The sequence below is a fragment of the Dasypus novemcinctus genome, chromosome 6 (assembly GCF_030445035.2).
Source record: "Dasypus novemcinctus isolate mDasNov1 chromosome 6, mDasNov1.1.hap2, whole genome shotgun sequence".
NCBI classification, from domain to species: Eukaryota; Metazoa; Chordata; class Mammalia; order Cingulata; family Dasypodidae; genus Dasypus; species Dasypus novemcinctus.
Genome location: NC_080678.1, coordinates 101,249,249 through 101,537,606, shown reverse-complemented (window position 1 = coordinate 101,537,606; position 288,358 = coordinate 101,249,249). Strand labels below are relative to the sequence as shown.

General features: G+C 48.3%; 1 protein-coding gene across 1 annotated transcript; it reads right to left on the bottom strand.

Annotated features, from left to right (window-relative positions):
* Positions 1–66,687: 66,687 nt before the first annotated feature.
* LOC101422177 (disks large homolog 5-like) lies at positions 66,688–238,994 on the bottom strand (the record flags this gene model as incomplete). Its single annotated transcript, XM_058299541.1, is given in 30 exon segments — positions 66,688–68,343; positions 69,825–69,934; positions 70,588–70,697; positions 71,715–71,842; positions 72,134–72,280; positions 79,174–79,370; positions 80,012–80,182; positions 81,000–81,148; positions 81,721–81,904; positions 82,465–82,611; positions 83,293–83,426; positions 83,727–83,889; positions 87,013–87,163; positions 87,438–87,527; positions 88,188–88,300; positions 89,557–89,701; positions 90,099–90,222; positions 90,939–91,952; positions 92,745–92,837; positions 96,448–96,551; positions 96,868–97,043; positions 98,959–99,086; positions 99,389–99,521; positions 102,736–102,861; positions 103,696–103,881; positions 108,425–108,736; positions 110,042–110,301; positions 128,029–128,097; positions 238,596–238,647; positions 238,909–238,994. Coding segments are annotated over 30 exon segments (5,106 nt in total), but the record flags the coding sequence as incomplete, so codon positions are not given.
* Positions 238,995–288,358: the final 49,364 nt, after the last annotated feature.

Below are 288,358 nucleotides of genomic sequence, written 5' to 3'. Positions count from 1 at the left end.
TGTGATTTCCTTTAACAGTGTTGTATAATGTTCTGTGTATAAGTCATTTACATCTTTAGTTAAATTTACTCCTAGGTATTTGATTCTTTTACTTGCTATTGTAATTGGGATTTATTTCTTGACTTCCTCACATTGCTCATTATTGGTGTTCAGAAAAGCTACTGATTTTTTGCATTGATCTTATGATCTGTGAATTTACTGAACTCATTTATGAGCTCCAGAAGCTTTGTCATAGATTTCTCAGGGCTTTCTATGTATATAGGTTCATGTCATCTGCAAAGAGTGAAATTTTGACTTCTTCCTTTCCAATTTGGATGCCTTTTATATCTTTTTCTTGCCTAAGTGCTCAAGCAAGTACTTCTAATGTTAAATAGGAATGGTGAGAGTGGGCATCCTTGTCTTGTTCCTGATCTTAGAGGGAAACATTTTAGGATTTCGCCATTGTAAATGATGTTAGCTGTGGGTTTTTCATATATATACCTTTTATCATGTTCAGAAAGTTTCCTTGTATTCCTGTCTTTTGCATTGTTTTTATCAGGAAAGGGTGCTGTATTTTGTCAAATACTGTTTCTAAATCTATAGATATGATCATGTGATTTTTTTCTTTCAATCTGTTTATGTGGTGTATTACATTGATTGATTTTCTTATGTTGAACCATCGTTGCATACCAGGAATGAATCCCACTTAGTGATAGTGCATAATTTGTTGGATGTATTGTTGAATATGATTAGCAAGTATTTTGTTGAGTATTTTTGCATCTACGCTCATTAGAGCAATTGGCCTATAATTTTCCTTTCTTGTGGTGTCTTTGTTTGGCTTTGGTATTAGGGTAATGTTGGCATTGTAGAATAAGTTAGGCAATGTTTATTCTACTTCTATTTTTTGGAAGATTTTAAGCAGGATTAGTGTCCTTTCCAGAATGTTTGGTAGAATTCACCTGTGAAGTCATCTAGTTTTGGACTCTTCTTAGTTCAATCTTGTTACTTCTTATTGGTCTGTTGAGTTCACCAATTTCTTCCTTTGTTAAGGTAGGCTGCTTTTGTGTTTTTAGGAGTTTGCCCATTACCTCCAAATTATCCTTTTGTTGGCATATAATTTTTCAAAGTAACTTCTTATGATATTCTTTATTTATGTGGGGTTGATGTAATATCTCTTTCCTCTTTCTTATTTTGTGTATTTGCATCTTTTCTCTTTTTTTTTTTCTTTGTTAGTCTAACTAAGGCTTTGTCAATTTCATTGATCTTCTTAAAGAATCAGGTTTTTGGTTTTGTTTGTCTAGTGCTTTATTTTCAACTTCATTTAGTTCTGCTCTAATCTTTGTTATTTCCTCCTTTCTACTTCCTTTAGGTTTACTTTCTTGTTCTTTTTCTGATTCCTCTATGTGTCCAGTTAGGTCTTCGATTTTAGCTCCTTCTTTTGATGTATGCATTTATGGGTATGAATTGCCCTCTCAGTACAGCTTTTGCTGCATCACATAGGTTTTGATATGTTGTGTTGTCATTTTCATTTGTTTCAAGGTAGTTACTGATTTCTTTTGAAATTTCCTCCTTGACCCACTGTCTATTAGTGTGTAGTTTAACTTCCTTATCTTTGTGCCAAATCTGGTTCCTTGCCCTTACTGATTTCCAGCTTCATTCCTTTGTGGTCAGAGAAGTTGCTTTGTATGATTTCAGTCTTTCTGAGTTCATTGAGAATTTTTCTGTGGCCTAGCGTGTGGTATATCTTGGAGAATGATCCATGTGCACTCAAGAAGAATGTATATCCCACTGTATTTGACTGTAGTGTTCTGTATATGTTTATTTGGTCCAGATTCTCTAATGTGTTGTTCAGAGTCTTTGCTTCTTTATTGATTCTGGTAAGAAATTCTGTCTAGTGGTGTTAATGGTGTATTAAAGTCTCTCACTATAATTTTAGAGGTATCTATTTCTCCAGTTAGTTTTTCCAGTGTTTGCCACATGTATTTGGAGTCACCCTGGTTAGGTGCAGAAATGCTTATGATTTTTCTTTCTTCTTGAAAGATTACCCCTTTTACTAATATATAGTGCCTGTCTTTGTCTCTTTCAATAGTTTTGCATTTAAAGTCTACTTTGTCTGATATTAGTATAGCTACTCCTGCCCTTTTTTAATTGTTGTTTGCTTGTAAAATTGTTTTGCAGCCAACCTCTTTCAGACTCCTTGAATTCCTGGGTCTAAGATGGGTTTCTAGTAGACAGCATATAGATGGGTCATATTTCCTTATCCGTTCTGCCATTCTTTGTCACTTGACGGGTGAGTTTAATCCATTAACATTCAGTGTTATTACTTTCAAGGAATTACTTATATGAGCTATATTTTCTTTGGATTTATGTACATCATGTGTTGTTTTTATTTCTCTTTTTTTAAATTTATTTTTTCTTACACTGTCATCAAACTCTCTCTCTCATGTTTTCTCCTTTCAATCTGCAGTACTCCCTTTATTATTTCTTGAAGGACAGGTTTTTTATTGGCATACTTCCTTGCTTTCTGTTTTTCTGTGAATATTTTGAATTCTCCATCATTTTTGAATGCCAGCTTTGTTGGATAAACTTGGCTATAGGTTTTTTCTTTTAGCAGCTTAACTATGGCATACTACTGCCTTCTTGCCTCCATAGTTTCCGATGACAGACCAGCACTTAATTCTATTGAGCTTCCCTTGTATGTGATGGTTCTCTTTTAAACTCTTCCTGCTTTCAGTATTCTCTCTTTGTCTTTTGTCTTGGACAATTTGACAAGTACATGTCTTACAGTAGGCCTGTTGGGAATTATACTGTTTGTGGTACACTCCACTTACTGGACATGTACATCCATCTCTCTCATTAAGGTTGGTAAGTTTTCAGCTCTTATATCATCCTATACTCCTTCTGCTCCCTTTTGCTTCTCTTCTCCCTCTGGGATGCCTATAATGCATATATTTGAGTGTTTTGTGTTGTTCAGATTCTTAAGTCCCCACTAGATTTTTGCTCTCTTTTTATCTATCATTTCTACTCTCTGTTTGATTTCAGCTGTACTGTCTTCCACATCATTAATTCTTTCCTCCGCCTGTCTGTTCAAATCTGCTGGTATATGCTTCCAGTGTATTTTTGATTTCTTGGATTGTGCCTTTCATCACCATCATATCCATTATCTTTTTATATATGTTTACAATTTCTTCAGTATGTTCTCCCAGCATCTTCTTAATATCCTTAATCTCTTCCTTTGCTTAATTAAATTGGTTCAAGATATTTGTTTGGACAGCTCTGATTAGTTGTTCCATGTTCTGTATCTCCTCCTGGTTTTTAGTTTGTTCATTGTACTGGGCCATGCCTTCCTGTTTCTTAGCATGACTTATAATTTTTTGTTGATTTTTAGGCATCTCTTTATCTTGATGGGTTTATTCAGTTGATTAGTTTCTCTCTCTACTTGGGTTTTATTTAATTGCTGTTTTTGTGTGTGTGGTAAGTTTTCTCTTTGACACTTAGTTCTTCCTATTCTGTTTCCTTACTGTTGTCTGTGTTCCCTTGATAGAGAAAAATTAGGGCCAGAGAAAAGGAAAGAGGTAAGAAGAGAAAAAGGATAACAAAAATAATAATAGTAAAAGATAGAAGAGGAACCATATAAGGCCTAGGAAAATGAATAATTAACTCATGTAAGAAGTACAGAGGAATTAGAATAAAGAAGAGGGGTACAATGAAATGAAAAACTGAATAGAGAAAAATATCTAGAATGAATTAAAAGGCCTGAATGGTAAGAAGAGACAGAAAGAGAAAAAATACAATAAGAAAAAAAAGTTAAAAATGAAAGAAAACAGAGAATAGAGGAGATAGAAATAAAAATAAGAAAAATTGAAGACTAAACATAGGCAGAATTTAAGAACCAAAACAGAAAGCAGAATATTGGAACATAAGGAAGGAAGAGAAATAGCATAAATAGACAAAATCTGTATACAAAAAAAGGGGGGGAAACAAAGGATGGGGAAACATAGCAAACAAGAAACAAGACAGCAGTATCTAATTTTTAAAAAATGGTGAGGAAGGGGAGGAAAAGGGGAAAAAAAAGAACAAAAAAATAAGCAATCAAACAAAAATTTAGGAGAAACAGCCTTCTCACTTAAGCCCCTGAAAAGCTTCTCAGGTTACTAGTGTTTGTCAATCAGTTACCCTGCAGCCTGCCCTCTGTAAATTTTGGATCGGGTTTTAGCAAGTAAAATAAGTAAAATTTTAAAAAGGAACCTTTTTTGAAGAAAAATAAGAGACCCAAGAGAAGCTAATACAATACTGTTTATGTGTTTCCTGTTCTAAAGTATCAGCTGTGTGTTTGATCACCTGGTAGATCACTACTCTAAGGAGAGGTGGGAATCAAGCCTGGGCCCTTGTATATTCAAATTGGAGACTCCTCCACTGAGCTAAACTTTCTACTTTGGTCTGTTAGCTAGAGAGCTATCCAGTCACTTTCCCCAGGATAGGCTTGACTCCCTGCAGTTGGGGTATTACTACTTATAAGAGCCTGTCTGTCCCCTGTCCCCCCTTTCTACACTTACTGCTTATTCTCCCAGGGCAGCAGGACATGACAGTCTGTGTGACTGGATCTCCCCTCACCTCTCCTGGTCAGGTTGAGTTCCCTCCTGAAATTCAAATGGGACCCTGTTATGTGAACTCACCATGGAGAAATGACTCTCAACCTTCTTCCAGACCTCCCCCTCCACCCGAGGGACCCTAATAGGCTCTTGGAAGGTTATTAAATGCTTCCTACTGCCTGCCTCCCTTAGGAGAGTTGGAATTTTAATAGTTTTCAGCACCACACCAGTCAGTTGCCTGACTCCACCATCTCTCAGCCCAAGTTCCTCTCTCCCAGGTCAGCTTGGTAAATCAGGCTGCTTGAGCAAATTTGACCTCCTCTCTTCCTGGGGCCACCTAGGTATGCTCCCTAAAGTTCAAAGGGGGACCAGGTAACCAAGCCCACAGAAAGGAAACCCCTCTCCACCCTTTGCCAGAACCCTATTAATCCTGGAGAACGTTCCCTCCTGCTCAGTGACTATTGGGAGTCAGGGAGTTAGCTGTGGTTTTTTGCCTTGAGGGCCTAGCTGCCCACCGTTTCCAGTCACTGGGGTGAGAAACTGATGGTTTTCCTTTGGGTTTTTTATCTCTTTGCCCTGTTCCTTGCAGATCGATGCCCTGATGCCTCCTGCTCTGTGTGTTCCCAAAACAGCTCTCTCGGCCAGGATCTTATTCCTTCCTAGCCTTTTTTGCGAGAGAGGTGGTGAGTGCGCACTTAAACCAACGCCATCTTGCCTCAGTCTCCAGAACACTGTCTTCATTGCAGAAAGAGCTTAACAATGCATGTCCACTTTCATGTTTGACACTGTATCTGATATTTTACTCTTTCTTCAATCAGCATTTGTGGAGTCCTCCAGTCTCTACCATCCTCCACAGTTTTGGAAAATGCATTGAATAACTCAGGCACAATACATAGTTTTAAACTTGTGAGTTAAAGAAGAAATCAAGAGGAATATCAAGTATTTAGAATTGAATACATATAAAAATATTTTACATGAAAACTTGCAGTTTGCTGATTGTACAGTGCTTTGCAAATCTAATTTAGAAGTCTTATATTTACAATAGTATCAATTATATAGTATTAGAATAAATTAAAAAGATGTGATTTGCCTTTGAGAATGTTAGAAATGTTTTTGATGGATAGCAAGGCATACTATAATGAAGATATCAGATATCCCCAACTTAATATTCATAATGAATTTAATTTCAATGAATATCTGTTTTTGCACGGTAGGTAGATTTGACCAACTGATTCAAAAATTTACTTGGGAAAGCAGAAGGTCAAGAGAGATTTGGAAAAGAAGGAGGGAGCAGGTGTAGCTCAGTTTTGAGTGCCTGCCTTCACATATATTAATACAAGGTCCCGGGTTCAATCCCTAGTACCTCCTGAAAAAAAAAAAAAAAGAAAGGAAAAGAAGCAAAAAGCATGTGTACAGTATATATGATGGAGGGGTGACTTGCACTGCAAATTAGTAAGATCGTAAGATATTATAAGGTTGTACATTAAGAAAATGTGGTAATGGTGTAGAAATTGGCACTTAAGACCAGTGCATAGGTGTGGAGAGTCTTGGCAAAGACCCATGGGCACTTTATATATGAAAAGTGACATTGCAAATCATTGGAGATGGAATGGTCAGCTCAATGAATTGTGCTGGAGCAATTTATCCAAATAGGAAAAATAAAACTTCAATACTACCTGTGAGTAAATGTCAATCAAGCCTGTCCTTCTCAATAAGAAAATGGTCTTTTGTTAGCCTGCTACCACCATGTTTCTCTGGAAACCTGATAAAAGTAGAATCTCCACTGTGTCACCTGGAAGCACCACTGCACAGGGTAAATTCAGTGCTGACTGGTGAACTGCATCTGGACTGGAGGGACTGTGACTTGTTGAAAGTACAGATGGAATCTGCTCTAAATGTGGACGTTTCTCACTGTGATCCCCAGAAGTTAGGTCTGTGGGCTCTATTACACTGGTTCCCGTGGACCTGGGGCTCTTGTGGACCCACCCATGTGCTCTCACTGCCTCACACCTGCCTGACCCTAGACTGCTTTGAGGCCCCCTGCTTAGGCTGTCCTGCAAGCATGCTGAGGTTCCTCTCCATTGTCCTTCCATGAAGCTAATGGAGTGAGTGAGCAGCTCACAGCTCACTTTTGGTGGTTGAGCAGAATGGGCAGGTTCACTGAGGTTCATTCCATGGAGACTAAATCGTCAGAGGGAGAAGCAAAAATGTTTAAAAAGTAGTATATGTAGAATTGATATTTTTCTTATTCATTGTAGGGAATGGCTTTTTAAATCTATGTTTTATATATAATTCAAAATGGCACTGTATTTTAGAAATCCATTAGAAATTAATACATTCCAAAACGATCAAGTTATTGCTAAAACACAAGTTGACTGATATTTATTGTAAGGAGACTCATAGTCATGTTAGCGTAAAAACATGTTTTGGCTCATTCAGCCAAACTAATTGCTTAATAGGAATGCAAGGTAGTTGTTTACATGTGTACATGTACATGCTTATTGGTAAAAATGATTGTGCTCAGGCCCCTATTCTGGAATCACATATCTAATTGTGTCTGTAAGAGTCATTCCAAGGCTAGAGCATCTCATGGAATAGAATTAAGCACCACACCCACACCCACACTAAATAGCACTAAATAGCAAGGAAGGAAAAAATAAATGCATTCAAAATTATAAACAGACACCACCAAGAAGATGAAAAGAAAGGGCATAGTCGTGGAGGGCGGGGGACCGGAGCCCAGCCGAGCCCAGCCGAGCCTGGCAGCAGGGTTTCTGTTCTTTGTTTTTTGGTTTTTGGTTTTTTTTTTTTATTTTTTATTTTATTTTATTTTTGTTGTTTTTGTTGTTGTTTTTAATCCTCTCTTTCCTGTCCCCAATATTCTTCTTATACTATTTTATCTTAACAATACAATAGGTCCTACAGGAAATACCTCACATTTGCTGGGTTTCCTTGCCCTCCACTGCCTCATTTCTCTGTGAATAGATTTAGCCTATCTACACTATCCCCTTTCCCCTACAACTTGATATCCTCCACCATCTCCTATCTCTCCTATATTCCATCTCCCTTTCTTTGATCCACAAAGTGTATAACTCTTAATTTCTAATACCTTTGTTTAGTTTTCCATCTGGTATTCATCCCTGAAACTATTACCTTTCTTTTCTCCTTCCCTCTCTCACAAAAACAATAGCCTCTTAGTACGTACTACATTCCTCCCATATTCAGTCTTCTACCTCATTATAGGTACTTTCCTACTACTATAACTCTACACAATTTACATGATCTAACCTCCATCCTCCCAGAACTCATATTGTTGCTTTGTTAACATATATCACCAATACTACTTCACACTTTTTCCTCCCTTACACAACTGCCTTTCCCCAGCATTAATACTTTCCTTTAAAGTGAGCTTAACTAGCAATAAGAAATTGGAATAAGAAGAACAAAGTGACAAAGAGAAGATATAACACTTACGCAAAAACAACAGCTAATTAATCTCCAAGACTAGACAAAGAAGCTAAGGAACTGATTAAACCCATCAAGAAAAAATGTTGACAAGACAGCAACAAAAATCTACAAACCAAACCAGTAATCAGGAAAACATGGCTGAATCCAATCAGGAAGGGGGGCAGGACTTCGCACAAGCAATGAAAGATCTCAGAACATTTATCACCGACAAATTTGATGAAGTAATGAAAGAGGTTAACAGCATGAAGACAACACTTGGAGGGGAAATTGCAGACATGCGCAAAAAAATAACAGATATGATGGAAATGAACACCACAATTCAAGAAATCAAAAATACATTTGCAGCAAATATCAACAGACTAGAAGAGGCAGAGCAGAGAATTAGTGATGTGGAAGACAGTGCATTGGAAATCAAACAGATAGTAGAAGTGGTCAATAAAAAGGTAGAAAAAATCCAGATAGGACTTAGGGACCTGAATGGTAACGCAAAACGCTCAAACATACGTATTATAGGCATTCCAGAAGGAGAAGAGAAGGGAAAGGGGTCAGAAGGAGTGTTGCAGGAAATAATGACTGAAAACTTCCCAAATCTACTGAAAGAGACAGATGTACATATCCAAGAAGCACAGCGCACTCCAATGGTCATAAACCCCAACAGGCCCACCCCAAGACATATACTTGTCAAATTATCCAATGCTCAAGACAAAGAAAAAATTCTAAAAGCAGCAAGAGAAAAGAAAACCATCACATACAAGGGAAACTCCATAAGATTAAGTGCTGATTTCTCATCTGAAACGATGGAGGCAAGAAGGCAGTGGTATGATATAGTCAAGGTACTAAAGGAAAAAAATTTCCAACCAAGAATACTCTATCCAGCTAAACTAGCATTCAAAAATGATGGAGAGTTCAAAATATTCACAGATAAACAGAAACTGAAAGAGTATATCAACAAGAAACCTCTCCTTCAAGAAATTCTTAAGGGAGTTCTGCAGGAAGAAAGGAAAAAACAGGACAGTCAGAGATGGAGGAGAGTGTAAAAGCAACAAGAAAGACAAAAATAGAAGGGGAAAATAAAACAATACAAACAAAATATAACAAACACAAATCCAACCAAAATATGGCTACCATAAATAACTCTCTAAACGTAATAACACTGAATGTCAACGGATTAAACTCACCTATCAAAAGATTCAGACTGGGACACTGGATAAGGAAATACGACCCATCTATATGCTGCCTACAAGAGACACATCTTAGACCCAGAGACTCATGGAGGTTGAAAGTGAATGGCTGGAAAACAATCATACAAGCAAACAACAACCAAAAAAAGGCAGGAGTAGCTATATTAATATCAGACAAAATAGACTTTAAATGCGAAACAATTGTGAGAGACAAAGAAGGATACTATATTTTAGTGAAAGGGACAATCTGTCAAGAAGATCGAACAATCATAAATATTTATGCTCCTAACAAGGGCGCCTCTAAATATGTGAGGCAAACACTGGAAAAACTAAGTGAAAGAATAGATGCATCTACAATTATAGTGGGGGATTTTAATACACCACTATCAACTCTGGACAGAACATCTCAAAAGAGAATCACTAAAGAAACAAAACATTTGAACAGTATATTAGAAGAGCTGGATCTAATAGACATATATAGATCATTACACCCAAACACAGCAGGATATACATTTTTCTCAAGCGCACATGGAACATTCTCCAAGATTGACCATATGCTAGGCCACAAAGAAAGGCTTAATGAATTCAGAAAGATCAAAATCATACAAAACAATATCTCTGACCACAGTGGAGTGAAGCTGGAAATTTGCAAGGGACAGAGACCCAGACTCCACACGACAATTTGGAAATTAAACAGCACACTCTTAGAAAAACAGTGGGTCAAAGAGGAAATCTCAAAAGAAATCAATGACTACCTTGAAACAAATGATAATGATAACACAACATACCAAAATTTATGGGATGCAGCAAAAGCGGTACTGAGAGGGAAATTTATAGCCATAAATTCATATATCAAAAAAGAAGAAAGAGCAAAAATTGGAGAACTAACTGCACTTTTGATGGAATTAGAAAAACAACAACAAAGTAACCCAACAGGAAGAAGAAGGAAGGAAATAACAAAGATAAGAGCAGAACTAAATGAAATAGAAAATAAGAAAGCACTTGAAAAAATAAACAAGACCAAGAGCTGGTTTTTTGAGAAGATCAACAAAATTGACAAACCTTTAGCGAGACTAACAAAGAAAAAAAGAGAAAAGATGCAAATACACAAAATAAGAAATGAGAAAGGTGATATCACCACTGACCCCACAGAAATAAAGACTATCATAAGAGGATACTTTGAAAAACTATATTCCAACAAAAATGACAATTGAGAGGAAATGGACAAATTCCTAGAAACTCATAAGCAGCCCATACTGATGAAAGAAGAAATTGATGATCTTAACAAACCAATCACAAGCAAAGAGATAGAATCAGTCGTTAAAAATCTCCCAACTAAGAAGAGTCCAGGGCCAGATGGCTTCACAGGTGAATTCTACAAAACATTCTGGAAAGAACTAACACCAATCCTGTTGAAACTATTCCAAAAAAATTGAAACAGAAGGAACACTGCATAATTCCTTCTATGATGCCAACATTACCCTAGTACCAAAGCCAAACAAAGACACCACAAGAAAGGAAAATTACAGACCAATTTCTCTAATGAACCTAGACGCAAAAATACTTAACGAAATACTTGCTAATCGTATTCAACAACACATTAAACAAATTATACACCATGACCAAGTGGGATTTATTCCAGGTATGCAAGGATGGTTCAACATAAGAAAATCAATCAATGTAATACACCATATAAACAGATTGAGAGAAAAAAACCACAATTATATCTATAGATGCAGAAAAGGCATTTGACAAAATACAGCACCCTTCCTGATAAAAACACTCCAAAAGATCGGAATACAAGGAAACTTTTTGAACATGATAAAGAGTATATATGAAAAACCTAAAGCCAACATTGTTTACAATGGCAAAATCCTGAAATCCTTCCCTCTAAACTCAGGAACAAGACAAGGATGCCCATTGTCTCCGCTCCTATTTAACATTGTCTTGGAAGTACTTGCTCGAGCACTGAGACAAGAACCAGATATAAAAGGCATTCAAATTGGAAGGGAAGAAATCAAAATTTCATTATTTGCAGATGACATGATCCTATATATAGAAAACCCTGAGAGATCTACAACAAAGCTCCTAGAACTCATAAATGGGTTTAGCAAAGTCGCAGGTTATAAGATCAATGCGCAAAAATCAGTAGCATTTCTATACACCAATAATGAGCAAGATCAGGAGGAAATCAAGAAACAAATACCATTCACAATAGTAAATAAAAAAATCAAATACTTAGGAATAAATTTAACTAAAGAGGTAAGAAACTTATACATCGAGAACTATACAAGATTGTTCAAGGAAATCAAAGAAGACCTAAATAAATGGAAGAATATTCCCTGTTCATGGATAGGAAGACTGAATATTATTAAGATGTCTATCCTACCAAAACTGATCTACACATTCAATGCAATCCCAATAAAAATCAACACAGCCTTCTTTATGGAACTAGAAAAACTAACTATGAAATTCATTTGGAATAAAAAGAGGCCCCGAATAGCCAAAGACATATTGAAAAAGAAAAACGAAATAGGAGGAATCACATTACCTGACTTCAAAACATACTACAAAGCTACAGTAGTGAAAACAGCATGGTACTGGCATAAGGAGAGACACACAGACCAATGGAATCGAATTGAAAGTTCAGATATAGAACCTCATGTATATAGCCATATAATATTCGATAAAGCCACCAAACCCTCTCAACTGGGAAAGAATGGCCTATTCAACAAATGGTGCCTGGAGAACTGGATATCCATATGTAGAAGAATGAAAGAAGATTACCATCTCACACCTTATACAAAGATCAACTCAAGATGGATCAAAGACCTAAATATAAGAGCCAAGACCATAAAGACCTTAGAAAGCAGTGTAGGGAAACATCTACAGGACCTTGTAATAGGAAATGGCTTCATGAATATCACACCAAAAACACGAGCAGCAAAAGAACAAATAGATAAATGGGACTACCTAAAAATTAAAGCCTTCTGCACCTCAAAGGAGTTTGTCAAGAAAGTAAAAAGGGAACCCACACAATGGGAGAAAATATTTGGCAACCATATATCTGATAAGAGACTTATAACTTGCATATATAAAGAACTCGTATATCTTGAAAACAAAAAGATAAACAACCCAATTAAAAAATGGGAAAAAGACTTAAACAGACACTTTTCCAAAGAAGAAATACAAATGGCTAAAAAGCACATGAAAAAATTCTCCAAATTTCTAGCTATCAGGGAAATGAAAATCAAAACTACAATGAGATACCATCTTACTCCCATAAGATTGGCAGCCATGAAAAAAACAGTAGAATACAAATGCTGGAGAGGATGTGAAGAAAGGGGAACACTCATCCATTGCTGGTGGGAATGCAGAAGGATCCTACCATTCTGGAGGACAGTTTGGCGGTTTCTCAAAAAATTATCCATAGATTTGCCATATGACCCAGCAATACCACTGCTGGGTATATACCCATCAGATCTGAAAACAAGGACACAAACCGATATATGTACACCAATGTTCATAGCAGCATTGTTCACTATCGCCAAAAGTAGGAATCAATCCAAATGTCCATCAACAGATGAGTGGATCAATAAAATGTGGTATATACACACAATGGAATACTACTCAGCTGTAAGAACCAATACACTACATCGCATGTGATAACATGGATGAACCTTGAGAATCTTATGTTGAGTGAAGCAACCCAGGCATTGAAGGACAAATACTATATGACCTCAATGATATGAAATAAGTGAACTGCCTCAGAGAGCTAGAGTCTGGAAAAGTGGCTTACAGGAAATCGGGGGGTGGAGGAAGAATGTGAGTTAATGTCTGTAGGGGTGAAATCTGTGATGAGCTGGGGGTAAGTATGAGCACAAAGAAGGGACAAAATGGGGGCAAGGGGTTACCTTCGGGTGGGGTTTTCTGGATTTGAGGGGGGCTGGGGATGGGAAGAGGGGTAATATTGTCCAAGAAATAGGTGGGAGGGAGGGGCAACATACGAATATGGGAGAGTGTCAGAAGTTCGTTGAGAACTAAATGTTGAGTAAAACGTATCAAAGTAATAGTAGGAGGGTTACCTGGTTAGGACGCTCAGGGGGTATGGTCTGATGTGTGATGGACTCCGGAGGGAATAGCTGAAGGCTCATTTTGCCAAGGTGGGTTCTACCATTGGGTGGGGTGGACCCATATCCTGGGGAAGACTAATGCCGTCGAATAGAGAGAACTGTATCTCTCGTGAGAAAGGACGGCTCCTAGGGTATTAGATTGGCAGGCGTTGTGGGCCCTAAGGGGAGGGGAAAATGGATGTGGAATGGATGGAACAAAGGTAAATAAGGGGGCAAAAGAGGAGTTATGTGAGAGTACACGAGGATGAATATAAAACAGCTAATATTACACCAAAAACATATAGGGGACGACAGACTAATAATGAAAACCATAAGACAAAACATAGGATAACTAAAAATTTAGAAAACTGTACAGCCTAAAATATGGACCACATAGTAAGCACAAATGTCACCTTGTTTGAAAACTATAGTTTTGGAATCTGTACATCAGTTTCAGAAAATATGATATGAATAAGTTAAAAGATTATTGCTGTGGAAGGGAAAAGGTTTTATGGTGGATCTGGGGAAATACTGTATAGTGTATATATGAATTTTGGTGATCTAAGACTCTTCTGAAGCTGACATTATGTTGGGGTTCACTTTACGGGAAGTTTTGGATCACAGAGTGGTTCAACAATGGCAGCGGAGGAATACTGATATGGGATGTTATCGACAGGATATATATGGTTGACAGGGAGTTATACAGGGCATATGCCCAGGGTATATGGTAATGTCTATATATACTCATAGTGGAAACAAAAACAACAGCTGGGGGGGTACTGGGCTCCTGGCCGGGGGGTCACTGTTGTGGGCCCTGGGAGAGCAGCGGCAATCCTCCAGGTGCAACGGCAAGAACCAGGAAGGAAGGAGGGCCCAACAGTGGGCTCTTGATACTAATGGCTACATTTTTGAGCCTATACACCTGCAATAAGAACAAGGCCTAGAGTAGCATTGTGCCTGGGGGTTTCCTCCTGACAGCCTTCATGTTACTCAAATGTGGCCACTCTCACAGCCAAACTCAGCATGTAGATGCGATGCATTTCCCCCAGTGTGGGACACGACACCGGGGGATGAGCCTCCCTGGCACCAAGGGATCACTACCACATACCAGCTGAAGAAGCAACTAGAAAATGACCTTGAATTAAAGATTCAATGCGAAACAGCAGAATATACCTGTCTACATATAATAACATGACTTCGGGAAGCTGTTTGACCTAATGTAAGGGGGAAATGGAAAGGAGAAATGAGATTATAAGGCTGTGAGTCTCTAAAAGAGTCTGGAGGTTGTCAGAAGGAATACCCCTATGTACAACTGAACAGAGTCTAAGAGACAGATAAGGTAGATACAACCCCAGGTATTGGTTCTTTTGAGGGATAAAGAGACCCACGGGTTCTATGGTCATGGCAGAAGGGGTTCACTGCCATGACAGATAGCCCTTCTTTGGAGCTGGTGCTTCTGCGTGATGGAATTGGACTCAGAGGGATCTCTTTTCACAAGACTTGCATGCTACTTTATTGGAATTGTAGTTGGTGCTGGGTTCAAGATATATGTAGGGGATTTGAATCTCTGGACTGATAATATGACACCCAGGCCCAGAGCCTCAACAGACTTCAGCTCCTACACTTTGATTTATTGGACTTACTCCACTCAGCTAACATGAAGTTGAAGAAGGTCAACCACCACAACATGGAGCCTAGAGTGTCTACAACTGGAAGCGGGAGGAGTGCATCCAGTACCCATATGGAATCTAAGCCCTCACTTGACATAGATGTGCAATGGACACAACCAATCCAATGTCCACAGAGAAAATGTGGAATGGGTGTGGGAACGGTAGCCATGGGGGCTGCTGGGTGTGGGGAACGGGAGGAAGAGATGAGATGTGGAGCCGTTTTCGGGACGTGGAGTTGTCCTGGATAGTGCTTCACGGACAATTATGGGACATTATAGATCCCCCCAGGGCCCACTGGATGGAACGTGAGAGAGTCTAGGCTATGATGTGGACCATTGACTATGGGGTGCAGTGATGCTCAGAGATGAACTTACCAGGTGCAATGGATGTGTCATGATGATGGGAGAGAGTGTTGCTGTGGGGGAGTGGGGGGCGGGGGCGGTGGGGTTGAATGGGACCTCATATTTTTCATAATGTAATTTTTAAAAAAAATAATGAATAATTAAAAAAAAAGAAAGGGCATAGATTATGGCTGGAGCAGGAATGGAAGCAATAGAGTGACATGAGCTGAGGATGGAGAAATTAGGCAGGGCCAGCTAATTTAAGGCCATGGGCCTTTGAACCTGTCATTCCTTTTGCTCCTTGCTGAGCTTCTTTTCATATATTAGGCACATGGCAGTTATGTATCAGTAGGCTCTATGTTAATAGTTATCGCCAGTGGCAATGATTTATTTGTTTGCCAGTTTATTATCTGTCTCCTCATGAGAATATATACACTCGTAAGGGCAGAGCACATCTGTCATGTTCATTGGGTATCCCAAACACTTAGAATAATATCTGCACATAGGAGGTCCTTAGAAAATATTTTTTGAATGAATGAGTAGATGATGCAGAATCGAGGGCTAAAATACTGACTACTGAATCTTTATTTTAATGTGATTTTTTCCTGCCATCTAATGTAATTCAGTTTCATTCCCCATTGGACCAAGTACTGTAGAGGATGCTATAAATGCATCGAAGTGGACTAAAAATCTTCCTCAGGCAGAGCAAAATCTCATGGGGGAGAACTACATAATATTATTGGATTAGATGGAATAAATACTAAAATAAAGATAAATATAGTGCTGGAAGCTTTATATTCACAGTAAACTAAAATAATAAGCACTTGTTATAAGAATCTCAACCAGGCTACAGTGGAGCAAAGACAAGGAGTTGTGCAAAGATCTTAGTGGTGAGAAATTTTATGTAATAGGAGTTGTAGGGAATGGGTGAGTTGGAATGCTAGGAAACCTGAAGAGAGGTAGAGCCAAAAATAGAAACTAGGCCAGAGTGGAAATGAATTCTATATGTGATGCCAAGGAGTATGCATTTGATTCAGTCCCATAGAATGAAAATGAAACAGAGATGGAGACTTCCTGTTTTACTTTCTCATCTACCTACCTACATTTATCTATCTATCTATCTATCTATCTATCTATCTATCTATCTATCTATCTATCTATAATCTACCTACCTACCTACCTATCTGTCTACCTACCATCTATGTATCATCTCTTTGTCTAGAAGGTGGATTGCTGATAAGGTGGAAGATAGGTTGGAGTGGCAAGAAGTGAAAAACAATTACTAGACAGATGTTCACAATAAATTAGTAGGTAGATGTTTACAGTAATCTAAAAGAAAAGATGAAAAGGAGAAAAGAGTTAGAAACTTGAATTTACCCATAGAAGCAAAAGAAAAAGCCATGTATTTTGCTATGGGTAAAACATAAAGTACATGTAGGAAATTAGTAGAGGTCACGGTGAGCAGGCAGGCAAAGGCCAAGTAGTCAAATGGTCTACACTTATATGCCTAGCAAGAATCCATGGTTTATCTTGAAGTCAGTGGGCGGCTATAATTAGATTTGCATTGTAGGAAGAATTTTTTCCTAGACAGTGGAGACTAGACCCAAGAAGGCAATGTAGGAGACTTTTGCTAAGTGGAATTGCAAACCAAAGTTCAACCAGTGCCAAGTAGATAGCCTAAGTGAGTAAGTTGAGTAGTGAGACATTGGAAAGGAAACAGAGAAAGTGAGTATAGACTAGTATTTGAAGTATCTGTTAGAGCTAAAGCAGTAGCTAGATGGAGATGGAAAGTTGAAAGGGATTTCTATTTTTAAGGTGAGAGAATTGAGAATTATGATATGTAAAAACTTGTAGATAGGTAGAGATTATATATATGTGTGTGTGTGTATATATATAGATAGATGAAAAATAAATTATGGAAAAAAGTCTCAGAGAAAGCAGAAGGAAATAGGGTTGAGAATGTGGAAGAATTAATTCTGAACGGGGGAAAGTAAGGTGTTATGAAGAATGCTGATGCATCTAAGTATACAAAGAGAATGAGTTACTGACTTGCACTAAGAAGAGGCTACACTTTCACAAGCCAAAGAATTAAGGTAGGGGCTAGAAGAGGGTGGTAGTTGGGAATTAGCTGCAGTGAAGGAAGGGTAGAGGAAACTGGCTAGGGACAGTAGCAAATATCTTCCAAATGGTTCTGCTGGGTTTAGAAACCCCAGTGAGCCCAGGACTTCTCTCCCACAGCTTTGGTAAATTAGGGGAGAAGAAGAATATGTGGATGGACCCAAGGAGGCTTGCGCAAGCCATGTGGAAGTGTAAAATAATGGAGCTTATAATCAGACAGTGGGATTTGGGAATTAGCTCAGAAGTGGTCCATTTCTGCCTGATGGTAAGGAGAGTGGCTGAACTAAAATGGAGGTGAATGTCAACTGAATAATTAGATTATCAGAGATCCTTTTAAAAATTTATGTGTTATTTGACACCATGGATAACTATATAAATTTCTTTTCTAATGAGAATAAGCCTACCATGTGGCAGGCCAGTGGGCGCTTTGCAAGAGCAAGTTGGTGCAGTAAGGATGAAGAGGATGCAGGGTCATCATGGAAAACATCCTTTGGGCTTGCAGGTACGATTTCATCATTTTTAGCAAATTTCTGAGGAGGATGTATTTCACAGTGAGGGCACAAAGACATTTCTAATACAAATGAAGGAAAAAGTGAGAAGAAAGTTTTTAAAATGGGGGAGAACAGTTTTCTAGGATTTTCTTTCTAAATTGAAGAAAATGTCCTCACACCCCCATTTACTAGGGCAAATTTTTACTCCTTCAAGTATTTAATCATATCAAACATGCCAATTTAACACAATGAACTACTGATGTTTTCTTAAACTAGGGATTATAGATTTGCATAAATTTGAGTAATCTGACCTGTTTCCTCATTAACTTAGTTTTGATTTGTTGCATGGTTTTTACTGTTTATCTAAAATAGTAACTTTTTTGGATTACAAATAACCATATGTTAATGTGGAAAAAAAGAAAATTTGAACATGTTTAATAAAATAAATCATAACACTGAAGAATATTTCAAAAAAGTTTATATGTATGTGTGCACATTGGTATATAAGATAAACATAATAACTATAAATAGGAATATATATGTGTGCCTATATATGATATATATATATATGTATCTATAATTTTTGTGTGTGAGGTTGGAGAATCACATATGTACCTCAAAACGTTGGATCCTAGAGGATCTAAAAGATCACTCATGTAACTTCCCATCAAGTGCTGGTGTCATTTACACTAATAAAAACTGTATTATATTATGCAATTATTAAAATACAGGTCTCATACAGAAATAGCCAGAAAATATATTTCAAAAGTCGAGGTATAATTTACATATGGTGAAGTTCACCCTTTTAGCATACAGTTCAATAAGATTTATCAAAGGTATACAGTCTTATATTTGCCACCACAGTCACCATCTAGTACATTTCCATCATCTCCAACACATCTCTTGTGTTCCTTTGTAGTCAGTCCCTAACCCCACCTCCAGCAGCCACTGATCTGCTTTCATTCCCTTTACTTTTGTCTTTCCCAAAGTTACTTCAGTCTTCAACCTGGCTAAACTCATTTACTTCAAGTAACTTTTCTGTAGCTTCTTTGGGATTTTAAATGTAAATGTTCATGCTGTCTATAAATTGAAAGTTTTATTTCTTCCTGTCCAATATGTATGCCTTTTATTCCTTTTTTTCCCTGCCTTATTGCACTGTTTTGGACTCCCATTATGCTAGTGAATAGGAGTGGAGAGAGAGGACATCCACGCCTTATTTTTGTCTTAGGGGAAAGCATTCAGCTTTTCATCACCTAAGTTTTGTGTTTGCTGTAGTTTTCTCAGAGATGTCTTCTATCATGGTGAGGAAGCTCTATTCCTAGCTTGCTGAAAGTTTCATCATGCATTGATAAATGAATTTTGCAAATGTTTCCTCTGTATCTATTGAAATGGTCATATGGTTTTTTTCTTTAGTGTGTTGATATCCTGAGTTATATTGATTTTTGAATGTTTTTTTTTTAAGATTTATTTATTTATTTAATTTCCTCCCCTCCCCTGGTTGTCTGTTCTTGGTGTCTATTTGCTGCGTCTTGTTTCTTTGTCCACTTCTGTTGACGTCAGCAGCACGGGAAGTGTGGGCAGCGCCATTCCTGGGCAGGCTGCACTTTGTTTTCATGATGGGCGGCTTTCCTCACGGGCGCACTCCTTGCGCGTGGGGCTCCCGCACGCGGGGGACACCCTTGCGTGACACGGCACTCCTTGCGCGCATCAGCACTGGGCATGGGCCAGCTCCACACGGGTCAAGGAGGCCCGGGGCTTGAATCGCGGGCCTCCCATATGGTAGACGGACACCCTAACCACTGGGCCAAAGCCCATTTCCCTGATTTTTGAATGTTGAACCGACTTTTCATTCCCTGTTTACATTTCAGGATATGGTTTATTGATACTCTTTTGAGGGTTTCTATATCTCTATTCCTGTTGCTTATTGGTCTTCATTTTTTTTTTAAGGTGATGTCTTTGTGTGGCTTTGGTAAGAGCAATGTTGCCTTCATAAAATGAATTATGATGTGCTTATTTCTCTACTATTTTCAGAAGAATTTGTGGAGAATTGGGTCTTTCTTAAATATTTGGTTGAATTTATTAGGCAGTCTGGGCTCAATGTTCTGTCTGTTGAAAAATTTATAAACTATAATGTTTCATTTAAACATAGGTTTATTCATTCTGTATATATATGTATGCATACATACTTTTAAAAAAGTGAACTCTGGTAGTTAGTGTTTTTCTAGGAATTTGTCCATTTCATCTAAGTTGTAGAATTTTGGGGCATAAGATTGTTCATAATATTCCCCTATTGTCTTTTTTATGTCTGTAGAATGTGTAGTGATCCCTCTTCTTTAATTCTTGATATTAATATTGTCTTCTCTTTTCTTTCTGAATCCATTTTGTTAGAAGTTCATCAAAATATTGATGCTTTTCAAGAATCAGGTTTTATATCCTTGATTTTGTTCCCTTTTTTATTTCAGTAACTTTTGTTACTATCTTTATTATTTCCTTTAATATGCTTTCTTTGTTATTTCCTACTTTTATTACTTTCTGCTTGCTTTTGCTTTTCCTTTTCTAGTTTTTCAAGATGAAATCTTAGATCATTGATTTAAGATCTTCTTTTCTAATTAAATATTTAGTGCTATAATTTTCCTCTAAGCCCTCTAATAGAAGCTATAAATGCCCTCTGAACATTGCTTTAGCTGCATAGAGAAATTTTGATATTTGCATTCAATTTAAAATATTTTCTAAATTTCCTTGTGACTTCCTCTATGATACTTGGGTCATTTAGAAGTTTGTTCCTTAATTTTCAAATATTTGCATATTTTCCTCATATCTTTTCCTTATTCATGTCTAGTTTAATTCTGTTGTGGTTAGAACATACTTCACATGCTTTTAATTCTTCTTACTTTGTTGAAGTTTGTTTTATGGTCTGGAATATGGTCCATCTTAGTGAATGCACCATTGGCACTTGAAACAAATGTGTCTTCTTCTGTAATTGGGTGCTATGTTCTATGTCAGGCCAGGTGAATTCACAGAATTGTTCATGTCTTCTACATCCTTATGAGGTTCTATGTAATTCTTTCAATCAGCAAGAGAAGAGTGTTGAGGTTCCAGCTACAATTTTGGATTGGTCTATTTCTTCTTTGCATTCTGTCACTTTTTGTTTCATATATTTTAAGTTTGTTCATTCCTGGAGGGTCTGGGCCTTTAACAGTCCTCCCTAAATTGGGTTGTTTTTGTTTCCCATCTGTTCTACTTTAATCACCCAAGAAGCACCCTTGAGTGTCACTTGCATTCCAGTCACACTTGTCCTTCATACTCCCCATTGTGCAGCAGCACCCTAATTTCCCCTTGATAATTAGAATCACTTACATCAGGCAGCACAGAAATCCCCTTCATTACCTGTCAGTTTAGTAGCATGAGGAACCCAAAATGGCCTGGTGATATTCTCAACTTCCAGTTCAGTGTTGTCTCCTCTGATGGAAGCATTCTTCATTCTTCTTAGTTCTGCTTTGATTTCTTTCAACAGTGCTTATTTGTTTTGTAGTTTAAAAATGTAGTTCTTCAGAATGAATGATATAAGATATGAATGGATGTGAAAGAAGTAGAAGGTTTGTGAAAGCTTCTTTAAGGTAGTGTCTTTTGTCCTATGATAAGATGGCCGGTGTTCATAAAATCAGGATGGAAAAATGTAGGACAAGAATTAAATGCATATGGAAAGTTGTAGATGGGTTAGCAGAAGGGAATTTTGCTTATTGCTAACTGTAATTCAATAAGCTTATTTAAAGGTGAAATTTGTCTTGAATTAATTAGTCTATGTGGTTATGGATGGTTATGGGAAGTTTGTAAAAGCATTTTCCAAACTAAAAGATTACAATGTAAAGGACTGATTTCAGGAAATCATTATTAAGTAGAAATCTAAGAGTTGATATTGATAGCAAAAATTAACTTTATAGCAAAAAACCTATCCTCAGTCTGTTCTAATATATGCTAAGATTTGTTTCCTAAGTGGTGTACTGATGCAAAACTAAAATTTGACTTTCTCTCTCTGTTAAAGTAACACAGTTTTCTTAAATGTCTGGTCTGTTTTGAGTGGATGGATATAAAACTCCTTTTGAGACTATCAGTGTATATATAACAAAGAATCGGTGCCTTATCAGAATGTCTTCATCGTATCCTTATTGGTTTTAAAATAGAGAGCCACTACTATTTTAGAAGTGGTCTTTTCTTACTATTTGATTAACTTATTTGTTACTGTGATAAGTAGAGGCCTGTTCGAATATAATGTTCTATAACCCTTAAGGACTTCTTTAATTGCAAATTGTTATAGAAGAATTTGTTTTTCGCCTTGTAAAAAGTGAGGTGCTAAAATATAAACACGTAATAATGTGTAAAAACCCATACTACATTTACCACTCTGAAGTTTAGGGAATCACCACATTGTTAAAAGTAATATATATATATATATTTTTAATTTTTATTTTATTGAATTATATCATTCATACATGAACACATGTAAACAATAAGTATATAGTAAAGATTGTGAACTTAAAAATAAACATACATAACATCACACAGGGTTCTCATATATCACCCCTCTACCAACTCCTTGCATTGGTGTGAAATGTTTGTTACAAACTATGCAAGAGCATTGTCAAAATATTACTACCAACTATATTCCTTATCTTACATTTGATGCATTTTCCCCCAACCCATACTATTTTTTAAATGTACTTTTGTTACAGATATTGTGAACTTGCAAAACAATCATACAAATGTATAGATTTCCCATACAACTCCAAAACTTGGTGGAACATTTTTACAGATTATGAGATAATATCAGACTATTACCACCAATCATGGTCCATAGCATACATTTGGCACACTTTTTCCATACACCTCTGTTATCAACACAGTATAGCTTGGCATTAATGCAAGAATATTATAGTATTGCTGTTAACCACAGTCTATAGGTCACACCAATTGTAGTTTTCCCATGTTTCTCCATATTCCCATCACCCTGCAATGGTGATGTACATCTTCTCTTGCTCACAGAAAAAGTAATATATTCTTATGGTGGGGATATTAATGTTCCAAAAAATTGGTAATATATTAAGTTGGTGGTAGCGAGAATATGATCTTGATTCCATAGGGCATCTTAAGTTTTCATAAATTTACAAAAATAAATTTCTTCCAGCACTTCTGAAGTTTCTTTGTGGTAAACAGTATCTTTCTAAAAGAGAAAACATGAAGAAGGAATTAAATGTGTAATTTTCTTGTATATTTGGGGAATATATAAAAAAATTCTTAAAGAATTTCAAAGTTCAAGCTGTCTGTTCTATCCTATTACTGATCTGTATGATATGATTTTTGGTTATAGTTTTAGTTATTCTTAGAAAAATGTGATGCTGTGAGAACAACCAAAATCTCTTATCAGCTACACTCTTTTGCTATGATGCTTCTCGAATAGATCATGCAGTCACCCCGTCATAAACAAAAAGACCTTAATGGAAAAAGCAAGGCAAAAGTTTGTTATGTTTTTCCTATTGATTAACATAATCTTGGTAAAAGAGTAAAAGCAAGGTGAAACAAAACATCTACTATAAGTTGTAGTTTATGAAATCTAGAAATAGCTCAATTTAAGGATATTAAGGCCTAGATTGTAAGCTTTTATAGCAGTCACATTTATTCTTGAGCTCTGGTCTATGATTGGTATTTCTAAATCCTGAGATGTTTTGTTCTTTATGTATAACCTAATAGCTCCCTAAATTTTTTTAGCACCCATATGACATCAGGAACTCAGAGTTAAAGTTTCCAGCTCTAGAAGTGATAAAGAAGTAGCCCCATGGGTACATATACAAAAAGCACAGCATAGAGGAGCTGCCACAGGGTGGGCCTGGCTGAGGTATTAGGCTTCCCTATTAATATCATACAAGTTCATATCGTACAAGATTGTGAGGCCTGTTCAATGTCAGCCACAAACAGTGCCTTACAGCAGGGGACATAGGGACATAGCCAGAAAGCCACACACTAAGAGGATGTTGTTGGGCTCTCTTGTACATTTAAACCAGGTCCCAGTGCCATGTACGGTGTCTCTCCATTTGAATTATTGGCTAGATTGGTCACTAAGACCCCCAAAACAATAAAGGTATCTGCCACATTTGGTCATGCTCTGAAGTAGGTGGAAATATGTTGCTGCCTCAGCCTTCTGTGGCTCTGCCAGCCAGTGATGGCTTGATATCGCTAGACTTACAATGGATACTTGTCTCCAGGTTGGCTCTGTTCATCGTCGTGCCACAGGGTGCTGTGTACCAGGCCAGTGGATCTCCAGACCAACAGTGCTGCACTGTGCTGGCTGTGTAAAGGATACACCTAGTGGAGCAATAATTGCCAGAGTAAATGGGTAGAACCTAAACAAATACAATTGGCATTATGGCCTGCTTCCATGGAGGGACAACATGTATAGTATTGCAAACCTGGAGCTTAGATCTATTAACTGCCACTCAGAGAAAAGCTTGTGCATTGATTAGTATTAAGTGCTGTACCTGGTGAATATGATAATAATAATATCTCCAATACTGGATCATATGCAAAATGATATTGAACATGATAAAAATCTCAGAAAACTTGATTCATTTCCTGAGTGGTTGATGAACTTGCCTATGAGATGGAGAGTGGCTGTTTCAAGAACTGCCTTCGTTCTGCTTGCCGTGTGCTTGTCTTGCTGCTGTCTATGTTGTCTTTGTGGGTTTATGTCAAGTGCATCCTCTAAAATAATATGGATATTTTCTTCACCCATGCTCAGCAGGAAGTAACTACCGAAGATGGACCTTTGCCCATTCCCCTCAAATGGGGAATGCTTACAAATATTTCTTCTTAAGAATAAGAAGAGTATAATCACAAGACGGGACTTGATAGCTGGAACATGTGCTTATTGAAAATTTCTTTTCTTAAGCAGTAATGAAAAATTCTAAGACCCTCTCCAGATCTAGTTGAACTAGTTTTCTATTAACCTAATCTCAGTAGTTTACATTTTGGTCTTAGTTCCTAGAAGGACAATAACCAGAACTTCCCAGTTCTACTTCCAGGAATGTCAGTAGTAAGATAACATCTCCGCAAAACCACAGAATGGTACCAGGAGCAACTTATTGCCCAGAAAATCTGCAACTGATGTGGGCTATGGGTGGGAGGCTCTTTGTCTCTTCTGAGATAACCTTAACCTGAGCTGTCTGTCCTGACTTGTGGGTGCGGGATGGTGAGAGGCTGCAGCCCTGCCCTTGGTAACCATGGCAACGACTCCAGTCCCAGGAAACAGTTTATCAATGCAAACTCTATAAACTTTAAATATTCAGGGAAAATGCAAACCAAATGTGCTAAAAGCTTATCTAGAATGTATGAAGTCCATGCTAAAAGCTTACCTAGGATGTGGAAGATACATATGCTAATTCAAACCTATTGAGCACTGAAACAAAGAATGATTTAGCCCTTCCTCTGTATAAAAGGAACTCAAAATTCTTGTTTGGGGCTTGGGTTTGAAACAGAAAGCTCCTGAATCTGGCTGGCCATCAATAAGTCATTTTTCCTTCTCAAAATCATTCCTGAGTCCTGGCCTTTCTGTACACAAATAATTGAACCTCTCACAACTGCTACAATACAACTTCCCTGGGATAAAAGGCTGCAAACTAGGCATCAAACAGGAGATTTGCATATAGGAGATAACACAGGAGACCCTGCAAGCAAAATTCCAGAATCTTCACCCACATTACATATATCATGTAATCATCGCTTGATCCTCAACCCCTATTCCCTCTATAAAAGCCCTAGACACTTTCTCACTTTGAACTGGTTTTGGGCAGATCCCTTAATAACTTGCTTGTGCATTTGGAATAAATCATCTTCTCAGTGAGAAAAATATATATATATATTGTTCTTATACATATTTTGTTAGATTTATAGCTAAGTATTTCATGATTTTTATGCTGTTGCAAATGGTACTTTAAAAAATTCAACTTTCAATTGTTCATTGCTAGTGTATAGAAATACATGATTGATATTGATGTGGGCTATGGGTGGGAAGCTGTGTCTCTTCGGAGATCAGCTGTCTGCCCTGACTTGTGGGTGTGGGATGTAAGAGGCTGCAATCCTGCCCTTGGTAACCATGGCAATGACTCCAGTCCTGGGAGGCCATTTAGCAATGCAAACTCTATATACATACCAGTCAGTCCAGGGAAACTCTGATGGCAGTGATGCCAAAACTTGAGGGAACTTGGACTTGGCCTCGAATGGGAAATATAATATAGCCTGTGCATAAATTCAGAATCATCTAATTCTGTATCCAAGTGTGCCTAGTCTCTAGAAATCCAGTTAAGTGATATGGGCTTTGAATGTTCAGAAAGGATGTAAGACTGAATGTCTATTCAAGGTTGCATCTACACAGAATGTGGGCAAGATGCTAATTCAAGCTTACCTGAGGTGTGGGTGATATGTTAATTTGCCTGGTACTCAGGCAAAGACTTAACTAACAAAGAAAGTAGTTTTCTTTGATGAAAGCACCATTTGACTCCCCACCCTGTATAAAAGGAACTTGAAAATCTTGTTCAGGGCTCCGGTTTGAAACAGAAATGTCCCGAGTCCTGCTGGCAGTCAATAAATCATTTTTCCTTTTTAAAATCATTCCTGAGTCCTGGCCTTTCTATATGCAAATAATTGAACATCTCTCAATTTCTACAAGAGTATTGCATATTGTTCTTGTAACTTCAACTTTGTAAACTCATTCATTAATCCTAGGAATATTTTTGTATAATTTTTAGGATTTTCTAAGTAGGCACTCATGTTGTCTGTGATTAGAAAAAATTTTATGTTTTTTCCTTTCCAGTATGTATGCCTTTTATTTCTTGTTCTTGACTTAGTATGCTGTTGAATAGGAGTGGTGAGAATAAGTATTCCTTATTCCTGATTTTATAGGGGAAGCATTCCATTTTCATCATTGTCTGTTAGCTGTAGGCATTTTGTGAATGCCTTTTTGCATTGCTGCAAGTTTTATAAAGTGTGGCTGTTGAATTTTGTCAAATGCTTTTTTCTGCATCTATTGACATGATCATATATATTGATATGGTGATTTACTTTGATTTCAAATGTTGATACCCCACTTGGTCTTCAAAGATTACTATCATTTTTACATATTGCATGGCTTGACTTGCTAGTATTTGTTGAGGATTTTTGCATTTTTGATCATAATGGCTGTTGATCTGTAGTCTTCTTGTTTTTGTTAATATCTTTGCATTTGGTGTCAGGGTAATGTTGCCTCATAAAATTATTTGGGAAGTGTTCCTCCTATCTTCTGGAAGAGTTTGTATTATATTGAAATTATTTTTCCCTTAAATGTTTGGTAGAATTCACCAGTGAAGCCTTCTGGGTCTGGAGTTTGCTTGTGAGAAGAATTTAAAATACATATTCAGATGTATGCCTGTGGGTGTATAGATGTACATACTTATATATGTAAAGGCATGTTTATATATACACTTGTATTAATAAAATCTCCTATGGGTTCTGTTTCTCTGGAGAACTGTGACTATACATTATGTGATTACAGTCTTCTTCACAACATGCCAAGGTAATACATGATGTTAGAAGTTAGCACAGAGGTTAACCATGATGTGTGTAGCAACTCAAGGGAATTATGAGGGGAGGGGCTTTTAGGGTACAAGTTATATATTGTTTTTTGATCTGGGTGCAGAATTGGTGAAAATTCATCAATGTATACACTTATGTGTACTTTTCAAGTTTATTTATTTAGACAAATAAAATGTTTTTTTAAAATAAAAATTGCAGATTCAGTGTCTTTAATTCATATAGGACTATTCAAGTTATCTCTTCTTTAATGAGCTTTGCCAGTATGCATCTTTACTTGAATTTTCTTATTAATGAAAGTTTTCAAATTTATGGGCATAGGACTGTTCATAATATTCCCTTGTTAATCTTTTAATTTCTGTAAGATCTGCATTCATGCTCTCTCTTTCATTCCTGACTTGGTAAAATATATCTTCTGTTTCTTGATTAATCTGGCTAGAGATTTATCACTTTTATTGATCTTTTCCAATTTTAGCTTCATTTATTTTTTTCTATTGTTTCAACTTTTTTGATTTCTGCACTTATTTTTATGATTTTCTTCCTTCTTACTTTGGGTTATATTTACTCTTTTCTTAATTTCTTAAGGTGAAAGCTTAGATCATTGATTCGAGTTCTTTCTTCTTTACTAACATAAGCATTTAATACAATGTCTTCCTCTAAGCACTCTTACCTGCAGCATCCTACAGATGTTGATGTTTTATTTTCATTCAATTAAAAATCTTTTCACACTTGCAATGACCAGTCAGAACAGTGTGAGCAACAAATTAAAGTAGTAGTGGATATTTATATAATAAGTATCCATGAATCCATAGTAATTAAGTAAATGACAGAATAAATTGATAAATGAGAAGACATATCTCCCATGCAGAAGAATTCCAAATAAATGATGTAGATACTCCACCATGGGAGGACAGATAGCATAACCCCCTTCCCTTAAGGGTGAGCTGTGCATGAAGACTTCCTCTCAGAGCACGTGTGAATGGGGGAGTGATGGAAACAAGAAAATGGTACTTCAAGCCAGGTGTTCAAGGTCAGCATCGACAGTCATAAATCATGCTGATAGTACATGCCCTGGATGTGATGTCTTGAAAATGGACTTTTTAACTCTGCAGTCTTCCTCCCCACAACCCATAATTCTAGTCTAATCATAAGAAAATCATCAGACAAATTCCATAGAGGGCCATCCTGTGATAAAACTGACCAGGACTCATCAGAACTGTCAAGGTTGTCAAAAACAAGGAAAGTCTGAGAAATTGTCAAAACCGAGAGGAGCCTATGGAGACACCAAAACTAAATGTAATGTTGGATCCTGGGTGGGATTCTGGGACAGATAAAAGGTAGTTGGTATAAAACTTAAGGAAATCTGAATAAAGAATGGACGTTAGTTAATAATAATGTGTCAGTGTTGGTTGACTAATTGTAACAAATATACCATACTAATGTAAGGTGTTCATTATAGTAGAAACCATGTGCATGTATGTGGTGGGACTCTCTGTACTGTGTGCTTAATTTTTCTGTATATGTAAAACTGTTCTAAAAAATAAAGTATGAATTTTAAAAATCTGTGTCTAATTCCTCTTTTGACTTTCTCTTTCATCCATGGGTTACTGAGAAGTATGTTTTTGCTTTCTGAATGCTTGAGGATTTTCTTTCAGTTATTGATTTTTATCTTAATTCCATAATGCCCGGGACCGTACTACGTTGCGACGGTTTGCTCGGTTGGTAGAGGTGGGGTCTGGCTGCGGACGAGGGGTCGGTCCAGCTTGTGACGAGGGGTCGGTCCCGCTTGGGATGAGTGGTCAGTCCCACTTGGGACGAGGGGTCGGCCCTGCATCAGACGAGGGGTCAGTCTCACAGGGGTTGCGTGGTTCGGCTGATGGGGTCACCCGGTGGAGCCGGCGATGAGGGGGTCACCTGGAGAAGCAGGCGATGAACTGGGGACAAGGGAGGCCAGGCCCTTGTCGTGGGCTCTCAGGACTGGAGGGCGCACGGCAGAAGAACTACTGCGGAGACAAGGTAAACACGCAAGTCCACTTTATTGAGGGAGAGGCAACAGTTTTATAGGGGCTGGGGAAGGCTGATTGGTCGAAGCCAAACCCTGTTCTGATTGGTTGCCAGAGAAAGGTCAGTGGGTGGCACTGGATGGGGGAGGGGTGGTGATTAGGGATTGGCTGCTGCTGTTGCTGGGGGAAGTGGCAGGGTTTAGTGATTGGTGGCTGCTGTTGCTGGGGTAGAGGGCAGACTGGAGTTTCCTGCTCACGCCTGGCTGTTGCTGCTGTCGGGGGGAGGGAAAAGGGCAGACTGGATTTTTCCGCCCTGTGCCTGTGCAGGGAGAAAGAAGAAGAAGGGTGCTGCCCCACAAGGCATCATGTGGTGCCATCTGGGAGGACGGGTGGCCGCAGAAGCATGGCTGCTGAGAAGGGGAGACCTGAGGGCACTCTGCGCCCATGCCGAGCTTCCTTCAGGGGTGGCGGTGGGCCCGACCAACCACCCTATTATGGGGGCAGCGGTTTGGAATAGGCCTACCGTGGCCGCCGCCCCTCGCCAGGTCAGCAAACCACACTTCAGCCCGAGGGGTGACCACATTACGTGTTATTCTAGTACTTTCCAGTTTGTTAAGGTTTGATTTTTGGCCAGAATATGGTCTATCTTGGTGATGGTTCTACATACACTTGTAAAAGAAATGTTATTCTACTGTTTTTGGAAGGAGTATTTTATAAAGATCAATTTATTCAAGTTGTTTGATAGTGTTGCTTAGTTGTTCTATATTCTTACTGATTTTCTTTGTACTTCTATTGGTTCCTGAAAGAAGAATATTGAAATCTTTAATTACAATTGTGTATTTTTTTGTTTCCTCTTTCAGATCTGTTTTTTGCTTCTGCATTTTCACACTCTGTTGCATGCTTACTCATTTAGGTTTGCTACATCTTTTTGTGACTTGATCTCTTTATCAGTATATAATGACCCTTTTATCCTCTTAATGTTCTTGTTCTGAAGTCTGCTTTTTCAGATATTAATGTAGCCACTCTGCTTTGGATTAATGTTAGCATGCTATATTGTCCCCGTCTCCTTCCCGCCCAGTATTGGCACCCAGCGCTGCCCCTCCTTCTCCCCTTCTCCGTCTTCCGCCTAGCCGTTATCTAGACAGCCCACACTTTCCCCTTCCCCTCCCTTGCTCCTAACCCCTTAGCCAGCTTACTGTCCAGTAACCGCCTACTGTCCAGTAACCGCCTACTGTCCAGTAACCGTCTATGCAAGCAACAGCACCCGCCGGCACCAATCAAGTCCCTTTACGTATCCCTAGACCCTATAAAACCATGTCCCCTTCTACAATAAAGACAGACTTGTGCCCAGACCTTGTCTCTGTGGTGTTCTTGCTTGCACCGCGCGTCCCCCGTGCCTGAGCGGAGAGAGCGAGGGCCCAACGGCTTCGTGCCGACCCCCCTCCTCTCCTTCAACTGTGAGACAGCCACCGTCCAGAGAGCCCGCCCGGCCATCTGCGTCGACCCTCCCGGAGGCCCGCTGCTGCCCACATTTGGCGCCCAACGTGGGTGGGGCCCACTCTGACGCCTACCCCCCACCCTTCGCTTAAGGTAGGGACTCTTCGGCATCTTCCATTCAAACCAGAATGGGTGCTTCGCTCTCCTCCCGTCAGGGCCCGCAGGTTCGGGCCCTGGCTGCCCTCCTGGAAACTAACCAGGTTAGAGTTTCCGTCTGCCAGCTTCAGCGCTACTGGGACTTACTTCTCCCGTTCAATCCCTGGCTCATCACCTGCCCGCTCTGAAGTCCTCAGACTTATGCCCGGCTAATCGAACGAGTAGCCTCAGCCATGGAACATGAGGGCCGGGTCTTTCCCCCCTGCCTCCTCCCCGCTCTTGTGGCCATTCGCGCTTGTTTGCAAGGCGTGCCCGCTCCCGAGGCCAAGGCCTTCCCGTGCAATACCGTGGATGAGTCAGGGGAAGGGCGCGGCCGCCAAGACGGCGCTCCCGGTAATGACTCCGATGCCGAATCGCTCTCGGCTCAGTTGGAGGCCGTGCTTGAGCTTGACCCCCCTTGCGCCACTGATTCTGACTCCGACCAGGATGGCGCACTTCTGCCTTCTTCCTCACAAAACAAAGAAAAGCCCACCCAAGAGGGCGCGCTCCCTCCTTCTTCCTCCCAAAAGAGGAAGAAGCCGCACTCCCCGCCCCTTCCTGCTTCTTCACGGAAGGACTATCCGCCATTGTACCCTCCCCTTCCTGCCTCGGGGCCATCTTGCCCCTACCCGGAACCGGCATCATCTTGCCCTCACCCGGAACCGGAAGCGTTTCATCGGCCATCTTCTGATGACGACCTAGATGATGCATACGAGCGCCCGCCATCTTATGTGCCGCTGAATAGACACCCCCTCCCGTGCTCTAATAATCTTCTCTTCGAGCCCCCCACTGCTCCAATCGCTGATATGTATCCGCTAAATCCCAATCGTTCTCGAGCGAACCCCCAAATATGGGTTCCCTTCTCCCCGAAAGACGTGCAAACCCTCTGCAGCGCTATCCGAGAGGATGGTCTCACCAGCCCCCATGCTCAAGACCTCCTTGAACGTATGACCTTTGCCCGCTGTCTCCCCTATGACTGGATATCCCTCGCGAGAGGCATACTTCCCTCAGGGCAGTTTATTGACTGGCGCGCACATTTCGCTGCCGAGAATGAAAAACAAATCACCGAGAACGCCCGTGACGGCACCTGATATCCTGCCAACGCATTCCTTGGACTGGGGCACTACGCCATGCCACAGAGCTACGTCGCCCTCCCTCAAGGCTTCTACATCCAGCTAAGGCAGTGTGCCCTCTGTGCCTTCCGCAACTGTGCCGCCTCCACGCCCGAGCCACTCACCAGACTTTTCCAGAAACCAGAGGAACCGTTCTCCAACTTCATGGTGCATGTCCAGGCTGCGGCCGAGCGCAAGTTTGTCGGCACACAGGCCCAGACCTCCTTCATCAAGGACATTATTCAGGAGGGTGCAAACCCAACTTGCAAGGTGATCATCAGGCCGCTGAGAGACAAGTCCCTCCATGACTGGGTCCTCGCCTGCTCCGGAGTCAACGCCCAGGCCTCCACCGTGGCCCAGGCTGTCCTCGCTGCCGTCTCGGCCTCCAACGAATGCTTCCACTGTGGTGAACTCGGCCACTTCACTCGAGACTGCCCCAACAAGCCACGGCCACCGCCGGACGTGCCCAACATAGGCCATCCACCACAGCCTCCTTCCACTCCGTGCCCGCGGTGTGGAAAAGGATACCACTGGGCCCACGACTGCCGTGTCCCTAACACCAGCCGCAAGCCTTTAAATGGCCATGGGGGCAGGCCTCAGCCCCACAACAAAGAGGCCGCAACGACTCAGCGCCCCCGCCCATGAAAGTACTCTGGTCTATTCCCATCGCACCCTCCACCAGGCCTTTTCTCTCTATCCAAGTCTCCGGCCGCTGGCTCACAGGGCTACTCAACACAGGAGCAGAAATTTCCTGCATCCCTCTCAACCAGGCCGGGCACCTCCCTCTGACCAATGACCCCCTAGTGGTGGGAGCCACCGGCCAAGCGCCCTCCCAGCAAGTTGCCCAGGAAGTTGTCTGGAGAGACGCAGAAGGTCGACAGGGAACCTTCCGCCCCCTCGTTCTGAAGGAAATCTCACAAGTTCTTTGGGGCCGTGATATCCTGCATCAGTCGGGAGCCGTTCTCACTGCCACGCCACCACAGCTGCCCCCCCCAATAGTTTTGGCCATTGCTCATGTTCAACCTCCAGCACCCGTTCCTCTGCAATGGGATACAGAGGAGCCCATTTGGGTGGAGCAATGGCCTTTCCCAATCCCTAAACTGGACATTCTTAAGGGGCTTGTCGATGAGCAGCTTCACGCGGGCCACATCGAGCCCTCCACCAGCCCATACAACTCGCCAATTTTCTTCATTCAAAAGAAGAACAGGAAGTCCGGTCTACTTCAAGACATAAGAGAAATCAACAAACACATCAAGCCTATGGGATCGCCGCAGCCCGGCCTCCCCCACCCTACCGCGGTGCCCCGGCATTGGTTTGTTGCAGTGATAGATATTAAAGACTGCTTTTTCTCCATCCCGTTGCACCCGGACGACTGACTGAAATTCGCCTTCACGGTTCCTCAGACCAACCATCGGGAACCGGCACTGCGATACCACTGGCGCGTTCTGCCTCAGGGCATGCGAAACAGCCCTGCCATTTGCCAGATGTATGTACTCGAAGCCATCCAGCCACTCGTGAAGTACGCTAACATCATCCACTATATGGACGACTTGCTCGTGGCCCATCCCTCAGAGTCAGGCCTGCACGCAGTCCTGGAGCAACTGCTGCGCCACCTTCGAGATCTAGATCTCAAAGTCAATACACAGAAGCTAACGGTTCATCCACCCTACCAGTTCCTAGGGTTCTCCATCACCTCCACCGTTGCGCCCCAAACGCCACATCAGAATTCCTGACCTGCTTACACTGCTCGAATTACAACAACTCTGTGGACAGATCAATTGGTTGTGCCCAGCGCTGCCACTTACCACAGAGCAACTCCAGCCCCTGTACCGGCTACTCTGCTCCAACGCTCCGCCATCATCCGCACCCAGAAAGAGGATTCGCCTCACCAACGAGGCCAAAAATGCCCTGGCCCGGGTAAATAGAGCCATCGAACAGTGCCAACTCCAGTGACATGAGCCTGGGAAACCGTTGTTAGGCCTAGTCTTACCCACTCGGGGAACACCTACTGGCCTTCTTTGGCAAGACGGACAGCTCCTCTGGGTCCATATGGCAAAGAGCAAGCTCCGAAAGATTGGACCTCAAACCACCCTACTCGTTCAGCTCACCACCGCCCTAGTCACACAAGCCACCCATCATTATGGGTGCCCACCTGACACCATTGTGTGGCCCTTCACCGCCGGGCAAGTCACCACCCTGCTATGCAGCTCCGTTGATATGCAAACTCTTATGGAGCTTTATCATGGCAACTTCGATAACCACTTTCCACAGCATCGGTTACTGCAGGGCCTTCCCCTGCTAGAAATCGCCGCCCCCGGCCATTTCCCTTTTCCATCCAGCAAGCCTCTTCCAGACACCACCATCATCTTCACAGACGCCTCCAAGACTAAGGTTGCCACTGTTGTCTTCGCACCCGGCGAGCACCAGCCACGTTCACATGTGCGCCTCCATCAATCCTCTGTGCAAGTGGCTGAACTGCGTGCTGTCATCTTAGCACTCCAAACCCATCCCCACTGTCCACTGAACATCTTTACAGACAGCCTCTACTGCCTACAAGTCTGCCAAGTCATCGCCTTTTCTGCGTTTTTTCCGCCCGACAACTCAGCGAGTGAAAGCATCAACGTCGCTCTCCTGGACCTTCAAGAACTCATAGAGAACCGCCGACAGCCTTGGTTCATCGCTCACATCCGCAGCCATTCCGGCCTTCCCGGGCCCCTGGCCCACGGCAACCACCTTGCTGATCAGGCCGTTCACCTGCTTCCAGCCGAGACCACCGTCGCAGTCGGAGACCTCATCAATCAGGCCAAGCTGCTGCACGCCAGATTTCACTTCTCAGCAGCTGGCCTCCACAAACTCTTTCCAGACCTCCCAATCCATACCTGCAAACACCTTGTGCGGTCATGCCGAACGTGCACTCCATTGTTGCCCTTGGGGCCGCTCCAACCACAGGGAGTTAACCCTCGTGGGCTCTGCCCCAATTCCAGATGGCAACTGGACGTCACTCACGTCCCCCAGTTTGGCCGATGGAAATACCTCCACGTGGCCATCGACACCTTCTCCCATCTCTGCTACGCAACCGCGCTCACCAAAGAAACAGCCAAGCACGCCATCCAAGCGCTCAGAGAATCTATTCTTTTCATGGGCGTTCCATGGGACATCAAGACAGACAACAGACCTGCTTACCGGAGCGCCTCCTTTGCCGAATTCCTCAAACTCTACGACATCACCCATCACTTTGGCATTCCCTACAATCTGCAGGGACAAGGCCTAGTAGAGCGTGCTCACCAGTCTCTCAAAACCCTCATTCTCAAGACATCTGCCGACCAGCCGCGTCGCACCCCTCGCGACGTTGTCACAGAGGCCCTGATCCGACACAACCTGATGACCTTCAATGCCCAAGGCTTTTCACTGGTCCACATGCACTGGGGGCCTATCTTCCGGCCCACCCCTGCACCGCTTGTCCTCTGGCGTGACCCACAGGCCACCCAATGGCATGGACCTGCCCCTCTCTTAGCCCAAGGATGGGGATTTGCCTGCGTTTTCCCTGAATCAGAGCCGCAGCCCATCTGGGTCCCAGGACGTCTCATCAAGCCCCACACCGCCAAGGCTTCCACTAACGCTGACACCAATGATCCTCCTAATGAGTTGCCTACCTAACTTGCCTCCTTCCCATTGCTGTTTCCTTTGTAGTTTTCTCTCTCTCTCTTTTGTCTCCACAGATGATTCGCCGCAACGCGGGTAGTTCCATTCTTCCCATTGCTCTCATCGTCATGCTTCCCTTCATCTCCCCGGCCGTTGTCAACTCGGCCCATCAACGCTCCAATTGGACCCTCCAGCGCTGGCAAGAGGAAGCCTTCCTCATCATCAGAAAACTACTGCCCACGCCTGAATCCCCACCCCTCGCCGTTGGCTCCAATAAAGTCCTCAATCCCCCCGCCTCCCCCCCCTTCCAGCGGCACCCCCCCTCATCCATCACTCCCCAGCTATGGCCCCCCCTACCAAGTATTCCAGTCCCCTTCTCATGTTAATCTATGCATCCTACTTATCTCTAAATACTTCTCAATCCAACCTCACCAAGAACTGTTGGCTCTGCCTCTCCCCCTCCCTTCCTATCTATGAGCCTGTCACCGTTAACTTCACGTTCAACGAATCCACTTCAGTAGCCCCAGCCGAGTGCAACTGGAACACTTCCTCTGTCCCCCTAACCCTTCAATCTGTTTCCTCCACAGGACGCTGTGTTCATTCTCGTCAAGGTTCCCACCCCTCCCTTAGTGCTTGCTCTAACTACTCCTCTCCCAGCGCTTCCGCCAAGTTCTTAATCCCCCTTAACACCTCCCAATGGCTTTGCACCTCCATCGGGCTAACCCCCTGCCTCAATGTCGCCACCCTCAACGCTACCCATGAGACTTGCCTGCTCATCCTTCTCGCTCCTCGAGTCGTTTACCATTCTGACCACGAATTTTTCCGCCACGTGCTGAGCAGACAAACCTCCCTCCACTTACAAAGGAGAGAGCCTGTCACCGCAGTCCTGACAGTTGCTACCCTTCTAGGTCTTACAGGGGCAGGCACAGGGATCGCCGCCCTCGCCACACAGTCCTCTGCCCTCTCTTCTCTCAGACAGGCCGTCGACGAAGATATCACCTACCTTCAAAATGCTGTAAACATCTAAAAAAATTCTCTCAATTCTCTCTCTGAGGTAGTCCTCCAGAACCGCCGTGGCCTCGACCTCCTCCTCCTTAGGGAAGGGGGTCTCTGTGCCGCCCTTGGAGAGGAGTGCTGCATATACGCCAACTCCACCGGCTTAGTCGAGGACAACCTGAGAAAGGTCCAGGAGGGATTGAATAAGCGCCGCAAAGAGCGAGAAAATGCGAACTATTTTTCCAGTGTTCTCCATACCCTCCTCCCATACCTCCTTCCATTTTTAGGCCCACTCATCATCATCATCTTAGCCCTCACTGTAGGACCCTGGGCCATCAAAAAAATAGTCCGCCTCACCAAAGACCAAGCCAACGCAGTATTCAGCTCCTTTGTGCAGGTTCATTATCAACGCCTCGCCACTAAAGAGCCACCACCAAGCCACCCGCCGTGCTCCTCCCGCCCCCACCGCAAACACCGAACTGCACGCCTGTAACCTCCTGTCTCCCTTTCCTCACTCATCTCCCTCCTTCTCCCCCAATCGGGCGAGGGGTTCAGGAACATCACAACCCCGTTTTGCTGGCAGAGCTCGGCGCACGCCAGGTGCCAGCGTGTGCCGACCCCAGCAGCAGGCACATGCGTCCTGGCCAGACGCTGTGTCCTCTGCAGCTGAGAGCAGCTGGGAGGGCCCTCTGCTTCTCGCCGCCAGCCGGTCTCCCTCGTGGTCTCCCTCCTCCCCTCGTCTTACCCCAGTACCCCGTCCCATACTGCCCCTGCTGCCACCAGTTCACCTCCCCCGAAGCACATACTTTTAAACAAAAGGGAGCAATTGTCCCCGTCTCCTTCCCACCCAGTATTGGCAGCCAGCGCTGCCCCTCCTTCTCCCCTTCTCCATCTTCTGCCTAGCCATTATCTAGACAGCCCACACTTTCCCCTTCCCCTCCCTTGCTCCTAACCCCTTAGCCAGCTTACTGTCCAGTAACCGCCTACTGTCCAGTAACCGCCTACTGTCCAGTAACCGCCTACTGTCCAGTAACCATCTACGCAAGCAACAGCACCCGCCGGCACCAATCAAGTCCCTTTACATATCCCTAGACCCTATAAAACCATGTCCCCTTCTACAATAAAGCAGACTTGTGCCCAGACCTTGTCTCCGTGGTGTTCTTGCTTGCACCGCGCATCCCCCGTGCCTGAGCGGAGAGAGCAAGGGCCCAACGGCTTCGTGCCAACCCCCCTCCTCTCCTTCGACCGTGAGGCAGCCCCTGTCCGGAGAGCCCGCCCGGCCATCCGCGTCGACCCTCCCGGAGGCCCGCCACTGCCCACAGTTTATTTTCTGATTTTAGTATAGCCACCCTAACTCTCTTGGTTACTATATACATGGATTTTTTTTTCATCCTTTTATGTTCAACTTATTTGTGTCTTTGAAATTTAGGGTGTATTTCTTCTAAACAACATATAGTTCTATCTTGCTCTCATATCCATTCTGCTAATCTCTGTTTGTTGACTGGAGAGTTTAATCCATTTGCATTCAAAGTAATGGCTGATAATGCAGGATGTAGTAAAGCCATTTTGTCATTTTTTTCTTGTACATCTAATACCTTTTTTGTCCCTCATTTCCCTGCTTCCTCTTTTGTGTATAGTTGATCTTTTGTATTGAAACTGCTTTTGTGTTGAAATTCTCTTCACATTACCTTTTTTGTATATTTAAAAAATATTTTCTTAGTGGTTACTATGAGTTTTATATTTACCATCCTAAGAATATAACAATGTAGTTTGAACTGATAAAAACTTCAAAACCATATGCAATCTCTGCTTCTCTACCCCTCTGTTCCCTCTTTTTAGTTCTTTTCACAAATTAGCTCTTTATATTATGTATTTCCAGTAACCTGAAATAGGATTATTTTTATGGCTTTGTAGTTTAGATTATGTGAGAAAAAAAAAAGTAGAGTTACATAGCAAGAGTGTAGTAATCCAGGCATTTATAATTACCCATGTTGTTACCTTTGCTGGAGAACCTTTATTGGAGAACTTCGTTTCTTCCTAAGGCTTCAAGCTACTGCCTACCTTTCCTTTCAACCTGAAGACCTCCTTTTAAGATTTTTGCAGAGCAGATTTAGTAGTTTTTGAACTTCCTCAGCTTTTGTTTATCTGGGAATGTCTTACAGTAAGACTCATTTTTAAAGGTTAGTTTTGCTGGATATACATTTTGGGGCTTTATTTTTTTCTTTCAGCACTTCAAATCCTGCTTGCTCTTTCCCCTCATTTCTGATGGGAATTAGGTGCTAAATCTTATTGAGGATTCCCATGTATGTGATGAGTCACACCTCTCTTGCTACTTTCTGGATTTTCTCTTTCTCTTTGCCCTTGGACAGTTTAATAATAATGGGTCTCTGTGTAGATCTCTTTAAGTTTACCCTATTTGGAATTTATTGGTCTACTTGGATGTGTATATTCATGTCTTTCATCAAATTTGAGAAGCTTTTGGTTATTGTATTAGTCAGACAAAGGGGTGCTGATGCAAAATACCAGAACTATGTTAGCTTTAATAAAGGGTATTTATTTGGGGAAGAAGCTTTAAGTTACCAGGCCCTAAAGTGCCCAATTCAAGGTACCATGAGAAGTACTTTCCACCCAAAGCCACTGGCCACATGCTGAAGCAATATGGCAGGTGATGTCTGTGAGGGTTCAGCCTTCCTTTGTCCTCTTCAGGCTCCATGGTCCCAGCTTCTTCCAATCTCAGCTGTAGGTTGGGATAAATGTCTCTCTCCTCAGGGCTGATTCTTTCTGGGTTCAGCTGCTCAGTTCTTTTCACAAGGTCAGCTATAGAGGCTCATCTCTCTTCCTGGGGCCTCTGTCATGTCTAAAGAGCTGTCTCTCTTCCTCTGCATACTTTTTCTCTGTGCTCTTCTTCTCCATGTATTTACTTACTAGGGCTCCAGCATCAAAACTCAAACTCTCTTCTGTGCCAATCATAGTTTACTCAAGTAAAAGTGAAACCCCTGAATTTAATACAATCTAATACACCTAGAAGAACAGAACAGTTTACAAACACAGTCAAATATCTATTTTGGAATTCATAAACAATACCAAACTGCTACAGTCATTATTTCTTCAAATGTTCCTTCTGCCCCTTTCCTTTTCTCTTCTAATGGAATTCCCATAGCAAATATGTTGGTACAATTCATGATTTCCTTCAGATCTCTTTGGCTCTACTCACTTTTTAAATTCTGTTTTCTTTCTCCTCTTCAGACTGAATAATTTCAACTAGCTTATTTTCAAGATCACCAAATCTTCCTTCTACCTGTTTAAATCTAGTATATTTTATATTTCTGTTTATTGTACTTTTCAACTCTAGACTTTCTGTTCTCTCTTTTTAAAATGTTCTAATTGCTCCTTTTGGTCATGCATCACCTTTGCAATTTCCTTTAGTTCTATGTCCATAATTTCCTTTAGCTCATTGAACTTATTTGTGACAGTTGACTTAATCCCTGATTACTTGTCCAGTATCTGTGCTTCTTCTGTTGTTTTACTTTGTTCCTCTCAATGGACCATCTCTTCTGTTTCTTCGTATGCTTTGTGATCTTTTTTCAAAGTCTGGGCTTTTAATTCCTTTGGCTTCTTGACTCTGGAATTCTACCAGATTTTAGGGTATATTGGCTGTGTGTTGAGATTCTTCTTCAATATCCAGCCCAGTTTATACTGAATCTACAGATCAGCTTATGGTGAAAAGGTAGATTCTTCTCAGGGTTTCTAAGCATGCATCTTGCCCTGGCATGTTTGGGACCTTTCAAGAATTTTTCAGTATGTGGAACTGTTTTCTCTCTACAAAAGGAGTTTCTCTTCTCCAGTTCTCCTCTTTGGGCCTTGGGTTGTGCTGTTTGTATCAATTACAGTCTTTCACCCCAGGCACTGCAGTCATCTCAGCTCTGTTCCCGTGCTCTGCTCCTCCTTTCTGCACTGTTTCTCCATCCTTGGCAAATTCCATGTTAGGCAAAACAAACATGTGCTTTAAGTCAGTCTTCGAAGAAGCAGATTGGAGCTGATGTACAAAGACATATAATGTGTGTGTTTGGGTGAGAGAATCACCAGTCATCAGGGACCAGCACTTCAAGATGTGCAGGCTGCCAAACCATCAAGCCTCAGATGCTGGGCCAAGCCAACAGCTGGGGAGGGGCTCACAAGTGAAGGTGTTCTGTAGCTTTCCAACCAATTTTAGGCTTTCTTTTTCCTGATTCATTGTTTACTGAAAAGTTATCTATTGCCAGTCAATTTCCAGAATTCTGGGAAAGTTGTTTCTGACACAGTCTGCCAGGTTTCCACTATTCTAAGAAGAGCCATTCACCAGGAACATCTTATTCCATTTTGCTGATGTCACCACCTCAAGTTTTGGGTTCTTATAAATAATTACTTTTTTTAAAGTTTATTATTATCTTTAATAATTTGGCATATTTCATGGATCTGACTCTACAGTTGATATTCAAAAGGATTCGGCAGTTGATAAATCATGCAGAAGTGAACAAAAATATGATATTGTAGAGGAGCATCGTAGCGTGTTTAAAAAAAGAATTTTTCACTCTAGCTCAAAGAATGTCAGAAGAAATCATAGTTTTATATGAGGAGCTTTGATTTGGGAGACTTATTTTTTTGGATTTAAGAGTTAAATTGTCTTTTAAATCATTAACCAATTTATCATAATATTGGGGGGTGAAATGCATGCTTTCAAAGGATCTAGAATTGTCATGTCTGCTTTGTTTAACAGAATATTTCCTCAGAAATACCAGAGGTGGCATTAAAAACAGGTAATCAGACCAATTTTAAAATATAAACCTAATTCTTGAGCTGTAATGCTTTTAAACTTCTCTTCCTTCACTGAGTAGGTTATGTCTCTTTTGAGAGCATAGTGTCCTTCTTTCTAGTAGATGGGGCCATTGTTGCCCTGTGGGAGGGTCTGGCTGAGTAGATTGATGTATGAACCCTGGACTTTCCCTTGCCAGCATGCGCAATTAAGGAACCCATGCTCCCATCAGTAAGAGGAGACTGGAGGGACACACTGGGTATGCCTATGACCAAAACCACATGCATGCTGTCCATTCCCTGTCATTTATGGTTCCATAAGCATTTAGACATCACTTTCAGGAGATAAGTTCAATAATATTGCAAAATGCAGATAAAATGAGGATGAGATTAGTTTTTGATTCAGAGAGATATTCAAAACAGGAATTACAAATAGACGCAGGTCTGCTGAGTGTGGGGTCCTACACCTGAGCCATCCAATATGGGAGCCTCGAGCCACGTGTGGCTCCTGAGCACATGGCTGGCCCAAACTGAACTGTGAGTGTGAAGAATACACTGGGTAGGAAGGTTTGGTATGAACAAAACAATATAAACATCCCATTCACTTTTATATTGACTATGTGGTGGTTTGAAGCTTTCCGTACACCAGGAAACACGTTCTTAAATCTGACGCCGTGGGTGTGGACCCAGTGTAAGTAGGACTCTTTGATGAGGCTACTTCAGTTGAGGTGTGGCCCAGCTCTCTCAGGACAGTCCTTAATCCTATTACTAGAGTTCAGAGAGGGGGCAAGAAGCTGAAATCAATGAAACCCAAAAGAGATGGGTGCCACCATGTGCCTTGCCATGTGACAGAGGTGCCAAGGATCACGGGCAGCTGGTCTTGGGGAAGAAAGTTTCACCCTGATGAGCCTTAAGTTGGACATCATCTTGGCTTCAAAACCATGAAGCAAAAATTCCCATTGTTCAAACTACGAGCCACTTCTTGAAATTTGCTTTGAGCAGCGTAGGAAACTAAGACTGCATTTTGAAGGGAACGTATTTTGGACACAGTGGGTTAAATAAAACATTATTAAAAGTAATATCTGTTACTTTTAATAATAGAAAACTTAAATGCTGTGGCGGCTTGCATACGTGGCTCACATTCTATTACTGTTGGGTCATATGCAGTCCTGGAGGGTTGCAGACCCCCAGGGTGTCCCCACCGCCCAGGCTGCCCTCCCCTGGAGTACCCCGCCCTTTTGACATGCTGGATCCAATCACAGCCACCGCCCACACTGTGCTGCATTTGCCATGCTTCTCACCGACCTTCTCCACCTGCCAAACACCCATGTGTTCCCAGGCTCAGAGGCCACGTGCTTGGGGAAGCCCCCAGCTCCATCTGGCCCCTCCCTGAGCCCTTTTTGACCCCCGCTGAATCAGGCCTGACACCTCCTGACCTCTCACCTCCTCCCTGGCCTCTGTCCCCTCCTGACCTCTCAGCTCTTCCCTATCCTCAGGCACCCCATTCCTCTCTCCACATTATCAGCCCCACCTCCTCCCAGTCCTCAGGGGTGGACACTGTCCTGGGCATGTCCCCTTCCATCCCCAACCCCTGCCGGGCACACAGGACAGGGGACGGCTCAGCTCAGACAGCCTGAGGGAAGGCAGGGCCCAGTTCCCAGGAAGGGCGAGGCTGAGGGGGGTTTGCCTGGCCCTCTGGGGGGCTTCAGGGAGTGAGGCTCAGCAGGACTGCAGGAGCCTGAGGCCTCCCTGTCCAGGTGGGCAGGGACAGGGGTCCCGGGAGGCCCGGCTGGGGCGTGGGTGGGAGCATGGAAGACGAAGGGACTGGAAAGGCCCCGAGTGCTCAGGCCTCACCCAGGCAGGGCCTCGGCTGGCTGTCTGGGCAGGGCCCTCGGGGGTCCATCCTGGGACTGCAGGATGGAGGAGGGGTCTGGGGAATGAGGGGCCGTCTCCCCAGAGGTCGTCCCCAGGGAAGGGGAGGAGCAGGGGGGCTGCAGAGAGGACCCAGGGACAGGTGAGACAGAGGAGAGCTGGGCCCTGCACCAGGACACTGCAGGCAGGGGCAGGGTGACCAGACGGCGACGACCACCCGGGACCCGGGTGCGACGGGTCTGGGGCTGGGGCTGGGCGCTGAGCCGCATCCAGGGAGTCTCCGTGGGGAACAGGCCACGTCTCTGCTGGACAGCGCATGGACAGAAGGACAGAGCACCTCACCTTCAGGGCCTGGGGGCTCAGCCAGGCCCCGAGGCAGGGGGCCTGGAGAGCTGGGGAGTGCAGCACCCAGAAAGGCCATGAGGTCCCCGGCACCTGCCCCCACCTCACCCGGGGTGCACTGCGGGAGGAGCCCGCGGGCCCCCAGCCCTGCTCCCCTCCTGTGGGCGCACCCCTGCGGCCGCCTCCCACGGGCCCGGGCCCAGGGCGGCCAGATCAGCTGTGGTGAGGTCCCTGCTGCCCACGTGGCCTCAGGCCCGAGAGGAGTGGCCGAGGGGAGGCGAACGGGCCCTGCACGCTCCTGAGGAAACCTGCCCCGCCTGCGCGACCCCTGCCTGGGCTGCCCTGGTGGGAGCCCCTGGCCACGGCCCTGAAGGCAGCGCCTCCTCCAGGCAGCCGGGGCAGCGGGGCGAGACCCGCGGCGGCCTGCCGGGTGACACGCGGGGAGCGGAAGGCGAGCCTCGCCTCCAGTCCCTGCTCCTCCCACCCGCCCTGCCCCCTGTCGGGCCTTTCCAGTCCTCTCTGCTCAGAGCTGCGCCAGCTCAAAGGATCGGAGAAGGAGGTTTTCAAGGAAAGGGTTCCTCTAGGGATTTCACATCTTGCTGCATGGTCTTTAGGCCCCCAGCCTGCATCCTAAAAACTGAACCAAAATTATGCGAGTCACCCATCACCTCCCCTCCTGGAGAAGCAGCCTGCAGGGGGCCTGCTGCCCCCGGGGGCGCCGCCATTTCCAAGGCCAGGGAGGTCCTGGGCACCCTGGGAAGGGCCTTGCTGATGCCTCACCCCTAAGCCGGGTCTCCTGCGCCCGGGGGAGCAGGGTGCTCTGCGTGAGTTCAGAAGCCCCCGGCGCAGCTGGGCCTGCTGACGGCTAGGGCAGAACAGAGTTGGGGTCCACGCTCCCCCCCAGCAGTCCACAGCTGCCTCCCCCTAAGGGCCTCATTTCCGGCCTCCCCCAGCCTGCCATCTGCCGGTGCTGGGAGCCGCTGCCCCATCTCCCAGGACAGGGCACAGGTGCCAAGGGCCCACCCCCAAGCAGGGGGCTCCTCTCACCTTCACCAACCTGTGGGATAGTCGTCTGGTGGTCAGAACCCCGGCCGGAAGGTTCTGGAATTGGCAAGTAGTCAAAATCTGGAATCCTGGCCTTGTGGTGTTTTATTTCTCTCCCACATAAAGATGGAAAGAAAGCCAGTTCTTGGCTAAAATGGATCACTAAACTTCATCTGAAATCAAAATGTCTTATTCTAGCCTCATTGGCTCATTGTGGCAACTTTCAACATCTTAATTTAGCCGCTCATGCTGGAAGATAACTTATTGAGATGTGATTTCATTTTTCCAGGTATGTGTTTTCCCTCCTCTGTTCTGTGAAGTGAGCCACGCCCTCAGTTCTGTTCAGTACAGGCCTGCAGACAGCTTTGCAGAGACCACCACCTCCAAGGCCTCGACCCTCTGGGAGGTGGAGGGGCAGGACAGAGGGCTCTGGGGACAGGGACAAAGATGAGGAAGCCCAGGAGCTGCCTGCAGGTAGGAGAGTGTATTAGTCAGCCCAAGAGGTGCTGCCGCAAAATACCAGAAATGGGTTGGTTTTTATAAAGGGTATTTATTTGGGGTAGGAGCTTACAGATACCAGGCCATAAAGCCTAAGTTACTTCCCTCACCAAAGGCTATTTCCACGTGTGGGAGCAAGATGGCTGCCGACGTCTGCGAGGGCTCAGGCTTCCTGGGTTCCTCTGGGCTCAGCTCCTGTTTCCTGCACAAGGTCAGCTGTAGACCATGAGGCTCTCTAGACTTTGCCTCTCTCCACAAGGTCAGCTGTAGACTCTCAGGAAAATAGCTCAGTCTCTCTCCCTGGGGCTCCAGCTTCAGCATCAAACTCCAACATCAAAACTCCAATATTAAAAGGCCCCCCAACTCTGTCCTTTGCCACACCTTTTATCTGTGAGTCTCCACCCACCAAGGTTGCGGAGACTCAACACCCTAAAGACATGGCAAAATTAAAGCCCTAATCAAAACCCAATCATGCCCAAGTACAGATCAGACTACAAATGTAATCCAATATCTATTTTCAGAATTCATAACCATATCAAAGTGCTACAGAGAGGATGGGGTGGGGGCTGCCTGAGGGTAGCAGAGGATGGGGAGTCCATCCGAGGCTCAGAGTTAGGTTAAATCCTTGGGGTGGGGCTGCTGGAGAACTTTCCAGGCACCAGAGGGACAGGGAAAAATTCAGTGATGATATGGTCCCACTGGAACCATAGGATTGGGATTCAGAGTGATTCAATTGGATAGAAGGGATTTACGGGATGTGAGCAGTGTATCCCAGAATTGGATTACAATTCACGCCTGCTGACGCGAGGCTTTGTGACAGTCTCACCTGCAGTCCCTTAGCTGGGTGTGAAGGTGGCAAGGGCCCTCTGGTGCCGACCGGAGGGCAGGAGCCCCAGGCCCAGTGCCTGGTCCACAGCCACAGGGTGTGGGCATTGGTCACCCACAGTCTCCACAGCACCACGGGGCTGTCGCTGGCTGAGCAGCGCGGCCTGATTGTCCTCACGTGACGGTCACAGGGAGCAAACCCAGGCTTTGGCCGAGGGACGGGAGGGGGAGCAGGTGCCATGGAAGGTGGAGGGTGTGGGTTCCAGGCGTGAAGCAGGCACTCCGGAGGGTGTTGTGGGGGGACATGGGCTGGGAGGAGAGCATGGGGGAGCTGGTTGGGAAAGGGGGGACTGCGGGGACAGGGGAACAGGAAAGCTGAGAACCCAAGGGCTTGGGCGATGACGGGACCAGCCGGCCTGCGCGGCTTCCAGGACTCAGCTCCGCACGTCGCCTGTGGTCCTGCATGTCCCCGGAACTAGGGTGGCTGCAGGGGGCTTGGGAGCGGGGGCTGGGGCCTGGGGCTGCTTCCCATGGCCTGTGCGGCAAGCTCATGTGTGAGGAGCCTCACGAGGGAGCCTGGGGGTTCAGCAAAGAATGTGGAGTCAGGCCCTGGGTCCCCAGGCAGGCACTGACCCCCTGGCCTGATCTTGGGCATGGGGACCTGCAGAGGGGCTGGGCCCACCTGGGGGCTCAGGGTCGGGCTTGCTGATCCCAGCAGAGGCTGAGCTTTGGCAAAGGGGCGCCATAAGCCTGGCGCCTGCCTGCAGAAAGGGGAAAATCAGCCTAACCATGGAAACGTGGTGAAATGTGTGACACGACGGTCAGGAAACCACCTCCAGGTGAGACAGAAGTCCTAGTCCTGTGTGTCCCCTGACTGCAAACACTGCGGTTTTGAGATCTGCTCTTTAAAAGGGCAAGGGATGACTGCAAGCCATGAGCGCCATCTCCTGGAGTCAAATGCACATCACAGGGGACTCCCCAACCCCCAGGCCCCACCTGGACACCTGGGCATCTGGTGCTGAGGCAGGAAGGCGCTGGGGGGTGACCCTCAGCCCCAGGCCTTCTGGCCCTGCACCCTGGCTCAGGCTTCCCAGCCAATCTCTGAGACAACCCCCACCCCCGGCCTCCTGCCTCTTGTTGGTTTCTGGGTGCCAGGGAACACCTCCCAGGGCCGGTGCTACAGGAGCCAGAATCGGCTTCCTGTGGAGGCCCCACCCAGTGGGGTGGTGAGGTGGGGGGGCCAGTGGGGGGGTCCCAGACACAAGGAATCCTGTCCCTCAGGCTTGAGGGCCCCAGGTCACCTTTGGGCTCAGGAGCTGCCCTGCTGGTCATTCTTCTACAGGACGTCACTGGGGCCCCACCCCATGGGGTCCCACCCACTCTCCTGCTCCCACGTGTCAGAGCCACCTGAGCTGAGCAGCGGGGTCCCTGTCCAGCCCTTCCCCCCGGGCCCTTTGTCTGGGGGTTGCTGGGAGTTGTGCAGAGCCTCGTCCACCTTCAGGACCACTGGGCTCCACTCCACCCTCCTGGTGGTGGCTGCACAACGTGCCTGGGGCCACAGGGTCAAGCCTTACAGTTGCCAAAGCTCGGGGGTCTTTTCAGAGGACACCTTTAACCCCAGTACCTCCCACTCTCTGAGGGGCTCCTGAGGTGTTGGCTGAGTGCTGACCCCCACTTCCTGCATGTGAGGGACAAACCCCACCCTCCCCTCCCAGGCAGCACAGCCCTGTGGAGGCTGGGGCAGCAGGGGGGGACTGCAGGGGTCAGGTGCTGAGCAGGGGGCAGAGAGGAGCTCAGCATGACCCCAGGGCTCAGCTTGCCATGAGGAGGAGCAGCTGTGGGAAGAGGAGCAGGAGGGGGCAGGGTGTCCCGAGAGGACAGAAGCAGAGGCTCCCCAACATGTGGAGAGAACTCCGGGGGCTCCTGACAGTCCCCGGCGCCCCCTCCTAACTGCCCCTCCACCTGTCTGGGCCCTGACAGCAGCTCTGTTGGAGTCACGTGACCAACGGGTCACCAGGAGGGACCCTGATGAGTAGGGGCACCGGGCAGCTGCCTGGGAGCCCCTCAGTCCCCCATGCAGGGGCTGTGGTGGGGGGAAGGGGGTGCGGACAGCACCCAGAGGGCAAGAGCCTGCAGGAGGAAACGCTGCTGGTTCCCAAGGCTTTCCAGCTTCTGGAGCCCTGGGCCTGGCTGCCCACCAAGGCCTGGCCCTCAGGCCCCAGGCCTTCAGCCCCCAGGCCCTGCTGCCGGCCTCCGCCTGGCCCCCCAGGTCCCACCCTTCAGCTCCACCCAGGACCCGCCCCCAGGCCAGAGACCCTGCCCCAGACCCCGCCCCTCGGTTCAGTTCTAGGCCCCGCCTAGGCCCCACCTCCAGTTCACTCCAGGCCACGCCCCTCAGTTCAGCGCCAGGCCCCGCCCCCTCAGCCCTGTCCTCTGTTCTGGGGTGGCTGCCTCTGCGCAGCCTGAGGCAGGTCAGGCCTGTGCTGCTAGGAGCAGCCTTTGGCAGGGCTGCTTTGATGTTTCCATGGAAACGCCCCTTGGACAGAGGCACTGAGGGACACCGCAGGCTGGGGGCATCTGGAAGTGGCCTGTGGAAAGTTGTGCAGGTTTCATGGTTCCCTGGAAGCTTCCATGTTAGGCGATAGAAACCCCCAGATTCAAGATGCAGCCTTCCAAGCTCCTGAAGCCCCCCTCCCATGATGGGGGTTCCCCCTCCCCAGGCTGGTGTCAAAGTCCAGAGGGGCCTGGCCCTGCTCCCGTCCTCAGGGCTGCCCGGCTCACCTGGTTGTGGCCTGCTTGGGCCTCAGGCCCTGGGGCCTCTGGGAGGGCAAGTCCTTGTCACCACACAGCCCTGGGACCAGTGACCTGCTCAGGGTTCAGCCCTGGAGCCTCAGGCTGGTTCCCTCTGACCCCTGACCTTGACCTCTGCCCTCTGTCCCTGTTGACCCTGCCTGTGTTTAGAGACACAGCGTCCCTTGGGATGAGCATCAGCCTTGGTCCATGCTGGGAGGGGATGCTGACCCTAGGCCTCTCATTCCCCTGTCAGCCTGGGCCACCTGCCTGTCCCATGGATCAGAAGACAGAGGACAGCAGAGGCCCAGCTGCCACTGCCTCGCCTGGCCCAGGCTGCCCAGCAGGGCGCAGGCAGAAGCATCTGTGCACATTTGAGAAAAGCAGTTTCCTCTGCGAGCCCTGACCCCCACTCCATCTCCATTCTGGGCTAGGCCTCGATTTGGACATTTTCTAAGCCTCAAGCTGTAAGCTGACAAACTTCCATTGTCTAGGCCACCTGATTTCATGGTATCTGCTTTGAGCAGCCTAGGAAACCAGAACAGATGTGGGTACCAGGAGAGAGGGGTGCTACTATTGCAAATACAAAACAGTGGAAAGGGCTTTGGAATTGGGTTGGGCAGAGGTTGTAAGAATTGTGAGGTGCTTGAAAGATAAGCCTTAAATTTATTTGAAGAGCCTGTTGGTAGGAATATGAATGCAAAAGGTATTTCTGATGAGTCCTTAGATAGAAAGAATGCATGTGTTATTGAAAATTGGAAGAAAGGCAGTTGTAGCAGTTTGATATGTTTATGAATTCCAATAATAGATATTGGATTATGTTTGTAATCTGGTCTGTACCTGGTGTTATTGAGTTATGATAAGGGCTTTGATTGGGCCATGTCATTAGGGTTTTGTGTCCCCACCCATTGGTGGGTGGGGACTCACAGATAAAAGGCATGGCAAAGGACAGAGTTGAAGTTTTGATGTTAGAGTTTGATGCTGAAATCTTAAGCTGGAGTCCCAGGGAAAGAGACAGAACCCTCCACTTGATATTCTGCAGTTGACCTTGTGGAGAAAACAGAGGAGCTGAGCCCAGAGGAACCCAGGAAGCCTGAGCCCTCGCACACGTCAGCAGCCATTTTGCTCCAACACGTGGAAATAGACTTTGGTGAGGGAAATAACTTATGCTTTATGGCCTGGTATCTGTAAGCTCCTACCCCAAATAAATATCCTTTATAAAAACCAACCGATTTCTTTTATTTTGCATCAGTACCCCTTTGGCTGACTAATACAGCAATCTTTGTTTTAAAATGGGAGAGAACTTGGCAATATTGAGTCCTGATGACAGACAGGAGAACTTAAGAGCTATGAACTTGAGGATATTTCCAAGCTAAGTATGGGTGGAAGGTGCAGCCTGCTTCTCCTTGAACCTTATAATAAAACGTGAGAGGAAAGGGATAACTGGAAACTGAACTCTTGGGTACAGGAAAAAAAAAAGAAATTGATGATTGGGAAAATTCTGAGCTTTGAGAAAGCAAGTCCCAGAAAATAGCGCTCCCTGTGAGTGTTTAGCTGAGCATGGAACCGGGCAGTGGTTTCCTTCCAAGTCAGGACTGGAAATGCAGCTCTCCAGGTCGGAGCTGGGAACGCCCTGCTGCCTGATGGCTGGGACCCCTGTGCAGCACGTGAAAACCAACAAGCTTCTGAGAGATCCCTATGAAAGGAACCCCTGCCAGCCTGGACTGGAAGGGACAGAAAAGGACAGATGGAAGGAAATCCCTTCAAGGGCAGAACGTGGGAGGCTGAGGTCTAGACCACAGGCATCCACTGAGGCCCAGAGAAGGGGCCACCTGTGCGTGTGGGAAGGGCGAGTGTGCCCGCAGCTGGAGGCTGCGCCTTCCCCCACATCACTCAACCAGCGCTGCTCCCCCCGGTTGCTCAACCAGCGCTGCTCCTTGCTCCTGAGTGGGCAGAGCCTCCACCCGGGACTGCAGAGGGTCTGGCCCCCAGCCCAGGGGTCAAGGGGTGGACAGTGAACGGGCACTGCAGGAGCCCGGCCAGGCCAGCGCCTGAAGAGGAGAAGGTGGTCGGCGAGCCCGAGGCCCAGGCTCTGGAAGGCGGGGTTTCTCGGGGTGCAGGGGACCCCGGGCTGCGAGGCAGGTGGGGCCCGTGGCTCCAACCCCATCACCGCCCCTCCCTGGGCTGGTCTCGCCCCTGCCTGTGGAGGCCTCAGCAGGGAAGGCCCTGCAGGTAGGGTGGGCATGGGTGGGGGACCCTCAGGACTCACCTTGCCACCAAGCCCTCAGGTTCCAATCCCCTGCTGCCCTCCCCATGGGGGCTGTTGGGCTGACAGGTGCAGTGCAGGGCCCAGGAGAAGCCCCTTCATCCGCGTTTCCACACAGGGCAGCCCCCATCCCCCACCACCCCTTCCCTGGCAGGTGATTTGGGACGACAGCCACGTCACATCCTGCCGCCACCTCTCCGCGGGGTCTGGCTCCAACTGTGCCTCCCCTCAGCGTTGTTCCCAGAGCACGTCCTGACACACTAATCACCCCCTGGCCTGCCTGCATCCCCGGGTCTCCTCTAGCTCAGGTGAGCCACCTGGAAGAGGTCAGCTAGCACAGGTGTGCTGACCTGGTCCACCAGGCCCCGTGGGTGTCACTGCCATAGCCCCTCCGTGTGGATGCCAGGGTGACACCAGGAGGCCGGCTCTGAGGTCCTCCTGCTCATGAGGGGTCTGTGCCAGAGCCTGGGGACTCTCCACATGTCCCTCCTCCCTACCTGGGCTCACAGCTGGACTGAACCCCAGGGCCTGTGGTCAGGTGGGGCCACATCTGAGCTCACGTCAGGGCATGTGGCCAGGCAGGCCCCTGCCAGCCTCTCCAGCTGTTCCCCCTCCTGGGTGACGTTCCAATTGGCAGGGCCGCCACTGTCATTGGCCTCGAGTGATCGTGTGGTGGCTCAGCACCCACCGTGGCCAGGAGCCCCTCTGCCCTGTCGTGGTGAGGGAGTCCTCCCACATGGCATTTCATGAGTGGGGCTATTTGTTCCCGCACCCATTCCAGCTCATTCTGACTCTGCAGGGTCTGCTTCATTTCTGCCTCTCGGGAAATGTGCGTTTATTGCTCTGATTTAAAATAAGGAGGAAGAATTCCCCACGAGAGTCCCCCTTTTACTCCTCTCAGACGTGGGCAGCTCAGAGGGAGGGCTTGGTTTCTCCAGCCCCGAGGACTCAGGCAGGGGGGGTCACAGAGGGCTGCACCCCTCCTCCCCCCACTAGGGTTGAGGGGCCCCCAATCAAGGCCCCAGCCAAGGGTCAGCTGAGGGGAGAGAGGGTGGGAGAGGGCCAGGGAGGGACTGTCCATGAAATCCCATTTTTCTGAAGCCTCGTGTTCAGTTCTCAGCAGAAGCCGAGGTCTGAAGTCCCAGGTGTGGCCGTCAGGGGGCCCAGTGACCTGACAGATGACCTCTGGCCTAAGCCTGATGCTGCCGCTGTGTCCTCGTGTGCAGGGACAGGGAAGACATGAGGGGCCACTCCAAGCTCGTGTTGGTTATACTAAGAGTGCCCTCAGCCTCCACTGTAGGAGGACGTGGTGGCTTCAGCAGGACTGCGTGGAGTCTTTAGGAGGGACAGATCCATTTCTCCAGAGTCCAGAGCCCCAGGCATGGGTAGGGGTCTGCTCGGTTCACACAGGGTCAGGGGAGCACAGCAGCCAGCTGAGGCACACCGAGCCTCGGGGCACAGCCAGCTGAGGCACACCGAGCCTCGGGAACAGCCAGCTGAGGCACACCGAGCCTCGGGGACAGCCAGCTGAGGCACACCGAGCCTTGGGGCACAGCCAGCTGAGGCACACTGAGCCTCAGGGCACCAATTATGGTCGATCCAATGTGTCTGCCAGAGAAGGAAGAGAGGTCTCTACGCTTCCAGGTGATTGCAACCCCCTTGCTATACTTTTCTTTTTTCAGTGCAAGTAGTTAGGGGGCTGATCCCAGGAACCACCTCAGGAAGGGGGGGTGGAGACGGGGATGAGAAGGAGGCAGAGAGCACAAGGCAGTGGGTCTCAGCAGATGACTGCTGTGGGTAGGACTGAGCCCAGGGGCTCTTAGGAGACAGTGTAGACCACTCGACCGAGTTTTCCCTGCAGAAGTGGATAGGACTGGGGCAGTGGCCCACCAGCTCCTGTGTCCCGTGTGCCTCACTGCAAGGGGCACTGACTCCCTGACATTTCCAGCATGCCCAGTGTGTGGACAGGGCAGGCTCAGGTGACTTGAAAAGCCCCCAGGTGAGACCTGCAGGTGCTGGCAGGTGGAAGTCTTGTTTTGGGGTTTGGGTACACAGTGGGGTGCTGAGGGGACATGGGGGGCAAAGCTACAGCATCTGCCACATCTTTACTGAGTGCCTACTGTGCGATGAGGCATCATCACGGTATAGCTCCCAATCCAGAAGACTAGAACCTAGTAAATTAGAGGCAGCGGGACACCCAGTGAAGCAGGAAGGGGACAGTTTAGTTACAGCGGGTTAGAGCAGGCTTCCAGAGGAAATGGCATCTGAATCTGAATGTTGAGAAGATCCAAAATCCAGACAACTTGGGGAGCAGTTAGGTGCAGGATAACCAGCAAGGAAGGCCTGAGAGGACGGAGGCAATTGTAAAGATGAAAGGAGCTGATACCTTAGAGGACTCTCGGCTTTCCATACTTTTGATCCTAGTTCTGCCTCAGTCCCCCAGAGCCATAAATCCAAAGTCAGTCCTTGAGAGGCATCTGGAAGGGTTTGGACTCCCCCATCCAATTACCCCCACTCCTCAGAAGCCCTTTCACCTTAGACAAGGTCTTCAGCTCCGAGCCTTACTTTCCTCCTCTGCAAAAAGGCAGGGACACTGTGTATACCTTGTAGGATTGGGAAGCAGGTTGGGAGGCTCCCTTTCTCCCAGGCAGAGGAGAAGGGTTCCCAGTGCATGTTCATCTTGTACCCAGGTTGTTGAATTTGTTATTGGCTCTATTATTTTTTTTGTGAATTCTTTGGGATTGTCTATATAAAGGATCCTGTCATCTTGAACAGAGTTTTACTTCTTCCTTTTCTATTTGGATGACTTTTATTTCTTATTCTTGTCTAATTGCTCTGGCTAGAACTTCCAGTACAATGTTGAAGAACAGTAATGAATGCAGAAACCATTATCTTAGTCCTGATCTCAGAGGGAAAGCTTTCTGTCTTTCATCATTGAGTAAGATATTAGCTATGGCATTTTCATAAATGCCCTTTAGAATGCCAAGGAAGTTCCCCTCTCATTTTTTTCTGAATGTCTTCATCACAAACAGGTGCTGGATATTTTCAAATGTCTTTACTGTGTCAATTGAGATGACTGTGTATTTTTTTTCTTTCATTCTATTAATGTGGTGAATTTGTTTGATTGTCTTCTGTTGAACTAGCCTTGTATTCCTGGGATAAATCCTACTTGGTCTTGGTGCAAAATAATTTTAATATGCTATTGGATTCATTTACTAATGTTTTGTTGATGGTTTTTGCATCCACATAAGGAAAATTAGCTCAGGGTGCCCCCACCTCCCACCTACTCCCCAGGCACTGAAGCCCCTCCCCGATGCTTCACGCTGCAGGCTGCAGGGACAGAGCACAGGACGCAGGCGCTGTGACCAAGGGCTGGCTCCACTGAAGTTCTCACCAGGTTAACTACTCCCCCCAAAATCTGGGTCCCTCCAAGTTCAGCCCCACAGTCTCAGGGTGGGGGCAGGACCCAGAGCCCTGATGGAAATTCAAGCTCCAGCTCCCACTCGTTAGCCCCCCGGCTCCCAGAGACAAGGCCAGACACCCTCAAATCCACCGTTGCCAGACCTCGAGCCAGACCTGGCAGGGGGTGTTGGGGTCCTGGGTTGAAGGCAAAACCGCTGCTCCCACTCCCGGGCCTGAGCTCCACTGCACCCGTGTGAGCCCCCGCCCTGCTGCCACCGGCCCTGCCACCTGCTGAGCCCCCACGCTGCCCCTTGCAGGTGCCAGCTGTTACGAGGGGAAGCCTGCTGCCCTTTCTCTCCAGCAGCTTCCAGGTGACAGGCCTGGCGACGGGAGGGGCCCCCCACACTCGCAGACCCGCCACCAAAAGTCACTGCCAAGCAGGTCCCCGCTGGCCGCGCTCAGCAGGGGCCCGCGGCCGTGGCCGGGGAGAGGGCTCCTGCCCAGTTTCCGGGTGGGCACGGGGCTCAGGATTCCACCTCGGGGAGGAGGCAGCTGCCGGCCAATGAGCGGACACCCCTGCCAGGCTGGGAGGCCCTTCTCCCCCTGCGCTGAGCTGGGGCATCTGGACATCAGGCTTGACCATGTCTTTCCTCCACGCCTGAGCCACGCGTGTCAGGTTCCCTGTCCTCTGACACTGTGACTTGCAGGTTTCAAATGGCCACTCAGTTTTGCGCGGCAGGGATGATGGCTAATTGCTTCTGTGTGACGTCCGTCTCGTGTGTTCCTGTAGTCCTTCCAGAGGTACCTGGCACAGAGTAAGGGCCATATAACTGTTATTATTCCTGCTGCTTCCTCAGGCCTCAGAGCTCTGCAGCCTCTCTTGCAACTCGAGAATCTCTGATGACGTGCTGTGCTTCAGCACCTGAAGACCAGAGAGACGCCCCTCCCCTCCCTTCATCCTCTTGTTTGCGCTGGGGTGGAAAGGTGGCGAGGGATGGGGGGCTGTGTCCTCTGGCCTCGAGAAGCTCAGGCTGGCCCTACAAACCCCGCAGGCCCCCTGGAAGTCGGGGAGGCGGGGAGACAACTTCTAAACAGATGCAGAAGCCCCTCGAGGGGCTCTGAGTCCTTGGGCCAACTCCCTTGGTCTCTGTAAGTCTCATTTTCTTTATCCCTACCTCGGAAGGCTGGAAGCACATGATCTCCCGTTTTTGTTCCTTTAAGCTCTCACAGTTTAGGATCTGCCTTATGCTGAAAGGTCTCTGAGTAACCTGTGGATTTTAGAATCCACAGAACCTAAATTCAGGGACTGTGGAAGATACCCGATAGATATGGGTTACTGTGGGAAGGCAAAACCTGCACTAATTAAAATCAGCATCATAAAAGGGCTGGTTTTCCAGATAGCTAACCTTCACTTTTCTAAAGCACCAAAACTTGGAACTCATTACAAAGGAAGACAGCTTGAATGTTTTCAGCATCTACTCTCTCCCATCCAACTCCCCCTTAAGGGAAATTTTCAGAAAAACCAAGTTACAAACTGAATTTTAAAAAGCTGTAAGTGGAGAGAGAATACTGAGGTGCGTATGGAAGGGGCTTGTGCGGGGCTGCTTGACACAAACCCTGGGTACCCTCGTATGCTCACTTTATGATTTATTGGTTGTACAGTTGTATTCCCTCCACCCCCATGGTTCCTTCATCTGTCTGCTCGTTGTGCCTGCTTTTGTCTGTTCTTTTTTTTTTTTTGTCCCTGCTCCATGTGCCCACTTATCTTCTTTAGGAGACACTGGGAACTGAACCTGGGACCTCCCATGTGGGAGGCAGGTGCCCAACTGCTTGAGCCACATCCGCTCCCTACAGTTGTATTTCTGTACATTACTATGCATATAATTCTTCCCAGTAGTAAAAGACTCAAAAGAGCAGCAAATAGGTTACTTGGGCAGTTTTGATAGCCATTGTTTGGTATAAAATACTTGGTGTGTGCAAAGTAGCACTGCTTGAAAGCCACTGACCTGGCCCCACCCTTGTTTAGCCAATATGTCATGGTGGACAGGCCTTCTTCAAGAGCACAGATGGACAGCCCCCAGCTCCTGCCCCGGTTGTGTCCAGGCAATGACTGGGCACGCGGAGGTGGCAGCACCGGCCACTTCCTGCTGGATACCACTCTTCTAAAGAGCTATTTGTGCTCAGGGCCTCCCCATTGGCCTGGGTGCCATTTTCTCAGAACTGCGCTGCAATCGAGGCGCTTCCTAGTCCGTCTGTCCTTCCCTCTCTCTCCCTTTGCAGGAGCCTGATATGGCTCCAGTGTCAAGCCTTCCTGGCTGTCTCTACCATTCACAGGCCGTGCTCTCAATAAACCTCTCGTATGTCTAATCCCATCTTGGCATCTGCTTCTCAGAGGACCTGAATGGACTCCTTTGTGAATGTCAAGGTTTTTTCCCTATGCATATTTTTTTAAATTGAGACCATCCTGGTGTGTATTTTCATATAACATTTTGAGCATTTTCCATACTATTAAACATTCTTCAATATAGGCTTATAAAACTGGCTTAATATATGTTATGAATGCACCATTATTTATTCTTCCTATTTGGGACATTTAGATTTGTGGTATACACATGTTGTGCTTGAAGCTGCCCAGCATCCTCTGAACATGTTCCTCCATTTGGGAAGTTTCCCACATTAACAGGCCTTGCCTCCCTACCTAGCAGCCCAAATTTGCTTTCCCAGACTCCCTTGCAGCTAGAATGCAGAAACACGACTCTACCAGACATGCCTGCAGGGACCCTGAGTAAGAAGGAGAGCAGTGAGCTGGGAGTGGGGTGGCTTTTGTTGATGGTGGCAAACAGAGATGCGTGGCTTTCCAGGGCAGCAGTCCCTGTTTGTTCTTCATCCTTCAAAGTCACCATCTTATTGGTTGTCAGAAAGTAGCAGCCCCCTTTATAAAAAAAGAAAGTAAAATTTGAGGAGATAATTAAGGGTTCAAAGTGACCCAACCATTGTGAGCGAATCCAAACCAGTACTGAAGTCCTCTGACTCCTGACCAAGTGTCCTAAAATTATACACAAGGTGACTGATTAGTCTATGGGAGGCTAAAAAGGCCAAAGAGGGGACACTAGAGGAGGCATCGGGTTTATGAGAATGGTTTGGCAACATGGTATTAAAAAAAAAGATCCCAGGGTTCTAGAAGCAACACGGTGCAGGCTTCAGACCTGTCTCTTCTCTTGGCTGTCTTTGGTCGAGGCACCAGCTCAGTTCCCTTTACCACCTCTCCATGGTTTCTTTGAGAATAAAATTAGATTATGCTTCTCATAGCAGAAAAGCTAAAAACCAACCAACCAACAAAAGCTGTCATTAATATAGAACTGACTAAACGACAAATTCATCCAAACAAGAACTGTGCACAGTTGTTTAAAAGAAAGAGGTAGAGCCACATGCTCTGATACAGGAAAACCTCCATGGCTTTGGGTGGGGACGAAATTATCAAGTAGGTTAACTATGATTTTGGTAGGCAAAAATATGGGGGGAGGCATTACACAAGTTTGTTTTTTCCCCTTGCGTAGTCATAAAACTATAACAGTGATTACTTCACAATTGGAGCACAATAGACTCTTCCCTGAGCTTTACTATAAAACAGTCTAGTCTGATATTTTTTTGAAATGGAAACCTAGATCGAAAACTGACATTTTGCCAAGTTATATTTCCATTTTTGGCTGACCCGTTTCAAAGGAAATGGCATTAGCCAGTCCATCTCTGAAGAGTTGAGCACACATCGCCACAATGTATTCCCCTACACAATTCCATAAGCACCCGAGCATAGCAACCCCCTCGTATAACACCTAGTGTAGTACATAGTCAACTTCCCCCTCTTGTGCCCCGAACGTCCTCTGCAACTTTTCTCTTGTATTTGGTTATTAGTCTTTCAGGACTTTTCCAGTCAGGCGCCAGTGGTGAAGAGCTTGCGCCTGCACCCGCGTGCCCTCCAAGGGCCCACTGCATTCTGGGCGGGTCTCGGGAGGCAAGGAGACAGCTGCACTCGTGGCACCCTGCACACGGGGCAACAGCTTCCTTCCGCTCAACGCGCTCCTTTTTTTTTATCCATACCACTGAGGAGACCAGGTCACTGGTTTGTAGAACCTGTATTTTAGATTTGCCTGATTGTTTCTTCATGGCATCTGCAGTATCCTGTTCTTCTATTTCCTTAATTTCCTGTAGACGGGCAGTTGGACTTAAAGGTCTGGTGAGGGCCAGGTGATGGATTTTTTGCGGGAACACACTGCCTCATCTGATGCCACCCCCCCCCCCAGTGATTTCGTTATTACTGATGCGGGATGATCACAGGCAGGTGGAAAGCGCCAGACCGCTCACATTGTCAAAGATTAGGGCCTCCTTTACTTTTCATTTCAAACTCTGCTATACTGTTTGTGTTTTTGCCATGTGCCTATATTAATATTTGCCATAAAAGGATGATTTCCTTTTTAATCAGAAGTTTTTAATCTAGAATTTATTTTAACCTGAAATAAGTGCTCCCAAGGATGTAATTTTAAGTCGCGTTTTGAACACCTGGCTTGATAGATCAAAACAACCTTGTTTTAAAATGACAAGGTTTGGCCTTCTTCTCATTGTTCATTACATTTTGGTTTGAATAAAAGAATAGTATAAATGAATACTGATCATTAAAAAATTTTTTTAACCATGGGGAGATTTCTAGTATATGAAAGTCACCTAGTATGTGGCACACAGTAGGCGTCTTACAAACTAGAGTCCATTCCCTTGGCAGTGCGTACCCCACAAGACGGCCACTCAGGTTACATTTGGTGATGACCAGGTGTCCTAACGCCACCCCCCCCGCACAGCTGTGGCATTGCTGAGCTGCCGTCAACTTGTCCCAGTCCTCGGTGGCATCGGCGCCACCATCGTCCTCCTTTTGCGGCCATCATACAGCCTTTCCCTTTGAGAAGGAACACTTGGCGTCCCTTTCTCCAAGCCTCTTCCTGTCTCGAGGTCTCTCTGGCAGCTCCAGTTGCCAGCACAGCAGTGAACACAATGCTGGGGCAAAAGCCACCCCCAATATTTTGGGATTTTGTGTTATTGTGAAAAAATTAAAACACAGAACACCGAATGCTACCTCCGGGGTGGGAATTCATATTTGACTTGGCTTTGTACACACCAAGCAGCAAGAAGAGTGAAGAAACTGATTTTAAAATGTGTAACTTTCTGGGATGCAGGGTGGAAGAGAATCCTCTTTCACTGCTCATTTTTCCACATCTTTTTTCACTTTTGCCGCAACCCCTGCCCTTCCCCCCACCTACCCCCCCCAAACCCTTCAGGGAGGTCTGACCACGAAATCCTTCCAGAGAGAGGTGTCCTAAGCCAAGGCGCAAGCCCCTCTCAGCTTGCCTGCTGAAATCGTGAGGGCCTCGATTCACCTCGCCACCGCTCCCCCCTGCCCGTGGCCGAGGGTGAAGGGAGACAGGACAGAGGAGGCCGCCTGCATGCCTGGGCCTGGGGAACCAGCGAGGCCTGCCGTGGAGAAGCCATGACAAAGAACTCCAGAAGCCTTTCCTCCCAGCACCTCCCACAGGGGCCACGGGCTCCCCCGTGGCCCCCACAAGGGGACACGCACCTCCCCGCGGTTCCTCCAGCTCTCCCTCATCTCTGCATTTTTAAGGACCAATTACCCGAAGTAAGGAACCTGGCTTCTCATCTTCGAGGGTAGGCGCAAGGACACACACCTTCTAGATTCAACTCTCAGCATTCTGGTTTTAAACAAATGAAGAGCCCCTCAAGCAGCAGCCTGCTGAAGGGTCCTGGGCATGGCCCACACAGTCCAAAGATTTAATACACTCACGGGAAAGTTACAAAAAAATGCAATTTTCAGGGAAAGTTACAAAAAATGCAATTTTCAAAAACGCACTGGTGTTATGAAGAAGGAAATTGTTCAGAAGGCATCAACTATGTTGGTGAAAGTAAATGGTTAATATATACTTCAAACACAAAAATGTAAAACCATGTCACTGAACCTCAAGTTAAATAAATGTAAACTGGGGCAGCGGACTTGGCCCAGCAGTTAGGGCGTCCGTCTACCACATGGGAGGTCCGCGGTCCAAACCCCGGGCCTCCTTGACCCGTGTGGAGCTGGCCCATGTGCAGTGCTGATGTGCAGGGGTGTCCCCCACGTAGGGGAGACCCACATGCAAGGAATGTGCCCCATAAGGAGAGTCGCCAGCACGAAAGAAAGTGCAGCCTGCCCAGGAATGGTGCTGCCAACACGGAGAGCTGACACAACAAGATGATGCAACAAAAAGCAACACAGATTCCTGGTGCCACTGATAAGGATAGAAGTGGTCACAGAGGCACACACGGCAAATGGACAAGGAGAACAGACAACCGGGGTGAGGGGAGGAAGGGGAGAGAAATAAATAAATCTTAAAAAAAAATGTAAACTTGCAAAATGCAAAAGTTAAACAATATTCTCTTTGTTCTAATTATTGAAGATAATTTTCCAAAACATGTCAGTTAAAAAACACACTGTCCCTTCCAGTCAAACATCTGACAATTTTAGTTTTATCATTTTTATATTTCCGTGGAGAACCAATACCAGCACACATTGTTGCTCAACTCAAAGCAGCTCTGGTTCTGTTCTTTAAAGAAAAAAAACTAAAAAGATCATTCCGTGCTCAGAGGGGCAGGGGACGTCAGCCATGACTCGAGATGTGCTGGGGGAAGGAGGGATGCAGGCCCTTCATCCCACTGCTTGACTGCAGTCACAGAGTTCCCAGCATCTCTGTGCACCTTTACTTGTCTTAAATGGTGTGCATAAAAATAGCTAAGGTGGTTTACTTCCTCAGAGCAGCTGATGACTGCTGCTACGATTTTCTTGCAAGGATCAGCATCTGAGAGGGGCCAAAGAGGCCCATTCCAAAGCAAGCACACGTTTTCTCTCCTCCCTAAAGGTGCCAGGACATCACGAAAAGGGCTTAGGCAATCTACCCTGACTGCTCAAAGCCTTGGCGTGCTTGTCTATGAACTCCTCGCAAAGTTTAAATTTAAATAAGTCCATCAACATAAAAACCACTTGATCCCAGTGCCTGTTTGTTGGGAACAGTGAAGTTGTTAAACCCAGGTGACGGCTGCTGGACGTGGGCCTTGCCAGGATCCAGTGCCCAGGTCCTCAGGCGCCAGGCTAGGGGTGGTGGGGAGGCGCTGCGCAGTGTCGCTGGAGCCCCTCACCAGCAGACTCGGGGTAAGCGAGCATCCTGGATAACCTCGGTGAGCCTGATTCAACCAGGCAAAAGGCCTTCCGCGCAGCAGGGGGATCCCCGGGAGGAAGAGTTCCACCCGGGGACAACAGCCTCGGCTGTGCTTGTGGGGCCCCATGTGGCTTGTGATCTGCCTTTTCTGACATCCTGCAGACAACAGCTTTGGCCAGCGCCCAAGAGCGCCACCCTGCCCATCACCCTCCTCGCCTTGCCTGCCAACCCTCGGGGCTTAGGAGCAGCTTAGCCAGCACCCGCACTCACACAGGCCAAGTCCTCCAAGAAATCCACACGCATAGCTTATCTATGCTGTACAGGTTCTTACTGGTTCTCCTTCTCTGGTTGAACCTGACTGACACACCTTCCAACTGCAACAGGATGCTGCTGTTAAAGGAATGAGGCATGCCTTCCAGCTCTGTCCAAGACCCCAGTAAACGATGAGCAAAGTAAATAATAAAGGAATATAAAGAAATACAAAACTTACTTATGGGTTAAGGAAGCAGATTGATACATAAACTTAATTTTGTGCCTCCTAAAACTCTATGAAAACACAGAAATACAGTAAAAGAACTGCTTTTAAAGAGACAAACCTAGAAATATGAAGACGGCTGGGGAGGCAACGACTGCAAAATCATTTCAGAAACTGAAAAGTAGATGGGCCAGTGATGAATTACTCAGCAGATCGGAGAATGCCAAATCCCAAGTCTGCAGAGGGCAAGGAACTGTTGCGTGGTTACTTCTAGAACTTGGGGGAAGAAATGAGGAAGAGCTGGGTGGGAAACAGACCCAGATTCCAAGCTACAGGGCTCCTGGCTCCCCCTCAACTGGGCAGAAGCATGGAGGGTTCTCCTTGGAGTGAGAGAGGCTTTCTGCAGTAGGGCGCCAGGCACAGCTGGCAGCGTGGGTACCACACTGAACAACAGGACTGTGACCGCACGCGCCCCACTGAGCGCTGAATGCAAAGCGCCCACTGGGCTCACAGAACGCTGCCAGCCTGATCCTCCAGTCAGGAGCGGAAAGACTCCTCTGGGGAATCTGACAAACTCCAGAAGAAAAACCTAGAGAGACCTTCACTGAGATTCCCCAACCAACAGTGCAGCCAGGTCCTTAGCGTGAAAGGCAGAGATGACAACCCTACCGTGTGTTCTGGAGCTTCCCTCTCTCCTGCTTATCAACCAAGGCAACCCAGGAGTACCAGATACCTGAGGTTAAAGCTTCTAATAAAGAAACGAGCAATTAAGAAAGAAAACAACCTCGGAGGAATTAGAAATATGGTGGGAAGAGGAAGGAAACTAAACTATGCTCAGATGAGAACACGCCATAATTGAAACAATTACAAGATGCTACAAAAATGGATATTCAGAAAATGAAAGAGTTCTTGGAAAATAAAAATGATAGCAAAACCAAAAAACCAACTGAAGGATTCAAAAGATGAAAAGTTGAGGGAATCTCTCTGAAAGAATACTGTAAAGACAAAACCTAGGGGACGGGAAAATGTGGGGACCAGTCCAGGGTCTCCAACACAAGCAATCAAAGCTCCAGATCCAGGGGCAGCTCCCCAGGGGTCGGTACCGAGGCCCTCGGTAGCCGGGGGGGGGCTGTGCATCCTCTCCAGGGCTTCCCAATGCCCACGTACATACTGTAGGCAATGGCAAACACTCGGCGCTGCTTTCTTCTTGGCCCAGAGCTTTCCCAGAAAACAGTCCTGGGAGTAATCACCATTCCATGGAGAAGGAATTTGGATCTGCGTTAACCTTTTGTCTTCACACATAATGCAGGCAACAGGAGTGTGACAAAGAAGAGCAAGAAGGGAAAATCAGAAACAGATGGTGAAAATTCCCAGTAAATTCTCAGGAAGTGGGGAGAAGTACCAGGCTGACAGCTGGCACCAAACCCGGAAGACAAACTAGTGAGTTTGGGGCAGGGCCTCAAGCCAGGATGTCCCGAGCTGCCTGCACCGTGGCCCCTGCAGCCTGGGCGTCTGCTTAGCGTCAACGGTGAGGCGGCCGCAGCCCAGTTCTGGACTTCTACCATGTTGGCCTTGACAGTGGGCTGATGAACTCCCTGCTCTCTAAATAAATCAGCTGCAGGTCCTCTCCTCCCACAGGAGAAACCTACAGGGCGGTTGTAGCAGGTGTAAAAACAAACAAAAGCAGTCCACTCTCTCTGACCATCTTTCTGCCAGACAACCAGTACCTGGTCTGGGGACTGTGCTGGTACCCGCCCCAACAATGGTGGCCTTTTGTCCCCAGGGCCCACTCAATCCCCCACTCACTGACTTCTCCGTTAGCAGCTCTTGTCAATTACCAGGGAAGCTGAAGACCACTGTGACCCCGAGATCCCCTCGCCTTCTCTGGCAGACTTCATCCAATGGTGCCAACTAGGGCATTGTCCCCACATAGCTGGGTTCGTGCCTGAAGCTCAGTTTTCAAAACTGAGCAATATACTGTTCCAAGATAGCTCCACAGGGGCGTAGATGATACCCCTAAGTCAGGGCGGGGCTTGCTTTGGTGGAGAAGGCGGGAGGGCTCCCGAGGCAGTGACGGTGTTCCACCCCCTCACCTAAGGTGTTGGGTGCCCCGTTCATTTCCTTCTTCGTTCAACTGCCCGTTTGGATTGTAAATGCTCTTCTGCACACATGAGAATATCAGTTGGGGGGGTTCGGATCAAAAGGCATAGACCCGTACTAGTAAGAACTGAAGAGGAAGGTCTGACAGCAAGAGGCCAGAGAGGAAATCCCAGAGGGTGCGAGCAGGTGAGCGAGCACGTGGGCTAAATACGCTGAGGAAACCCGCGGCAGGGGAGCCAGGGCTGGCAAGCAGCGACATGGGTCCACCCTGCTCCCAGGATCCTCTTCGCACGCCCCTGCCCCGAGAGGACCGTCATTCCAGCACCAGGCCCTGCTCCGACTTTGAATCCATGCTTGCTCTGGCCCCACCCTGCCCTGCCTACCTCTCTCCAGCCTTGGCTCCCCTGGCCCAGGTGGCCCCCTGCCCTGTCAACCCCCAAGGAGGTGCAGCTCGGCTTCCCAGTGCCGATCTCTGGGCTGGTCGGCTGCCGTTTGGCCTCAGTCAGGCCTTCGTCTTAACGGCCGCTCCTCAGCGTTAGGTATGTGGGCGTCTCCTCCACCTCACAAGAAAAAGTCAGGTGAGTCAAGGCTGCCGGGGTTTTCCTCAGCCTCTGCAAGTCCATTGCTGCCTCCCCGTACCACAGAGTCATAGGTGTCTGCTCGGATCAGCAGAAGGCAGAGACGCGGAGGCGCCGTTCATCCAAGGCCTCGTGGTTAGAGCCGATCATCAGCTCTGCCTCTCCGACTTCTTGGCTGGGCCCTTCTAGAATGATCTAGAATGACGGTGTTCACCTAAGGCACACACCAACTTGGGGCAGGGCCAATCTGGCTGTGGAACCAGCACCCACCAAGTGCAGTGTCTGGGGGGTTCAGAGACGAGCCTCTCACATGGGTGAGGCGAACCCCTCCTCTCAGCACTGCCCAGCAGGGCCCCCGGCAAGGCCTCAGCGGGCCCAGGTGAATGACCTGTGATCTCAGTGACGTAATGGGCCCTCCATTTTAAAAAGCTGAGCATCTTTCCCCTTGCAATTATAAAATAAAACCAAGTTCACTGCAGAAAATTTGGAAAATACAGAAAAGTCTAAAGAAAATAAAATCTCATCCGCTGCTAAGGTTTTGGCGTTGTAACCGAGCCCTTCCTAAACAAGTAGCCACGCCCCCTCCCCATGCACCACCCCCCCACCCCCTAGCCCCATTTGCTGGGGGGGGGGCTTAAAATCCATGGAGCAGCTGCCCGCTCTGAGGTTGGCCCTGGGTCATGGCAGGGCAGGGCCAGGCCCCACGGCGAGGACACCCGGGCAAATGCAGGGGCTGAGGATTTGCCCCAGCTCCCACCCACTCAAGAGCAGAGCCCAGCTCAGTTCTGTAGCTCCCGTAGCCCCCGGGGGGCCAAGGCTGCAGGTCCACAATGGAGGGAAGGACGAGTGAGGTGCCAAAACCAAATCTGCCCCCATGGGCCCAGCCACCACGCCAGCAGGTGGTTTTTCTAGAACATTCTGCCCTCAAGCCCCTCCAAGCCCAAAGAGCAGGGAAGGCGGCCTCTGCTCTGCCTCAGGCCTCTGTCCATCTGAGGCCAGTGCTGGCCTTCCAGGGGCCTCCCCACCACCCCAGAGCAGGGGCTTTTGGGTCCAGGTGGCTGGAAGCCCTGCTGACCCTGCCTGGCAGGCTGGGTGTGGCCTGGGCCTGGTCCCCTGCAGATGAAGTGCTGACTGGACAGCAGGACCTTGGCATCCTGCAGGGCCCCCGAGCACTCAGCTCACTGCCCCCTTTCCATTTTGCCCACCCCGCCCCCCCAAGCCCACACCTGCAGGCCAGAGGGCAGGCTCTAAGGCCCCAAATGTGCTGCCTGGGGCAACAGTGGCCTCGGCCACCATGCCTATTCAATGCTGGACAGAGGGGAAGGATGACACAGGCTGAGGACGCAGGTCCGAGGGCCTCCTGATCGTCCTGAGCTGGGAAGAATGTCGCCCAGCAGCCACGCTCTGCAGGGGAAGGAAACTCTGGCAAGTTTTAGGAAACCGGCGAAGCTGAGGGCGCAGGAAGGCACGAAACCAAGGGAAACACAGGTGTCTGCACACACAAGTTATAGAAATTGACCTTTATTTGTCGTACTAAAGTCTGTTTAACTTTTGATACAAAGTAACATTTTAGTACAGAAAATCCCAGTCTGCCAGAACAGTACCTGTCTGCTCCCGTGTACCACCCTCACAGCCCGAGGCAGCCCGAGGCTCCGAGAATCCACCCCCGGGGGGCCTGAAGGTAACACGGCGAGACCTAGTCTACAGTTTTTCTTAATTGCGTGAGCTAGAAAACTTGTACCTATAAAACAAAGGACAGCATTGAGGACTGAAACTTCTTTTTGAACAACTGTGCAAGAAAATATATCCCTTTTTAAAAAAAAAAAAGTCAGTAATGGCTAAACTACAATCTAATGTCTAGAATTACAAATAAAATGAAATCGGATTTCTTGCTAGGAAAATGAAATTGTTAGGAACAGGATGAAAAGGCAGGGCACGCTCCCACAGAGCCCCGTACAGTACCTGGGAAAAGGACGCACAGCTTCAGGAGATACCTCAACCCTTCCGCCCAAGACACCCGGCGTGGGCAGCGCAAACCAGGCCCAAATGGAGACACCTCCACGGGGCCCGGTGCAGGCAGGGATGGCTGCCACCTAGACTGGAGAGGCCCCCGCTTCAGTTTTAGTTTCAGCGTAGAACACGCCAATGCACTCGCCACACTCTAGAATGTAATAGCTTACGAGGCACCCCGCAAAATCTCCACTGGTCAAGGCTGTCGCCAACTACAGAACCTAAAAAGGACCCAATGGTACACAGTGGCCCTAGCTGAACAGAACCTGTCACCAGGAGTCTACGAAGCTCCAAGGGACCAAATGCTTAAAGGATAAACCCAGATGGAGGAAAAAACGAGAGGCTGTGGAAGGCAGGAGAGGAGGAGAGAGGCAAGTTTACTAGACTGCTAAAGCAGTCTTCCCTCCCCAGGGGGGGACGCTGCCGCTGGTGAGGCGACTCCACAAAGGCACTGGATCTGCCACCTCAAATGGCCTGAGCACCTGCGGTCACGGGGCCCTCCCTGGACAGGAGGAAGGCTGCCACAGCTCTGGTCCCACCGAGAACCTCCCGGAGCAAAGCAGCCGCTTGTGAGGTTCCAGAGTCGTTTCACGGAAAGCAGGAAAAGAAACAGATGGGGCAGAAAGATGGAGGGGAGGCGGGGCAGGGGCTCGGCACCAACAACGTGAAGCTGTTCAAGTAAACAGAAACCGCCAAATACTTAGAAGAGGCTTGTAAACTTGTGATCTGGAAGGTTCTCTTTGCAGCATCTCTGATTGGCTGGAGAAAGAAAGGTTGGTGTTGAACCCCTCTGTCGAAAGTCTTTTGTGTGTTTTTGTTCCGTCGAGTGTTAAGCACACAGGTGCGAGGAGCGCGGTCCGCTGCCCAGGCCTGGATCCATTTGGCCGCCACCCTCCGTCACCCGGGGGGGAGCTTCCGGAGCCTGTGCTCGTGGGAGCCTCCCCTTCACGCTCCCGCGCAGTTTTCTGGTTTTAGTCACTAAAGAGAGCTGAGCCACGTGTTCACGTGGGCAGAACATGTGCAGTCTCTTCACAGGACGAGGTTTCCCTACAACGGGCAGGCTGGGATCCACAGGACTTTATTTTGTTCTTGATTGACCGTTGCCAGGATTTGCGTGCAGATGCTTGAGAGGGCTCCTCCCTGGACGACCCCTGCAAAAGAGCCCCCCAAACACACATTCAGCTCAGAGGGAGGGCCTGGGGTCTTAAGGCCCCTTTTGCCGCCTGCTCTGAGCTTCTGCGGCACCCCTGCCCCCCGCCCACCCCACTCTCCTCCACCAGGCAAGAAGGTGGGGAGGAGAAAGAATCATAAAAAAATAAATAAAAAGATAGAAGACAAAAAATAGAAGAGTGGAGCGCACATCAGTTCCGCGTGCCCCCTGTCCCTCCAGCAGCATCTGGTCAGCTCTTCAGCAGGTGGCTGGAAACACAGGCTCCAACAAGGCTGGGCTGGGCCCCGGTTTACCCTGCAACCCCGGGCGGCCAGGGCCTGGCCCCGCGCACACACTGCCCACCACCCCAATAACTCCCCGGGCTGGGGGATCCCAGCACATGGAAAGCCGCTTAGGGGAGGAAGGGTGGGTGTTGTGTGGCCCAGTCGGTAGAGGGATTCTAAAGGGAACTAGCATGAGTTTAAGGGGTCAGGCTTCCAGGCCCAGAGAAGATTCCAGCAAAGCCAATGAAATGCATTCCACTCTGGCCCAGCTCTGCCCTGCAGCCTTCAAACACCACAGGTTCGGTGGACGCGAATCGGGCGATGCACCTCCAAGCTCTGCAGAACGGCGCTGGCCACAAGCGGGCCCCGGCTGCCAGAGGTGAGAGTGGAAGCGGACAGCGTGCAGAAGCCGCCAGAGCCTGGCAGGGCAACTTTGTGTCAATCAAATGCAATAAAAAAGAGAGCCCGCATTTTCCAAGTCTGGGGGATTTTTAAGGTTTGTCTGTAGTAACTTGCTTTTAACGTGTTTGACAAAAGGACTGGTCTGTGATGGACTGGAAATTAAAACACATGGATGCACCCCTGACCACGGGGGGGCAAGAGAAGGAAGCCCTATTCTAGATCACAACACACTCCACGATTTAAGTTCACTGCCCCTTTCTTCCCACGACCAAAACGTTAACCCCCTACGAGTGTCTGATTTTATTGAAGAGGCTGAAAACCAGGAAGGAAAAGGGTAGCAGGTAAGTTGGAGCCATGGTTTTTTTTGTTTTGTTTCAGAGCCCAGAGATGGGTTTTCTTCACACAACCCCGTGGCCGAAACTGACCACTGGGGGGACAGACGACCACGGCGCACATGCTGCCTGCTCGCCAGGGAGTGCTTGGATCCGGGGTCGCAGGGACCCAGGAGCTGCGCTACATGGTTCCCAGGCCCCAAGACGGACCCATGGCTGCCCACGTAAGAAGGTGGGTGAGAAAGACCAGCTGGTGATCAGGTGCGCAGCTCAGAGAACTTTATATTTCCATCTTAAAACGCCCGGTGTCGCCCAGCAACGGAAATCCCAACACCTCAGCTGCGGTGAGAGGTGCCTGCAACCAGGACCGGGAGGCGGCCAGTGAGCCCGGACTCCTCCCACTCTCAGGAAAGACGCACTGGCGAAGCCTCCGGCTCCTCCTCACCGCGCCTGGCTGCACCTACCTGTGAAGTACCTGCCGTACTCCTGCTCGATCTTCTGCGCCGTCTCAAACTGCTCTTTGGAATGCCTCTGAGTCACCTTGTCCCTCAGGTAGATGGGGTCCCTCTGCTCCCTGGTGGGACATCCAGCATAGGCTGAGCCTCTCCCCTCCCAGGCCCTCTTTTTCCTCTCCTCGTCCAGGGGAAGGGGCATCCCCCAGGCTGTGGGGTGCCCCAGGAGCGCCTCGCAAAGCAGGGCAACAGCCCGCAGGTCCTGTCGGGGCTCTAGGCAGAGGGAACAGTGGGGGGCCCAGTGTGTGCACAGAGAGCGACAAACCAGCTGGCCCCCAATGCGTGGGAGCCCAGGAAGGTAAAAGGAGAAGCAGCCTTGGCGGGCTGAGGACACCCCGAGGAAACGGCACCTCAGCGAGAGCAGAGCTGGCCTGAGGCCGATCCGGGTCGGCCTGGCTCTGCCCGCCCTTTGTGTCCTCTGAGCCCCAAAGTGAGTAGAAGAGGAAAGGGGGGTGGAGAGGTGGGAAGGGGCTGTGCAGACAAAGCTGGGTGTGCGAAGGAACCGTGTGGCCCCCGAGCAGGGCTGAGGGGCTGCCTGGAGGAGGGGACACAGTTAAAGCGGCCTGGCTGAAATGGAACAGGGCCCACGAGGGGCACGGCCCCTCCCTTCCTCCTCCAAGCACCTCCTGCCTCTCCTTCGCTGCCCCCCCACAACCAGGGCCACCGGCCCCCAGCCGTCACCGTCCAGGCCGAGCCCTGGGGCAGCGGCACCTACTTGATCTGCTTTGCACTCTTGTAGTGGATGAAGATGATGATGGGGTAGATGTGCATGTTGTGCAGCCGCTCGATGGCGTGGGGCGCGACGTCCAGGAGGCAGTGCCAGTTCTGGGGGAGGAGGGAGCATGAGCGCCACAGGCAGGGGCGAGGGGAGGGCGGTGCAGTCCAAATCCAGACTTCCTTCCCTGCCTTCGCCCAGGTGTGGGGAACTTCTGGGATCCCTACCACACCTCCAGCCCAGAGGCCTTATTTCTGCCAGACCGAGCAAATGAAGAGCTGGAGCGTCCTGGAGGCGAGTGTGGCTTTGCGTGGCTGTGACTGACATACGTTCCCCGGGTCCCCTGAGCCTCCAGGCCGAATGGGGGACAATGAAAGGCCACAGGCTTGTGCCTGGGCCGCCCGCCCCAAACACCCCTGAAGCTGCACCGGGGAGTCCCGCAGAGCCCAGGGCACCCCTGGCAGAGGTCTTCCACCCCCACAGGACAGTGTGCACTTAGAGCTGCAAGAGGCCAACTCCTTCAACAGGAGGAACCAACCCAAAGAGGTGGACTGGCCAGCCCCAGTCGCAGAGACTTAGAAGGACAAGTCCTAAGGGGACCCCCAGTCCCCTGCTCTGCTGGGGTCTTTCCAACACGCCTTGCAGAGCCACCAGTCTTTTTCTCGGGCTTCCCGACAAATGGACCTGAGGGCGTTCAAATGCATACAGAGCTAGATAGCAACAGTATGGAGGCAGGGCCCCCCAGGCGGCCCTGCTGGAAGCTGCGCACCAGCCTCCAGACGAGGCACACAAACCTAAGAGTCTGCTCACAGGTTCAGCAGAATCTGTTTCAGAATTCCCTGCAGGAGGCTCTTCCCTGGAGTTCAAAGCTCTTATCCACCCCCTCAGAGGGGGAGCGGCCACAAGCTTGCCCTCACGCCAAGAGCCAACGAGGGCAGGCCGCAGGCAGGTGGATTCTGCCAGAGAGCATGTGGATGAGCTCCGTGAAGGTGTGGGAAGAGCTGGGGGTGGGGGCTCTAGAGACACGCAGGGCAGGGATGCACAGGCAAAGGGCCCTGACGCAGCCAGGGGCGCCCAATCCTGACACACTGTCGGGCCTCTTCCCGGTGGCCTAACACAGGGGATACCTTTTCTGTGATTTCCTTTATTGAAGCCACCGTGGTGACGTCGAAATGCCCGCTTCTCCGCTTGTAGTCAACAAACAGGCAGTCTTTGACGCCCCGCTCGATGGCCTGCTGGGAGGCCTTCATCACCTCTGCAAGGCAGGGACGTGGCATCAGGACTCCGCACCCCGAGGCCCCTTCCAGGTACTGGGCACTGCTGAGCCCTCACAGCCTCCCCCAGCCCCGAAGGGGCAAATGAAGCCCGCTGTGCACCAGTGCTTCAGGGACACCCTACTGCCCTCGCCCCGGGGGAGGCAGGGCCGGGGCCGCACACAGATCTGACCCCGTCTGTGGTCGCCTGTCCTCTAGGGAAGGCTCTGGAACAGCCTGCTCTGGCTGACTCAGGGACAGACGTGCCCGGCAGGCGAGGGGGCACCCCTTACCAAGGGGGCATCTGCAGAACTTGCCGGGTGCCTCGTTCACCAGCATCTCCTTCACCACGTCCAGCAGAGGCCCCAGAACCAGGACGGGCCGCAGGGATGTGCACTCGACCTTCTGCACCCGCTGATAGGCCAGGCTGCTCGCCGGATCTGAAGGAGAGAAGGTGGCGGCGTCATGAGGCTCCGTCACTCCCCGATGGATCTGTGGGGTCCATCACACGGATCCACAGCCCGGCTGGGGACCAACTCGTCCCTGCTGCCCGGGACTCTCCTGCCAGGAGGGGGCAATGGGGCCCCTCTGTTGTTCCTGGAGACCAACACAGTTCTCTCCCCCACATGAACAGCCAAGTGTCCCCCAGTCCTTCAGCTCTCACATGCTTCCTTGTGTGCCCCGTGCCTGCTTTCCTTCCACCCAGTATCCAAGCTCCTCTTGAGATAAAACCTGAGCTTAGCCAGGCCCGGTCAATGGGGTGTAAGCAGCTGCAGCTGCCACTTCCCAGCTCCCTCCCCATCGGCTGGGACGGAGGGAGCTGGAGCCAGCCCCGACCAGAGCCAGCCCTGACCACCGAGGTGAAGACAGGCCTTTGGAAATGGCCGCAAGACAGAAGGGAACTGGGCCCCTGGACGGACCCCACAACACAGCGCCTCCCCCAGGCCACCCGCCAGCTTGGACAGTTAGAGGTGACAGAAACAAGCTTCCCATCAAGTTTAAGACACCGTTGTTCGGTCTCAGTGAAAGCAGTTGAAGCAGCATGCACTGCACCTTGCATCCCACATAATGGACATAAAAGCCCTGGCAGGAGAATACTGTGCCTCAAAACCTGCAAGCACCTTCTTTGCATCCAGCTGGTTCAAGTCACCGTGTTGCACCGTCTCAGAAGTACAAGAGTGCACAATAGAAAGCTCAGACTCTGCCTGGCACCAGGAGGTAACCGATGTGAAGAGACAACACAAGAGCTGCTTAACAGCACTAGGCAGTGGAACAAGGGCCTCCAGATAGCAGCAGGGGGTGGAACAAATGCTAGGGGTTGGAGTAGGGGGTGAAGAGGCCACCAGAAGGCCCGGGAGTGGGAGGGATGACAGCTGGGCCCGAGGCGGAGCATGGAGGGATGTGCAGGGCGCCAGGTGAGGGCGAGGGCCAGCGCCAGGCTGAGCAGCAGGCAGGCCTGAGGGCGAGGCTGAGCAGGTCTCCCCGCTCCCTCAACCCGCCCCAAGCACGGCTTTTTTGACTGCCAGTTGTCCACGCCCATCCACGTGGCTCTCTAACCAACCTAGTGTTCCACAGAAGGCCAGAGTCACAAGACATTCTGTTTTAAAAAAAAGTGAGGGAGGATGTGGTGGTCAAATAAGCTTGGGAAATGCCACACACATCACATTCACCACCTGAGAACCTCCACGCATTTGAGGAAAGTGTCTAAGGAGTCCCCGGAAAAAGATCTTCCTCCAAGAAGAGACGAACATCTTCTTGCGTAAAGAAAAAAGAAGTTACAGATAAAGCTAAAGTCCTTTCTGATGCCCGTTTCCCAATCCTGGTCCCCTACTGGCCTCTTCAGAGGTGACTAATATTATGGGATGGAAGCATATCCTTCCAGTCATTTTGTTATTCTCAAACGTTGATTTTTATATATTCATAAAACTATATAATATATTGCTATTGCATGTGTTTGACAAAAATAGCATGATAATATATTCTGCAACTCTTTGACTTAGTGTTCTGTTTCTGGAATGCACCCAAGCTGATTCAGACATATCTCATTTACTCCTTTTGAGCTTCACGAATATGCATCCATTCCCCCGTTTCTGGACATTAAATCAGTATTTCCCTTAACTTACTTGAACAAGAACCATATTCTCTTAACTACTGTTAACACCCATTTAACAGATGCACGTTCCTCCCTGACTAATCCCCATCAGAAGTCCTAACAATTACAGAATCGTAGGGCTAGAGAGCATCTTTTCTATCACTGAATCTAACCAGGTAAGTTAGAGGCCCAAAGAACTGTGGGCCATCCGAGGTCACAGCTAACCAGGGCAGAGCAGAGGGGTGGTCTCAGGGGCTCCGTCCGTACTGTAATGACCTCTTGAAAAGGAAGCACCAGTGCTCAGTGCATAGCCCTGAGACATGCCTGCACAGGTCCCTAAGGGGTCAGGGACAAGGCCAGCCCATCCTCCGTGGCGGTGGACAGCCCATGATGGTGGGCATGCAATCACCAGGAGGAGGTCTTCTGGGGACACACGCAGCAGCTGGAACCAATGAACTAAAGCAGGAATTCAAATGCCACATAAAAGAAGAAACACCTTTCTGGAGGCATCACAGAGCTGTTGAGGCAACCAGGATTTGAGATGCAAGATCCTGGGGAGAAGGGAACCCCGAAACAGTAAGCCTCCCTCCGACAGAGCATTTGCAGTTTTTGGAGTAAAAGCGAGAGGCAAAGAAGCCAGCAGAGCTGTTGGCAACCACCAAGCAGGTGAGACGAAATATAGTTTAGGACTGCCAAGGCAGCCAGGGCTTGAGGGACCAGGATTCCAAGAGAACGGAGAGGCAAAGAACTAAGCCTGATATTCACCCGTTTTTCCTTAAAGTCATTTGCCAAATTCCTAAGCAGAGAAAAGAAGCTGAGAGTTTAAGAAAGTCACTAAATTGCAGAACTGAGGTCTCTGCAGTCTCATGGTGCTGAGGAGACAGAGTCAGGGAGTCAAGGACAGCTAGCAAGGAGGGGCCTAAATGACACCCCAGGCTCAGATGGGACCACTGAAGGGCCACGCCTAGATTTCAGGATGAACCTCCAACTGCACAAAAGCTGCAGCTCAGCCTCAGGTCCGTTCAGTGCCTGCCTGCAGCAAGGTGACCCGCCACCGCTCTGGAGGACAGGGCCCCAACAATTTCCTAAATGCTGACATTTCAACCAAAGATGACCAGGTATTCCAGGAGAAAAAAGAAAGACAATAGGAGACTCACAGATAACCAGGAAGAATGATGACCCAGTCTTTAAAATTAATGTGATTGATACGTTTAAGAAAACAGATAACAAGAAGGAAAATTTCACCAGGGAATTAAAATCTACTAATGATGAAGCAAATGAAAACTCTAGAATTAAAAGATGCAATTTATGAAATTAAGAACATACTGGACACGACAGAAGAGGAGATTAAGGAACTAGGAAAAAAGGCCAGTAGAAAACATCCATACTGGAGCATAGAGAGAAGAAAAGAGACAGAAAATGGAGAAAAAAACATGTCAAAGATAAACGGGCATGGTCAAAAGCACAAAGGAACAGGAGTAGAGCAGAAAGGTAGGTAGTGGTTGAAGAACCACGATTTTATTTTATTTTTTTTAATGGTGGAAATAATTGAAAAGCCTAAAACCTAGGGCCATTCTAACAAATAACCAACAATTATTTGAGTGACACTCTGCCAGGCACTGTCAGGGAGACCAACCTAGATCCTCATGACGTGAAATTAGGAAGCTCTGATGCTTATGAATGTGGGAAAGCACTGACAAAAACAGTAAATATTAAAAAGGATATTAAATTATACACACATGTATATATGTAGTTATGTATGTATGGACAAGTGTGTTTAATACATTACAATAACTATCCAAAAAAAAACCTATGGAAAGAAGACACTGCAATAAGATATACCAAAATATTACAGATTTAAAAACAAAAAGAAACAATGGCCAGAATTTTCCAAAACTGACCAAAGTGTCAAGCTACGGTATTCAAGAAAGTGTTAAGAACTCCCCAAGCAGGATAATCATAAAGAAAACTGAAGACAAATCTTAAAAGCAATGGGGGTTGGGGAGCAAAATATTACCTTCAACAATAAGGGTATGAAAAATGACTTCTCTCCAGAAACCAGAAACAGCAGGCTCTTCAAAACCATATTCAGGTCCTAATGCCCAGAACTTGTTACTGTTACCTTATATGGCAAAAGAGGTGATGCAGTTAAGGATAGCAAGAGGAGGAGCTTACCTGGGTGAGCCCTAAATGCAATCACGGGTGTCCCTGTAAGTGGCAGATACACATGGCAGAGAAGATGGAGCAGAGGGAGTAAGATGCAGGTGCTGTGGTCACAGGCCAGGGAAGGCCAGCTGCCACCAGACCTGGAAGAGGCAAGGAAGGACCCGCCCCAGAGCCTCAGAGGGAGCCTGACTCTCCTAACACCAGATTTCAGTCCAGAGATGCTGAGTGGGACTTCTGGCCTCCGGGCTCTGAGAAAAGTGTGTATTGTTTTCAGCCACATGGTTTGTGGTAATTTTGTTATGATGGCCCAAGGGAAATGAATGTATCATGAAAGCCAGGAGACAGTCAATAACACCTTTAAACTGATTAAATAAAACACCTGTCCATCTAAAACTCTATACTATCCCCAGTGAAAATCATCTTCAGAAATGATGGCGAAACGGACATTTTCAGACAAACTGAGAGACTTTATCAACAACAAACCTGTTCTACAAGACATACTGAAGGGAGGTGTTCAGCAGAAAGAAAACAAAATCAGAAGTAAACACATAACTGCAAGAAGGAATGAAGGGGGAAACGGACTTGGCCCAGTGGTTAGGGCGTCCGTCTACCACATGGGAGGTCTGCGGTTCAAACCCCAGGCCTCCTTGACCTGTGTGGAGCTGGCCCATGCGCAGCGCTGATGCGCGCAAGGAGTGCCATGCCACGCAGGGGTGTCCCCTGCGTAGGGGAGCCCCACACGCAAGGAGTGCACCCATAAGGAGAGCCACCCAGCATGAAAGAAAGCGCAGCCTGCCCAGGAATGGCGCCGCACACACTTCCCATGCTGCTAAGGACAACAGAAGCAGACAAAGAATCAAGACGCAGCAAAAAGACACAGGGAACAGACAACTGGGGGAGGGGGGGAATTAAATAAATAAATAAATCTTTTTAAAAAAAAGAAGGAATGAAGGGTAATGGAAAGAGTAAGTATAAGTGAACAGTTGGCCGGCAAATCAATAATACTCTCTTGTGTTTAAAGTATACATAGAATTATAATGCGAATACAAAAGGTGGGAAGGAGGTAAATGAAATTACAGTATTCTGATGATCTAGAATCTTTCCTTATAACTTATATCAGTAGTAAGTCAGCGATGCATGTTGTGTAGTCTACTGTAACCCCACAAAGGAATAAAATGAAAATGAATAACTTTAAAAACTAAGAGATGAGGAAAAGGGTGGGATGAAATAGCAAACATACTTGATTAATACAAAAAAAAAAAAACCCAAGAAGGGAAAAGAGGCAAGAAAAATAGAAAACAAATAGACAATAAATGTAAATCCAAATGTATCAGTAATTACATTTCATGTAATGGATGAAATACTCTTATTGAGTGACCAGAACAATTACATGTATGTTCAGGCTGTGAAAACTCTCTATGTTCTTCATGTCTCAGTAAATGTTGTGTCCTTTTCTGTACATATATTTCAGTAGAATTTTTTAAAAAGACATATGGTCACAGTGGATTAAAAAAAAAAATCCATATGCTACTTGTAAGAGATATTTAAATATGAAAAGACAGGAAGAATTCAAAGTAAAAGGATGGGAAAAGATGACCCAGAAGAAAACTCGTAGAACTGAATCAGACAAAATAGATTTCAATGCAAGAAACATGACAGACCTAAAGACATTTCACAATGATAAAAGGGTCAATTTACCAGAAAGATATGTATTAATTTAAAATGTACTTAATGACAATTTCAAAAATTGTCATGCAAAATTGAAGGACTAAAAGGAAGATTTGACAAATGGCTGTTTTTCAAAGATATATACATATCTAGGACATACCCCAAATACACTGGAGATGGTGCCTGCGAGAGGGAAGAAGGGGACAGGGGAGAGCAGGCAGTGAGGAATGAAGGAAAACCCAAACGAGGGAGAAGCGTAGCCCTAGCCCTAACTGAGGCGCTGGCAAACTTTTCCTGTGAAGGGCACGGGAGTATGCATTTCAGACCAACGGCAAAGCTGAGCGAGACTGGGGTAACAGTCCCTTTCACATTTTATATTTAAAAACATAAAAACCACCCTTAGCTTGCAGGCATGGAAAAACAGGCAGGCAGACCTGGCCCCCGGGCTCTAGTCTTAACGGAGAGTAATGGGGAGCCCGGGACCCAGGGTGTGGGTAACTCCACTCTCTGAGCCCCAGGCCTCCATTTTAAACACAGAGGAGAAGGGACAGGAAAGGGAGGGAAGAAGGAAGCCACCCCCCTTCTGTTCCCAGCGGCCCCTGCCTGCCCTTCCCCTGCACGCCATGCCTGCCCTGCACCATGCCCGCCATGCCCCGTGCCCATCCTGCCCCTGCCCACCCTGCACCGTGCCCGCCCTGCCTGGCTGGCACACATCCTAGGGCTACAGGCCAAAATCAGAGCAGCTTTGGGAAGGGCCTGCTTTACAGGACAAATGCACCCTCCCCTCGAGGCCGTCTGCCAGGGTCCACCTGACCTTCTCTGATACTTGACACCAAGGACCTGCGGAGATGGGTGGCCCTGGGTCACCACCAAGCAGCCTGAAACGCAGCCATTCTGGAAGCAACGTCCCTGAGCAGAGACTGCTTTTGGCCTCCCCACTGCCCATCTTTGTCTCTCCCTTACTAACAGGGTTTCCTGTAACGTTGAGGCCACAATGCACCCAGCCAAATCCCTCTTTTCCCATGTCCCTGGCAGATGAGAGTGGTCAGTGAGATACAAGTGGAAGCCACAGCATGGGGCTGTGATTTAAAGAGAGTTGTCAGGCAGAGGTCCAGCCTCCTTCCTGCCACCTGAAACAAAGACATGATGGCTAGAGCTGCAAGGACACACATGGTGACCACAGGGAAGCCCCAAGACCGGAGCCACACACTATGGGTGGCAAGCAAAATGATTATAGACTCTGAAAACTGCAGCGCCACCCAACCAACCCAGATGCCTGCCGCCAGCCTTCTTGCATTTGAAAGAAAAATAGACCCTGTCTTGCTTAAGCCACTGTCTTGAGGCTTAAGTGATAAACCTCAACCCAAATCCTGAGAGTCCACTGGAAAACCAAGTTTAGCCACTTGCCTTCAAAGAGTGGAATGGAGTCATTGGAAAAGGCGTCCAAGGCCAGGAGATCCCTCCCTTCTTTGGACCCACTGCGCTTGTGCTTATGTTTCCTTCGAAAGAAGGACCTGCGTGCGGCGGCCGACAGCGTCTTTGCAGCGTTGTTATCATCTTTGACTTCGGACATGCTGAGCCTCCTGGAGAATTCTTGGTCCATCCTGTGGCCGCAGAGAATGGCAGCGCTGGGCAAGGCCGCTGGGACCGTCTCCCTGCCCACACTGCTCGGTGAGGAAGGTGAGAGCCGACACAGGACCAGGCCTGTTCCAGGGCTCCCCTTTGCAGGTTTCATAGCTACTTCGCCCAGCCCACCACCGAGGACCCCTTCACCCACCTTTGCAGGGGGTTGCACAAACACCAGTGCTAGGGGCCAGCTCTTAGGAATTTCTACCACTTTCTACTTGGATCAGTGTCAAAGGAACTGCCACGAAAGCCCTCGCTTAATAGCATTTTCTTGAGCCTGTTTTCCTTCTTTTTTTTTTTTTTTCAGGAGGTACTAGGGATTGAATCTGGGACCTTGTACATGGGAAGCAGGTGCTCAAACCTCTATGCTACAGCTGCTCCCCAGCTAAACAGCATTTAAAGTTATGCTTCCTGAGTCACCACTGTCTCTCTGCACAATTCTGATTTATGCCAGGGGCAGTTCCTTAGATAATTGATCTTGGCCAACCAGAGGCGGGAACGAGCAGCTTAGCCCTCCCCGCAGCCCAGGCCCCTGCCCTTCATCCCTGGGACAGCTCCGTGGCTGGCGGCCCACTCTGCCCCTGCCCGAACCCCCGGCCCGGGGCTGGAGAAGACATACACATATTTGCTGGGAATCTGCCCGCGCTGGATCTTCTGGGCGTTCTTGTCCAGCTGCCAGGCCATCCAGTAGCCAAACGTGCCCTGGGGCAAGGTGTCATCAATATAGAGGATGTCATCCTTCTTAAAGCTCAGCTCATGCTCCACCTCTGCCAGCCGGTCGTACAGGGCCCTGGGTGGGTTGAGGATGCGATCAGGGGGAGCTGCACCCTGAAGGAGCCACCCCCCAAGACTGCTCTCCTGCACTGTGCTTCCCCCAGACCAAAAAGTCATTCCAGAAACTGGAGCTGGGTCTTCCCACTCTGCAGCAGCTCCCTGAAGGTGGGCGCCCGTGCTCTGCACAGGAGGACGAAGGTGGTGCCTTCCCCTAGGACTAGGGCAGCACCGTCTCCTTCAGACTGAGAACTTCTGGCCAAGACCTGAGGCCCTGCCCTTCCCTTCCAAATGGGTCTTCTTGCATGCCTTCCCTCCTGAAGGCAAGGGCCATGGTTCCTACAGACTGGAGACCCCGCAAGATGGAAACAGGCCATGGAGACAGGGAAATGCACCACATGGTACTTCACGAGCAGTGGTTCTTAATTTTGGGGGGGGTCTCAGATCTGAGGGATCATGAAGAAAGCTAAAAGTCCCTCCCAGGAAATGCTTAATCCTGTGTCTGCACCCACATCATGTCACAAGGCACCCCAATGTCCACATGCACACTGCTGGGCAAGACGGGAAGGGGAGGGGGGCAGACCAGAGGGAAAGGGGGATCTGTGGCCTCCAAATCCCCCCAGGCCCTAAGCCCCAAATAAGGAAGCCCACCTGCTCCTCAAAGCCCACAAGGGTGTTTCGAAGTCACGAGCACCGTGCTGTGACTTGCAGATCAGGGGGTCAAGTAACAGCTACCACGGCCCTACCCTTAGGAGGCAGGAAGCACAGGGGCACTGATGAGGAATGGAGCGCCACTGGAGGCCCCTCCCCTGGCCCTGACCCCCCAGGCCCGGCACCTGATGTAGAAGCTGTCGCCAGGCAGGCCCTTGATCCTGGTGAACTCCTCGGGCCGGTACTGCACCTTCAGGCGGACACTGTCCTTGGGCTTCAGCATCTCCACGTAGACCTCCTCCACCATCTTGCTCCAGACGTCCAGGGAGCCGTACTGCCTGGGGATGAGGGGGGTTGGGGTCAGAAGGGCAGAAACCAGGGGGCAGCCTGGATAGCCAGGAGAGGCCAGTGTGGCGAAGAGGCAGAGAACCGACATCCCCCTACCTGGGAGCCCCCCTGCCTCCCCTCTGGAGGAAGGGCTGAATCCTTGGGGTCTCCCCCAGTGCCCAGGAAAAGCCACGTTTGAGTCCTCGTGCAAGTATGAGATATTCGAAATACAGCACTCCCTCTCATTGCACTTGAACCTTTAAATATCTATGCACCAACTCTTCATCAAAAGGGGACCCTGTGCAGGGGAGGTACAACTCTCCCCGTCAAATCTGAGGCTGCTGCGCACAAGAGCAGAGCATCTTCTCCTGGATCCCCGCAGCCAGGCTGGGGGGCTCCGCCCACAGCTTCTCAGAGGCCTGCCCGGTTTCCCAGGGGTCTACCCAGAGGGTCTATGCAGTACCCTGAGTTTATGAGGGTTTAAAATAAAATCACCCAGGGGTCACCCGGCATCAAATCTGCGCTGTCTGTCCCCAGGGCCATCTGAGACAGACCCCCAGGGTGCAGCTAAGGACTCACCTCGAGGAGGAGGTCCCCTGGCACGAGGCCGTCGGGACCCCTGGCAGGGCTGTCATCCTCCACCTCGGCCACAAACACCCCGTGCAGGTTCCCGCCACATAAGTGCACCCCGAGCTCCAGCTGAGACTTTTTGATGAAGATGACTCGCGGCTCTGGGGTCTTCTTGTTGGCATCTCCCACCATCCTTTCGGGAAGAAAAACGAAGTTGCTCGATCACGCACAGATGGGGAGGCGGGCACGGGCAAGTCAGAACTGCGGCTGATCCGGACCCGGGCTCTACTTGCCTCACGGTCTCCCGCCTCCCCCTGCCACCCTCCTGCAGCCTTTCAACTGCGCCACTGAGCCTGTGCCCAGGACCACCGCCCTCTAAACCAGGCGCTCCCTGGGGGTGAAACTGCTCTGACGGCCCCAACCCAGAGCCTGATAAACAAGTGAGGGATAAAAGGAAAAGAGAGAGGAGAGGTGGGGCAGAGAGGGAGTCAATGGGAAAATGAGAAAAAAGAAGGGGGGGAGGAAAAGAGCGGCTATGGCATGCACCTCCCCTACCAACACCAAAGACCCAGTGTGTGGCTGGGGTGGCTGGGGTGGCTGGCAGCTGGGGTGGGGACGCAGCAGCTGGGGGGTGGGGAGGGCTGGCAGCAGCCCCAGGCCCACGCGCTCAGAGGAAGAGCTGGGGCTCACAAGGAACCCCCGCCTGGCTGCCCGCACAAAGGGAGGGCTCCCAGCCCGTGCTGGCTGGCTGACCTGGAGCTGGGCATGCTCTGCTTGCACGGGGGCGTGCCAGGGCCCTCGTTCTGCTCCATCAGGGGATCGATGGCAGAGGCATGTTCCGGGGTGGTGGCACCGCTTCCCTGGAGCGTGGAGTGGGTGCTTGCAGGGTCCAGGTGGGAACTGGAGCGGGGAGGGGCAGGGAGAATGAGGGGCAGCCACCCAGAGCCACACCCCTCCAGTGACAACACGGGTCCTAAGGGGGGATGGGGTCCACATGGGTCCTACCCCAAAGCCCAAGGAGATGCAGGTGCCTCGGAGCTTGGACGCGCGTGGCCGGTCACCTGCAGGAGGCGCCGGTCCACCTCTCCCCTACCCAGGGCCCACTATGTCCTCAACCCCGAGGTCCTCTCAGACCACCTCTGGCCTGATGCCTGTGGCACCCCGGTGACACGTGAATTCTCTGTCCCTTTTCCTTGGCTCATGTCTCGACCCCCCACTAAGCTGCAACGTGCTAGGCTACTGGAACCCTGTCTCCCCCTTCTCTCACCTGCCCCATGGCCCACAGCCCGGGGTAAGACACAGGCAGGGGTGCAGGGTCTGCTCAGGACAGAGTGTGCCTGAGAATCCCGCCCTGGGCTTCAGCCTCTGGCTACCCAGTGCGACCCTGGCCCACAGTTAACTCGCCCAGTGTCAGGAGGAGACATGTCCCTTTAAATGTCTCTCTCATCCAAAATCTAGGCTGGTCAACTCTCCTCCTCCCAGGAGTGGGAGGCCCAGGAGATGCAGCTGGTAGCCCTGCTCTCCAGCAGCTAGCCCGTCCCGCCCACTCCCCAGCCCACAGTCCAGGGCCTCCAGCCTCACCTGGAGCGTGAGTGGCTGCCCAGCTGGTGCATGTGTGGGTTGTACTGGGCCAGGATGGTGACAGTGTCGCACTGCTGCCCGATGATGAGCCGGGCCTGCTGCTCCATGGCACTCCACAGGTTTATGCCATTGAACTGGGGAGACACCCACAAAGGGCTGGGGACAGGATGTGGGGGGCGGGCTGGGCAACAGGGACATGGGGGGTGGGCTGGGGGATGGGCACATGGATGTGGGGGGAGAGCTGGGGGACAGGCACTTGGGGTGCAGGCTGGGGGATGGGGATGGGGACGTGGATGTGGGGTGCAGGCTGGAGGATGGGGATGGGGATGTGGGGGGTGGGCTGGCAGATGGGGAGGAGAGGAGGCTGAGGAGGAGAGGAGGGCGAGGAGGAGAATGCTGCCACGAACATGCTACGGAGGGCAGCCCTCTCTCACCTCAAGTAACTGATCTCCGTACTCCAGGCCGGCCTGGTGGGCAATGCTTCCCCCGGTCACCTTGGAGACGTAGATCCCACCCTTCTTACCACTCACGATGGAGATCCCCAGAGGTTCCAGGCTCTTGTGCACCTTGACATGGCATGGCTCCTCCACGTAAGGCCTTGGAAGAGAGCCAGCAGTTTGGGGGACTCAGATCCAAAGAGTTCTGGGGAAGGGTCTGTGCTCAGGCATGCAACTGGGCTATGCAGAAGAGGCCAGGGAGCGCGGGTGCTCCTGGGGTGACACAGGCGGGTGGAGGAGTGGCTACCCCAACTCTCTCATGACAAATGATGCACGTTCCTGCTACCTCATGTAATGTGAACATGGCAGCAATGGACACCAAAGCACCCCATCCCAGAGACACGAGAACGGTCCGTGTGAACTATAAACACTGATACGTGCAGGGGAAAACCCTGAGATTCTCCACGTGAGCCGAGCTGCCTCACACAGTATGCAATTTACAAACTCCAGCAGGGTCCCAAGAACCCCTTCCTGGGAAAAGAGATGGCTTCTGGGGTGACAGTCCCTTGAGGAAAGACAGTATAAAATATCAGTTTTTATATTTATTGGCTACCCAGGGTGACGCAAATTGATCATGGCCCCCTTTAGAAGGCTTGGGTTTGCAGCGGCAGTCGGCATGGAAGCCATGGAAAGACCATGCACTCGCTGCACCCCTGGGGAGCTGCCCCCCGCGCCCAGGGGCACGGGGGAGAAGGACCTGGGCCCGGCAGCCACAGGCAGTCTCAGAAGAGGTCTGTGGTGGTACGGATCGCAGGAGAGCTGAGATTACACCTCTACCACGGCCATTCCCCCGGCGCCCTGCAGCGCTTCCCTCGGCCTCCCCAGCTCAGACCAGGCCTGGTCCGTGGCCAGGTCGTCTCCATGACTCAACCTGCATCCAAACGCAGACGGTTTAGAGGTGCAAGACCTCAGAGAGCAGCCGCCCCCAAGAGGAGGTGCTCCAGCCAGGGACACCACAGTCCTCCCTTAACACGCCACCCTCTGTGCCACTTCTAACCAGTACCCTTTCCTCAAAAGAGAAAAGGACAACTGTAAAATAACAGCCATTCAACAGAAGCCATGGAGCCGTCACAACTGATGAATCAATCACGACAACTCCTCTGGAAAGACGAACAGGACACACTGGGAAACGAGAAGGCAGGTCCGTACAGCACAATTCCACTTCCACAAATGTGCACGAGCAAACTTACATGTATGCACACGCATGACGACATCACAGAAGACCACCAACATGTTAACAAAGTGGACCTCTGAGTGAGGGCATGTGTGGTGATTTTGCTTGTTAATCTTCTGATTTTAATTTTTTAACATAAGCACAATTAATTTTTCTCAGGATAATGAGGTTGCATTTTTGTGAGCGGTTAAAACACTATTTCCTTGAAATCTTGTTCATTTTTTTAAGGTTCCTTTTAAATAGGTTTATAAAGTATACTTCATGTGACAAGGAGCTTAGAGTAAGTAAAAGATGTGACTATGTATAACAAATAAATAATGAAACAGGAATAAAATACACAGACACACACATCACAAACAGCAGTTATCAAATCTCTGGTTGATGAGATTAGTTTTTTCCTTCTCTCAGGAAAAAAAGGATTATTTTAAATAAGTGTTCTCTACTCTGATGACTTGTGTTTTTGTCCAATTTTCTATGAGTAGTTATATGACAGTATGCTTCAAAATCAGGGGTAAAAAGGATTTTTTTAGGAGGTACCAGAGACTGAACCCAGGACCTCATACGTGGGAAGTGGGTGAGCTACATCCGCTCCCCAGGATTATTTTTCACATGTGTTGTCTGCTCTGGTTGCTCGTGTTTTCACATTTCTCTGATGAGGCCGTAAGCTCACGACACTTGTGTCCTTCCCAGTGGAGTCCCCAGCTCTCTGCACAGCACAGGGAGCGAAGGGATTACTGGACTGCGACACGACGAAACCCCCTCTACTTCTAAGGACGCACTGACTTCAGGGGAAGGTCTTGGTCTCGCAATGACCAGAGCCGGGGTCGAGAACCTCCAGCCCCGGCCCCATGCCTGCAGGCCGTGTCCCTGTGTGCACACATGGGAAATCCCCGTGGGTGAGGACCGGCCCTCCCCGTGGACTCACACTGTCCCCTAACGGGCCAGGCGCTGGTAAATGGGGACACACCCCTCTCCCAGGCTCTTGGGCTGTTTGACGAGGTCACGCTTTCGAATCAAACACGAGATTTTCTTAACGGAGCCGCCCTCCCCGACCCTGCTGGCAAAGGTCACTTTTGAGGCTCACGGCTACAGAGGGTCTTCAGCTTTTTGGTCTCGCCTGGACAAGGGCAGCTGTGTTCTTTTTTACGTGATTAAATAAAGGCAAGTTCAAGTTTAATGAGATGGCCTAAAGACCCACACTCTGGACAGAACCTTCTAAATGTAAACACGATCCACCAAATCCCATTTGGAGGAATGACAGAGGGGGACGACGTGTGTGTGGGCAGCGTGTCTGGAGGGGAGTACGGACTCATAGACGGGGCGGCCTCGGACAGACATGAGGCCTACAGTGAACCTAAGAGCGAAGCAGGGACTGGCCTGCACTTAAAATGAAACCACAGCTGGCTTAGCTGTACATTGAGGCTTTATATTCTTTCTTTGCCCCTTTATGTATATTTCACAATAAAAGGTAGAAATAATAATAACCGAGAGCTATAGCTGTTCTGGGACCAAAGAACAAGGCAAAGAGTGAACCCCAACGCCCACTGCTAAGACGTGACACAGACAAAACACTACAACTTTCCAGCCTCAGTTTTCTCATTTGCAAAATGGGGCTAATGACAATCATAGCAACGTCACTCACACTGGGGTTAGTCTGAGGCTCTCACGACTTAATACACTCACGGTGTTTACACAGAGCGACAGCCGCGGCCGTGGAGCCACCGTTGGGCTCGTGTCCAGCACCCTCCCCACGGCACTCCGTGGAAGGAGCCCACCCTGTTCCTTGCCTTGTCACCTACACGTGCCCACCCCTGGGGGCACAGCAGGCTGGGCTACGGCTCCCACATCCCAAGGCCCCGTGGGTGGCACTAGGGATGCACCAGAGCAAGACGCGACCGAGCACCAGCGGAACCAAAACCCAGGTGGCCCAGTCCTGGGATCAAATAACAACGGAGCCCGCCAACCCCTGCTGTGCGCGCCCATGAGCCCCCGCTGCGGGATGCGTCGCCCACCAGTGTGGCCGTGACACAGAGCCCAGGCGGTCCTCACCGGTCCTTCCTGTGCTCCCCGAGGGACGCGGGGTTGACTGCGATCCTTGGCAGCGTGGAGGCCGAGGCCTGGGACTGGCTCCAAGAGGACAGGGTGTCGACGTTCAGGGGCGACTGAGGCGGCGTGCTGCACTCAGAATGCGACAGGGAACCTGCAAGAGAGCGCGGGAGCTCGTGGGCCACCATCATCTCCGGGGGCCCCGGCTGCCACGGCCAGGAGGAGGACGTGCCCCTGCCGCTGCGCACCGCGGGGCCTGACCGCGCCGCAGGGCCTGGGTCCATCCCAAGTCGCCAAGCCCAGGGCTGACTCGGCAAACGCTGATCAACGGAAGCAGGTGCAAGTTATCAGCTGTACCCAGACACTCAACAGTGAGGAGAAAGGGAAAGAGCAGGGCTGGCACGGAGGGGGCTGCGAGAGGCGCCTACCTCGATCAGAGCCCATGACAGACCGGGGGTATCGGGGCGTCGACGGGATTTTAATGCGTTCCGCCTTGTACTGCAAGTTACTCGAAGACCCTAGAGTTCCAAGGGGACAAAACTTTAGTCCTACGATTAAACACCAGCCCTCACCACCAATTTGGAAGACCAGAGTGATGTACAATCACAACAAAAACTCTGAGCTGAGCCTTGCCATTCACCCCCTAGAGGTCTAAATGAGAGGAGATGGAGAAAGATAGGCGCTGAGCCCCTGTCCTTGAACAAGCCACACAGCCGACGGCCACTCCAGATGGGACCGCACAGGCAGGGACAGTGACCCAAGCCATGCAGCGGCCGCTCCGTCTTCTCTCCCCAACACCGTGAACCACCCCCTCAGGGAGTCTAGGGGGGACCTGCGAGACCCTACGTGGGGCTACAGTCCCCACAAGTGGACAGCAGTATGCCTCCCCCAGGTCGCGTGCAAGCTTGGGCGCCCAGAGCGAGGCTCCCTGGCCACGGGATTCCTCTGGAGCTACTGCAGCAGGAAGGCAGCAGGGTCACTGAAGGAAGCGAAGAGACACGGGGAGCGGCTCTGAGCGGGGCGGGGTGGGACCAGCCTGCAGGGCTGCGTGGAATTGAGCCGGCCTCCATGGGGGGCGGGCGAAGGCAGTGGGGAGCAGGCCACCAGGAGGCTCTGCCCACAGGGAAGGGGGAGGTAAGCGAGGGCGGGGGCCAGGCGACCGCAGCCGGCACGGTTACCGAGGCGGGTGCTGGAGGGCAGCGAGTTGGAGCCGTGGGAGGCCCTCATCTCAGGGTCGTCACTGCAGACCCAGGAGCTCAGGTCCAGGCTCAGACGTCCTTGGTGCTGGACACTGGAGAGAACGAGAGGGGCGAGGGGGCTCAGGGAGGAAGGCCCGAGCGGGGCGCCCGGGGAAGACGTGTGCGCGATGGGCGTCACCGACACCCCCTGGGCTGGCAGAGGGCGGCCCGTGGCCCTGGGACTCTGCTGCTCACGGGCAAACCGCTCCCGGGCAGAGGGCCCCTCGAGCAGCACAGAGGGCCACACAGCCGGAGCCGCCAGCCAAGTGCACTTCAGCCAGGGCTCCCGTGAAAAGGGGACTTCCGTATGGGAAAAGAGGGACTCCCGAAGCCGGCGGGCTCAGGTGGCTGGAACCACTCCTCCGAGGATGTGGGCCAGGAGAGGCTGGCCCGGAGAGGGGGCTCTGTGCCTTGTTCAAAGGGCATGGCAGGTCACAGAAGAGGGGCTGGCCTGAGCGCAACCCAGGGACGGCTCCTTCCAGCTGTGCAGAGAGGATGCCTCTTGCTTATGCCCTCCCTCCCACAGACCCCACCGGACTCGGGACAAAATCCAAACCTTTGCTTTCAGGCCCCTATGACCTGTGACCCCCTCCTGAGCCACCGTCCCCTGCCACACTCCAATCACTCTGCCCCCTAAGCCAGCGCACTGCCTGCTACCCCCCACCCTCAGCCCAGGCACCTACCTCTCTGCTCCCCCGGGGTGCTCCCCAGTCTTGGGACAGCCAGCCTCCCCTCCCACCTCGCAGTCACTGCAGCACCCCCCCCATCAGGTGGCCCGCCCCTGCCTTCAAGTCACAGTCCAGCCTGTTGCCCTGTTTTCCCGTCTCCAGAGCCACCAACCTACCTGCCTCCCCACACGTGAACACAGAGCACTGCTGGGCCAGCAAGCTCATCCTTCAGTGCCCCGCTGCATCCCCTTGAAACTAGAACAGTCTGTGGCATCTAGGAGGTGCTCAGTAAATACTTGTCAAATAACTAGATGAATGAGCCCAAGAGTGGCCTCGACCCAGCCCCCTCCTATGCAGCCATCTCCTCCTCCATGACAGGGTCAGTGCTGGCACTTAGCGCACAAACACGCTGTGGACACAAAGCCAGACCTGTAGGGAGGTCTGAGCCTCTGTGGGGTTCAAGAGCTTTACAGACCCCGTGCTGGTGGAGGGAGGGGCCACCTTTAAAGTGCACCTTCCAGGGGACCCCAGGCTGCTCTAAGCCCCTTCCTGGCCAAACTGCCCACGAGCTCTGGGTGCCCGGCAGCCCGGGTAGGCTTGGACAGCAGGGGAGCCAGGGAGGCGTGGGGGGGCTCGCATACCTGGGGTGTAAACCCTGGGGGCCGAGCTCTCTGGGGACGGGCAGGGAGCTGCAGGGGCCGAGCCTGTGGCTGCGCACGGTGTAGATGGGGTTCCTCAGGATGGAGCTCAGGGTGGTGCTCGGTGTCACGCTCCGGGGGATGATGCCTGGAAAGGGTCTGGGTGAGAACCACTGCCCCAGAGCCTCCCGTCGGCCCTGCACCTGGCCCCTGGCCCTGAGCACCACCAAGAAGCTGCAGAGTAATTTGGGGAAAGGACTCACAAGTCCAAAAGGGCGCCAGCTGCCAATCCGCTACCCAGCAAAGAGCTACCTGCCTTTCTCCACCGGTAAAACGGACAAACCCACTTTAATGCTTCCACTTCCCGGCTCGCACGGGGGATAAAGTGCTTTGAGAAACAACTGTCACCGATGCCAGACAAAACATCACAGGCAGGGACCACCTCCAGTTCTTCAGGCCATAAGCCAACGCCCCCCACCCTCCCAAGTCTGGGCAGACCCATGCGACCACACGGACCTCTGCCCCCACCCGCCTCATCAACTCACCCACAGACGCCCTGCAGGGGTAGAGCAGGGGGTTGCCGTGCCAACCGGAATGGCCTGGAGAGTAAGGGGACCACTCTGGGAGCTCCGGGGAGAGGTCACCACCTGCCGGGACACACTTCTGACCCTGAGGAAAAAAAGGCAAGAGGTGACTGCTGGAAGCAGGCAGCGACGTGGGCGCGCCTGAAAGCTGACGTCTGCCCGGGAGCTCCTCCCGACACCAAGGCGCTGCTCGTTCACGTTGTGCCGACATTAACAGAAAGGCAAGAGCTTCCCTTAAAACCAATTCAGAAGAAAACCAGAGACAGAATCCCTGTTCTTTCAAATAAAGAGGGTTTATGTGTAGAAATGGTGAGAACACGGGTGCTTCCGACACACAGTCACAACCTGGCTAGCACCGTGTCGTGCTTCCTGTCCGCCAGGAGCGGCACAGCTTCCCTGAATGCTGCCCACCACCTGTGGCATTCTCTTCCTTCTGGAAATGACTACAGCACACACCAAAACAACCACACTATCCCGGGCTGGCTGACCAGGTACGCCGGCCTGTCTCCCTAAACCTTTCAAGGCAAGTCTGCGCCACCGTGTTTTCTCGCAGATGCTCAAAAGCTGTTTGAATAAGCAACTCAAATGCTACTCCTAAGAAAGGGCTCCTCTTTTAGCTCCACATTCCCACCTCCCATTGGGACTGCTTCCCCCCCCACCTCCTCCACCCCTTTCCCTCCCCTCGGGCGAAGGAGCCAGGGCTAAGCAAGCTTGGGGACCTGGTGCAGGATGCCTTGGTGTGGCTCTCGACTGCTATGACCCCCCATTCCCACCAGGCCCCACTCCCAGGCAGAGCTCTACCTCCAGGAACGGAGCGGGAATGACCACCGGGGCAAGTTTGGGCTGAAAACTGGGAGCAGACTTGGGTCTGCGGCGCTTCTGGCCCAGCTCGTCAGTCTTCTGGGAGGTGAGGTCCTCGTCACAGGACTTCTTGGCCGGCAGGTAGGAGGAGTCCCCGTCGCCTTCAGGGTAGTAGCTGGAGGCGATGCGGACCTTCACCTTGCGAGGGGGCGAAGTGCATGTGGGCTTCCCGGGGTCCACGCCAGGGGGCAGGGCCACCGGGGGGCTGGTGGATGGGGAGCTGCCCACCAGAGTGGCCTCTGACTCGGAGCTGGTCTCCAGTCTGTGCTGAAACTTCATGGAGTCGCTCCTCCTGGGAGGTTTTGGGGGTGTCAGAGGCCCCACTCTCTTGGAGGCCTGGGGAGAGTGAGCAGGGACGGGGAGAAGGTAGTCTATCTTGGGGGGTGTCTGGGGGCATTTGAACATGTTCAGGTCAAAGATGAACTTTCTTTGCTTTGGCTTCTTGTACACAGAGAGCTTCTCGGGCTCCACCACGGAGCTGAGCACGGCCTTGGGTCATATCCCGCCACTGTTGGAGCTCTCGGGCTCTGCCTTATCCAGGGGGGCCTCGGACATCCCGCAAGGGCCCGCCTCTGTCTCAAAGGGCAGCAGGGGCAGCCGGCTGCACACATCCACCAGCCCATAGCCACGCTCCCCGGAGAGGTCCGAGCGGAAGGAACTGGGGCTATGCTCCGTGGCGCCTGGGCAGGCCTGCGGGGAGCCCAGGAAGGGCCCCCCAGGGAACGGCTTGTGCAGGAAGGAGCCGCTGCCCCCAGGGGGGCCTGGCTCCTTCCTGTCCTCCAGCCTGTCCACGGAGAAGATGTCTGTCTGCGTGGAGTTGTTGTGCTGCATCAAGTTCCGTTTATTGTAAGCCTGGACCTTGGGGCCCTGAGCTCAGAAACTCAACATCTTATCCAAGTCCTTGATATTTTCAAAGATGTTCTGGCCGTTCCATGAGGAGCTCTGAGGGAACACCTAAAGCAGAGGAGTGAGAGCGAGGGAGATGAGACTGCAGGTCCTGAAATGGGCCATCCAAAGACCTAGAGGGGCTGATGCACACACCCGCATACACACTCACACACCCCCGTCTCCCTCTGGCAGGTGCGGCTTGCACCTGCAGTTCTCAGTCCTGGCTCCTTGGAACTCACATGAGCCACATGGTTCCTTTGAATCTGAGCACTTTCTGAATTTACCTGTACAACATCCTACACATTTTTAAAAAAATTATTAAACATAAAAGCAAAATTGCAGTGTTAAAAATACACTGCTCTTATCGAAACGGACAAGTAATTTTGTTCTATTATAAATTTTGCCAACTATGTAGAAAAATTAATAGGAAAGTACAATGAGCACCCATAAACCTACCATCTGGATTCAACATTTTACCAAGTTGTTTTTTCCTGTCTGAAAGGAAGTTGCAGATATGACATTTTACTCCAAACAACTTCAGCACATACCTCTCAAAATAAGGCTATTCCCTTACACAAGAAAATCATCTGAATAACTAGATATTATTATATGATAACATCATATTAGATGGTATTCAAATATACCCTACTGCCCCCAAAATATACTTTTGTATATAAATATACAGTTATAGCTGCTTTTTGTTTAAAGCCAGGATCCCGTCAGGGCTCACGCACGCCCTACATGTTGTGAAACAAGCTTCCGGCAATGCCGAGAAGTAGAGCTGGGGTCCGCAGAGCTGAGGCTTTGTCTGTGTCCCAGACAATGAGAGCAGAGCCAGGCACAGGGAGGGAGCCTCACCTTTAGGAGAGAGAGGGTCAAGGAGTCCTGGCAGCTCCGCAGCAGAGATTCACATTCGTTCAGAGACTTGTTGTCCAGTGCAATGCCATTGATCTAGGACCAAACAGAGAGCCCGTCAAGCCCACCTGCAGGGCAGCCCCAGGCAGACCCCGGGCAGACCCCAGGCAGGGGCGTGGCCTGGCTGCCATCCTAGGGGAGCAGGCCTGGTTCTGTAAGGCCACACCTTCTGGAATGGGCAGATGAGAGAAAGCCGCTCAGTGGTAAGGCACAAGGAGCCAGGCAAAGGCTTCTGAGGCCAGTGAAACACACACCCTTAAAGTTACTCCAGGGAAAAGTGCCTGTCCGTCTGGGGCCAGAGCCCCAAAGATCTTAGGGGGTCATTTCTGTCCCTCCACTTCCTGCTGCATGATGCTGGACACAGCTCAGAGCTTCCAAGTCCCATTCCTTCATATTAAAAAATGGAAAATAAACTCAAACCCCTCCCAGAGGCAGTGAGGAGACTGTAAACACGGTTGCAAAAGACTTTGTAAACCGAAAGGAGCCACGTGAAATGAAGGCTCATCTCTCAACCCTTGTCCCTGAATCTCTGCCAACAGCCCTCCAGGCATGTCCAGACCTATTTTTTTTTTTTTTGAGGTCCTGGAGCTGGGGATTGAACTCAGGACCTCAGGTGTGGGAAGCCGGTGCCCAACGACTGAACCAGACTGGTTCTCCTGAGTGCTTTGTTTGTTATTTTGCCCAGGGACCGAGCCCAGGACCTCCCTGGGCTTGTATGAGAAGCAGGTGCTCAACTGCTTGAGCCACATCCGCTCCCCCGATCTTTTTAAAAGGGCATGTGCAATGTGTGAATGGTTAAACAAACCGTGGTACTTTCATGCCATCAATTAACACTCGGCAATAAAAAGGAACAAATAGCCGATACACAGAGTACCCTGGATGGCTCTCAAAGGCATGAGGCTGAGTGGAAGGAGCCAATCTCAGAAGGTCACATACTGCAGTTCAACTGTACAACATTTTCAAAATGGCAAAATCACAGAGATGGAAACCAGATGAGTGGTTGCCAGGTTTAGGAATGGTGGGAGGGGAGGGCTGGCTGTTACTACAAAGGGTCAACTCGAGGGCGAGCTTTGTGCAGATGAACAGTTGTGTGTCTTGACTACACTCGTGCTTCCATGCAACCACACATGCTGGAACGGCACAGAACCACACATACACATCGTACAGCTGTCCACTCCCTGGTCGAGATGTTCTAGTTGTGTAAGATGTAGCCCTGGAGGGAGAATGGGTAAAGGATACATGGGAGCTCTCTAGGTTCTCTTTGCAATTTCCTGTGACTCTATAATTATTTCAAAATCAAGTTAAAAAAAAAAGTATATGCAAGGTGATTATCAAAGTGGAGGATTAATTTGGTTATTGCTCTCCTTGTAACTTTTCCACGACTTAACATTTTTCACAATGGTCATTTTAATATGCTTTTAAACCCCAGCTCAAAAGAAAATCTGAGAAAAACTGGCAAAGATGTGAAGCAGGGAGCTCTCTCATACACTGCAGGTGGGGCTGAAAAGGCCAGGAGTGGGAAGATCCTATCAACTGCTAAATGCATAGGGCTCCTGGCCGAGCAGTAACACCAGGAATTTACCCCATCGTACACTTTCCAGGACAGCCTGGAGCCCTCTCCAGCAGTACTTGTAAAGACAAAGATGTCTTCAAAGGAATGCAGAGTGCTGCAGGCACTATAGAAAACAGTAAAGAAATTCCTCAAAGAGTTAAACAATGAATTACCATGACTCTACAACTGCTCTCCTAGGTATACACCTAAAAGACCTGACAACAGGGACACAAACAGATATTTAGACACATGTTCACAGCAGCATTACTCACTGTTAGCCAGAAGGTAGAAGCAATGCAAGTATCCATCAGCAGAGCAATGGGTAAACAAATGTGGTCTAGACATACAATGGAATATCCTTCAGCCATAAAAAGGAATGAAGTTCTGACTCATGCTACAACATGGGTGAACCTTGAAGACATCATGTTGAGTGAAATAAGCCAGACACAAAAGGACAGATATTGCAGGAGTCCTCTTATATGAAATATCTAGAATAAGCAAATTCCGAGGAACAGAAAGTAGATTACAGGTCACCAGGGCTGAGGTGAGGGGGTGGGGAGTTGTCTCAAGTGGGCACAGAGTTTCTGTTTGGGGTGAGGGGGGAAAAGTCTTGGTAGTGATGGTGGTGATGGCAGCACAACATTGTGAATATGATTAATGCCACTGACATGTACTTAAAAATATTAAAATAGGAAATCTTATATATGTTACCAACATATATATTTAATTTTTAGGGAAAAAAATGTCCTAACGACCATCAGGAAGGGACTGGTTCCACAGCTCGTGCTGCTGCCGTCAAGGAACAGCATGAAGTTAGCAAAACAGGGAGGCAGACCCGGACATGCAAGTGTGCAAGGACCTCCAAGCCACGCCGCTAGAAACGAAAAGCCAGGCTGACACCTGAGCATGCTCTGATCCCATCTGGATGAAAAGGCAGAGTGGGAAATACCCATGTTTTAAATATTTCTGCAAGAAAACTCAATCAACTGTTATCAGTGGCTGCCGTGGGAGGGAGGTTGGTAGATGCAGAGTCTGGAACTGGAGGAAGAGTTACTTTCACTGCCAGCACTACGACTGGAATTTTGTGGGTATATCATGAAAAAGTTTAAGACATTTTCAAGTTCAGAAAGTGAGTTTAAAATATTAAATGTGCATGCCCTATGACTCAGAGTAGAGTCGCCAGAGAGAGAATCGTGTACCCAAAGCAGCTATGCACACAGGTGACGTTTGGTGCAGAACTGTGTGCAATTGCAAAAACTGGAAACGATGCCTATGTCACCAGCAAGGGAGGGGGCTTTACATTACACATAATCCAACAGAACATCACTGAGGGGATAGAAATGAGGCTCGATATGGAAAGACAGCCACAATGTAGAGGGCAAATTGTAGAGTAACACAGTATGAGCTCACGTACTCAGAAAGAAACACACACCCACCAGAGCCCTGTACGTGCACACGTGGGTTTGTATAAGCACTTAGGGTCTGGGGGCACACCCAGCAAGTGGGGGCAGAGATTAGCTCTGGGAGCAGGACTGAAGGAAAGAGCTGGACCACTTTTCACTGTATGCATGTATCTATCACTTGAAGATTTTACAGCAAGTCTTACTTTGACAATAAAAAAATGAAACAAATAAAGGATATAATGTTTAGTATGAAAGATCCAAAAAGTTACACACCAATGACATCAACTTGTGAAAAAAAAGTTCTCCTAAATGTACATTCATGCATAGAATACAGGCTGCAGGGAAATTCATAAAAATGTTAAGGAAGCTTTTCTACAGGTGGTAGCTATACAAGTGACTTTTATTTCCTCCGTTTTCTGTATTTCTTAAGTTTCTAAAATAAATAGAAACACATCATCAAGACATCAGGATCAAAAATATTTTTTTTTTAGAGGTACTGGGGATTGAACCTGGGACCATGGCAAGCAGGAGCTCAAACCACTGAGCTATACCCGCTCCCCCCAAAATTATTTTTAAATGTTCACACGGAGCAATGCCCAAGAACATTTCTTTCTCAAACCTTCCAACTGTAATTCAACTGTCTGTCTGCAGCGGGTCACCCTGGCCCTAACCTCGTCCCAGCAAGACTTACCGCCACAAACCTGTCTCCCACTGCAAGAGACCCTTCCTTGGCAGCGGGGCTCCCGGGTACCACGGCGGCGGCATACACTCCATTCTCCAGGCTGATGCCACTGTCTGCAAGCACAAGGCAGACCGCAGTCACCGCCTGGCCTGGCCAGTCATGGTCCTGCCTCATCTTTGCTAACCAGACATCAAAAAGGGGGGTGCTGTCCAACTGCACCCTGCCCGAGCCGGCACCCTGCCCAGGTCAGGCCCCGGATGCAATGCACATCTGGTGAACTGAACCAAGCATGCAAAGGGAGACCAGCAAGACCAGAAGGGGAAGGCACGTGGGCAGCGCTGGAATGACATCCACGCCTTGCCCCTGCAACGAGACCCATCACCTGCCTGGAAGGAGGCAGCGCCCTGCCCCCTCTGCCGGCCCCTCTACCTTTGTGTCCACTTAGGTTGATGTGCAGCGGCGTGACCACCTTCCCGCCCAGGGATTTGCGCCGCCGCACAACCATGTTGATGGCCCCCCCTCCGTTGAGGAGCGCCTTGACCGCCTGCTTCTTGTCCTTGTTGATGAGATCCACATCGTTAATTCACAGCAGCCAGTCATTGACCCTGAGGAGGGGCAAAGCCAGGTCAGCACCCTCACCCACGCCGGACCACCTGTGCCTGTTTGGAAAGCGGGGACCCCGTGTACGTCCAGAAAGATTTCCTCTTCCCGGCACGTAATGGTTAAACTATTAGGTTGGTGCAAAAGTAACTGCAATTTTGCATTGCTGAAATTTGCCATTTGATACTGGAATACATTCTTAAGTAACTGTGGTTATGTTATACATCATTTTAATGTACATTTCTAGTTTTATGGTTTTTTGCTAATGACATTACTTGCTGTTTATTTTGTATTTATTTTGACTATGGAAATTATGTTAGAAAAAAAACAAATTCGAGTGATTTTCTTACTTGAGTTCAGAATGGGTTGTAAGGCAGCAAAGACAACTCACAACATGAACACCACACTTGGCCCAGCAACTGCTAACGAACATACAGTGCTGTGTTGGTTCAAGAAGTTTTGCAAAGGAGATGAGAACCTTGAAGATGAGGAGCATAGTGGCTGGCCACTGGAAGTTGACAACAACCATTTGAAGGCAATCGTCAAAGCTGATCCTCTTACAACTGTAAGAGAAGTTGCCGAAGAACTCAACGTTGACCGTTCTATAGTTGTTCAGCATTTGAAGCAAATTGGAAAGGTGAAAAAGCTTGATAAGTGGTGCCTCAAGAGCTAACCGAAATTCTAAAAAATCATCAAAGTGTCATCTTCTCCTTTTCTACGCAACAATAAGGAACCATTTCTCGATGGGATTGTGATGTGCAATGAAACGTGGATTATATATGACAACCAGGAATGACCAGCTCAGTGGTTGGACCAAGAAGCTCCAAAGCACTTCCCAAAGCCTAATTTGCACCAAAAAAGGTCATGGTCACTGTTGGTTGGTCTGCTGCCGGTCTATCAACCACAGCTTTCTGAATCCCAGCGAAACCATAACATCTGAGAAGTATGCTCAGCAAATCGATGAGATGCACTAAGACTGCAATGCCTGCAGCCAGCACTGGTCAACAGAAAGGGCCCAAGTCTTCTCCTTGGCAATACCCAACCACACGTCACACAACCAATGCTTCAAAAGGGAAAGAACTGGGCTACTAAGTTTTGCCTCGTCCGCCATATTCATCTGACCTCTCACCAACTGACCACCACTTCTTGAAGCATCTTGACAACATTTTGCAGGGAAAATGCTTCCACAACCAGCAGGATGCAGAAAATGCTTTCCAAGAGTTCATCAAATCCCGAAGTAAGGATTTTTATGCTACAGGAATAAACAAACTTATTTCTCATTGGCAAAAAAGTGTTGATTGTAATGGTTCCTATTTTGAGTAATAAAGATGTGTTTGAACCTAGTTATAATGATTTAAAATTCATGGTCTGAATCACAATTACTTTTGCACCAACCTAACAGCAGACTTAGAGCTGGGCTGCCTGGACTGAGTTCCACCCAAACTTGAGTGACCTTCTGCAAGTGACGTAGGCCCTCTGTGCCTCAGTGCCCTCATCTGTAAAAGGGGAGTAATAAAGCATCTTCCTCATAGGATGGTAAAGATTAATGAATTTTTTTATATACATGGAGCAAACAGTAAGGACTGTGGAAGCACACAGTATTTTCAGTCATTCCTATTCCAAGGCATGAGCAGGCATGCCCTATGCTTTTACTCATTCCACCGAGACCTTTCCTAGTCAGAGGAGCAAGCGGCAGCACCTTGGTGACAGGGGAAAAGCAGAGGCAGAGGCAACTGAGAGGCAGGGAGGTTCCTACCAGAACAAAATTAGCAGCTGTGCCTGCAGGCCTTGGACGGACGCCCCGCGGGCACACAGGTTTAGTCGCTGCCTGGCGCTCTCGGGGCCCGCTGGGAGATGGCCCCTTGCATTGGGTTGGAGGGGACCCCTTCCCTCCAGGGCCTGGGGCTCCTCAGCTCTTACCTTAACCTGCCATCAGCAACACTCCCTTTGTCCACTTTAGTGACAAATATGCCGCAGTCTCCCGGGAAGCAGGGCTCGTTCATGCCTCCTGCCATTTCAAACCCGAGTGCCTTCAAATCCACATCCTCCTGTCAAAGCAGCAGCAGCACACTTGACCGAGCGCCAAGGAGGAAGGTTTGGCTCTCAAACCCCCAAGTCCCCTCACCGTGCCTGACGGAGCCCGGGCCCCTGGCTGGAAACCTGCGAACAGCTGCCCCCACCTGTCAGCCACTGCAGACAGACACATGTCCTCGTGGCACCACCTCCCCCCTACTCTCTGCTCCTCCCTCTGCCTTCCACATGCATGCTGGCATCTGCCATGTGACACAGGGGACCGACATGCTGCCACCCAGCTTGGGGGCCACCCTCACACTCCCCAAAGGCAACTCACCGTCTCCCTCTCAAACTCTACCACTTCCGTTTCCCACTCCATGGAATCTGTGTCGATGGCCGAGTCGTGGGAGCTGTGGGCCATCAGCTGTCGGAACCGGGCCTCCTTCTCTAACTGGGATTCCATCTGCTCCCTGCAGAGAGGGTCATGGGGCAGCTCTCTGGGCGGGGAAGCACCCAGCCTGTCCCAGCTCCCAGCCCAAGCCGAATGCGCTCCTTTCCCTCTCCCCTCACACTAGCTTCCCAATCAATCTGGAGGGTCAGTCACGGCCCCTTCAATCTCAGTGGGTTTTCATGGTGGTTGGTTACTGTGTTTTTTTAAGGAAGACTAAAATCCTTTACAAATTGATCTATACGTTCGATGCATTTCCTACCAAAATTCCAGCAAGATTTTTTCTTGTAGACGTGAATGAGACTATCTAATATTTATAGAGACGAGAAAAGGAACTAAAATAACCAAAACAATTTTGAAAAGTGTGGCAGTTTGATATTACTGAGGAATTCCAAAAAGAAATACTGATTATGTTTGTAAACTGGTCTGTTCCTCTGGGCTAGTGATACCCTTAAATTGTGTTGAATTTAGGTTTCACTTTTACTTGATTAAATTATGATTAGGGCTTGGATTGGGCCAGTAGGATGTGGGGGCAGACTCACAGAAAACAACACGGCAGAGGAGGCAGTTAAGAGTTTTGGATGCTGGAGACCTGGGAAGTAAACACACTGAAGAACACAGAGTAATAGACACGGTAGAGACCCCAGGAAGAGAGAGAGCCTGACAGTCCATAGCTGACCTTGTGGAAGGAAGAGAGCAGCTGAGACTGGAGAGAGAGATGGGATTTATCTCAGAGATACTGGAGGAAACTGGGACACGGAGCCTTGATGGGGGGAAGGAGGCAGAACTCGAAGATGCTGGCAGCCATTGTGCTCCACCATGTGGCAACTTTGGTGAGGGAAGTACCTCATGCTTTATGGCCTGGTGACTGTAAGCTTCTACCCCAAATAAATACCCTTTTAAAAGCCAATATATTTCTGGTACTTTGTCTCAACACCGCTTTGGCTAATACAAAAAGGAAGAATAAATTGCGGACTCACTACCTGACTTCAAGACATATTATATACTACATTGATTAAGACTGTGTGGTATTGACACAGATCAATGGTATGAAATAGAGAGCCTAGAAACAGACCCTCACAAGCAAAGGGCAATGGATTTTTAAAAATGTGGATGAAACCAACGCCAGTAGTGGAAGGATGGTCCATTTAACAAACAGTGCTGGAGCAACTGAATACCACAGGCAAAAAAGTAATGATCTAAACCTCAAAACTTCTATGAATTAACTCAAAATGGATCATGGCTTCAATTTTTAATTTAATTTTGTAGATTTAAATGTAAAATTTAAAACCACAAAACTCTGAGAAGAACATATAGGAGAAAATTTTCAAGACTTGGGCTAGGGGAAGATAAAAAGGACTTTAGTGAAATTAAAAACTTCAGCTCTGCAAAAAGCCATGAAAAAGATGACAAAAGACTCGATATCCTGATGACTTGCAAGTGATGCCCTTCCTAAAACCCAAACCCCCTTTCCGGGTTCATCGGTGTGACTCTTCAGCCCCAGGGACACTCTTTTGTAACCTGCTCGTTTCTTGCTCAAGTGTGCCCTCCCCCAAGCCCACAGCTCTGGCCGGCCCGAGGTCTCTCTGGCCATCTCCAAAGGCTGCTTGGCCTTCCTAGGACACCGCCAGTCCCCACCCCAGACCAGGTGAAGGGTGCTTCCACCAGGGTCCCACAGCCCTCGGCCAGCGCTCTGCATTTAATGCATGCTGCACTTGCCCCTGCTGTCATCTGATCGGGTGCACACCTGTGCTCCCACAGGCTGGGGGCTTCCTTGGGAGCAGCACTGACCCCTCGTCGGCATCACAGGTTAGAGAACTTAGGAGCATAGCAGAGAGAAGGTACAAATCCAAGTATGCCAAAGGAACAAATGGAAGATGCTTGAAAGTTCCAGGCATCTCTGGTGCAATTAAAATGCAAAACCTTCTCCCAGGTTCAAGCTCCAGAGGTTCTAGGATTTAACTTAATTTAGATCCATTGCTCATGAGAGCCAAGGCAGGCGCCTGGCAGGGGGAGTTGGACACTTAGGTTCCAAACGCCTGAGACTTTTCTTAGAGCACTCAAACCCTGGAGATTCTGGTTTGATTTTTCAGAATAAATATTAGATTTTACTGAATGGAGGAGGAAGCACTGTCAACTCCCTCAAAGGCACCACTCAAGTGTGTGTAGGCTTGTACACTCACACAACACACCAGCTCTTAACTCCCCTTCCCCACACTATCAGCATAGGAAAACTTCCAACGTACAGAGAACCACTGCTTCTCAAGTTCAAGTTCTCTATTACACTGATGGGTATTGGGCTCTGCCACTTCCTACGGTTAAAGTGTGATCTTTCTTTTATCAATCACTGCTAAAGGCCACCTGGGAGCAAGCTGGAACCACAGGGAGGATGTCTGATACCCCAAAGATTCTCCTCTAAATGGACAGCCTCATAACACAAGCAGAGTGGACGGATGTGCCTGAGATATGCTGCCTTGGAAACACTGACTCACAGTCATGACTATTTTCATTGTTGACATATTTGTCTCTCTAACGGCCCCATCTGTCCAGCTCCTCCTAGGGACTTTGCTGGCTCAGCACTGTCTGCCCACGGCTGTCCAGAGGGCCTGGCCCATACCGAGGACATCCTCAACCAACATCACAGAATGAATGAATGGCTGGCAAGTCCCCAGGCAGACTGCCTGGACGGACTGCATTGCAAGGCTTTCCTCCTTTGTGCCTTCACACATGGCTCCTGCTGATGGAGGGGTTGGGGACACGTTCCACAGCACTCTAAAGAATTTCTAGTGAGGGACACAGATGTGGCTCAAGCAACTGAGCACCTGTCTACCACACGGGAGGTCCCTGGTTTGGTTCCTGGTGCCTCCTAAAGAAGACAAGCTGAAGTGATGGGCAGGTGCAACAGGGTGATGCAACAAGAGACACAAGAAGAAAAACACAATGAGAGAGACACAACAAAGCAGGGAACAGAGGTGGCTCAAGCGATGAGGTGCCACCCTCCCACATCGGAGGTCCTGGGTTCAGTTCCCAGTGCCTCCTGAAGAAACAAGGAAGACAAATGGACACAGCAAATGCAAACAATGAGGAGATGGGGAGAAATAAATCTTTTTTAAAAAAGGCGGCACTCAGACCTGCCCTACGGACTGACAGAGCGGGGCAGAGAGAAGAACACGGTGCCCAGGCTGCATGCGGGGAAAAGCCCTTGCCTCGTCCCCAATGCGCCCACCCCAGCGTACTTGAGCTCCTTGAGCTCCCGGCTGATGTCATTCTTCTGCTTGCGCGTGTCGTCCAGGCTGCACAGGGCCTCGACCAGCTCGCTCACTGCCCGGTCCCGCTCCCGCCGCAGGTTGTCACACAGTGTCCTGGCAGAGAGGGGGCAGCGGGCAAGGTCAGCACAAGAGGCGTGGAAAGCTCGAGGGCCTGCGATGGACACTCCTAGACGCACAGAAGGAGGCTGGGAGCCGGGGGGTGATCATCCAGGCCGGGTCCATCATGAGACAGAGGGGACAGGGAGGACCCCCGAGCAAGCAGCATCAGGTTCCAGGCTCTTCCCACTGTTTCCCCCTCAACGTGCCTGGAGTTACAGACCACCCTCCTCCCCGCCCCACCCTCCTGCAGATGCTCACTCCCACCTGGCTCAAGACCCACCTGGGAGGTCTCCTCTTCCATGAGCCCCCCTGTCCACCTGGCAGCCTGTGCTGCAGAGCCCATGTGTCTAGGAGCTTTCTGGAGCCACCCTCCAACCCACAGCCAGGAGGGAGCCCAGGCTCATACCTCTGCAGGTCTGAGCCCCTCCAGGGGCACAGGCCGGGCGTGGCATGGCTCTACTAAAGCAACCTGTGGCTTTGAGGACCCTAGGACTACCTCAGCTCTTCCAGAGAGGAGGTGGGCATGGGCAGCCTTGGCAACATGGGAGCCTGGGCTCTGTGCCACTTCTGGAACCGCCTGATGCTGCTGTGCCCAGGGGCTGGTCCCCACCTCTCCACGGCCCCAAACCCCACACCCGGGCCCTGAGCAAGGACTGCACCCTGGAGAAACCACGGAGAGGGTCAGAGCAGGGTCAGAGCAGGAGCAGACAGGGAGCCCGCCACCCCTTCCCCACCCCCACCGGGGCCTCCCTGGCCGCACCCTCCAGCCCACACTGCGCACTAAGGGGCTCGCTACCGGCAGGGTCCCCGGGGGGGGGCGGTGCCTACCGGATGCTGTCGCACTCTGCCACGATCTTGTCTCGCTCCTGGAAGGCCCAGTCCCACTGGCACTTAGCCACATCTGCCTCCTGGAGGGCTTCCTTCAGCTCCTGGCACAGAGCCTTGCACTGCTTTCGAAGGATTTCAACCTCCTTGTTGGCCCTCCCGGCATCCATTGTCACTGTGTCTTTGATCCGGGGGGGTGAGGGGACAAGCAGAGGGGACTTTTGTGGGGCTTTCTGGCTCCTACCAGGATCAGGGCTGGAGCCGAAGCTCTAGGTTTGGGGGAGGCTCGGATCACAGCCACAGCTGAAGCCAACAGCCGCTCCTTCTCCTGGGCCCGCAACCCCCATGTCCACAGCCATGGCTCGGGCTCCCGATGAGGGGCCCAGTCCATGCCCGATTCAGCGGAGCCCCGGCTGAGGGCTTTGTCAGAGGCCCTGGCCAGCCCCTAACTGGCTTCTATCTGCAAGAGCGTGCTACATCTCTCTAAAGGGCTGGCAACAAAATGTCATGGGGTGAGGCTGCACTGCCCCCACACTCCAGGCAGGAAAAGAATGCTTGCCCCACCTTCTGTGTCTGCCATACCGGTTTTTATAATCTGGCAGACTGCATTATTTTTAAAGGCTAAAACTCCAGGAATTTTTGCTGAAGAACTGTTTATCTCAGCTTGCTTAAAAAGCTGAAATATGAAGCATCTGCATCTTGACACCTCCTCAAAGAATTGCATGCTCCACTAAAATCTCAAATTGAACTTTTATAAGCACTCATGTAGAAAGCTCTCTCTATGCTTCTACAAACTTTAAGAAGGGGAAAAGGTGAAATGACAAAGCAAGTGTCTAGTGCAAAAACCATCTCTGCTTCGAGCTCAACAGCAAGCCGCGTATGACCATGACATTCATTTCCACATGGGCCATCTCCACCTCTGCATAAGGCCAAGGAAGACAAATGAAGAGCATACCCAGCTACCTCTCCATGGAAGAGAAGAGAACCGTCTCTGCTGAAAACAAATTCAAAAAGACCTCAGGTCCTCACCAAGACACCAGGACGAAGGAGACAGGGGAAGATCCTAGGCATCACCCTGGAGCTGCCCCCACCTCTCAAGCAGCATCGGAAAGGGCTGGGGCAACTGCACCACAAATATGCCGGAAATCAGCAAGGCCTCTGACCCGCTCTGCTCAGACCTCACATTTCACAAGATCAATTTCAATCACTTTACTTTCCAATTTCCGCAGTTCTCTTCACTCTTATGCAGTGTTCAGTTTGCTATTTTGAAAGGAAACCCTTATTTGTATTACTCTTATGTCAAGTGTTATAATAAGCAATACGTTCAGCAATCACACTCTTAAAACCTGCCATTTTACTCAATGCTCGGGATTCATCGAGTTCAGGATCTGAGAGGTCTTAGTACCTAGTTCCACTCTGGTAAGGAACCATCTCACTTTGCCGTCCAGAGGTGGAAACACCAAGGGGGGGCGGCCTTCCCCCTCCCCCTCTCCCTCCCCCTGGGCCCCTCAGCCCTGTGGGTCCCAGAAGTGAATTCATCCAAAAAGACTATTTCCTTGTAAGCAGCACAGCAGCTCTGCACTTAGGTCTGTGGAGGGGGGCACGAAGGCGGTAACTCATAAGGAGCGCTGCAATTCGAGAGCTGAGAGGCCCTGAGAGGGCCCTCTGTGGGATCCTGGTTTGCTGCCGAGGAACCTTAGGATCCAAGAGGTCCCCCAAGGCCCCCGCTGGTGGGAGCGCTGAGCCCGGACCCCGGCCTTCCAACTCTCACTCCAGAGTTCCTCCCTCTACACCATGCACCCCCCAAGGTCTCTCCCCACGGCCCCTGGGTGGGGCTGGGGCCCCGGGTTGGGGAAGAACACGCTGGTTTTCCCACCACTTGCCTGGCCCAGGGCTGAGGCCAATTCAAAAGGCCCCTGGGCTGCAGCCCAGCCCCCCAGACGCTCCTCTCAGAGTCCCGTCTCCTGTTGCCCTCCTGCCCCTGAATAGCTCCAAAACTCTTTCCTGCTCCTTTCCTCTCCCACACTGCTCAGGCTCTCTCCACCACAGCTGAGCTCCGCTCCTAAAGAGGCACTGCAGTTGCCTGGGGGATAGGGGGGTAGGGACGCAGCAGCCACTGTGCCAGGCAGCCACGCCATCCTTTCTGTGAGCTGGGGGCTCGGTCGGAGGGGCCTGACCTGGGAAGTGACCCAGCACCTGGGGAGAACTTGTGACCAATGGCAGTGCCCACCCCACCCCCCGCTGCCCCAGGCAGCACCTTGGTCCACCACAGGGCCACAAGCCCCAACTGGACCAGGTCAGCTGATGGCCAGAGGCTGGGGGTGTGGTCCAGGACAGGCCCACACAGCAGCTGGGAAGCAGAAGGGAAGGCAGAGGGACCTGGTGTCCAGAGCTGACCCGACACCCAGAGCAGACCCAGATTCTGGAGAGGACCTGGCGTCCACAGTGGGCCTGGCGCCCAGAGCAGAGTTGGTGCCAGGGCTGGGCAAAGGCACTGACTGGCCTCCGGACCTCCCGGGCCCCTCCTGTGCATTCAGGAGAAAGGCACGGGAAGGGGAGTGGACTGAGGGAAGGAAGGCAGAAGGGAGGGAGGGAAGAGAGGTGCAGAGAGAAGGGCAGAGACTGCCAGGGAAGCCCAAATCGCACCAGAGACAAAAAGCAGCTGATTCTGAGATCTGGGGAGCAGGTCACCATGGCTGAGGCCCTGGACAGGGCACTGTGGCGAGGCATGGAAAGCAGGGAGGTGTGCCCAGGGAAAGGGTCAGACCCAGGACGGCCCAGGCCACCGGGTGAAGTGGTGCGTCTGGAGGCCAGGCAAAGTGCAGAAGGGAGCCGAGCATTTCAGCCCAGGAAGCCCTTGGCTGCCGGGGAGGGGAGAGGCTCTCCTCTCCAGCCTGCTGCTTCAGAACAGAGCCTAGAAAAGATTCCAGCTCAGCAGGCCAGCAGGCTCCATGCCCAGCCAAGACCCCCCGCGCAGTCCAGGAAGCGGACTCTGCTCTCAGTGCACGGGGCAAGCAGCTGGTGGCAGTGAGCTCGTTCCTGGAGCTAGCACCCAGGGCAAGGCGGGCATTGATCTGTCCACACTCCCTGTGTTTTCAGACTTACTCAAAGGGCACAACTCCTCCAGCGGCAGACGCCCCCAGGCAGCCCCGCCGCCCCACTGCGCAGTCACCTGCGCGATCCACTTTTCTGCGTCTGCTCTTCCTTGACCCTTTTGTTTACTTACTGACTCAGTCATTTTCAGTTTTCTTCCTAGTCATTTTGTTTCCCTTTCTGATATGGACAATATCCACTCGCCCCCACCCCCAAAATTAAGTACTTAAATCCCAGAAGGGGAAAATGAGTTGATAGTTTTCCTGGGACCATTACTGAGTTCTAATGCATTAACTTTGCTTATTAGAAATTCCTTCAACATCTTTTCAAAAAATTCATCAACATAAAAGGTATACCCTGTTGTTTTTCAACCACCAGCTAGAGAAGTCTCAGTCCTTTTGAATGAAATTGCCATTATGTGACCCTCTTTTACCTACAAAAACACGATTTCCTATGGTTCAACCTGATATACACAGGGCAGTAAGCTTCCAATGAGAATAATACTAACCTTAATAATAAAAGTAGAGTCAAGTTGTTCCTAAGTCGCATGGGGCCCCACTCTACATGCTTTTTCTACATTCAACCATTTGACCGTCACAGCCCTGGGAGGCAGCTGCCACTGTCTTCCCCTCTTTGCAGGTGAAGAAGCCGAAGCATAGAGTGGCCCCCGGCTGCGGAGGTCCCCTGCAAGCACAAGGCTGTGTCCCTCGCATGCCCGCGGTCCCTGGCACCCCTGGCATCCCCGGCACAGGAAGAAAGCCTCGCAGGGCCCTGGACGCCTCTCAGGCACCAGTCCTGTGCCATGCTTGGTAGAGGGGAGGGGTCTGGCTGTGACCACCCAGTGCCCACCTCCCCCTGTCAATCTGCCCCACCCATAACACCTTGCTTCTCGTTTCTCACAGACCAACCTTAAAACCTACATTCTGACTGAGCTGCCAAGGAAAGCAGTAACGTGGAGAGGCATAAACAGATGGTTTTGATGGGGGAAAACATTCACTACGATCAAGTTCAGCAGCACACAGCAGAGCTGAAAGATGTAAAAGGGAAGCTCAAATACGGGGGGAGCTCCTGCTGGACACAGATGGCCTCGGGGTCAGCAGCGACCATGAGGAAGGCCTGGGGTGACCAGGTAGGAAGTCTTCAAAAACTCCACACTGAAGGCACAGGATTCCAGCAGAGTGGCCCAATGCTGGTGCTAATGAGCAAGCCTTCCCTTGACCCTGGAGGTGAGGCCCCCAGGGAGCAAGGCTTGAGGAGAAGGGTCTCAGGGTCAACCCAGGGTAACATCTTCCCCGAAGAACGCTGACCACCCCTTTAATAAGCAAATGCCCACGACTGAGGGAACACTTCCAGACCCATCGACAGCTTTGGGGACTTGCTCTCGTCATCTTTCTCCTTCACAAGCAAGACCTTGCACTAGTCTCTGACTTTTCAAGATTATCTACTACTGCTTCACCATGGGTCTGGGTGTGAGGGTGCCTGGGAAGCGTCCGAAACTCAGCCAGCGTTTCAGGTGAAAACGAGCAGGCCTTCATGCCAACTCGGAAGGCGGCTTCTAACCAGCCGCTGTGCCCACTGCAGCCCCCACCTCCCTGGCTGCTTTAGAAGATGCTGGACGGCCACCGTCCCCCTGCCTACCTGTCGCAGTGCCTCCATCTCCTCGCTGGCCACCTTCTTCTCAGATGTGCTGCTCTTGAGCTTGGACTCGGCCAGCTCCACCTCGGTCTGCAGCTTGTCCAGCTCAGAGATGACCTGGTCCCGCTCGCTCATGATGAGCTTATACTCGCTGTACACTGCATCCCGCTCCTCCTTGTACTTCTCCGACTCCTTGGCGGTCTTCGCTTGCGTGGTCTGCAGCTCCATCAGCTCCGACTGCAGCAGCTCTATCTCCCACTGCAGGTCCTTGTTCTGGGTCGTGGCCTTGTTCAGCTCGTGGTGGATTGCCTTGAACCTAGGAGAGCGGCGCCCAGGGCACCGGGGAGGGGCGGGGGGCCTGCCCAGTCAGCTGCTAGGCCAAGGCCACTATGCTGGACCGCCTTTCTCCCACATCCCCGAGAAAGGAAAGTTATGGAGTCCTGGTATCCGTGAACCTGGAATCTTTCTCAGCCTTTAACAAATACCAGAAGTTGAGCTGAGGATTTTACACCTCCCGTTTTACTAGAAATCACACCTTATATCTTCCACAGCCAAGCCATGTTCTTTAAAAAATAAAAATAAAGGCTGCAGCAGCCCAGCACACGGGAGCTCAAAGCAGCTTGGATCTAAGTTGAGTCCGACTGCCATGTTTTCACAGACACTAAGGCCTCAAGTCAGTCAGCACAGAGACCACAGCTTGGTCCGGCCAGCCCCATGCAAGGCAGCCCTGCAAGTCAGGGCCTGCAGCGCGAGACCGGCATTCTCAAAGGCTGTTCCTTGAAACCCCAGTCCTGCACAGGGTCCCACTAAACATGCTGGGTGCTCTGGCGGCTAATGTTTGGGAAGCACTGCATCCTGTGCCCCACTCTTGGCAAGTCACATTGCGCAATACCAGAGTAAAAGGCCCCGAGAGGTCCTGATGTAAAGAAACCTGTCTGCAATTCAATCCAGCAATTTCCAAACCTATTTATCAAGAGAAAACATCTACTTAAGAAGCCCAGGAAGACTGCTGAGAATTGGCGTTGTGCAGGAACGTTCCTTATGAAACACTATTTGGAGGAAGGGAGCACACCCCTGAAGAAGATCATATTCCTTAATTTAAAAATAAAACTTTGGAAGGAACAATGCCTAAGACAAGTCGCTGTCCTATTTTCTGGGTGGGTAACTGACACAGATGGAAATGCTTGTGGTGAAACCTGGATGAACTGCATGCTTTGTTGATATGTATCAATAAAATAGATTTGTTTTTTTTTTTAAAAAGAATTACCAGCATTAGAAGAAAGAAAGAGAGAGAGAGAAGGGAGGGAGGAAGGGAGGAAAAGGAAAGAAAAGGAAAAAAGCAAGCTCAGAGTACTCGGAGCTACTCAGGGGAGAGGAAGGAGCCACAATTCATGAGACTTACTGGGTGTCAAAAACAACACTTCCTGGAGACCAGAAGCCTGTGCTGGTTTTAATCCCGGAAGGCGCTGGGAGCCTCGCAGATAACCACCAGCCCAGAGGTTAGCCCCCTTCCCCCCCACGCCCAGGGGAGTTCAAGCAGCTCCCCCGCCCTTCTCAGAGAAGGTGGGGTGGGTGCAGGCTCTGCCCGCACGTGCCCCCCTCCCAACCCCCCCGCTCCTACCTCCTCAAGGAGAGGGCGCACTGGTGCTGCAGCTGGATGGCGGTGTCCCTCTGCTGGGTCAGCATGTCCGTCTGCTTCAGCAGCTGCTGGTTCTCCCCCTCCAGCTGCTCCAGGAGGTTCAGTTCTGAGCTGTGGATGGCCACCTTCTCACTGAACCTCTTCCGCAGGGCGTCGTAGTCCTTCTTGACCCCCTCCAGCTTGTCCACGGCCGTGTCGTACAGCTTGTTGAGAATCTCCGAGGACCTGCTGAGCTTCAGCACCTAGAGACAGAGACTGCCTGGCTCACCTAGGGCCTGTGGGGGCTGGGGGGGCTGTGCCCAGAGCACAGCACACCCACACTTCTATCTGGGAGGGGAGGCCCCACCCTCTAGCCTGGGGGAATCTGGCTGTCTCATTCACAGGCCCTGCCATCACATCACATCACATGATTCATTCAGATTTATTCATTCACAAATCTCTATTAAGTACTGTGCAGAAAACCATAAACATTGCAGACATAAGGCTGTGTTTAAGGACAGAAATCCAGAAAAAGGCCTGTTTGCAAGGCTGGCCCTTGGCTGGTATCTAGGAACTTGAAGGGTAAACAGTTCCCTACAGTGACATAAAACCTTCCCTAAATGATCAAAGTGGCTCATGGTGCCTAAACTGTACAAATAACATGTTATACTCTGAGCACCTGCTCTTCTTCTGGGAGTCATACACTTAGTCAACAGAAAGCCCTCATGACTTTTAGATCAAGCAACACCTTGTACCCAGGTCTGGCAAAGTTCCAGTAACTACAATGTATTGCCCTTATTCATGGGAAATAACTCAAAACTTCGAAAAGAAAGACTTCAAATATTCAATTACCAAACATTCCCTAAACCAGGTGAGAACCCGATTAGCTTCAATCTGGTTTACTGTGTGGCCCCCGCACTGCAGTTATTCCCAAAGTAGCCCACAAGGGGGCAGTCCTTTGCAGACCAGCCAAATGCTCTCCAGATTTGTCTCACAAGCTTCACTGAGAAACAAAATAATTTAAAAGGCCATCTGGAGGTGAATGAACACAAACCTGGTAGAGCCCAATTTCACATGTCTGGGACAGAATTTGGAGTCTATATGACGGTTTGGCATCTCTGCATTGTAAGTCCTTCAAATACCCCAGCCTTGAGTTTAAACACTGACAGTCCAGGGACAATTCAGGGCCGAGTGAATCACAAGTTCGCAGTGAGCAAGGGCACGCAGGGACAAGCCCAGGGATAAGGAGATGACAGAATCTCAGGGTCACAGGGGACCCCGAGGGGCCACTTCCACCAGTGTTATAACCACGCTCACGCACAGGCAGACTGCACAAGAACACCTGGCTTACTCTGAGCTGAAATCCACCTCCTCTAACTTCAAAGCCTATTTTTCTACCCCTGGAATCATATAGAACAATCCTTTCTCCACAGGACAGTAGCCGAAGAGGTGCTCATGTGCCCACATGCTCCGCAACCTCTTGCCACAGGCAGGTGCGCCGGGGCCGCCTCTGCGCATCACCATCGACAGCCTCTGGAGAAATCGGGGGGAATCACCGCCTCAGCGCAGACCAGGAAATTTGAAAATTTGAAAAGCTATCCTAGTCGTCCAGATTTTTTCCTTTACACCGTTAGAAGACAGTGTTCTTAGGAGCTAGTTTCCCACACACTGAGTCGCAGTCAATGGTGAGACGTACATAAACGCACACGCAACTGCAGCCAAACATTCAGCCTGCCAGCTCAAGGGTGGTGGAGGTCCGAGGGAGAGCATTTACACCCAGCCTGGGATCCTACCGTCCTTCTCGTCCCAGGCAGGCAGTGGTCTCCAGAGATGACTCCCCAGGCCTGAGCTCCTGACAGTCTGCCTGGGAGGATGGGGTGGGAGTGGCGGGAGGGAAGGACCAAGCCCTGCGTTCCGCTCTATCCACGCGGCACGACAGCCACGGCAGGAGCGGCAGCAGAAGGCAAGCAGAGGAAGAAGAGAACGCACCTGGGGCTGCACTCAAGGCGGGTCAAAACGCTCATTATCTGGGCTTCTCCCCAGACCTGTCCTTCAGGGACCAAGAAACACATTTGCCCCTCCCTCTGGGCCCATGACAGGGCATTAGCCTGTGGTTCCTGGGAAAAGAAAGTCAACTTTCAGGAATTACAGAAGAAAAATACTGTATTTTAAAGACAGGGGCCAGGGCAAGAAAGAGAAGAGAGAAGGCTCCAGGGGCCTTATGAATTTCTCAAATAAACTGGCAGAGCCTATAAAAAGAGAAAATGTGCTTTGCCTTGAACCCAGCAATTTTATCTCTAAGAGTCAAACCTAAGAAAATGTGGAAAAAAGAATGAGGGCAGACGTAAGCATGTCCCGGGAAAGACTATTTGTAACAGGACGAAAGTGCAAACAACCAAGGTGCTTAACACACGGAGAACAGGGTTAGGCCATCCCTGACAACGAAGCCACGGAACACTTGGCTGGGAGTTCCGAACTGAAAGAAAACTACAAGGAAACCCACGGTATATTGTTGGGTTAGGAGTAAAGGCAGGTTGCAGGAAATGAAAATGAACGCTGTGCATATGTTAAGTATGACACAGAAAAGTGTCTACGAAATTAGATGTCAGGGGTACCGGAGGAGTCCCCTTTCAGGAGGGAACCTGGGGCTGCAGTAGGGGTTGGTAACTGCACGGCTGTTGAAGAGGGTGTTGGTTATTGTTCATGGCCTGTTTGACCAAAGAAGATGTATGATTTCAGTAAAGAAAACATACAGGCACACATCCTGTACCTGCTTCCCCAGCCAAGGCTCGGCAGCCCCTGCCCTGGTCACTGGGGCATCCCCAAGACAGCCAAGAAGAACCCAAAATGCCACAGCCCCCTGTCCACATCCGGGCCGCGGCCCTCCCCGTCCCCTCCACACACTCAGAGGGCAAAGCGCCCATCTGCCCAAGAGGGAACGGGGCCCGGACCCAGGCCCATGAAGCCCCGCCCACCAGGGCAGCCTCACTTCCCGTGAGATAAACCGTACCGAGGGCAGGAGGGCCCCACAAATCCCTCGAGTAAACACACAAGTCAAACAGCACCTTTTACCCAGCAAGGGCCTCTTCACGTTGACAAGGCGTGGGAGGAAGCGAGCCACAAAACCGCCTTGTCCCTGGAGACCGACCTTTACCCCCCAGGCCCCATGGGGCACAAACCTGGGGCCTGCCACCCAGGCGGAGGGGGGCACAGGCAGCCCCGGCAGCTGGACACAGTCCCCGCGGTGGCCAGGCCACTCCTCCCCCAGCCGCCAAGGCGGCAGCACTTGCCCAGTGACAGCCAGTGCCATGAAGGACCTGCGGAGCCTGGAGCATGGGCATTTAGTCCTGCCCTGCGGGACAAGCCCTCAGGAAAAAGAAACTAGGGGATGGGCAAAGGGACCGATAGAAAACACCCCCACTTTATTTGGGAGGAGGGGGACAGGACAGGGAAGGAGGCGAAGAGAATGGAGATGCAACTCTCAGTCTGGCTGCCTGTCAAAGCCGTGTACCTCCGGAAGAAAGAGTCGGATTTGGAGGCAAAGAAGTTTTATGCTTCATGAGGGCAGATTTTTTTTGTGTGATGGAGTCTTTCTGAGATCTAATTCACCCTTTTAAAGTAAAACTTCAGCTGGTGTTTAGTATATTTATGAGGTTGTACAATCACCATTGCCACATAATTCCAGAACATTTCCATCACCCCGAAAATAAATCCTATACCCATGAAGCAGGGACTTTCTGGTCCTCCTCCCCTCAGCTCCTGGAAACCGCTCATCTGTGTTGAGTCTCGACAGATTTACTTCTTCTGGACATTTCATGGAAAGGAATCCTGCAAAACGTGACCTTCTGTGTCTGGCGGCTTTCATTCAAAATAATGGTTTCCAGGCTCATGCACATTGCAGCGTGCACCAAAACGTCATTCTGTTTCTGGCTGAATAGTACGCTGCTGTACGGGTAGACCACATTCTGCTCATTCATCCATCTGTCAGTGGACATTTGCGTTGTTTCCACCCTGCGGCTACAGTGACCGATGCTGCCATGAACATTTGTTCACAGTTTTGTGTGAACAAGTTCTCGGTTACCTTGGCTTTATACCTAGGAGTGGGTCGCTGCGTCACCAGGTAACACCCATGCTAACTTTTTTTTTTTAAGATTTATTTTATTTATTTATTTCTCTCCCCTTCCCCCCCACCCCAGTTGTCTGTTCTCAGTGTCTATTTGCTGCGTGTTTTTGTCCGCTTCTGTTATTGACGGGAATCTGTGTTTCTTTTTGTCGCGTCATCTTGTGTCGCTCTCCATGTGTGCAGCGCCATTCCTGGGCAGGCTGCACTTTCTTTCGTGCTGGGCAGCTCTCCTTACGGGGTGTACTCCTTGAGCGTGGGGCTCCCCTACACCGGGGATACCCCTGCGTGGCAGGGCACTCCTTGCACGCATCAGCACTGCACATTGGCCAGTTCCACACGGGTCAAGGAGGCCCGGGGTTTGAACCACGGACCTCCCATATGGCAGACGGATGCCCTAACCACTGGGCCAAGTCCGCCACCCCATGCTAACTTTTTGAGGACATGCCAAACTGCCATCTAATGTTCCCACTAGCAATGTATAAGGGTTCCAATTTATCCACATCCAGATCTGAAAGGCCCAGGACAATAACAGCAAACATCACCGAGCGCTTCAGCCATGCCAGGCCCCTGGTGCTGTGCTCTGCATGCAGGCCTCCTTTAATCTCCTCAGCAACCATGAGATGAACTCAGCCAAAAGCCCACTCTGCCACTTCCCAGCAAGGCTAGAAAGGTAGAGCTGCAAACTCTCTCGAAATGATGAATTTCCCAAAGAAGAATAAAATCTAAATTAGACTCCAAGGCAAAAGGTTATCTGATAATTAAGGTAAGCAAACTCACAGAGACAGACTCTAGATGTAAGTTATGAGGGGACGGGGTAGGGTAAGGAAATGAGGAGTGAATGCTTAGATTGCCCTGAAGTTCTGTTTGGATTGATGGTAAAGTTTTGGTAATGGACAGTGGTGCTGGTAGCACAATGCTGTGAACATAATTAACAGCCCTGAAATATATATTTGAAGGTGGCTAAAAGAGGATTTTTTAGGTTGTATACACGGAACTAGAATAAAAATTGAGAGAAAAAAAAAAAAGATGATCTGAGCCAAGGTCAGAGCAGGCAATGGCCAGGAAAAAAGGAGAAGCGAAGGGTGAAGTCAGGGAGGGCTGCCTCAGACCAGGAGTCGCCCCTTGCAGTAGAGAGAGGCACGAGGCCTCGGCTGGGGCTCCGTGACCGACTGCCAGGCAGCTCCCGCTCACACCAGGAGCATGGGGGCAGGCCGGCCCGGATCGGCCAGAGCTTCCGACAGGTGAGGCCCACAGTCCTACACGGGTGCTCCGGGAAGCTCGGCGCACAGGCAGGGCAGGTGCACGGGCGCTGGCCTCAAGGTGGCACTTCCTGTCAGTGGCACCTGCCTCCTCTCATCCTTGCAGCAATGCTCCAGGAGCATCGCCCCTCCCTCCTGGGACTTTTACCAGGACAGGGGAAAGGAAGGCGAGGGTGCTGCAGCAGCCGCTCTGGGGTCATGTGTCGGGTCAGCCATGGAGGTGGCATGGGGACCACATGGTCCTTGGTGCTCCCCACAGGGCCTGGGGCCTCCGGCTGCTGTCCTGGCCTGCACCTAACTCCCCTTCCTGGGAGCCTTTCCTCTTGCCAAGAACAAGCCAAGGCCTACAGTTAAGTACCAGCCCCCACCCCAGACTCAGGCCTGACCCTGGCCGGCCATATCCCCCAGCAGGGGGCTCATGGGAGGGATGCGGGGGCATCTCACAGCAAGGCCCTCCCAGGGACCCCCACCCAGTCTGCCCCAGTATGCCACACAGGACCTCAGGAGTTATCAGCCAAACAAAATAAACCACAGAAGCAAATTTTTAAATAGAATATAGTGTATAATGGGAAAATACTGAAAATAGCCCTAGGTTTAGTCAATAGGAGACTGGCTGAATCATTTAAGTACTTCCATGGAATGCAATACTCTACGGAAGTTAAAAACAATGAGGTAGCCTTGTACCAAAATAGAAAGAAGTACATGACCTATTAAGCAAAGAAAAAAAAATTCTGGCCAGAAATTGTATCGTATGATGCCATTTCTGTAAAATAAATGGAGACAGAAGGGTTTGTGTGTGTGTGCAGATAAAAGTCTCAAACCTTCCACTGGTAGTAGGCTAAGTACACTAATGGCAGTTATTTCTGTGTAGTGAGAATATGGGAAGAATTCTACTTTTAATTTTTGACATTCCTGTATCACCTGATTCTTTCATTATTCAGTACAAAATGTTTATTAATTTTGCAATTGGAAAAAATAACCATAGCATAAAAAAAGAAAAAAGCGCCCTCCCCCCCTTTCTGAAGAATTGGACCTGAAAGCGATTAGGTGTGGCAGAGCAAGGCAGGAACCCTGGAGGGGAGGCGCCCTGAGGGAGCTCAGGGCCTGAGTGGGATGGGGAGGGGTCCCCATGGAGGTGAGGCCCAGAGCAGGAGGGCCCAAGAAGGGCAAGACGGGCCTGGCATGGGGAAGGGGACAGAGGGGCTGGAGACAGGTTACAGAGGCGGGCACTGATCAAGGTTAACAGCTCAAAGAATAACAGGCACCAGGTTTCTCATCGTGTGAGGACTGGGGTAAAAAAAAAAGGGGGGGGGAATGGGAGAAACCAGGCCAACCCCGTGGTGTCAGTGTAAACTCATGGTGATAATCAATCGAGATGCAAATGTGTGTGCATACACATGTATGCATATACAGATATTCCCTACTTCTATCCACTGAGAAGGCCTAGGAGCAGTGACACCCCAATACCTATGAGCATAGCTGGCATTCAGATCTTGCCCCTAAGTACCATTCTCCACTAAAAGGAATGAAGGCTCCTTGGAGAAATGGCTAATTTCCAGGGCTAGGGCAGGAGATGTATAAAATAAGCCTGGAGCATCTTGTACCAGAGAGCAAGGAAGTGCTCAAATAATGATAGAAAATGTCAAAAAAAAAAAAAAAAGACATAAGTGCAAGGCCGAAGAGGGGGTTCCCACTGGCCTCAACAGATTGTAGCCTAGTGACTAAAACAGGAAACCAGAGATGGATAGGTAAATGGATACACAGATGGAGGGATGGAGGACAGGTAATTGAAAATCTGATGACAAATGGGATATCTGCAGTTTCAATGGACAGCCCTAGAAACACTTCTGAATCACGAAGAGGAACTTTACAGTGGAGAAGCTTGGAGACATCGCCTCAGCCAAGTGATTCTAGTGAACAGTATGAGGAGCGGATCAGAGGGCAGCATTTCCCACCGACAGGATACAAGAGAAGAACGCAGGATCCCTTCTGTGACACTCCTACCAAAAATACACTAACCGATTCTAACCATGAGGATCAGAGAACTCTACTTTGAGAGCCACCCTATAAAATAACTGGCCTCATGCCTGGGTCAAGAGGATGGGGTGAGGCATGCCAGGGCTCCACCCCAACACAAACTCTGAATAACCTACAAGAACTGGCAGAAACATCTTTCTCAAACAAAGCTCAAGAAAACGGTTAGACAACAGTACCAGGACGAGAACCGAATCAAGAAAAAAAGCTACCTACAAAGTTTTGGCTCTCATGGCACCCTGGACGGCCCCTCGCCCACCCCTCACAGCTGGGCATGGGCTCAGCAGCGCTCCCAGGGTGGGTCCCTGACCCTGGATGCAGAGGGAGCAAAAGAACCCTCGTGCATATCCTGGCAGCATGCACGTCTGGCCCAGCCTGCCTGGTGGTGACCTGAGGGACTCGCTGCCCCAGAGCGTGCCCTGCCACGGAGGGCGGCTTGCCCAGCTCTCCTGCAAAAGGCAGAAGGCAGCCGGGGGGTGGCAGGCTGTCAAGCCATGCTGCCTGGGGCAAGGGATTGCTGGCTGGAGGACACAGAGGGCCATGCTGTGAGGAAACCGCCTCCTAGGAAAGAGGGACATTCCTATGTGTGTAAACGGGAATTCCCAGGGCCACAGAGCAAGCCCAGGGAAGACCTAACCTGCAGAAAGGGCTCTGAAGGAGAGCACAGGTCAATTTGCAAAGACTGGGAACAGTGCATTCTTTCTCCTTTTTTAGCTCTTAGGCTAGCTGTTTACTAGCTTAAGGAACAAACACCTCAGACTCTAAATTCCAGCGATAACACATTTTTAAAAATCATGTAAAATATCAAAACATCCAGCTTTTAATGAAAGATTACAAAACATACAAAGAAAAGGAAGTGATAGGCCAGGCAAAGGAGATGATTAAAGCATTTGAAATTACCCAGGAGGAGGGGCCAGACCTGGGACATAACAAAGATTCAAAAAAAAAAAACCTAAATATGTTGAAAGAGCTAAAGGAAAACATGGACAACAAACTAAAGGAAATTAGGGAAATGACAGATGAATGCAGAATAGCAATAGAGATGGAAAATATGAAGGGAGTGGATATGGCTCCAGCGGTTAAGCACCCACCTCACACCCAGGTTCGGTTCAGGTGTCTCCTAAAAAAAAAAAACAACAAGCAAAACAAACAGAAAAGTCAACCCAGGGAAGCCGATATGGCTCAGTGGGTGGGCACCCATTTCCCATATACAGGGTCCTGGGTTCAATCCCCAGCCCCCATATCTTAAAAAAAAAATTATGGAAAGCAATGAAACAGAGCTGAAGACGAGAGTAACAGAAAAATTTAAATTCCTTTAAGGTTCGGTTCAACTACAGATAGGGGCTAGGGAGAATCAGGTAAACTTGAAGATAAGACAGTTGAAATCATCCAGCCTGAGGAAAGACAAAAGAATGAAGAAAAGTGAACAGAGCCAGAGGGAACCTGTGAGACACCATCAAGCACTTTGGGAGTCCCAGGAGAAGAAGGAAAGAAAGGGGCAAAGAGAAAATTCAAAGAAATGATAGCTGAAAACTTCCCAAATTTAACAAAAGACATGAATAACATAACAGCAATATAACAAAAGATATCCAAGATGCTCAAGGAACCCAAAATAGGATAAACCCAAATAGACCCACAGTATAGTACTTTTTAATCACATAGTGCAATACCAAAGATTAAGAGAGAATTCTAAAAGCCCTGAAGAAATGTGTCTCATAAAGAAGCCTCAGTAAGATTAAGTGCCTATTTCTCATGGAAAACCATGGAGGCAAGAAGGCAGTGAGGTAACATATTTAAAGTGCTGAATGCAAACAATTATCAACCAAATTAAAACATTTCCAAAAAACAAAAGCTGAGGGAGTTTGTCTACCACTAGACCAGCCCTACAAGAGAGACTAAAAGAGTTTTGAAGGTAGAAAGGAAAGGACACTAGACAATAAATCGAAGCCACATGAAAAGCATCTCCAGCTAGGGTAACAGCTGGGGTATATATAAATACTAGCACCCTTGTGTTTTTGGTTTGTAACTCCACTTCTCACTTCCTACAGAATCTAAAAGTCAGATGCATAAAATGTCATGAGAAATCAGTGATTTTTTATAAACAAAGTATATAAACCTGTAATTTACAAGAACTACATGAAATAGTTGGTACATACCATTGAAGTTAAGTTGGTCTCTACACAAACAAGAAAGTTAAGGATAGTGGACTTGGCCCAATGGATAGGGCGTCCGTCTACCACATGGGAGGTCCATGGTTCAAACCCCGGGCCTCCTTGACCCATGTGGAGCTGGCCCATGCACAGTGCTGATGTGCGCAAGGAGTGCCGTGCCATGCAGGGGTGTCCCCTGAGTAGGGGAGCCCCGCGTGCAAGGAGTGCACTCCATAAGGAGAGCTGCCCAGCACGAAAGAAAGTGCAGCCTGTCCAAGAATGGCGCTGCACAGACGGAGAGCTGAAACAACAAGATGATGCAACAAAGAGACACAGATTCCCAGTGCTGCTGATAAGGATAGAAGCGGACACAGAGAGCAGACAACTGGGGGGGGGGGGGGAGGGAGAGAAATAAATAAAAAAATAAATCTAAACAACAAAAAAAGAAAGTTATAGACTTAAAACTATTTATAGGATGTTTACACTTAAGCTCCATGGTAACTACAAAAAAAATCAGTGAACCGCAGTCTCACAGAGATGGAAGTTACAATATGGGTAGTCAGGGGTGGGGAAGGAGGGGACAAGGTGAATGGGGAATTAACACATAACAGGCACAGGGTTTCTGTTTGGGAAGACAGGAATGGCAGGTGATAAGGGCACCACAACAGGGAAAATGCGAGTAATCTCACTGAGTGGTTGAGATGGAAACATTTGCTATATGTGTGTGTGTGCATATATTCACACACACACCAAAAAGAGCAACTGAAGAGACAAAGACAACTAAATGCAATATGTGATCTTATACAAGAGGAGAAAAGGCTCAAAAGGAAATCTGGGGGACATATGAAAAAATTAGAATATAGACTGTAAGCTTTATATCAATGTTAAATTTCTTGAACTTGAACACTGCACTTAAGGTGATTACATAAGTGAATATTCTTTTCTTAGGAAATGTGCACAGCACTATTAAGTGTTCAAGCAGCATGATGTATATAAACAATAAACAAATGTTAGAAAATGGACTGATAGACAGATAGATGATTATAAGATAGACAGACGGACCAGTAAGTTGCTGCATAGATAGAAGGAGAATGATAAAATGTTAAAATTGGTGCACCTGGATATTGGGGCATAGGGTTATTTTGAAATTCTCTATATGGCCTTTATTTTATTTCTGTAACTCTCTTGTATATTTTAAAGTATTTCAAAATTAAAAGTTTAAAAAATAATAATTGGCCTGTAAGCTTCAAAAGAGTCAAGGTGACAAAGGTCAAGGGAGGCCTCGTCTACAGAGCAGACCTATTGTCCTTTTGAAGACAATGATCATGATCCTATACCAGGCACTCTTATCAAAATGGGTAAAATAAAGAAGTGACAACATGAAATGCCAGCAAAAGTGGAAAAAGTAGTAAAATTGCATGTTTAACTTTATAAGCTCATTGTTGGTGAGAAAACAAGATGACACAACCACTTTTGAAAGCAGTTTAGCAAGAGCTTATAAAGTTAAACACGCACTTACTACAGCAAACAGCAATCCCACTTCTGGGTAATTTATGTGAGAGAAATGAAAACTTATGTTCTCACAAAAACCAGCCTGGGTGGGAAGCGGATGTGGATCAACTGATACAGCTTCCACCTACCATATGGAAGGACCTGGGTTCGATCCCTGGGGCCTCCTGGTGAAAAAGAAGATGAGAAAGTGTGCCTGCGTAGCAAGCTGTGCCCACACAAGTGCCTGCATGGTGAGCCAGTGCCCGGCAAGTGAGTCACACAGCAAGATGATGATGCATCAAAAGAGAGACAAGAAGAGAGTCAAGGTGAAACACAGCAGAAACCAGGAACTGAGGTGGCACAATTAACAGGGAACCTCTCTCCCCATCAGAGGTCTCCAGGATTGAATCTCAGTGAATCCTAGGAGAGAAAATGAGAAGACAACACAGACAGCAAAAACAACAGGGCAGGAAGAGGGGAAGGGGGGGGGTAAATAAATAAATAAATCTTTAAAAACAACAATAACAACAAAAAACCCAGCCTGGGGGGACCAAATGTGGCTTAAGCAGTTGAGCACCCACCTCCCACATGGGAGGTCTAGGGCTCAGTTCCCAGTGCCTCCTGGGGGGGAAGGGGAACAAAAAACAAGGGAAACAGATGTGGCTCAAGCGACTGGGCTCTTGTCTACCATATGGGAGGTCCTGGATTTGATTCCCAGGGCCTCCTGGTGAAGACGAGCTGGCCCACGCCATGGACATGGAGAGCTGACGGCCCACACTGTGGAGAGCTGCCACTGCAAGATGACATAACAACAAAAAAAAGGAGACTCAGAGGAAAGACCGAGAGACACAGCAGACTAGGAAGATGAGGTGGCGCAAGCAACTGAATGCCTCTCAACCACATGGGAGGTCCCAGGATTGGATCCTGGTACCTCCGAAAGAGAAAGAGGAGAAGAAAAGCAGACATGGAAGAACACACAGCGGATGGACACAGAGAACAGACAGCGAGCACAAACAACAATGGGGGGGGGGACACGCACAAACAAACAAGCAAAGCAAACAAACAAACAACAAAACAAAAACCAACTCAGAGGAGCCAACGTGGCTCAGCAGTTGAGTGCCGGCTTCCCACATAGGAGGCCTTGGGTTCAATCCCTGACCCCAATACCTCAAAAACAAACAAACAGACAAACAAACAAAACCAGTCTGCCTCTGGTGATAGCAGAGTGTATGGACAAACAACTGTGCTATATCCATACAATGGACTTCTACTCAGCAATAAAAAAGGAATGAATTACTAGTATGCACAGCAGTATGGGTGAAACTCGAATACATCATGGTAAGTGCAAGAAGCCAGACTCCAACAGCTGTGTACTATGTAATACCATTATGACATTCTGGAAATGGCAACAACTATAGGGATGGGAAACTAAAGGAACTGGGTGGAGGGAAGCGCTGACTACAAAGCTGCAGGAGGGAAGTTTTCAGTTGATAGGAGAGTTAGGAGAGTTCTGTATCTTAATTGTGTTGGTGGTTACATGACTGTGCATCTGTCAAAACTCACTGAAATTTATTTTTTAAAAGGGTAAATTTTACTGTATTCAATGATACCTCAATAAACCTGATTTTTTTTTTTAATTAAAAGTAAGACAGTGTGGTGCCCTGGACTGACGGCATCATTCCAGGAGTGGGGTGACTGGTGAAGAGCTGAGGCTTGTCAACCTCCCTCTGCCAGTGAATGCAGTTATAGTAACCATTAAACAAAAAGCACAGCAAAATAAAAACGAACACCAAGTCAACCGTCAACCAAAACCTCCAATGCCTTTCCCACAGCTCCTTTGCAGGATCTTGGTGCAGCTCTTCTTTTGGATTCAAATGTAAAACTGTCACCTGTCCCTCATTTAAACCCTTCCTCTTCCTAAGTCAGGAACCCACTCAAGAAGGCAGATTTTACTTTTCCTTGGAATGTCCACGACAGGATTCAGAAGGTAGGGGCTTGGACTGCAGAGGCCTGAAAAGGGGTGCTGGGAGCCGGCACAGGCCCTGGACTGTGGACCAGGGGCGGAGGAGCAGAGGCACTGTGCCCATCACTGGACCTCTCCTCTGGCCACCCTGTGATGCAGCTCCCCACCGATGCCAAGGCCCAGGCTCGGGCTCTCTGTCCTCGGTCCCCTGGTCACCACTCTCCAGCCTCCTTGGTCTTACTGACAGCTGGGCAGGTCCCAACTTTGCTTCAGAAGCCTATGGGCCTGTGGTGCCAGGAACCGGGGAGAACACTGGCACAGGTGCTCAGGCTGGTGCAGGGGAAGCTTCTGGACCTCCACCAGGCACTGGTTATCAGGGAGAAGCAAAACAGCCCCACAACTGGCCATCAGAGGCACGACGGAGCCGAGCCAACCCACCCTCACCTGCAGCCAGGAGAGCCAGCGCTACCCGAGGCCTAGGCCCGATTCCTGCAGCAAGGTCAGCTCCGCTCGGAGAACTTCCAGGACCTCCCTCAGACCTACTGAACCCAAAACCCTGGGGCAGAGCCTGGCGGCGGGGGCGGGGCGGGGGGGCCTGGCAAGCCCTCCAGGGAGTCCGGCTTCTGATGCCCGCTAAATTTTGGAACCGCGTCTGCAGCCAGGGTGCATTTAACAGCCAGTGTGGGCTTTGCTTTCCCTTGTTTTATCAGCTGTCCAGTAGCCACACCTGAAGGAAACCCCAGGGATGAATGCAGGGCTATCCTCTGACCCCGCAACTACAGAAATGGAAGGGGGCTTCCTCCTTTGCCAGTACACAACTCTAGCTCAGCTCCCTCCTGGGACTCAGAAAGACAGGAGCCAAGGCGAAAGGAAGTGACAATTCCAACACAGCAGCTGCAGCTGTGCCTAGCTCCCAGCACTCCTTCCAGACACAGTACTTGTTCTAGAACCCTTGCTTCAGGGTCTGCTTCCGCAGCAATGGCCTATTGCTTCCCCATCACTCCCTCATCTAGAGCACCATCCCTGAAAGGCCCAACTCAAGTGCCAGCTCCTCCACAAAGGTCTCTGATTCAGAACTAATGACTCCACCCCCTTGGCTATTTCCTTCTGTTTTACACAGGGCAGAATGGCCACTTATCTCTCTGCCTCCCTGGCTGGATGCGAAGAGTAGGGACCATGCTAAGGAATGAAGAGAAAGCAGGCTTTCCAGAAGGGGGAAGGAAGGGTGAGAGGGCACAGAGAGCCAGAGAGCAACCCCTGCCCCCTGACAATTTATCACTACCTTCCCCTACCAACCAGAAGCCACACTTTCAAGGAATCTCCACAGGGACACGAGGGAAATCCTCCAGCTCCTTCTCTTGCCAACCAGCCAGGAGATCTCTGTTTAATAAAACATCTCTCCTGTTACTTCCATTTGCATGGAATTTAAGGCATCCTTTACAAATGCTGCCCAAGAATGTCTCTTCTCCTTAAAAGCTCCCCAGTCATCGAAGAAGGGAAATGAAAGGCAGCTCAGAAAATTAGGTCAGGATGAATAGGGAGAAAGAAATACCAATTGCCTGAAATGAGCGTGCATTCCCTGGGCAGACTGCACCAGCTACCCACACGGCAGGGTTGGAGCCAGGCTACAATAATGGGCCAGATGGCATGGGGGAAGCCATGTGCTGAGCAGAAGAATGTCTGAAAAGATCTCAGCAGGGAGACACTGCAACCTACCAGGCTGTTAGCAAAGGTGTGAGGAGTCGGTAGTGGAGTCCACGTGGAGAAGTGAAACAGGAGAGAGTACCTGATGACCTAACGCCAAGCAGGTGGACTTACCAGGTGTGAGTTATGGGGGGGAAACGCTACACCCCAGGCTCCCCCTACCAATACTCTCCTATGCCGAGTATAACCTGCCAGACTTTTTCCAAATGTTCTTTTTAGAGAGATGAAAGTGGGAAAGTAGAGGTGGTCTTATTTTAGAAACCTTGCCCCTACCTTTGTTTTCACAGAGACCAAGCACATGGAAACAACCAGGCTCCATCTAAACGCTCCATGCCCTCCTGCCAAGGGCGGTGGTGGCTCCCAAAGGCTGGCAAGGGAAGAGCTGTCTCCTCTCACTGAGGTGGGCTGAGCCAGGAGGAATTCTCCAGGAGGTGCTGGAGCCCATCACCCATTCTGCCCCAAGCCCACCACCAGCATCCGGGACCTTGCCAGGGCTGGGTGAGGCCAGAGCGAGCCTCGGCATCACGTGGAGGGCTCCGAGAGCAGCCCCGGCCAGGCCCCACCCTGAGTTTCCGACCCAGCAGGTGTGGGGTGAAGCTGAAGAGCTGGTTTTCTCACAAGTGCCTGCACGGTCCAGGGGCCACACTCTGTGAGCCACCGGCTTGGGCACAGTGGGAAGAGAGGCACATCTGTGCAACAGGCCTTCTGGGGAAGGAAACCCAAGAGGACACAGCCGTTTTCTTCCTAGGGACCATCTGTGCTGGGGAAGGGAGTCTATGTCCATGCTAAGACAGTCGCCACTAGCCACAGGTGGCTACTGAACACTGGAAATGTGGCTGGGAGAAGTGATTTCATTTTAATCAATTTAAATTTGAATAGCCATGTCTTTCAGCTCTGAACAGGATGCTGGAGCTGCTGCCGCAGACACCCTGCCACGAAGGGTGTCCCACGAAGAAGAGAGCACAGCCAAGAGGGCCACGTGCCGCAGCGGGCTGACCTCGGCGCTGCACCTCTCTCGTTTAGGGCGTGTGTGTGTCCCTGTTGCAGCCACGGGCTTCCTGGCCAATACAGCCGAGAGCGCCTTTAAGGCAGCCTGTGGAGAGATGTTGCTGCACACCCAGAGGACAAGGGCAACAGGAAAGAGAAGAGCGAGGAAACCAAAACGTGGCTCCCTGGGAACCTAGGAGCATTTGTTCCGGCTGGGAGGGGTGACGAGTGCTTTCTGCGTTAAAGGCCTGGGCACAGGCGGGGAAGCTGCCCCTGCTCCAGAGGGTCCATCAGAGGGTTGCACCCTGCCTGCCTGTGGCCAGTGGCATCGCTGACCCCTCCACCCCAGGCGCGGAGCCGGCATCACACGGGATAACATCGGTCAGCGGACTGCCCACATGAGGCCTCTCCCAGGGCACGCAAAGGGCCAGCCACACAGAAAACATCTTCCCACTCATGCCTCAAATTCCACCGTTAATAATAAGGGTTAAGCAATTCCTCTGTCTGGAAGCCTTTTTTAAATTTCAAAGACTCCTAGGAAAGGTAATACTTTAAACCTTAAATGTCGAGGGGAATGAATTTGTCAGATCATTGTTACTCGTTCCCAAGGGAGAAATGAGGCACCATAAATTCACAGGGTTTTTTGTTTATTATTATTATTATTGAAAAAATGAAAATGCTCTAATGATGATTGAAGTGATGAGTGCACAACTATGTGATTATACTAAATACTGCTGATGGTACACTTTGGATAAACTGTATGCTTTATTAATATATATCAATAGAATTGATTAGGTTAAAAAAAAAAACCCACAGGGAGCCGAGCAGAGGTGAGGCAAGAGGGGTGCATTGAGGGTTTACCCAGTTCAATTTTCTAGAAGCCCCCACCTTACCCTCTGTTGACCCTGATGCCCCACCCCCATGCCCTTCCTCAAGGGGCAGTCCCATGTTCAAAATGCCAACCACCCCACATTCACTCGATGAGTCTAAAGATGTCCAGAGCAGGCAGAACAACAAAAATGAGCACGCCACGGCCGAGAACAGGCCCCTGGCTGCTCAACAGGATGAGAGCACCCTGTTGGTCCTCTCTTCCCCTCACCACAATGGCCCCACTTACTGTAATCACTAACCATCTCCCCCATGCACCCCAAGATCTATGTGTGCAATGAGGGACCAGTCCTTCCCATTCTCCACTAAACTCCAGAGCCTACTCTGGCTCATGGGAGGTCTTCAGTAAATAGGGGTCAGATTCACCTATGAAAGCTCTGCCTGTGGCTAATTCTGGAATCTCAGGCATGAGGCTTCCCTGCCCTGGATGTCAACTTCCGCCTCTGTCGATATAGGGAGGAAAGAAATAATTGGACCATGACCTCTACAAGCCCTTCTGGCTCCACAACTCCAGCACTCACCACTGAGGCGGCACCCAGCAGACTGGAGCCACAGAACCCACACTGGGGTGCTAGAGGATGTCACCCAGGGACCCTATTGCAGAGGTGGTGAAAGACGAGAAAAGAGACACCGTCTTCTTGCCGGTGTGTCGGTAGTGATGCAAGAGCAGGGCCGACCTCGCCTTAGGGGTCTCTGAAACCCAGGATCAGAAAGACACATCCAGTTCAGCATGGATGGCTGTCCCTGGCCCCAAGGTCACATGCTGTCCAGGGGGCTGTTACTGCTTACAGTGGAGTCTCAAAAGGCAAACAGTCTCACGGATTGTGGTTGCCGAGGGGAACAGGCTCCCTGAGAGGGTCGACATCCTGACAGGGTGGTGGGGGGTAATGGCAACACACGTGCCTCCCCCTGCACCCCCCTCCTTTCTAACACCTGAACCAGAGTCCTGCCCTTCTCCATGATATGGCAGGGACAGATGCAGGACATTATATATCCTGCCATAACCACTGGGAGGACTGGGAGTGTGTGAACTGCAATGTACACTGAAGTCCATGCGGTGTAGCAGGGCTCCAAAATGTAATCACCAAGTGCAGAGAAGGTGCCGTGCTGATGGGAGAGTTTCTGATGTGGGAGGAGTGGGGGGGGTGGGTAATATGGGAACCTCTTACATTTTTTAATTTAACATTTTGTGTGATCTATGTATCTTTAAAAAAGAAAAGATTAAAAAAAAAAGAGGACTAAGTGCAGATGGGAGGAAGAGAATGGAAATGATGGGAGAGGATAGCCCTGAGGGATGTGACAAGTGAGGGCCAGAATCCAGCCCAGGAGCCGGGGGCTCTAGCCCACACCCAGACCCCACCCGCCTGGCCACCTCCCAGCGGGGTACTCACCCACACTGCTGAGGGAGCTGCTGCTCTCCGAGTCCGAAGGCATGATGGACAGGATGCTGTAGGTGGAGCCTGGGGGCAGAAGGAAGACAGATGGTTACCAGCCCCGGAGTTGCTGCTCGCCTCACCCAGACAGCTGCCAGACCAACTGGTCCTCAGTCAACACCAGGCCATGATGACCAACGCCAGGACTAGAACTCAGGAACCAAGAGCCAGGCAGGGGGAAGCGGGTGTGGCTCAAGAGGCTGGGTGCCTGCCTACCACATGGGAAGTCCCGGGTTTGGTTCCCAGTGCCTCCTAAAGAAGACACAGAGCAGACAACAAGTGCAAATGATGGGGTTGGGGGGTGGGGAGAAATATATAAGTAAAATAAATCTTAAAAGAAAATAAAAATAAAGAGCCGGGCAGAGAAGGGGCAGTCCACCTAGCCCTCCACTGCACCTCTCTGCAACATTCTGGCTCAGGGGAGCAGCTGAAGGGGCAGAGTGGCAACTGGGAGTCACTGCACTGGCTTCCTGCTGGGACATCTGGGGAAAGGCTTAGCCAGGGTACAACAGGCCCCAGGGATTTCCTATGGATTGTTATCAACGTGATTCTGGCAGAGGCAGCAGGGCATCAATTAAGCATCAACCGAACTATTTGTTCTGCTATGTCCTAGCTGTCCTTAATAATTTAGTCAGTGTCTTCTTCCTGATTAAACATTACTCATAAACTTATGAGCAATTACACCATCACCAAAGCCAGGGAGTAACACAAGCTTTCCTTTTTCCTTTTTTTAAGTCTTGGTTGACAATGTTAACTCCTGATCTTTGGACACAATTAATTTGAATTCAGATATTTTCAAAGCCAGGATGTTGTCCTCCTGGCATCTGGGGGAAAAACAAACCTTGGATCTGGAATCCCCATTTCTGAACCCACAACTCAAGTCTACCTAAAGAAGCTAAGTCAGGCCGAGCAAGTCACTTCAATTTTCTGGGACTTTATTAATGATTTTAGAAACAAATGGTGTGCTTTGCTTATCAAGACTACAAATGAGGGAAGCAGATTTCGCTCAACTGATAGAGCATCTGCCTACCATATGGGAGGTCCAGGGTTCAAACCCAGGGCCTCTTGACCTGTGTGGTGAGCTGGCCCATGCACAGTGCTGATGTGCACGAGGAGTGCCATGCCATAGGGGAGCCCCCCACCCAAGAAGCGCACCCTGCAAGGAGAGCCACCCCACATGAGAAAAGCGCAGCCTGCCCAGAACTGGTGCCATGCACACGGAGAGCTGATGCAACAAGATGACACAACAAAAAGAGACACAGAAGAACACACAGTGAATGGGCACAGAGAGCAGATTGGGGGGGGGGAGGGGGAGAGAAATAAATAAAAATACATCTTAAAAAAAAAAAGACTGCCAGTGACAGAAAATTAAGAGGGAGGGAAAATCAACTCCAATTCTTAACTGGGAGTTGGGGGTGGAGCACAACATGCAGAGATTATGGATCAAATAAAATAGGCTGATGAGAGGAATGCAGTGTTTTATACTTGGAATCAAAAGAACTATGCAGTGAAGAGTTGTGCACCATGGCACTGGGAGGGCAAGCCAGAGGTGGCTTTTTTCAGTGGAGTCTTTGAACAAGCCTTAGGGCCTTGGTAACAAAAAGCTGCCAAGAAGGAATAAGTTCTTGGGCTCAGGACCAGAAACGTGGAGGCCAGATTTAAGGGGTTCTCTTCCACCTCCACTCTGGACTAGCCACCCTACACCTGGACATTCTCAGAAGGGGAGGAAGATGCTGAGGAGATGGGGCAGAAATAGCCAGGGGGACTCAAAGACTTGTATGGGGGGGCAGGAGACCCCAAGGGGGGAATGGAAAGACCACGCATGTAAGCTGAGTGGGAGGGGCACCTGAACATAAAGGTGTGCAGGTGAGTGGGCACGTGTGCCCATCAGAAAAAGAGACAAAAGGGGAGGGAAAAAGAGAAAGCAAGGAAAAAGAAGGATTTGGGCAATGGGGAGAACAAGGACAGTGGCCAGGAATGACGGGCAGCCTCTTTAGCACACTTTCTGGGTTGAAGCTCTGAAGAACCTGAGGGTGTTTAGACTGGATGGAAGGGAACAGGGAGGTGTTCTAATCCAAACAGGACTGTCGGAAGGGATTAAATGCGTCCTATATGGCCTTCGGCAACAGAACTGGGAACAGAGGTTGATGCTGGAGGAAGCTGCAGCTCTCCACAAGCTGGGACACGCACTGACACACTTCCTGCTCCAGGGGCCTCCAGTTTCTTGGGGTGAAATCCCCTCAGGCGCCCGTGTTCGCAGCAGGTCCGGCGCTCACTGGGCTTGTGCTTATCACCCAGGATGTGTCCAGCTCCAAAGGGAGATGGACCCAGAAAACCCTGATCCATCCTGAACTTCCATGATCAAACTGCTGACGTACCCGAGTAATGATGCTCATTTCCCCCTTTTCGAGTCATTGTAAGGACAGCAGTCTGTCTTTCAAGGGTGAATGGGAGTATCCATCTCCCAGGTAACAGGAGAGTTAAAGCTGAGAGAGAGCGTGCACGGAAAATCTGCAGGGGGCAGCAGGACCAGGAAGCACGCCTGCTGGGCTCCAAGCTCACAGTTTAAACCCTTCTCCCACAACTCTGGGGACCACCTATAAAGTAACAGGCTGAATGAGCAGATTCTGAGAAACTCTCAGCTGTCAATTTTGCCCCCTTACCTGCTCAGAAGGCAAAAATAAGAAAACAGAGGGAAAGCAAAGCATACACAGCCATAAGTAATCATTTGACACTATTAAAATAAAGGCCTTCTCTCACTAACTTTTGTTTCTTTTTTTTCTGGCATATGAAGAAGTAAAGATGGAAGTCTTGAATTTTGGAAGAAAAAAAATAGCAGTCAGGAAGCTTGCTTTCCCTTGTCAGCTAAGCAAAGGTTCCTGGAGGTTTTTGGAAAGGCCTATGTCTGATGAAAGTCACCTTCCTTGGTTCCTCTCCTTTTTAGAGCCTCGGGATGGAGGCAGGAGAGGGAGAAGGGAACTGGGCAGGGGGGTGAGGGGGGGAGGTTTCCAAGACCTTCAACTTGGCCCCAGGGCCTGAGGTGAGAACACCTCTCCATCCTGCCTCTCCATCACCGAACACAAGTCCTGCTTCCTGCTGTCATCTGGCCAGCCACGAGACAGTGTGCCACCCAGCAGGCCCAGCAGGAGGGCCCTCAGCAGGGTCTGGGGAGCTGGGCCACAGCGCACACCCCGGAGGCTGGAGGATGGACTGGGACCAGCTCCAGGAGCCCCCACCACCATGCAAGGATCATCAGGGCACACGGTCACGATCAACGGATGCGGCCCAGCCTGACCTGCACCCCAGAGGTGGGCACAGAGGCGCCAGCCACAGCATCTGCAGCAACAGCAGCAGCAAGCTCCCCTCTTCTCTGCCTGCTCCACACAGCGAGTGTCCCCGGCACAAGGACACAACCGAGAGGGCACAGGGAGCCTGAGCAGCCACTGCCTCTGCCCTGGAATAAACCTCTGAGAGCACGAGAGGACACGACGGGCAGGAAGCAGCTCCTGGAAAGGCACAGCACCGGCTCCCTCCAGCTCCAGCGCCCCAGCAGTGCTCCATGTCCCCTTCTCAGCAAGACACAGAAGAGGCAGCTGCCTCCCTTGCACACTGCACCGCCCCACGTCCCCCACAGAGCGCACCAACCACCTCGGGCACAGGCACAGGCTCCGGGGCCAGACGGCCCGGCTCAAACCCGCCACCTTCCAGCTGTGTGACTGGGGCAAGGTGCTTCAACGTTCTGGCTGTTTCCTCATCTGTACAAAAGGAAGGAGAGCGGTGGGCTCTGGGGACTCAGTTATGCCGCAACAAGGAGAGACAGGCAGAGCCTTAGATTGGGCACGAGGCAAAAGGGCCATAAAGCCTGCCTCTCCCCGGTAACCTGGCTCTCCTGGCCACCTAGGTATGGCAGGGCACGGCCTCGCCTCTGTGGTGTAGACTGTGAGCTGCTACTAGCTAGTCTTGGCAGATGACCACCAGCCTTCCCTGGAACATGGGGCAGCTTTATGGCTCAAGCTGCTTGAGCCCCTGAGGTGCCTCCTATTACCCCACCCCCAGGACCTGATGGCTCTCCTCCAAATGGGTGTCCCCCCCGCTGCACACCAGCCTCTTGATGTCTGAGTGCAGCCCTGTGCCTCTTCTTTCTTCTCCTTTAGGGAAAGGGGGCCCCCGCACCCCTGCCACCATTCCGCCGGCCATGGCCAATTCCCAGCCATCCCCCTTCTCCCCTCTTGAGCTCCCAATTCCACCATTCCATCAGAACAAACACAGGTGTCCGCCATGAGCTTGGCATCGCACCAGGCCCTGCATCTGCTTTCTCACCCAGTCCTCACAGCCATGTGCACGTGGCCTCAGGCAAGGAGCCGGAGGCACCAGAAGAAGTGCCCATGCTCTGGACAGGACACTGCCCCTGGGACTCAGATGCCCCTGAGTATTGACCAGATGCTCACTGAACACCATTCCAGGTACTCGGGATGCAGCAAAGAACAAGACGGACAAAGTCTCCGCCCTCATGGAGCTCACGTTGGCGGGAGGCGGGTGGTCAGCAAAGTTAACCAATCAACAAATATAAACTGTATCAGGTGATAAGTGCTATGGAGAAAAATGCAGCAGGGTGCCTGCTGTAGGGAGGAGAGGTGGCTGTTTTGTTCAAAGGTCAGGGAAGCTGCTCTAAGAAAGTCACATTTAAGCAGAGACCTTAGGAAAATATGGAGCAGGAAGCAGATGTGGCTAAAGTGATTGGGTTCCATCTATGAAACAGAAGGTCCAGGGTTCGAGTCCCAGGTCCTCCCGGTGAAGGTGAGCTCGCCTGAGTGGAGTGCTGGCCCATGTGGAGGGCTGGTGCAGCAAGATGACACAACAAAAAGAGACACAGAGAAGAGACAATAAGAGATGCACAGACCAGGGAGCTGAGGTGGCACAAGAGACAGAGCACCTCTCTCTCACTGCAGAAGGTCCCTGGATCAGTTCCCAGTGCCATCTAAAGAGAAGACAAGCAGACACAGAAGAACACACAGTGAATGGACACAGAAAGCAAATGCAAGCACAAAACAATGAAGGGGGGGTGGGGTATAGAAATAAATAAATAAATCTTAAGGGGAAAAAAGAAAATGCAGAATGCTGGAGAAATGTCCTTTCAGGCAGAGGGAAAGCAAGTGCAAAGTCTGGGGAAAGACTGTGCTTGATGAGTTCCAGAAACAGCAAGGAGGCCGGTAGATCTGGGTGGAGTGCAGAAGTGAGAGGGGCAGCAGAAGCTGGCTCCTGCAGGGCCTGTCCACCCCAGGGAGGATATTGGGTTTTATCCCAAATGAGATGGGAAACCTTGGGAAGGTCCTGAGTGGAAGACAGACACAGTCTGCCTTACATTACCTTAAGATCACCAGATACTGCGCTGAACACCGTCCACAGGTTGGGCAGGTGGAAACCAGTTAGGGAGCAACTGCAGCCATCCAGGAGAGCGACACTGGCGCTCAGACCAGGCTGGCAGGAGTGAGCTGGAGCAAAGTGGCTGGTGGGCAGGGATATTCTGGACAGGGAATAAATGGGGAAACCTGTCAGAGAACAGGCAGGAGGGGTAAAAACAAGGCACTAGCCTGTGGCCAGGCTGTGTCTGAGATGTCTACAGACTCACGAGCGGAGCCACGAGGGAGGCCCTGGGATGGACCAGTCTGAAGTTCAGGGGTGAGGTGAGCATCAGAGAAATAAGCCGGGAATTATGTCAGAATACGCTTAGTATATGAAAGTGATTAAAATGGGGAATTTAGGTTGTGTGTATGTTAACAGAGTAAATAAATAAATAAATAAATAAAAGAACTGTATAGCACAAAGAGTGAACCCTAATGTAAACCATGGACTATAATTAACAGTAGCATTGTAATAATATTGTTTTACCAGTTGTAACAAAGGTACCACACTCATGCAAAATATTAATGAGAGGGACAGGCATGATTATATGGAAACTTGGAACTTTGTGCATGATTCTTCTGTAAACCTATAACTGCTTTAATTGAAAAAAAAAAGAGTGAAAAAAAGAAAGAAAAAGGCAACAAGAGTTGATGGGATCACCTAAGGAGGATAGAGGAGGATAGAGGAGAGGTCCAAGGACCAAAGCCTCAACATTTGAGGGTGGGGGATAAGAGGAACCAACAAAGACGACAGAGGAGGAGTGGACAGTGGCATAGGAGGAAAGCCACAAGTCCAAGTAAAGACACTGAACACAACAGCATGTACTCTTGATGCTTAGAGTGACCTGCTATGCCCAGGCTGCTTAATAGTGAAGGTGAGAAAGATAAGCCACTCACTCCTGACCCAAACTGTACCAGCACTCCACCTATCTCCTGAATTTGCATAGCAAGGAGACTGGTGGAGGTGAATCAGAGACCTCTTTAGGGAGAGCCTACAAGGTACACTGGGCATCTTACATGTTATGGCTCAAGGCTTGAAGTTACACTCCCAACTCCTAGTAGCTGCTAACACTGAGTACTTGCTGCAGAAAAGGCACTATTTATATGGATAATTTCAGTGAATCCTACCAGACACATACTATTATCAGCTCATCTTCTAGATGGTGAAATGTAGGCTCAGGGGGAATAAACAACTTGCCCCAAGGCCACAAAGCTAGTAAGTGAGTCCAGATTCAAACATGACCCATCCACTGACCCTATCCTAACTCACCAGTCCCCCGCCCCAGTGGACAGCACAGGACGAGAGCAGCCATCCCCCTGCTCCATGAAGACACTCAGGAGAGCACCTGAGAGCTACCAACTGCTGGATCACTGACAAGGGGGGTGCTGCCAGGAAGTGGCCTGGGGGCCATCTTTCAACTCTGCAGCCAAGGTTATCCTTTCCAACAGTGGGAAGGAAGGAAGAAGCAGGAGAAATGGGTTTCTGACTCCCTGCTGCACATCCTCAGCTGCAAGCCTTCTCCTCTGGTCCTGGCTTTGGTCCCCACTGCTTGACCCTGTCACTCATCCCACCATCAACTTCTCCAGGGCCACCCAGGAAAGACCAGTCCAATCTCTGAAACAAGCTAGAGAAATATCTCTGGGTTAGAAGGCAGCAGGCAATGGAATGGGCCAATGGGGTTTTGAGAACCTGTTCATGACACCAGTGCCTGGACTAGAAGGCAAAAGAAGTGCAAGAGGCCTCTGTGGAAGATGGTTTGGTGGTACCTCAAGAAGGTGAATACAGAGCTGCCATATGATCCAGCAATCTTGTTACTAGGAGGATATTCAGAAGAACTGAAAGCAAGGACACAAACTGACATTTGTACACCTATGTTCAGAGCAGCATTATTCACAATTGTTTAAATATGGAAACAAACTGAGTGTCCATCAAGCAATGAATGAATAAACAAAATGTGTATATATATACAATGGAGTACTATTCAGCTGTAGGGAGAAACAAAGTTGGGATGCATATGGCAACATGCATGAACCTAGAGGATGTTAAGTTGAGTGAAATAAGCCAGACACAAAAGGACCAATATTGCATGGTCTCACTAACATGAACTAAATACAATGAGTAAACTCATAGAGGTGAACTCTAGAGTATGGGTTATAGGAAACAAAAGATGGGTTTAGAATGGGAGCTGATGCTTAATGTATGCAGCATTATTAAAATGAACAGAATTGATGGCAACACTTTACAGAGAGTTTAACTACCACGGCTGATTTATAAATGTGATTGGGGCTGAAAGGGGTACTATGTGGAAGTAAATGCCAATTGAATAGAAACCAGACAGTAATCCAGGGCATGTATAACAGTGATTTCAGTGGTAGATGAAGATTGTGTTTGACAGCATAAATATAAAAATGCTCTTCTTTTATATAGTGCTAAGAATATGGTGATATGCTGGAAAATTACAACTAATGTAATTTGTGGACAATAGTTAACAGTAATATTATAATATTTTGCAGCAACGGCAAGAAGATATTTCAATACTAAGGGACACAATAGGGGAGATAAGAGGCTATGAGATTTTTCCTTTTGGAGTAATGAAAATGTTCTAAAATTGACTGAACTGATGACAGCACAGTTCTGATGAAAACGAGAGCCACTGAGTGTGCACTTTGAATGGACTGTACAGAGTATGGGACTGTATCACACAGTGAATTCTGTGGTAGATGACAGACCTTGATTAACAGGACAAATATGAGAACATTTTCTCCTGAATGATTAACAAATATAATATTAATACAGGGTGTTGATAATTGATTAAGATGGAGGGAAAATATACCAAGTGTAAGATAGGGGCTATATTAGCAGTAATATTTTGACGATGCTCTTTCACAGTCTATAACGAATGTTTCACAGCAATGCAAAGTGCTGGGGGTGAGGAGATGCAAAGGAGCCTTGTATGAGGACATGCATGTTTGTTTTGTCAATTCACAAATGCTACTGTGCATTTATGGTTTATGTGTGTTCATATATGAATGATATACTTAAATACATTTTTATTTTAAAAACTGCAAAAGGTGACTCTCCCCACTGTCTCCTTAATGCCACACCACCCCTCCAAGTGGTCATTTTCCATTCATCTCAGTTCAGGGGAAGCCAGGGAGCAGCTGGAGGGAATGGAGGCCCTGGGAATGGCTCAAGTCCCAAGGCCTGAGTTGGAAGGTGGGGGCAGGACATGCCATGCCAGGTGCAGTCAAAGGTCAGGGTTCATTCAAGGAGGTGCCAAAAGGTCACTCATGGGTGATTTCAGTCCACAAAGGTGGAGGAGGGGGAGATACAAAGGAAAGGTCATGTCTTCATCAGCAACCCTTCTTATCCCAATACCGGCAATGCCAGCGATGGGCTGCTCGGTTCCTTGCCACCTTCCTCGTAGACTTTGTGGGGCACCTTGAAAAGTCCTCCAAGCCTGGGCCCCCAGGAGCAGCAAGGCATGGCGAATCCCTCCCCTACCACAGTATTCCTGCTGAATTTGAACATTTCAGGACCCCTGCACCAGGTGGGGGAGGCACTAAGTAACTGTACAGTGGTGACGGGACAGGCCAGGGGACAGATGCACCTGGGCTCTCCCTGGCTTAGCCACCTACCAATCCGGGGACCACAGACATGAGTGTCAGTTTCCTCATCTCTCCACGGAGGCTAAACAGTCTTTTTTTTTTTAATTTTTATTTTATTGACTTTGTAATAATATTACATTAAAAATATATATGTAATACCCCTATGTACAACTGAACAGAGTCTAAGAGACAGATAAGGTAGATACAACCCCAGGTATTGGTTCTTTTGAGGGATAAAGAGACCCACGGGTTCTATGGTCATGGCAGAAGGGGTTCACTGCCATGACAGATGGCCCTTCTTTGGAGCTGGTGTTTCTGCGTGATGGAAATGGACTCAGAGGGGATCTCTTTTCACAAGACTTGCATGCTACTTTATTGGAATTGTAGTTGGTGCTGAGTTTAAGATATATGTAGGGGATTTGAATCTCTGGACTGATAATATGACACCCAGGCCCAGAGCCTCAACAGACTTCAGCTCCTACACTTTGACTTATTGGACTTACTCCACTCAGCTAACATGGAGTTGAAGAAGGTCAACCACCACAACATGGAGCCTAGAGTGTCTACAACTAGAAGCGGGAAGAGTGCATCCAGTACCCATGTGGAATCTAAGCCCTCACTTGACATAGGTGTGCAATGGACACAACCAATCCAATGTCCACAGAGAAAATGTGGAATGGGTGTGGGAACGGTAGCCATGGGGGCTGCTGGGTGTGGGGAACGGGAGGAAGAGATGAGATGTGGAGGTGTTTTCGGGACGTGGAGTTGTCCTGGATAGTGCTTCATGGACAATTACGGGACACTGTAGATCCCCCCAGGGCCCACTGGATGGAACGTGAGAGAGTCTGGGCTATGATGTGGACCATTGACTATGGGGTGCAGTGATGCTCAGAGATGAACTTACCAGGTGCAATGGATGTATCATGATGATGGGAGAGAGTGTTGCTGTGGGGGCAGTGGGGGGCGGGGGCGGTGGGGTTGAATGGGACCTCATATTTTTTTTAATGTAATTTAAAAATAATAATAATAAATAAATATTTAAAAAATATATATATATATATATATGTGAGTATGTGAGGTCCCATTCAACCCCACCCCCCCACCCCACCTCTCCCCCCCCCAGCAACACTCCCTCCCATCATCATGACACATCCATTGGATTTAAACAGTCTTTATCTGCATTTCAGGGGGGTTGTGCCCAGGAAATGTGATAACAGATGCCACAGTGCTTTGTGACTGGAAAGGAACTCCTGATGAATGTTACAGCTAACGTGTGCAGGTGTCCCGAGTATCACCCTCTCCCAGAGGGCACTGTGTGCCTTTTCCAGTCCCTTTGCTCCTCTACTTTCACCATTAGCCAATTTGCTTCCAGAAGCTACTCCTCATTTCCTCTACTCATATTTAAAACACACACACAAACAAGAAGGAAAATAAATACAAAAACAAGAGTTTTACATCCTCTCTCTCTGTTACCTACTGCTCATTCCAAATCCTTGAGCCCTGAGGGTACCTCAAGCCCCACCTAGTTTTGCACAATCCTACAGTGAATTTGCTTCCTACAGGCCAGTGCCCCAGCTCCTCAGTCTTGGAATTCAAGAATGCCAGAGGCTTTTGAGCACAGGACGGAGCCAGCAGGGGTGACCTCCAGCAGCCAGGAGCTGAAAAGACTGCTCTCTGCTTCCACAGGAACAGGGGAACAGTTGGGATGTTCTGGCAAGAGCTCCCCTGAATCCCCAGTCTCGGGGGAGTTGAGGAGGGAAGGCACAAGAGATTGTGCAGAGGTGGGGGAGTGAAGTCACGGAGACACTGGGTGGGGAGTACAGGAGGGTGCTGGGGTTTCTGGTTGGGGCATCCACTTCATAGGGGCAGGGCACCCAAAAGGGAAGAGCTACCTAGGTGAGAGGAGAGCACGTGAGACACACCAGGTGGCAGGCGCTGAAGAACGCCTCCACGAAGGCGGTCAGCCGACGCAGGAACTGGAGGCTGGAGGCTGGGCCGGGGAGGGCGTTCCCAGCCAGCACAGCCCATTTGGGGGTCATCCCAGGGAGCCTGCAGGGTGAGTGGCAAGCCCAGAGCCACGGCCTGACAATGTGAAGTCCTTGGATAAAGAGAGTGGAGGGGAGAAGTGGGAGGGGAGGAGAGGAATGGAGGAGGGGGAGGGAGGGAAGGGCCTGCTCCAGGACTTAGGAAACACTCATGAGAAAAGTGCGGTTCTAGGCATACACGGGGCAGAACCTGGGAAATATCACCTATGAGGACAGGAGAAGCAAGAAGGCTTTCTGGAAAAGACACAAAGGAGACACAAATTGGACACTCAGGGAGGCAGGAGCAGTGTTCCACAAGGGGGAAGGAGGCGCTGGCCTGCCACGGGGAATGTGGAGGGCGGATGTGAAAGGAAAGGAAACCAAGTCTTTGATGTGGTCGTTTGGGGGCCAGGCAGCAGCAGTAAATACAGAGCAGGAGGCCACACTGAGGCCCTGCGGGGAAGGGGCCCCCGGTGGATGGATTCATTCCTGAGGTCTGCTCTGGGCCAGAAGAGGAAGCTCCTGGGCCCACCGCAGGGGGTTCGAAGAGCAGGTGTGCCTCCCAGAGCTCCACTTCACGGGGCTTACTTCTTAGCAGGCTTACTAATACCAATTGCTGACGTGCATTAAACTCCAAAACCCAATCTGCTTCTCTAACATTCTTGAAGTGACTGGGATTGGAAGAGCCTCTAGGGAAAACTGAAAGGACCATTCTCCTCCTCCATCTAGTCTTTCTTTAAGGCCCCTGGGTCTTTCCGGGAGGCCTAAGGCAGATAGATGGCTTTCCAACCCAAGAGGAGTCTTAGGATACTAGAGAGGGTCCGCTCCCAAAACCACGGGCATCTGTCACGTTTTCCAAAAAGGACAGTTGCACACACGCACATGCAGAAACCCACTTCCATATGAAATGTACACCAAAAGCAGGGCTGAGGAGTTCCTAGAGCGGACTCTGGCCTGCAGACCCATGGCACCAGCCCACTCAACGAGGCAGTGTTCATGCGGGTAACCTGCCGGCCGGGTCCTCCCCGCACCAAAGAAAGATGAACCACCATGAGTATTCTCCTCGGTCAAATCTAGGAACAAAGCTCTCTGTCGTGTTCTGGTTTCACAGCTACATTTCTGTGAGTCCAAGCACTCACATTTACCTTTAACTTGACTGCAATTTTATATTCACTCCAATGCTCAGAAAACAGACCCACGATCACTCTTGTCTGAGCTGCAGAGAGGAGCCCCTCCCCAAGGCAAAATCTGGGCATGCACTGCAGTCTCTCAATTGCCACAAGTCAACCACAGGAAATGGAGGAGATCAGAGAAGTGTTTCACATGTACAAAAGGATGTGAGTTATCCTTCACACTGACCTCCCTCAAGAGAAAACGTTGATTTGAGTAAAAAGAGAAAATATTTCACTATTTTGTGCATAGGGCAAAAACCAAAATTTCTTATCCCCCCAAAACCAAGGAGTACACCAAATGACAGCAAAATGCACCAACCCCAAAGATGTGAGCTTCCTTTTTCCCCACCCCCCCACTATACCGAGTGCAGATGCCCTGCCTGGCTCACTGCTGGATCACTGTGCTTGCTCTCTCTAGCTACTGCACCAGCTCAGTAAGGAGTGCAGAGGAAGTTTGGATCCAGGCTTTCTTTTTTTTTTTTAAAAGATTTATTTTTTATTCATTTCTCCCTGCCACTCCCATCCCCAGTTGTCTGCTCTCTGTGTCCATTCACTGTGTGCTCTTCTGTGACTGCTTCTATCCTTATCAGCAGCACGGGGAATCTGTCTCTTTTTGTTGCATCATCTTGCTGAGTCAGCTCTCCGTTGTGTGTGGTGCCATTCCTGGGCAGACTGCACTTTCTGTCACGCTGGGCAGCTCTCCCTATGGGGTGCACTCCCTGTGCATGGGGCTCCCCTATGTGGGGGACACCCCTGCATGGCAGGGCACTCCTTGTGTGCATCAGCACTGCACATGGGCCAACTCCACATGGGTCAAGGAGGCCAGACCTCCCATGTGGTAGGCAGATGCCCCATCCACTGGGCCAAGTCTGCCTCCCCAGGCTTTCTTTTAAACTTCAGCCTCCTAAGAGCTTAAGGAGGTCCATATCCCTGACATTTCACAGATGTCCAGAGGAGGACAACTTATAGGTCACACAGCAAAGGTTGTGACAGCACCAAGAACTCCCAGTCCACAAGCCAACCTACAACTCTGCCAGAAGGGGCTGAAGGCAGAAGACACCAGCACCTGCAGTTAAAGCAGCTGCGCAGCGTGGCCCAAAGCAGCCTGCGGGTGTCCTCACTAAGCTTTCTCTGCCTGCTGTGGGACTCGAGGGGGAGGGACAGTTGGCCAGTTTGGCTTCTGGCCATCAGCCCCCAAACCTGGCCCCTCATCAGAATCATCCAACTGCTCTTTGAAAATGCCAAGTCCGGGGCCCTTTCCTACATCCAAGAATCAGCACATCCAGGAGTGCAGCCCGGGAATCCAGCTTCTGAAGGTGCTCTCCAGGCGATGCTGATGGGCCACCCAGTTTGGGAGTCCCCGTCCTGGCTGCACACGCCCCACAGCTACCCATGACCTCAGAGCCTCCTAAAACCCTGCACTGCCCCTAGGTCCCCCAAGACCACCCTCAGAGGCCACCCATGCCACAACTCGGGCCCTGTATCCAATGAAAACAAATCCAGACTTTGCCCACAGTGAGAGCAGGAGACTCTAGCCATGAAAATCATTAACTTACTTAAAACTCCCAGCACTCCAGCGCAGGAAATATTCAGAGTACCCATTTTACAGACACAAACCTGAGGTTCAGAGACCTTCAGGTAGACTTGAAACAAGATGTATCCACCTCCAGAGCCCAGCACCCTTAAATGCCACTAAGGCCTAACACCTCCTCCCCGCCAACCTCAATGGCACCTCCTGCCCACAGCACGTAGACTGCTCTGCCTTCCCCATTCTGGAACCCCCGGCAAATAACTGAAGGAATCCCAGGCTTTCTACCATGTATATTTCTGGAATATTTTTCTGTCTTCTCTTTTTTAAATGAACATTGCATTGCTCTGGCAATAAAAATTTAAGAAAAAGTTAACAAGATTATGGGATTCTATAGAATCTCCTTCCCATAGGCAAGTAAATGATTAAAAGGGATATCTTTTAAAAGAATCTTCAGAAGAAAACAGAGGGAAAAAAAATACAGGCAGCCCTTGCCAGTGTACCATCAGCAAAGATGAGATAAGGAGCTCATGGGGCAGAAGAAAGACTGACACAGCCAGTGAGCCCAGCCAAGCCATCTCCAGTAAATAAATATTTTTACAAGGACATTTCAGAAAAGCAAAGAGGAGACCTGAGGGGCAGACCGGCAGGCTCCAAAGCGCTTGAAACAGCAGCAGCAGTGGAGGCAGCCACCCACAGCTGGCTGGCCACTTTCATCTGAAAAATCCAGATCTGGTGGTAGACAGACCATCGGTATCCAGCCCGACAGAGCCCCAACTTTCCTACTTCCCACACCCTGCCGGCGGCCTGCTTCCTCACTTAAATGGAAACCATCAGGCGTGGCTTTGTGCAAACATGCAAGTTTTCCTCTGGGGCAAACATTCTGAGTCTACGAACTGTTCTTGCATTTTCCAAGCTTCTCAGTCTTCAGTGACAGCATCAAAGAGGAGAGAGGAGGGTGAGGTGGGCACCAGAGAGCAAAGCAAACACGAAGCGCAGGGAGATCCAAATGGGTTTCAGGCAGGAAAATGCAGTAGGAGGCTGCCAGCTCGGCTGCTCCCCGGCGAGGGTCAGCAGCGCCCTCCTCTCCCAGCGCCTGGCCGGCCCATCCCATCTGTAGTAGAGAGACTTCCCTCCACGGAACCTGAGAGGTCTGGGAGAGGGAAATGATGGGAAAGTGAGTGCAAAAAAAAAATAAAAGTTGTTTCAAGGTGAGAGGAAGGGCAATAAGACACTGATGACCAGAAGTCCTATAGGTAATCTACAGGAATAGGGTTAGAGATGATGGTGGCTAAAAACAGTATCACTATTTCATCAGGCAGAGCTTTTGGACCGTTTTTGGTAATGCCATTGATTCTTCTGGAACCACTTTTAAGGGTCAGCCACTTTTTCATTCTAAGGTCATCCATTTAAGCCTCTTAAAATGGTCTCAAAAGATAGACAGGTATGCACCCAAATCTGCCTTAACACAGTCACCGCACGTCGAGCAAATGGAAATCCGAGGCAAGGGCCTCTGAGAGACTGTCCCAACCCCTGTTATAATACATACTCCTCTCTAGCTTACGCATTAAACCTAATCAAACCACGTCAATTATGGAGCTCCTTTGAGGTGGACGGTGTGTGAAACACGTCACGTGTTTTGGGAGTGGGTTTGGGGCTGCTAGGGGTGGGGGCAGTTAAGGAGCGATCCCTCAATTTAACTGAAAAAGAGTAACTTAAACTGAAACATCCCAGTCTCCAAAAGCCTCCGCTGCCTTTGAGACGATGGTGCCCTCTGTTTGCATTTCAAGGGTCAAGATGAAGAACTGGCCGTGAAGACTCCTGCCCAGGGCTGCCCTCCCAGGCGCAGGCCCAGCCCAAGTATCAATTAAGGCTCTTGATTCCAGTCACTGTAAAATCACCAGGAACCTTCCCTGCAGCTCTGTGCTCCCTCCCACATCTTCAAGAAAAACAGGGTCCGTTCTGGGGCTCGCAGTGCAGCATTGGCTGGCCGGGCTCCAGCCGCCCTGTGGATCCTGGCCGTGTCCCGCCTGGGGACGGCGCACCCCACGCTCCGACTCAGCACGAAGGCCACTTGTTTCCCGTGAGTGCCCAGAACAGTGGCTTCCCCAGTGAGTCCAGTCGGGGACCGTGGTCCTGATGGATGGGTGGTGGCAAGGGCTCACTGTGACCCCACAGACAATTAGCAAGGTGGGATCAAGTCACCACGTTCCAGCAGTCACCAGCCAGGCGGGATGGGGCACTGTGGGGGACACTGTGGGGGGCACTGTGGGATCTGGCCTCTGGACAGCTGGGTGGGGGCTGGGCAGGTCCCTCCATCTCTGCCCCGGCCTCTCCATGTGGGACCTGTGGCTGTCACAGGAGTCCAGAACCTGAGGAACCTGAGCGGGTTTTGGGGGAGGGGAGGTAGCACCCCTAGGAGGCGTTTGGCAATGTGTGGGGACATGGTTCAGTGGGCTCGACTGGGTTGGGGCTGGGGGCCAGAGATGGTGACCTTCTTGCAAAGTGAAGGAAGACCTCAAAGCCACCAGCACCTGCTGAGATGCACTGCAAGTCGATCCCACGTACGCCGGCTGTTACAACCGCTCCTGGACCACAACAGCACTAGAGCCACAACCAATTTGGAAGGTAGGAAGTACCAAGAGTTACAAGAGGAAGAAAACTAAAAGATTAGAGGGAGGTAAGAGGATGTGGCTCAACTGATAAGAGTGTCTGCCCACCACCTGGGAGGTCCAGGATTCAAACCCAGGGCCTCCTGGCCTGTGTGGTGAGCTGGCCCACATGCAGTGCTGATGCATGCAAGGAGGGCCCTGCCATGCAGGGGTGCCCCCTGCATAAGGAGTGCACCCCACAAGGAGAGCTGCCCTACACGAAAAAAGCACAGCCTGCCCAGGAGTGGCGCCGCACACACGGAGAGCTGATGCAGCAAGGTGACACAACAAAACGAGGCATGGATTCCTGGTGACACAGAGAATGCAAGCAGACACAGAAGAGCATACAGTGAATGGACACAGAGAGCAGACAACAAGGGTGGGCAGGGGGAGGGTGGGGAGAGAGAAATAAATAACTTTTTTTAAAAAAAAGATTGGAGAACAAGAGACTAGTTTTTGCATGGTGATCGTGAGGACAAGGGGCAGATTGGGGCTCAAAAGAACAAGAGAAGAGCTGGCAGGATTTACCGAGGGGTAAGGCAAATGGCTTTTCAAAGTGGGGTGCCCCCACCTCTGCTGACTTACCTGAGCCCTGGGAGGACGACTGCGCGCCAACCTGCAGGCTGACCTCGGCTGGCAGGAACTCCACCAGGGGATGGATTGATCGCCTGCCTACGCCTGCCTGCCCCACCTCCTCTCCCCTCCACCCTCATGGCTTCCTCTCTACTGCCACCATCCTGGGGACAGCTCTCACTCATCAACTGTTGCAGCCACCTCCCAATTTGCCTCTGGCTTCTAGGACCCCCACTTTGCCACTTGCCTCCACAGGCAATCACGTAATACCTCTCTGCACTCTGTTCACCTCTACAGTGACTCGCAGAGGACTGAGTGGATAATAGTGTCTCAAGGCAGCCCCGCTTCAAGCCACTGGGATACCGAGGGCCACCTCCAGGGACCCAGCTACGAGCTGTCGCCAAGCCCCCAGCAGCCCTGAGTTGTCCTCTGTGGCTTCAGAACTAAACCTGCCTTGACGCTGGTATTCTAGGGTCTTCTTGGATGTAGGACGCCCGGGCCCCCCACTGCCCCCTACCGCCACCCAGGCCTCGGGCCAGCCCGCGGGCTGCTTATCACTCCCTGCTCACACCCACATCTTCCCAGCGGATGCCTTTGCTCCCACATCACCCCCACCAACACCTGAGCCATCCCTCCAGGCCCAGCCTAAACGGGACTCCTCCAAGAGGACCTCCCAGACCCTGCTGCACAGTGTCCCCCCAAAATTCACCTCCGCCAGGAACCTCAGAACATGACCTCATTTGGAAATAGGGTCTTCTCTGATAGAGTTAGGACGGGCCTTCAACCCAGTGACCGGTGTCCTGAGATGAAGAGGGAAAGACACACAGAGACACGGAGAAGAAAAGCACGTGATGATGAGGCGCAGATCGGAGCTGCGCTGCCCCAAGCCAGGAGCGGCCGGGGCTGCCGGGAGCTGGAGGAGGCAAGGAAGGCTGCCCCCCAGAACTTCAGGGGGAGCAGGACTATGCCCGCACCTGGGTTCCAGGCGTCTACCCTCCAGAACTGTGACAGAATACATTCCTGGGGTTCTTCTTAGTTTCACCTTTTTTAGGAGGTACTGGGGCTTGAACCCGGCACCCCATACATGTGAAGCAGGCACTCAACTACTGAGCTAGACCCACTCTGAAAATTCCTGTTGTTTTTTGTTGTCACTGTTTTTTTGCGGTACTGGGAGCCGGGGACTGAACCCGGAACCTCATATGTAGGAAGCCAGTGCTCAACCACTGAGCCTCACTGGCTCCCTCCTGTTGTTGCTTTGTTTATTCCTATCTGGGTGTGTCAACATCTTTTTGGGGTGTTGCAGGGGCCCGCACCTCACTGTGCAGGTCCGGGATGCATTTTTTCCTTTGTTTTGACCAGGAGGTCCCGGGGATCAAACCTGGGTCCTCTGTATGGTTAACGGGAGCTCAATTGCTTGAGCCACAGCCACTTCCCCCTCCTGTTGTTTTAAGCTCCCAGTGTGTGTACTGTGCTATGGGAGCCTGGGAAACCAATACACTGTCCTACCTGGAAGTTACCTGTCCCACTGCCGCCCTGCCTGAACATCCCCCTAGGGCTCTGGGTTCCACCAGGCCAGTGCTCATCTGCTGACCACGGGCCGCTTCGCGAGGCCCCGCGCTTGGTTTCAGGATCTGCTGTCACCGTCCTCACATTAATTTATGAGCAAGGAGCTCTGCATTCACATTTGGCACTGGGCCTGTGCGGGCAGCGGCGGGCCTCTGGGAGGGTCAGTGCGGTTGGCTGGGCAGGCTCTCTGGACGGGGGCTGCCTCGTGGTCAAAGGAGAGGAGGGGGTTCGGCATGAAGCCGTTGGGCCCTCGCTCTCTCTGCTCAGGCACGGGGGACATGCGGTGCAAGCAAGAACACCACGGAGACAAGGTCTAGGCACAAGTCTACTTTATTGTTGAAGGGGACATGGTTTTATAGGGTCTAGGGATACATAAAGGGACTTGATTGGTGCCGGCGGGTGCTGTTGCTTGCGTAGACGGTTACTGGACAGTAGGCGGTTACTGGACAGTAAGCTGGCTAAGGGGTTAGGAGCAAGGGAGGGGAAGGGGAAAGTGTGGGCTGTCTAGATAATGGCTAGGCAGAAGACGGAGAAGGGGAGAAGGAGGGGCAGCGCCGGCTGCCAATACTGGGCGGGAAGGAGATGGGGACAGGCCTGCAGATTAGGTAGGTGGTCCTCTGTCACCTTGTCAAGGACAAGGGATTTATCTCTCCATCCCCCAGTATGAAGTAGTGTTTGGTAGAGACCCAACGAGGGACGAAACGAGGCACAACTCCGCGTCTCTGCTCTGGGTGGACAGTTAACGTCCCTGCCACCACAGCCCACGTACATGCCAACGGGCTCGCCTCTCCTTCACACACCCATAAAGGGAAGCAATTCACCTCAGCTCTTTCCTCACTGCACATGACCCCACAGGACACCATGAAAACTGTCCTTGGATTTTAAAAGGCAGCACTGAGAGGCATAGATGTGGCTCAGGCCATTGGGCACCCACCTCCCACATGGGAGACCCCAGCTTCAGTTCACGGTGCCTCCTCAAGACAAGCAGATGCCACAAGCGCTGGAACCAGCAGATGCTGCAAACAGCAGATGCCACAACCGCCGCAACCAGCAGATGCCATAATTGGAAGGCACTGCAATGAGCAGACACTGCAACGAGCAGACACAACAAGCAGACAATGAGCAGACAGATGAGGGAGCCACCCCGGGGGGCAGGGGTAAATAAATCTTTTTAAAAAGGCAGCGTTGGGGAATGAAACCTGTGCCCTCTGTTCAAGTCCTAATCCCCAGTTCTGTGGGTCGGAACTCATTTGCCAATGGGATTTTTGAAGCTCCTATACTAAGATGAAGTCAGGGAAGGGGATGTGGCTCAATCAACTGGGCTCCCGTCTACCATATGTGAAGGCAAGCTGGCCCCATGCCTGCGGAGAGCTGATGGCCCACACCTGCAGAGTGCGTGGGGCAGACCCTGTGCCTTCAGGGGCCACCTGCAGCCCCCAGCCTCACGTCCTGCAGTGGCCCAGGGCTGTGGGGAGGGGTCCTCCTTCAGCAGACACTCGCCAAGGCCCAAACCAGGCAATGCTGCGGCCCCAGGGGGAGTCAGAACATGGGGAGAGGCCAAGGTCAGAGGTCAGGCCTGGGAAGGGTGGGGGGGGCCCTGCAGAGGAGGTGACAGCCGAACCTTGTCACCAAGTGGAGTGGAGGCTGGAGGCCAGCACCCAGGGAAAGGTCCACCAATGGGTGCAGGTGTCCTGAGCCCAGCCCACCATGCCAAGGGAACTGCAGCCTCTGCTCCCAAGTTGGGTGACCTTCCTGTGACCTTCTCTCTCTTCTCTGACCTAGAGGGGAGGTGCCTCACCTTCGCCCCAGTGAGAGCTCCATGCATGCCGGTGGTCTGTGACCCAACCCTGTGCGCCCCACCCTGCCGTGAGGGGGTCCCTGTTGCTGTGTGCCTGCAGTACTGCTGTCCCTCCACTGCATACCCCCATCCCTGCTCCCAGGCACTGGCGGACTGCCCTCCACGAGCCCTGCCTGCAAAGCGCTAAGGCTAAAGCACCAAAGGGCCAGGATTGTTGACTTGCTGAGGTAGACACATAGTTTTGGTTTTACAGTCAAAAAGATGTTGGCATTTGTTGCTGATGATTAAAAGAGTTTATTACATGGTGAGTTTCTGTCCTCTCCGAGATGCATGTATGCTCCACCTGCTAGAATAACGCATCCCGGGGCCCCGTGGGGGATGGACATGGATTGTGCCTCTCACAGCACCTCTTCTTCATCCATCTGCCAAATTCCGCTCCATGAAAAAGCCCAAAGAGCCTGTTTCATGTGTATCCTGTCCTGTGTCTCCCTCCCTAACTTCATGCAAAGAGAAGCCTTTGAATTTCTCATCTCCTTTCTCCATGTTCCTGGTCTCCCACTTTGGAGTCCCACATTCTGAACGTGTCATAGTAGGTGGTGAGGAGCCCCCAAGGCCACTAGCTGGAAGCACGACTTCTCCGTCCAGGTGCCCCAAAATGTGTCCAAGCCCAGAAGGATTCCACTGAACCATGTCCTCTCCACGAGAGAAGAAAAACAATTCCCCATCTGGTTCCATCTGCCCCTGCTGGAGAATCCACACCCAAGAAGGCTGAGTTATAGTGAGCAGCATCCTCCCACCAGGCATAGCTCACGGTCTCTCTGTGTCTGTGAAATCGCCAGGCCCCCGGGCCCCCGGAACCTGGCGTGGGGTCCCCGAGCACCTCAGGAGGGTCTGCAAGGGCAGCTGTGACTGAGGGCACCCAGGCATTCACTTCATTAGGGAACTAGGCTGTTCTCCACCTCAATCCCGTCTTCCTGAATGCTACATTTCTGCCTTTCAATTGAGTGCACGGCAAGAACGGGGGGAAAGATGGCAGGTTTTGGAGTTTAATATCGATTGAGTTAGATGGCTAGTGAGGGAAATAACCATAATTTCTCCCATGTTTAAAAAAATTTCTCTGGAGGGGCCCGTTTCTGCGTATGCAAGTTGTGTGTGCAGGCTTACCCTGGGACAAATAACCATTGGCCTTCAAAGCCTTCCTGTCTGGCATTGCTGCTGCTTGAGGGAGCCCCCTCTCCCCCTCCCTGCCCCTCACCCTCCTGTGCAGCCGAGTCCCCCGTCTGTCCAGCCAGCCACCAGGACGGGCTTGGGGAGAGCATTTCCCACTCGCCTCCCAGGCTGTCTGTGTGCCAGCAAATCCTCTCCCAAGCTGGTGGTAAGAAGGTTGTTCCTGTGACAAAATGCCGCATAAGGCGAGGCCGAGCAATGGGCCAACTCAGAGCCAGGAGCGAGGGAGAGGGGCTTAAAGCCCTGGGGAGGGGCTCAGCAGTTCCATTTTTGTTGTGTGTGTGTTTTTTTTAATATAATAAAATTTATTTTTAAAGGGCTTTTAGATTACAGAAATGTTACATCGAAATTATGAGGAATTCCCCGTATCCTCCTCACTCTCCCACATCATCCCCTATTTTTCAAATGTAGCAGTACACGTTATTATGATGTATCTGTAAAATCTGCTCATTAAAAAAAAAATGCACATTTAAAAAAATGACTCATTGTGGTAAGGACTAACCTACCTAAGTGATAATCTAAAAAATAAACCATCATTGTGACATTTATCAGTACTTCACACATCCGACAAATACTGCAGGTTCACAGGGTGGGTCCCATTTAGTGCATCTGCCTGTCTGCACACACAACGGCTCCTGAAAGACTGACTCGAGGTGATCACTGGTTTTGCCTAATGTGGAAAGTATGCAGGGCAGAGAAAATGGGTGGAGAAGCAGGGCAGACAGATCATGGGGAAGAAATAAGCCACAGCCACCAGGGTAAAATGTGGTGAAGATATAAAAGCTGCCTGGCACACAGGAGGAAGAGCTGGAGAGTTTCTCTTTAGGATGGGAAGCTGGGACACAAAAAAGAAATTTGTGCATGCCAGAGAATTTTTGAAAGCTCCTACACATGTCCAGGGCAAGATGCATGTGTAGAAAGACCATAGAGGAACCTAATTCTTTAATATAGGCTGGTTTATGAGAGCTCAGTACAAATTGGCCTACATGTAGAAGGACACCCTCAACACAGAGTTAATCTACATTACAGCCTTCAACGATCACTAAACAAACATTACAGAACACTGGGAAGTGGTAGAATCTGACTTTAAACATTAACACATGAAAATATCCAATGTTTAGACTTCAGCAAAAATATCACAAGTCATACAAAGAAACAGGATATGATGGCTCATTCAAATGAACAAAATAAAATGAATAAACTACCCCTGAGAAAGGTCAGACACTGGAATTCCTAATCAAAGACAGTAAGTCAACTTTCCTAAATAAGTTCAGTGAGATGAAATATGGACAACGAACTAAGATAAATCAGAAAAATTATACATGAGCAAAAGGAAGAATTAGAAATCTAAAAGAGGATCAAAACAAATTATGAAGATAAAGGGTACAGTAACTGAAATAACTCACTAGAGGGGTTCAACAACAGATCTGAACAGGCAAAAGAAAGAATCAGCAACCTTGAAAATAAGACAAGAGATTATTCAGGCTGGTGAGGAAAAATGAAAAATAATGAAAAAAAAGTAAACAAAGCCTAAGAAAGCTGTGGGACACAATGAGCCATATCAACATATCATAGTTCCAGAGTAGAAGAAAAAGAGAGAGACAGAATATTTGAAAGAATAAAGGATGGAAATTTCCCAAATTTGGTGAAAGGTGTGAATATAACATCCAAGAAGCTCAACAAAGTTTAAATAGGATAAATTCAAAGATATCCACATTGAGATGCATTATAGTCAAACTGTCAAAGGGCAAAGACAAAGAGTCTCCTAAATGCAGCAAGAGAGAAGTCACTAGTTACATACATGGGATCCTCATTAAAATTAATTGCTGATTTCTAATCAGAACCCATGGAGGTGAAAATGCAGTGACGGGACATATTTAAAGTGATGAAGAGAAAAATTGTCAACCAAGAACTCTATATCTGGCAAAACTGTCCTTCAAAAAGGAAGGAGAAATCAAGGCATCCACAGAAACCCCAAAATAGAGGGAGATTGTTACCACTCTAACTTCCCTACAAGATATACTAAAGTGAGTCCTCCAGGAGGAAAGGACAGGACACCAGACAGTAACTTGAAGTCATATGAAGAAAGGAAGAGTTATTGTAATGTTGGTTTGTAACTCTAATTTTTTTTTATTTTTTTACATGACTTAAAATATAAAAGCATAAAAGAATAATTCTATGTTATTGAGCACATACTATATAAAGATGCAATTTGTGGAGAAAAAAAACACTATGCGAGGGTTTGGAGGAGTATTAAGAGCAGAGATTGTGTATTCTATTGAAGGCAAATTATTAGTATCAATTCTATCTAGATTGTTATATATTAAGGATGCTAAATGTAAACCTCATGAGAACCAAAAAGAAAATATCTTTAAAATATCCAGAAAAGGAAATGAGAAGAGAATCATATCATTTCACTACAAAAGATTAATTAAAACAAAAGAAGGAGATGGAGGAAATGTAGGGTACAAAACGCATCAGATTTACACACACACACAAAGCAAAATGGCCATAGTCAATCCTGCCATATCAGTAATTACATTGGATGTAAATGGATTACACTAGCCAACTAAAAGGCAGAGATTGACAAAATGGGTAAAAAGCATGACCAGCTATATGCATTTACAAAATGACTCACCTTAAACCCAAGGGTGAAAGGAAAGAAAAATATTCCAAGTGAATAATAGCAGACAAAATGGACTTTAAGTCAAAAAGAGTTATAAGAAATAACTTCACTATATATTAATAAAAGGGTCAATATATCAAGAAAATATAATGATTACAAATAACTATGCAGCTAATAACAGAGCCCCCCAAAATTTAAAACAAATACTGAAAGAATTGAAAGGAGAAACAGGCAGTTCTACAGTAGTAGTTGGTGGCTTCAGTACATGACTTTCAATAATCAACAGAACATCTAGGCAGAACTTCAAAATAGAAAGAGGACTTTAAAAATATTATAAACCAATGGGACCCAGGAGACACGTGCAAAATTATCCACCCAAGAACAGCAGAACACATATTCTTCTCTAGTTGACTCAGATCACTCTTTAGGACAGAATATATGTCAGGTCACAATAAATAATAATTTTGAAATAATTGAAATCATGAAAAGTTTCTTCTTTGACCACAGTGGAATGAAGCTAGAAACCATTAACAGAAGGGATTTTGGAAAATCCACAGATAATTTGGAAATTAACACACCTTTAAACACAAAATCAATCAAAAGAGAAATTACAAGAGAAATCATAAAATTCTTAGAAAATGATAAAAATGAAAATGCAACATACTAAAATTTATGGGTACAGCAAAAACAAAGATCAGGGTGAAAACTATAGCTGTAAATGTGTACATTAGAAAAAAGAAAGATCTCAAATCCAAAACCTAATTTCAGATCTTGAGGAACTAGAATAAGAAGACCAACTAAATCTGAAGTTAGCAAAAGTAAGCAAATAATAAGTATTAAAGCAGACATGAATGAAATATAGAGCAGAAAACCAATCAAGAGAATCAACAAAATCAAAAGTTGTTCTATGGAAAAATAAAATTTATAAACATTTGAGAAAAGACACACAAAAGACAAAATTGGAAATGAAACAGGATGTATTTCTACTGATCTTGTAGAAGTTAGGATTACAAAAGACAGCTATTGTATTATTAGTCAGCCAAGGGGTGCTGGTGCAAAAAGCAGAAATGGGTTGGTTTTTATAAAGGGCATTTATTTGGGGTAGGTCCTTACAGATATCAGGCCATAAAGCATAAGTTACTTCCCTCACCAAGTTTATTTTCACATGTTGAAGCAAGATGGCTGCTGACATTTGCAAGGGTTCAGGCTTCTCAGATCCTCCCTTCCAGGGTCTTGCTTCTTCCTGGGCTCAGGGTTCCTCTCTTCCTGGGGCTTGCTTCTGTTTCCTCTGTGTGCTTACTTCCCAGGGCTCCACCTTAAGGCTTCAGCATCAAACTCCAGCATCAAAACTCCAACATAAAAAACCCTCAGTTCTGTCCTTTGCCATGCCTTTTATTTGTGAAGCCCACCCACCAAGAGATGGGGACTGAATGCACTAGTGATATGGCCCAATCAAAGCCCTAATCATAACTTAATCATACCCAGGTACAGACCAGATTACAAACATAATCCAATATCTATTTTTGGAATTCATAACCATATCAAACTGCTACACTCCACCCTCTGAATTCCAAAAAAAAAAAAACATTACAATATTCAAAAAAACCTTAAATCAGTAACTATGCAAGTACTAAATCATATCACAATCAATGTAAAGAAATATAGTTTTTCTTGGGGCCAAGTCCTGTCTACTACAGACTTCTGAAACTTACAAAACAATTCATCTTCTTCTAATACACAAATGTACAAAGGATAAACATTTTCATCACAATATGGAGAAATTGGGAGGGAAACATGAGTCATGAGTCCTCTACAGTTCAGTAAACCTACAAGGCATCCTCCATTCCATTTCAGACTGAGTCATTCTTAAGATGATGGTTTCTTCTTCTTAGGGCCATATGGGAACCCACCCTGTCCACCTGCTTGTCCAATGACTATTTTCTTGGTTCCACCTCATCAAGGATCTGGGTGTCAACCAAGCTCCAGACCTCTCCCTCCAAGAGTGTTGGGTGGTTGCCACACCTCATCCAATCTTTAAGTTAGATCTTAACCCCTCTAGTACAGTGATGTGAAGACAACATTCCCTCTAACCTTTGGCATACAGGCTCAACTCTCCCAGAGCAATGAGTTGACCACCTGACCTTCCCTAACCTTTGGGGGACAGGTCCAACCCTCTCAGACCTGTGGGGTGCTGATCTTAACCACCATAATCCTTGGGGAATGTGTTCCACCCTCTCTGTACCCTGAGGCAGCAAAACTCTCCCAGAACACTGGGTGGGAACATCTATCCTCTTCAGCTGCTGGGGCTAACTCACCCTCTCTGTACACATGGGTGGGGTTCCTCTCTTGGCCCAAGGTGATGTCCTAATTCCAGATCTCAGCTTCCATGATGTTCCTCTTAAAGCTGTTTCTCCTTCAATCTCTCCTTTCCATGTCCTTTTGATTCCAGACTGACAGTGGTTTTGTTCATACAGCTCTCCCAAAAACCTTGTTGGTTTAGCATGCAGGAAGCAGGGGTCAAAGCCATTAGACACTAAGACTTTCTACAAGTCTTTCAAGATAACAGCAACTTCAATCCTGATTTACAAGTCCCAGGTTTAGTTAAGTCCTCCAATGGGGCACTTTCATCTGGGAGCTTGATTTCCAGAGACTTGGAATTTCCAGAATCAGTTTCTTTTTTCTTTGTACCTGACAGTTCAGTCCTCAGCATATCTCTCCCATCTAGCATTTTGCTGTAAGCTGCAAGCATAAGCCAAGGTGCATTCTCCTGGTTTATTTTGGATGTTTCTTCAGCTAAATACCCAGGCTCACCATTTTCAAATTCTGCCTTCCTTAAAACACCAGGAGTTAATCTTGCTAAGTTCTCTGCAACTTTAAAACATGAATCGCCTTTCCCCCAGTTTCCAATAATAGTTTCATCGTTTACTTCTAAGGCATCATAAGGTCTCTCTAGCATCCACATTGCTTTCAACAGTCTCTTCAAAGCATTGTAGGTCTTTTTTTCCAAGCATCTCACAATTCCTCCAAAAAATACACCTTACTCATTTATAAAACCATTCCAGCATTTAGGTAATTGCAAAAGCACTTTCCCACTCCTCGGTACCAAATTCTGTATTAGTCAGCCAAAGGGGTGTCAGAAATGGGTTGGTTTATAAAGGGTATTTATTTGGGGAGGACCTTACAAATACTAGACCATAAAGCATTGTGGCGGCTTGCTCGGTCGGTAGAGGTGGGGTCTGGCTGCGGACGAGGGGTCGGTCCAGCTCTGGACGAGGGGTCGGTCCTGCTTGGGACGAGGGGTTGGTCCCACTTGGGACGAGGGGTCGGTCCGGCAGCAGACGAGGGATCAGTCTCACAAGGGGTTGCGCGGTTCGGCTGACAGGGTCGCCGGGCGAAGCCGGCGACGAAGGGGTCGCCCGGAGAAGCTGGCAACAAAGGGGTCACCCGGAGAAGCAGGCGGCGAACTGGGGACAAGGGAGGCCAGGCCCTTGTCGGGGGCTCTCAGGACTGGAGGGCGCACGGCAGAAGAACTACCGCGGAGACAAGGTAAACATGCAAGTCCACTTTATTGAGGGAGAGGCAACAGTTTTATAGGGGCTGGGGAAGGCTGATTGGTCGAAGCCACGCCCTGTTCTGATTGGTTGCTGGCAAAAGGTCAGTGGGCGGTACTGGATGGGGGAGGGGTGGTGGTTAGGGATTGGCTGTCGCTGTTGCTGGGGGAAGGGGCAGGGTTTAGGGATTGGTGGCTGCTGTTGCTGGGGTGGAGGGCAGACTTGAGTTTCCCGCCCATGCCTGGCTGTTGCTGCTGTCGGGGGAGGGGAAAAGGGCAGACTGGATTTTTCCGCCCACGCCTGGCTGTTGCTGCTGTCGGGGGAGGGGAAAAGGGCAGACTGGAATTTTCCGCCCTGCGCCTGCGCAGGGAGAAAGAAGAAGAAGGGTGCCACCCCACAGGCATCGGGTGGCGCCATCCGGGAGGAGGGGCGGCTGCGGAAGCATGGCTGCCGAGAAGGGGAGACCCGAGGGCACTCTGCGCCCATGCCGAGCTTCCTTCAGGGGTGGCGGTGAGTCCGACCAGCCACCCTATTATGGGGGCAGCGGCTTGGCCTACCGCGGCCGCTCCCCTGCCAGGCCAGCACACCACGCTTCAGCCCGAGGGGTGACCACAAAGCATAAGTTAATTCCCTCACCAAAGTCTATTTTCACATGTTGGAGCAAGATGGCTGCTGACATCTGTAAGGGTTCAGGTTTCTTGGATTCCTCCCTTCCAGGATCTTGCTTCTTCCTTGGCTCCAGGTTCATATCTTCCTGGGGCTTTCTTCTGTTTTCTCTGTGAGTTTAATTCAAGGGGCTCCAGCTTAAGGCTTCAGTATCAAACTCCAACATCAAAATTCCAACATAAAAAACCCTCAACTCTGTCCTTTGCCATGCCTTTTATCTCAATGTCCTTATGATGCGGCCCAATCAAAACCCTAATCATAACATAACCACACCGAGGTGCAGACCAGATTACAAATCCAATAATCTATTTTCAGAATTCAAATCATATCAAACTCCTACAGCTATGAACAATTATGCACCAACAAATCTGATAACCTAGATGAAAAGGTCAAATCTAGAAACACACAGTATACCTAAATGGACTCAAGAAAAAAAAATAGAAGAACTTTTCAGACTTACAACAAGAGAGTGAATCAATAATCAAAAATCTCCAACAAAAGAAAAGTCCAGAACCAGATGCCTTTATTGGTGATTCGACCAAACACTCAAAAGAAGAATTAACCCAAACTTTCTCAATCTCTTCCAAATTTGAAGAGGAGGGATCTCTTCCTAGCTCATTTTGTGACTACCGTTATTCTCGTATGAAAACCAGAGAAAGATATGACAAGAAAAGAAAACTAGGGGACTGGGTGTAGCTCAGTGGTTTGAGTGCATGCTTCCCATGTATGAGGTCTTAGGCTCAATCCCTGGGAAAGAAAGAAAGAAAGAAGAAAGAAAGAAAGAAAGAAAGAAAGAAAGAAAGAAAGAAAGAAAGAAAGAAAGAAAGAAAGAAAGAAAGAAAGAAAGAAAGAAAGAAAGAAAGAAAGAAAGAAAGAAAGAAAGAAAGAAAGAAAGAAAGAAAGAAAGAAAGGAAGAAAGAAAGAAAGAAAGAAAGAAAGAAAATTGCAGGCTAATTTTCCTTATGTAGATGCAAAAACCAAAACAAAATGAATCCACTCAGAGATGTATTCACCAAATGCAATGAATGTCTCATGATGATGGAGGAGATTGTTGTTATGGGGGGAGGAGTGGGATGAGGGGGATGGGGGGTATATGGGGACCTCATATTTTTTAAATGTAATATTAAAAAAATAAAGACAAAAAATGAATCCAATAGCATATTAAAATAATTATGCACCATGACCAACTAGGATTTATCCCAGAAATACAAGGCTAGTTCAACAGAAAACAATCAAACAAATTCACCGCATTAATAGAATGAAGGAAAAAGAAATATACAGTCATCTCAATTGACACAGTAAAGACATTTGAAAATATCCAGCACCTGTTTGTGATGAAGACATTCAGAAAAAAATAAGAGAGGGGAACTTCCTTGGCATTCTAAAGGGCATTTATGAAAATGCCATAGCTAATATCTTACTCAATGATGAAAGACAGAAAGCTTTCCCTCTGAGATCAGGACTAAGATAATGGTTTCTGCATTCATTACTGTTCTTCAACATTGTACTGGAAGTTCTAGCCAGAGCAATTAGACAAGAATAAGAAATAAAAGTCATCCAATTTGAAAAGGAAGAAGTAAAACTCTGTTCAAGATGACAGGATCCTTTGTATAGACAATCCCAAAGAATTCACAAGAAAATAGAGTAAAAAACAAATTCAACAGCCTTGCAGGGTACAAGATTAACATGCACTGGGGACCCCTTCTCCTCTGCCTGAGAGAAAGGGAGCCTCCCAACCTGCTTCCCAATCCTACAAGGTAGGCACTGTTTTTCCTGCCATTTTGCAGAGGAGGAAAGTAAGGCTCAGAGCTGGAGGCCTTGTCTAAGGTGAAAGGGCTTCTGAGGAGTGGGAGTAATCAGATGGGGGAGCCCAGACCCTTCCCCCGACCCCTGGATCAGGGGCCTCTCAAAGACTGACTTTGGAAGAGGGAGTGGATTTATGGCTCTGGGGCCTGGTGCACAACTAGGGTCAAAAGTATGGAAAGCCATGAGTCCTCTAAGGTATCAGCTCCTTTCATCTTCACAATTGCCTGCTCCCCAAGATGTCTGGATTTTGGATCTTCTCAACATTCAGATTCAGATGCTATTTCCTCCAGAAGCCTGCTTGAACCTGCTGCAACTAAAATGTCCCCTTCCTGCTTCACTGGGTGTCCCGCTGCCTCTAATTTACTAGGTTCTAGTCTTCTGGGTTGGGAGCTATACCATGATGATGACTCATCACACAGTAGGCACTCAATAAAGATGTGGCAGATGCTATAGGTATGCCCCCCATGTCCCCTCAGCACCCCACTATGTACCCAAACCCCAAAACAAGACTTCCAGCTGCCAGCACCTGCAGTTCTCACCTGGGGCCTTTTCAAGTCACCTGAGCCTGCCCTGCCTGCACACTGGGCATGCTGGAAATGTCAGGGAGTCAGTGCCCCTTGCAGGGAGGCTCACGGGACACAGTAGCTGGTGGGTCACTGCCCCAGCCCTATCCACCACCTCTGCAGGGAAAACTCAGACAAGTGGTCTACACTGTCTCCTAAGAGCCCCTGGTCTCAGTCCTACCCACAGCAGTCATCTGCTGAGACCCGCTGCCTTGTGCTCTCTGCCTCCTCATCGCCATCCCCACCCCTCTTCCCGAGGTGCTTCCTGGGATCAGCCCCCAAACTACTTGCACTGAAAAAAGAAAACTATAGCAAGGGGGTTGCAATCACCTGACAGCGTAGAGATGCTCTCTTTTCCTTGGCTGGCAGATACTTTGGGCCATCCATAACTGGTGCCTTGAGGCCTGGTGTGCCTCAGCTGGCTGTGCCCCAAGGCTCGGTGTGCCTCAGCTGGCTGTGCCCGAGGCCTGGTGTGCCTCAGAGCTGGCTGTGCCCTGAGGCTCGGTGTGCCTCAGCTGGCTGTGCCCCGAGGCTCGGTGTGCCTCAGCTGGCTGTGCCCTGAGGCTTGGTGTGCCTCAGCTGGCTGCTGCACTCCCCTGACCCTGTGTGAACCGAGCAGGCCCCTGCCCAGGTCTGGGGCTCTGGACTCTGGAGGAACAGGTCTGTCCCTCCTAAAGGCTCCACGCAATCCCAACTGAAACCACCACGTACTCCTACAGTGGAGGCTGAGAACGCTCTTAGACAGGGGCCCTGGCAGCAACCCACCTTCTAGCCCCTTCACCAGCCTACTTGAGGGTATGACTCTTGATAGAGGCAATGGTGTAGCAGGGTGGGAGATTGGGGTCTCAGCCCAGCTCTGCTGCTGGCTCCTTATGCAACCTTAGAAGAGGTGTTTTGTATCTCCAAGCTTTGGATTTTTCTTCTGTCAAATGAGTTAATACCACCAGCTATGACTCACTCGCAGGGCTCAATCCCCCAACAAATAATTACTGAGCATCTACTATGGGCTGGATATGGTTTTAGGTACTGAAGCTTTAGAGGCAAATTAGATGGGCAAGAGCCTTGCCTCGTGGAGCTAATACCCCAGGGAGGGGATGGGACCTAATAAGGAGAAGCACGTATGAAGGCTCTGAAAAATTACAACATGCCTTGCTGTGCCATGGATGGTGACACTATCTTGCCACACCGGCCACTCAAGGATTAGACCCACAGAGCAGACCCACTCGGAATAAGTCACTGGCAATGGTTACCAGCAGAAACCATTCCAAATGCCTTGTATGTATTAACCCAGCAATCCCAAATACCTGTCCATGCTGAAATAGGCACTATAAATACGCATATTCTGCAAAGAAGGAAACTGAGGCATAGAGCAGTTAAGATATACTCTCAGAAGGACAACTCGAATGAGGCAGAGACAGGATTAGAATGCAGGTGATCTGAAGTTAGCCGCGTCCAGCCACTATCTTATCCTGCCTCCACCAAGACCAATCCAAGGGTCCTGCCCTTAGGGTGTCTCCCAGGCTGGCTGGAGGTGTTGAATGAACTACGTTGAATTCTACCACCACTATCCTGGGGGGTCGGGGGATGCGCCTCTGGGCCAGGAGGAAATGTCCCTGAATGGGGGACGAGGATCTTGTTCCTTCACTAGTGATACCTGGAAGAGGAGGTCTTCTAACAGGAGACCCAGAAGATGAGCCTTGACCTAAGGAGGGAGTGGCCCTCACAGCTCCCTCTCTGACCTCCCTCTCCTGGTTCTGGGTGTCTAGAAGAGCAGATGATCTAGTTGTGGGCTGGGGAAAAACGGGTGGTCCCATCTCATGGAGGCAAACCCAAACCTAGGACACAGTGGAGGATTTGTGAGCTATGAGGGATAAACTAGATGCCGGGAGGCTGCTACCTGGCTTTTACCCTGAGTTTCCTTCACTTTTGCTGTCCCAGAGTCTTTAGTAAAGTCCCAGACCAAATTCCAACATGATACAGGGAATTAGAGAAAGGTGGGAAAGCTATGCATCCAAGTTTGAGCCACCAAGTTTAGAGGGAAAGAGTGACCCTGTAACTAGTTTTGGCGGTAGTACCGATAAGCAGGCAATTTTTGAAGAGAAAGGTAAAACTGGACAGTCAGGGACATTGGGCATATTTTGTCCATGTGGAGAAATTTCCTCCATTGCCAACCCTGGAGGATTAAGTGCTAGTTTATTCAGAGAGAGAACAGCTTCAGAAGATGAGGGTGCTAAGAGGAGAAAAAGAATGGAGTGTAAAGGAAAGGTGTAAGATTCAGGAGTTGTGCAGGGACCCCCAGCCTCAGCCCCTTAAGAGACTTTCCCAAACCAGGCAATGGTGCTAGCCTCTGGTCTGCTCATGGCCATGGCCAGGGAAGAGCAAAGAGAAAGGATGAGAAAGAAGAGACAGCCAAGGGGAGGTCCTGGGTGTCTGCTTGGGATGGAGATGGCTTGGAGAAGACAGAGGTCTGGCCCTACTTCCAGCCCAGATCTGATCATCATTTCCCAGAGGCTCCCATTTGAGCATGGCTGGGTCAGGGCTGCCTCGCTCCCAGTGCCTGCAATGGGAGACTAGCCCATGCTTGGCCCCAGGGGGTGCAGCAGCAGCCAGAGTTGCCTTTACTCCACTGCTGGAAGCACTGGGAAGTTCCCAGGGCCCCCGCTCCCTCTGGGATTTCATGCTGCTCTCTCCTGCCTCAATTTCTCTTTTCTCTCTTGGATGAACATATTGTGGGGCCATCTGCAAAGCTGTGGGCATGCTTATCTTAACTTTGCAATCCCGCACAGACACACAGAGCTGAGCTGGAAGGGGCCTTGGAGAACATCCCCAAGCAGGCATGTCAGTCTCGGGCATGCCTCTCCCCAGGGAAGGTGGCTGGGTCAAGGCTGGGGGGAGAAGTGGAACTGGACATGCTCCCTCTGAGCACATTTTCAAAAAGTGGAGCATTTTTAAGGTAAGATGTTGACATAATTGTTAAGTCCATGAGGAAACAATACTAGAAGCAATGCGAAAATAGACATGCAGAAAATGTAGTCAAAGCGGAAGAATTATTTTCATATACTGCCCTCCCCAATCCAACCTCAAAATTTGCCTCCCAGAACTTAGGCCTCAAGGAGAATTATGGTGTGAGGGATACAGTATACAAAGCCACTCAGGAGACATACTAATAGAATATAAAATTGGTTAAAAGATGTAGGGAGGGGACTGGATATGGCTCAAGTGGTTGAGCACCCGCTTCTCATTTGGGAGGTCCCAAGTTCAGTCCCTGGTGCCTCCTAAAAACAAAAAGAATGTACAACAAACAAATTAATGGGGGGGGGAATCCAACCCAGGGGAGCCAATGTGGCTCAGTGGTTGCACACTGGCTTCCTACATACAAGGTCTCAGGTTTAATCCCCAGCCCTAGTACCTAAAAAAATAACATGGAGTAACATAGAAAAACCTACACAAGTTTATTAAATAAATGTTGTGTGTAGAGTGGCTGACTTTGGATTAATCTCCTATAATTTGGGAGGAGGGATGGAGAAGGGCTTGTTTACCTTTATTTTTCTCTTCCCTGAAAGATTTTCAGTAGAAAATTCTGAAAAGTACCGTGATTCTAACTCAGTGGCCTCATTTTACAGATGAGAAAACTGAGGGCCAGAGAAAGAGAACAGCAGAATCAGACTGAATTCTAAGCTCCCCAACCCCACAGTCCATTCCATGTTCTTTCCATTAATACATCACCGTCTCTACATTTAGGTCCCCCACCCAAGAGGCCAGGCACTGTTTCCAGTATATCTTGCCCAGACAAGAGCCCAGGAGAGCATGCTTCTAAGAGGCATCCTCAGTTGACTATTTCTGATGAGCGCAATGATGCTCCAAGATTCCACCCAGAGATTCACTGATGCTTCGGCCTTGGTCCTTCAAGGAAGGTCCTCTTTCCACCAAGTACATACATGGAGCATCAAGGAAGGATGGTGGAAACAGATGTGGCTCAACCAATTGGGCTCCCTTCTACCATATAGGGTTCAATGCCCAGGGCCTCCTGGTGAGGGCAAGCTGGCCCATGTGGCAAGCTGGCCCATGCTGAGTGCCACCCTGTATGGGAAGGCCACCCAGCACAGGTAATCCACACTGCACAGGAGTGCCAGCCAATGGAGAGAGCTAGACCAGCAAGATGAACCAACACGGGACACAGAGGAGAGAAAATAAGATAATGTAGCAGAACAGGAAGTTGAGGTAGCGCAAGAAATTAATTGCCTCTCTCCCACTCCAGAAGGTACCAGGATTGGTTCCTGGAGCCACTAATGAGAATAAAAGCAGACACAGAAAAACACATAGCAAATGGACACAGAGAGCAGACAATAGGGGGAATGGGCAGGGGGGAGAAATAAATAAAGCCTTAAAAAAAAGGAAGGACAGGTACCCTACTGTAAAGCCTGATCAGCATCATCTACTCTAGCCATCATTAAGATGACAGATATGCATTTAAAGGTCACCCTCTCCTCCTGAAGACAGCTTGGGAAGTTGATTTCCACTAAGGGAGCACTACAATTAAAAGCTTACAGGTGCCTACAAAGTCCACTGAAAGGCCAGAAGCAACAAGGTCAAATATTAGTTGACAGAGTCATAGAACTTCCTTTAGCCAAGGGGGGAAAATACTCCCTGGACAAATCTACACTCTCCAAGTGTTTCTGGGACCTGGACAGAGAGTAAAAGGGTTTAGATGCAGGAGGCTAAGAGCTTGTATGTAAAGAGATGGGGAGATTTCTATCAGTGGAGAGTCCCGCCAAAACAAACACGAGGTTTGCAAGCGTGATGAAATTATGTACAGTGGGGCTTCCTGAGCAGAGTCATCTGCTACATCAGGAAAGAGCAGAGCAGTGCAGTGGATAAACCCGTGACTTCTGCAATGCACTTGCCTGGGTTTGAGTCCTAATTCTACCATTTCCCAGCTGGGAGACCTTAAAAAGGTTATTTAATTCTTTGGGTCTGTTTTCTCATGTGAAAACAGGGACAGTAACTGGGCACATGCATTGCGGGGTGTGGGAAGGATTGAAGGGATAATAGGTCAAGCAGGTAGCACGGAGAAGTACTAGCTAAGTGGTAACCATCATAAACACCCGGTGGAGGCACGCATCTGCCAGGTGAGTAGACAACCGATACACCTGTCTGCTGGTGCTCTCTGATTCCCCTTCAGCATTTGGAATTTCCAGCACCAGAACTTAACCCCCCAGAGGGGATAGTTTTGTTCTTCCTGAAAATCATGTATATGATTTTCTCTTGTTGTGGACCCCTTAGACCTGGGGACCACGATGGCCTGGGCATCAGCTGTGGCTCAGAATCTTGATGAAGCCCATTATCTAATTAAAGAATGAAAAAAAGGTAGAAAGTAGCCTCTGTGCTGCTACATCATCATTAAGATTTTAGCAACAAAAAGGCAAAGCCAACTTTCTCAGTATTATTCCCCTATTTCATAAATCAGAAAATCTGAAATTGTTTGTGTGCTTTTTGCTTTTCCTCCTGGGACTCCATAAGCTATTTTTATTTTGATTTTTTTTTTAAAGTAACCCTTATATATTTTGAATGTTCCCAAATGGGCCATCAAGGATCAATGGCTCTGCACCACAGCCCACGCCTTCCTTTCCTGCTGCAGTAAAGGGAAGGGAAATGGAGAAATGGGGGCAGGGAGGAACTCTTCAAGGAGCTAACGGGTCCCTCAACTCAGGCCCAGGTTAAGATCTGGACTGAGGAGTGCACCAACCTCTGCTGGGCAGTTATCAGGCAACTCTACGTGGCCATGAAATGAGCTGCCCACTTGCCATGCACATTGGGCCACAGCCTGGGCACAATTGTGGGCAAGGAGGAACTGCTGAGTTTTTCAGTCGTGAACCCCCCTGTGATGTCCCAGGAGCACCCCACCCCTAGGAAGCAGCTTCTATCTCAGGGCCATTTCTCAGGGAAATGCCCCCACAGGGACTAGGGAGTCCTGCTGAACCCAGGGCTCAATGCCAGCAACAGGATGTTTCCAGATCCATGAAGCTGTGTGGCCAGGGGCTGAGTTCAAGTTGACCAGAAGGAAAGAAGGTGCTTGTCAAGTGTCATCCCCCAACCACCACCTTCTCCCCACTTCCTAGTCAATAAGTAAGGAGTCCCTGGTTCTCGTGCCTGAAAAGGCATCCCCTGTAGAGTTGGTTTTTAAAAAATACATGGGAAACAGACTTGGCCCAGTGGTTACAGCGTCCATCTACCACATGGGAGGTCCACAGTTCAAACCCCGGGCCTCCTTGATCTGTGTGGAGCTGGCCCATGCGCAGTGCTGATGTGTGCAAGGAGTGCCCTGCCATGCAGGGGTGTCCCCCGCATGAGGGAGCCCCACACGCAGGGAGTGTGCCCATAGGGAGAGCCGCCCAGCGTGAAGGAAAGCGCAGCCTGCCCACGAATGGCACCACCCACACTTACTGTGCTGCTGAGGACAACGGAAGCGGGCAAAGAAACAAGACGCAGCAAATAGACACAGAGAACAGACAACCAGGGGGGGGGGAATTAAATAAATAAATAAATCTTAAAAAAAAAACCAAAACATTATCACTGTACATGATAATTCCACCATGCTGGATAGGTCTTGAGTAGGACTGATCTCCTTTGTAGGTTCCAACGGGTGACTCGATGGCCAAGATCAGGAACCACTGGCATAGGCTACTCATAAAGCTCATGGAGAGGGGAGCCCATTGTGTCCCTGAGCTGGCAACACTGGCTCTTCAAAGCAGGCAGAACAAATTCCTTGAAGTCAGGCCAAAACCAGATTTTCCAGGGCCAATGGCATGCCTGCTCTTTCTGTAACCCTCAGACATCCCAGGTTATGCCACAGGGCCCAGGAGAGAAACTATCAAAGACTCCCTGAAAAAGCTCCCTTGTGTACAGTCCTTTCTGCTGAGGTGAGGAAGAGTCCACAGAAACTGTTTTTGCAATTTGGAAATGAAGACTGAGGAAGAATCCAAAAGAACCTGTGCCTCTGGCTAATGAGCCCACACGCTTTCCAAGGCCTTCCCGTTCATGGAATCACTGCCATCGCTAAAGAACGCTTTGTGTTTGAAAGAACCTGACTTCACAGGTCATGGCACAAAGCTCTGAGCCAACAGGGCTTATGAAAGACAGAAAACATCAAGCATAGAACCCAGAAGAAGGGTCGATCAAAGCAGGGTGTGGGCCAGGTCGGTGGTGACATATTACTAACTTCCTCCAACATATAAAAAATGACATTCTTTTCTGAGAAAAATCTTCCAACTCATAAGATCCCAACTCCCATATCTCTTTCCTTATCATCTCTTCACTCTGACACACATTTGCACAAACACCAACACATGTGTGCACCAGAGAAAAATGTATAGGATAAAGAATTCCTAATTGTGCCCACCTTTAAGGAAGAGGAAGGTCTTTATATTAGGAGAAGTGACCTGGGTGGCTGGGGCCAGAGAGTGTGATAAGATGTGGCTGATCTACTTTAGGAAAAGCCGGGGTGTTCTCTCCTGGGAAATTGACTTCAGCCCAAATAAAACACTGTGGATCGAGGGTCATTTTGACTATTGTAAGAAATGAGTATCCAGGACTGAAGACCCCATGGGGCAGGAAAAAATTTTTAAAGAATAACAGAAATGTAAATCTTGGAGAAATAATCTAAAAATTATCATCAAGGAATAGCCCACCTTCCATCTCTGGGGGGGAAAAATCATTTACTAAAATGACACTTCAGCGTTACCTATTTTTCCAGCTTGTCTTTCTGGGCTGAACTTCCAAAACAATTGTTTATCTTTACAACATCCTATTGTTCAGTCAGTTTGATTTTTTTTTAAATCCAAGTACCTCTTGGAGCTTTAAGCAGAGTGAGCTCTGTGCCGAGTGTGGTAAAGTGTTCCAACAACCCAGCCCCTATGCTGGCGTTAAGAATGATACATGAAGCAATGTGAAAACATCATTTTTCATTTGGCGCAGAGAACATAGTATAATACTTTGGAGGTTAAACTAAATAGATGAAAAGGGAGCAGTACAGAGACCCAAACTTAGCTCTGCAAGGCAGAAACCTCCCCCACATCCTTTGTGCACACACAGGCCTGACTGGGAGTGGCATCCAGAGATGAGAGCGAACACTACAGAGGTCAGGAGTCCTGGTTGCATTTTGGGCCCTCTGGTTCTGTGCTGGAATCAATCAAGTAAGCCTTGTTTAACTGTTAAGAGTCCTGATCAAGACCATTTGGAAATTAACGTAGGCAAATGCTGACATCCTGTAAAAGAGCAATAGCAAAATGCATGTTTCCTGAAAGCCTGCTGAGCTCCTTTCAAAGAAGAATGGATAAGAATTCATGGTTGACATGTAGCGTGGCCTGAAAGACCTTAAGCTTTGACCACAGATCAAAGCCCCTTTCTGTCACTGAAACCACTGGGAGACTTTGGGCAAGTCACTGAACCACTCTGAGACTCAGTTTCTTCATTTTCAGAAATGGAGCAATAAGTTCCAAAAGTGGTTGGGAGGAATGAAAAGTCATAATGGAAGTGACAGGCCCCTATCAACTGTAAAGGACCCTCCACAGAAATGTCAACATTGATATTGATGAAGACAGTGATACAATAAGGTAGGGTCTACACACCTCATTCACCTCAAAGCCATGACCATGAGGCATCTGGTGGAAACCAGGACCCTGGAGATGTGGCCCAGATCCATTCAGAATTGAGGATCAAGATGAGCACAGGTGCCTGGGTCACAAACACTCCCCACCTAGTGTCTCATGCCCAACCCCAGGAAGCCAGCTTCCATCAATACCCAACAGTCACAGGTGAAGGTGCACAGGTGGGAGCTGAAAATACAATCATTGGGGCATTTCCCCAGTTCCAGCCTTCAGCCCATTAGTCACAGGCACAATCACACTCTAATACATCAAACCCTTCTCCTATATATGCTGCCAGAGCTGGGGCTGAAAGTCACAAGACAATCAAATGTGCTCTATTTGATGGTCCTCTAGCTGCAAGAGCAGGTTGGTTTTAGACTAATATAAATAACTCACTCAGATAATTCTGGCAATTAAGTCTGGCAAAAGAGCTGTAGATGGATGTGACATAATGAGCATAGAGCAGGACAAGAGGCAGGTTTGTGAAAGGAAGGGAAAGCTATGGAAGGAAATTAACTCAAGCGTTTTGTGGGGAATTGGGGGCTCCAGGCTCATTATTTCAATCTTGGCAGCTGCCAGTCACTGTCCAAAGGCAGTTTAATCTTGCCCCAAAGCTTTCAGGACCACTATGAATCAAGGCCCACAACTAGCCCTTCAATTTCCAGTTCATGAGTTATAGGCGTTCTCCAGCTGGGAGGGTGCAAGCTTCTTCTGTACAGAGTGTGCACTAGACAGAAGAGATATGTAGAAAGACACAAATACCAAGCCAGCCAGAAGTGACAGAGAACCAAGTTTATAATATTAGCCCAACTTGGTTTACAAAAAATGAGTGTACAATTCAACACTGTTTAAACGGCTTATAGAGGACTCCTGGGCAGAATATAATTCTCATCCTCTTTAGGGTTTCCAGAATCGAACAAGGGGTATCAAAAGACAGCAATAATGGGCTATTAGAAGAGGGACTGGATAATTCTGGGTCCCCCTCTTCCATATTTTTGTTTTTGTTTGTTTTAATTTTCAATGTCAAGCCAAGTTAAGAAATTCAGACTATGCATGGGAAGTGATTTTTTCTCTTTATGCCATTCTCTAAGAAAGTCAGCCAACATCCCAGACTGGATTAGTAGAAGATTGTACCTATCAAATGAGGCATTTGGGTATTCATAGTCTAAGAAATGCTAAATAACAATGACAATAATAATACATTCTTTTCTTTTGCCAAAGTTGGTTTTCTATCTCCTTTGATCTTCACAGTACATCTGTGAAATGGACAGTCCTATCCCATGGTATGAGGGGGCTCAGAAAGTGAGTTCTTGCTTCTCCAATTGAGTCCTGGAAAGATCATAACCCTAGTCTTAAAAAAATAAGAACAAAGCTGGTAGGACCCACCTCCTGAGGCATGTGACACCCCGGCAGTATGGGACTTGGAGTGTCAACTTCAACTCCTCACCCAGCCTGAGAGAGATTTCCTCAGAGCCATTTGATGCTGGGGGAGGGGAGGAGAGGTTGGCATGAATGCAGTGCTGGAAAGCCAAGTGGTGGGGCCCATCAGCTGATCTTCATCATGTAGGAAAAGAGGCAGTGGCATCTGACCAGGCCCAAGGACACAGGTGTCCACATTTAAATTGATACCACCTGACACCTTCATCACAGACTCAGCAGTGGATGCTCGAGGCAAAGAAACAGACAGGCCTGTGATAATGGAGACTCCCCAGTCCAACACCAGGGCCACCTTCCCTCAATGCCCAATGGCCAGTCCCTGCCTCTGGGAAGCTGCCCTGCCCATCAGGACCACGCTGCAGCTCAGGCCCAGAGAACCTTAATTATAGAGCCAGCTAAAGCAACTTCATCATCAGTGTACATCTCGCTTCCACGCTACTCCAGGGACATGAGTGAGTGACTTCTGGTCATATATTTGAAAAGGACTGATGGGTTCTTTTTGTCTGGGGGCTTCAGGCCCAGAAGGCTAGCCACCCCCACACCCGTGGTCAGCCCAGTCCCTGTCACCAGGCAGCACTGGGTGAGAGTTAGGGCCACCCCAAGCTGGTGCATGAAAGGTGGGGTCTAATGGTGTTCTCCTTGGTACAACCTAAGGCAACAGGGCTAGGTTGTCCAGGGCTGAGATTGGGAAGCACATACTGGTACAGTCTCCCAGTTGCTAAAATACTGAAAGACTTGTTACACATCAGCAAGCAGCTGCTGCCCTGAACTGCTGCATGGTCATCACCATCACCCCAGACCCTCCAGTGAGACCCCAGAGTCCCTCATGATCCAGCAATGCCAGGGTTGGCACCTGCCACGGTGGCTGGACACTGCTCCTGGACTCGGTCAGGGCCCACACTGGGCAGTGATTAGCCATTGTGCACACCCTCCCTGACGTGCCCAGCCCACAGTGTGACCACAGCACCTGTGGGCCATCGATTCATGTCCCCCACAAAAGACACGTATGTTCAAGTTCTAACCAACTCCCCCCCCCCACGTCCATAGGTGTGAGCCTATTTGTAAACAGGATCTTTGCAGATCCTATTATTGGTTATGGTGTGGACTCATTTGTGAACAGGATCTGCAAAGATCCTATATAAATGAGGCCCAAATGAGTCAAGATGGGCCTTCATATGACTGGCCCTTATGAGGACAGGAAATCTCGAGAGAGGTACAGGGGACTAAGAAGAGGGAGTCAAAGCCAGAGAAGATGGTCATATGGCAAAGGCAAATGCAAGCCAAGCCAAGGAACCCCAAGGATTGCAGCAAGCCACCTCCAGGATGATACAGACTCTGGGGGAAGGTATGGCCTGTCAAGACCTTGATTTTGGACTTCTAGCCTCCAAAACCATGGGACAGTAAAGTCCTGTTTTCAAGTCATCCAGTGTGTACCATCTGTCAAAACAGCCCTGGAAAACTAAGACAGTGGCCCACTGTAAGAGCTAAAGGACACTGCTTTGTTGAGAACTTGTGAGGCCACATCATCTATATTGTCCACATGGGGTGATGAAAGTGCCACGCCAGCCCATCACTTTGGCTAAGGATCTCCCCTTTTTAACTCCTAAGTCTGGGGAATCCAGAAGGGGCACTATAGCCTACAAGTATTTTATCCATACCTTCAAGTCTTCGTGTTTATGTAAATGCCCATGTGCTGAGTTTCTGGCTCCAATGCTGGAACCAGACAGCCAGCTGGTATGATAGTTCAGCGCAGTGTCCAGAGCAACAGAGATGAAACCCCTGCAACCTCCCCTCCTGTCCCAAGCAGAGTACAGAATAAAAGCACCCAAGGGACCTCCAGTATCATTCCACCTGGTATTTTCAAGCCTCAAGTCATGACCCAGTAGCAGGCCACAAGAACCTATTTAGGGGAAGCTGTTGTGGTTCAGCTGATAGAGCATCTGCCTATTGTATGGGCATATGGGAGGGTCCAAGGTTTGATCCCCAGGGCCTCCTGACCCATGTGGTGAGCTGGCCCATGCGCAGAGCTGCCGTGTCAAGGAGTGCATGCTACAAGGAGAGCTGCCCCATGTGAAAAAAGCACAGCCCGCCCAGAAGTGGTGCCGCACACACAGAGAGCTGACACAGCAAGATGACACAACAAAAAAGAGACGCAATTTCCCAGTGCCACCGAGGGTGCAAGTGGGCACAGAAGAAGACACAGAAAGTCCACACAGAGAGCAGACAACAGCAGGGGCAGGGGGGAAGGGGAGAAAAATAAATTTTAAGAATAAATTTAAAAAAAGAAAACCTATTTAGTAGTTCACAATCAGTAATTTTTAACTGAAATAGAAAATAATACAGCACACAACATAGAGTGCACGGCACCTCACAATGGTGCTGCTTCATGAATCTTCTGTTTGGTTGCATACAGGGATGTGTGGAATGGGTTGAGAGGTAAAATGTGCCTCTTACTGTGTGTGGGTCTCAGGGGAAGAACACATGAAGTTAGAAAGCCCCTGACCCGGCAAATTCCACCCTGTGCTGATGAGGCAGCAGTGAGCTGGGTGAGCCCACCCAGCATGGAGCCCCATGGTGGTTCCCGGCAGGGCGTGTGCCTCCCACTTCCCTTCCCATCAGATCTGCTGGGGCTCCAGGCTCAGGCATCCAGTTTCCTAGATGCTAAGTGCTGCCTCTTCAGTGTCAAAAAATTGCTCTCAAGTTCTCTAGTGCCTTTGTGACTTCTACCAGCAAAGACCCAGAGAAGAGACAGACCCCCTTCTCCACCACTAAAGTCCCTAAGTCACCAGTATACCATGGGGCTCCAGGCCAAACAGGGTCTACCTCAAACTAAGCTCAAGCAAGGAACTAGGGTTCTCCTTAAAAAAAAAAAGCCTCTGCTCTTTAGCAAAACTTCCTTACCTCCACAGGTGGCCCGCCCTGGGGCTACTGAAAACAGGAGAGAGTGTGTGAGTGTGCATATGCCTGTGTGCAGGTGTGACTGTGACAGACTAGGGCAGGTGGAATGCTCCTCCAGATAATTTACTAAAACTTATTTTTATGTCAATTAGAAATAACATAGATCCTGGGAGAGACACTACTAAAAACACCTCAAATGTGACTGTTGTTTTTCTAATAGGACCCAGTTAGATAAGAGCTAGCATTAGTTTACCATGAACTATGTGTCAAGCCTTGAACTAGGTACTTCCTACACATTATCTCACTTGACCCATCATAAAGCCCTCTATTTCAGGTGCAAGCATTCGCAGCACGCACACAGCTATCACGTCTTTTTTTTTTTTTTTTAGTGTCTTTCCCCCATGATAGCTTATTTTAATTTTTTTATTTATTTTTACTTATTTTTTTCATTTCTTCTTCTTTATTTTCTTTTAAATTTTACATTCAAAAAATATGAGGTCCCCACCATATACCCCCCACCCCACCCATGCCACCCCTCCCACATCAACAACCTCTTCCATCATTGTGGCACTTCCAGTGCACCTGGCGAATACATTCTGGAGAACCACTGCAACACAGGGACAATGGTCCACATTGTAGTCCACACTCTCCCCCAGTCCACCCAGTGGGCCATGACAGGACACACAACATCCAGCATCCGTCCCTGCAGCACCACCTAGGACAACTCCAAATCCTGAAAATGCCCCCACACTTTATCTCTTCTTCCCTCTCCCGACCATCAGCAGCCACCATGGCCGCCCTCTCCACATCACTACTACAATTTCTTCCCTTATTAATCACAATAGTTCCCCAGCAGCACAACAGTAAGTCCACTCTAATCCATACTCTAATCCTCCATCTTGTATACCTGGGATGGCTATGTCCAGTCCCCCTCTACATCAAGAGGGGGTTTAGATTCCACATGGGTGATGGATGCAATTCTCCTGCTTACAGCTGTAGATACTCTTGGCTCCCTAGTGTGGTGGATGACCCTCTTCACCTCCCTGTCAGCTGGCCAGGGTAAGTCCAAGAAACCAGAGGGTAGGAGCCACAAGTCTGCTGAGGCCCAGGGCCTGGCTGTCACATGGACAGTTCAGAGATTCAGGTCTCCTGAGTATACACCAACCCAAACACCAACCACAGGTCTGGTAAAAGTAACGGAAGAGGCATGTGTAGAAAAATTATATCTGAGACCAACTCCATCACACTCAGGAACACAAACTCCAAAGTAGGGCCAACTGACATGGCTGTGAACTCCAGAGCCATCTGCCTTGACCATAGAACCTGTCACTTCTACGATGCTTACTCTACTCTAAGCATCTTACAAGGGTTAGCACATTTCATCTCATCATCAGCTCTGTACGGTAGGTGCTGTTATTACCCCCATTTTACAGGCAATGAATTGAGGTAAGAAAGACATCATGACTTGGCCAAGATCACACAGCTAATTAGTGGCAGAGCCAGGCTGTCAAGCTTCAGAGCCTCCCTTTCCCCCCAGAGGCAGGTAGGCTGCTTATGATGAACTCTGTTTTCAGATGTAGAAACAGGAAGTCACATCAACTGCAGAGCGGACTTAGGCTTCTGACTCCACCTGGAGGCTGTTCCCATAAGGGGTGATGGGCACCCTATCTGACAGCCATGGCCACCAGGGTGGGTGCCCACCCAGGGCGGAGGTCCAATGCCTAAAGCCACGCTGGGCTTCAATCCTGTAGTAGCTGGTCATGGAGGATCCAGAGGCTTTTAGGGAAGGGGTCCTGGTAAGTGGGACAATCAAGCTGCTTGGGGCCATGGCTACTTTTAACCGGCAGGAAGTGTTTCAACCTTTTATCAACACTGACCACCCCAATAAGAGCTAATGCTCTTCCTTGAATTTTTGAATTTTAGTTTGTTCATTACAAGGTTTGGGACCTAGAAAGGACCTAGAGAATATATGATTTAACACACTTATTTTACAGACAAGGAAGACGAGTCTGCATCATGCCCAAGGTCACAGAGCAAGAAAATGACCGAGTTGAGACAAAAGTCCAGGTCTCCTGGTTTGTGCTTTGGGGGTTTGCTGCTGGCTGCCTGTCCCTCCTCCAGCCACGCTGGTGCTGCTCGGTGAGATCTGTGGGTGGGCACATGGAGCACCCAGCCCCACGCAGAGATGCCACACCAGGACAACCCTGGGTTTCTAAGGAAGAGTCTCAGCTGCCCAAATTTCCACCAGTGACTGTGCTAGACTCATGGACATTCAGATTTTTTCAGAAAGAACCTGAATTTTGTGACTGATTTCAGCACCCATGGGAGACAGCTTCTAAATTTAGAATGAACATCTGAAGTGGTTGGTAGCACAAATGTGTACTTCCTCGGAAGAGGTCAGAAACCATCAAATTGACATACATAGAACAGTTTCTTCATACTTAATAGTATTAAACTGTAAGAAGAGTATCTCAGACAAAGCTTTAACCATAATATCCTTCAAAATGAACTATAGTAGTCAAGAACTCTCTGGATTTTTTTTATTGTTGTTGTTGTCTTTCTGTGACCACTTCTATCCTCATTAGCGGAACCGGAAATCTGTGTCTCTTTTTGTTGCATCATCTTGTTCTGTCAGCTCTCTGTGTGGGCGACACCATTCTTGGGCAGATTGCACTTTCTTTTGCACTGGGCAGCTCTCCTTATGGGGTGCACTCCTTGCGTGTGGGGCTCCCCTATGCAGGGGACACCCCTGTGGGCACGGCACCCCTTGCACACATCAGCACTCCACATGGGTCAGCTCCACAAGGATCAAGGAGGCCCAGGGTTTGAACTGCGGACCTCCCATATGGTAGGTGGACACCCTATCCACTGGGCCAAGTCCACTTCCTTCTAGATGTTTTTAATGAAAACTCAGTGCTGTTCCAACCCTTAGTCTCTCTTGGTGCAATGCAATTCCCTGGTTTCAGCAGCTACCTCTAGACATTTGTCCATCTAGAGCTTCAGTGACCGATCATGCGAGGTACTGGCCTGCACTTTATGTGATAAAAGCCACCTTTGCAGAACCTGCAACTTCAATTACTTTTTTTTAAGATTTTTTTTCTCTCCCCTTTTCCCCCCACCCCCAGTTGTCTGCTCTCTGTGTCCATTTGCTGCGTGTTCTTCTTTGTCCACTTCTGTTGTTGTCAGCAGCATGGGAAACTTTGTCTCTTTTTGTTGCATCATCTTGTTTTGTCAGCTCTCCGTGTGTGTGGCCCCATTCATAGGCAGGGTGCACTTCCTTTCATGCTGGGCGGCTCTCCTTATGGGGCACACTCCTTGCGCGTGGGGCTCCCTTACGTGGGGGACACCCCTGTGTGGCAGGGCATTCCTTGCATGCATCAGAACTGCGCATGGGCCAGCTCCACATGGGTCAAGGAGGCCCAGGGTTTGAACCGCGGATCTCCCATGTGGTAGACAGATGCCCTATCCACTGGGTCAAGTCCACTTCCCTTTCAATTACTTTTAATTACCTCCTTCTTTGCCCATCCCAGGCAGCAACTCGTATTCAATTACACGAGTCTCTCCCATACCATTCTGTACCATGTCAATTCAGCTGTGACAGGGCAGGGTAGGAGGACCTTTCATTGACAACACCCTCCTAATGAAGGATGCAAGGCAATATGTACTGAGCTTCATCTTGAGGTTCACACACAACCTTCCATCAAAACATATTATCATCCCTTGCCCAAAACAGATGGAAAAAAAATTACTCCTATGCCCTGAAATTTTCCATTATTGATCTCAGCCCAAAGGTGGCTTTTTATTTTTAAACTTGAGCAAAAAATAAATAAAATAAAGTTCAACTATTTTTTGATTCATGCCAGGGCTAAAGAAACACACTTTGTTCTTGTCAAGTGCAAGGTAAGGTGTTTTTTTTTAACACATAGGTAACTCAAACAGCCGAGCTTCAAAAGCCCTAATTTTCCAACCAGGTGGTGTTGACAGAGCTCCTTTGCTGTCACAGCAAGGCCAGAAGTCAATAGCCAGGGTGAGAGGGAGCGAGAATTCCACTTTTTGTATAGATTGTCTCCAGTTCCACTAAATACTTTAAAGAACTGCATGTAATTCTGAAATGTGTAAGGGGGGGCGGGCTCCAGCTTCTTCTCCTCCCTGGGAACCCCTGTCTCTGGTTCACCTGCATACTCCCCAGAGGCCGTGTCACCGCGGGGAGAAGGGATGGGTCCCAGGCCTTGCTCAGTTTGTTCTCTCTCATCCATCCTTGTCCACTGTGCCCCCAGCCCCACCCCATCATTCCTTGAACCCTCACTCCACCAGCTATTACCAGTCTCCGTGGAGAAAGAGAATGAGTACAAGTGTCAGAATAAGAAGAGTCGGGGTATGAATTCCTCTTTATCCACTCAGCCCTGGTTGCCCCCGGTACCTCCCTGGTCCACAGTGAGCCTCCTCCATCTCAACCTCAAAACCTTCCTCTCCACCCAGTTGCCTAATGCCCTCTGATCCTCCAGCACACACTCTCACCCACACTGCAGGCCCAGAGGAGCTCCATCTGCTCACGCTACCATGGCAGGGGTACATGCATCAGCAGAACTAGGGTGGGGACCACAGCACCCAGGTCCTCACCGGGCTCTACCACCTATCAACCACACGGCCATGAGCAAGCCACGTACACTCTGGCAGATGGGGCTCATCGCTCTGCTCCGCCGTCACACGGGGCTGTTAGGAGAATCAAGGGGAAGCATGGATGCAAACGCACATTGAAGTCAGAGCTCAATAGAAGTGCACATTCCTATTAATAGGCACACACAGTGCAGTGCTAGGCAGTGTGGTATGTTCCTTGAGGACAGAGGCCAAGAGACATTGGCAATAAAAGAAAGTAAATTATACCAGGCAGAAAACAAGCAACCAAAAGAGAAGAATCAAGATGACGATCTGTAGGGTTCCAGGGAAGGGCAGGTTCACAGTGACAGAAGCAATCAATAAAGGCTTCCTAGAGGAGGGCATTACTGGGTGCTTTATACTCTACCCCCAGAGAGGCACTCTGTGTGATGACAACTAACAGGGAGATGATGGACAAACAACTTAGCAAGGAACCGCGAGTGCCTACAACTGTAAGAGAGTCCCATCCATGGGATGTATGGGATTAAAGCCCCCTCAATTAATGGTGGAGTGGGCATCACCATCCCAGAGTCCCCAGGATTGGGAAACAAGCTATGGGCTAAAATAAACTTACTAGTATTCTATTATAGATTTATTGTGATTCTAGCAATGGAAGAAATATCATTGTGTGGAGGCAGTGACCCATGGATGTTCTGGGGTTAAGGAAAAGGAAAAACAGGTTTAATAGGGGGCATTTATGGGGCTTGGGAATCATCCTGAATGACATTACAACAACAGATACAGCCATTATATATCCTGCCATAACCTATAGAGACGAACAGGAGAGAGTGTAAACTATAATGTAAACTACAATCCATGCTTACTGGCAATGCTCCAAAATGTGTTTATCAATTGCAATGAATGTACCACACTGATGAAAGATGTTGCTAATGTGGGAAAATGTGGGAGGTGTGCGAGTGAGGCATATGGGAATCCCCTATATAATCTCTGTAACATTTAGGTAATCGAAGTATCTTTTTAAAAAAAATTTAAGTGTGGGGGGGAGTACTTTTTTAGAGTAGATGTAGCTCAGTAGTTGAGTGCCTGCTTCCCATTTAGGAGCTCCCACGTTCAATCCCCTGTTCCTCCTAAAAAAAATTTTTTTTTAAGTACTTTTATACATTCCCCTTCCTAGGCCCAGGGCTCTCCACGGGTGAGAGACCTGCCCTGTTAGGTCTCAGCTTTGCAGCCTCTTTCTGGCCTGAAGTTGGCCCAGTGTTGAGTGAATGAAAGAATGGGCTGAATCCTGAATGAGCAAGAGTTGGGTCAATAGGAGAGGAGAGGAAATCCCAGACAAAGACAAGGATGTTGTGAAGGCACACTTAGGACACCCTGCCAGGCCAGCCTGGGCACAGTGGGAGTTCACAGAGGGCAGACAAGGAAGGGTAGGTTGGAACAGCAAGCTGGGGTCAGAGAGCAGAGGCCGTGACTCTGGGGTTGAGGAGCTCTGGCTCTCAACATTCAGGGAAGTAAAGGACACTCAGAGGAGTGACATGAAGTCAGCGTGGGGGGGAGATTAAGCTGGTGCAGGACAGCCTGCAGAAGGGAGTGGAGTTGAGCGGGCAGGGCAGTACGTAACTCCAGGGAGATGCAGAGAAGGGCCTGCTGCGCCTGCCTCCGGGCAAATCCCGCTTCTGGCAGCATCCGTCTCTACCCAGGAAGAGGGCCATCAGGGGACACCCTGGGAATGGCCTTGACTGACTGGGCTTTTTACGTGTCCTTGAGTCCTCCCACCCAGTACCCTCCTGAATCCCTCTAGAGCAGAGCCATCCCATATGTAGATGACAACCTCCAAGGTAGGTTCTCCCTTAAAGGAGAGAAACGGGCAGGAGTGGGGCAGGGAGGCAGGGGAGAGCTCTCACTTCCAAGCACATCTACCCAAAGTGGTACCTTTTCAACTAGTTTATAAGGTAATATGTTAATATGATAGTTAAGACTATGATAAAAAAGAAAGCAGAGGGGGAAAAGAGTGAAAGAAAGAGCCAGGCCATTCAACCCACAATTAAAACATCATTGAGAAGCAGACGCTGATGCTGAAGAGTGGAGCAGGGCCTGGGGGTGAAGATGGGAGCTGGAAGGAGAGGAAGGGGCTGACGTCAGACTGCCCCGGGGAGAATTCAGGCCCTGTCACTAACTCTAATTAGCCATGCACTTGGGCGACTGGACTCTGTGTGTCAATTTTCCCCATCAGGAAAATGGTGTTGGTGATGGCTCCTGCCCAGCAGGAAGCTGTGAGAATCAAATGGGTTGATCCCGGGACAGCACTGAGCACCTTGCATGTTAGGAGGGATCAGTAACTGGCAGCTAATATGGGTGCTATGCTAGAGGTGATCTCCTGCAGCACATAGTGTCTCTTCATCTGGGGGAGCAAGCACCCAACCCCGTGGCTGCCCCACAGCATAAATGTAGCCTCCCACCCACACCCCACCCCACTGGAATTCTGAGATGAGAAATGCCTCCCTGCAACCCTAATTCTCTTATCAGGAGACACACGGAACAAGTTAGTGCCTCTTCCCCACTACAAACTGCCAGAGGTAAAGCAGCTGGCATGCCTCCATGGAATATCCTCTTCCCCAAAATCTTTCTGTTACTCATTCCCCTCATTTCTCTTACATTCACCCACTGCACAGAGAAGGATAGGAAGCAGTGATAAGTAAAAATAGTAAGAAAATATTTTTTAAAGTAGAATACCTTGAAAACTCCTGCCTAGCAATGTCCCCCATGATTCTGCTCTCCAGGGTCCTAAAGCACTGGAATCCCATGGGCATGAAGCTGCAGGCTTCTGGGGACTGTCCCTCCATCCTGCTCCCAGGGTCCCTGTCCAGGGACGATGGAAGCTGGCTTCAGGCCTCCCTGGTCTGCCCCGGCCCAGCCTGGGGCAGCCACCTGAGAAGTGCCACAGCAAAAGTGCTTCTGGCCACCCATGAATGCTGGGGAAAGCATTTGAAATAAAGTTTCCAATTACCCCTGGCATTTCTGGAGTGGCCTGCTGGTGCCTGCAGCTGTCCCACCACAGGCCGGTGGCGTCATCAGCAGGCCTGACTGTGCCAAGTTTCAAGGCTGGGCTGGGCAGAAAGGTCCCCAGCCGGCCGAGCTCGCGTCCCTGGGGAGAGGGTCCCCTGCCATCGCCTTCTCCAGGCTGCCACTGCTGCCCTTCCTGGGTAGAATTCCACTGGGATGACTTGGCCTCCCACCAGGAAAAGTTCAGAAGCTATTCCAATGTCCAGGACTCCTTCTAAAAACTTAGTGTGCATCAAGCATTGCTCAGGCAAGCCTAGATGAGATCTAATCCCCAAATTCTCACTTTATTCATTGCCCAGAATGAAAAAAAAAAAAAAAAGGTCCTGCATTCCTCTGATACAGAATGAGGGGAAGAAGAGGGAGAGATAGGGGAAAAAGAAAAAAGTAGAGGAAGAGGGAAAAAAAGAACAGTAAAGCAGAAACTGAAAAGGAAAAAGAGAAAGGAAGTGGGGGGAAAGGAGGGAGACAGAGAAGAGGAGCCAGCTCTCCTGTTTCCCCACCACCCCCGCTGCTCAGGGAGCTCCCACACTGGGACAGCCCTGGTATGTCCTGTCCTCTGGCAGAGCTGACCAAGGGGGAAGGGGGCAGGATGGCTGCAGAGCAATGTAACAGGTTTGGGCCAAGCCCTAAAGTAGAGTTCAAATTCATGCAAAGCTCAAATCTCCCAAGAGTTAGGATTAGATTAATCGGGGATGGATTTGCAGGCTGGGCCCACCCAAGGTCCGGGTCTGTCATGTGTCAACCACATTCGTGCCTCTCTCCAACTCAGAGGCCGCACCATCCATCACCACCTGGGGATGGGAGGCCTGGCCAGGACCGTGCTGCCCAGGCCCCAGCCCTCTGGCAGGCGACCTGCCTCTTGGTCAGCCCCGCCCTCCCCTCACAGAGCAGCCAGTCTCCCCTGCCGGCTTCCAAATAATTACATTAACTCAGGAGCAAATAACAGTCTCTGGAGGAAGTTTTGGCAGTTATGAATACAAGTCCCTTTATTCATCTGAGGAGTGAATTTAATTAAATGAGAAATTGTAGGATTGGACCCTTCCCAAGGGAAATGGAGGTGGGGGAGATGATCTGGGCTCCAGAATCCAGCGCAGTAATGGGAAAGGGAAATAAGGATGCTTACAAATACAACTGAAATACAAATCTCCTTGAGCCCTCAAAACAGACCTGCGTGGTCAAGGTCATTGCCCTATGATACACAAGCACAGACCCCACGTTAAGACGTGACATCAGGTGACATGGCCACCACACAAAACCATCAGGCTCGAACCAGGCAGGACACTGGAGTCCCAATCAGTCTTACTTGCAGGCTATTACAGCACTTCAAATCCTGGAAAACCGTGTATGCTACTTTATAAGAAATGCTGTCTTTGATGCCTCCTTATTGAGGATTGCTGTCTCGATGGTTCTGATTTTAAGCTGGACAAGCCCTGCTCTTATCTCAGGAGTCCAAGGTTTCCAGGGCCCTCTAACGCAGAAACTTCAAAAAACTTTGAAATTGTGAAGCATTTCTCAGGAAAAAGAAAATGCAGTGAGGTTTTAATGCCCTACAAGGCTAATAGTCATAAAGAAAAAAATGTATGCCAGTTTGTAGGCAACAGTCCTTATAAAGGGAAACCTGAAATATCATGAAGGAAGGACAGAGAAGAGGAAGAAAATATTTGAAAAGAGCAGAGGAGATGGGAAAAGATTCAACAAAGATGCAGAGCTGTAGCTCTGTCTTTTTTATTTTGCATTTGGTTACTCTTCATCAGGGCACAGCAAAACAAAAGTGATACCTTTTCAACCCACACGCACAACACATGGACATTGTAAAAAGTAGAAGCAGAGCACGGTTAGAAAATATAATTCAGAGTTTTTTAAAAAGCCATACGACACCCAACCATACACAGGTACGAAGCTTGTTTACAAAGTGCTTCCATTGCCATCACTCATTTCACCCCCACAAAAACCCTCAGAGGTTCATTTTATAGCTATTCACAGTCAACTTTCTGAAAGCCAGTCCTGTATACTTTCTGCCATCTATCAATCTTTTCTCTCAAGAAATATTCATTGATTAATCAATAACACACACACTTCAAATATATCTATAGGTCCACAATCTCTTACCAAAACTCTTGGGGTCAGATGTGTTTTAGAATTCAGATTATTTTAAGTTTTAGAAAATTGATAAGGTGAATGAGGTTTGGGCTGCACATCGCAAACACATTAGCATTTCTCCCGTGAGATGTTTGAATAGTCACACCAGGTTGAATGAATAAAGGCAATGAACAGCCTCCTGTCAGTTCAGGTCAGTTTGCTCCCAAATGAATTACATGAAAACCCTCACATTTCAAAGCTTTGGGGGACTGGTTTTAGAATTGGGAACAAGGGGTTTGGGGTCTAGATAAATGAATCCTCTCTCAAAGTCCCTAAGACCTGTATCCACCAGCCCACAACTCCTGGGGATGCAGTGTCAAAGTCCCAGCTCTGCTTCTCAGAAGGAGCTGAAAAGAACAAGGACCTGGAGCCACAGAAGCATTGAGACAGCAAAGGCCAGGGAAGGCCTGAGAGCCCCATGTCTGCAGCATGTTCATGGGACAGGAAGGGGCGATAGACCAGGCCTCAAAACCCAGAAGCCTCAGAGAACCCAGCAGCAACACCCTAAAAAGGTTCTCAGCAAAAGCCACAGGTGCAGTGGTAGGGGCAGGCGGGAGGGGAGCCCACTAAAAGATGTGGCATGTGAGCAAGGCCCCACTTCCCCTTCTGTAATGTGAGAGAGCTGGACTAGACCAACAGTTTGCAAACTGCAGGACTTAACCCTGTAGAAGTCTGCTTAATGGGCCATGGGCTATCATTTTTAATAAAATGGAATAGAACAGAAAGAAAACATCAGGCTGCATCTCATGTGGTAGGAGCAGCTATTGTTTGTTGGCCTTTTGTTTCTGTATGGAGTATATGTATAATCTAGCATTGTATACACGATATATGTATAATATGTGTAGGTAGATGCACATAGATATAGATAGACACATACTCATAATGTACAGGTATTTCTTACTAGGGAAATGGTCTTCAGTTTTTTGAATTTACCATACTCGATGCTTTCCTATAAATCTTTTCAGCACAAATACCTGGGGAATTCTTTTTTCTGCTGTTACATAATCCAAGCCCTGGTAATAAAGTCTTCCTAAACTGAAAACCAAGAAGAGACCTGGCTAAGCTTTTTGTTTTTCAAGATTTGCCTTAACGATGGAGACCTGACTTCTCATGTTGTCTCTGCCATTTCCTCACTCTGACCCCTTGGGCAGGTCCCTACACTCTGGACCTTAGTTTCCCCATCTGTGCCAAGCAGAAGTTGACCATCACAGACCCTGAGAAGCAACTGCTCATGCAAACGAGGGAAATAATGGCACCTACCTTCCAGGGCTGTCACAAGGACGCCATGAGGCAATACTTAGAACAGTGCCTCCTGGCACACAGTAAGGGTCATATAATTTGGTTTTTAAGATAAGACGCTGACTATTTGCCACACCTGGTGTCCACACTGCTTTGAACTGAGCATGCATGATGCATGTACAGTTTGTCCCTTTGTAGCTGGAGTTATTGGCAACTTTCCGGGGCCCTCAGACCCTGGCCGCTAAAGGGGCTGGGGCTGGAGGCCATGATCACCCTGCCCTCCTTCTCCAGCTTCATCCTCACCCTTGGAAGCCTCAGCGCATCCCTTCAATAAATTACAGCCAGAACTCTGTGTTTGCTCCACAGCTTCCCGGGAGATGGGCAGTGGCATAGCAGAGGGATTACTGTGCGTAAATATTTCTCTAAACCTCATTCTTGCCACCACCAGTACTGAGAGCAAGGGGGCCCAGTGCCCCAGCAGCCCCCTCCCCATTCTAATGCAAGGGAAGCCGGCAAGGAACAGATGTCATCCTCCTCCCTGAATACAGCATGAAGGCCACACAAAAAGGCAAGCCCCAGAACTGGGCAGTAGTGGTAGAGTGTGGGAAGCATAAAAGGAAGAGGCTGTGCAAACTGGGCTCTCCAGGAACTAGCCATGTCCTTTTTGGGAGCAGAGCTTTTGCATCAAGCGGGACATTGCTCTTTTAGTGCTTGGCTGGAAGGCCAGCAAGTCGCCACGTTACAATTCCATCCCGATGCTGCAGAAGGTCTACAACGTGGCCCCACCACCCTCCCTCCAGGCCCAGGGCAAGCACCCCTGCTGCACCTTTCCTCACGGAGGGAAACCTGTCTCCTTTGTGCACTTTTCCTGGGCCCAGGAAGCTAAATGGTAGCTTAGAGGGTACTTTCACCTCTCCCGGCAGGTAAACAGGGCTCTTCTGCCCAATTTATAGCTGAGAAAACTGAGACTTACAGGCCTCAAGCAGCAGTTCTGGAGCCTGGCTGCACCCGAGAATCCCTTGCAGAGCTTTTACCAATCCCAGTGGCCATGGCACAGGCACACCTCTTTGGGTGAGACCCAGGCACTGTATGTGATTCCCTCCCCAGGTGACGCCAAGGTGCAGTCAGGGCTGACAGCCAGCTCCAGCTCCTGCTTCTCAATCTGCACCCAAGCCTCTGGTGGGCTGGTGAAAGCACAGCCCTGGGCTCCACCCCCAGCATCTCTCATTCAGCAGGTCTGGGGTGGGGCCTGACCCATCCCACATCGAACAAGCTCCCAGGTGAGCTGCCAGGGCACTGTGAGAACCAAGCTCAAGATCCATGCAAAAGCCTCCGATGTCTCTGCCGTAGCTTGGGGCAAATGCTTCCTGGCTTGAGAAGCCCTGGTCTGGAGCAACGCTTCTCAAACTTGCATGTACAAGCCAATCTCCCAGGAATCCCATTAAAAGGCAAGTCTAAAACTTCTCTAAAAATAAAGTGCCATATTACAAAAAATTTAAAACAACAAAAAAGGTAAATTGGGTCTCAGGCCTGGGGCAGGGCTTGTGCCCCGGCTCCTCCCGCTCACCTCACTTTGAATAACAAAGCCCAAGACGAGCTGCGCAGCTCTTGGGTCTTCTCACTTCAAGCAGGTCTAAGGCAGGCAACTCCCATTTCCCAGAACAGAGAGCTGCCTCCTTGAAACTCCCATCACGCACGCTTGCTCTGAGAGCAGAACAAAGTGAACGTGCCCCTCTTTCCCAGGAGAGCTCTTCTGAATACAGTTATCTCCGTCCTTTGACCTCTGTTTCACCACACTAAGCCAATGGTCCCTTGTCCCTTTAAATCTGCTTCAAACAGGACCACAGACAAAACTCTCCATCGCATGGCACTCAGAACCCCACTGGGCGCAGGGGCAGAGACACAGAGCAAACACCCCATGCAGCGAGAGTGCCATGAGGTCCCAAGGCGAGAGCCACCAGCGGCGGGTGCAAGACGATGGCACAGGAAGAAGATCCAGCTTCCCATCTTCAGCCAGGGGGTCTCAGGATTGCCAGCTCTCTGCCCTCTAAGGTCCTGGTCCCATTCTCCCGCAGATTAGATCATCTGTCAAGCCTGGAGATGTTGCATGACCTGCCGGAGTCATCCAACAGGGCAGGGGTCACAATTACAAATGAGCCCTGCTTTCATGCTCGCTAGGTGCTCGGCCTTGTGTAAAGTGCCCTGCCGGGATCCTTCCATTTCATCCTCACAGCTGCCCATGAAATGTAACCGGGGTGCCCCCTGTTACAGAGGAAGAATGGAGACTTGAGGATAGGAGGCAACTTGTCCAAGGGGAAGTGCCCAGGTGGGAGGGGCTGGGCCTCCCCAGCCCTCCAACAGGATGGCGCACACCTGGCCACGGTGCTTCTGACATCCTCATGGCATTTCACACATAACAATAATGACAATCTTAGTACACATAATATACTAGGCTATTCTAAATGATATACACATATTATACACATACACCCATATATTATGTGTGTGTGTGTGTATATACCTACACTCACTTCATCCTCTCAACATCCTTTTTAGGTAGATATTACTAAACCTTGCATTTGGTAGATGAGAAAACAGAAGGACAGAGGGTGGGAACTTTCTCAGGGTTTCATGGCTAGTTAGTGGTGAAGCCAGGATTTGTGCTTGGGCCGTCTGGTTCCCAAGCCTGTGCTCCTGACCATCCCACTCCCCTGCTCACACCGACTCCCTCTGACTAAACTGTAAATTGCCAGCACAGTTCAAAGCTTCTAGGTGCTTCCTGTCCACACCTGGTGTCCAGCCCGCTACGGAATCCTTGATAAATGCCTACTAATGACCCAACAGGTGCATCCCACACTATTTATAGTGCCCAGCATGGCCAGCTGGCTATAATTAGCCCAGCCTCTGTCCAGCCTGGAGCTAAATTAAGCCAGTGGGATTAGAGGCCAGCAGCTCCGGACACCTCCTGCAAAGAAGAACTGGTGATACGTAAGAGGAGTCTCTTCAGGGAAACAGCCCAGTCTCAGCCAGTGGGCCTTTCTCTGGGCTGGTTTGTTGAGCCAAAGGGTTACCCACATAACTGAAATGTCCTGACCTCAGGCCTGCCCCTGGCATCCCCCAAGAACATCAAAAATCAAAATTACAGAAAGAATGACCCCTTTCTCGCAGGGTCAGGAGACCGGGATGCGGCACCTGCCCCTGCCTCTCAGCCCCGTGACCGAGGGACTCACCTTCTTAAATGAAGAGGTCAGCCAGGTCCATCACTGCAGTTCCCTGCAGCTCCAAACTCCCAGCCATCTCAGGGATCTCAAAAAGGGGCTCTGGGTTAAGTTCCGTGGCTGGGATAAAACGCCAGGAGGCTCTAAAGCAGGGTCTATGGGAAACCAGCAGCCCATCCATGAGGCAGAAACCTTGAGGGTGGATGCTGTTCAGTTGGAGGGAGGATGTGATGGAAAGACAGGGTGTGACTTCTCAGGCTGCTGGTGCAGTGGGCACTGGGGCAAAGAAAACTGACGGCCCCTCACCATCTCATGGGGCTGAAGAGGAAATGGGCAGAGGGGGTTGGGAGACCCCAGAGCTTCTGGCAGCCCAGTGTCCTGCCTCATGCAGCACTCAGAGGCCTTCCCTGCCCTCCTTATCTTAAACAACCCACCCTCCCCTCCACTTCTCTGATGACCAGAAACTCTTTCCCCATCAATTTGTCAATATATGTGTCACTATCTTCCTCCACTCAAATGTAAGCCCCATGGGACAGAGCAGTGTCTGTCATCTTCACCGCTACAGCCCAAGCCCAGAAGAGTGCCTGGCAGGGATCAGGCACTGGACAGACATCGCCTGATGGGTGAGCCATTTCCCCTGCAGGCCTGCTGCCCCTGTGCTAAGCACCCGGCCCCCCAGCTCTTGGGAGTCTCTGGGCTTCTCCCTGTTTCTCGTTATCCAAACAGGGCATCCCAGAGCAGGGAGCTGTGAAACCAGAGAGGGAGGAGAGGAAAGGAGGAAGAAGGTGGGAGCCTGGGAAGGTGGGTGCCACAGGAAGATGCAGTGCTATCTGGCCAAGGAAGGGGAAGGGCATTTCCTTGAGGAGAGAAGAGGAAGAGCAAAGGCGCAGAAGCAGCCAGTAAGGGCTCTCGGAGCAGCAGGCTGTGCCCAAGAGCAGAAAGGGCAGAAGAAGCAAGGTGGGGCTGGGGAGGCAGCAGTGCCCAGTGGCAGAGGGACTCTGATGCCATGCCAAGAAGCCTGAATTTAACTTTTTGAACAAGAGACCCTGCATTTTCATTTTCCACTTGACCCTGCAAATTATGTAGCTGGGCCTGCCTTAAGTGGTTAAGGTCACATGGCTAAGCAGTGGTGGAGTCAGGGTTACCGTGGCAACAGGGCTCCAGCAGCTGCCTGCCTGACCACTACTCCATCTGAAATGGCACGGAAGTGCCAACCAGGGCCCAGGCTCTGAAAAGCCCATGCCAGGACAGCCTCCAGGCTGTTCAGCCCCAAGGACTGGACTTCTCACCCAGGCAGGAAAAACCCGCTGCATGGGTCTGGGCCAGTCCAGCCCCCAGGCCCAACCTTCCTCCCAAACATTCTCTCCCTCCTTGGGTAAGAGGCACCTTCTGCATGTCCCTCCTGGGCCACGAAGTCTCCCAGCCACACCGTGACATCCCTGGGATGGCAATACCGCAGAGGGGAGGCCGATGAAGGCCCACTCAGCCGGCCCAGGTCTCTGGCTGTGGCTGAGCACACACACACACCTTGACAGGTGCAGGCAGAGCAAACTGCAAAGAGCACCCAAGTTTTAGGAATGATGGAAGGGAGCCAGAACAGAGGCTGATGCTGCGAGCCATCACCAGTCTCTGATATCCCCATGAGAAAGCTTCCTAGAGAATGAAACCTTTTTTAAAAATTCAGCAAATCCAGAAGACATCCCCTCAGGATAGAGCTGGGAAGTTCAACTCCTCACATTTTCCAAGGGTTTAGAAGATGGGAATTTTCTCCAGCAAGATCAAAGGCATCTCCACGCAGACCCACAGGGCAAAAGCCTAGCACATCCCCAGGGTCAGCGGGCACGGAGGCGAGCGCGGGCTCTGGGGCCACCCTGCCCAGGCTTGAATCCTGGCTTGGTCACCTACTAGCTGACCGATCTTGGCAAGTTACTGAACCTTCTTGTGCCTTAGTTTCCTCCTCTGTGAGACAGAGAAACTAGCACTTATCACATAGGGCTATTATGAAGCATAAATGTATTAATATATGTGGACTAAAAGCGTAAGAGTTGCTAGCGATTGGTATTACTGTCATCATCTCTGAGCTCTGATTTAGGTACACAAAGAAATGTTCACAAACCCAGAAGCAGCCTCAGCCTTTCCTTCCCTCTAGAATCCCAGGGACAAGCAAGCAGTACTGCCCTTTCTTGACCAACTGCAGGGAAGTTACCTGTCCCTGCTAGGGCACTGGGTCTTTGCCAAAGCCCACCCCATGAGGTCAGCTCACAGAGCCAGCCCTTCGGGGCCTCCTTGACTTGGGTGGTTGAGGCTCAGTTCCATATTTGATTCTGGATGAGACTTTCAATTGACTTTCACAGACACATGGCTGCTTAGATGCAGGTGTGGCCCCAACGCAGGGAACAAGCAGCCAGGCAGGAAGGACCGACTTCTTTGTGATCCATCTGCACCTGTGACCGGCCAGCAACCCATCTGCCAATTTGTGTATGGGGCAAAGTCGACTCTGGCAAGGTGACATAATTCCAGCATCTCCGTCCCCTCCTGCTTCAATCAACAGCACTGTGGGGTCTCCAACCTTCTTTTGGCTCCAAATGTTGCTCATGGGCCCAGGGCTATCATGTCTAGCAGGCATCCCTGTGCCAGGCTCACAAGCAGGGCTGTTCTTGCCAGCCTGGATCCTGTGGCTCTGCCTGCCCCTCCCCAGCCCTGACCCTTGCTCTTGCTGCCTGGGCTCCCAGGCAAGGCTTCTCCCTCACCCCATTCTGGCCTGACCACAGCAAATACCATCCTGAGCAGTTAAAAGCTCACTAGAAATCAGGTCAATGTACCACGGGTCCAGTTTCACAGAAAGATGGATGGGGTCACAAATGGGCACTGGAATCCAAGCTCTGGCAAACACACAGCAACTCCAGTTCAAAGGCAGTAACTGTGGGTACTGGTCATAACACTAGGAGAGTCTAACCCCAAAAAGGGATTAGTATCACACACTTGGCCTTGGGGGCCCATGCAGTGATAATATTCTAAGATCTGGAATTTGAGTAATACAACAACCATCAGCTTCATGATAAGGAGGCCACCCTTGAGGGAAACTGGCTTACCCCTCTCTGAAGAATTATTTCTGCAAGGAGGACAAGATCAAGGCTAGTCCTGGGTCTTGCTGTAACCTCCTTGGCTTTGCATGATGTTGAAGGATTATGGCTTTGGGGCTCTCCCAGAGATTTCCTGTCTCGGTCACCCATGTTCCAAGTCCAGTCACAGCATTGGCTCAACAGGAGAAGCCAGTGCATCCAACCGCACTTCTTCAACCCAAGCCCTGGCCATACCTAGGGAGGAAATTCTGAGGAGGCATAACCATAGGTAGATTTAAGAAGAGTTTACATATCTTAAAAGCAAAGTCTCATTCACAAAGGACACAGATAGCAGAGGGGTTGGATTTATGTGGTAGGATGATTAATCTCTGTTCCTCTTTAATAAGTTATATTTAATCATACTTTGCCAAGGATCTAATTGGTTAATAATTTGTTAATTGCTCCAATTGCATACATAGCTGTTACAAAAATCCAGAGTGCAGAAGAAAGTTGAACATAGAAGTACCATACGACCCAGCAATCCCATTTCTTGGTCTTCCCAAAAGAATTGAAAGCAAGGACTCCAACAGATATTTGTACACTAATGTTTATAGCAAAAAGGGGGAAGAAACACAAGTCTCTATCAACAGATGAAAAGATAAACAAAATGTGGTATATACATACAATAGAATATTATTCAGCTGTAAAAAGAAATGAAGCCCTGATACATGCAACAACATAGATGAGCCTTGAAGATATGTCAAGTGAAATAAGTCAGACACAGAAAGACAAAATTATGTAATCTATCCTTGTTGTCAGCAGCACAGGAATCTGTCTTTTTGTTGCATCAGCTCTCTGTGTGTGCAGCACCACTCTTGGGCAGGCTGCACTTTATTTCACCCTGGGCAGCTCTCCTTACAGGGTGCACTCCTTGCACATGGGGCTCCCCTATGTGGGGGACACCCCTGCATGGTACGGCACTCCTTGCACACATCAGCACTGCACATGGGCCAGCTGCACATGGGTCAAGGAGGCCCAGGGTTTGAACCGCAGACCTCTATGTGGTAGGCAGACACCCTATCCATTGGGCCAAGTCTGCTTCCCCAAAGTTCCTTTCTGAAACCTCCCTCTCATAAGCACACAAGCCAGATGGCCTTCTAAAATCTCATATTTAACACAAATAGAAGCCAGTTTGACCAAGCACACTTTATATCACAATGTAATTAACTGTCCAAATCAAACAACATGCTTATTAGTACACATTTTCCCTTCACAGAATAAAAGACCCCAGTTTTCATCCGACATATTTCTGAAATCATTGTGTCCCTCTCTCCTCTTCTGAATGTGATAGAGGATGAGCCATTTTTACAGTCACCACTGGAGAGAATCTGTGAGTGCAAAGAGCAGGCTAAGGTGCCAGATTCTGTCTTCATTTGTAATACGGATCACACACTAACACTACTGAGCTTTTCCCACCAACACTCTTGGTTCCAGGGGCAACAGAGGAAAAACAGCTGTAGCACTTCAATGCAGACTGTTTCAAGTTTGACGGCTTCTTGTTGTGCCCCAGAAGATACCTGTTCTGGATTCTGAAAGGACTGTCTTCCACTGTCTAGATTCATGACAAAGAGAGAAAGAGGGCTGTGGGTTTTCTCAAGAGCACAGCAACAAATCCAGGTTCTTACAGGTAAATTCCTGTTGCATTTCATGACAGAATAGAGATGCAGTGTTAAATTATTTGAGCTCTAATCAGATATTAAATATTACTGCCTATTTTAAAATGAAGGGTCCATTTATTTTTAACATTACATCATTAACCTGTACTAAAATAAATTGGAATAATTAAGCCTAATATTAATGGAGTAAAATCGTGAGAGAGGAAGAGAGGAGGGGAATAAGTTGAAGAACCATATTTTTTCCCTACATGAAAGAAGTGTTTATCTGCATACCAAGGAGCACAGAGAACTTTCCCAAATCTGCCCTCCCTATTGACTGCTAGCACAGTTTTTTGATCATCTGTTTTGGTTGTTTGACTCCAGTTTATTTCCATTATAGCCTAAGAGTTTTCTGTTCCAGTTAGAGGAGGGCCCTGACCTGGGACCCAGGCTCCCAGTTATGATGGGTTGGCTATACACTGCTCTCTGCTCCCAGCTTTGTGAAATGTCAACCTCCCGCGTTCTAAGCAAACACTGCTTGAATTTATTTTTTCTGGAATTGAACCGCCCTCCCGCCACATGGCTGAAGTAAAGCATGAGGCCTGAGCTCAGCCCTCAACACCAAGGCTGTACCATCACTCCCTGAAGAGGGAAGGAGGCTTTGCTGAGATCACAGAGTCCGGTCTTGTGTAAACAAGCAGTATAACTTGCACGTCTCTCTGAGCATTTTAAATGGGAAAGCAAAACTCGTTATACAAATTAAACCCTCTGCTACATTCTTAAGTGTTCAAATAAACTTCTCCCCAGCAGTCAGCCTGCACGCCTATGGTTTTGCATTACTGGGATGAGCCAAAGGGAGGGAAGAAAAGAGACTTTATCTCATAAGTGTAAAGAGATCAAAGTAAAGAGAACTGAGCTGAAGAAATGCAAGGATTCTGCCGGGTGCACTTTTCTCAGTGGGGTAGGATTTCTGTGTCTGGGTTGTGGGCTCCTGAACGCACAGGCTTTGAGAAGATTTTTTGCAAAACCTGTAGAAAGCAGAGCATGTTTTGCTTTCCCAGGCACTTTCACGTCTGGTATCGATCAATAAGCAAACGTTTACTGAGAGCCTACCAGATTTCAGGCTGATGCAGGAGATTATCAATCAGAATTATAACTCCATTAGGAGCTTGTTCAAAACACAATCAAACAAAGAGGCTTGTGCTCTAATTCCATGGGTCTGGGGTCTGGTCCCTGTTTTTAACAAGGATGCACAAAGCTGTAAAAAAAAAAAAACAAACACTACACTACAAAGGAGACTGTCACTCCTACTGGCCAAGGCCAAGGGACTCCAGGAAGGTCAGACATTAGGGGAAACTGCAAAGGTCAACAGGAAGCAGACAACAGAGAAGGGAGAAGGAAGGCACTCCTCCAAAGCAGGGCCAGGGGAAGGGGGTTCCCAGGCAAAGGTGGCACATGCAGGGGACAGTGTGCAGAAGGCTCTGAATGAAACAAATGTTGATAGAATGAGAGACCAGGACAGACAGGTCAGGGTCAAAGCAAAGAGACTCCTGAATGCCAGGCAGTGAGTGCTGAACTTTAGCCTGAAGGCAAATGGGAGCCTGCAAATGGGAGCACTGAAAGTGTGGGGACAGGGGAGCAAGAGGGCCCCAAAAAGAGAAGTGCTGTTTTCAGGCTATGCCAGAACTATACAGAAGACCGGAAGGTAGGCCCACAGTTAGGGTAAGATATTCTACTTTCCTGTTCTATCCTCACCACAGATTAGTGAACTCAACAGAGCTGACAAAATTGTCTTCTTTCTACAGAGAGAAAACTGGGGCACAAAGTGGTCAGACAGTGGGACAAATCGCTTAGGAAATAAGAAGAGCCAGGGGATGGCTCCAGCCTCATGGATAAGATTGTTGACAAATCAATTCACTGCATATCAAGTCTAGTCAATATGTATTTATTGAGCATCTTATTGGGAGCAAGGAATGGAAGACATAAAAATATGTGAAACCATATTCCTGCCCACAAGAAGTTTGCCTTCTGGTGCTGGGATAGGTAGGCAAAGTTTCTCTGTAAAGAGCCAGAAAGTCAAGCTTTGAAGACCATTTGGTCTTTGCCTCAACTATTCAATTCTGCAGCTGTAGCACAGAAGCAGCCATGAGCAATTCATAAACAAATGGGCATCGCTGTGTTCTAATAAAACTTTATGGACAAAAACTGGCAGTTCACCAAATTTGACCCACAGGCTGTAGCTTGATGATCCCTGATCTAGTGCATAAAACAAACCCATACAAAACTAGTTAGAAAGCAAGGGAAGTACTTCATAAATAAAACAGCTTTGGAGCATAGAGGAAAGAGAGAGCTATTTGGTCAGGCAATGGTTGGAGAGGTGATGTTCAAGCAAGACAAGTCTTGGTCACAGTTAAAATGATGGGGTCTCAGCAGAAGCCTGCTGATGGGTCCCTCTTGTCCCAACATTCTGTGATTTGTATGACCTGCTGCCTTCCAGCCCAGAGTCTTTCAACCACACAAGCAATATGGCCTCTCCCAAGCTTCCCAGATGCCTCCCCTCACCTCTAACATCCATTTCAGAATGTCTAATATCCAATTTCAGAAGGGCACTTAAAGGAATAAAAATTCCTAAATCATTCTGGAGTTTAAACACACGCACACACATGTAAACATCCCTCCCATCGCTGTGTGTTAAGTCTAAACATAATCTCATTCTTTATCTTCCTAAAGGCCTTCTCCCTCCTCCAAGGAATTTCTCTCCTCTTAAAAGAATCCATCTGCTCCCACACCAGATTCTCTGGTGAGATTCAAACGTTCTACTTGACCAAGTACCAGCCTTAAGAATAACATGAAGCCAGGAAGAAAGCAAGGGTCGCCACACACCTCATTTGCCCCTGCTATGCTGGTGCCCGATGGGAAAACAGAAATAGAGCCACGGAACCCAACAGCAACACCTCCGATGGTGCCAGCAGGCAGTGAGTGAGGCCCAGGCAAATAAGCACATTAAGACAGTCTGTGCAGTAAGGGGCGTGTCCAGGGCTCAGAGTGACTTCATCCAAGCCGGCCAAGGTCAACTTCAGGCAAAGGCTTAGTCAGCCTCCTCTTCTGGGGGCTCCAACTCTGCCAGCCAAGATTGCTCATGGTACCAAGAGAACTGGACAAGGCCATGAGTGAGGCCTGATGCCAAGAGAAGAAAGGCCAGCAAAAGGTACCCACAGATTTCATGTGGTGGCTCCAAGACGGCTGTGCATAAATTCCACCTCCACACTCACTTGTTCCAATCGTACCCCACTCAAACCTAACCTCCTGCACTGAGCTTTCCCGGATTTTAGCAATTCACAATGACCAGTTTCTCCTCTACATCTACATCTACAGCAGTGGTTCTCAAAGGCTGGTCCCTGGTCTGGCAGCATTAGCATCACCTGAGAACGTGTTGAAAATGCAAATTCTCAGGCCCTACCCAGTTCTAGTGAATGAGAAACCAGAGGGCAGGGCTAGCAATTTGTGTTTTGACAAAGTCCTCTGGGTGATTCTAAGGCACACTAAAGTATGGGATGATTCTAGACTTGAGTCTAGATACCAAACTCGATTCTGGATTTGATTAGTTCTTGCACTAGATTTGATTCTAGAATCTACATTCTAGATGTGCTGCTGTCTATAGCATGGATCCATGTGTTTGCTGAGGCTCTGAGCTCCACAGGGAATATAATTCATTTCAGAGCCTGGATCACAGATGCCCATGTCTTCAGTCCCCTTTGTCCAGCACAGGTTTCACAGCAAGTATGCGTTCAGTTAACATACACAGAATTCATGAACCACTACCAGATTGTAAAAATACAGAATGTGAAGGTTAGAAGATAAAGCATCACCTGATGGTGCCTTGATTTGGATATTTTTCTTAGCCTCAAAACTGTAAGCTTACAACCTAATAAATCCCTGTTGTAAAAGCCAACCCATGTCTGGTATATTGCATTTTGGCAGCCCAGCAAACTAAAACACATGCTATGGAAAAAGAAATCAAGCCTGGAAAGAAGAGACAAATGGGGGTGGGGACTAGTTGTGTATCTGTACCTACAAACAGAGGGGTTTCCAAAGACCTCAATGAGAAGGTGACACGGGAGCAAGACTGAAGGCAGCAGAGGAGTAGCAGGGGCTCGGCAAGTAACAGGCCTAAGTCAGTCTCGCAAGGACTTTCACCAACTGCTCCTTGTCGTCTCTAGGTTAACTTAACGTGGGGAGCTCCTCAGTCTGCTCCTCAGAAGGAACTTCACAGTCCTGCAGCTGTCCCTCCTGAGTATGCCCTGGGGGCCGACGCCCCCCTGGAGAGGGCAGAGAGAGCATAGGAGGTGGGAGCTGGGGGAGGGGGTGTGGAGGGCCTATGAGCACCAAGGTCAGGAGCGGGCTCCTCACTTTCTTTGTTCTGGAAAACCCCTGGTCTCCTTTTCTTCCCAGCAAACAATTTCAGTTCCTCCTTCCTTCTCTCTTAGACCCTGTGCCCAACCTTTTCAGCATCTAAACTTCTCCTCCAAGCACTCTCCAAATTTTCCAAGAACTTCAAGCCGTGGGGCTCGGCCTGGGGTCAGCAGGAATGAGCCAATGTGAGTCAGAGCTGCAACTCCTCCTCAAGACCGAGGGTAAAGTCCCACCCGAGGCTCCAGGTTTCCAGCCTCTTCAGAATGGACAGAGCACCCTGACCTCAAAAAAAACTAACAAAAGAGCCCACTCCCTAGAACTGAGAGTCTGAAGCCCCTACATTCTAGGGACCTTGGGCAAGTCTCTCCCCTCCATGTATCAGTTTCAACCTCTATAAAAGGATGAGGTTGGTTAGTTAGGCCTCAAGCTTCTTTCCAGTTCTAACATTCCATGACCAATGGTGTATCAAATGGACTTCCAGATGGTAACTGCAGATTTGAAATACAATGTGGGGTAGGAATGGCAGTGAGGTCGATGAGCTCCTACCCCAAATGGGTCACCAGGATTGCACATGACCACTGTTACCATAAAATACAATATTACCTTATATTCAAGGGTGCTTTTCCATTTACAAAGCACTTCTACATAAATGTGATCCTCATAAGAATCCGGGGGGGGGGGGGAGGGCAGGTAGGGATATTATTTCTTTTGTACAGATGAAAAAAAAACAAAGTTGCATGGTCATTCAATCATAAATGACAGTGCTAAAATCTGTGTGCAGTCTTCTGATGGCTCGCTTTCTTTCTGCTCCTCGGTGCTGTCTCTGCCACCCTGATAACTCATAAAACAACCTAAAGGGTCTCTATAGACTTTGGCCAGGTTAGTTCAAGGCATTCGTGCTATAAGGAAACCCAGGTGTCCCCTTAGAGTGAAAAGCATCCAAGGTGCGCCCAGAGCGGCCATGCCTCAGCTCATCCAACCAGCCCCTGAGAGCGCAGCCCTTGCCGGGGGCAGGCGGGGGCGGTGACAGCATCTCACACGTGTTCCCCACTACTCGAAATAGAACCAATGCGATATCACAGCTCGCATGCTGATCTCACTGCAGCACCAGATGTGTTCAAAATAATTAAATAAAGGGCAATGGGAGTGTGAGGAAGAAAGCTCCAGTGTCAATGCCAGTGTGCCACACCAATGGTAAGAGAGGGACGACAGCTGAACTCAAGGTAAGGGGACAGCTCCCCTGGAGGCACCAGGTTCACAGCAGCCTGGGAAATTCTGCCCCACATGGGACACCTTGGCCAAGCCTTCTACCCAGAGCAGTGCTGTCACCCCTCACCATTTGGCTGCTGTTGATGAAGGGCAAGGGACAACTGTCCCTCATGTCACTCACCAGGGTAAAGGAAGGGCTCTGGCCTGCCTCCAATTTTGCCTTTCTAAACCACCCGTTCTCCCCTGCCCGCCATGCACAGAGGTGGCTCAGGTGCAGCCAAAGTGGGCGACCCCTCTAGTGCAATGAAAGAAAGGACCAGTGGGGTGAGAGCCTTGTTCTCAAGCCCATTCTCCATACCTGCTTTGTCTACTCCTAAAGGCCTTGCCTCACTTGGGAGTCTCCCTGGACCTAAGGTTCCTCAGCTCAAAAAGGGGTTCAGACACTAGACTCACCTCCCTCACAGAGCTGGAACGATATCCCACTTGAGAAGCCACCCTGAGAACTTACAAGAGACAAGGGCACATGTGGGGAGGGCTGGGATCAGGGCCAAGGACTGGAGCACATGGCTTGCCTGCATTTCCCAGGCTCCCTGGGGCACTCGGCCCTAAGACTGAGACTGGTCATGGACTGCCCGGCAGCAGAGCACCTGGCCCATGCCACCCTCCACATGATCCTCTCATCCCTCTGCCAGCCCAGCACTCAGAGAACTCCGGAGCCTAGAAAGTGCTGAGCCCCCAACACAAGGAGCATGGACCCCTGACAGGTGCTGGAGAACCCTGCCAGGAGAGCTCCCCCATGAGGATCCCCACATGGGTCAGGATCCAGGGAGAGAAACCTTTTTATTGAGTTAAGATACTGAAGTTGGGGGGCCTTACAGCAGTTAGGGCACCAGGACTAAATCATAAGCCAAAGGAGTCATCACTTGGAAAACTCCCACACGATAGGGTTGTAAATTCAAGCAAATGGAGAAATACACTTTAGTAGCAACCAACCAAGATTCCTCATATGTCCTCAAACCAATAACAGGATAACAGTGAGACCATATAAAAGATACACACCAGCTGATGGACTCCAGTGATCAGCGGTTCTCTGTCATGTCTGCTTTCAACCTGTTTGAAGAACTGTTGGGGCAACACACTTCTCAAAGCGCAACACGCACCTACAGATGGTTGAGATGTACCTCCTTTTCTCCAATGCCTAGACTTTCAGTCCTGCCAACAAAGACAGTGTGGATCGACCTCTAACTAGTCAGATGGGTTAGGTTATCTGAGCACAGTGTCAAATGCCCTCATAATGTGGACAGACCATGCTGAAAGCAGCCAGATAAGAAAAAGACTAATAATCCACCAGGAAGGAAAAAATAAAAGGCAAAGGATTGGAAATATAGTTCACACACACATAACAGAAATAGCTCGTGAATATCCAAAGAGACATTCACTCTTACTCGTGAGAAATAAATATAAAATGAAATGACAATAAAATAAGACATTGCACCCATCACATTGGTGAAAATCAGGAAGTGTGACCAGACCTGGTGCTACTGCAGCAGGTGTGCGACGGCACTACTTACACCACCATGGTCGGGGCACCGGTTTCCCCTGTGGACGTCAATTTGGCAATCTCTACCAGCATTTGTAAACAGCAAATTCCTTTTGATCCAGCAGTTCCACTTTGAGAAATCTTCCCAAAAGGTATGCTCATCCATGTATAAAAAGACCCACATGCAAGATAATTCATTGTTTGAATTGCAACAGAAGGGAAACAAGCTACATGTCCAACAGTACGAATCACACAAATACACATGGCTATTAAACAGATGAAAAGTGTACTTCCAAGTTTATAAGACCCTGTTCCCATATGTTGATGGTGGGAAAGGAGAGATGGGCAATTACTACGCCTTCCCCACTGTGATCTGGCCAAGCACCACCCACCCATCACCATTTTATAGGATTTACAAGGCCACAGAGAGCATGCAATGGAGAAACCATATCTTCAACTTACCGGGCACAATTCAATATCAGACAAGGTGTGAATCTGTTTCCCAGCAGTGCTTAGGTGTTGTGCTTATTTTAAGCATATGGGAAATTAGCCGTAATGCAAACAACACAGCAACAGCTGTGTTTTCATCTTCTTGGATATCCTGACGTCACAACCATCAAAAACAAACCCTAAAAAAGAGCAACCAATACCACTCCCAGCAGCATCCTCCAAAAGGCCACATGCCTGCCCCCCAGATGGAGGATTCTAGACTCATCCCTTTTGGTAGCTGTGACAGCCCCCTCTGCAGAGTAGCTATTTAGCTCCTTGGGAGCAAAGCCAGGCATCTGAGTCTTAGGAATGGAATTCTAGCAGGAAAAAAAAAATGGCATCAACCTTTTTAGAGAGAACTCTAACAATATCTATTAAAATTTAAAATATACACATTTTGAGCTAGCAATTCCACTCTCTAATTTCCAGAATATAAGTGCCAGAATGGAGGGTGGTGTATACAAGGATGTTAAATGCAGCTCTGTCGTGGGATGGGGGGTGGGGGAGGTAGGAGATGGAACTCAAAGATACCTGAATGTCCATCAAAAAAGAACGGTTGAATAAATTAGGTACATCTACACCATGGATATTTCATAACTGTTAAAAACTAAGAAAGACAGATCTATATATCTATGCACCTGAAGGGGTGTCCATGATGTATTATTAAATAAGAAAAGCAAGTTGTGAGGAAAAAGACTACAAAATAAGGTCCCATTTTCATTAAACAACCAAAAAGGGTCCTATACGATGCCCACAAGGCCCTCTGCAACCTGCCCTCCTCCAGCTCCTTCCCCCTGCCTCTGTAAGTTCACTTCCTGCCTTTCTTCTGGTATCACATTCTGTTCCAGTAGAAAGAGCCCATTTCTAGGCATAGTACTACCTCAGGGCCTTTGCACTTCCTCTCAGCTACAATGTTCCTTCTCCAGAGATCTGAATAGCTTTCTCCCATGTCTCCTGCAGGACTCTACAAAATTCACCTTTCAATGAACTCTACCCTGACCCTTCCTTTCAAATTGCAATAAAAAGGCAGGAGAAAAGGGTCATGCTTTATTTTTCTCCATAGCATTTATCATTGGCTGGCACAGTAGATTCTTAACTATCAGATATTGTAACCCTCTGGTCTGTAAGTTCCATGAGGGAAGGGAATTTTGTCTTTCTCATTCTGGCATAGTGGCTGGCACAGAATAGACAATTGGTAAATACTTATTGAATGAACGAAAACATGTTTGCATATCTTGACGTGAGCCTGGAGGAACAAGTGGAGGAGAAATGAGTTCTGACCACTGTTAGGGAAGCATGGGAAAAAGGGAGTGTAGCAGCCAAGAGCTTTCAAAGAAAAAAATAAATATGATTGTATTTCTACCAGTTGCAATGAACATGTCATTTTTATCATTTTTGCAGAAGCGTTTAATAAAATTTTAAAAAGCAAAAAATGTACATTGGATGAAGAGAAAGCAGTTGAGCCAATATGAAAAGAGAGGGACCCCAGGTCATAGCCAGCAGCTGCTTGACCCTGTCTGCCCTCTACATGCCTCAACCAGGCACCCTCCAAAGGAAGCCAACTCCTCCCAGCATCAGACAAAGCGAGCATTCTAGGCAGGTCAAGCTGCTGCTCATAAAAGAATTCAAAGAGTACATTCCAACCCAAATATAAATGTTTCTGGATTATCCCTTCCACCAAGATCTGCCACCACCGAAGATGGATAATAAAGAACTACAGCACAAGACAAACTGCTGGATACACAAAGGCCTGAAGAAGGTGGCAGAGAGCAACCAAGAAGAGGAGCCCTTCCTGGGAGGCCAAGTCCCACCTCAGTCTCTTATTCACTAGGTGACCTTGGGCAAGGTCATTTTAACCTCTCTGAGTCAGTTTCCTCCCTATAAAAATAAAATTAAAGATACGTATCTTGCCCCAACGGGCTTGATGTTATAGTACATATTTTTTTTATTTTATAAATCTATTCATCTATTTTTATATTTAATAGTACTTATCACATTGTACAAATATATGTTAGGCAAAAATAATTGCTGCTGTGGTTGCCACATAGGATAACTACCAATATTTCACACCAGATAGAACACTGGTTTCTTCAAATTTACCTTCTAATTAGTTGTTGTATATTGGAAAGCCATGATTTTTGTACTTGCCCTTTGGCCACCTTGCTGAACTCTCTTGCTTCTAATAATTTATAGATTCAGCGTCTAGTGTCCCTCCAGCTAGATGATCAGATGCCCCCCAAATAATGACTCTTTTACTCTTCTTTTCCAACGTTTGTGTCTCTCCTGCATTTCTCTTGTCTTATTGCACTGGCTCAGAACTAAGGGTCAATGCTGAGTAAGAGCAGTGATAGCGGGCATTCTTGTCTTATTCTTAACCTCAAGGGAATGTGTCTAGCATTTATCCACTGAGCACATGCTACAGATTTTAGCAACTACCATCAGATTAAGAAAGTTTCCTTCTGTATGTAGTTTACTGTGTTTTATCCATGAAGTACCTATGGGATTCTCTTGAATGCTTCTCCAGCAACACACAGGAGTCATCATCTGTTCTTCTCTATTTTCATAGAGAGCTGCACAGAACTGGGATGCTCCACTTGCCAGGCAGGCAGAACACGGCCTGTGATCCTGGACATGATGCCATCACTCCTACTCAGTGGCCAGACAGCTCCTGATGGACATTTCCTCCCAGACACAGCCCTTCCCCCTGTACCCTAAAACTCCCCTAGCTAATCTCCTGCATCTCCATCCTGAACTAGTCCCTAAAATGCCACAGGCCTTCACCTGTGGGAAGGGGACCATCAAGACAAGCGCAAGTTCACTATCAACCCATCTCTATGTCTTGACAAACAACCCAAGCATGAACTCTGGGAAGCAGGCAGATCGTATCACATCTCAGGATTATTCACATTGATGTAAATAACAGCTCATTATTTTGATGTAAATACAACACCATCCACCTCAGCATGTTCAAAGGTTCGCATAAAGCTGACCCAAAATGGAAGGCGAGCTCTCAAGAGAGAGTCAGTTCCCCCCTCACAGGATTATTTAAACAGAGGTGGGACTGCCACCCATGAATGTATTGCTGCACAAGATGAAAATGAACTAGAGTCTCCTCATGTGTAAAATGAGGATAATTAGACAAAACAAAAGGAATGTGAGCAGGAGGTGGTAACAGCCTAGAAGAAAGAGCAGGAGGTAGGATTTATCTAGAATTTCCAAGCACCTTATATACATTTCCTTTTTTAGTCCTCACAATAACTCTTTTAGGTATCAGGATACATAGAGAAGTTACTACAATATAAACACATGCACACACACACACATATACACACATGCACACACCTGCTCAAGGTCACACAGTTAGCAGAGGACAGAGCCCAGATTTGCCTCAAAGTCCTCTGACTCCGTACCTTATGCTCAAACCACAGCTTCATTCTAATCCCCCCAAAAATGGCATGAAACCTCACATTAAATGGCCTGACACAGCGATGACAGCCACATAATGGACACTTAATGATTCACCCCAGATTGAGATGGTCAAAGGTCCCTCCCACTGAGCAAAGACAAAAGCAAGGGAAGACTTCATCCCAGCCCCTCGTACAGAGCCAGGGCTGACTCCATGCTCTTACAGCCAGCCCTTTCCTTTTTTTTTCAAACTATTTTCAGAAACATGATCTCATTTAAGCGTCACCCCTCTGAGAGGCAGGAACTTGACTGAGAAGGCAACTGAGGCTCAGATGAGAAGGTTCTACCCAAGGTCCCCAGTCAGACCAGCATGGACATATCCAAGAACACCAGCCAGCATCCGTCTTCCCATCCCAGCCAAAGCCCATGGGTGGGGAGAATAAAGATCACCTCAAAAATTTCATTTCAAGAAAGAGATACAATTAAACCCATATTCAAATACAAAGACTGTGATGTGTCTCATATGTGATCAATACTCTGCAAGTGTTTGGTGAAGGGAGTTAGGAAGAAATCAGCACATGACTCAGCCATCCAAGCACAAATAATGCCATCACCTGAGACTGGGGGCATGGAACCTTTATACCCTTGGATTATAGATTTGCTCTCCTTTTATAATCTAGGAACTGAAATATCTATTGGCAACTTACTTCCAGCAGCCCCACGATAAAGCAGCTCCGGCATATGGTTCCAATGAGGCCCCCCTTTAATCCTGATGGTCTGTTAATCACCAAAGTTCGTTGCCATGGTACCTCCCCTCCCCACAGCCACTAGTAAGCATCAAGCCCACTTTATTTGCCAGTGACTCTATCAGGGACCATGTGTACTTCAAGGCGACTTCTTGGCCTTCAAGGGCACAGCCAAGGTCATGTTGGTCAAAGGATATAACAAGCTACTTGGACCCAGAGTCAAAGAAAATGACATACACTATGCTAAGGTCCAGGTAGCAAAGAGTTGTAACCAAGGTAACCTAGTCCCTGCTCCCTTGCTTACAAGAGGATGCCATGCCACCTACGAAACTAACCTCGCTGCTCATCAAATGGTATGTCACAAAAGGGCAGTGAAAATGCCCTTTAATCCTGAATCCATCCTTTATACATTTCACCATCCTAGTTGGTGGGAGGGATCTTATTCCGACATGTGAGGCACAAAAAACTCATCAATATCTGACAGCAAAATCTGATGGTCTCCCATTTGCCAGGGTAAGGGGAAAGAGTGATTCTCTCAAGATACCAACTTTTTCCAGATTCTGATTGTTCATCCCTAACTTTCTGTCTTGATGGCCTAAGAGGCCTCTTCTTTGTGTCTGTTACCTATGAAATTATGTAGACAAACATGCTCAGAGAAAAAGACAGAAGCTCCCCACTGTCGCAGAACATGGAGATCAGAAGCTACCCACTGGAGGACGCAATTTATTTGAAACATCCAGAATAGGCAGAAAGCAGATTAGTCATTGCCAGGGGATATAGGAAGTGGGGTATGGGTACAGGGTTTCATTTTGGGGTGGTGACAATATTTTGAAATTACATCTTGGTGATGTTGGCATAACTTTGTGAGTCTACTAAAAGCCATTTAAAAGAGGGAAATGTGGGAAACGGACTTTGGCCCAGTGGTTAGGGCATCCGTCTACCACATGGGAGGTCCGTGGTTCAAGCCCCGGGCCTCCTTGACCCGTGTGGAGCTGGCCCAAGTGCAGTGCTGATGCACGCAAGGAGTGCCCTGCTACACAGGGGTGTCCCCCGCGTAGGGGAGCCCCACGCGCAAGGAGTGCACCCATATGGAGAGCTGCCCAGCGTGAAGGAGGGAGCAGCCTGCCGAGGAATGGCGCCGCCCACACTTCCCATGCTGCTGACGACAACAGAAGCGGACAAAGAAAAAAAAAAACCAAGACGCAGCAAAAAGACACAGAAAACAGACAACCAGGGGAGGGGAGGGGAATTAAATAAATAAAATAAATAAATAAATCTTTAAAAAAAAAAAAGAGGGAAATATATGGCATGAGAATTGTATCTCAATAAAGCTGTTCTGAAAAAGCATTCATGGTGGAGAGAGAGAACATGAATGTACCGAATGAGGAGGCACATCCCTGCCCCATGTCTTACCAGTTGCCCCCTGCGCTGGGTCCTCATATCCTCGGTGGCCCTGCAGGGGTGGGACCCACATACCACACACCCACATTTTGTCCAGCCCTCAGCAGGCCCCTCCAGCCAAGCAGTCTCCTTCATCCCTCTGGCGGGCCAGCCTGGGGGACTCACAGGTTCCAAACAAGCCAGGCAGGCCTGGGAACATTCACAGAACATTCCCAGGAAACACCTCTGGGAATACTCATTCATCTGGGAGGGGAGCCATCTGTGTTTCTGGCAACAGCCCAGGATGGGGAAGGATGTAAAACCAGAGAGGCTGCCACCTGCCTTCTGGGAGGAGCTGGATCTGGTAGGAAGGGAGAATGGAAACAGGGCAGATTCACACGTTCATTGTTTGCTCCTCCCAGCTGCGCTGAAGGAAAAGGACAGTTTGGGGCTGCAGGCAAGGGAGACTTCAGAGGAAACCTAATCAGGCATAAACACTGCTAGAGGTTCCATTAACAAGATGGAGGGAAAAATAGGACTCCCACATCCCCCCCCCCCCGTTGCCCGAGGGCCCCTCATACTGCTAAAAATAGAGCAATGTGCTTGGTCTTTCCAGTACTAGAATTCTCAGGATTCCCCGCTAAGCCAGCCTCACTCTGGGCACCCTTTGATTCACCCTTTCTCAGCCACCTTGGCCATGGGTTTCTGCAGCCCAAGGCAGCAAGGAGCCCTGGCCTAAAGGAAGCGTGTCCACAGATATGGTTGTTTCCTCCTAATGTCCTGTTTCAGGGATGTGGTCCCAGCCTTGAGAACCAAGGGCAGTGTCTCTCAAGGAAGGCAGGCTGGCTGCCCAGGGTCCAGTGGCGGGGTCACACAGACGTGTGCCATTACTCAACCCACCCCCAGCCCCCTTACTCAGCAGGCAGTGCCACCTCTCCCTCCTTCCACAGCCACCCCCCAGCCCCTGGGCTGCCCTATACTCATTTTTTATTATTATTAGAGAAACCATAGGTTTACAGAAAAATCATGCAGAAAATACAAAGTTCCCATATACTGCCCCCATTACTAACACCTTGCATTCATTGCTATCATTACTACAACTGAGAAGAGCTCATCATTACATGTTAGCTTAAGTCCATGGTTTACATTAGGGCTCACTGCATTGAACAGTCCTATAGGTTTGTTTTTCTTTTTAGTCATCTACACAGCCTAAAATTTGCCCTTTTAGCCTCATTCAAATTTACAGTTCAGGCCCATTCATTATGTTCACGATGCTGTTCTTCCATCACCACCAGCCATTTCCAAAACTTTTATATCACCCCAAACAGAAACTGTACAATTTTAGCCTTAACTCTTATCCTCTACCTCCACTCTGGCCCCTGATAGCCTATAATCTAATTCCTGACTCTGAGTTTGCTTATTCTAATTATTTTGGGTCAGTGAGCTCATACAACATGTGTCCTTTTGTGTCTGTCTGGCTTATTGCACTCCATGTAGTCTCCAAGGTTCATCCATGTTGTCTCATGTATCAGAACTTCACTCTTTTCATAGCTCAATAATATTCCACTGCATGGATGTACTACATGTTGTTTATCCATTAGTCAGTTGGCCATCACTTGGGGTGCTTCTACCTTCTGGCAATTGTGAATAGTATTGCTATGAATATTGGCACACAAGTATCTATTTGAGAACCTGTTATCAATTCTTTGAGTACATAGGTAAGAATGACACATGGTAAGAGAGCTGTAGTCTCTTAGAACCAGAACAGCCTTAGGGAGGCCATGTACCTCGAGTAAGTAAGAGTGTGGGCTCCAGAGTCAGAATGCCCAGGGCTCAAATCCCAGCTCTGCCACTCACTAGCTGTGTAACCTTGGACAAGTACTTGACCTCACTTTGCTTATCTGTAAAAGAAGGATAGCCATGCTTCCTGCCTCACAGGGTTACTGCAAAGTTCTTACAACAGCGGCCAACACATAAAGGTGTACAACAAACACCAGGTATTAGTGGGGACTTTCTAACAGTGTCTCTCCAGGGAAGCCATGGCATTTGGGCTGGACAACACTTCATTCTCCAGGGCCACCTTATACGTAGCAGGATTCTTGGCCCCTGGGAAGTAAGGACAGGGGGCTCCTCTGGTCTCAGTGACAACCCAGATGGCTGAGGGGTGACGACAGGGTTCCAACCAAGGTTAGTCCAGCTCTAACCACTGCCCTACACTAAACCACCTCCTGCAAAGCCTTAAGGAGTGTATAGTCCAGTGGGAGAAAATGTCAAAAGGCAGCCTTGAAAGGCAACCACTGTAAGGGACAGGGATATAGGATGGGGGGGCAGCCTCTTCAAAAAATAATTAACTGACAGACAGGATCACTCATTATGATTTAGTTTTTTAAAGTCACCAAATTCTCCTCAGGTCTTTTGAGATTACTTTATGTCAGGGCACAGAACCCGGAAGCATTCCAGTCCCACAGGCAAGCAGATCACTCCCATGGCAGCAGGCAATGGGAAGAATAGACACGCTGCCCAGGGGCCTTGGACTTCACCTGGGCAGCACTCTGCTCGCAGCCCGTCCTCCCACCTCCTTCAGCTCGGTCCCCGCAGGTGGCTCCGGGCATGCACCCACCGTATGCTGCTGTGGTGCCATAAAGGCTCTAGGGAATGTCAAGGGCCCCGGCCCAGGCTGAGGTGTGGCTCCCAGAACATGGAGCCCGTAAAACCACCTCAAGACTGACAGCAAGAGAACAGCCATGAAAAACCGCAGTTCTAACAGCAGATGCAGGGGCGGGGCAGGCGGCCAGCTGCTGGGCTCAGGGGAGCCGAGATGGGCGTTCCCTCCCCCCAGTCCACCAGCTGCCACCCGGGGCCCGGGACTGCAGAGGTCCATTCAGACAGCAGGAGCCCTGCACCAGCACTTACAAGGTCCCAGGCCCTCTTTGGGGCCAAGGAGACACTGCAGGAAAGAGCCAGCACAGAGTCCACAGCTGGGGAGGACTTCACAGGGGGCCCCCCATGGTCTCTACTCTACTCAGCCTAAAACCACCCACAGGTTGAGCAGTAACCTCATCCTTCAGTGGGGGAAACTGAGGCTCCAAACGTGGGGCTTTGCTCACCTCCCTCTTTCTCAGTTGCTCCTGGCAGGGATGCTAGACAAGGGGCCTGGAGCTCTTGACCCTCTGCTCAGGGCCTGCCCCAACATGGGCAGCTCTGCCTCCAGGGCAGCCTTCCTTGGTCTGCGGGAGAGCCCAGAGGGGTCTCAGGGGGACGAGCCCTGAGATGGGAGGGCTGGGGGGAGGAGGCAGAGACTCCCCTTTCTGGAAAGCTTTTCCACATATCAGGCAACCAAGGCTGGGCCCCACAGGCCCTGGGCTGGCTGACGTACAGGAGTGATGACAGAGTGATCTAGGGGCATCCTACGTGCCCAGTATTGAAGAGGATTAGCTCTCCAAGTCGGGCACACTCTGAGAGGGAGGCTCTGGGATTCTGCCCATTTCAGAGAACACTGAGATTTCCGGAGGTTGGAAACAGCGGGGCTGGCACTGAATCCGTGCTCCTCACCACCCCACGTGGCCTGAAAGGAAGCAGGTATGGATACAGCGCCATGTCACGAACACATCCCCTCAGCTGCCATCTTTCCTGCCACCACGGAAGGGCTGGGGCCCAGGGGTGCTCCTCAGACTCCGTGTCCCACCCTTCGCTCAGACCTCCTGGCTCCCCCTGGTTCCAGGGTCCCCTCGGTCCCTCTGTAGGTGATGCTGCTGAAAGGGCAGGCTGGCTCTAAGTTGGGACCACCCCCACTCCTTCAGAAGGGGAGAGTCAGGTACAAGTACCTCTCTGAGTCACAGCAACGAGCCCCAATGGACCTCGGAAGGCGCCCCTCCCCAGAGCCAGCTGCCCCCACCCAACCCCTCTCTGTTGGTCCCCAAGCTGCAGGTAGCACAGCTCATGGCATCGCTCCTCCCTGAGGCCCTTCCGGGGAGCCTGGAGGGGAGCGCCAGGAGGGCTTCATCAGTCTCAGCCCACACACTCTTGAATGCAGTCGTCTTAGCCATCCATGCTCAAGGGCACCCTGATAGCTACAGAGCCCTCTGGGCAAGCCTGGAAGAGCCTGCCCCACCCACCCCACCCCACCCCACCAGACCATGGCAGTGGCCTTGGTGGAGCTTCCCTGCCCAGCACTCTGTTGGCCTCCATTAAATCACTCTGCCCCCAGGCCCTCGAGTCCAGAGTCACCTAAGCAGATGGGTCAGAAGGGAGACATGCAGCTCTGGACTTGGGGTGCCTCTGTGCTGATATTACTAGTCAATTGTCTATAATTCAGCAAGTGCTTACTAGGACATATAAGATAGAAAGGCAAAAACAAAACAGGAAGAAGCACTATGGGGTAAGGAAGATGCTGGCTGCAGAAGACAGTGAGAGTGAGGCTCCTGGGCCTCCAGAGAAACTGCCTCCAGCTCAAGCAGGTGCGAGGAGAGCATTAGGAGCAGCTAAGGGGGTGAACTAAAGGACTGAGCCTCTTACCCCTTTTTGAGGCACTGCTCCCCAACTTAGCACATGTCTCTGGTGCCCCTGCCCTCACAAGGGACATCCCGTCACTGTCCCTTAAAAATGCTGTTCATTTAACACACTGCAGAAGGTGGACACACGGACCCCAAGATGGGCACGTCCTAATCCCCAGAGCCTCTGAAAGTGCCCCTCTATGGCAAAAGGGACTTTGCAGATGCAATTAACTTAAGGATTTTCATATGGGAGATTATCCTGGTGTATCCAGGTGAGCCCTAAATCAAAAGGGTCCTTATAAGAGGGAAATTTGACTACAGAAGAGGAGACCGCAATATGATGATGGAAGCAGGGACAGCAGCCATGTGCTTTGAAGACAGAGGAAGGTGCCATGAGCCAAGGAATACAGGAGGCCATGAGGAGGTGAAAAAGTCCAGGAAATGGATTCTCCCCGCATGCTTCCAGAAGGAACCAGCCCTGCTGACACTTTGACTTTTTAGCCCTGTCGAGGCAGCTAGAACAGGGACGTATGGACAATGAGGACCAACAGTCAGTTCTGTGTAAAACTCCTGCTGGGGCACCCATCTTTGCTTGCCAACAAGGGGCCCAAGGCTGAATACCTGAAAACAACAGATAAAGAGAAGCCCATTCAGGACCCCATCCCCTGACCTCCACTGGGGCTGGCAGACCCTCAGAACCAATGAACGGTCCGCTCCTTCTTCTGCATACTCAGAACCAACGAGAATGTTGTGACTCACTAGCCCTCATTTACATCAGGGGTGCTTACCCTTTTTGTTCCATGGGCCCCTTTGCCAGTGAGATGAAAACTAAGTCCACACTTTCCTGTCGATTATTTAATAAATAACATCACACCCGCACCAACATGTCCCCATAAGAACCATGTTTTTTGGTGTTTCAGTTCAAGCACACGGACCCCTTGTTAAGAACCCCCGATGCATGGATGAGGGAAGGGGGAGCCAGCCTCATGGGGCCGCGGCCCCGGCCCCAGTGCGCAACTCACCCTGGAGCACACCCGCACCGAGTCCCAAGGGTGTGCGCCCGCTCTTTCGCTTCTCATCGAGCCCTTGACCTGCCTGTCTACCCCGTGGCGCCTCTGAATTCTTTCCCGCCATGTAGCCAAGAATGTGGAAACTCACCACCCACCGCGCAGTAAAACTGATTTCGGGTCTTGACCTCCAGAGCTGCGAGGGAATAAATCTGGGTTGTTTCGAGCCACTGGGTGTGTGGTCATTTGTTAGAGGAGCACAGGACACCACTCCACACTCCATCACTAAGCCCTTGGTGGCGCCTTCGCGCTATGCGCCGTGCTAGCCAGGAGGGGCTGAGCAATGAGGGGTAGGCAGCCCCCCGGCCTCCTGGGGCTTAGGTGGCTATTCTCCATCCTCTTCTGTCTTCTGTGCTCAGGTCCCAGGGGTCGGGAAGATGCTGCCTTCTGCCTCTCGAAGCCGTCCCCCACCAGAGCCCTCAAATGCACCCAACTTTCCACACCCTCGTCACCCCACCCCGGGCCTGGCTGACGTCTGCTCAGCCTTAGGTCTCACTTCTGCAGAGAAGCCTGCCCTGCAGGGCTGCTGCCAGCCCTGAGCGACTGGGTGCCCCATCACATCCCCTGGCATTGCACCTCAGGCTTCTTGGGTGGGAAAAACATGTGCGTGAGTGTTCAAGTGAGTTCAACCCAGTCCCCGAATGGTGTGTAATTAGGGTCCCCAATGGGACTGGTGGGCCCTGGGAGGGCAGGGCTACAGGCCCGCTTGCTCACCTTGCTCACCACCGAACCTCCCCAGCCTGCAGCAGGCGGCTTCAGGGCTCCCCTCGGCTGCAGCGCCTTTAGTTAGAGCTCAGGGGAACAAGCCGCCCCAGCCCGGGGTCAGGAAGATGCCTGTGTGTGCCAGGTCTTCCCCTTGGCCGCACCAACTCCTTATGGGCCTGAACTCCTCTTCCTCCAGACAGGGCAGGCAGCAGCACTCAGCATCACTGACATCATGCCCCTCGGTGAGGGACAGCGCGCCTGTCCCCGCCTGGGCCAGCATTCCCTCAAACCTGACAGATGCGACGTTGGAAGAGAAAGCATAAGACTCTTCAAATACTCCAATTTGCCTTTTAAAAGCAAAAAAAGAAGACAGCTGATCGGCAGCCTCAGGCCTAAATCAGTAAAATGAAGAAATCAGGACCCAAAATTTGAACTCACAGAAAGATCCAGCTAAGCACAGACTCCAGCACCTCCAGGGACCTGATAAATAGGGAGGAAATGCTGAGGCCTTTTAGCAGTGGCCAAACCCAGCCAGGGCAGAGGCTGCAGGTAAAGGATGGTCCTGATGTGGGAGGAGCCACTGGAAAAGCAGAAGGAACAGGCGGTAGCCTCCTGTGTCATCTCTAATTGGATCAAATGCCACCCTTGTGCCTCCCGCAGACTTTTGCCTGGGACACCCTGGCCCCATGCCCAGCTGCCTCTCTCCATAGGCAGGTCTCCACTCACCAGGAGGCCTTCCCAGACCACCCTTCCTAAGTAGCCCTTCTACACTGCAACTGTATCATCCTCTTCAGTTTGCTCCATGTGCCACCTGAAATTTTTCATTTGTTGGTGCATTTATCATCTGCCCTCCCATACACTCAGGCCCACACACAACTCAGCACCAACCAGCAGCCCTGGAGGGCAGGGACTGTTTCACTGCTGCTTCCCAGGGCTTCTCACATAGCTTGACCTGAGGAGATCCTCAAGAATGCAGAATAAATGATGACTGAGCAGAGTATGTATCAGGCCTTCCATAGGTACTGGGTACAGAAAAAAGCACATCCTGCCCTCCCAGAGCCCCAGGCTGGTGGCACCACCAAAAAGCAAACAGAGCACACATCCCAAGCAGCCTCTCTCCCTCTCCCACCTTCTCCCTCCCTTTCCTCTCCCTTCCTTTCCCTCTCTTTCTCCCTCTACCTCCCTCTCTCCCCCTTCCCTCTCATGGAGAAATTCTTTCCCAGTCCCTGAGCAGCACTGTCCATTTCATGAAGGGAAAGGTGAGGCAGAAGAAGCCTTGACTTCAGGCACAGCTGATCCCAATAAAAAAATTAAAATCATTGACTAAGAGAAAGAGGCCACATGTTGCATGATTCCATTTATACAAATGTCCAGAAGAGGCAAATCCATAGAGACAGAAAGTAGAGTAGCCAGTGGCTGGGGGAAGGGAGAAGGGAGAGTTCCTGCTAATGGGTACAGGGTTTCTTTGGGGGATGGTAAAAAATGTTTGGAGTTAGGTAGCAGCAATGGTTGCACAGTCTTGTGAATATACTAGAAACCACTGGAATGCACATTTGAAAATGGTGAATTTTATCTCAATTTTTAAAAACAAAAATGATTTATTGCCCTAAAAAGGCACTTTGTCCAAGAGTGGTTAGAAGAACAGGTTCTAGAGTCAATTGTCCTGGTTTAATTCCTGATGTGAGTTTACACTAGCTAAGGCAAATTACTAGACCTCTCTGTACCTGAGTTTCTTGTCTATAAATGGGGGTGGCAGCAGTGCCAGGCTCGCTGAGGCTTTGTGAGAATTACTTGAGCCCATCTACTTCAGCTGACTGCTTTCTAAACTTTCATCTTCCTCTTTCCTTGCAGACCCTGTTTTCCATTTGGGGAGCATATTGAGTTTCTGAGGACACTGACCACACACCCCAGTCTCAATTAGAGTGATGTGCAGGATTTGGGCTAGGAAGGCAAGAACAAAACTGCTTCGCTGTCTGCCAAGACTGACCCAAGCACGTGCCCTCCAGAGCTGCAGGCAGCCCTCTTAGAACCAGCAGCAAACCAGCCTCAGCATGAGGCCAAGCACATGAAAAGTAGATTGGAGTGACAGCAAGAAACTCGGTCCTGGATGACATCACTGAGACTCTGGATCAAGACTCACCTGAAGTTACCTGACTTTTCAATGATATGAGCCAATGAAATCCCTTTAATGTTTAATCCAACTTAAATCAGAGATTCTGCTACTTGCAACCAGAAGCATCAAAGCTGATTCTGCTATGTAAGTTCCTTCATACAGGACCTGGCCCATGGCAAGTTCTCAATAAGTGTGCTATTGTGACTTTGCCAAACTTCTCCTGCTGTTCACCAAGGTCAACGGTGAGAATTTGGAGGTTCATCCAGATGCCCAGAGATGAGCACTCTTGTATTAAGCTTACAACCAGGTCCAATTTCATGTCCCTGGGATAGCAAGTGACAAACAATTTTGATGAAGACCCTAAAGTCAGTGCACACAATGAGCATTGATGAGGGACTGAGGGTGTGCTGGAATAGTGCAAAAGAAGAGCAAGGCACTGTCATCTGTGGAGGAGTTTATCATCTAAACTCAAAGGCAAGATCAAGACCCACAAAACAGTAAAGCAACTATTTGCCTAGTGAGATGATTTAAGTAAAAGCTTACAAGAGCTCAAGGAAAAAAGACAAGAAATCCCAGCAGCTTTCTGCTTTCTCTTGGTTCCCTCTGCATCTACCCAGATGCAAATGCACTCCCCTAAGAATGAATGCAGGGCCCACATGTGAGAGCCTAGCAGCAGCCCTGCTCTTGCAAACCCCAGAGATCCGGCTACCTAATAAGATACATATTTCATGTGCATGGCCAGAGACCCAGATAAAGTTCAGGTCATGGGCATGAAGCCGGCTAAGCTATTCAAGGTGTTCAGTCATTCACTTTCCCCAGTTTATTTTCTTCTCCCTCTTTCTGCCCCCCCCCCCAGTGCAATAGATGTGATGTATGAAATAATTATCATTCAGAACCCCAAGGGCAGGTGGGGAGCTTCAAATCCAGAGAAAGCAAAATGTAAGTGATGCAAAAAGAGATCAAGATACATGAATATTCATCTTCTCCCTTCTGATGGAAACCCGGTTTGGGGGCAGGTTCATGGAGCTCCATTTCCTCTGAATTCCTTGGAGCACTCCTCATGGAATTCTATTTTTTAACCAAACAGAGAATGTGGTTCCTGCCTCCAGGAACTGGTGGTTACACAGGTACATATGCAGGTAAAAATGCTCCAAGCTGTACACTAAGATCTGCGCAATCCCTGTCTGAATGTCAGACTCCAGCTAAAAAAACCTAAATTCAAACACCAGCAGAGTCCTCCCCTCCTCATCCACATTGCAAGTGTGACATTCTCAGGGGAGCCTTCCTGTCTTCAGCACCTCTGCCTTGCCTCGTACACAGCCCTGACACAGCTCCTGGACCTACCCTAAGACCTGAAGGCCAAGAGTCCAGATGGGGCCATGTGCTCCCTGAAAGACAAAGCTGGGCTTCTTCATTCCTGGATCCCCAGCTCTGCACACAGGGCCAGGCCTGCAGTCAGCACTCAATGATAGATGGCAGGAATACCTTCAAATGAACCATGACTCTTGCCCAAGGTCCTGAGGTTCTACCTCCTGGGACATCTGCGTGACCCTGGGCAGCTGTAGTCTCAGCCTCTGAGGCACACCTACCCTTCTGGGCTGCTGCAAGTCTTCATCAGCTCAGGTGCAGAGCGGCTAGCTCAGAACACGGTCGGTTGTGAGGCCTTGACAAGTGTCAGTTCCCTGGCCCCATCCCTCACAGCATGTTGAAAACTTCCCCAGGGTCCAATTAACAGCACTGGACTGGGATAAACCAACCAGCCCCTGGATGCACTTGCCCATACACATGGAGCCTCATCAAAGAAGTCAAAGCAAGCCCAGCTCAAAAACAAGTCTCTGCACTCAAAGCAGACAGAATGGGAGCAACAGGTAAAGCCCACTGAGGCATCCAAGCCAACGTATCCTGGCTGCCAACTGGTGCCAAGGAGATGCAGACCGGGCTCACGTGGCAACTCAAGTGTGCACAGAAGGGTTAATTAGCAGTAAAGAGACTTGGCGATTCACCTCTGTGCTGTTATTTCCCTGTGTGCAGGAAAAACTATGACCGTTCTGTTCTAAGACAGGATATTTGCATTTGAGCTAAAATTGCCACCTCCATCTGATTTTCCACGGTTCTGGACGTCACAGCACAATGAGGAATTTGGCTCCCCTGGGGATGGCTGGTGCCTGGCCTGACAGAGGCCCCTTCACATGGTGAATGAAAGGAGCTGGGTGGGGTAAGGTGGGATGGGGAAGAAGAGAACAAATTTGTCATTTTATCAAACACAGGAGAAGACTGTCTGGCAGGAAGCTGCCACCCAACACTTAGACACACACGGAGCACACAAAATACTCTTTCTTTTCTGTGGAAGTTAGGCATAAGACTTCTCAGGAGCCCGGGCCAAGCCTCAGGCAAGCGAGGCCGGGGTGAAGGCAGACAGGTTAACTTTGCAAGTCCACCCCAGGGCCTCCATATGCTGCGGCAGCCCAGGCAGGGACAGCTGTCTCCTCCGCTTGGAGCCTGGGACCTGGTGAAGGTGGCCTGATGTCTGGCTTCCAGAAATATCTCAATGCCCTCAGAGCCCAAGAAGCCACAGACAAGAAAGAGAGACAGTGCATGAAATGTACATTTAACAGGTGTGGACTCTTAGCCAATTCATTAGCAAGAATTTGTTGAATGACCATTTGTTCACTCATTCACCCAGTGTTTCCCAAGGACCTGCCTTATGCCACACTGTTGGCTTGGGGCAGGGGATACAGAGACAAATGAAGAAGAGGCAGCTTACATTTAGGAGCTTACAACCTAGCTGGAGAGCCGAGCAAGGGAAGCTAGGTGGAATTCTCGGGAGTCATCTACATCCCCATCTAACACAGTGCTTTGGTAAGATGTGCTCAAAGGTGGGGCTTGACTCTATCGACATTTGCTAAATGACATCATTCCAGCTGGAGACATAATTAAAATGGTGGGCACATCTGTTGAGTATTTCTTATGGGTTAGACAGAACTATCTCTGTGGTCCTCATCCCATCAGGAAGAGAAACCGAGGCTGGGGGAGGATGGCCAACTTGTCCGAGATGACACAGCTCCTCGGTGGTGGAGGCAAGAGCTGAACCCAGGTCTTTGTGCCCCCAAGTCCATGCCCTTGCCCCCACTCACCAGCAGAGGAAGGACAGCCTGTGTCCACCCCTCATCCAGTGCCACTATGACCAATACTCTTGGTATTCTCTTCATAGCCTGGCCCAGTGTGGGACAAATTGCCAGTGAATAAAATATTTGTTTAACTGAATGACTGTGGCAAAACAAACTTGAGATTAGAGCAGGTGGAAGGTGGGAAAGAAGTTCAATCTGGGAAGTCTTCCAGGAGGAGATCAGTGTGCAGACAAATGCTTTTGGTGCCTCACAACACATAATCCCCAGGAGAGGAAAAAGTCTAAGGACAAATACCAGATGTTATGTAAACCTTAAAGCCAGTGCCCAGCCTGCCCCCACATATCAGAGAAGTACATATTCCTTAACACGCGAAACTGGTAGCCAGGAGCTAGGATGGACACATCTTCTTTGCCCTTATGCTCCAAAAGGCGCCTGTGGCCCACCGAGCACTCACTCCAGTCCCCTGTGGGTATCCCAGCCCCAGGATGGTGGATGGAGGGGTGGATGGAAAGACTGCCCACCCAGCTCTTTGCAGTCTTGCCCCTAGACTCAAAAGCCTCTTTGCAGACCCTCCACCTTCTGAAGGAAGTGACTTCCATGCCTTCCAGCACTTGACACCCTTTCTGTTCCCTTTGCTCCTGTTCATGTCTGCCTGAGGCTGTGGAAGGGGGTTGGTGTGGGGAAACAACAGTTAGGAGCAAAGGCAAAGCTCTTCCAAAGCATGGGTGATTGGTGGAGCTGCAAGCAAGGACCTGATTGCCTAATCCAACCTTCATGTTACAGATGGGCAAACTGAGGCCCACAGAAACAACCCTATAAAGTAAGGTCTCTTATATTCCAAAATTATTCCTTTCCCATCCTCCCATGCCTTTCCATCCCTTCTCTTCCTTCCTATAGTAGCACAGAGGACAGAGGAATGGTGTAAAGGTAGAGGGAAGGAGCATTTTCTGATGCCATTTTTTCTTTCATACTAAATTTTGTCTCCATCTTTTGTGTCCCAAGGGAAACAGACATGCCTTACTGTCCTCTCATCTTGGTACTTGCTGTGGCCCCTGACTTCCACACTTCCCACCAGCAGCCTCCTCCTCCTCCCCATAGCATCGTCACTGTGGCTACTGATGGAGAGGCATCTACAGTTAAGTCCACCTTGTCATCACCAGTGCCACTTATGGGGCACTTCCAAAAGGCTGTGTATTCATCTTGATCATCTATCTCATTTAGCCCTCCCAAAAACTCAATGTGGTGGGTATTTTCAGTATTTGCATTTTACCAGTATATGACACCAGCTTGGTGAGTTTCAGTAAATTGTTCAAAAGCACCAAGCTTATGAAAGGAAAATCTGGGATTTATAACTATCTTTGTTCAATGCTAAAAGCTAGGCTATCAAGTTCACAAGGCTGAATTTAAGAGACCACAGTTAATATTCAAAATGACAGCTGTCCCTTTGTGGTGGGAAGTTGGGGGAGGATTACACCTTTATTCCAATGCCGCCAAAACACAAAATGTTTCTGGAACTTTTCTTTGGAAATTGCTCACAAATTGACAAACCACCTAAAACTTCCAGACTTAATACTTCATAATTACATATTTATAAGACCAGAGATGCCTTATCCATTGGCTTCCTCTCTTATTCATGCCACCTGCCTGCAAACTACTTCTGACCTTTTCCTAAAATCAAGGTGACTTTCCAATGTTGAGAGATGTCACATAAGACAGCATTAAAAAGAATGAAATCAGCACTGTCAAGGCTGTCCCCAAGAAGACTCTCTCATCCTTCAAATAAGGATGAAATCATTCATCCTTTCAATCCTGCATTTGTTCAAAGAGTATGTTGTGATGTTGGACACTGTCATAGGTTGCTAAGGAACATGATGAGCATAAAAGGGTCCCTGTCCTCAAAGAGGCCTCAGCCCCTGGGCAGCCGGTCATAAGCATGGGTTCAACGTTGCAGGCAGCCTGTGCCAAGTACTCAACAGACACAAGCACTAGATAGACATTGCAGATACAAAGCTGGAGAGGACATTGTTCCAGACCTCAGAAAGTCTACCGTCCAGCAGGGGAGATGGCCATGTGATCATGTGTGAACCTCTCTGAAGTCAGTGGACTGGAGGAGGGCATAATGGAAGAGAGGGTGACCCTCTACTATCATGGGCCACATTAGAAAAAAAGTCAGTCTCCCAAAGGAGACCAGATTGAAATAATAACAAGAGCTAAAACGTATACAGAGCTTACTCTGTATATGTCACTACTCTAAGCATTGTATACTTCTTATCCTCGCAACAGCTCCACGAAGCAGCTCCCATTACCAGGTCCTCTTTTTTTTTGTTGTTTTGATTTGTTTTGTTTTGAGGTACCAGGGGCCAGAGATTGAACCCGGGACCTCATATGTGGGGAGCCAGTGCTCAACCACTTAGCCATATCAGCTTCCCTGAGTTGATTTTTTTTAAGATTAATTTATTTTATTTATTTATTCCCCCCCTTGAGGCTTCCTCCTTTACTTTTTGCTGTCTCTTCTCTGTGTCCATTTGCTGCACATTTTTTTCTGTATCTGCTTGTCTCCCTTTTGTTGGGTCTTTTTTTTTTTAAGACTTATTATTTATTTCTCTCCCCTTCCCCCTCTGCTCCAGTTGTCTGTTCCCTGTGTCTATTTGCTGCGTATTCTTCTTTGTCCACATCTGCTGTTGTCAGTGGCATGGGAATCTGTGTTTCTTTTTGTTGCATCATCTTGTGTCAGCTCTCTGTGTGTGCGGTTCCATTCCTGGGCAGGCTGCACTTTCTTTTGAGCTGGGTGGCTCTCCTTACAGGGTGCACACCTTGCGTGTGGGGCTCCCTATGCAGGGAACACCCCTTTGTGGCATGGCACTCCTTTTGTGCATCAGCACTGTGCATGGGCCAGCTCCACACGGGTCAAGGAGGCCCGGGGTTTGAACCATGGACCTCCCATGTGGTAGACAGATGCCCTAACCACTGGGCCAAGTCTGCTTCCCCTCTGTTGCATCATCTTGCTGCACAAGCTCTCCACGGCACATGGGCCATCAGCTCTCCTTTGTGCATGGGCCAGCTTTGTCTTCACAAGGAGGTCTTAGGACTTGAACCCAGAGTCTCCCATATGGTAGACGGGAGCCCAACTAATTGAGCCACAGCCGCTTACCCAGAGTTGATTTTTTTGCTTGTTTTGCTAGTTGTTTTTGTTTTTTCAGGAAGCACCAGGAACCGTATCTGGGACTTCCCACAGTGGGAGGCGGGTGTTCAACAGCTTGACCCACATCTGTTCCCACCAGTTCCTCCTTTCAAGTGAGTACATGGAAGACCCAAGAAGTTAACTTGCCTGAGGTCTACAAGTCAGCAAGTAGCAGAACTGTGGTCTGAGGCCAAGTTGTCCGGTTCAAAGGGCAGGCTCTTGATGACTACACTGGACTGCGTAGAACAAGAAAAGCTCATTCGGACACCTACAATCTGGTCCATTGGATTTGAGAAAAAAGCCACATTGCTCATGTTCTTACCTTCAATCCCGTTTTCTCACCAGTGAACTCCTGAACTCTCCTTAAATATGAAATCTGAAGTGAGCAGAATGGGCTATGGGGATGCACCATGGGGAGAAAGATGAGGGACCCAGGAAGCAGCCTCTGTCATCCAGCCCACTTATGCTCTTCATGTTCCAGGCGAAGAGCCACTCAAGGTAATATTCAAAGCAGGAAAGAGCTGAGCAGCAGACGGTGCTTTCAAATCCTAAGGATGAGTGCGGGCAACCACTGTCAGCTCAAAGCCCTTTAACAACACCAGGGAGGGCAAGGGCAACGTCATCTTGGGACAGCAAAGATGCCTTTGTTCTCTACGGCACAGAGAGAGAGGAGGAGGTTGAGCCCCTTTGTCCCTTTGCTCCTCAGGTGTTTAAGAAGTGGAGTAGCTTCAAGCTGAAGGCAGGGACCAAAAGTGGCAGAGCAGAGGGAACCCCAGAGCAGATGGGCAGGGACTAAGAAATAACACTCTGGAAACGTATGCACCTTGGACAAACAACATAAGCACCTTTTGCTCACCTATAAAATGGGGATAATAATAATAATACCACCCAGAGAATTAAGAATGTATGTTGCATAAAGTCAGATCTGTAACCTGGTAGATACCAGCAAATATTCAGTTTCTCTATTTAGGCCATGGTAATTATTAATTAGGGCAGACCCAGCTATGGACAGACAACCGGAGACCTCACCCAGATTCTTACTCAGCCTGGGACTCTGCAATCCAGGTACTACAGAAACTGGCTTGAGGTCCTCCAAACCCATTTCTGATTCCTGGGCACACTCCTACATTTCTCAGCATCTACTGCAGGTGCCTGAATTCTGACCAGTGCACTGTGTGGGCAGAAGGGATGTGAACGACTGCCAGGCTTTGCTCCACAAAAACTACCCCTCACTGTCCCTCCTTCTCACTCCCCATCTGCCAGGCTGATGCAGAGGATCTAGCAGAGATCTTCAGAGCCCCTGGGAGATGGCAGATCCACAGGAGCAGAGGCCCTGGAATGACTGTGTGGAGCATGTCCCTCCACCCCTACCAGCAATGGTACTTTATATGAATAATATCTAAATTCTATTGCATTTGGTCACTGACATGTTACGGTTGTTGTTGCAGCAGCCGGTCTAACCTGAATGCTACACACAGCTAACTGAGCCTCAAGTTGAACTGGTAGGTGCTTCTGTGACCACTGCATGCACTGCAGAGACTAGACAGCATAATGTCCAAGAAAGAAAGGATAGGATGCAACTGGCTAGGACTGGTGAGCATGAGGAAGGGCCAGCGGCAACTCACGAGACACCATGGGAGGACCAGTGGCCTACGGGAGAAGTGGGCCAGCCCAGCAGCAGAACTGCTTGTGCTCACGGTCAGCCACTGGTTCTTCAGGAGGGCAGTGTGGTGCTGTGGGGAGAGTAGGGGCTTTGAGGCTTAGCAGACCAGAGCCCATATCTGCCAGTGACTATCTCAGAAAGTGGCAGAACCTCTCTGATCTTCAGTGTCCTTGTCTGGGAAGTGTAGATACCAATGCCTGCCTCTGTTCGGTGGCATCTGGTACTGTGAAGTCAGCTGTGATGGGAGCAGTTGCTCCCCGGAAACTGGCAAATGCTACTACCTGGGACTTTTTTCCCTAGAAGGCCAGTTGTTACCCAGTGACCAGCACACCACAGAAATGGCATCAGCAAAGTGGTAGGGGAGAGGGAACACAAGGGAAGAGAATCCCCCGCAGCGTGCAGAGCATGTGTGAAGGTCCAGGGGTATAAGAACAAAAGGTGTGATAAAATGAAAGAAGCCCAGGGGGCTGAGGGTGGAGAGCTTGGGAAGAGAGGCCAAGAGACACCGAGACAGAGGGCATGAGATGGCTCTTGGGGAAGGAGCTCACTAAAGAGTGGCTCTTTGTTCCAATTACCTATGGCTGGGTAACAAATCACCCTAAAACAATGTGGTTTTTTTTTTTAAAGATTTATTTATTTTATTTATTTCTCTCCCCTTCCCCCCCACCCCGGTTGTCTGTTCTCTGTGTCTATTTGCTGCATCTTATTTGCCAGCTTCTGTTGTTGTCAGCAGCACAGGAATCTGTGTTTCTTTTTGTTGCATCATCTTGTTGTGTCAGCTCTCCGTGTCTGCGGTGCCATTCCTGGGCAGGCTGCACTTCCTTTTGTGCTGGGTGGCTCTCCTTACAGGGTGCACTCCTTGCATGTGGGGCTTCCCTATGCGGGGGACACCCCTGCAAGGCAGGGCACTCCTTGTGTGCATCAGCACTGCGCATGGGCCAGCTCCACATGGGTCAAGGAGGCCCCAGGTTTGAACCGAGGACCTCTCATGTGGTAGACAGATGCCCTAACCACTGGGCCAAGTCCACCGCCCAAAGTGGCTTAAAATGATCATTTTATTTTGTTCATAATTTTTAAGTCAAAAATTCAGGAAGGGGGAAATGGACTTGGGCTAGTGGTTAGGGTGTCTGTCTACCACATGGGAGGTTCACAGTTCAAACCCTGGGCCTCCTTGACCCATGTGGAGCTGGCCCATGCACAGTGCTGATGCGCGCAAGGAGTGCCCTGCCACGCAGGGGTGTTCCCCGCATAGGGGAGCCCCACGCATAAGGAGTGTGCCCCGTAAGGAGAGCCACCCAGATGAAAGAAAGTGCAGCCTGCCCAGGAATGGTGCCACCCACACTTCCCGTGCTGCTGAGGACAACAGAAGAGGACAAAGAAACAAGATGCAGCAAATGGACACAGAGAACAGACAACCGAGGGAGGGGAGGGAATTGAATAAATAAATAAATCTTTAAAAAAAAAATTCAGGAAGGGATCAGCTGGTCGGTTCATCTCTGATCTATCTGATGTCAGTTGGGGTTCAAGGATCCGCTTCTAAAACGGCATCTTTACTCACATGCTGGGAGCCTGTATCTCTCTTTCTCTCTCTCTGTCTATCTTCATGTAGTAGCTCACCCTCCAGTGCCTTTCCATGTGGCCCACTCTTGTCACAACAAGGTAAGCTCAGGCATCTTACATGGTGGCTAGCTGCTCCAGGAGCAGGCATTCCAAGGCTCTTCTTCCCACCCAGCTTCAGAACTCCCGCTCCTCACTTCCCCCATGCCCCCATGGTTACCAGCAATGACAGAGCCAGCCCGGCTCAAAGGAGGGTTCTGCCCCTAGATGTGAACACCAGGAGCCAAACGCATGGAGAGGCTTCTTTGGAGACTGGCTATGGCACTGCTAGTGAGCAGCCAACGCTCCCTGGCCACCCTCCAGGCACAGCAGGAGATCAGAAAAGAAAAAGACCAAAACCGAAGAAAGACCGGTGCTGTCCACAGGGAGCCTGCAGCCAAAGAGGCGAGGTGCTGGCCACATAAACAGCAGTGCAGCCTCAGATGGATGATGACCACACAAGACATTGAAACAGAGTGGGGAGTCGCCAAAAAGAGCGTGGGACAGACCTCTAACTAGGGCGGGTGGAGAAGACTTCCCAGGAAGGTGGTGTCTGAGCTGAGCTGTGAGTGATGGGTGAGGCCAGCTGGAGGGCTGGAAAGGGGAGCAGTGGACCAACCCTGAGGCCACCCTGCCTTCCACCACATCTGGACCGCATGTGGCCGAATGTCCCCATCGCCACATTCCCCACCATCGGGGATGTCGCTCAAGCCTGGAGCACTCCTCCGTGATGGGAAGGGGGCAGGAGAGCACAGTGGCTGCTGGGTGTGACAGCTTGTCCTCGGGTCCACGATGCTGCCCCATGCACCAGCACTCAGGGAGGGGCCGGGGACAGCAGACCTGCTCACGCTGGTCTGACCTCACCTGAACCAGCAGGCCCCACGGCCAGTAGAAAGGCAGGAGATGCAGCTGCCTTGCAGCAACCTGCCAGCCTCGGAGGCACAGCCTGGATGGCAGGTCCCCCAGACACACTGCTGGGGCCACACAAGGCAGACCGGGTGGCGACGGCCATTTTCCAAGTGCACAGGATGCTCTGCTGACAAACACCTGGGACAGCAGGGGGCATGGGAGGGAGCTAAAAATAGCACCGCTGGCAGCAGAGAAGCATCTTCTAAGTCCCCGGGGTCCAGTTATGCCTCGCCAGGGGCCTCTGGGACACACACGGGCTGGCATGCGAGCATTCTCCCTTCTCAACACCACAGGCATGGGGGCCTGGGAGGGCTCGTCCAGCACACCAGGAGGTCCGCCCAGGGCTCCGAAGTCCTCGTGGAAACAGCCCATGGGCGCTGGGCCTGGAGGTGGGCAGGCTGGGGTGGTCTTCACACCGCTCGCCCCAGGGCCCTCTCTAGCCACCCCCTCTCTGAGCGATTCTCGATGTTCTCTGCCATTTCCGGGCAGCCAGGCTTCATGAAGACCTGCTCACTGCCCACTTCACCTCCTGCCGCCAAATATTTTGTGCCTAGGGCTCAGCAGGCACAGGCCGCCATGCCCAGTGGCCTCGGAAGAGATCCACCCCGGGCTACGGTGACGGGCTTCCAGGCTGTGAGTGGAGAGGGGCAAGGCAGGGTCCTTCTAAGGCAAGGGAACATGCACGGCCACTGAATGGGATCCCACCACCGTCTTCTGAGTGTTCAGATTAAATTCTCTGTCCTGCTGATATCCAAAATACACCTTGTTGATAATAGACCTGAGAATTCTGGGATTTTTTTTTTTTTTTTTTTTTGCCTTTCATGGAATTTCCATTAATACAATAACAGAGCCTCAGAATTTGAGATATGAGTAGATTGCCTGTAGAAACAATAAGGCATCCTCCCGTGCTGGATGCTTAGACTCATGCTTTAATTGTAATACTTCACCTGTATGTCTCAAACTTTTCCATCAAAAGACACTTCTCAGCAGAGAAGGAACACAAACTTCCGGGGGGTGGCCCAGGCCACTCCTCTGTGCCCTCATGCACCAATGCCGATGACACTCACACACACACACAAACCTCTCACGGACACATCTCCCTCAAGTGTTTACAAATGTGCTTGAATTCTGCCTCCCACTCCTAAGGTATCTGTGTATGTGTTAACATTAAAAATCATGTTCTTCTCCAAATCTTCAAGGAAGATTGATGCTCGAAAACTGCCCCAATATTTATTCCATGACTCCACATACCCCCGAGCACAGGGTCTATGTGCCACAGACCATCAATTAATGCATTATCTGATGTGAATATCATAGCACACCTGGAGTTGCACAGTAAGCAACCTGAACAACTGCACGCTTCATCACTGCCTGTTAGGTGGAGAAAAAGGTAATTATCACATTTTACAGCAAGGAAAACTAAGACTCAGAGAGATTAAAGGACAAGATAACCTTTAGGGCTCTTGTCTATCCTGGTGGTATAGAATTCTCTGAATTTATCCAAGGGGCCTCACATCTAGTCTAGGAATGGTGCATGAGTCTGAACTGCCAACTCCTCTCCCAGTGTCCCCTCTACATCTTCACAGTTTCCCTCCCACCGTGTGCAGGAATGAGCTGAGCACTGCTGCCCTACAAGGCAGGAGTTATGCATTTGACCACCTGCCTGGGTTTAAATCTGACTCTGTCCCTCCACACTGTGTGACCCTGAGTGAGTTACTCAATCTCTCCATGCCTCAGTTTCCTAATCTGTAAAGCAAAGATCACAAAGGTACTGACGTCATATGGTTGTTGTGAGGATTAAGTGAGATAAGACATACGAAGTCCTTGGAAACTGCAGGACATACTGTAAGCACTCCAAGTTGATTATCCAAAAAAATTTTTGCTGTTCTCTATGCCTTGGTTTTCTAATCTGTAAAAAGTAGGGCTGTTTTGAGGATTAAATAACATAATCATTATAAGGAGCTTAAAGCAATGTTTGATACATAGCAATTAAGCACTCAAAAGTTTGATATGAATTTCTTTTTCCTAAGAAGCCAGTAATTCCAGTTCACACAGAAAGACTTTCCCAAAACAAAAGCACCCAGAAGCTTGGGAGATAAAGGGCCACACCTGAGGAAGAAGAGAAAATGGCTAAGAGAGAATCTGGGGAACTAACTGCCACCTTCGATAGCAGGTGACAGACCAGATATTTTAGAGACTGGAGGTTCCTGTTTTAAATTAATTCTTTCTCAGGAAAACAGGTACTGCTGAGGTGGGGGGGGAGGAATGGGAGTGCCTCACTGGCTGGTTTCTCTTTTCACCATTAAAATCAGTTTTAAACCACTGCCTGGCATTTAAATAGCATCATCCCTGGAGATGGGCTGTTTCAGTTTCTTTACAGTATGTGCTCATAGAGTACAAATAGAAACCTTCATGATTTTATTAGTTTCCATGCAACTCAGGAGAGATCTGCATGATGACATTTCAGCTCCTGACTTAAAGAGAGGAGCAATTAAAAATATAGAGCTCACACTGCCTATCCAAGGAAAATAAAAGGTGCCCAGAGTTTTTAAAAATCTCTCTCATATGTGGTTCATGGCCATAAATCTACTCTTTGGTACTGTCGTTGCAATCACTACTGCCAAAATTTTTAGTTTATTTGGAGGGAGGATGTTTTTACCCACCTTAGGGATTAAACTATAATATGGAAGAATCTAATTATCCAAATAAGTATTTTTGCCTGGGCTCCGTCAAGTCCCACACAATCACTGATTCACTTAATAACACCCACAAGCTACCTGGTAATCTGCGGATTTATGCAGTGTTCATGAAATGTATCTGTGACAAGTTAAAATTTAATACATGACCCCAGTAGCATAATAAAATTGTTATTATGTAACCTAGGAGAACTTTTCCAGAAAGTTCTGGTGCACTGCCTGCCTAAGGGGCTAGAGGAATTATATTTCAGGGGTTATTGAGTGTTTGGGGATCATCTCTTCAGACACGTGCTCTTTTGCCACAGAAGCTGTGGTAATCTTATCCCTGCTTTAAACAGCCAGAACGTTCCATGGGACAGCACTGAGATGAGCCTTCTGGCACCGGGGCTGCCTTCTGGGGAGAGTTAAGGAAAAGCATCAAAGAAAGCTGATTTGCAAGAGCTCCTCCTTAAATAGATGCTTCTTTTTATGCCCAACCTCAACACAGCCAGCCTCTCACACAGCATATTATTTATAGTCTATAACCTAAGATGCTTTCAACTTTTCCCCAGCATCAAAAATTAAAATTTAAACCTCAAAAGTGATGTATGGCCATGTCAAAAGTAATAGCAGAGTGACAAAATCCTATTTCTGAGAATTTTTTAATGGCAGGTCTGACAGTGTTTCCAGCAGGGCCTGTGTCTCCAGATGCTAATTCTTACATACGCAACCTCATCAAAGTTGATACTTTGGAGCGCATGTAGATCAAATTTCATTCTTGTGATTTACAGCAGAACCAGAACTTCTCCCTGGGTCCATCACCTGGAATAGTTCAGTCTTTGGTTCTTTATCCAATAAAAATGATAGTTTTGGGAAGCAGATATGGCTCAAGCAATTGGGGTTCCATCTACCATATAGGAGGTCCAGGGTTCAATACCCAGGCCCTGCTGGTGAAGGAAAGCTGACCCACATGGTGAGCTGGCCCACGTGGAGTGCTAGCCCACACAGAGTGGTGGCCCACACAGAGTGGTGGCCCACAGAGAGTACTGCCCAATGCAGGACTGCTGGCCCATGCGGAGAGCTGCTGCAGCAAGATGATGCAACAAAGAAAGACACAGAGGAGAGATAATAAGAGATGCAGCAGATGAGGCAGCAGAGGTGGCACAAGGCAATGATCACCTCTCTCCCACTCTGGAAGATCTCAGGATCGGTTCCCAGAGCTGCTTAATGAGAATACAAGCAGACACAGAAGAACACATAGCGAATGGACACAGACAGTAGACAATGGAGGGATGGGGGAGAAATAAATAAATCTTTAAAAAAAAATGATAGTTCTGAAATCTGATTTAAGAAATGGCTTTACATTGAAATCACTGAATCAGAGAACACCTAGGCCCAGAGTCAATGACTTGCCTAAGACAAGACCGATACTCATATGTCAAAATTGAAACTTCTGATTTAAAGTAATTCTTTAACTTCACCTTAAGAACAGAATCCATTTAACCCAACTCCACAGGCAAAAAAAAAAGCTGCTGGAGGGTTAGACGGTCCTTTCTTTTGTTCATCATCTGAACACCATCTAATCAAACAAGGCCACCGAAGAATTGAAAATGGGGACTCCAATGGATACTGTGCACCAGTGTTCACAGGAGCATTGTTCACAATAGCCAAAAAGTGGAAACAAGCCAATGCCCCTCAATGGAAAGAGAGACCAACAAAGCGTGGCCCAGCCATACAATGGAATATTATTCAGCCATAAAAAGGAAGGAAGTTCTGACACATGCTGCACATGGATGAACCTTGAAGACATCATGTTGAGTGAAATAAGCCAGACACAAAAGGACAGATATTGTGTTATTCCACTTATATGAAATACATAGAATAAGCAAATTCATAGCAAAGAAAATGGAATAGTGGTCACCAGGGGCTAGGGAGTGGGTGGGGCATTGGGGAGTTATTGCTTAACAGGGATAGAGTTTCTGTTTTGAGTGATAAAAAAAGTTTTAGTGCACTGAATGTCTCATGATGATGGAGGAGGTTGTTTTTATGAATGGAGGAGTGGGGTGAGGGGGGTAGGAGGTATATGGGGACCTCATTTTTTTTTATGTAACATTGAAAAAATAAAGACAAAAAAAGTTTTAGGAATGAAAGGTGATGATGGTAGCACAACACTGTAAAAGTCATTAATGCCACAGAACTGTATACTTAAAAATGGTTAACAGGGCAAATTTTATGTCTTATACACATGCCCATGCACACACACACACATACACACACACACATATTACCATAATTTTTTTTAACCCAAAATCAAACAAAGCCAGTATGGGCACTTTTCAGGTTGCTGCCATTTTCAAATTCTTAAAGGAAGAACATCAAATGCCCACCAACAAAACCTGAGCCCCCCGGGAGAATGGTCAGGGAAGGAAATGTGGTCATCTCCAGATGGCAGGAGTTGGGTTTTTTTTTTTTTAATGCCTGCCTGTACTGCCTGAATGTTCTACAATAAACATATAGTCCGTTAAAATTCAGGACAAATATGTAAAACACTGAAGTTGAAAAGAAAATCTCACAAAGAAAAAAGCTTTGCAGTTGAATCTAAGAAACTGATTTCTTTTGCAAGACTGATGCAAACGGTTGACTTCTCCTGTGGCTTCTGATGGAGATACCCTAACTATATTCCTCAAGAATCTTCCTGGTGGTAACACAACATTTTAAATGTAATTAGCAGCACTGAATTATATATTTGAATGTGGTAAAAGGGGAAATTTTTATGTTAATAATGTTTTTTTAAAACTGTATTTCTCATTAATAAATTAATATTCAAAAAAAATAAAAGAATCTTCTCACCTAATTGGTAGTGTCTTTCACAATCCATGGGAGAAATGACTGTAATTCATGGACAGCTAAGCAATTCCTCTAAGCCTGTTAGGAAAGAGGACCCCATGTACAAAGGAGAAAAACAACACATAAATCTGCCAGCTAATGTTAGTCATAAAAATCCCCAGCACATGGATAAGCCCTTCATCCTCAAAATCCTTCCCCCATGCCTCTGAACCTCAACTCTGAGTTCTCCATTTGATTATCATCGGATGCCCACCTTTTCCACTTCCAAAGCAACAGAGGATCCACTTTCCAAAGCCACGTGAAGGGGAAACAAGATTAATGCAGCAACTCCTCCTTAAGAGGAGTGGAAAGTTCCTGTCCTCATATCATAAGCACACAAAGAAGATCCCCACCAAGCCCTAAAACCCTTCCCTCTGGTCTGCAGGGCCACACACAGGCCCCATGCTCTCAATTAGACAGAACTTCTCACTTAAAAAGCTAAATTTTTCTAAAAGTGAAGTCACTCTGCCCACGGGTCTTTATATAATGCTTCACTCCTTGGCGGTGAGGTCATTTTACATGATTTATTCATTAAGACAAAGGTGAAGGGACAAACCCAAAATCCACCCAATTATATATTTATCCAACCTCTAACTCCCAGGAGACAAATTCTATTTTTCTTCTTGTGAACACCTCCCCTCTACCCTCTGCCCTCTTTCAAGTTCTCCTCCTGGTTTCCTTTCTTTCCTTTTTATTTGCCTGGTCTCCTTCTGTTCAGCAGGATGGGGTGAATGGGAACAGCAGTAGATAGAAATTGAAGGGAAGAGGAGATAAGTGGGCAGTTGGGGAAGGAAGAGCCTTTGATTCCAGGGAGCAGCTATATTAAAATGATGCAAAAGAGGCTCAAGATTCTTACCTGTTCTCTCTCTCGGGCTCAGAAGGGCCAATACCCAGAAAACAGAGTCCAACTCAGACTTCTTGATGAAGGACCCACACTGTCCACATGTAGTCTTTGCATGGCCCCCAAATTACATCTGCTCTTGACCAAGCCCTGTGTGAAACGTGAAGGAAGCTAAACCCAGAGGCACAGCGCACGCATCACAGATGAAGGAACAGACTCAGGGTCCAAAAACAGCCAGAATATTGTATGTCCTCCCATGGCCCACTGGCTGGAACGTGGGAGAGTGTGGGCTATGGTGTGGACCATTGACCATGAGGTGCAGCGGTGCTCAGAGATGTATTCACCGGATACAACGAACATCTCATGATGATGGAGGAGATTGTTGTTATGGGGGGAGGGGTGCAGTGAGGGGGTGGGGGATATATGGGAACCTCATATTTTCTGAATGTAATAAAAAATTAATTAATTAATTTTAAAAAAAGCAGCCAGAGAGCCCAACAGGACCAAACAGATCACAGAGGGCAAACTATGATAACCAACAGGCAGGAGCGGGTCACTTTCCAAAGATTGAGTAAAGGGGGAGGGGGTACCTTTCCACAGGAGGAGCATGGGGAAGCCCTGGAGAGGAAAAGAAAGTGACCAGCCAGAGCTTAAAGCCATCCTTTGCCTCAACAACACTGTCCACGTCTAAACTCCAACCAGCTGGGGGCCTTCCAGAACTGGATTCCAAACGTGACAGCTATCCTCAACCAGGACCTGTCCTGTGTGTTCCAGAGATGGACCAGAGGCAGAAAGGGCTGGTGCTGTGCAGAGAAAGTGTTTTCTGTTCTTTCTAAAGTGAATTTATCTAAGAAATGGTGGCCTGAGGAGAGCCACACACTCCTGTGCCCTCTGGTAAAGGTGCAGGATGGCTCCAGCACTGGCAAGAAGCAGGACCTGCAGCCCTGAAGGCCCTTCTGCCACCGTGATGTCACAGTTCTTCTGTGCTTCAGAACATGTAAATCAAGCCCCTGTTTTTTGTCCAATAACCTGCAAACTTCAACCCCTCTGCTCCTCTCCTGGACTGGGCCAGAGCCCTGAACCAGCCACTCTCCACCCCTCCCACTTCTAAGAGGGGAGAAGGAGCAAGGCCAAGACAAGGAACAGAAAAGGAAAATAAGCACTGTTCTTGAACTTTCCACTTGAAATCTAGGTATAGGCATCCCAGTCTTTACATCCCAGTAGGTAACCTGCCTTTGAATCATATGCGAAGATGCAGACCAGTCACTGATCAGCTTCACACAGTTAGAAGCGGCCCTGGGAAGAGTGTTACTAGAAATCCCTGCCTTAATAACTCTTTGTGAACGGCATCACAAACACCAGACTTTGGCAGTCAATGGATGGAAATGAACTTCACTTCAAGCCACAAATCTAGAATTCTATCAGCCTTATATACATACACACACACACACACATATATATATATATATATCCAGCCACCTCTCCCCCGAAATAAAAGCTGAACTCTGATAATGGGGAGATTAATTCAGCATTTCCCCTAATTACTTCTTCTCCACTCCTTCCTCAAATCTAAATATTTCCTCTTATTGTGCTAGAAATCAAAATTAAATGACAGTGAGTTCCCATGAAAGCCCTCCAGAATGAGGACCACTAAGGAAGAGGGAAAATAAAGGAAAGGAGAGAGAGATGGAAGAGAAGAAGGAAGGAAAACAGGCTTTCCTCTTCATTATCTTTGAAATACCAAGAGTCGGTGGGATTTGGATCCCTAAAATAACCTGGAAGGGAGGAGGCAAATGAAACAGCATAAAGTCTAGAAAGTGAGATGTTTTAAATAAGTTTGTTTTAGGCCATGCAAAGAAGCATTCTTCAAACAGGTATGAGGTCTTACAGGGACAAGGTTCTCAGGCATGGTATGACAAGGTTACATATATCCATCCGGGGCCTGGAATGCCAATGACATTTTCAAATTGGCAATCAGACCTAATGCCCTAAAGACAATCGCCAAATAATGCCTCCCCCCCAAAAAAAAAGCAAATTCCCCTGACAGTAGCCACTCTTTGAAGCTGCCCTTCTGTGCTCTGCCTGACTCACCTGCCTCAGAAGCAACTATCCCCCCTCCCCCCCCAGCCTGACAAATTCCTTATTATCCACTGGTCAGAGCCAGGAGTGGCATGAATAATTAAAATCCAGGAATGACTCAAACATCATTTTTTCATCAAGTCAAGTCCATCCCTCTCACCCAGAATTTCTCCATTGCTTCTAACAACCTATTCCCAAAAAGCAAGGCTGACTTTGCGCCCACCTCCCTCCCACTCAAGCCCAGCTAACCACTAGGGAAAGTTCCCTCCTAGCGTGTATTTGTATTTGATGACTTAGTTCCTGCCCACGAGGAGTCAGCAGTCAACTCAGGGATCACACAAATCCATACCACACAAAAAAATAACTTTTTCCTGGCCAAGGAAAAGTTCTATCGAGCAGACAGGCAGAAGGTACTGGGTTTTAATGATTTTTCCCCCAAAACCTGGCCCCTAGCACAGTTCCTGGCACATAATATGCAATTAGACCAAAATGAACAGTAATAAGAATGGTAAGCTTTCTTTGGGAACCTAGTATGTGCTGAAATTCACATGGCTTAAGTTTGGCCCGGGGTCTCCCCTTTGACAATGGAACAGCACAGAAAGCGCATCTCAAGGAAAAAGTCCTTGGCAGTATGACCTGTGCAACCCCACTCTGGCGAGGAGAGGAGCCATCTTCAGTTTTATCTGCTGGATTTCCTGAGAAGTGCAATGAGGGGTACTACCCATCCCTGGCCACAGATGATCAGGGCTTGAGCCTAGTCCTTCGCAGCAGAATCCTCGAGTCTGGGGATGCCCACCCAGGTCCCTGTGGAAAGCTGGGCTTGCAGTTTTGCCATCACCAACTTCAAGCACTCCAGAGGGCGTGGCCCCCCACTGGCTCTGTGAGCCACCACTGTGAGCCCTGGCCACACGGCTCGCCTTTCATTTTGCAAGATGGTAGTTTGGCTGAGATGCCATGCTGGCCTTCAAAAAGCCTCACCCCATGCACTGTGACCAACTGGCACTAGGGACAGCCTGTGCTCTGATGGACAAGGCACAGATGAGACCGTGTACTTCTCCAGAACACTCCAACCCAGCCCCAACTCAGCCGTGCCCATCAGTTCCCTAGGAGGCAGGTGCCAGAGAAGTCCAGAGTGAGCAACAAGTGCTCGGCCCAAACCCCAGAACGCTCAAGAAGCCAGAGCTGTCTTCACTACCTGCCTGTCCTGACACAGGGAGCCTGCCTCCTCATGCCCCTTCCCACTTTGTCTGCTGAAGAGCTGGGGGTTTCCATATTTAAAAACAGGCTGGGTTTCAGAGATGGGCCGCCTGGAGGCTGAGGAATGGGCCAGGTCCTGGCTGGGCAAGGAAGCGTGGTCTGCGTGGCATCAGCTTCACCCGGGTCTTGTTAGGGGTGCAGAATCTCAAGCCCCACCCCAGCTCCCCTGAATCCCAGTCTGCATTTTTCCAGCTCCACAGGGGATCTGTGTACAGACGATGGTTTCAGAGGGCCTGGACCAGATGCTCCCTCAAGCCCTTGGAGGCTGAGATCCTGTATCCCCAACTGAACCTGCCTGGCCTTTTTGCCCAAAAGGGGCAGGAACTTCTGCCTCTGCCTGTGGCCCCCGAGTTCCCCTCTCTGCATGCCTCAGGCCCAGGTTACCCTCTCAAGAGGCACTTCAAAGAAGGAGGTGCTTTTGATCTGCTCTGCTGCACGCAGAAGGCTGTGGAATGGTGGAGGTCCTGCAGGGAGGCCTGGCTGGCCTGACATCTCCATGGGGACGAGCATCCTCCACAGGGCCTGTGGCACAAATGCAGCCCTTGTCACCAGAACCACAGAGGTACGCTCCAGGGCTCTGAAGCCCCAGGAAACCTGTGCTGGCTGCTGCGATTCACGGCACAGTATGGCCATTGCAGGTCAGAGTGGGGCCACCCTCATTGGAAAGGAGGCCCTGGTGGCAGAACCCAACACCAACCTGACTGCTTTGACACCAGGCTTCTCACGGTGGTCAAAGAAAGAGAGCTTCAGAGCAGACACTTACTCCATCCAATGAAGAAAGCAGCGAGGCAGAGACAAAGCCCACTTAGCCCAGCCCTTGGAATCCTGCCCCGCAGGCCGAGCAGTGGGCCAGCTCTTCCTTGCATTCTGCTGCATGTTTGAGCAAGGCCACTGGGCACCCAGAAGCAGAGCCAGTCCAAGGCTTGCAAACGAGGCCATGGGTCATCAGTGTCCCCCTAGGAAATGCTGTAAAATAGGGTTAATAAGTAGGCCTATCTCATAGGGTTGTGCTCGATGATGATCCCCAATGTACAGATAAGGAAATGGAGGCACAAAGTCAAGTCCCTGCCCAAGGTCACAAGGTTGACTCTTGGTCACTGCCCAGGCCAGCTTTGACACCCAGGCGAGGTGCTCAAAGCGAGCACATTCAAGAGCAGTCTCACCCGTTTCCCTACAGGTAGGATTCTCCAAGCCTGCCATGTGAATCTCCAAGACAGGAGCTCAGGCATGCTCCATGACTCCCATTTTTCCCCCCACAGGGTAACTTCAAGGACAAGGGCTCCCCAGAACACACTTTGGGAAATGCTGCTCTAGAGGCTGTCGAGTAAGGGCTGCTCCAGGCAGAGATGGCCCTGGCCAGGAGACTGCTGTGTGACTGAGGAATCACGACTGTGAGCTCTGGCCCTGGAGTAAAGGGATGGCAGCTGGGGAGTGACGCCAGGCAGCCACATACCCACCACTAAACACCACTTGTGCTAGGCAGAGAGTTCCCGGACCCCCACATTGTCAGGGCTCCCGCATTGACTTCACACTGTCCTCATCCTTGCAGACGTTCATGGCTGACCTTGACCAATCTTCCCGTCTTACAATGGCCAAGAGCCATGAGCCCAAATCTCAGTCTGATCCTAACTAGTCATATGACCCAGACCTCGAGACTTCAAGATCTAAATAAATTCTATTTATTCTAGTCTTGTGCCTTTCAAAGGCTCTAAGCTCAGTGGATCAAAGAGTAAATGAACTCAACAATTTGGGAAGCTGAGGTAGCTCCCACTTCTCACAGGCTCGTTAAGTGCCAGGCATTTGCTGCATGCTGAATATTATTGTCACTCCTTTAGGAATCCTATAAGATTATTGCCTCTCCTCATAAATATCCAACAAAGTGGGCATCATGATGCCATTTTTACAGATGAAGAAATCAAGGCTTGGGATGGATGCCAGGCAAAGATGCTCCACTGTGTGTGATACCCACAATTTGACCTTGGGTCTGTCTGTTTGCAGAGTCACTACTAAAGTGTATTTCTATAAAGAGGGTGAGGAATGAGAAGCCAAGGTTCTCAGACCAAGGGAAGGCCAGCTGACACTCACCAGTGACTGGGAGCTTGGAACGTCCCCAAGGCCACCCCAACTGATCTGATCACAAGGGGTACCTGAAGGTGGGCCAGTGGCAGCCAATCCCTGAGAAGGGACAAGGCACCAGGGCAAATCTGGAATCAAGAGTCCCCAGGCTCTGAAACTCCAACCCTGGCTGAATGCATCAGGCCAGACCCGGGATAATTACCAAGCCATGATGGGATGTGATGTTTAAATTAGTCAGGCGCCTAAGAGAGGAAATGCGTGGTTTTCTCAGACAGCCATGGAGATGATCCCTCAGTAATTCACTACATGCAGACCATCCCTGCATAAGCCCAAGCTTCTGCAGGGAGGACAGCTCAACTGAGAGCCAGAAAGTGTGCCCAGTCACATGTGGGGCACTCAGCAAACTCCATCAGGAAGCTGGACCTTAAGCCTCAGTTTCCCCAGACATTTAAAGAGAAGCAGAGTGCATGCTGGAAGAAGAGTAGAGGATGAGAATAAAGACACATACACACTCCAAGGCTGAATTCCTCAAGGAATTGAAAGGGGATCACAAAACACATTGAGTTAGAAACTTTTCCCATAGTTCCTTCAACTTTCTTTTCTCCTACATGGAATCAGAAAGCAGGAAAGGACAGTACGACTCACAGAATTCAATCCCCACATTTCATACTCAAGCAGAGAGAGACCAGTGAGGTTAAATGACTGCTGCAAGGTCGCAGCCTTGCTCAGGCTGCCCGTCTAGTTCCCTTGCCACTCCAGCCTGCTTCTGGACCTCAAAACATCACAGCCAGGTGAACAGAGAGTGCTGACAAAACTCAACAGAAGAAAAACCAATACTGTGAAAAAACACAGCTAAGAACACACTACTGGAATGACTGCCCATGTTCCCAATGGGGGGAGGCATTAGCTTTCTACTTTATTCTCCAAAAAACAATAAGCCACATACAGTTCTGTTTAAAATAGTAAAGTCATTCATCATTTAAGATTCAGCGGCCAGACTAATAAGATGCCCAACAACCCACTTCTACCATCTCAGGTTCTGTATTTTGTTTCTGTGTTTTTAAGAAAAGTTGTAGGTTTACAGAAAAATCACACAAAAGTGCAGAGTTTCCATATACTCCCCCTCAAAACACACAGTTTTGCCTGTTATTAACGCTTTGTATGAGGGTGGTATCACTGTTTGAATTGTACAGTTCTATAAGGCTTTTTATTTTTATTTCGGTAGCATGTATACAACCTAAAATTTCCCCCTTTCAACCCTATTCAAACACACGACTCAGCAGTGTTACTTACATTCACAACGTTGTGCTGCCATCACCCCATCCACTACCGAAACCTTCCCACTACCCCAAACAGAAACTCTGTACCAATTAAGGACTACTTCCCCATTTCCTACCCCCTCTCTGGCCCCATGTAACTTGTATTCTAGTTTGTGACTCTGTGAATTCGCACACTCTAATTACTTCATATTAGTGAGATCATACAATATTTGTCCTTCTGATCAAAAAGGACAGTGCAGTCCACAGACCAAATCCTGGGGATTCCAGAGCTCTCCTCTGAAACTCATCTCCCATGGAATTTCACATGCTAAGAAGGCCTGCCTTCCTTAGCCCCCACCTCCTGGCCAAGCATCAGGGGGCTGAAGGAGGCGAGGGTCAACGCAGCTGAGTGACGGGAGAATTCTGGGGAAATGCAACCTAGGTTTGCTTGGGAAACCTGGCACTAAAAGAATTATTCCAAACTATAGCCAAATGCAGTGCTCTCTACCAAGTCTAGACCACAACCGCCAAACACCTGGAAAGCAAAAAGGATGAGGAGCAAAAAAAGACAAGATTGTGGCAAAAATACATTCTTTCAGGGTAGGAAGAAAAGTTAATAAAAGGCCTAAGTTGTGACTGGCTATAATGAGCTCGCTACACATGGTTTAACTGAGCAGACTGAGGGCCAGGTAGAAAAGATTCTGGGCATATTTTCTAATGGGATGGCATCAAAATGACCTGATGTCCTTCGACATTGACCTCACATCTTGCCAACTGACACTGCAATCGTCTCTAGTCTTAGGATGATTCTTTGTAGTAGCCTCCAGCTATGTCAACTCAGCAGGTCTTGGAGCTATAAAACATAGCCAAATACTTAGGAATTGTTTTTCCTAACAGTGATTGCCAAAGACCTATTTTCTTGAGAAAACGGATATAAGTTATGCTTGGTCATCATTTAGGAAAAAGATTCTTTCTGTGAACAATCTGATTTGCATTTCATCCCAAGCACCGCACTGGCGTTTATGTACCCACAGAATAAAAATATTTTAGAAGCCGTGTTAAAAACCCCAGGATCACAAAAACACCAAAACTTCTTTTTCCTCAATGAAAAAAGAAGTATTCATTTTCATCAAAACTGCCCATGCCTGAAAGAAAGGGGGCTATTTTTAAAAGTTCGCCAAAATCCCTCAATCTGGGAAACATTTCTAGCGGGGGCAACCAGGACTCCCCAAAGGCAATCACTGCATCTCAGGAAAGGAAAAGAGACTCCGCAGAAGGTGGGAGAGAGAGAGCACGTGCACAAGAAGCCCTATGAAGCCACGAGCTGGTAGGGCGCCTCCGGCTCACTGCCAGGATCTGGCTCAATCAGAGGGCTTCTCCGGAAGCTGGGAGGTTTCCTCCTAGGCAAGGAGGAGGAACCGCTCTCCCTGCTGACTGGCCAGCGCCTGGAGGTCTCCGGAGAAGAGGGAGGAAGAGGGGGTGGTGGGGGTGGAGTGATGGCTTTTCTTTTTCTCTCTTATTTCCAACACACCAGTATTTTCCAAAACACAAATGTGCTGCCACAAAACACAGCTGAGCTCCACCACCCAACACGATGTATAATTAATGATGAGGAGACAGCGCTTCAGTTCCCCCTTGTGTTTTCCCAGCCAGCCTTCACCCAGAGCCCCCAGCTTCCGCACTGCTTTCGCTTGGCAACCAAGGAGGCTGCTGCCCGCGGGAAGTTGGAGAGGGTCCTCGGATAAACTACACACTAGAAAAGGTGTGAAAATGAGGGACATGGGTCTCTGTCTACCTCCCACTTTTCCCTTGATATACCTTCCCTCCAAAAATTTTTAAAGCTATGAAGTTCCCTAGGATGGAAATTACACCCCCACACACGTGCGCGCAAAAAAGCACTCTTTTTTTCCCCAGTCCTTTCTTTTTCATTCCACAGTTTTTTATCAAACCTTCCCACCCCCACCCCCCTCCGCGCCCCTCACCTCCAGCTGGCGAGAAACTCTAGACCAGACCACAGACCAGCCAATCAGCCTAGTAACCACACATCCAAGGTGCAGCGCGCCTGGGTGCTGGTGGGCGTCTCTGCGCCAGGAATAGCTTCAGCCCACATCCAGCCACCTCAAAAGCGCCCGGGGAAGAGGATCGGCGCGAAACCGCCGCCTCGGCCCACTCGAAAGCGGACCTCCCGTTCCCGCTCCAACTTGGCGCTGCTGCCAGCCTGTCTGGGGACCCAAAGGGGGTGGCCTGTGGGTAGGAAGACAGAGGCCAAGGACGTGGGGTGAGGGGTATTTTCCAAGTGAATACCTAAGGGATGGAGAGGGAGGTAACATCAGATCTGTGACCTTGCCACATTCCTAAGGTGGCAGCCGCACGGGATGCTCCAAAACTGGGGTGGATCTCCCCAACTTTCCTTTGCCCTCCCCTCCCGCAAAACCTCCCCCCGCGTTCCTCCCCCGTGATTCCTCAGTCCCAAAGATGTTCTCCCTATCCCAAAGAATCCCCCCCTCCTTCTAACCCCACGAACTCATCTCCCCAACAGACTCCTCAAGTGCGGGCTGATGTGCTCCCCCTCGCCCACGCGAGGAGCCGAGCCGCTGCAGGTGAGCCGCACGGAACACGCACCAGCGGCCCCCAGCTTCCTCTGTCCTCGCGGGGCTGGCGCTCCCTACCCCGCACCACTCACCCGGGCGGCGTGCGTCCCCCACCCGCGGTCCCGGCCGCTGCCGTAAACGACCCTGCAATTAAAAAAAAGGGGACAGGATTGGGCGTCCGCGTCCCGGAGCGCACCGATGGGGGGGAACTCCTCACCCGCGGCGCGCCACGCGCTGCCCCATCCCGAGGGCGCAGGGAGAGCGGAGACAACGGAAGGCAGCGAGGGGAAGGCAGGCGGGGAGGGAGGGAGGCGCGGCGGCGTGCGGAGCGAGGAGGTGGGCTGCGGAGGACCCCGAGAGGCGACGGGGCCGGCGCAGGGGGCGGGCGCCTGGGGCGCGCGTTACCTTCGTCTTGCCCCGGCAGTGGCAGCAAACGGTCCACAGGTACTTGAGCGTCCGCCAGAGCAAGATGATGACGAGGCCCCCGAAGAAAGTCACCATGGAGGAGGCCAGGAAAGCCCACCACATGCGTTGGCCCCGGCTGTCGCACGGCACCTCCATGGTCACCGGAATGATGAGCGTATCCATCTTGGGCTCGTGGACCGAGGACGAGGAGGAAGAGGAGGAGGAAGAAAAGCAGGAGGAGGAGGCGTCTAGGCTGAGATGGTTCGCGTGGATATTGCTGCTCATTCTAAGACTGCTGCCTCCGCCACCGCCGCCACCATTTGCCATAGCTAGCAACGGGCAGCCGGGCCCGCGCAGGGGCTCGGGGGAGCTCCTCCCGCCGCCAGCGCCACCCCCAGCACCCATCAACTGTCATATTGTGCTACTGCCGCCGCCGCCCCGGAGCGCGGGGAGGGGGCGGGGAGGCGCCTGGGCTGGGGGCGCTGTGCGCGACCTGGCGGGGTGCGCGGAGATATGTACAGCGAGCCGCCGCCGCCCGCCCTCCCCCCGATCGCCGGCCCGCCCGCCCGGGGCGAGGGGTGGGGATGGGGCGCGTGGGCGGCTTCCCCTCGCCGGGCCCGCGCCCGGCTCGCCCGGGGCTGCGCTGGCTCCGGGCGCCCGAGAGGGAGGGCACGCCGCGGGCCGCCCGCGCCCGGGGTCCGGGCCGCCCGCGCCCAGGGTCCGCGCCGCCCCTCGGCCTGCCCCGGCCCTGCGCGCCGCCCGCCCGCCGTGCGCCACGAGTGTGCGCTGCGCTCCGCCGGGGACCCTTCCCCCGCGCAGCTAACGAGCCGCTCTTCCTGATGAGGCGGGAACTCGTTAATATTGTCTAATCAGCCCCCTCCTCCCCGGACGCCCCCGCCGCCCCCTCCGGGGGCTGAGCTCAGCTCGCGCCTCCGCCCCCTGTGCGCGCGGGGCCGCGGCAGGTTCACCGCGTCCGCTGCCGGGCCGCTGCCCCCGCCTAGCCCATCCTCCAGGGATCCCTGAGCCGCCGAGCGCCCGCGGCCTCCGCTCGCTCTTCCTCCTCGCCCGCGGCTCCTCCTAGTCCCCGTCCTCTCCGCCCGAGCCTCTTCGGCGCGCGCCCTGCGCTCCCCGCAGCCGCCAGCAGCAGCAGCTGCAGCAACTGGAGCCGGCGCGGGCTCAGGCCACCCTAGGCGGGAGGGGAGGCGGCTCGCCGCGCTGCTCGCCTCGGCTCGGCGCTGGGCAGGGGGCGGGCAGGCCCCTTGAGAGCGGCCCCGCACGCGCCCGCGGTCCCCCAAGCGCAGGGCAGAGCTCTCCAAGCCCTGGCGCGGGACCGGGCGCCTCTCTCCAGGGCGCTGCGCCCCCAGCTGAGCGCCCTGGGAGACTCGGGGAGGACCGCGGGGCGCCCGGGGCAGGCCGAGGTCCACCAAAGAGCCCCAATCAATTGAATTCCACAGTCTGCGCGCCCCCGGGCCCTCGGGCTTCGGGAGTGAGGAGGACCCTTGTCCAGGATACACACACCTACGGATCTCCAGTGTGCTCTGGCCCCTCTTGCTAGGTGCCCCAGGGTCCCGTGCTTGGTCTGGAGGCAGGGCCAACAGCAGATGTTTTTCTGCCTTTACATCAGTAAACGATAGAGGTTGCCTAAAGGAGAGGGGGCAAGAGAGGACCAGGAGGGACCTGGCTTCAGGCAAGGTGCGCGCCCCAGTAAGCAAGGGGCGCGTGCGGCTCAGGGAAGGGGTGCTCCAGGCGCCGTGAGGGCTCACCTTTCCCCATTTAGAGGCTTCCCTCCTCCCCACTTAAAGCTGAGGGCGTGTGACCTCGTCAAGCAGCCTCTATCCCTTTCCTAGCGTGGGAATTGCCCTTCCTCGACACCGACCCTCACCCTACAAGCGGGCCACAAGTCTCTCCAGTGCTAATTCCGAGGAAGATGATCTCCGCCTCCCCTCAGTGCCCGCAGTGCTTCACGCCCAGAGCTTGCAGCGCGTTAGTTTCAGCCTGCTTGGAATCCTCAGGCTCCTTGTGGTGTGAAGACCCACGTTACGTCCCTAACTGCACAGGCTGGTGGAGTGTCTGGCTGAGTGAGATCAGCTGGGATCAGCCCCTCCCTTGCCCTGGGAGGTCGTTGGAGGCAGGGAAGGTGACTCTGGGCAGAAAGGCCGATGGCAGGAATGTTTTTATTTTTTATTTACTTATTTTTTATTTTTTGACATACCGGGGCCGGGGATTGAAACCTGGACCTCATACTTGGGAGGCCAGCACTCAACCACTGAGCTACATCGGCTCCCTATTTATTTATGTATTTGCTTTTGCAGAATACTTTTCCTGAGCTCGGGGGTCAGTCATTACAGTGATTAGAAAGGAGGCAAGGGCAAAGCGGGAAACGGGCTGACTTGAGTATTTGGTGCTCAAAAAGCAGTATGCACGAGGGAGCTCAGAATAGTATTTTCCAGAAAGTGAAACTGTCTGAGACACCCCTCTTTGTCACCCAGGTGGTACGTCCAGCCCCATCCTCCGTGTTCAGCACCCACTCTGAACACATCCCCCCCACGCTGGTCTCACTCATGAACGGGTTCTGGGTGGTCTCCGGCACTGGGGTGGGGGAGCTTGCTGGGGGGTTGTGCAAGAAGGGTGAGCGCTGAGGCTGCTTTATTTCTCAGCCTTCTAGATGGCTGCACTTGTTGCCTTTGTGCCTCAGCATATGCCAAGAAAGTTAAGGACTTCCCTTCAATGAAGTCTAAGAAGTGAAATTTAAAAGGAAAACACCCTTAACATAAAAAGAGCATCAAAGGGGAGCACCGTCTCCCCACTGGGAAATGAAACCTCCAGAAAGGATTCCCTCCCACACAAAACTGAGCATCTGCAAACCGCTGTTACCCTCCCTGGTGTCCCCACACATCCCCCTACAACCTCAATTCCCCTAGGAGCGCCGGTCCAGGAGCTGTGAGCAAGAGGCCACTGGTGGCGTGAGTGCCCCCCAGCTGCAGGAGCCCCAGCTGTGTTTCTGCTCCATCACCACCTTTGTCATCTCAGCATCCTTCAAGGGGCCTCCAGACACCATCTCATCCTGCCCTTCACCCCTGTCTTTGCTGACTGAAACTTTTAGCAGCTTCTGTGTTATTCAAAACCTAGCCTTAGTCCAGATTCATTAGAGACCTCGCTGTCAAAGTCAATATCCTACTATCCTTCCAATCCCCTATCCCTCACCACTTCCTGGAATGTCAGGGACTGGTCCTGAACAAGAAAGGGCCACCATCTGCCAGCAAGAGACAAAATCAGGCTTTTGCCCAGTGCTCTCCAGCCACTTTCTTATTGTCTGCAAACTTCTGTTCCAGGTTCAGAAAACCTGGCACCCAGCCTTACCAATTTAGGAAAAGGTTCTGCACAGATGTGATGGATCCTCTCACTTGAAAAGGGACTCAGGTATCTTTTGGAGATCATAAAATTGGAACAAAAACAGGAACTGCACTACCTGCCTCAAAGGATTATCGTGAGAATGAAAAGTAAAACCGTATACAGATCTTGGCTGCAATTACTGTGACCCCAAATTCAGATGGCCAGACTCAGACCAGAAGTGAGATCTCTGACCCCCAAGCCAGGTGTGTGTGCCTGCCCCAAAACACCAGAGATGAGTGCAGGTACGTTATTGCTCCCAGACCCCACTTTGCTTATCTGCACCCCAACAAGTCCCCTTGGTTGGATGAGAACTGCACAGAGGCAATCCAGTGGCCCCTCCTCTTGGCCACAGCCCTGGTTGAGCCCAGATGGCCCCGCAGCCCCGCTGGCCATGGGCAGGTTCCAGTGGCGCCTGTGGCAGATCCCGTCCAGCCGACTGGCTCTTCTGACTCCCAGGAACTGCAGCCCCCTCACCGCCGTTCTCCCACTTCAGGTCCAAAGCTCCACCCTGGGACTTCCTTCAGTGTGAAGAGGATGGACAGTCACCTACAAGCAGCCTCGGTGCGCTTTCACTTAACGTAGGTGTGGCTGCAGCCTGAGAACTCACTACAAGAACTGAAGGTGCTAAGCAAAAGTAGAAACCTCAGCCTCGGTTATAAAAACCATGAGGGCCACTTATTTTTTTTTAAATGCATTTAAAAATTTTCCAGAGAAAACTCTATGGGGAGGGGTGGGTGGCATCGATGAGAACTGTGTAGTTTATGCATGGCTTTTCTATAAACCTACAACTGTTCTAATAAAATTATATTTTTCAGCTTCCCAGAGTGGAGAGCAGCCTCTTTGCCATGTTCATATGTGTCTGAAACAGCTTTCAAAGCAAACCAGAGGTTGTTCAAACCTGAATAATGCCAATGGATTTAAAATAAAAGTGCATAAATATATAAACTAAAAAAGCTGAGTGATGAAAATGAAAGACAAGAGAACAATAAAGGTTATTTACTTAAATGTTGGTCCAGCATTGAGGTACCCTGGATTTTATTTTTCTCTGTTCTCCACCGGGTTCCCACCACACTCTTGACATAAACCTACTTTTGCTCTGGAGAAGCGAGGTGATGACTCTAAGTGATCTATCACCCTCTGGTGGCTATTTCTGGTTCATGACATTGTGCCTTCACAAAGGGGCTTATTATAACAGTCGAAAATTTGAAATGTGAAAATTCCAGGGGAAGTCCTGCTGTAAAAAACTGCAACCCCAATAATATTTATTGTCCAGTTACTAGTTCTAGCATCATGTAAACCGTTATGACAAAGGCAGCTAACAGGGTTCGTGTTGTTTGGTGACTTGATGTCAGATCTCAGCTATCACTGCCATTAGGAACCCTAAACTCCTTAAATCTCCACTGTGTTTCCTTCTAAATGGCAGGCTGTGCTCTCCCCTTTCTTACCTCCTTTAGTCTTCATAAAGCCTTTATGGTTTATGATAGAGCAGTAGCTATTCTCCCCACTTTATAGGAAAGTAAACTGAGGCTTGGATCCGTCAAGCAACTTGACATGACATTAGTCTGTTACCTCTGGAGCAAATCCTCTTTGTGATTTACAATGAAAAGGGATATCATAGTGGCCTAATCCTTGAAACCATGCTGATGGGAACACTGAGTCCCAGAAGGGAGCCCTGGCCCCCAACGTGGAGAGACTTGGTGAAGAAACTTTGAGAGGTTTGCTTCTTTTTGTTGTTGTTTTTAAAGACTTATTTTATTTATTTCTCCCTGCACCCCTTGATGTTTTGCGCTTGCTCTCTGCCTCTGTGTGTTCTTCCATGTCTGCTTAGGCAGCACCAGGAGCCGATCCTGAGACCTTCCAGAGCAGAAGAGACATGCTCAATCTTTTCATGCCACCTCAGCTACCTGGTCGACTGCGTCTCTTATTGTCTCTCTTCTGTGTCTCCTTTTGTTGCATCATCTCACTACACCAACTCTCCACAAGGGCCAGCTCTGCACGTGGGCCAGCACTCCACTCAGGCCAACTCGCCCCACCGACCAGCTTGCCTTCATCAGGAGGCCCCGAGAATTGAACCCTGCACCTCCTATAGGGCAGATGGGAGCCCAGTCGCTTGAGCCACATCTGCTTCCGACAGGTTGGTTTTTTATAAATAGGTATTCCATTTTTATTTCTGCTTATAATAATAATTCATAATCACTGTAAAGAACGTGGGAAGTAAATGTTTCATGGAAGAATCCAAAAATCACCTTGCATTCCACCACCCACAAAGAAACATTCGTAATACTTATTTTTATTTTTTAAACCTTTTTCTGTGGAGTGTACTTTAGCAAAATTAGAATTAGATTAAACTTCTATATTGTTATCCTAGTCTCCCTTTAATGTTACATTGTAAGCCTTTTCTGCATGTCATTAAATACCTTGGAAAGCATTTTTAAAATAATTGAATAATTTTCATTCTGTTGACATTTAGAGGATTTGAAATTTAACAACTTTTAAAATAAATCCTACAAGTGTGGGCCAGTGATTCATAGTAGTCAAAAATATATCTGAGGCAATTTCCACTGATATTTGTACATCCTAGACCCAAGCACCCATCTTCCAGGGTAACTGGATGTGACAGAGACGTGCATGTGCGGGCCTGCCCGGGGGTGGGATACATCCCCAGCCTCCCCCAGCTATCACTGACCAAATAGCCAAGGCCACATGAAGGATTTTTTGAGCCAGGACATAGTACCTAAAGAGTCATTCTTCCCTCTCCTAATACATTGAAGCGAGCACCTTTGGGAAAATAATGACTGTGGTGCCACCATAACCATCCCTGCTGTCACCAAGATGCAAACTTGCAAAAATATAGTCTTCATTCCCCGAAACTATCTGCACTGATGGGTCAAAGTTGACCCACCTCATGGACCATGACCTGGTTTAGAAGTCCCCTTTGACTTCCATTCTGGGGGACTTCCAGAAATTTCTAGCAACCTTTTACCCCAGTGATCACAGCCACTCTGCCAGAACACAAGGACCATGTATCTTACCTCTGGAGACAGGCAGAGCAAAATATAGTCCACTCATTTTAACTAGTGGCAAAACAGGGCACCCAAGGGGAAGAGGGACTTCTTAGTGGCACACACCTTGTTCTCCTTTCAGATCAACAGGCTTTCTAATCCTTTTCTTAGAGGGGTCCTGCTTGGACCTTTGCAGTATCAACATGGGGGCAGTTGGGGACTGAACTCCTAAGCTACAGCTCCAAGGTAATCCAATGGCTTGATCATAAAGGAGGCTGCACAGAGGCCAAGGGCTTAATCCTGAACCTGCCACGTGGTCATTGTCACATCTGCAAGGAAGGACCACGTGGAAACCATTTTCCCTCTCAACAAAAACACTGACACATGAAAAAGTGAGGAGCTGGGATGTCACATATCTCTAGGGAATTTCTTGGCTTTCCAGTTCTAACTTGCTCTACAGGCATCTGCTTTTGGCATAACATCATCAGAAGCAGACTCCCGTAGGTTCATTTTGAGAATTTACCTCCTGTGATGTCTCATCTCTTCTGCTTTAGTCCCCACAGTTGCCAAGCTTTCTGCTTCCCCCAAATGAGGAACTGATAATGGCTCAAAAAATAACCTGTATGAATTTTGCAAAACTAAGAAACCCCTTAGTTGTGAAACTAAGAAACCCCTTAGTTGCTCTATTTTTTTTAAAAAGCAACTAAAACAAAACAAAACCCCAATCGAGCAATGTCCTGGGAGCAGAGCAATAAACAGGCTGCTGAGTTCAAGAGGAAAGTTCATTGAGAGTCTTTATGAAAGGGACTTGTCATGTGTCAGCAGGAAAATGCTGTAAATTTCTTGGGGTGTATGAAACCCCATCCAAGGATAGCTGCCTAAGGACAGGAAGGAGAGGGGCGTCCTCACCAGGGGCAGGACCTGAGTCCTCGAGTCTGCCCAGTAGGCATGGCTCTCCAAGCAGTCCAGAAGGGTGCTCAAGGAGCTGGAGGCCCCTGCCAATCGCCTGGCTGTTCTGACCAATCCAGACTCACAAGAGTGACCCCCTGTATGGGGATGTCAGACACGAGCTGATTGGAGCACAAAGTTTTACAGACTTCCAGAAAGTATGCCTAGAGCATTGTGCAGCTGGGTCACTGTCCCGCAAGCAGCTGAACCTCTCTGTAGGAGAGCCTCCAGGGGCTCTAGAACCCCGTGTTAAATGCTTTTTCTGCAAGGTGCTACACTGAGTTGGGGGACCACGAAACATCCTGTGGGTTATCTATAAATTGCACTTTTTTCCTCCCTCCTTATAACAGAATTGGAAGCTGGAAGCTGAGCAGTCACCCACCCACTGTCCTAGCTGTGCTGGGAACCCCCCGGGTGATGGATAGTCATGGGCTAAAGGCTTTTTATTTAACTTGCTCTTGGCTCCTCTATCAAATTCTGTCTTGGTCGCACTTTACTGAGAAAGATTGTTTGGTATGCATCAGTAGTTTTTGTTTCACAAGGTAAAACATATTCTGTTAAAGTAGAGTGGCTCAGATGGGAATTCCAGCCCCTTTGTCATTAGTGTAGAAATTCAATGGTTCATAAGCTGGCGGCCCATTGAAATGGCTTGCCATTAAATTCAGTGGGGAAGACCATTTGAGTTAGAAGCAACCTAAAGGCTGAACAGAATGTACCCCCACTTTGCACTGCCCAGAGGACTCTCTCATCCTGGGTCTCCCAGGGAGACTGGTGTCACCAGCTCAGAACAGAGTGACTGAGCTATTCCTCAGAGAACCCACAGCAAGGCCAAAGGAAGAAATGGCATTTATGCTCAACCTACCATAAATCAGCAGAGACCCCCTTCCTTCCAGCACGGTAACAGTGATGATGAACCACCGCTGAGGACAGGAACAGAGTGGGGACTTCCCAAAATGTACTGCCAACCTTTCCCCAAGTCTTAGATCATCTTCACAATTTTGGCCATATCGTCATGCTGCCTTCACTATTACTTCATACTGGCCTTCAAGCTGACTTACTTTACTTAAATTTACTTCCAAAGGAAATTATATAATGCCACCTTAATGGAAAACCAGCATCACTCACTATAAATAAAAGAGAAGTGTAAAAATAAACACAATGAATAAAAGCAACATGGTGAAATCAGAGCTTGGTGTTGGCGGCTGACCTGGACCCTCCTTGCTAAATGGAGAAATTGGACATGTGGGAGCGGAGTTATGGGAAGCCTGTTTCTGTGGCAATCAGGTTCAAGAGAAAATTGAAAAGGGAATGACTCTCCTTTAAAGCCAGGGTCAAGTAGGAACTAAAATTGTTCCTTGCACAGTCCAGGGCTAAGCAGTTTCCTTTGGGAAATACTGCTTTCCTGCTTGGTTTAGCACCAGGTATGACCTCCACTTTACGAATGTGGAAACCGAGGCTCCGTGAGGTCACGTTCCCCATCCCAAGTCACACCGAGAGCTGGTGTGTGTTCCGAGGCCTCACCGCCAGCTTGGTGGGCGCCAGCCAGCAAGCTGGCAGCCTCTCTCCATGCTCTGCTTCCCTAGCAAAGCACAGTACAAAGGGGTTCCAAAGCCTCAACACCAGGAAATGAGGGGTCTTGCTTGTACTGCCCTGTGCGCCCCCTCCCGGGAGCCATCAGAATGCCGGACCTGGCAGGACTTAGCAGGTGGTTTGTCTGGCTTTGTCTTTTTATAGGTGAGGAAAGCGAAGCTTCGAGATGTCAGGTAACCTGCCCTCTGCTCATCAGTGACTGAGCTGCAGTTAGAATCCGACTCATCTTCCTTGTCATCTGCTGCCCTTTCTGTCCTCTCAGATGCCCCCTGGAGGAGGGGGCAGTGAACTTTCCTCGCCAGCCTCCCTTCTGCTCCCAGCAGGTCTTGGAATTCCTCTCTTGCAGACCTTTCTTTAAAATGCTAATCAGGGCTCTGTGCTCCACGGGCCCTGTGCCCCATCAGGAGCCCACCTGCCAGGTGAGCCGCCTCCGTGGGTCATCACAGAGCCCCTCAGAAGTCCCCGGGCTGACTCCAATGCATCTGGGCCCCTACACCCCGCGTGGGCTGGCATCCCAGGCTGGCCAGGAAATGCTCCCGGCTGGAGGCTTTAAACTCAGCAGGCACAGCTCATCCTCCCTCGGCCTCTTCCCAGCCTGTGACCCAGAAGGCAGCTTTGAAGCTCCTCCGAGGGAGGGGCCCTGGGGTTGCAGATGCGCCAGGCCCTTTCTGGGGCTGTAGGGAGGCAGGGCGAATGGGGGGCATGGATGTTGTGCTGAGCCCTGCCGAGGAAGGAAGACGCTGGGGGCGGAGCGATGGAAAAGTTCACAGAAACTCACGTCAGGCATGGAGAGGAGCTGAGAGCAGAGAAGAAACAGGAAGAAAAGTAGGGAAAATTGAAAGGAGCGAGAGGGAGCAGGAGAGAATGAGAAAGTAAAACAAGGAAGATGAAGTGAGCACATACCAGCCACGTCGGTAGCCTCTCCGCCGTGCTCTGCTTCCCTAGCACAGCACAGGCAGCTTATGGCACAATAAAAGGGGTTCCAAAGCCTCGACAGCAAGAAACGAGGCATCTCCCTTATAAAGGAAAGATACAGGCCCCTGGTGGCAAATTCCCTGCAGGTGAGCCTTGCCACCGGCTCTGGGCTTCCAGGGAGAAGAGATGCTTGAGATGCTGGCTCTGCCTCAGAGCACAGGCCTGGGGGGCCCTACAGCATGGACATCCCAATCCTAGGAAGGCTCGGGGGGTACACTAGAGACCCGGCTGTGCACGTGCCAAGGGTGGAGCCTGGGAGGAATCCCCTGCATTCCGCGTTGTGCTTCCATCACCACGATGAGAATTTCTAATAATGGGACTCAGCAGGGTCAGTATCTAGAAATTGCTGCCCAGCCAGGAGAGGCTGCAAGAGGCCAGGCAGTGCTTCCCCAGCACCATTATTGCCTGCAGTGCCCCACATGTCACAGGAATCCCTGCCACCCCCAGCTCAGCCTCCTTGCCAGGGAAAGTGAACCAGGAAACTGCTTTCTCCAGCTGACTGTGCAGTGTTTGAGAGCCAAGGGAAGGGAGAGGGGAGGAGAGGGACTGGGTGTAACATGTCTTATTCCACTGCTCCGGTGCTCAGCTCCTCACTTCTACAAAGGAAAACACGTTCTTTATTTACTAGGTGTGTATTTACTGGCACCCACCAGATGTCATGTGCTTTGCGCTATTTGTGATTTTGGTCAATGGGGTCTACCCATCTACAGAAGATCTCCCCAGTGCCACAGGAGGGTCCCTGGCATAGCTACTACATGGGTCATGTATTAAAATATACTAGACATCGTATCCCAGCGCAAGTGCTGGTCAGCCCCAAAGCAGCTGTATGTTCCAGTTCTGGAAGCCCACAGAGCTGGGGTCAAGTTTCAGCTCTGCTCTTCTCTGGCTGTGGGATGGGGGTTAGGTTTCTTAGCTTCTCAAATTTCAATTTCCTCATCCATAGAGCAGGGATAATAAAAGTGCCACCTCAATGAGTTGTTATGAGGATCAAATAAAGAATCCCGATAAAGCTCTTAGCACAGTGCCTGGCACATGGTAAGTGCTGGCCTTTCACTGCCATTTGCTATTATTAATAAAAGCAGACAACTAGGGAAGTGGATGTGGCTCAAGTGACTGAGCTCCCACCTATCACAGGGAGGTCCATTGTTCGGTCCCCAGTACCTCCTAAAGAAGACAGCACTGGCAGGCGTGGCAAATTGACACAACAAGATGACACAATAAGAAACACAAGAAGAAAAACATAATGAGAGACAAACAAAGCAGGAAGCAGAGGTTCCTGGTGCCTCCTAAAGAAGACAAACAAGACAGCAAGCTGACACAACAAGCAGGTACAGCAAGCTGATGTGACAAGATGGCACAACAAGAAACACAAGATAAACATAATGAGAGACACAACAAAGCAGGGAATGGAGGTGGCTCAAGTGATTAGGCTCCTCCTTCCCACATCAGAGGATGTCCCGGGTTCAGTTCCTGGTGCCTCCTAAAAGAAACAAAGAAGATGAACAGACACAGTAAGTGCAAACAATGAGGGGGTGAGGAGAAATTAATCAAATTAATCTTTTTAAAAAAGCAGGCAACTAATGCTATAAGCCTATCCCCACTTTTCCCTGAGTGCCCATCCTATAATCAAAGCAGTGTGGTGCCTTCTGCTCTTCGGGTACATAAGCCATGTCATTCTTGCATCTGCTTCCCTTTCTCAACCCAAAATGCCAATATTCTTGTTTAATCATTTTCATTTGTTGTCCAATGTAGTCTCCCCTTCCTAGAGAATTCTTCCATCCCTTTTTCCCTCTTTCTAGATCCTTTGCTCATTTCTTGTCTCCCAAGGTCAGCTACATTCCCTTGTCTCAAGAATTTTTATCTCTATAACAATGGAAATCTCACATACACAGAAAAGCTTGAAGAAATGTGGTAGAGAATTGGGGTCTCCTTCTAATAAGTAGAGTGAGGAGATTTTGCATATTTTTGTAAGTTGATCATATCATCCACCAAGAAAGTGTTTATTGAGCAACTACTGTGCATACAAAAGTATATTAATTGCCAAGAATACAACAAAAAGGAAAGAAAGAAGATACATTCCTTCAACTCAATGTGGTAAGGATTCCCAAAGGTAAAGCCTCAGTGAATATGAACTCACAGTCCAAAATTTCAAAACCCATAAAGAAACAATTACATCATGAGCCAATGTCAGTAGATAGAAGTAAACATTAATCTGGGAGGCAGACTTGACCCAGTGGTTGGGGCATCCATCTACCACATGGGAGGTCCATGGTTCAAACCCCGGGCCTTTTTGACCCATGTGGAGCTGGCCCATGTGCAGTGCTGATGTGTGCAAGGAGTGCCATGCCATGCAGGAGTGTCCCCACATAGGGGAGCCCCATGTACAAGGAGTGTGCCCCATAAGGAGAGCCGCCCAGTGTGAAAGAAAGTGCAGCCTGCCTGGGAATGGCACCACACACACGGAGAGCTGACACAATAAGATGACACAACAAAAAGAAACACAGATTCCCATGCCGTTGACAACAACAGAAGCAGACAAAGAAGACGCAGCAAATAGACACAGAGAACAGACAACTGGGGGGGAGGGGAAGGGGAGAGAAATAAAAATAAATAAATTAATTTTAAAAAAAGATTAGATCAGACTGCCAAAAACCTCATGAAAATGAATGAATGATAGAGACAATAAAATTAGTAATTTACACATTTAAGCACAAAAGAAGGAATACAAAAATTTAAAGTGGAAAAAGACATCATAGAAGAAAAAATAACATATCTAGAAAAGAATCAAATAGAACTTCTGAATGTTAAAAACAAATTGGTGGGAAGCAGCTGTGGCTCAATCAGTTGGGCTCCCATCTGCCATAGGGGAGGCCCTGGGTTTGTGTCCCAGGGTCTCCTTGTGAAGGCAGGCTTGCCCGCAATTCACAGAGTCTGCCTGGCCCACAAGCACCATGGAGAGCCAACTTAGCAAGGTGATGCAACAAAAAGGGAGACAAGCAAAAAAAATGCAGAAGAGCATGCAGTAAACAGACACAGAGAACAGACAGCAAAGAAACTGCGCAGGGGGTGAGAATAAATAAAAATAAATACAGACACAGAAGAACACACAGCGAATAGACACAGAGAGCAGACAGCATGCAAAAAGCTGCAAGGGGGAGGGATAAAAAAATTGGCTATTGAAAATGTTAAGTCAGTAAATAGGTTAAATAGCAGATTAGATTTGGTTGGAATAGGCAAATACATCTGAGATATATAATCAGAATATAGTACATATAGAGAAAAAGCAAGAAAAAAGAGCATTTACATTAAAGAGAAGATAGAAAGAGGTCTGCTATATATCTGCTCTGTATGTGAGTTCCAGAAAAAGATCAGAGAGAATGGGAAGAAGCAATAGTCAAAGAGAGAAAATAACTGACAATTGGAAAAACAGGAACCCACAGATTCAGGAAGCAAAAGTTCTAAGCAAAATAAATAAAAACCCACCTTTAGATGCTTTGTAGAAGAACTGTAAGTCAAAGAGTAAAATATTAAAAGTAACAACAGAGAAAATAGAAATTACCTACGAGGAATGACAGACGGTAGACTTCTCAACAGTCACAAAATGAAACCAGGGTCGCTGGAATAATATCTTCAGAGGACAGAATGAATATAACTGTCAACCTCGAACTCTATGCTGAGCTGCACTGTGACTCAAACATGGAGCTAAAATAAAAGATTTTTAGACAAATGAAAACAGAGAATCTATCATCAATATACTCTTCCTGAAAGAATGTCTAAAGGTTAAAAACTTCTAGAATAAAGAAACTGAACCCAGAAGGTAGTAATGAAAAATTGGTTCACAGCTGATGAGCAAAGATCCTGATTACCATATGGGTAAATTTAAACTAGCATTGAGTGTCTACACCAGCAACAATAATATAATGATAAGTTTGGGTGGTGCCAAGGCAAGATGGGACTACTAGACAGCAATAACATGTTAAATGGACAGTGCATCTAGAGTCCTAGATCATTTTTAAGAGGGTAGAGAAATGGATTAATTTGAGATTGCATAATTCAAGTAAACATTAAAATTTTGGAGTAATCACAAAGAATCGAAATGGAATGTACAGCTTCCAAATCAGAGAGAGATGAAGGGGGAAATAAAGAAGCAGAAAAGAAGACTGGGGGTGAGGGGAGTGGGAGTGGGGAGCAGGCAAAAGTGCGATCACAGTGAATGGAAATAGATTCAACTCACCAATAAAAAGAATTACCTGGTTGGAATAAAATTGTTTAGCTATGTGCTATTTCCCAGAAACATCAGTCATTTTAGGACCCAGAGAAGTCAAGAGTAAAGGACCTGGGAAAGATATACCGGACAAATTCTAAGCAAAAAAAAAAGTGGTGTGACTGTTTTAATATAGATTTGAGGCAAGAATAAATAGAACTTATGTAAGTGGAATGGGATGGGGGGGTGAAGAGGGGCAGTCACTGCAAGCAGAGGAAGCTACGTGAGCAAAGACACAAAGGGAGAGCATTGCCTAACAAATTTCAATAGCCCTAATTCAAATATGGGTAGAGATTCTTCTTTTTTTAACTATTGATTTTTATTTATTTATTTATTTATTTTTAGGAGGTACCAGGCATTGAACCTGGGACATCATACATGGGAAACAGGTGCTCAACTACTGACTACACCTGCTCCCTGAGATTCTGCTTAATTGCACATGATGCTCTGCTATTTTTTAAAGTGTGTTTCTGATGAGCTGAACACCAGATACCACACTGACTATTCTATATACATCACTTCTACTCCTCAAAGAAATCCTACAATGTAGGTGCTTTATTAGTACAATTTTAGTTGTACAAAATAGAAACCAATTTGAATGGGCCTGAGTTCCGAGTAAAGACGGAGCTGGATCTCCCAGGAGAAACCCCCCTGGAAGCACTCTGGCCAAGTTCAGATCTCATGGCCGCCCCAACCTCCCACTGAGTTCAAGGGGGTAAGCCGTTATGATGGGGACAAGCTTGGGTCAAGTTCCTAGTGAGCCTGGGGGATGGGGTATTATAATTGAAACCTCCAACTGAAACCTGATGATTGATGTGGGGAAGGATTGCTTTTCCAAAAGAAGGAAACAAGCAAAACAGTCAACTTCACAAGAGCTGGCTGTATTTCATCATTTGTCATAGGAGGCAATTGAGCTCAGAGGCCAAGAGCCTTGTCAGGGCTCCAGGTTCCTGCATGGCAGAGCTGATGGGAAACCAGGTCTTTTTTTTCCCTTCAAATGGCTGCACTTTTCCTCTCCAGCAATAAATGAGGAACTTCGAATAGAGTGCTTCTTATACTTAATGATTCTAAGTAGATGTAGTACGTAAAAACAATTGACCATTTTTCTTCTCGGTCATTCAAAGCTTTGGAACAAGGAACCTGAGGCTAAAATCCCTATAGTGTAATGGCCCTCCCAGGGTCCTCCTAAGACACCCTTGAACTTGGCATTGAAATTGATCCTCCTGTTTAGAACCCCTCTTGCAAAGATAATCTGTACTATGCAGCTCAGCCTGGAAGTCATCATTAATTGTGTCTTTTACTAGTCTAGGCCTCTTGCCTTCCTGCTCCTGACAATACCCAATGAGCCACTATAAGTGGTTAGATTGCTGACTCTAGATATTTAGCTAAAGCAATTATTTTTAACAGTGTTTAATTCATGGACCCATTTGGAAAACTGATTAAACTTATGGGCTTCCATCTTCAGGGGAAATAAACCATGCCTGTTTGCACATATACGCAAAACTTTCAGAAACTTTGCAGACCCCCTGAAGTGGGCCCATGAGTCCCTGTGAGGAATGGCCTCAGAGAGTGGAATTCAACTTATTACCCCAAGAAATAGTCCTGGCAGGCTATTTAATCAAGTGGAAAAGGATTGGGGCCAACTCACATGTGACCATCTTAAATGGTCAAGATGTTCCAACCCTCAAGAGAGGACACGCCCTGGAGTCAGCTCTTGGCCACCTGGCTCTCATTCAGGGCCAGTTAAGACACACCAGGGAAGTGCCCATGAGGTGCTAGGTGCTCCACTGGGCCCTGGGGATAAACTGGAGCAGGGCCCTGTTCTGGATCCCCAGGAACTCATGGTCTCCCATGCAGGATAGATAAATGCATAAGCAGTGACTTGTGTCTGCACGGTCAGTGCAAAGGTGCAGCTATGCAAAGGCCCTGTGGGAGCACTGCTAGGAGAGCAGAAGTAAGGGATGGTTTACTGGGGAGAGGAAGCCTGAGTGGAAGGCAGATCAGGCATTTGCTGGCAAGGAGCTGGGGGAGAAGGGAAGCAGCACTGGTAGTAGTAACAAGAGCAAAGACCCAAATGCATGCCTGCAGACATGTACAGGGAGCCCCAAGCAGGTTGGGGTCACTAAAGCAGTGGTTCTTGACCAGGATGATTTTGCCACCCCACCATCCACCCCTTGCTGGGGCCATGTGGCAATGTCTGGAAACAGTTTTGATTGTCACCTCCATAGAGACATCTAGTCTCTAGTAGGTAGAGGCCAGAGCTTCTACTAAACATCCCACAATGCACAGGACACCTCCACACACACAGGATTATCCAGTAGTGTTGGGAAACTCTTCCTTAGTGCACCAAGTGTGAATGAAGGGTGGTTACCTACAGTTGGAACCTGATATTCCTATATCCTTGGAGATGCTCCCATCAGGCCCTGCTTCCCTAAAGCAGTATGACAAAACCTGCTGCTCTTCAGAGGAATGAAAGAATGGGGGAGGTTTGGTCTCTGAACAGTGAAAACATCAATTCTGAATCAGTTTGACCTCGGCACTCACACCTCAGTTGTGTCTGTTGAACAAAGGCTCTCTGCTCAGCAAAACTTAACCTGGGGGACACAGAGATGCTTACATGCCCATCTCAGGGAGCAGCAGGGAATGCCAGTTGTTCATGGCATTTGGTTGGCCTGGTTACCCCATAGTGGGTCACAGGAAAGAAAATTTGGAGCTGTTACCAAGTGCCCCCTGAGCTCAGACACTGTCACCAAAATCTGATGAGTTCTCTCTGCAATTCAGGGGACATTTCAATGGAAGGAGTGTGAAGGTTTGAAGCTGTTTGTACTTCAGAAAAGAATGTTCTTAAACTTAATCCGCTCCTGAGAGTGTGGACCCATTGTAAGGAGGATCTTTTGGTGAATAGGATCTTAACTTAAGATGTGACCCAACTCATTCAGGGTGAGTCTTAATCCTCTTACTGGAGTCTTTTACACGAGAAAGAAATTAAGAGAAAGCAACCTGTGGAAGCAAGAAGCTGAAAGTAAAGAAACCCAGAAGGAAAGGAAGAGCCCAGCAGACTCCACCCTGTGCCTTGCCACATGTCAGAGGATTCCAAGATCACTGGCAGCCTATCATTGGGGAGAAAGCATTGCCTAATGATGCCTTGATTTGGACATTTTTCTCAGCCTCAAAACTGTAAGCTTGTAAGATAATAAATTCCCACTGTTAAAAGCCAAGTAATTTAAAATTATCTGCTTTTGACAGCAAAGCAAACTAGAACAGGGAGTAAGATGCTCCTGGTGTAACTCTTTTTACAGTGACTTACCTCCCAACTCTTGGAATATTGGAACAAGTTCCTTAAGAGAGCTGTCAGGAAGCAGGCTGGGAGCTCTATAAGCAAGAGCAAGAATCCACAAAATTGCAGGAGCAGCATTTGCTAAGGGGTTTACTAAGGGTTGCTGCAGGAAAGAGAAGTTACCCACAGCATAGGCCAATGGGAGCAAGCACCACCTAATGTGTCACTAACCATGGGAGACCTCCGTGCCTCGCCGACAGCTCAGAGCTAGGGGGGCATCCGAGACCAGCCCAGGAACCAATGCTTCCAAAGCCTCTGATGAAAACTCCCACTGAGATGGTCAGATAGAGTGTCTAGTGCCAGGGACTTATTTCTCACACTTTTCTCTCTCTCTCCATCCTACCAAATGTGTCACCCTTGACACCTTTGTAGAAAGCATTGTTGGTTTATATATGTGTGTGTGTGTGTGTGTGTGTGTGTGTGTGTGTGTGTGTATGACTGGGAGCAAAAGCCAGCTCCCCACCAACAAAGGAAGAAGTCTACAACTCAGAGGGACTTGATTTAGCCAGGGAGACTGGAACTATAAACCAGTGCTCAGTTCCTGGTAGAGGATATGACCTGGGGGAATGTGATTTTCCTAGATACTCTGGCTGCTGGTTATGGGAAAAGAAAAAAGAAAAAAAAACCCTACTTTTTCTTTCTATCACAATAGCTATGCACCAATATTTTAGGCTGGTTGCAGGAAATCAAATGAGATAAAGCAAACAGAGCACAAAAAGATCATTTATCCTGAAACAAACTGGCCCTTCAGTTTTCACAAGACATCCCATAACTCACCCCTCCAGGGAAGCACTTGCACATCAGTTGCCTCACTCTCTGGGCACAGAGCACCATTAACTTCAAAAATGTATAAACTGTTGTGGGAGAGACAAGTCATCATGTCTGGACTGGGGAAAGGGTGGTTTGAGCTCCATTTATGGAAATACGCTGGGAACTTGCAGGCTCCAAACTTTCCCAATGGAATCTTTCAAAAAGGCTTCTCCTTCCATCTGGCCATCCCACCAGCAGCCAGCATGTTCCCACAGAATTGGAGCCTGAAATTCCAACCTGCCAAACACCAATACTTTTGTCTCTTGTTTCTCAGGTTGGGGTCCTATCTCTGAAATCAGTGTGGTTGGAGCCTGAGGCTCTGCCTCTGGATACTGTTTTAAAATATCCTGAGATGTAATTATTTTTACAATTGAATTTTCATTTGACTGTTGGACCTCCTTGGGGGCCATGTAATTACCCACCCCCATTTGCAGGTTTAAGCTCCTGACTATGAGGTCCTCTGAGTGCAGGGAAAGGTTTATTGTGCTGGCATGAGCGTAGGACCTTCATGGCCAAGTTATTCCTAAATTGTTAACCATTTTAAAGATGTGTTCCATAAAAACCTTCTTCTGGATTCCATCCAAGGTGGTGGAGCCAGCATGATCCTGGATGGATATTTTGGGAGTGCCAGGAGCAACCACAAGGAAGAATTATGCCTAATCATGTCACTTGCAGGAAAATTATGACCAAAATTACCTTCTAAAGACAGAATGACCACATGGCCTGTGGCAGACTGGCATGTCAAGGTGTTCTGTTTTTTCCCCCAAGAATGGCATAGGGAAGACCACTAAAGAATTGAGCTGTCCTTGGAAGATGGTCATGTCATGCCAGGGACAGCTCTGGCAGTGCGGAAAATAAAGTTCCCCATGTAAGAAAATCGGCTACTGGGGACTGGCATAAAGGGAAGTGTGGCATAGAGTCAGGAGCCAGGTGTCAGCAGCAGACAGATCTGGGATCAAATCCCAGCTCTGTTTCTTTCTAGAAGCATGACCTTGGACAATTTAATTAACTACTCAGATTGCCAGTTTTCCCATCTATAAAAATAAAGATCATTATGACCATATGGTTGTATAAGGATCAAAAAAGATAGAAAGTATTTAGCAAGAACATGATACCTAGTAAACACTTGACAAATGGTAGCTATTAGAGGAGTATTAGTATTATATCATTATTACTATTCTCTTACTATTAACTCCTTCTATCTATATAGTGCTTCAGAGTTTGCAAAGGGCCTTTCTATCCATTCTTATCTATGTTAGTACTTGCCCAGGTGGCTTGGTTTGAGCAGAACCCAACTCCCCTGCCAAGTCCCTCAAAATACTCCCAATTGCTCTTTGAACCATAGCATTCACTGAATAATAAAGGAACAAAGACTTCCATTGTATTACATGAGATCAGGCTTGCAGAAAAAAAATCCCCAGGAAGAGGGAACCTAAGTCTTAAATTTCATGCAAACATGTGAAAGACTTATTGCCATGGGCATCTTTCCATGTGGGGTGAGGTAGAAGAAGCTGGAATGGGCAGTGATGATGGTCTACCTCATGATGTCTCTGGTTCAGGGGCAAAAGACCCTTTAATCTGCTTGCTCAACTAAGAAAAGCCCAAGCTTTCAGAGAGAGAGACTAATTTTATTTTGCATCTGGCCAGTAGTTTATTTTCTAAGCTCTGTGGGCACCTGCCTACCACTGCCACCCTCTACCCAGACTGTCCAGCCTTGTCGAGATTCCTTGACCCAAGTGCCAATCCTCCAGAAGACTAAAAGCTAAAAGAGCTGGGTAATAGGGAGAATGGCTGGGGTGAGAAAGGAAGGTGGCAGCAAGTTAACGGAACACCAACTGAGATCATGCACACAAAGCAGAGGACCTGGTGTCCAGTAGGTGCTCTGGAAATGGTGACACTGACGCAGACAATGAAGATGATGATGACAGTGTTGGTGAGGATGGTTAGTCTCCATCACTTCCTCCAGAATCAGCTGCTTGAATTGTGGCTCAGCTCCTTAGTAGCGGAGATGCCAACTTCCTCATACTGACCTGGAGACTGTCCCCTTCCTGATCACACCCCTGGGTCTTAATTCTTGGTACACCCAAACTTTGATTACTCTTGCAGGCATCCAAACATCACTGGGTCAAAGAGAGAAATGGTACTTTCTGGCCTCTTCTCTTCTCCAATCTGAATTCCTATCATTCTTCAAACATCCTTCATAAAACCCAGCTTCTAGATCCTCATCAGGCACTCGACAGATTAAAACAAGGGAGGCAGAGAGAGAGCAGCTTCAGTCCTTTGAAATGGAATTAGGATGAGGCCAAGGGGCAGGTAGAATTTGATGTACCCAGAGAATGAGTGATTCTTTGGGACAGAAGCTCAAGGAAATGCAACTCCAGGCCTCATACCAGAGTGATAGTCCCTGAGGGCCTGAGGGCACAATACCAGACTAACGACTGAGTTAGTCCTGGACCAAGGGATGCCAGGACCTAAAAGGGATTTGTGGCAGAATTTAATTACTATTTCTGAGGTTCACTTCCATGTGAGCCCATCTAATTAGTTGAATGGGCAGGTTTCACAACAGCCCCCCAAAGTAATCCCTCTCTCTCTAAGTGGAGAGTTAAGCTGTGATATGAAGACTCTGAACTCCACCTTCCAGGTGCCAAATCCCAATATTGGACAGAAGAGCTCTGTCTCATTTGCCTTGTGATAGCCTGGTGGCCATACAGGATGGAGTGGAAGGGCAGACTTGCAGTACAATGGGGGGGGCACGTAGTTACACATGGCTTCCTTCCCTGGAAATCCCTGTGGAGCCGGTGCCCATGGCGGAGAATCATCAACACCAAGATCAACTGACTGCCAGTGGTAAATAGGCCCGTGGATCCCTGGTATTGAACATACATGTGCATTTAAAAATTCCTAGCCAACTTTTCAGCTCAGATTATCCAAGCACATCTTCGCTTCTGCAGCTCAATAGCTTAACTTCCCAAACACTCCTTTATTCATTACTCTCAGTTCATTAAATATCCTCCATCCATTAGCCTTCCTCCTTACATCACTCATTACTCTGAAAATCTTCCCCAGAGCAAATACCACATCAACGCCCCTTTCTCTACTAAGCTCGCAACAATTTTAAGAATGAAGGCAGTCTTTGATACACACAGCAAATCACCAGCAAGGAAAGCCTGTGCCCACTGGTGTCTCCTCTTAAGGGTGCCACTGTCACCGCCATGGGTAGAAGAACAATCATTGGCTCCCTGCTACTCCCAGCTCACTGAACCTGGTCATGCAGCCAGTTATGAGGTGGCTGGTTGGTGGACACAGGTTCCCATCACCTCACTAGCCCTGGTTACTGCTGCATGCTGGGACAAATCTGGTGGGAAGGAAGATGGGATCTGTGCTGCTGGCCCAGTGTTTGGGGGCTGTGGCTTGAGGGATGATTCCCCTCCACAGGGCATGGATGAGGAGCTCAAGCTCAAGCTGTTTCCTGCCTTGGCCCCAGCTGGGGACATTTGGAGCTGCACATGGCCAGCCTTGCCCCCTCCCAAGCTGTGGCTTTAAGTTCTTCCCAGCAAAGTACCATCTTCACTAACGCCCCCCTGGTTTCTCTCCTCACTCACCTTCCGTATACTTTTTTTGGATGGCAGCAACTGCCTGTGCTGGCTCTTGTGAGTCAATTCCACCTACTTTTGGTCATACTCCACTCCTGCCTTCGTCCTCTTCCAAGACAAATGCACAAGCCACAGAGGGCTGGAGCGTTGCCCAACAGAACTTCAATTAATCTCTCAGGTTGTGGTCGGGGCCTCCAACATGGGCGTGGAGCTCAGCATCTGGCCTGGCGGGGGGCTTGGCTGGCATTCCGGGTCAATGTTTAAGATGCTGGGTCCTCTCTACCTTTGTCTTTCAAGAAGAGAGCCAGTTCCTGATCCCAACACTTTCACAGACGCAATGGAGCCAAAGCTTCTGAATTCTATGTCCTTTCTAAATTCTAGAATCAGAAGGGAAGTGAGGTGATGGGAGGCAGAGTGGCAGTGAGGCAGTGAGGCAGTGAGGCCAGCACACAGTCTGAGAGGCAGAAACAGAGAGCCTCATTCCAAGTGGCCCTGGCCCTGGCCCCTCTCTCACGCTCAGGCCGGTGGTAGATTGCATTATGTGTACCAACACAGGCATGGTTTTCATCTTAATGCATATCCTTGTGGATGTGAACCCATTATAAACAGGACCTCTTGAAGTTTTCTTAGTTAAGGCATGGCCCAATTGAATGAGGAAGGGTCTTAATCCATGTTACAGGAAGCCTTTTAAAGAGCAGAAACTGGAAGCCAGAAGTTAGAGAAGACCACACAGGAAGAAGCTGGAAGTCAGTGGAAACCAGAAGAGCAGCACACTGAGGGACATGGCTGTGTGAGAAGGGGCAGAGCTAAGGCAAGGAACCCCGAGGGTCCCAGGCAGCCCCCACCAGAACACTCAGGCTCTGGGAGAAAGCAAGCCTGGCTGATATCTTGATTTTGTTTTTGTTTTGTTTTTTTCTCTCTCCTTCCCCCTCTCCCCCCCACCCCCAGTTGTCTGCTCTTTGTGTCCATTCGCTGTGTGTTCTTCTGTGACCGCTTCTATCCTTATCAGTGGAACTGGGAATCTGTGTTTCTTTTTGTTGCATCATCTTGTTGTGTCAACTCTCCCTGTGTGTGGCACCATTCTTGGGCAGGCTGCACCTTTTTTCACACTGGGCAGCTCTCCTTACGGGGCACACTCCTTGTGTGTGGAGCTCCCCTATGTGGGGGACACCCCTGCATGGCACAGCACTCCTTGTGTGCATCAGCACTGTGCATGGGCCAGCTCCACACAGGTCAAGGAGGCCTGGGGTTTGAACCGGGAACCTCCCATGTGGTAGGCAGATGCCCTATCCATTGGGCCAAGTCCGCTTCCCTGATAACTTGATTTTGGACTTCTAGCCTCAAAAGAATGAGCCAATAAATTCCTGTGGTCAAGCCCAAAGCAGTAGCTCTGGCAAACCAAGACAGACCTATAATAGGGCTCACACCATGTCTTCAAACGTGTGCTCCTCCTGCTCCCCAGCAGGAGTGGCAGCTCCAGAAGTTTTCTGTAAGGAGTTGACAATCTGGTTGGAAGCTTGTCTTGAGACTGCATTTGCAGAATAAGCATACGGTGTTGATTTTGACTGTTTACTGGGGCGGCTGTTGGGAGCCATTGGGGTGCTCCCACAGCTCAGCACACTCTCCATTCCTTCAGTCCTGCCCAGGCGGCCCAGTCGTTCTCTCTCCTCTCAACCCACGGTGTCCATGCCCACGTACTTGACTTGCCTCATTTCTCCTCCTTCCACACTCTACACACATCTTCCCAGGCTCAGCTTCTCAGTGAGATCCAATTAGAAACCATTTGATCAACCATGTTCACTTCCTTGACAGCTGGGTGTGGTATCTGGATCTATGCAGAACTTTACAGTTTACAAAAAAGGTTGCGCATCCATCAGCTTACTCAATTTTCACAGCAAATTTATATGGTATCTGGGAGAGAAAGGGTCCTCACCCCGTTTTAAAGACAAGGCTTAAAAAACAGGCCTGGCAACATGTGCACAGATTTTGGACATGCAAAGCTGAACTGAAATCCTACCTCTGATAATTATTGCTCTGTGCAAGTGGAAGTGGTCGAGCCTCAGTTTTCTTATCTATAAAATGGGAGTACAATTGTCTACCTTGCAAATTCCTGCTAGATCTGGAGAGAATATAGGGAAGGTGCCTAGCAGTGGTGCATGGAGTACAGGCTCCTACATGGTAGCAATTTTGATGATCATGGGGCGGGGGCAGTGAAGACTACACTAACCAAGATGCTAGTAATGGTTGTGTTGTTGATCTGTATTTTCCCATCTCTGTACAGTTTATCATGACTAGCATCATTTAAGGGAGAAATGCTGATTCAAGTGCTTTCAAGTCCTCCTGATGAATGCTTTGTTCTTCTGCTCAAGGGTGATAAGAAACCTCTTTGGAAGCCAGCAGCCATGAGCAGGTGCTGTGTGAATGCCCAGCCAATGCCTCTTGCCCCATGCTCCGTCTCACTCACCATGTATGCAAGCCCAGGTAATTGTGCCCAGCAGCCACTGAGTCCTATGCCATTGTTCCAGGTGGCCTTTCCAGGCAGGAGCTGTTCACATTAGCCCTCACTTCAAGATGCTGAAAGACAAGTGATTATTGTGGGGAAATGCTTGTCAGCAAGAAGATGCAGCTCAGATAGGACATAATAGGGGCCCTGTGTTAATTACAATCTGCAAGATGGTATCACATCATTTCTCAATCCATGGCCCATTAAGCATTCCAGCCTCAGCTCTCTGTCATTACTGTGGGTTTGTTACAATGTGTGAGGAAAAAGGCATCCAAATTAGGACAATTTAAGGACTGTGTGGTCATATCCATATGCAGGTGGTCACCAAACATCTTCTTGATGAGCCTAATTTTGCCTTGGATCCAATACCCATGTATACCCGTGGGGACGAGCACACCCCTGTACACACACACACAGATGCACACACACACAGATGCAGTAACTCTTCAAACATCTTGCAAAAATATCCAATGCTTTGAGAATACATTTTTTCTCTCTCCCCTTTTTCCCTCTTCCCCCCACGCCCTGGTTGTCTGTTCTCTGTGCCCATTTGCTGCATGTTCTTATTTGTCTGCTTCTGTTGTTGTCAGTGGCACAGGAATCTGTGTTTCTTTTTGTTGCATCATCTTGTTGTGTCAGCTCTCCATGTGTGTGGCGCCATTCTTGGGCAGGCTGCACATTATTTTGTGCTGGGCGGCTCTCCTTACAGGGTGCACTCCCTGTGTGTGGGGCTTCCCTACGTGGGGGACACCCCTGTGTGGCAGGACACTCTTTGTGCGCATCAGCACTGTGCATGGGCCAGCTGCACACAGGTCAAGGAGGCCCGGGGTTTGAACCGCATACCTCTCATGTGGTAGACGGATGCCCTAACCACTGGGCCAAGTCCTCTTCTCCCAGAATACATTTCTTCTGCTTCTCTTTCTTTGGAATTTTTTAAGGAACTAGGAATTATCCCTTCAGACAAGAATCCAAAATTCTCAATCAAATATTCAGAATTTCCTGTGGACCTGCTCTTTGTCCAAATCTGTGCTAGGTACTCCAAGGGATAACAAAGAAGGAGAATCTATGTCCTCATGGAGCTTGTAATCTAGTTAGGGAGGAAAGATGCTACAAAACAAGGAGCTAGCAAAATGCCTGCAGGAGGGAAACCATGTGTAATCATCTCCTAAATGCTCCTGGCACACCGAGACAAGAAAGGAGTGTGAATCAGAGAACTCGGGCAGAAGCAGAAGCCAGCTGGGCCTTGAGGGATAAGTCAGCTTGCAAAGGCATGGGGCAGATGCCTGGAGGAAGCCTTTCCCGAGGAGAGCAGAAATGAAGGGATGTGTGCTTGTGTGAGTGCACAAGTACGTGTGCATAGCCATGCTCACCATTTCAGGGGGAGGAGGGAAAACTGCAAAGCAATGAAGACCCAGAGAAAGTTCTTGCATAGCAGAGAAGACGTTGGGCTGGTACAATGATGTACTATTTTAGGTCCGTGAGCAAGGAGTATAAGGTGATGATGGCAGGAGTTAGTTTAAGGATTTTAAAAGGTCAGTCCAGGACGTTGGAATTCAATCCAGAGTCTTTGGAACCCTGTTCTTTTGGAGGAACTTCATTGAGTTACTTTAGCCTCTCAGAGTCTTGATGTCTCTTAGATGTACAAGGGAGCTAATTGGGGGGAAGAGAGGTAAGGGTGACTGTGTGTGTGTGTGTGTGTGTGTGCATGCACACATGTGTAAAGCCTTGCTGAGAATGAGATGATCCATCTCAGTGCTAATCTGATGCACTTGTTCTATGGCATGGATTCAAGAGTGGGGAAAAGAGAAAGAGATTAGGAAGCTGATGGAGCCCTTGACCTCCATGAGGAGGTCCAAAGTATGAGAGGATCCAGCTCCCGCAATCTTGCTTATAACTTATAACCCCATCTCCACCTGACTTAACTGGACCCTTGCTTGTCAATATTATCCTTGACTAAGGATTTTTCATTCTTTCTAAGAGTGTACCTATTGTGGATCCCTTGTAACTAGAGTTTGAGGAGGACAAAGGGCAGTGGGCCTCAGATTGAGTCCCTCTTTGTCCATCCCATAAGTATGAAGCTGCCTCTTTCATTCCATCCACCTCCCAAGCCTAGTCGTTTTAGGATCTAGCTGCAGGGGGCCAGTGCTGAGTCCACTCTCAGCCATGGCAGGAGGTGTACATGTGGACTGAGGCAAGGCCAGGGACACCAGGTTTTGTTTCAAGGGACATTGACCAGGATATTGGATTGTGCTTTAAGGAGCTGCTGATGGAGATGGGGGTGAGAGTGTGGGAGGTGGCCAGCCCCTTGGAAAACAATAATCCCTGCAGATTTTCCATCTCAATAGTGAAATCGAGTCTCTCAGGAGTGGACTGCTTCCCGGGATTGCTGCCCCACTTTGCTTGTGTAGAGGGGAGTCAATGACACTGGAAGTCAGTGATGGGAGGGCAAATCCAACCCCGGGACTCTCTCCCTGTCAGAATCAGGTGAGAAGGGAAGTCCAGCACTGAGTTGCATCACTAGCGTGACTCAGGGGTGGGCAGGGCAGTTGTTCTCTGGTCCATATGGGTGCAGGAGATGCCCCTAGCAGCCTGCACAGGGCACCGGCACCCACAATAGCAATTCCTATTCCATAGACAGCCAGAGGCTTCTTGAGTCTTTGAGGACCCTTTAGTAGCCTACACATCCCCAGAGGGGCAGGAGGGGAAGCTTGACATGGTGGAAGGGAAAGTGGGGGTAGAGCTTACCTGTCACTAAATGAAAGGCCTGTGATCAGAATCCAGTCTGGCTTGAATCTCTGGACTGCCCATGTGCCAGCTGGGCCCTGAGCCTCAGCAGAGTGGTGACTTCTAATCTCTGGTTCATTGGTCTGACCCAGGTCAGCTAACAGGGAGGTGAAGATGGTCAACCACCACACCAGGGAATCAAGAGTGTCTACACCTGAAAGCAGGAGAATTGTATTCATAATCCATGTGGAATCTAAGCCCCCTCTTGATGTAGAGGTGGTGAGGACATCACCATCCCAGGGTCCACAGAATGGAGGAATAAAATATGGACTAGAGTGGACTTACTGATTTTCTACTATAAAACTATTGTGACGAGTAATAGAAGAAATTTTAACATTGAGGTGGAGAAAGTGGTCACAGGATTTGCTGAGGGCAGGGAGAGGGAAGTAGAGATGTGAAGTGGGGGCATTTTTGGGATTTTGAGTTGTGCTAAATGATATTTCAGGGTCAGATGCTGGACTTTATATATCCTGCCATAACCCAGTGAATGTACTGGGGGAGAGTGCGAACTCAGGGTAAACTATTATCTGTGTAGTGCAGCAGTGCCTCAAAATGTGTTCACCAAGTGTGATGAGTGTGCCACAATGATGACGAAGGTTGTTGGTGTGGGAGGAGTGGGGTAGGGGGGTGGGGGGTATACAGGAAACTCTTATATTTTTTAATGTAAGATTTTTTTGTTTGATGTATATATCTTTGAAAAAATAAAATTTACAAAAATGATGAGGTGGGGGTGGGGAGTGGGTTATATGGGGATCTCTTTTGTTTTTTGTTTTTTTAATGTTTTTTAATGTAACATTCCTTGTGATCTATTAACTTTAATTTTAAAAAATAACATAGGCTGGGGGCAAGATGCTGTCTGAGTGAGTGCACCTCATAATCTCTCCTGCAAAGAAGTGTCTAAGTAGGGTTGGAGCCCTGCTGGACCAGGCTGTTTTGGGTGTTTGCAGGGCAGGAGGTGTCTGGACATCAATTTGGTGGGACAGTGACAGAGGAGATTCCTGCAAGAGGTAGAATTTGGGGTCTCTTGCATGGAGGTCGGAGGTTGTGGGTAGGACCCTTCCCCTGGGGCTGGTGGCCCAGTGGTGGTGATTCCTGAGGGCTTTGTTGAGCTGGGGTTTTCCCAAGCCCTGAGCGGGCTGTTTCAGGGGCTTGCAAGGCAGGAGGTGTCCAGATGTCAATTAGGTGAGACAGTGACGGAGGAGATTCTTGCGAGAGGTGGAATTTTGGGTTTCTGACACTGAGGTCAGAAGTTGTGGGTGGGGCCCCTCCCCCTAGGGCTGGTGGTCCAACTGCAGTGATCCCTGGGATCTTTGTTGTGCTGGGGTGTTCTCAAACCCTGAGTGGGCTCTTTTGGGGGCTTGCAGGGCAGGAGATGTCTGGATGTCGATTTGGTGAGACAGTGACAGAAAAGATTCTTGTGAGAAGTGGAATTTTGGGTTTCTGACACAGAGGTCAGAAGTTGTGGGTGGACCCCTCCCCCTAGGGCTGCCGGCCTGGCTGCTGTGATCCCTGAAGGCTGTGTTGTGCTGTGGTGTTCCCAGGCCCCTGTTAACCAGATGCGTGGTTCTCAGGTCTGTGTCCCCTAAACCCTGGTGGCCCATGCTCCAGAGACTCACACACCCTGAATTTGCAATATCACAGATTTCCCATCTCTGAATCCACTGTGCCCTGAGGTCCGTCTGAAGACCTTGATTACCCTAGCCCTCAGTGTTTTGTGTTGTTGTTTTTTCTCCCTCTCTCTCTCCTTGAGCTTGCAGGAGTATACCAGCTGACTTGGGGAGAGTCTGGGAAGAAAGAAGAGGCGAATCTGCTGAGAAAGCCCAATTTACCTAAACGTCCTGGGATAGGAAACTTGGTCTGGGAGAAGGTGGAATCAGAAAATCAATTAGACCTCTCCTAGTGCACCTAAGGGGGAGGGACTGTAGGAGGTGCTATCCAAGCTTCCAATAGCATGTTTGGGGTTTCTGGTGAGGTGTAGGTGCTCTCACATGGAAATAAAGAGTCATAGTCTTCTGTGTTGAGTTGGTTCAACAAGGACCTACTTGAATCTCCTACCAGACCTCTCAGGCAGCTTTCCTGCTGCCCTGGGAGAGAAAGAAGTCAGGAAAGGAGAAAGTGGGAAGGTTAGATCCCTAAGTGTATTATTTAACTGCAAAGAGGATTCCTCACTTGAAACTTTGGTTCTTTTTCTTTTTTCCCCTCCCGTTTTATCCCCCAAGGTTCTTTTTCATTTATTTACTTTTTTTCTCTTTTTCTTTTTCTTGCTTTTTGCCCCCCCTTTTCTCTTCTCTTTTCTTTCTTTTATCTCTTTTTCTTCTTCTTTTATTTTATTTTCTTTATATAATAGGTGCTACAGGGAACGCTTCACACTTGCTGTGTTTCCTCATCCTCCATTTCCTCTTTTCTGTGTGTATTGATTTTGGCCACCTACACTATCCCCTTCCCCCCACATCTTTCTATCCTCCATCATCTGCTGTTTCTCTTACATTCTACCTCCCTTTCTTTGGCCCCCAAATTGTCTGACTTTTTATTTCTAATACCTTTGTTCTGTTTTCTGTCTGTTATCCACTCTTCATATTATTGTCTTTCTTTTCTCTTTCCCTCTCTCATGAAAACACTGGCCTTTTAATTCATACTATATTCCTCCCCATATTCAGCTGACTATCTCATTATAGGTACTCTACTTACTGCTATAACTCTATACAACTTACATGAGTCTAATATCCATTCTCCTAGATCTCACATTGTTGCTCTGTTAACATTTATTACCAATACTATTTTATACATTATCTTTTCTTACTCATTTTGCTTTCTGTGGCCCTAATATTTTCCTTCAAAGTGAAATTAGCCAGCAACAAGAAAATAGAGTAAGAAGAACAAAGTGACAAAGAGAAGACATAACACTTATGCATGAACAACAACTAATTAATCCCCAAGACTAGACAAAGAAGCTAAGGAACTGATTATACCTGTCAAGATAAAATTATGACCAGACAGCAACAAAAAACTACAAACCAAACCAATAATCAGGAAAACATGGTCGAATCCAATGAACAAACTAAAAACCAGGAAGAGGACCAGAACATTGGACAAGTAATTAAGGATCTCAAAACACACATTAGAGACCAATTTAATGAAGTAAAGGAAGAGATTAAAAATATGAAGAAAACACTTGGAGAGGAAATTGTGGACATACACAAAAAGGTAGCAGATATGATGGTGATGAACACCACAGTTCAAGAAATCAAAAGTACACTCTCAGCAAATAGCAGCAGATTAGAAGAGGCAGAGGAGAGAATTAGTGATGTGGAAGACAGTACATCTGAAATCAAACAGATAGTAGAACTGATAGATAAAAAGATAGAAAAAAATCCAGCTAGGACTTAGGGACCTGAATGAAGATGCAAAATGCACAAACATACATATTAGAGGCATCCCAGAAGGAGAAGAGAAGGGAAAGGGGACAGAAGGAGTGTTGGAGGAAATAATTGCTGAAAACTTCCCAAATCTACTGAGAGAGATGGATGTACATGTCCAGAAAGCACAATGCACCCCAAACACCATCAATCACAACAGGCCTACACCAAGACATATACTTGTCAAATTATCCAATGCTCAAGACAAAAAGAAAATTCTAAAAGCAGCAAGAGAAAAGAGAACCATCACATACAAGGGAGGCTCCATAAGATTAAGTGCTGATTTCTCATCTGAAACCATGGAGGCAAGAAGGCGGTGGTATGATAAAGTCAAGGTACTAAAAGAAAAAAATTTCCAACCAAGAATACTCTACCCAGCTAAACTACCATTCAGAAATCATGGAGAATTCAAAATATCCACAGATAAACAGCAATTAAAAGAGTATGCCAACAAGAACCCTGCCCTTCAAGAAATACTAAAGGGAGTTGTGCAGGAAGAAAGAAAAAAAAGGAGAGGCAGAGTTGAAAGAGAGTGTAAGACCAACAAAAAAGACAAAAAGAGAAGGAAAAAACAAACAAACAAAATATGAAAAACACAAGTCCAAACAAAATATGGCTAACATAAATAATTCCTTGAAAGTAATAACACTGAATGTCAATGGATTAAACTCACCTGTCAAAAGATTCAGACTGGAAGATTGGATAAGAAAATATGACTCATCTACATGCTGTCTGCAAGAAACACATCTTAGACCCAGGCAATCATGGAGGTTGAAAGTGAATGACTGGAAAACAGTCTTACAAGCAAACAATTACCAAAAAAAGGCAGGAGTAGCTATATGAATATCAGACAAAATAGACTTTAAATACAAAACAATTGTGAGAGACAAAGAAGGATACTAAATATTAGTGAAAGGGATAATCGTTCAAGAAGAACAAAAAATCATAAATATTTATGCTCCTAACAAGGGCACCTCCAAATACGTGAGGCAAACACTGGAAAAACTAAGTGATGGAATAGATGCCTCTACAGTTATAGTGGGAGACTTTAATATACCACTATCAACTTTGGACAGAATATCTCAAAAGAGAATCAATAAAGAAACAAAAACTTTGAACAGTATATTAGAGGAGCTGGATCTAATAGACATATACAGATCATTACACCCGAATATAGCAGGATATACATTTTTCTCAAGTGCACATGGATCATTCTCCATGATAGACCATATGCTAGGCCACAAAGAAAGGCTCAATGAATTCAGAAAGATCGAAATCATACAAAATAATTTCTCTGACCACAGTTGAGTAAAGCTGGAAATCTGCAAGGGCCAAAGGCCCAGATTTCACACCAAGATATGGAAATTAAACACCACACTCTTAGAAAAACAGTGGGTCAGAGAGGAAATCTCAAAAGAAATTAATAACTACCTTGAAACTAATGAAAATGATAACACAACATACCAAAATTTATGAGATGCAGCAAAAGCAGTACTAGGAGGGAAATTTATAGTCATAAATTCATACATCAATAAAGAAGAAAGAGCAAAAATTGAAGAACTAACCACACATTTGGAGGAATTAGTAAAAAACCAACAGAGTAACCCCATAGGAAGAAGAAAGAAAGAAAGAACAAAGATAAGAGCAGAACTAAATGAAATAGAAAATAAGAAAGCACTTGAAAAGATAAACAAAACCAAGAGCTGGTTCTTTGAGAAGATCAATAAAATTGACAAACCCTTAGCAAGACTAACAAAGAAAAAAAGAGAGAAGATGCAAATACACAAAATAAGAAATGAGAAAGGAGATATCACCACTGACCCCACAGAAATAAAACCTATCATAAGAGGATACTTTGAAAAACTATATTCCAACAAAAATGACAATTCAGAGGAAATGGACACATTCCTAGAAATACATAAGCAGCCTATATTGATGAAAGAAGAAATTGATGATCTCAACAAACCAATCACAATTAAAGAGATAGAATCAGTCATTAAAAACCTCCCAACTAAAAAGAGCCCAGGGCCAGATTGCTTCACAGGTGAATTCTACAAAACATTCCAGAAAGAACTAATGCCAGTCTTCTGAAACTCTTCCAAAAAATCAAAACAGAAGGAACATTACCTAACTCATTCTATGAAGCCAGTGTTACCCTAGTACCAAAGCCAAACGAATATACCACAAGAAAGGAAAATTACAGACCAATTTGTCTAATGAACCTGGACAAAAAAATCGTCAACAAAATACTTGCTAACCGTATTCAACAACACTTAAACGAATTACACACCATGACCAAGTGGGATTCATTCCGGGTATGCAAGGATGGTTCAACATAAGAAAATCAGTCAATGTAATACACCATATAAACAGATTGAAGGAAAAAAATCACATGATTATATATATAGATGCAGAAAAAGCATTTGACAAAATACAGCACCCTTTCTTGATAAAAACATTGCAAAAGATCAGAATACAAGGAAATTATCTGAACATGATAAAGAGTATATATGAAAAACCTACAGCCAACATTGTTGAAAATGGTGAAATCCTAAAATCTTTCCCTCTAAAATCAGGAACAAGACAAGGATGCCCACTACTACCTCTTCTATTTAACATTGTCTTAGAAGTACTTGCTCAAGCACTGAGGCAAGAACCAGATATAAAAGGCATTCAAATTGGAAAGGAAGAAGTCAAAATTTCATTATTTGCAGATGACATGATCCTAAACATAGAAAACCCTGAGAGATGGACAAACAAAGCTCCTAGAACTCATAAATGAGTTTAGTAAAGTCGCAGGTTATAAGATCAATGCCCAAAAATTAGCAGCGTTTCTGTACACCAATAATGAGCAAGCTCAGGAGGAAATCAAGAAACAAGTACCATTTACAATAGTCAATAAAAAAAATCAAATACCTAGGAATAACTTTAACTAAAGATGTAAAAACCTTACAGAGAACTACACAAGAGTGTTCAGGGAAATCAAAGAAGACCTAAATAAATGGAAGAGTATTCCCTGTTCATGGATAGAGAGACTAAATATTTTTAAGATGTCTATCCTACCAAAACTGATCTACACATTCAATGCAACCCCAATAAAAATCAACACAGCATTCCCTAAGGAACTAGAAAAACTAGCTATGAAATTTATTTGGAAAGGAAAGAGGCCCCGAATAGCCAAAGACATATTGAAAAAAAACCAAAATTGGAATAATCACACTACCTGACTTCAAAACATACTACAGGGGATTTTTGCTGGTCCGGAGGTGTCCAGACATCGATTTGGAGGGAAGGTAACAGAGAGGATCCGTCTGTGAAATATACACGGAGATCCCAGCTACCTGTAGAGGATTCCCTCCTTGGGTAGGCGGAGACGAGGCATCTAGCTCCGCTCGGTGGGGCTGAGCCAGGCTGGGCCGGGCTGCGCCAGCGGCGAGCGGGGCCAGGCGGGGCCAAGCGGGGCCGAGCCAGGCCGAGCCGGGCTGTGGTGGCATGCGGAGCCGGGCGGGGCCGGTTCAGGCTGCGGCGGCTGGCAGCAGACGCCGGAGCTGGGCCTGGGCCGCTGTAGCGAGCGGAGCCGGGCGTAGCCGGGCCGGGCCACGGTGGCGTACGGAGCCGGGCGGGGCCGGTCCAGGCCACTGCGGCGGGAGGTGGACGCGGGAGCCGGCTGGGCCGCTGTAGCGAGCGGAGCCGGGCGGAGCCAGGCCAGGCCGCGGTGGCGTAAGGAGCTGGGCAGAGCCGGTCCAGGCCTCCGCGGCGGGCAGCGGCGGGCGGAGCCGGGCCTGCGGAGGGGTTTCTGTTCTTTTTTTTTTTTTTTTTTAATTTATATTACTTAATTTTTTTTTTTTTTGGAGCATCTGCAGTACTGGGGAGTTCGTGGGCCCTGGGCGGCCTATTGGGGGTTTGTGGGAAGGGAGGTGCTCGCAGACCCATTTGGGCAGACAGACGGGGGGTTTTAGGGCAAAGCAGGGGGAAGTTGTTGTTTTAGATAGTGTTGCAATTGTGAAACGTGTATACCTGTATCTCTCTTCCCCCTATCCGTTCCCCACCGTTTGCCCATCCTCTTTTTCTTTCTTCCTTTCTTCTTGTCTTTCTTTTTTCTTTATTATAATTAGTTTTTTTTTTCGGTTTTCTCTTTCCCTCTTGTCCCTCATCTTCCACTTATTTTATTTTAATTCAAGTATACATAGGTGCTACAGGGAACACCTCAAATTTGCTGGGTTTTCCCATCCTCCACTGCCTCATTTCTGTGTGAACTGATTTAGGCTACCTACACTATCCCCCTTCCCCTGCATCTTGATATCCACTATCATCTACTGTCTCTCCTATATTCCACACCCCACCTCCCATTCTTTGATCCACAAAGTGTCTAACTCTTAATTTCTAATACCTTTGTTCTGTTTTCTGTCTGTTATCCACTCTTGAAACTATTACCTTTCTTTTCTTTTTCCCTCTCTCATGAAAACAATAGCTTTGTAGTTCATACCATATTCCTCCCATATTCAGTCATCTACTTCATAAAAGGTACTCTACCTACAGCTATAACTCTATACAATCTACATGAATCTAACCTCCATCCTCCCAGATCTCACATTCTTGCTTTGTTAACATACATCACCAATACTACTTTACACTTTTCCCTTGCTTACACAATTGTCTTTCCCCAACACTAATACTTTCCTCTAAAGTGAACTTAACCAACAACAAGTAACTAGAATAAGAAGAAAAAAGTGACAAAGAGAAGATATAACACCTATGCAAAATTAACAACTAATTAACCTCCAAGAGCAGACAAAGAAGCTAAGGAACTGATTAAATTCGACAAAATAAAGAGATGACCAGAAAGCAACAAAAATCTACAAACCAAACCAATAATCAGGAAAACATGGCTGAATCCAATCAACAAACCAATAATCACGAAGGGGAGCAAAACTTGGCACAAGCAATGAAAGATCTCAGAACATTTATCACCAACAAATTTGATGCAGTAATGAAAGAGGTTAACAACATGAAGACATCACTTGGAGGGGAAATTGCAGACATACGCAAAAACATAACAGATATGATGGGAATGAACACCACAGTTCAAGAAATCAAAAATACACTTGCAGCAAATATCAGCAGACTAGAAGAGGCAGAGCAGAGAATTAGTGATGTGGAAGACAGTACATCAGAAATCAAACAGATAGTAGAAGGGGTCAATAAGAAGATAGAAAAAATCCAATTAGGATTTAGGGACATGAATGACAATGCAAAACACTCAAACATACGTATTATAGGCATTCCAGAAGGTGAAGAGAAGGGAAAGGGGTCAGAAGGAGTGTTGCAGGAAATAATGGCTGAAAACTTCCCAAATCTACTGAAAGAGACAGATGTACATATCCAAGAAGCACAGCACACTCCACAAGTCATAAACCCCAACAGGCCCACCCCAAGACATATACTTGTCAAATTATCCAATGCTCAAGACAAAGAGAAAATCCTAAAAGCAGCAAGAGAAAAGAAAACCATCACATACAAGGGAAGCTCAATTAGATTAAGTGCTGATTTCTCTTCTGAAACCATGGAGGCAAGAAGACAGTGGTATGATATAGTCAAGGTACTAAAGGAAAAAAATTTCAAAACAAGAATACTCTATCCAGCTAAACTAGCATTCAAATATGATGGAGAGTTCAAAATATTCACAGACAAACAGAAACTGAAAGAGTATACCAACAAGAAACCTCCCCTTCAAGAAATTCTAAAGGGAATTCTGAAGGAAGAAAGGAAAAAACAGGAAAGGCAAAGTTGGAGGAGAGTATAAGACCAACAACAACAAAAAAAAAGACAAAAAAAATATACAATCAAAATATGACAAACACAAATCCAATCAAAATATGGCTAACACAAATAATTCCTTGATAGTAATAACACTGAATGTCAACGGATTAAACTCACCTATCAAAAGATTCAGACTGGGACATTGGATAAGGAAATATGACCCATCCATATGCTGTCTACAAGAGACACATCTTAGACCCAGAGATGCATGGAGATTGAAAGTGAATGGCTGGAAAACAATCATACAAGCTAACAATAACAAAAAAAAGGCAGGAGTAGCTATATTAATATCAGACAAAATAGACTTTAAATGTGAAACAATTGTGAGAGACAAAGAAGGATACTACATTTTAGTCAAAGGGAAAATCTGTCAAGAAGATCGAACAATCATAAATATCTATGCCCCTAACAAGGGTGCCTCTAAATACGTCAGGCAAACGCTGGAAAAACTAAGTGAAAGAATAGATACATCTACAATTATAGTGGGGGATTTTAATACACCACTATCAATTCTGGACAGAACATCTCAAAAGAGAATCACCAAAGAAACAAAACATCTGAATAGTATATTAGAGGAGCTCGATCTAATAGACATATATAGATCGCTACACCCAAACACAGCAGGATATACATTTTTCTCAAGCGCACATGGATCATTCTCCAAGATAGATCATATGCTAGGCCACAAAGAAAGGCTGAATGAATTCAGAAAGATTGAAATCATACAAAACATTATCTCTGACCACAGTGGAGTCAAGCTGGAGATTTGCAAGGGACAGAAGCCCAGATTTCACACCACGATTTGGAAATTAAACAGCACACTCTTAGAAAAACAGTGGGTCAAAGAGGAAATCTCAAAAGAAATCAATGACTACCTTGAAACAAATGATAATGATAACACAACATACCAAAATTTATGGGATGCAGCAAAAGCAGTACTGAGAGGGAAGTTTATAGCCATATATTCATTTATCAAAAAAGAAGAAAGAGCAAAAATTGAAGAATTAACTGCACATTTGAAGGAATTAGAAAAACAACAACAAAGTAACCCAACAGGAAGAAGAAGGAAGGAAATAACAAAGATAAGAGCAGAACTAAATGAAATAGAAAATAAGAAAGCACTTGAACAGATAAACAAGACCAAGAGCTGGTTTTTTGAGAAGATTAACAAAATTGACAAACCTTTAGCAACACTAACAAAGAAAAAAAGAGAGAAGATGCAAATACACAAAATAAGAAATGAGAAAGGCGATATCACCACTGACCCCACAGAAATAAAGACTATCATAAGAGGATATTTTGAAAAACTATATTCCAACAAAAATGACAATCTAGAGGAAATGGACAAATTCCTAGAAACACATAAGCAGCCCATATTGACGAAAGAAGAAATTGATGATCTTAACAAACCAATCACAAGCAGAGAGATAGAATCAGTTATTAAAAATCTCCCAACTAAGAAGAGCCCAGGGCCAGATGGCTTCACAGGTGAATTCTACAAAACATTCCGGAAAGAACTGACACCAATCCTGCCGAAACTATTCCAAAACATTGAAACAGAAAGAACATTACCTAACTCCTTCTATGATGCCAACATTACCCTAGTACCAAAGCCAAACAAAGACATCACAAGAAAGGAAAATTACAGACCAATTTCTCTAATGAACCTTGACGCAAAAATACTTAACAAAATACTTGCTAATCGTATTCAACAACACATTAAACATATTATACACCACGACCAAGTGGGATTCATCCCAGGTATGCAAGGATGGTTCAACATAAGAAAATCAATCAACGTAATACACTATATAAACAGATTGAAGGAAAAAAATCACATGATTATATCTATTGATGCAGAAAAAGCATTTGACAAAATACAGCACCCTTTCTTGATAAAAACACTCCAGAAGATTGGAATACAAGGGAATTTTCTGAACATGATAAAGAGTATATATGAAAAACCTAAAGCCAATATTGTTTACAATGGAGAAATCCTAGACTCCTTCCCTCTAAATTCAGGAACAAGACAAGGATGCCCACTGTCTCCGCTCCTATTTAACATTGTCTTAGAAGTACTTGCTCGAGCACTGAGGCAAGAACCAGAAATAAAAGGCATTCAAATTGGAAAGGAAGAAGTCAAAATTTCATTATTTGCAGATGACATGATCCTATACATAGAAAACCCTGAGAGATCTACAACGAAGATTCTAGAACTCATAAATGAGTTTAGTAAAGTCGCAGGTAATAAGATCAATGCGCAAAAATCAGTAGCATTTCTGTACACCAATAATGAGCAAGATCAGGAGGAAATCAAGAAACAAATACCATTCACAATAGTAAATAAAAAAATCAAATACTTAGGAATAAATTTAACTAAAGAGGTAAAGTACTTATACACCGAGAACTATACAAGATTGTTCAAGGAAATCAAAGAAGACCTAAATAAATGGAAGACTATTCCTTGTTCATGGATAGGAAGACTGAACATTATTAAGATGTCTATGCTACCAAAACTGATCTACACATTCAATGCAATCCCAATAAAAATCAACGCAGCCTTCTTTAAGGAACTAGAAAAACTAGCTATGAAATTTATTTGGAAAGGAAAGAGACCCCGAATAGCCAAAGACATACTGAAAAAGAAAAACGAAATTGGAGGAATCACACTACCTGACTTCAAAACATACTATAAAGCTACGGTGGTGAAAACAGCATGGTATTGGCATAAGGAGAGACACATAGACCAATGGAATCGAATTGAAAGCTCTGATATAGAACCTCACATATGCAACCACATAATATTCGATAAAGCCACCAAACCCTCTCAACTGGGAGAGAGTGGCCTATTCAACAAATGGTGTCTGGAGAACTGGATAGCCATATGTAGAAGAATGAAAGAGGATTACCATCTCACACCTTATACAAAGATCAACTCAAGATGGATCAAAGACCTAAATATAAGAGCCAAGACCATAAAAACCTTAGAAAGCAGTGTAAGGAAACATCTACAGGACCTTGTAATAGGAAATGGATTTATGAATATCTCACCAAAAGCACGAGCAGCAAAAGAACTAATAGATAAATGGGACTTCCTCAAAATTAAAGCCTTCTGCACCTCAAAGGAGTTTGTCAAGAAAGTAAAAAGGGAGCCCACACAGTGGGAGAAAATATTTGGCAATCATATATCTGATAAGAAACTTATAACTTGCATATATAAAGAACTCCTATATCTTGAAAATAAAAAGATAAACAACCCATTTAAAAAAATGGGAAAAAGACTTAAACAGACACTTCTCCGAAGAAGAAATACAAATGGCAAGAAAGCACATGAAAAAATGTTCCAAATCTCTAGCTATCAGGGAAATGCAAATCAAAACTACAATGAGATACCATCTTACACCCATAAGATTGGCAGCTATGAAAAAAACAGAAGAATACAAGTGCTGGAGAGGATGTGAAGGAAGGGGAACACTCATCCACTGCTGGTGAGAATGCAGAAGGATCCAACCATTCTGGAGGACAGTATGGCGGTTTCTCAAAAAACTAGCCATAGATTTGCCATATGACCCAGCAATACCACTGCTGGGTATATACCCAGCAGAACTGAAAACAAGGACACAAACCGATATATGTACACCAATGTTCATAGCAGCATTGTTCACTATTGCCAAAAGTTGGAATCAACCCAAATGCCCATCAACAGATGAGTGGATCAATAAAATGTGGTATATACACACAATGGAATACTACTCGGCTGTAAGAACAAACACACTACAAACACATGTGATAACATGGATGAATCTTGAGAACCTTATGTTGAGTGAAGCAACCCAGACATTGAAGGACAAACACTACATGACCTCAATGATATGAAATAAACAAGCTGCCCTAGATAGCAAGAGACTGAACGATAGGCTTACAGGAAATCGGAGGGTGGAGGAAGGATATGAGCCAATGTCTGCAGGAGTGGAATTTAAGATGAGATGGTGGTAAGTATGAACACAAAGAAGAGATAAAAGGGGGGCAAGGGGTTGCCTTTGGTTGGGGCTTTGCGGATTTGAGGGTGGCTGGGGAGGGACGGATGGGTAACGTTGCCCAAAAGTGGGAGGAGAGAGGGGTAGCATACGAACACAGGAGAGGGTCAGGTGTTGGTGGAGAGTAAAATGCCAAGAAAATCATATCAAAATATAATAAAGAGGGTTACCTGTTTAGAATGCTCGGAGGGGAGGGTCGGATGCAGGACGGGCTCCTGGGGAATGTCTAAATGCTCATTCTGCCAGAGTGGGTGACACCATGGGGTAGAAACCCAAGTAGTGAAAGTGGGGGTGGACCCACATCCTGGGGAGGACTAATGCCATCAAATAGAGGGAACTGTATCCCTCGAGAGAAAGGGTGGCTCCCAGGGCATTGGGGCAGTTGAGCAAGATAGGCCCTGAACACTATTCCATCTATCTCTGGAAGTGGCTCCTCAGGAAACGGAGGTTGGCTGTCACTGTGGGCACCAAGGTGGAAGGGAAAATGGACGTTAAATGTGTGGAACCAAAGTAAATGGGGGGTAAGAGAGGAGTTTCTTGAGAGTACACAAGGATGGATATAAAACATGTAATATTACACCATAACATATAGGAGATGACAGTCTGATAATGTAAACCATAATGTAAAACATAGGATAACTAAAAATGTAAAGAACTGTGTATCCTAAAGTATGCACCATAATGTAAGCACAGATGTCACCTTGTTAGAAAGCTAATGTCTCAGACTCTGTACATCACTTTAAGTAAATATGATATGAATAGGGCGTAAGAGTATCACTGTGGAAGGGAAAAGGTTTTCTGGTGGATGTGTGGGAGTGCTGTATATTATATATATACATTGCTGTGGTCTAGGACTCCTGTGAAGAAAAGCTGAATAATTAGGGGGGGGGAAAGAAAAAAAAAAAAAGAAAAAGATAGGATGTGGAATTTTTTCAAGTCAACATTCTTTATCTAAGTTCTTTATCTATCTTTATCCAAGTTCTTTATCTATCCTTTAAACACATCGCTATATGCCATTCCCTAGTAAGGGACCATGACATTATATTGGGCTTCAAATTTCGGGGAGTTCTGGATCACAGAGTGTTTCAACAATGGCAATGGAGGGATACTGGTATGGGATACCAATGACAGGTGATATATGGCTGACAGGGAGCTGTACAGAACATATGTCCAGGGTGCATGGTAATGTTTGGAAATACTCATAGTGGCAACAATTAAAAACCACAGTAGGGGGGGTACTGGGTTCCTGGCCAGTGGTGCTCTGTCGTGGTCCCTAGGGGAGCAGCGACAGTCTCCCAGGTACAGTGGCGGGGACCGGGAGGGAGTGAGGGTTCAACAGTGAGCCCCTGATGCTAATGACTATGCTTGTGAGCTGATAAACCTAAAATAAGAACAAGGCCTAGAGCAACTTTGTGCCTGGGAATTTCCTCCTGTCAGCCTTCATGTTACTCAAATGTGGCCAGTCTCGAAGCCAAACTCAGCATGTAAATGCAATGCCTTCCCCCCAGCGTGGGACATGACACCCGGGGATGAGCCTCCCTGGCAACGAGGGACCACTATCAACTACCAACTGATGATGCAACTGGAAAATGACCTTACACGGAAGGTTCAATGCGGATCAGCAGAATATCCATGTCTACATAAAATACCATGACTTTAAAATGCTGTTTGACCTAAAGTAAGGGGGAAATGGAAAGGAGAAATGAGTTTATATGGCTATGAGTTTCTAAAAAAGAGTCTGGAGGCTGGCAGAAGGATTGCCCTCATGCACAACTGAGCAGAGTCAGAGAGACAGATAAAGCAGATACAACCCCCAGATATTGGTTCCTTTGAGGACTAAAGAGACCCATGGGAGTTATGGTCATGGCTGACGGGGTTAACTACCAGGGCAGATGGCCCCTCTTTGGAAATGGTGTTTATGTGTGATGAATCTGGACTCAGATGGGATCTCCCTTCATAAGACTTTCATGCTAATGTGCTGGAGGTGCAGTTAATGTTGGGGTTTAAGATATATTTAGGGGATTTGAATCTCTGGACTGACAATGTGATAGCCAGGTCCTGAGCCTCAACAGACTCCAGCACCTACAATCTGATCTATTGGACTTACCACACTCAGCTAAGATGGAGTTGAAGAAGGACAACCACCACACCATGAAGCCTAGAGTGATTACAACTGAAAATGGGAGGATTGCATCCAGCATCCATGTGGAATCTGAGCCTTCTCTTGACATAGAGGTGCAATGGACACAACCAATCCAATGTCCACATAGAAGAGGTGGCATTGGATTGGGAAAAGTGGACATGGTGGACGATGGGGAAAGGAAGGAAGAGATGAGAGGTGGAGGTGTCTTTGGGACATGGAGCTGCGCTGGATGGTGCTTCAGAGGTAATCACCGGACATCGTAAATCCTCACAGGGCCCACTGGATGGAATGGAGGAGAGTATGGGCCATGATGTGAACCATTGTCTATGAGGTGCAGAGGTGCCCAAAGATGTACTTACCAAATCCAATGGATGTGTCATGATGATGGGAACGAGTGTTGTTGGGGGGGGGAGAGGGGGGGGTGGGGGGTGGGATTGAATGGGACCTCACATATATATTTTTAATGTAATATTATTACAAAGTCAATAAAAAAAAGAAACTAAAAAAAAACATACTACAAAGCTACAGTAGTATAAACAGCACGGTATTGGCACAAGGAGAGACACACAGACCAATGGAACCAAATTGAGAGTTCTGATATAGATCCTCATATATATAGTCATATAATATTCGATAAAGCCACCAAACCCTCTCAACTGGGAGAGAATGGCCTATTCAACAAATGGTGTCTGGAGACCTGGATATCCATAAGTAAAAGAAGGAAAGAGGATTCCCATCTCACATCTTATATAAAAATCAACTCAAGATGGACAAAGACCTAAATATAAGAGCCAAGACCATAAAGACTTTGGAAAGCAGTGTAGGGAAGCATATACAAGACCTTGTAATAGGAAATGGCTTCATGAACTTCACGTCAAAAGCATGAGCAGCAGAAGAACAAACAGATAAGTGGGAATTCCTCACATTTAAAGCCCTTTGCACCTCAAAGGAGATGGTCAATAAAGTGAAAAGAGAGCCTACACAGTGGGACAAAATATTTGGTAACCATATATCTGATAGGAGACTTATATCCTACATATATAAAGAACTATATCTTGAAAATAAAAAGATAAACAACCTGTTTTAAAAATGGGAAAAAGATTTAAACAGATGCTTCTCCAAAGAAGAAGTACAAATGGCTAAAAAGCACATGAAAAAATGCTCAATATCACTAGCTATTAGGGAAATGCAAATCAAAACTACAATGAGATACCATCTTACTCCCATAAGACTGGCAGCTATCAAAAAACAGAAGACTACAAGTGCTAGAGAGGATGTGGAGGAATGGGAACACTCATCCACTGTTGATGGGAAAGGAAAAGGATCCAGCGATTCTGGAGGACAATTTGGCAGTTTCTCAAAAAGTTAGGTATAGATTTGCCATATGACCCAGCAATTCCACTGCTGGGTATATACCCAGTAGAACTGAAAACAAGGAAACAAACTGATATATGCACACCAATGTTCATAGCAGCATTGTTCACTATTGTCAAAAGTTGGAATCAACCCAAATGCCCATCAACAGATGAATGGATAAATAAAATGTGGTATATGCATACAATGGAATACTACTCAGCTTTAAGAATGAATACACTACAAACACACATGATAACATGGATAAATCTTGAGAACCTTATGTTGAGTGAAGCAACCCAGGCATTGAAGGACAAATACTACATGACCTCAATGATATGAAATAAGTAAACCAAGTTGCCTCAGAGAGCTAGAGACTGGATGATAGGCTTAAAGGAAAATGGGGGATAGAGGAAGGATGTAAGCTGACATCTACATGGGTGAAATCTATGATAAGCTGGAGGTAAGTATTTGTACAAGGAAGGGATAAAATGGGGACATAGGGTTACCTTTGGGTGGGGCTTTGCAGGCTTGAGGGGGCTAGGGATGGGAGTATGGGTAATATTGCCCAAGAAATCAGGCAATAGAAGTGTTCCACAAGATTACACAAGGATGGATATAAGACAAGTTAAATTACACCAAAAATATGTAGGGGCTGATAGGCTAAAATGTAAATCATAATATAAAACATAAGATAACTAAAGCTTTAGAAAATTGTATAGTCTAAAATATAAACCACAATGTAAACCCAAATGATACCTTGTTTGAACACTATTGTCTCAATATCTGTACATCAGTTTCAGTAAATAGAGTAATGAATATGTAAAAAGATTATTGCTGTGGAAGGGAAAAGGATTTTATGTTGGATATGTGGGAGTACTGTATATTGTATATATGAATTACTGTGGTCTAAAACTTTTGTGAAGATAAACTTAATAATTAGGAAAAAAAGAAAAAGATAGGAAATAGACACTGAGGAAAAGACGGAAGTAGTTGCCTTACCAATTTGCATATAGGGCAACACTTATTGCAGTGATGGAAGGAGAAACATCAAAAACAAAGCTTTTGCATTTTTAAATTTTTTGATACTCCAATTTATTTTTACCTTAATTTTTCTAAATTAATATATATTCTGTATCTAACCTTTAAACTCATCACTATATTCCATTTTACTATTAAGGGAACCTAGCAAAATATTGGGCTTCACTTTTGAAGATGTTTTGGATCACAGAGAGGTTCAACAATGGCATGGGAGGAACACTGGTGTGGGATGTTATTGACAGGGGACACATGGTTGGCAGGGGGTTCTACAAGGCATATATCCAGGGTACATAAAAAGGTTTGGATATTTTCATAGTGGTTACAATTAAAAACAACAACTGAGGGAGTGCTGAGTTCCTAGCCAGGGGAGCTCTATCACAGTCCCTAAAGGAACAGCAACAATCTCCCAAGTGCAACGGCAAAGACCAAAAAAGAATGAAGGTCCAACAATGAGCCCTTGATACTAATGACTATGCTTGTGAGCCTGTGCACCTGAAATAAGAACAAGGCCTAGAGCTGCAGGGTGCCTAAGAGTTACCTCCTGAGAGCCTCATTGTTGCTCAAATGTGGCCAGTCTCAAAGCCAAACTCAACATATAAATGTGTTACCTTCCCCACAGCATGGGACATTACTCCCAGGGATGAGCCTCCCTGGCACCGAGGAATTACTACCAAGTACCAGCTGATGATGTAATTAGAAAATGACCTTGAGTAAAAGGGTCAACTCAGACCAGAAGAAATCTCAGTCTACATATAACACCAGGAGTTAAAAATGCTTTTTGACCTGAATAAAAGGGGGAAATGGAAAGGACAAATGAGTTTATATGGTTATGAGTCTCCAAAAAGAGCCAGGAGGTTATCAGAGGGGTTGCCCTTATGCACACCTGAGCAGAGTCCCAGAGACAGATAAAGTAGATACAACCCCAGGTATTGGTTCTGCTGAGGGCTACAGAGACCCACAGGTTCTATGGTCATGGCAGATGGAGTTCAGTGCCATGCCAGTTGGCCCTACTTTGGAGTCTGTTTCTGTGTGATGGAGATGGACTTAGATGTGATCTTTGTCCACAAGTCTCTCTGTTACTTTTACCAGAACTATAGTGTTGCTGGGGTTTAATGTATACCCAGGGGACCTGAATCTCTGGACTGTCCATGTGATAGCCAGGCCCTGAGCCTTAAGACACTTGCAACTCCTATACTCTGGTTTATTGGACTTACTCCACTCTGCTAACATGGAGGTTAAAAATGTCAGCCACCACATCAGGGAGCCAAGACTGCCTGCAACTGAAAGCAGGAGAATTGCATCCAGCATCCATGTGGAATCTAAGCCCCCTCTTGATATAGATGTGGAGTGGATGCAACCATTCTAAGGTCCACAGGATGGAGGAATAGAGTATGGATTAGAGTGGACTTACTGATATTCTATTCATGAACTATTGTGATTAGTAATCAAAGAAAATGTGGCATTGGTGTGGAGAAAGTGACCATGGTGGCTGCTGGGGGTAGGGAGTGGGAGGAAGAGATGAGATGTGGGGGTATTTTCGGGACTTGGAGTTGTCCTGGCTGGTGCTTACTGGACATTGTATGTCCTCCCATGGCCCACTGGATGGACTGTGGGAGAGTGTGGACTATGGTGTGGTCCGTTAACCACGAGGTGCAGCGGTGCTCAGAGATGCGTTCACCAAATGCAATGAATGTCTCATGATGATGGAGGAGGTTGTTGTTATGGGGGTAGGAGTGGGGTGAGGGGGGTGCGGGGTATATGGGACCTCATATTTTTGAATGTAACATGAAAAAATAAATAAAGACAAAAAAAGAAAAAGAAAAAAAAAAATAACATAGGAAAAAAAGGAATCCAGGCTGTGGTCTGCCAGTGAAACTCACACAGGAGCTAATTTATATTCACATCAAAGGGTTGGCCCTTTGGGAAACGCGGCCTCCGCATTTCTGACTCAGATGTTACCCTTCAGCTCAGAGCCTGGTTTTAATCCTCTCAGCCCTCCTTACTGCTACGCGACCCTCTCCGAATCTGCTGTCTCCTGCCTCTCTCACTCTGCCTTCCCCGGGGACCATTCGCACCGTCTCCTCTGACTCACCACTTCCAGGCAGCCCCCCGATTCTACCCCAGGCGGGATACAGTTAACAGCCACCTGAACTTCACATGCATGCGGTCAGCATTCCTGTGGGGGGCAGCAAGGAGCACTGGAAAGAGCACTGGCATTAGCGTTCTCGAGGTCGCAGATGAGCTGGGGACTTTGTGACCTTTGAGCCTCCCCGAGGCTCATTCGTGGACATCATCATAGTGGTCTCTTGAGCCGTGGTGAGGATGAAATGGAATAATTAATGGAAGTGCGACGCCCAGCCATCCCAAAGCGGTTGAAAGGATTGCATGTGCAGGGAGGGCTGCCAAGTTCCCAAGAGCCAGCGTCTGGAGGCTGGAGTCACCCCCAGAGGGCCACCAGCCAAGAGGACCACTCAACCAAAGGGACTGAAGCTGAGTCACTGCTCCCAGTGGCCCCAAGAAGCAGGAGCTGAAGCCCAGTCATCCAGAGGATGAACTGAGAAAGGCCCAGCTGCTAAACATCCACACCCTGCCCACCCTCCCAGGCTGCCACGCACACCTTTGCTGGCAGGGGCAAAACCCATAACAACTTCCGGGGGGCAAATCTTCTCTCCCCACTCCCCTCTTCACCCTCAGCATATGGCTAAAAACCAGTCACATTTCATCACCATGTGATTTGAGATTATTTATGAATCCCCAAAAGAGAAAGATTATGTTTGTAAACTAATCTATTTCTCTGGTGTGATACCCTTTGATGGTATTAAATTCTTCCAAAGGATTCAAGTTTACTTGGTAAGATCAATTTAGAGCTTTTGATTCAACCATGTCTGTAGAGCGTGGCTCAGGTTGAGCCCCCCGCCCCCTTGGTGGACTGATATGAATGGAGTTGGCCATTTTGGTCCTGCCATGTGACAGAAAGGAGAAGGCTCGAACAGCCAAAGCCATGGGAAGAGAAACAGCACTGCCATTTTTTATTCTGGCGGCTCCAGGGAGAGAGGAGCCATTTGCCTGATAGTTTGCAGCTGAGAAGGATGGGAAAGAAATGAGCCCTACGGCAGCGACTGATACAGGAAGCCCTGGGATCCCAGGCAGAGATCAGCAACCATCTCACTTCAACAAGTAGCAACAGACTTTGGTGAGAAAGCAGCCTTGAGTTGGACTCTTTAGAGCCTTTAACTGTAAGCTTTTACCCAAATAAACACTCCTTATAAAACCAACAGATTTCTGGTACTTTGCATCGGTACCCCTTTGGCTGAATAATACCCCATGGAAAACCTTCCAGAGCTGCTTTCTGAGGGGTGGTCAGTAATGAAGCAGCAGAACTCAACAGAAAGGATCAGAAGACTACGACAGAATCTACTGAACGATCTTGAGCCAGTGACTTAACTTCTCTGAACCTCCTTTTCCAAATCCATAAAATGAGAATTAAGGAAAGACTGGCAGAGTTTTTCAGTGAAAGCGTCAATCAAGATAATGTATATGAAAGAACTTTGTTAACAAAAAACACTATAAAACTGAGAGGGGTGGTTATTAGGAAGGACATTTTTTATAAAAGGCAGCCTAAGGTTGTCTGTGATCATTTGGTTTCACTGAACAAATTGGCATTGTATGGTTCCCCATGTGTCAGGCACTGAACCAGGCTTGAGGGAAACGGCAGTGAACAAAATGGCACGTGTCAGCCTTGCCAGAGCTTCTGTTCCAGGGGTGGGAGACAGTGCAGGCAGGGCTAGGGAGGTGGGCTGGGGGTGGTCAGGGAGGGCCTTCCAAACAGAGGTCACTGCCTGTCCGCGGAGGCCTCCCAGAGCAACCCCCTGCCCTCTGTGCAGTGTCACAGCAGCCAGTGGTGACTAGAGATGCCCTGAGGTCCCTAGGAGCAGGAGACCCCCATCCCCGTTATTGCTTAGCATTGCTCTGGAAGTACAAGCCAATGCAATCTAGGTAAAGAGAAAGAGCAGAGGTAAATGTAATTTAGAGAATTTAACTTAGGAAAGAGGTCGATTGAATATTAAATTTGCATGTGATATTATATATTTAAATCCACTGAAATAAAACATTAGAAATGAAAAGGGAATTCAGTCATGTGGCTTCTTCATATACAAACAACAGCCGGTTTGAGAATAGAGTGGAAGGAAAGATACCTTTTATAAGAAGGAAAAAAAAGACAGCATCTAAGAATAAACGCTGCAAGAACTGTACAGGATCTATATGAAAGAAGACTTTAAAACTCCACTGAGCAATTTTAAATAATGCTTAAATAAATTAAAGACATATTCTTATATACAAATTTTTTGTCATAAAATTTTGGTGTTCCTAATTCAAAGCAATCTTGGTTTAAAATATCAATGCAATGTTTTTAAACTAGACAAGATTATTCTAATGTTTA